The sequence below is a fragment of the Camelus ferus genome, chromosome 32 (genome assembly GCF_009834535.1).
Source record: "Camelus ferus isolate YT-003-E chromosome 32, BCGSAC_Cfer_1.0, whole genome shotgun sequence".
NCBI classification, from domain to species: Eukaryota; Metazoa; Chordata; class Mammalia; order Artiodactyla; family Camelidae; genus Camelus; species Camelus ferus.
This window is the reverse complement of record NC_045727.1, coordinates 13979570-14208593: the sequence shown is the minus strand read 5'-3', so window position 1 is coordinate 14208593 and position 229024 is coordinate 13979570. Positions and strand designations below refer to the sequence as shown.

At 50.3% G+C, this 229024-nt stretch overlaps 7 protein-coding genes and 1 long non-coding RNA gene across 37 annotated transcripts; 4 read left to right on the top strand and 4 right to left on the bottom strand.

Moving 5' to 3' along the window:
- The first annotated feature begins 19599 nt into the window (after positions 1 to 19599).
- Positions 19600 to 27999, top strand: NEFH (neurofilament heavy). Of its 24 annotated transcripts, XM_032471579.1 has the most exons (7): positions 19600 to 20544; positions 22431 to 22630; positions 23569 to 23693; positions 25264 to 25744; positions 25787 to 26176; positions 26375 to 26392; positions 26477 to 27999. In XM_032471579.1, exons 1-7 carry the CDS (start codon positions 19668 to 19670, stop codon positions 27422 to 27424), a joined length of 3039 nt encoding a protein of 1012 aa, XP_032327470.1. In that variant the 5' UTR covers positions 19600 to 19667; the 3' UTR covers positions 27425 to 27999. The 24 variants fall into 24 exon arrangements, with proteins under 24 accessions (XP_032327470.1, XP_032327467.1, XP_032327451.1 ...); XM_032471576.1 differs by having other exon boundaries at positions 25787 to 25924; positions 26153 to 27999; XM_032471560.1 differs by having other exon boundaries at positions 25787 to 25972; positions 26033 to 27999.
- A 12329-nt stretch (positions 28000 to 40328) lies between these two features.
- Positions 40329 to 69201, bottom strand: THOC5 (THO complex 5). Its single transcript, XM_006178717.3, is given in 21 exon segments — positions 40329 to 40532; positions 43189 to 43379; positions 44060 to 44175; positions 45868 to 45955; positions 46098 to 46201; positions 47472 to 47586; positions 48151 to 48247; positions 48809 to 48910; positions 52493 to 52601; positions 54033 to 54132; positions 54367 to 54407; positions 55080 to 55157; positions 57834 to 57966; positions 60895 to 61009; positions 62429 to 62575; positions 64423 to 64502; positions 64504 to 64521; positions 64671 to 64784; positions 65714 to 65857; positions 67259 to 67390; positions 69050 to 69201. Coding segments are annotated over 20 exon segments (2052 nt in total). The 5' UTR covers positions 67355 to 67390; positions 69050 to 69201; the 3' UTR covers positions 40329 to 40468.
- A 707-nt stretch (positions 69202 to 69908) lies between these two features.
- Positions 69909 to 82173, bottom strand: NIPSNAP1 (nipsnap homolog 1). Its single transcript, XM_032472173.1, has 10 exons — positions 82021 to 82173; positions 77272 to 77399; positions 77109 to 77154; positions 76768 to 76862; positions 74785 to 74855; positions 74499 to 74639; positions 74159 to 74190; positions 73707 to 73801; positions 72449 to 72532; positions 69909 to 71146 (listed from the first exon to the last, which is right to left on the bottom strand). The coding sequence occupies exons 1-10, from the start codon at positions 82116 to 82118 to the stop codon at positions 71082 to 71084; spliced, it is 855 nt and encodes a 284-aa protein (XP_032328064.1). The 5' UTR covers positions 82119 to 82173; the 3' UTR covers positions 69909 to 71081.
- A 6736-nt stretch (positions 82174 to 88909) lies between these two features.
- Positions 88910 to 94411, bottom strand: LOC116660947. Of its 2 annotated transcripts, none has more exons than XR_004316652.1 (2): positions 93682 to 94411; positions 88910 to 90958 (listed from the first exon to the last, which is right to left on the bottom strand). It is a non-coding gene; the product is annotated as an uncharacterized LOC116660947 (long non-coding RNA). The 2 variants fall into 2 exon arrangements; XR_004316653.1 differs by having other exon boundaries at positions 94198 to 94411.
- Positions 94412 to 94643: 232 nt separating this feature from the next.
- On the top strand, positions 94644 to 172742 carry NF2 (neurofibromin 2). 6 transcript variants are annotated; one of them, XR_004316650.1, is made up of 20 exons: positions 94645 to 95267; positions 115406 to 115531; positions 117525 to 117647; positions 119679 to 119762; positions 127003 to 127071; positions 127915 to 127997; positions 129649 to 129724; positions 132323 to 132457; positions 135269 to 135343; positions 136984 to 137097; positions 139558 to 139680; positions 140298 to 140515; positions 141546 to 141651; positions 143817 to 143944; positions 145885 to 146050; positions 157430 to 157563; positions 163703 to 163810; positions 168246 to 168385; positions 170439 to 170780; positions 171368 to 172742. XR_004316650.1 is itself a non-coding variant. In XM_014554170.2 (17 exons), the coding sequence occupies exons 1-16, from the start codon at positions 95154 to 95156 to the stop codon at positions 147492 to 147494; spliced, it is 1776 nt and encodes a 591-aa protein (XP_014409656.1). In that variant the 5' UTR covers positions 94645 to 95153; the 3' UTR covers positions 147495 to 147503; positions 157430 to 160212. The 6 variants fall into 6 exon arrangements, 4 of the variants coding, with proteins under 4 accessions (XP_032327524.1, XP_014409656.1, XP_006178780.1 ...); XR_004316651.1 differs by lacking the exon at positions 163703 to 163810; XM_014554170.2 differs by lacking the exons at positions 163703 to 163810; positions 168246 to 168385; positions 170439 to 170780; positions 171368 to 172742 and adding an exon at positions 147459 to 147503 and having other exon boundaries at positions 157430 to 160212.
- Positions 172743 to 179536: 6794 nt separating this feature from the next.
- CABP7 (calcium binding protein 7) lies at positions 179537 to 189039 on the top strand. Its single transcript, XM_032471634.1, has 5 exons — positions 179537 to 180027; positions 187210 to 187353; positions 188126 to 188238; positions 188521 to 188674; positions 188859 to 189039. The coding sequence occupies exons 1-5, from the start codon at positions 179919 to 179921 to the stop codon at positions 188984 to 188986; spliced, it is 648 nt and encodes a 215-aa protein (XP_032327525.1). The 5' UTR covers positions 179537 to 179918; the 3' UTR covers positions 188987 to 189039.
- Positions 189040 to 190310: 1271 nt separating this feature from the next.
- Positions 190311 to 201389, bottom strand: ZMAT5 (zinc finger matrin-type 5). Its single transcript, XM_032471635.1, is given in 6 exon segments — positions 190311 to 190711; positions 195426 to 195537; positions 196740 to 196820; positions 198102 to 198164; positions 201262 to 201358; positions 201360 to 201389. Coding segments are annotated over 6 exon segments (513 nt in total). The 3' UTR covers positions 190311 to 190581.
- An 11228-nt stretch (positions 201390 to 212617) lies between these two features.
- On the top strand, positions 212618 to 214622 carry LOC102523993 (cytochrome b-c1 complex subunit 9). The gene is made up of 2 exons (XM_006178725.2): positions 212618 to 212819; positions 214357 to 214622. The coding sequence occupies exons 1-2, from the start codon at positions 212670 to 212672 to the stop codon at positions 214399 to 214401; spliced, it is 195 nt and encodes a 64-aa protein (XP_006178787.1). The 5' UTR covers positions 212618 to 212669; the 3' UTR covers positions 214402 to 214622.
- The last annotated feature ends 14402 nt before the right edge of the window (positions 214623 to 229024 follow it).

Genomic DNA, 229024 nt, shown 5'->3' with positions numbered 1-229024 from the left:
GGGAATAACGGGACCTCCTCCTCGGGGGCGGGTTGAAGGCTGAAGTGCGTGCAGCCTTGCGCACTCGAAGCAGGGCCCACATAGGAGATGCGCCTGAGGGATGGCGGCCGTCGTTATTGGTGGTATCAGGCCCTCCCGCGGCAGCTAGAAAAGTCCTGAGCTGCCAAGCTCCACAGAGCCCGCTCGCTGCACAGATAATACACCGCAGTAGCAGGAGCCCGGCCAGGCCCTGTGCTCAGCGCCCTCCCCAGGGTCTGGGACGCCGCGCCAGCAGCATGCGCATGCGCGTGTCTGATCCCAACAGCGCCCTCTGACCCCTGCCCCTTGCCCACCCCGACATCTGCGCTTTGGAGGACTTTTCTGAGCCTGGAGGAGCCAGTCTGGACCAGAAGCCGACCCACTGCAGGCCCTGCAGGCAGCACCCTTCCGAAGTGCCGCACCGGCTTTTCCTCTGTAACCTCCCCGAGCTCCTGGAGGCCGTAAATCTTCTCCCCGCAGGGACTGCAGAGGCCCCGCCTGGCAGCTCAGGCCAGGCTGACTCCCTTGCTCTCCTCCTGGCTCCGCAGGGCACAGCTCCTCTTGGGGGCCAGGGCATGACGCCCAGGACCAGGCGACTGCAGCTTCCTCGTCCTCATCCTTCAAGGCCATCCCGAGGGGCTGGGCTCCCCACTTACCGCACCCTTCCCGCCCAGCCTCGCTTTCTCCAGCTGAAACGCAAGAGGCTTGGGTCTGAATCTTTTTTAAGATTCTGATGAGAGTCATGATCACTACCCCTAAAAAGCGCTCACAGACACTACACACAATTGTACATAAAACCCCCACAGCCACTCCCCTGAACCAGATCCACCAGGACTCTGGACTCTGCCTGGTTAGGAACCTCTGTGTTTCCAGAACTACTGTTATTTCCAAAAAGCAAGTTTCAAAACAGAATGTATCATGTAATCCTTTTAAAATATAAATATTAACACTTAATTGTAAATGAATAGAAAAATCTAGAGGAATATATATAATAAATGGTTCCAGAGCTTGTCTCTAGGGAGTGGGGTTTCAGGGGCTTTCACCTTGTCCCCCCAGATATTTTTGTAACAAGCGTGTGCTACTTTTAGGGATTTCTTTAATTCCTATATAAAATATGATCCTATAATATTATCACCAACAACCCCACATCCACCAGGCCGTTGATTCTTTTGCTGAGCACATCAAGTCAACCAGCGACTGGGATGGTAATGAGGACTCAGGCTTCTGAAGTGCCATTGGCAATAGATCAACAGGATTAAGACCATGACTTGACACTTAACACTGGGTTCCCACGGGAAAGGCAATTAACAAGTCTAGGCCTCAGCTTACCTTCCAAAATGGGGTTTACCCTTAGTTTACTCCTCAAAGGGTTTCTTACTTTGGTAAGAAGAAAAAATAATGCTTTTCTTTTTTTTAAAGAAAAGAGTCTTGAATGAGGCAGGCTCATAAAGACCCTGCCCAGGTCCCCTGGGGAGTGGAGGCACTAGGTCTTGGTACTGCTTTCATTGGTCCTTCTCCGCTAAGCTCTTCCCAGCTGTTGGGTCTCAAGCTGTACCCCGAGAAGGTCCCCACAGGACCAGGAGTCCAGAGGATGAAGGCAACTAATGGAGTCTGGCCTGGACTCCAGTGTCTGGCACCAGTTCAGCAATGGGATATAAAAAACCCAGACATCACCTCATCGCTGTTTCATCAAAAAAGGAGACTATCTCCCTGCACATCCCTGCAGAGGACAAATTCCTGCTGGCTGTGGGGCCTGGGAGGGAGCAGGAAAGCACAGGAGGGGATCTGGGGAGTTCTCCACATCTGGGGGGGAGGTCAGAGGGCAACCCTGGGACTGGCCCCTGCGTAACCATGACAACCCTGCTCCTGACAAGCACGAGCCCTTCTAACCCCTCCCCACACCCCCTGAAAGAGGGACTTGTCTCCCCTCCTAACAAGAATCGAGGAGGCTTGTCGGAGGCCACTGAGCTACGCTCAGGATTTGCCCCTGCTCTGACTGACTCCGGAGCCAGTGTTCTCTGCTTCCTGGGAGCCGAGGGGCCTGTGGTCCAAGCACATCTCTCTTCAACAGCCAGCCGTGTGTGACTTTGGGCAGGTCTGAGACCCTTCCTGGGAGTGTCAGTAGCCCCCTTGGGGATTTTCAGAGGAAAACTCCAGGCCACCCAATCTCCTCCTCTAAGATAGCTCTACCAAGAGTTTACATGTTGGTCTTTCCTGGAAGATTTGATCTGAGCACAGGGCCTGACAGCCTCAGAAAGAAAACTAACACAACTACCAACCGACCAACCAACCAAACAGAACCCCCACAGGACCAGACAGCGTCCAGGAGGCACGACAGGAAGGTTCCCGCTGCCCCAGATATCTGATGCGCTCTTTCTAGGGGCCGGTCCTGCCTGGTCGGCTCCCTTGGCCTTGCCTGCTCAGTCCACCTGTTTCAGGCTCCTCATGCTCCTCCCCCATCCCTGCTCTAGAGGACCTGGGTTCCCCTCAAGCCTCACCGAGTGCAAGTTAGAACACTGGGGATGTGGGCTTCCCGGGACTCCTCGGCAGGAGCCCCCCCTCCAAGGCCAATGCCCCAGCATGACTAGGCAGAGGTGGGCCTCACCACCCCCCACCCCTGTCTTCCTTTCCTTTCCCAGGCTTCAGAGTGACTGCTCGGACAGGGGCCCCAAGGGTGTTTCGGGAGAAGCTATGAATCCAGATTTTTATGCTAAATCACCCAGTTGTTAAGTGTAGACCACTGCCCCAGTCATTTGTTATGTGATCTCAGACTTATTTCCTGCCCTTTGTCTGCTCTGCTTGGCATCCCATGGGGCAGGGGTGGGGGGCAGGGAGGGGGTGACCCCCATGAACTACATTTCCCAAGCTCCTTTGCCAACCGGCTCTGGTTAAGTTCCGCCAGTGGGAGGCACCAAAGGAAGACTGGCAGGTGGGAAGAGGCCAGGGTATTTCCCCCTCTCTGTGCAGTGACTGGGTCCCCTCCCAAGCTCCACCGCCCCCCAGGCAGCCCATTCTCCATGATTCCAGGCCATGAATTCAGGTAAAGCTCCCCCACTTCCTAATTGGCTTTTCAAAACTGCCACTATGGAACCCCCTAAAATGGGCTCTTTTTCTGACTGATACAGTAACTTAAATCCTCCTTGTTCCCCTACATTAAAAAAAAATTGTGGTAAAATATACATCACATAAAATTTACCATTTTAACCATTTTTAAATTTACAGTTCAGTGGCTTTAATTACATTCACGTTGTGCAACCATGACGACTATCCATTTCCAAATTAAATTCTTTTAACACCCTTGATGCTGAACCAAGCTGGTCTTCAGGCTACATCAGCCTGTGCAACCTTGACTTTGCAGGTGGCAAATACCCACGCGTGTATTCTCCCACCTGAGTATCCCAAACCCCATGACTTAAACGGGAGAGGGGCGAGGACCCCCATTTCACAGAGGAGGAAACTGAGGCTTAGGCAGGCCAAGGCTGCTGACCAAGACCCTTGATTCCAAGCCCTGTACTCTGTCCTGTACACCACAGCTTCCTGTAAATTCCCATCCCCCACTCTCCAAACCTGTGCACACATCCCCTGCTGCCCCGCCCCCCATAGGGATAAACTCCCGCCATTGGGCTTCCCCATGAAGTGTCATCCCAGAGAGCTGGGGGTGGATAGGGATCCTTGGAGTCTGCATACCCAAGGACACCATGGAATTGGGTACAATATAAGAGTAATAACAATGACAACAGTAATAATACTACCCAGCGTTTATTCACCCTCAATTCCTTCTGCATGTGGGAAGGAAGAGTTCTGAGGGTCTGGTGTCTGTCTTCCAGGGGTCAGATGGAAGTTGGGGGTGGTGGAAAATCTCAGAAAAAAGCAGAGTCCTCCCTAATGAGAACACAATTACCACTTATCAAGGGCTTACTACCTTCCCCAGTTTGAGGTGCTTTGTCTCTTAATCCTCACGAATGAGAAAACAAGGGCTCCTGAGGAAGGCGGATCACCTCATTCCATAGCAGGAAGGGGCGGGGCCTGGATCCACACCCAGATCAGTGTGGCCCCAAAGACCAAGGCAGCCGCCTGCACTGACTGCTCCCTGTGTTCCCTCTGGCCTCCTTGCCCTTGCACAGGACATTCCCTCACACTGGGCCACCTCCATGAGGGACAAGAAAGTGGGTCTCAGCCTGGGCTGAAGGGGTCTCCCCAGGCCTGCCGCAGCGCCTCCTGGTTGTGGGGCAGGGCGCTGGACCGGTGCCCAGGCTCTGCTGCAGCCGGAGGAGCAGAGCCAGGCAGGAGGCTCTGCCAACTGCTGGGGAGGCACAAAGGCAGTGGGGGAGTGGCCCGGGCTGAGGGACAGAGGCCCCACATCCCTCCCAGGGCATGGTGGGCTTTCTGTGTCAAGCCCTATGGCACTCAGGCCTGGGTTTAAACCTAGCTGTGAGTAACAGACATTCAGGTTTGTCTGTGAACACACAATCCTGCTCTGAAGAACACTTGAGAATCACCCTGGTAGCCTCCAGGGGAGGACCTGGTGACTGGGGACAGAGGTGGAGGTAGGCAGACTTTTCACTGCCTATCCTTTGGGCCCTTGGACTTTTGAATCATTAAAACATAATTTAAAAAATTTAAATCCTGGATTGGTAAATCACTGCTGTGTGACCTTGAGCAAGTCACTTAACCTCTCTGAGCATCTAGTGCCCCAGCTGTAAAATAGTATTAATTACAGCACTCACTCCATAGGGTGAGGGTAAGGCATAAATAAAAGCATGCAAAGAGCTTAGCATGAAGCCTGACATACAATAAGAGCTCTTAGAACGGGATGTTATTATTATTATTATTATTATTAGCCATTTGACCAACAGACCCCAAGCAAGGGCTACTGCCACAGTCTTCTGTCACCTTCTAGGATCTTATCCTCAGTAAGGAGGCCAACCCAGCAAACGCCAGCTCTGTTACCACTAGCTCTGTGACTTAAGTAGATCACATCACTTCTCTGTGCTTCAGTTTCCTCCTCTGTGAAACAGAGACACCAGAACTTGCTGACTATCCACAAGACTATTAACAATCAAGATTAGTCATTCAGCGTTTCCCAGTGATCTCTCTAATGCTCCGCACAGAGGTGCCAAGGTGAGGGTGAGGGGCTCCCAGTCTGGTGGGGGAGGCCGACACATTAACAGAGGCTTATAAGAGAGAGAAGTGGAGGAGGGAAACAGAACTAAGAGAAGCCGACAGAGGAGCCCAACCCAGCCTGGAGTGGGAAGGACAACAAGGAAGCCTTCCTGGAGGAGGTGTTGCCACAGCTGAGCACTGAAGAGTAACCCAGGGATAATCAGTCAGAGGAGAAAAGGGGTCAGAAAAGGCACTGGAGGCAGGAGAAGCAGTAAGAGCAAGGGCTGGAGGTGGAAGACCAATGGGTTGTTCCAGAACAAGCAGGACTTGATCACCCCAGGCTAAGGGGGGCTGGGCTGGGCCTCAAAGGGGAAGGAGACCCTTGTTTATTGTCATTGGCTAGTATTGTGTCTGGCACTGAGATCCACTTCCAATAACTCAGGTCTGACTCTCCGATTTTGTGGATGAAGAAGACTGAGGCTCAGAGAGGTGAGGACTGGCCTGGAGGGAGGGGGCGCCCTGCCCAAGGTGGTGGGGCTCCACCACCCCCGTCACCCAACCTGTCTTATCTCTCTCCTGTTTGCATGGCCTGGCTGCCGACATCCCTGTTCAGACACCCAGGAGACTCAGTTCCAAGGTGAGAGATTCAGGGTCTGGGTGAGGGGAAATTAGAAGCAGGATGCCAATGAGGACAATTTCAAGACCATTCACACTGCATACAGAGGGAAACTGAGGCCCAGAGAGATTCCATAAGTCACTTTGGGCTGCCCAGCCCACCCACAGCAGTGCTGGGATGAGACCCGGTCTTCTCTCCCAATGTTCAACCTGCTGCGTTGTCCCAGGTGCCCAGGGAAACCTGGCAGGCTGTGGCCTGAAACCACCTGGCTGTCTGCAGATGGGAACCAGAAGAGAGAGGGAGTGGTTTGCAGGCAGTTTTGCTGGAGAAGAGCCCCGGGGAAGCTGTAAGACTGGTACCGCAGCTGCAGGTCCAGAGCAGGGACTAGTGCCCAGCAGGGAAGAGACCCCCCCACCCCCACACACACCCGTGCCCTCTGCCACCACCAACGGGTTGCTGCAGAGGGTGCTGCGGCCCTGGCTGAGTCCCCAGCCTGGCTTGCAGCTCTGCAGAGGGTGGAATGTGGGAGGAGGTGCTGAGTCGGGCTTGGCTCGCTCCTGCTCCAGCCGCAGTGAGAGCAGAGTGCCTGGAAAGGCCCGCTGGGGGGCGGCCGGCGGCCTGACCCTGCACTCGGGCCCAAGGAGAGGGTGGGGTGGAGGGGGCTGGGGCTTCGGTTCCCTGCCTGATCAGGCCTGCAGGTCCGGGGTCGTGCCTTTAGTGGCTAGACCTGGAGAAAGGGATTAGGCAGGGGGCCTGGGGCCTCCCAGAGAAGTTTCTTCAAACCCTGGGGCTTGGGTGGAAATGGGCAGTGCTGGGAGGCAGCATCCAGGCGCCCCTGGGGGAGCTGACTGATGGTCTGGGGCAGGGACAGGGGAGATGTAGCCCTGACACAACTCACTGTGTGACAGGACAGCTGAGGTGGGATGAAAAAAGGCACCTGATGGATGACGATAATAGTATTAATCATAACAATAGTGACAATAATGATTCTAGGGGAGACGCTGTGAGGCTCAGTACAGCCCTAGGAAGGAGGCACTGTTTCCCCCCTTACAGAGGAGGTAACTGAGACCCAGAATGACAGTTTGTGGCCTGCACAGCCGGCGTGCTCCACCCTAGCGCCCAGAGACCCTTGTGGGCCCCGCTCTGGGGCTCTGAGCTCCAGGCGGGCAGGGCTCTGTCTGCTGTGGTCCCTGCCCTTTCCTTGCCGGGTGCCTTCAACACAATCTGCACTGGGTATGCAGGATAAGTGGGTGCATGAGGCCAGCCCCGCTGGGGGTGGAGAGAGGGCACACCCAACCGCCTGCTTCTCCATGTCCATGGAGACACAGTCCCGACCTTGTATCTGTATCTGGCAAAACCTACGGTCTGATATGAGCCTCAAGGTGTCAAGAGGGGGCCAAGACCTGGAAAATCACCCCCTCCAATTCACTGATGAGAAAATTGAGGCTCAGGGAGGTTATATGCCTTGCTTAGGGCCCCCAGCCAGCAGTGGTGGGCCAGGCCCCTTCCCCTCCTCTGGGACCTATCAGCCCTCTCCGATGGACAGCTAGCTTCCTACGAGGAGTAAATGACACCAGGGATAGTAAACATTTCAGGAGCACTGACCATGTGCCCAGCATGTAGCATCTTGTCTAACTTTCCCAATGACATTTTGTTTTTTTGTGACAGTCTGTTAAGATATAATTCACATACCATGCAATTCACCCATTTAAAGCACACGATTCGGTGATTTCTAGTATATTCAAAGTTGTGCAACCATCACCACACAACAATCAACTGTAGACCACTTTCATCCCTCACAAAAGACCCCGTACTCTTTCACGTCATCCCTCAATCCCCATTCCCCCAGCTCCAGGCAACCACTAATCTACTTTCTTCTCTATAGATAGCCCTCTCCTGGGTATTTAATATAAATGGAATTATATAATATCCAACAATCTTTTGAATGGGGTGTTATTATTACTCCCATTTCCCAGATTAAAGTGACTGAGGCTTGGACAGGTGAAAACGTTCCCAAGGGCCCTCAATGAAGCAATGACAGGAAGGAATGAAACCCAGGTTCACCTGACCCCAGAGGCCCTGCTCTTTGTCATTAACTCCCCTAGTCAGGGAGCCTGAGATCTCCTCCCTCCCCTCCCTTCTACCTGAATCCAGGGTCCCATCCCCAAATTCCTCCAGCCCGCCCCAGGGATTCTACCAGGGAGACCCCAGGCCCAGGGACTCCACCCAGTTTTCTCATGACCCCTGCGCTCAATCCTCCAGGCCTCAGCTATGCCACCTCCTCTGGGAAGCTCTCCCTGATTGTTCACCTTTCTTGGTGCTTCCACTGCTCACGTGCATTTGCCCACAGAAGGCTGGCAGCCTGGCTCCCTCTCTGTGGTTGGGAAACTGAGACCCTGGGGAAGTGTCGGGGGTCACCTAGTAAGACCAGGCAGAGGGGGGACCAGGGCCGAATCCCTGACTTCTACACTAGTGCCTTTCCCCTTGGCTATTCCAAATGGGAAGTCCTCATCTCACCACCTTTCTCCCATCCTGAAAGTGGTGTCATCAGGCCCACAGGAGAGAGGGGGAGACTAAGGGTCAGCAAGCCAGCGATCTGCCCAAGGCCACGGGCACTGAGTCAGGACTCACCGGCTGACTCCCCAGCCTCCCGCACCCCTCCTGACGCTAGATCAGGAGCCCCAGTTTGTGGCTCCCACGACTCCTGGACTCGTCCTCTATCAGCCATTGTAAAATTGGCTCCTTACTTGTTGGGGATGAGGGGCGCTGGGATTCTGGCTTCTTTGTGACTGAATTCCCAGTGCAGCTCTGGGCCTGGAACAGGTCTCAAGAAATGGTTGAAAGGAGGATGAAGAAGGGAAGGAAGGGAGGAATTGGGGTTGAGGGGCAGGGGTGGGCGGTTCAACTCCCCATCCAGAATCACAGGATGCCATTTACCAGAATCACAAGGTCTTACACCAATTCTTCTGACTCCTAAATCCAGAACTGTTTTTATATTTGGGCATCTTATGCCTCTTGGGGAATCACCACACCATCCTGCACACAGTTCTGAGGGCTCCCGGCCCCCTGCAGCTCACCCACAGGTCCCCAGGAGTTGTCTCAGTACTGCAGGTTGAGAACCCTGTCCTGTGCCACACAGCCCTATCCTGGGGACACGACAGGTGTGGATGCACCTCACCAGAGCCTGAATCACAGCACGCACTCGTCTCCAACTAGCCTGCATTGAGCTGCAGCCCCTGGCACACAATGCGGCAGTTCTGACACCATTTGGTCCTCACACGGCCCACTGCCCCTCCCCAGGGGCTGCCGCCAGCCAGGGACGTGCTGGAATGCTCGTTAATACTAACTACTTCAGCTGCCATCAGGCCTGGCAGCCTGCACCTGCAGCCTCCGGGGCAGGACAGGGACTGCCTGCATTCCTATATCTGAGTCCCCCGATGACTCAGCAAGACCCAGCCTCTCCTCCCTCGTCCCTAACACCATCTTGGTCCTGGGGGCAGAGGCAGGGCAGAGGGTGGGCAGGGTCCAAGGCTCAGGAACTCTGCTAGTGCCCAGAACAGTGCTACAGAAACAATCGGTAACAGCTGTGTTTATTGAGAGTTTTACAAGCCAGAAAGTGTATTAGGCATTTTGCATGTTTTTCTACCCAGTCTCAAATGAAGCTGGTCCTATTAGCACCTCATTCTACAGATGCAGAAATTGAGACAGGAGAGGTCACTTGTCTGAGGTTCTCCAGAGGGAGAGCTAGCATTCAGTGTTGGGCTGGTCTGACCTCAGGGGTGGATGTGAATCATTAGGAGACCGGCAGTTACTGCTAACTGTCTGGAGGTGGCTGATCCCCTTCGCCTGTGGAGGTGCCTGTCCTTGGAAGCCCAGCAGTAGGAATGTTCTGAGTAAGGTGACAGATCCACAGTCTTTGGAATATCTCAGAAGATGCACAGTTTGCTGAACTTCAGCTTGTCTCTTCCTTTGCAGTCATAAAATATTAAAGCTGGAAAGTGCCCTGGTAATTGAAATTGTCTAGTCTCTATGTATACATCTATCATAATTCATCAAATTGTACATCTGAAATATGTGTAGTTTACTGTACAGGAATTATATCACAATGAAGGTCTTTAAAAAAGAAAGGAAAAAGAAATTGTCTAGTCTCCACATTTTATGAAGGAGGAAACTGAGACTCAGGGATGCAAAGGACTTGGCCAAGGCATTCCCAAGTCACAGATAATCAGGAACAAACACAGGATGCCAGACGTCATGTCAAGGGTCCCTAAAATCACATAAGGTGAGCTCAGGAAACAACGTCCAGGGTTTTCCATTCCAAGCCCCTCGTTTTACAGAAGGGAAAACTGAGACTCAGAGAAGAGGGGGGCCTTGCTAAGAGTGATATACAGGCAGGCAGAGTGCACATTGATGAACCCAAAAGTTCCAGTTTTGTACTAGCAGTGTGACCAGAGACATATGAGATGACCTCTCAGAGCCTCATTGGTGAACTGGAAATAACAAAACCTATATTATAGGGTCTGGGGTATAAATTATGCCAGCACCCAACACATACCAAGTGCTCAATTCGTGTTATGTATTATTAGCACTGGTAGGTGCTTGTCACTTCCCCCCTCTGCCACATGCCTTTCAGATCAAATGTTTCTCAGCACAGTACAGTGAGTAAGACTGTGGACTACTGCTTCAGCTACTTATTAGCTGGGTGACCTTGGACGGGTTACTACTCTGTGACTCTGGGCTTCAAATGCCTCATCAGTAAACTGGGAATGGCAAGAACAGGACTTACCAGACAGGGCTGTGGGGAGATAGAGATAATACATGTGATAGTCTTCATGCAAAGCCAGGCATACAGTCTGAGTGCTCAACATATCTGAGCTCCTACTGTTACGTATTACTTTCACAGCCATGTTTCATGTCTGTCAAATCCCAGGCTGCAGGGAGCCTGGTCCACCAGTAAGGAGCATGTCTCCAGCCTTCAGAACTCTCCAGTGTCAGGAGTGCTAATGCAGCAAGGGGAGATCTCAGAGCTCTGAGCGTCCACACTGACGCAGCTCTGATTTCTTAGTGTCTGGAGATGGGAATTCTGAGAATGCTGGATGAAATTCTGATGTTTGCAGCCGTGGAAATGTCCTGGAAGAGCCCCCATTTGACAGGTGTAGAAACTGAGATCTGGGGTTAGAAAAGGTTGCTGCCCACAGCTGCACAGACGTCCGGACACAGGCCCAGGGCTTGATGCGCCCGTGTCTTCGCTTGCGGCACGGTACCCCGGGGACGATCTCCTTCCCCAGGAGCCCTGCCCCCGAGGAAGAGCGCTGGCCACGCCTCTCCCAGAGCCCCGCCTCCTTCGTTGGAGGCTGCGCGTCCCGCCCTCTCGGTGGCTGTCGGGGCGTTACTCACAATGGCAGCCAAGGCTGCCGCCACTTTTCCGCGCTTTCCAGTGATGCCTCTGACCCGACACCACGGCGGCCAAGGCTGCGAGGAAGTCGGGCTCGAGTTGTAGGAAGCGCTCCCTGCTTCTCCGAACCTGGGCCTCATAGGAGCACCCGACAATCTTCGGAAGCCGGAGGGAGCGCTCGGGCATTTCCGGCGCCAGGGGGCGGGGCTGACCTGACTCAAGCGTGCCGGCCTCCGCCTGTAGAGGGCGCTCTTGGAGGCACCGGCTGTCTAGCGGGAGAGCTGCAATAGGAGGTGCAGAAACAGGTTCTGTAGTCCTGGAGCCTCAGTTTCTCCCTCTGGAAAATGGGCCTGATGACAAGTCTTGTGAGGCTCCAATGGAACCCGGATAGGTTTATGAAAGAAACTAGAAGACACATTGATAAATATGCAAGCTGCTTAACTTGCCTCAGTTTATCTGTAATTAAAGGTAATTGTACCTTCCTTCCCTTTGTATATTGTGAGAATTGCAAATTGTAGGAAAGATACTTACAGAGGGCCTAGCACCTTGTAAGCACTCAGTAAAAGGCAATGATTGTGATAATGGGCAAAGCACCCTGCCAAGCCAGGAAGTAACATCCATGTCTCAGTTCCTTCTTCCAAGGATCTTCAGTGGCAGAACCAGAAGCAAGGTAGCTGTGAGCAGCAGTGAAAGCACTGACTAGGAGTCAGACTGCCACTGAACACTTGGGCCTCAGTTTCTTCATCTGTACAACTGATGGCCTCTAAGGCCCTCTAGCCCAGCTTCCTTGGACTCTAGCTGGTGAAACACAGTCCAAGATGGCTTATAATTATAGATGAATAAGGTGGAGGAGAGCCTGTAGAAAGAGCTATAGATCACTGCTGATCGGCATTTATTCATTCAAGAAACTTCACTGAGCTAATACGTTGGTACCAGTTCCTAGGGAAGCAACATTGAATAAGAGACGCCCTTGCAGAGTGCAAAGTCTGGATAGGAGACAAATCGTCCTTTAGGATACAGTGTTAGGCTAGAATGAGGGAAAGGCAGGGACTATGGGGGCCATACCTCGGGGTTAGAGAAAGCTCCGTGAAGGTGAAGGTGATGTAGAGTAGCGGAAGGATAAAGAGAACGTTGTGTGAAGTGTGGGGAGTAAATATTGGGATGGGGGAAAGGATTTCAGACAAGAAGCTCAGGGCATGAGAGAATATGGCAGAATGAAGAATTTCACAGAAGTGGGCCTTGAAGGTAGGAAAGATTTGGGCAAAGAGGGATGTGGGCAGGGCAGGGCATACCAAATCTCTCTGTCCTTTCTGTCCAGCCCTGCCCCCTCCAAAGCCACTGCCAGGGAACATTTCTGTGTCCTTCTATCTGTGCCTCAAGTGTTTATGTCCCCACCGGTTGTTCACCCACTGCACACATCCTGAGCCCCCAGGTACAAGTACCACTCCCTGCACTCAGGGGCTCATGGTCTAGGAAGGATCCAAAGCACCAGGGCACAGGCACCAGGGACTTCAGCACATGCCATCACCTAGGTCCCAGGACATGCACTTAGGTAATGAGCTCAGACTGAAGAGATAAGGCAGGGAGGCATTACTGGGAGGGGTCCAGCTGGTCCAGTTGTGAGCAAAGACAGGGAGGTGGGATGAGGGTGGCACTCTAGAGTCAAGTTTTGTGCTTGGCAAGTGATTTAACCTCTCCAGGCTTCAATTCTCTCATCAAAGCTTTTTAGAGTGGATGTGACACCTCAATGAGATAACGTTTGTAAAAGACTTAACAGCAGGGGCTCAATCAGTAAACATGGAAGGTTGGTTAAGACCAGATCAAAAATGGCAGTTCTGCTATAGGCACACTGGCTCAGAATATATGTCCCCAGGCCCCTCCACCGGAAAGTAACTCAGAGGATGTGGTGGGCCCTGGGGATTTGCTTTGCTGACTAGTACTGAGGCAGAATTTTTTTTTAATTTAATAAAAAGCACATTTTCTCCACTAACTCCCCCTGAGACAGCAAAGACCTCAAGTTCAGCTCTGTCTCCTTCCTTCCTTCACCACTAACCTCCCCAGAAGCCAGAAGGCAGTTCAGGGGCCCAGGAGAGATTTTACTGGTGTGCGTGACCAAGTCCCCCGTCCAAGTCTGCTCTGGGCTCCTCAGTCTTCCGTCCATGGCAGGCAGGCACCTGGCTCAGGGCGAGGAAGAGGTTTCAGAAACTTCCCTGGCATGTCTCCCCGCTACTGGTGCTTGCTGCTTTGGGGTGGTGCCAGGCTGCTGCCAGACCCTGTGTGTCCTCATGCAGCCTGAATTCAGAGGGGCGGGCCAGGGTGCGGCTGCCCCTGAGCAAAGCAAGAGTCACTTCCACCAACCCCAGGCTTTCCCACCTTGCAGGGGCCTCTTTTAAGGGCCAGTAATGCCTCATTTACCTGATAACTGACTGTCAGAAATGAACTTCTATCCAACTGATAGTTCTCCCCCTAAGCCGCAACACTCCAATTTAAACTCATTGGCATAAACTCTTTCTAAAATGTACTATAGACAGCCTTCTCCTACAGAATAAAGCCATGAAGCATCACTGAAATATTTTCTTCTGAGAGCAAATGTGGATACTGGGAAGTGCAGGAGGCCTGGGTGTGAGCCACAGCCCCTCCACCACCTTGCTCGTGACCTTCGCAGGTCACTTCCTTTCTCTGACCTATATGTCCTACTCTGTATTGGAGGATGGCCCTGCAGACCTAGGCCAGTTGTGGACACCGCATAAGTAGGCGGCTAGCATGCAGGAGGCAGGTGCTCACCACACAGAGGTTGCCAAAATTGTTTTCTTGATGATTTGAGATCTACACTATGACCATCAATCATGGTGCCATGACTGCTGTCTACTTATCGGTCTCCTCAGGCGAGGCCATCCAGAAAGCTGAGTTGGCTGTCATCTCAATTTCCTGCCTGTACTAACTGGGAAGCCTGCTCCCCCAGGAAAGTGCCAGTTCTCAACTCATCTTGCTTCCACCAAGATGCCGGAAGGAACCCCCACAGCAAAGCCCCAGTCAGGTGTGATGGGACCAGGAAAGAGCTGGGTCCAGTTCTCAAGCAGTGGTCCTGTGGGAAACCAGCTGGGCTTCCCTATGAACGTATGAGGTGGTAGCACAGTCCTGTGGTTTGGACACACCTGCTGTGGAGCCCATCGGACCTGGCTTTGAATCCCAGCTCCACCACTTACTAGCTGTGCCCTGGGGCAAGTTACCCAATCTCTTTGAGCCTCCATTTCCCAAACCATGAAGTGGGGATAGTAACAGTATCTACTCCACAGGGAATGAGAGAAGCCAGGTGTAAAAGGAGAGGTACCCCATCCCCTCCTCAGTGGAGAGTCTTGAGTCTTATTATAGCTTAGCCTCTTGCACTAGGTAACACGAATAGGATGGCCCTAGATAAAGCACGTGTAACTTGGCAAGCCTCACCCAGTTGCTAGAACAGTTCCTTCAGGGAAGACCAATTGAACCATCTCACTCTCAGACTCAGGAACCACAGCCAGAAAATCATTCATCCATAATTGCTGACAAAGGGAACTGGATCAGGGGAGTTGGGGCAGATCTGTAAACCCACCCACCAGCTCCTGACCTCTGTGGCAGAACTCAGCCTCCCACTCAGTGTCGTTCCAGGGTGGCAGACGGGTGGGCAGGCAGGCAGACCGCTGCAGGCTTTCATCAGCTTGGGGCCAGTCCCCTTGTGGTTACAACTGTGGGTGGACACTAGGAGGGGGAGGCTTATAAAAAACTGCACTTAGTTCAGTTTTTGCTGTCTGCTTCATAAAGGGAGTGTGTGTGTGGGGTGGGGGAGGCTGCCTCCCTTTTACTATAAATCAAGTCCTGCAAAAATAGGACACCTCTAAGGAGCAGGAGGAGGAAGAGGGGAGGAGGGAAGGGCTAAGGAGGACAGAGAAACTGGGAGTAGGGGAGAGATGCAAGAATGTGACAGGAGACAGAGAGGGGAACTGAAGGAGAGACTGAGTACATGGGGCATGAGTAACACCGAAGGAGAAGAGAAAGGAGGAGAAAGAGAAATGCTTGGTGCTTCATAGGTGGATAAAAAATAATTGCTAAACTAAAAGAGGAGAAAGTATTACTGAGGTGAGTTTACAGGCAATGGAGAGGGCAGGGCTTGAGCCCCAGCAAAGTTGACTGCACAGCTCAGGCTGTTGGCAGTCTCCAAGCCTGCAGTGGCCGCTCTCCAAGGGCGGAGCCGACCGGGAACTGTCCAGCTGCCTGGTGCTGAAATGCCCAAGGGATCACCAGCCTCTCAGGCAGGGCTGCTCAGCCATTTGACAACTACTTGTTAAGCACCTACTGTATGCCAGTCATTGTCCCAAGCTCTAGGAAAGCAGCACTAATAAGACAGACTAAAATCTCTGCCCTCGTGAAGCTCACATTCTACAGAAGGGGAAAAGATAGTAGAATTTTCCATGTGAGAAAAGGTCAAGTTCAATAGAGAGAAATAAAGCAGGAAGAGAATAAGTTTAGCAAATGCACCCTCAAATAGTGGTCACATGCTGTTCCCCAGACAGGTGACACAGTGGTGCAGGATGCCCGGGCTAGGAGTGAGCCCCCATGTAAAGGATGTGCTGACATTGGGTCATAGGTCACAGGGACCCTCAGCTGGGTGATCTGTCAGAGGCCAGACCCCAAACCCGGCCAATTGCTTGTTCTCTCTTTGGGGGCTTCTCATTCCTCCAACCTCAGGCCATCTGGGCCCCTCCTGAGACAGAGAAATAGGTTTCCACCCTCTGTGGGCAGCACCAGCTTGAGTTTGGATGTTTTGAGACACTGTCACCAGGTCAACTCAGGCAACTCACTACCTTACTCTGGCCTTTGTTTACTTACCTATAAAATAGGGACAATGGCCCTCACCTAGAGAACCAGGTCTGAGGAGGTATCAAGAGAAAAGTGCTGGCTGAGTTTTCTCTCTACTGTATACATGGGACGGATCCCCCCTCACTAGGGCCTCATTCTTCAGAGTCTCCAGCACTCACCACTGGGGATGCTGTATGAATCTTGTAGACTATGAAGGAATGAATTAAGTGGCAACAATGTTTGTCTGATGTTCACAGAGAGCTGTACTACTTTATCCTTCACACTGCAGCCCTGTTCATGAAGAGCACTAACCTTGGGGGTACACAGGAGCCCAGATGGCAGCCCAGGGGGAACAGGGGGTGGAGCTCAAATCTGAGTGGGTCCTCCAGCGTGCACCACTGTGGGTGACACTTGAGGATGAGAAGGGCCTGTAGTCAAACAAATCTGGAGGAACTCGGCACCTCTGGGAGATTCCGATTGCTCATCGCCAACTCCAGGCCCCAAGAGTTGTGCCAAGAGCTCTGTTTAACTCCTTTGGCCATGAAACTCTTTTCCTCTCTTTTTAGAGGAATATTTATCATCATACTCAAGAAGGTGCCTTGGGAAATGCTGCAATGGGATTCGGGGAGGATGTGAGAACCCTTGAATCAGGGAGAGAATTTTAGACTTTTGTGGGGTTCTGGATCCCAGAGTTTTGTGTATGCCTATCACATAGCAGGCACTCAGTAAACATGTGAAGAATGAATGAATGAATGAACATGTTTTTCTACTCACTTCCAAAAGGTAAGAATTGAGGGCAGGAAGATGAAAGTGATTTGAGACCCAAGGACTCAGGGCAGAATCATTTTCAGTTCCCTCTAGACCACAAGTTTGGCTAGAGAACTGATGAAATTTATTTATCCATCCATTCATTCACCCAATGACAAGCCAGAGTGGTAAGTGTGATATGGTAGATTAGCACTGGGGACCATAGAGATAACTGACTACACGTGGGAGTAAAAGAAGCGAGGGATGGCTTCCTGGAGGTCAACCTGAAAGGCCCTCTGGGAAGGCTGACCCCAGGACCCCCACCCTCATGTCACTTTTTTCCAGCCACAAGAATCATGCTTGGGACTTCTTGCTTGGAATCCACAGGCAGCTGTGATCCCATGGTTGTCGCCTGCCCCAGCCTTCATAGAATCCACCTTGGCCCCTTCCCCTCTTTTACCCAGCCCCTCCTGCCACTCCCCCTTGCTTTCAGCTGCTTATCAGCTTTCCTACACCCAGAGGATGCATCTGCATTATGTAGATGACTGAAAAGGCCCACAGGAACAGGGCTCTACTGGCAAGATTCCAAGCAGAATGACAAGTAAATTGGAAGCCATGTAAGAGCATGGGGGCCCTCCTCAAGCCCCCCACCCATGCCATTCTCAGAAGCCTCAGATCAGACACTCACCTCCATCCTCCCAGCACCAAATGAAAACCAGACCTTCTGCCCCCTGCAAACTGGAGCTGGACTGGATCTTTAGCCAGGGGAAAATGCTTCATCATGTTCTGCTTCTCCATGCAAAACCAGAAAATCCCCTCCCCCTCCTTCTTCCTCCCCGCAAACTCTCCTCCCAGTAAAACGTGGTTAAAGGGACAGCACCATCCTTCCCCATCTCTGGGGGTCTGCTTAGAATCAGGGGTCTGGGAATGAAGTAAAGGGCAAAGAGAAATGAACTGGCAGAGGTCTTTCCTGGGGGAATCTGTCTGTCCCCATCCTACAAAAGTAAAACCCTGTAAACTGGAAACGTAGTGGGATTGAGATAACTGCCTGAGGAAGGCTCGGGTCTGGGGCGGTGGGGGGAGGGGAGTCTACGCTGACTCGCCAGGGGGTCTCAAGGCTCCCTCCTGGCATCTGGCATCTAGGGGTGTCCCTTCAGCTCCCGATGGAGGGGCAAGGCAGCCCAGATGTGTATATAGGAGAACTTAATGGAAAATGGGACTGGACCCTAGCAAAAGGTCAAGGGCCTGGATCTTTGGCTCCCGATGTGACCCTGCTGGATCATTCACCCTCCTCAGTTCCCCATCTGCATAGCACAGGGCTCGGGCAAAGTAGGGATGGCATTCCTCCCTCCCCACCCTGAAGACATTAACCCCTTTCTCCCCAACAAACAGTGGGCCCTGTCCCTGGTGCTGAAGCACCAGCCACAGCGCCGCGCCAACTCCCAAGGCACTTAACTTGAGCCAAAACCAAGAAAAAGCCAAATTACAAGAGCAGTTGCAAGGCCCTCCAAATACCAGGGCCCCCTTTTCTACCTGAATTAGACCTTATGAGGGTGAGGGACTCTGGTACTCTGAAAGCATCCCACAACTTCTCTGGGGCTGAGAATGAAGGCCTATCATGGCACCCACTTGTCTGTTGTGGGTGTAGGGGAGGTTAGAGGAAGAAAGATGGACTTCCTAGTCGTGGGAAAGCGGCTGCTACATCCACTGGCAGTAGGAGGGTTCTCCTCCAATTCAGCAAGAGACTCCCTCCACACACACAAAGAAGAAGATACTGGGGAAGCAGAGGGTCTAGAGTTGCAGACTGACCCAGGGCAAGGTCCTTTGTACAAATGGGAAAACCGAGCAGGGTGCACAACTTTCCCAAGGTCATTTGGCCACCAACTGTGGAGCTGACCTCAGTATGCAGACCCTGACCTGAGTGATTTCTAGCACACTTATCACTTCCCCTCACCCCACATAGACGTCAGTTCTCCCAACTTCATGCTCAGTTCCCCACAGCACCCCCACTTTGGGTTCTCTGACCCTCACACCCTGCCTTTACAGGGGACCCTCTGCCCACTTCACTGAGGCTTCTCCTTGCTGGGGCCAGTTGCAGGGTCTCCCATCTCCTATCTGCAGAGATCCCAGTGCCCCACCGCCCCATCTGGGCTTCCCTTTTCCATCTTCTGCAGTGTCTCCCACAACCCTAGTTCAGGGTAGCCTTGCCGCCCTCCCCAACTCCAGGTCCCCCTCCCCTCTTCTGGAGTTGGCAGCAAAGTTCCCTGAGCCCTCTCCTGGTGGCCCCTCTAGCTACTAGGGGAACTATGTACCTCCATTCAGGGGTCTTCTATCTCCATCCTCTGTAGCGTCCACTACACCTCCATTTAGATTACTTTTCTCCCTCCCCTATTCTGGGCCGGCTGCAGACATTCTGTACCCCTGATTCTAAGGGGCTAACTGCTAGGAGAATCTTGTGCCCCCTCTCATTCGGGGCCCCCCCTCATCCTATTGACTACAGAGTCTTCTATTGCTACATCCCTTAGGCATCCTGCCCCTATTCCTATCAGGTCTCCTTGTCCTCTCCCCTTCTGGTTCCTTCTCTTATTCCGAACATAGTAGCAGAGTCTTCCGACCCGCATCCGGTGGTCCCTGTCGGTCCACTCCGGGAGTCCTCCACCCGCTGACTCGGCCGGGGGGGGGGCTCCTCTGACGCTGCATCGATTCCCCTTCACTCCTTGGTTACCCTGCCCCACCCCTCTCACTGCGGCGGAGCCGGCCAGCCCCGGGCCGCTGGGGGAGGAGGCGGAGAGGGCGGGGCCCTCCTCCCCCGCTCCCCCCCCTCAACTGCTTAGGGGCTGGACCCCGCCGGGCCGCTATAAAAGGGCCGGCCGCCCCGGTGCTGCCGCAGTGTCGCCCTCCCCGTCCTGGCTTCAGGCTCCCGCTCCGCCGGCAGCCGCACCTGCTCCGGCCAAGATGAGCTTCAGCGGCGCGGACGCGCTGCTAGGCGCCTTCCCGCCGCTGCACGGAGGCGGCAGCCTGCACTACGCGCTGGCCCGCAAGGGCGGCGCGGGCGGAGTGCGTTCTGCAGCCGGCTCCTCCAGCGGCTTCCACTCGTGGGCACGGACGTCCGTGAGCTCCGTGTCGGCCTCGCCGAGCCGCTTCCGCGGCGCAGGAGCCGCTTCCAGCACCGACTCACTAGACACGCTGAGCAACGGACCGGAGGGCTACGTAGTGGCGGCGGCGGCGGCGCGCAGCGAGAAGGAGCAGCTGCAGGCGCTGAACGACCGCTTCGCGGGCTACATCGACAAGGTGCGGCAGCTCGAGGCACATAACCGCAGCCTGGAGGGCGAGGCGGCGGCGCTGCGGCAGCAGCAGGCTGGCCGCTCGGCCATGGGTGAGCTGTACGAGCGCGAGGTGCGCGAGATGCGCGGCGCAGTGCTGCGCTTGGGCGCGGCTCGCGGCCAGCTGCGCCTGGAGCAAGAGCACCTGCTGGAGGACATCGCGCACGTGCGCCAGCGCCTAGACGACGAGGCCCGGCAGCGCGAGGAGGCTGAGGCGGCCGCCCGCGCCCTCGCGCGCTTTGCTCAGGAGGCCGATGCGGCGCGCGTCGAGCTGCAGAAGAAAGCGCAAGCCCTGCAGGAAGAGTGCGGCTACCTGCGGCGTCACCACCAGGAGGAGGTGGGCGAGCTACTCGGCCAGATCCAGGGCAGCGGCGCCGCGCAGGCGCAAGCGCAGGCTGAAGCGCGCGACGCCCTCAAGTGCGACGTGACGTCGGCACTGCGCGAGATCCGCGCGCAGCTTGAAGGCCACACGGTGCAGAGCACGCTACAGTCCGAGGAGTGGTTCCGAGGTTCGCTGGCGCGCGGGGTTAGGGAGGGTGGGGCGCCCCTGCTGGTCGAACAACGAGAGGCAGGGTGGTGTGAACTAGGGTGGTGGTGGGCGCTGCATAGAGGTGGCTGGGTTGAATGATGTCCTGCTCAGCTTCCCCTTGCAAGATGCATGCCCCTTAACAGTTTCACTCTGAGTTGTAGGATACCCAGCCCCCGGCCTTATCCACAACTCTGGGTTCTCCTTTTGCCTCCTCCAGGGTCCCTTTATCTGTCCTTCAACTACGGGTCCGCTCTGCTCCTTCTCCCAAGGTTAGGTAACCCCACTCTGAGGCCCCTCTCCATCAGGTTCTCTCTACAGCTTCAAAGCAGTGCCGTCTTCTAGTCACAGGCACTGGAAGCTCTTTGCCCTTCAAAGTAACATGCCTTCCCTGTCCGACGCTGCCCATCCCCCTTTCCTGCACACTGCAGGGGGCCCATTCACCTGACACCTATTAGGCTCCTCCCCACGACAGTCCAGGAGGGGTGGGTCACCCTCACATTCTTTCTCCCCAGGGGGACCATCGCCACAACCAATTGGTGCCTGAGGCTGAGGTGGCCAGTGGGCCCTTTAATGTCCCCTCTTCCCAGAAGAAAAGCTGGGAGCCTCCCAAATCCGCCGCTCCCCCAACTCCAAGCCACCCTGAGTCAGCTAGATTGAGCTGTCGCAGCTCTGAGCCCAGCTCCTATAGGGTGACTTTGACCAACACTTGCCCTTTCTGGTTTTCATTTCCTTTGGGATTGAAAGAGTGGTGGACTAACTGGGCTTCTTACTCTGGGAAGCTCCATGATTATTTCCAAAAGTGGCTGTAAAACTTCTGCATTGTTCTTGGGAGAGGGGATGGAGGCTTCAGTGATTTTCATACAGGTTTGTGATCCACAGTGGGTAAGAATCCTCACCCACTTGGATGGTGTCCAAGTCTTGGCTAGCATTAGCAGAGAAAACCAGAAAAGCTAGGATTTGGATACATGGCTTTTCCAGTTCCTTCCTCTCCTCTGCAGTGGCAGAACCATCTCCTCCCCCATTTCTGCAGCAAGGCTTATCCCATAGCAAACCTCTCTGCTCTCTTGGGCTTTGCCCTTCACACAGGCATCCGGGGACTTCCGGACCACCTAGCTGGCATCTCTTCTTCCCACCTTCCCAAGACTTAGGTCCTGAATGTCATTATCTCAGGATTCAGGATGTTCACTTTCAGGAGATTCAGACTAGTTTCCAGACCCCTACTGGCCCCCGGAAAATCTTCTAGAAACTAGCTACCCGTTGCTCACAGGGGCTGGGGTGTGGCTGCCATTGGTGCAGGGGCTCCTGTGCTAGAGAATGCGCAGCTTGGTGGAGGAAGGGACAGAGGAGCTGGCACACAGGTCAGAAGTGACCTTGGGCTCTGCACAGCAGAAACCTACAAGGAAGGGGCTATGGCTACACGGTGGCTCATAGCGCCCTCGATGCCTCTAAAGGTCACAGGCTCATTAACTTGTTCAACCACAAGCTCACAGTTAAGCTCCGTGGGCCGAGTTTCTCATTTGAACCCCCAGCAGTGCCAGCCTTTGCTGGGGAGCTGAACCAGGATGCCCAGAAACGGGGGCTTCCTTTGCTCTGCAGAGTTTCCAGATTCTGAGTTTGGGGAGACAGAGTGTGATCTTTGGAGCCAGATAGACACTAAATTTGAAGCCCAGCTCTGCTGCTTGAACTGGTCTACTGGCCTTGGACAGTAGTCATTTGCCTGTCACAAAGGATAGGGTGAGTTAAGCATCCAAGATGGCACCCTGCATTCAATAGGTCCTCAACCCATGTGTGTCACCTTCCACATCTGGGCACTAGAATCCAAATCCAGTTGTGTCTAACCCTGTGTCCTGTCCTCTTCTCTCCCAGTGAGGCTGGACCGACTGTCAGAAGCAGCCAAGATGAACACAGACGCCATGCGCTCAGCACAGGAGGAGATAACTGAGTACCGGCGCCAGCTGCAGGCCAGGACCACAGAGCTGGAGACGCTCAAAAGCACCAAGGACTCGCTGGAGAGGCAGCGCTCTGAGCTGGAGGACCGTCATCAGGCTGACATCGCATCCTACCAGGTGAGCAGGGGTGGAGCAGAGAGAGCCAGAGACTGCCTCATCTGGCTGGGTGACCCTGGACAAGTCACTGCCCCTTTTTGAGTCAGACATACCAGAGAAATCAAGATGTCTTTCTAGCTGTGTGACCCCAGGAAAGTGTTCTGCTTCTCTGAATATGAATTCCCTCAATGTAATGAAAAAAAAAAAGCCTCCTTTTCAGAGCTGTGAAGGTTCAAGAGAGATGAACTTTTCATGAGATGAGTGAGCATGCTCAGCAGGGCCTTGGTCATAGTGGGCCTTCAGTGAACAATAAGCAGTGTCCGTGACTGAGGGTAGCCTGGGGAAAACCTTGGCAGGTACCTCCCAATAAAGACAACAGCTGAAAGAAAATGGCACTTTTAAAGACCTTCTTATACAAGTAGTATGTGTTGACTGTAGATAAAGGAGGCAATAAAAATCTGCCATAATGGTTCACCTTAAGCAGTGGCTAAGTGGGCTTGGGGTTGGGGAGATGTTTCAGCTTGTATTTAACGTGCTTCTGTGCACTGTTTCAGTCCTCATCACCAGATGCCTCCCGAGCCTTTACTAGGTGGCAGGCACTTTGGAGCACTGGGGAAACAATCAGGAGCCAAAGCAGACAAGGCCCTGTTCCCATTGAGCCCTTTCTAAGCTTCAGATCTGTGAAAACTCACCCCTCGTCCCACTTACCTATGATAACCATTGTTGGTGTCGGGTGTGTTTCATCCCAGACCACTCCCCAGGCTGAGGTTATACACACAGCAGGACTTTTGTTCCTGGTGGTTTCCCGTGCCCGTGGATGAGGCCCCGTAGCTTTCACAGGAAGGGGGTTGGCCTGGCTGGACAGGACTGCCTTGGGTTTGTCCAGCCCGCCCCAACTTCTCCGGGGCTGAGGGCCAGGTGCGGACTGACGTGTGACGTGTGTGATTTCTCCTCCCCAGGAAGCCATCCAGCAGCTGGATGCTGAGCTGAGGAACACCAAGTGGGAGATGGCAGCCCAGCTCCGAGAGTACCAGGACCTGCTCAATGTCAAGATGGCTCTGGATATCGAGATTGCTGCTTACAGGTGAGGGGCCAGGGGGGTGGAGCGCCTTTGTGTTCTTAGGAGGAGAAGCCTTGGATTTCCAGCTCTCCAGTGAGGCAGCCTGCTCATAAAACTTACCATTTAACCATTTTTAAGTGTACAGTTTAGTGGCATTTAAACTGCTTGCATTGTTATACAGTCATCACCATCATCTATCTCCAGAACTTTTTCATCTTCCAGACTGAAATTCAGTGCTTACTAAATGGTAACTCCCCCCTCCCTCCCCCCACCAGCCCTGGCAATGACCATTCTACCTTCTGAGGGACAAGTATCTTGAGAGTGACTTAGTTTCATTCTGACAATGATTTAGAGGGTAAAAGCTCCTCACCCTCTTCCCAAATCCGCCAACCAGAGGCCTGCTTTGCAAGGATAGGAGGTAATTGTGTTGTCAGGGACCTTTACAACTCGGCCTCATAGAGTTTCTTAGCTCTCTAAGCATTAGTTTACTGGGGAAGTAAAATGGGGGTTATAATAACAGTACCCACATCTCATGGGGTTGTTAGGATGAGGTGCTAATCTTGTTCCTGAGCTAATCCAGATGACGCAGGTGCCACTGGGCTGCCGCAGAGAAAGCCCTCAGTAAATGCAGCCATCAGAAAGCCACGAGACCTGGCTTGGCAGTGTCCTGCTCAGGAACAGGGCTGACCCCCTGAGGACCTGTCCCACTTGCTGGCTGGTCCCACCCTTCACTTCCCCTGTCTTGGCCCTGATCTCTAATCTTGCTTCTCAAAGCATTGGCCACAAACCAGCACAATCAACATTATCTGAAAGCTGGTCAGAAAGCCAGACTCTCGGGCCCCACCCTAGGCGTGCTGAATCATAATCTGCATTTTAATCAGACCCCTGGGTGATTTGTATGCTGTTACATTTGCAAAGCACTGGTCTGTATGGGTAACACCTACGTTTACTCTGAGGCAGGTATTGCCAGGTTCTTTTTATTCATTATTTCATTGAAACAACCCTCTGAAGTAGGGACTCCTTATGACCCTGCTTTTACTAGTGAGGAAACTGAGGCTTAAAGAGTTTGAGTGGCTTAGCTAAGGTCACACATCTAGTGAGTAAGAAAGAGTGGAAACTCTGCCACCATCTTATTCCTAAAATCCAGAGGATGAGAATATAAGATATCAAGAGACCTTTGAAATTCAAATGGGAACATTCTAAGACCTCTTAAACCCAGATTTATTAATGTGGAATTCTTTGCTCATACTCCCACCTTTCTCTTGAATAATGTTTTAGTTGAGGGACAGTAAGTGTAATTTTTATTAACAGAGGTGCTCTCTCAAGGGCCCTTTTTCAGGAACAAAAGGTTTTGTAAGCTGCAGCCTTAGCTGCATTAAACAAGAGCAGTGCCATCGGGGCACAGATTCTGGTGGTCCCTGGGATGATCTGCTAAGTGACCATTTCCTGTCTCAAAGCGCCCACCATTCACACTCCTTCCTCCACCAGAGTACTTATCGTTGGATGCTGTGACCCTTCAGAGTAACTCAGGAAGCCCGCAACTCATCAGCCTGCTTTGAGTTAATAGTAACATGTTCCATTTTCCATTCTGCAGAAAACTCCTGGAGGGCGAAGAGTGTCGGATTGGCTTTGGCCCAACTCCTTTCTCCCTTCCAGAAGTACTCCCCAAAATCCCCCCCATGACCACTCACATAAAGGTCAAAAGCGAAGAGAAAATCAAGGTGGTAGAAAAGTCAGAGAAGGAAACTGTGATTCTGGAGGAACAGACAGAGGAGGTCCGAGTGACCGAAGAAGTGACTGAAGAAGAGGAGAAAGAGGCGAAAGAGGAGGAAGCTAAGGAGGAGGAAGGAAGAGAAGAAGCAAAGTCTCCCCCAGCAGAAGAGGCCAAGTCCCCTGCCAAGGCCAAGTCCCCAGAAAAGGCTGAGTCCCCAGTGGAAGTGAAGTCACCAGAGAAGGCTAAATCTCCTGTGAAGGAAGAGGTCAAATCCCCAGAGAAACCCAAGTCCCCAGTGAAGGAAGAGGCCAAATCCCCAGAGAAGGCCAAATCCCCAGTGGAGGCCAAGTCCCCAGAGAAGGCCAAGTCCCCAGTGAAGGAAGAGGCCAAATCTCCAGAGAAGGCCAAGTCCCCAGTGAAGGAAGAGGCCAAATCCCCAGAGAAGGCCAAATCCCCAGTGGAGGCCAAATCTCCAGAGAAGGCCAAGTCCCCAGTGAAGGAAGAGGCCAAATCTCCAGAGAAGGCCAAGTCCCCAGAGAAGGAAGAGGTCAAGTCCCCAGAGAAGGCCAAGTCCCCTGTGAAGGAAGAGGCCAAATCTCCAGAGAAGGCCAAGTCCCCCGTGAAGGAAGAGGCCAAATCTCCAGAGAAGGCCAAATCCCCAGAGAAGGCCAAGTCCCCTGTGAAGGAAGAGGCCAAATCTCCAGAGAAGGCCAAGTCCCCAGAGAAGGCCAAGTCCCCTGTGAAGGAAGAGGCCAAATCTCCAGAGAAGGCCAAGTCCCCTGTGAAGGAAGAGGCCAAATCTCCAGAGAAGGCCAAGTCCCCAGAGAAGGCCAAGTCCCCTGTGAAGGAAGAGGCCAAATCTCCAGAGAAGGCCAAGTCCCCAGAGAAGGCCAAGTCCCCTGTGAAGGAAGAGGCCAAATCTCCAGAGAAGGCCAAGTCCCCCGTGAAGGAAGAGGCCAAATCCCCAGAGAAGGCCAAATCCCCAGTGGAGGTCAAGTCCCCAGAGAAGGCCAAGTCCCCTGTGAAGGAAGAGGCCAAATCCCCAGAGAAGGCCAAGTCCCCTGTGAAGGAAGAGGCCAAATCTCCAGAGAAGGCCAAGTCCCCAGAGAAGGAAGAGGTCAAGTCCCCAGAGAAGGCCAAGTCCCCCGTGAAGGAAGAGGCCAAATCCCCAGAGAAGGCCAAGTCCCCTGTGAAGGAAGAGGCCAAGTCCCCAGAGAAGGCCAAGTCCCCTGAGAAGGCCAAGTCCCCCGTGAAGGAAGAGGCCAAATCCCCAGAGAAGGCCAAGTCCCCTGTGAAGGAAGAGGCCAAGTCCCCAGAGAAGGCCAAGTCCCCTGAGAAGGCCAAGTCCCCTGTGAAGGAAGAGGCCAAATCCCCAGAGAAGGCCAAGTCTCCTGTGAAGGAGGACGCCAAGGCTCCTGAGAAGGAGGTCCCCAAGAAGGAAGAGGCAAAGTCCCCTGTGAAGGAGGAAGAGAAACCGCAGGAGGTAAAAGCCAAAGAGCCCCCAAAGAAGGTGGAGGAGAAAGCTCCAGCCACACCAAAAACTGAGAAGGACAGCAAGAAAGATGAGGTGCCCAAGAAAGAGGCTCCAAAGCCCGAGGTGCTGGAGAAGAAGGAGCCTGCTGTGGAGAAGCCCAAAGAACCCAAAGCTGAAACCAAGAAGGAAGAGGCTGAAGATAAGAAAAAAGCAACAACTCCAGAGAAGGAGGCTTCTGCCAAGGGGAAGGAAGAGGCCAAACCCAAAGAGAAGGCTGAGGTGGCCAAGAAGGAACCAGATGATGCCAAGGCCAAAGAACCCAGCAAAGCAGCAGAGAAGGAGCCAGAAAAGCCAAAGAAGGAAGAGACGCCAGCAGCACCTGAGAAAAAAGACGCCAAGGAGGGGAAGGCCACAGAGGCCAAGAAGCCTGAGGAGCCCAGCAAGGAGGCCTCCACACCCAGCAAAGCCAAGACGGAAAAGGCCGAGAAGTCCTCTAGCACAGACCAGAAAGATAGCAAGCCTCCAGAGAAGGCCACAGAAGAGAAGGCCACCAAGGGGGAGAAGTAAGGTAGGAAGAAAGGAACATCCAGAGCAGCCAAAGAAACTCAGGAGGGTCTGGGAGCTCGAGGATCTGCATAACCAATTTTCACTTTTCCTCTCTTTTCTTTAAGAACAAACTCTGCTTAGACGATGGGCCCTCCTTCACCAAACAGGAATTTCTATTAGCAATATGTTAGCAAGAGAGGGCACTCCAAACCCCTGGTCCCACACCCCAAACCCTCCATAGGTGATGGACAATTATGTTATGATAGCTTATGTAGCCGAATGTGCTCTATGCCGAATGCCACACGTAAACACTTGACTATAAAAACTGCCCCCTCCTCTCCAAATAAGTGCATTTATTTCCTGTATGTGCAATTGACAGATGACCGCAATAATGAATGAGCAGTTAGAAACATATTATGCTTGAGATGTCTTAACCTATTCCTGAATGCCTTCTATTTTCCAAAGGAGTGGTCAAACCCTTGCCTCAAGCTCTCTATCCTGGAAGAGCTGGAGGTGGGGCTGGGCACTGGCCACTGAACTATGCCGGGGCGCACTTTTCCACTGGAGTCCACTTTCAATTGCTTCTGTGCAATAAAACCAAGTGCTTATAAAATGAAAATGCTGCTGTTGTTATTTATTCTTTCCCCCGGGGCAGGCTGGGGGATGGGCAGGGGAGGTCTTGATCTCACACTTAAGACTGCATAGTACTGAGGGGGACTCAGGTTTTGTGCAGGTCTGGGACCAACAGGGTCTCTGTTGGGATATTTCCTGGGCACAAACCATATGCCAGGCAACATGCTAGGTGCTTTATCTTTAAAACCTTGTAGGCAGGTGGCCCGGGGCATGGTTTCTCAGCAAGGTCCATGGACCACTTCCATTAGCATCATCTGGGAGCCATATGAAAATGCAGACTCCTTGATTCCACCCTAGACCACTGAAACAATCTGAGGCACAGGTCTGCTGAAGTGCGTGCACCAACTCCCACCTGATCCTAATGCACACTGAAGCCTGGGAACAGGTGACGTCCTAAGGACATTGAGCAATCTATTCACAGAACCCTGCATATGTCCTCTTTTGTAAGGAGGGATGAGCTTTTGAATGAGGGGCCATACATGGCTAATTCATCTGTAGTGAAAACCGCAGTCAATATTTTTGGGAACAATTTGTCAACAGTCACTTAAATGGATTCCAACCTGCTTCTCTGAACACGATTTTGAAAGCTGTGGTGCTCCTGTGGATTTATGTGGGGTCTCTACTGTAAAATTCTTACGTGATTTCCAGCTTTAGGACTGTCATGACACCTTGTGGTGTTTGATTAGTGCCTCTGGTGGGAACTGCTTCTTTCCCAACCAGATGGTTCTCAGAGCCACTGTATTTTCTAACTTCCCTAAAACCACTGGTCATTGGTGACTGACTGGTCCAGTGATGGCCATCTGATCCCAGGTGAGCCAATCAGAGCTTTTCCCTGGGATTTTAAACTTGGGACAAGTGAGACTGGCTGGTAGTCTTATGGCTGTAGAAGGTGGGAGGATGAGGGAATCAGTAGCTATGGATGGCCATTTCCCCAGCCTTGTGGAAAAGCTAGTCTGTGAGAAAGGATGAGATAGATGGACAGAGAAGAGATACCTGGAGAGTCATAGACTTCAGGTCCCTGATTCTGATGTTCCTTTCTATGGCCTATTGGCCATTCTTTGAACCAATAAAGTCTTTTTGCCAAAGCTCATTTGGGATATGGCCCTGTCATTTCCAACTGGAAGAGCTCTGAATAATAATGAGTGACTAATAGAGCTGCTCAGAAAATTAATGCTCAGGTTTTCATATAGTCCTTGGACATGCTTGATACCTTGAAGAGCCAATCAAAACCATTTCTAAAATGGCATTTAAAGATCCCTTTGTTTAAATGTGACCTACCCCATCCCACCCTACTGTCTTGGCACTCTTTTGTGTTGTCGAAAATAGTTGTCGAAGGTGAGATGTGGACCCTGGGTTGAGGAGTTGACCTCGGGCAGAACTTTGAGGAGGCACTTGCTCATTCCCTAAGAGATCTTCATTTGGTTTCTAGCATAGAAACGTTGTGACCTGCTCTAAGGAGAAGCCCAAATAGCAAGGAACTGAAGGAGGCCAACAGCCAGTGAGGAACTGTGGTCCTCAGTACACATGGTTGAGCATGGAGGCAGATCCTCTCTAGCTGAGTCTTCAGATGAGACTGCAGCCCCAGACAACACTGACTGCAGCCTTGTGTGAGAACTTAAGGAAGAAGCACCCAGCTAAACTGCACCTGGATGATAGATGCTTGTTGTCTTAAGCCACTAAGTTTTGGGGTAATATGTTACACAGAAATGGATAACTAATATAGCTTATCTCTCAGGAAGGGCTTCTTTTCATGGAGATCCTAAGTAGCTATGGGCTTGTACCCTTCCAGGTACAAATCAGGGAGAGAGACACTGTGTCTCTATCAGTTCAACCAAAGTCTGAGAATTGAGTCTCATTAGATGGTCGGGTAATGCGCCCATCCTGAGATTAATGGAACACACTAACTGGACCTGCTGGGTCACACACCAAACTCCAGATCCAGGGTGGAGCCAGCCATCTGAGTTACATAAACTGGACCTGACATTTCAGAACCCAGGGATAGAGAGGATTCTAAAATCTTCCAGAGGGAGAAAACAAAAACAAAAAACCAGGATCAGGAACAAGAACGGCCCTAAACTTCTCAGCAGCAATGATGGAAAATGCCTAGAAGTCTATACTGACAAATTAGGTGTGAGGGTGGAAAGGGGGCAATTTAAAGCAATATAAAGTCTCAAAAAATTACTTCCCATAAATCCTTTCTCTGAAAATCATTAGGGGACATGCTCTAACAAAAGGAGACTATAAACCAAAAAACAGAAGATCTAAGAATACAGACAATAGGGACTTTAACAAAGCAGAGACGAGAAGGGGATCCCCAGGATGATGACCACAAGTTGTTGAAGGACAACAGCTGTACAGCCCGATCCAGACTGCAGTGGGCCTGGGGGGAGAGGGGGACTGCCAAGAAAAAATTAAACTGATAAATTATTTGACACGATCCACCATGTATAGAATTGAAAGTCTTTTACTGAACTACAGGAGAGTGTGGGAAGATTTAGTCGATCAAAGAAAACAAAATAACTTCAAGAGAAACAAAATTATGTACAAGAGGAAGTATAATTATGACACTCTAGTCAATTCAACAGGCAACAATATTCGTATAAAAATAACAGATAACAAACTTTAAAAATAGAACCACCATATGATCCAGCAATCCCACTCCTGGGCATATATCTGGAAAAGATGAAAACTCTAATTCAAAAAGATATATGCACCCCCATTGTTCATAGCAGCACTATTTACAATAGCCAAGACATAGAAGCCACCTAAGTGTCCATCAATAAATGAGTGGATAGAGAAGACGTGATATATATACATATACACATATATACACACACACAAAGAAATATTACTCAGCCATAAAAAGAATGAAATAATGCCATTTGCAGCAACATGGATGAATCTAGAGATTATCATATTAAGTGAAATAAGTCAGACAGAGAAGACAAATATTATATATCACTTACATATGGAATCTAAAAAAAAATGATACAAATGAAGTTATTTATAAAACAGAAATAGACTCACCAACATAGAAAGCAAACTTAAGGTTACCAAAAGGGAAAGGGGGGGATAAATTAGGAATTTGGGATTAACAGATACACACTACTATATATAAAATAGGTAAACAATAAAGACCTACTGTAGAGCACAGGGAACTATATTAAATATCTTATAATAACCTATAATGGAAAAGAATCTGAAAAAGAATATATATTATATATGTAAAACTGAATCACTTTGCTGTACACCCAAAACTAAGACAATATTGTAAATCAAACTATACTCAATAATAATAAAAGAAAACCCAGCATCTAGTCCAATTCCATTATACAGATGAGGAAACTGAGGCCAGAGAGGCAGGAACATGCCTAAGGCCCAACAGCCAGTTGGTAGCAGAGCTCTATTTTCCTGTTTGTTTTATAGAGAAAACATGAATTACATGGATATTAATTTTCTTAAGAATCTGATTTTTAGTAAGTTTCCCTCAGTGATCTGTACTTAGAAAATCTGTATTTACTCAGTTTTGAAATCACAGGGAAGATATGATCAGTATTAGAACTACAGGGACCCTTATGAATCATTGTCTCAGCCAATGCCCATGGAAAACAAGAAGGGACTTGTTCAGACTAGAATCCAGGTCATCAGTTTTGGCACTTCCATGGTTGCCACTTACTGAGCATTTCCCAAGGACTGGACCCTGGGCTACACGTTTTATGTCCACAGTAAACGGCTCAATGAAGTAAGCACTGTTGAACCTGCATTTCTCAGTTGAGAAAACTGAGGTTCAGAGAAGCAGACCTTGCCCAAAGTCCCAGAGCCAGGAAGAGGTGGAGTGTGGATTTAAATTTTGGCCTGTCTGACCACTGAGACCAGGCTTGTCCTTACTCTGCCTTCCAGCCTCTGCCCTCTCCAGAGACAAATCAAATGGCCACCCCTAAGCCAGATGTGGAAGGGATTTGGAATGCCAAAAGCCCCAGTCCTCCTTGCTGGTATCGTTGTCATGGTGGCCCCAAGTGGCACAGGCAGGGCAGAAGGATCTGACCAGGGTACCCCTCCTCTTTTGCCCTAAGTGGACATGCTCCCAGTGCTGTAGGCAGGATTAGCTGGCCAGATACCAACCAGACTGACTTTAACCATCTGCCATACAAAATCATCCTCCCTCTGGAAAGATAACAAACCTTAGGAAAAACCAAGAGTCAATTTGCTACGGAATTGCTTGTCAGATGTCAGAAGCCTGGGGGACATGGATGAAACGTGGAAGGAGCTGACTGCTTTAGGATGTGCCTGTCCTGCTGGCTAGCTGTTGGCTCTGCAGATACAGCTGGGCTGATGAAAAACATCCTTCATTTTTCCCCATGGGGACTGTTTCAGAAAGGATAGGTTAGGTTCTGTCTGTAATAATAAAGAGCTACATCTCAGTGGCTTAACGCAAAAAAATCATCTTTTTCACTCATGCTATACATCTAGTGTGGGCTGGCAGAGGTCTCTGTTCTGAATGGTCACTCAAGGACCAAGCTAACAAGGGATCCATCTAGATCCAGGCTTCCAAGTTTACTGAGGCAGGGAAGAGAGAATGTGGCAAACCACGCACAGGTTCTTAAGGCTTCCACCTGGAAGTGATACAGGTTTCTTCTGGTAACATTTCATTGGCCAAAGCAATCTACGCAGTTATACCTAACAGCAGAGGGGATGCGCAGAGGTAGTCCTACCACGTGCCTGGAGGGAGGAGAGTGGGAGCTCTTAGGAGGCAGCACTGATAACTCCACGGCAATGTTCCAGAGAATTCTGACCTGGCAGCTCCTGAGGGGGACTCTATGGAGGTTTCCATGTTTGTCAGCATTATTTCTGTTGCAAGTGATCAAAACAGAATCAAACTAGTTTAAGTAAAATACTTGCTACTCTATTGATAATTAATAATAATAGACATAACATATTAGCTTACATAACCAAGGAGTTCAAGGAGGTTGATTTGCTTCAGACATAGCTAGATCCAGGGGAATTCTCAAATGATGCTCCCCAAGGTGCTGTCACTCATTTCTCCATCCCTTGGCTGTTTTTTTGTGTAGGCTTCATTCTCAGGCAGGACCTCTCTACACAGTCTCTAGAAGCTTCAGGCTTACGTCCCACAGTTTAGTAAACTCAGAGAGAAAAACGAACTCTTGTTCAATTTTCCAGGAAAAGTCCAGGGGTTGGTTTTCATTGGGCTGGTAAGGTCACCTGCTCCTCCCTCAGCCAATCCCTGTGGCTGGGGATGCCTGGGACACTGAAGAGCGGGGCAGTGGTCACGAGCCTATGCCTGGAGCTGGGGGAATACGTCAGGCCTCCCACAAACTGAAACTGAGAGTTTGGGAGGTGTGGTTCCCAAAGCACATTAGCAGACAGTTACTAGAAGAAAAAGGAGTGGACACTGGGCAGCAACAATGATAAATGTCCACAGTGGCTTGAGTGCCTGGAGCAGAAGATACAAACAAGCAATAATACCCAGTGTTTGTGGGTGTGCAGAGAAACCTGAACTTTGTGGAACTAATGGTTGGAATGAAAACTGACAAAACCTTCCTGGAAGGCAACCTAATGGGATATAGCAAAAGCCTTAAAAACTTAGATATTCTAACCAAATTATGCCACTTTCAGAAATGTATCCTAATAAATTATCAGGTCTGTATAGAAATATTCAAATACGAAATATGTTCACTTTGTTTATATTTTGGAAAAATGGAAAATACCTTGAATATATAATAATAGGAGACTGGCTAAATAAATTAAATTACCTCTATATTAGTAAACCTGTTGCAGTGAAAAAGAAAACAAGTTTTTAATTTTAAAAGTAATTTATAGCAATGAGACTTAACAGACATCTACAGAATGCTCCAAGCAGCAAGAGTAGAATACATACTTCTTCTTCAATGCACATGGAACATTCTCCAGGACAGATGATCTCTTAGGCCATAAACAAGCCTCAATCAATTTTAAAGAGCTGAAAATGGACAAAGTATGTTTTCCAATGACAGTGAAGTGAAACTAGAAATTAATAACAGAAATTGGGAAAGTCACAAATATGTGGAAATTAAACAACATACTCCTAAATAACCAAAGAAGAAACCACCAGGGAAATTAGAAAATACCTTGAGATGAATGAAAATGAAGACATAACGTATAGAAACTTATGGGATACAGCAAAGCAATGCTTAGAGGGAAACTTAAAGTTGTAAATGCCTACATCTAAAGAGAAGAAAGATCTCAAATCAATAACCTAATTTTCTACCTTCAGACAATGGAAAAAGAAGAGCAAGCTACTAAAACTGACTCAAGAAGACATAGAAAATCTGAATAGATCTACCCTACAAATAGAGATTAAATTAGTAAACTATAAAACTACTGACAGAGTAGTTTAGGCCCAGATGGCTTCACTGGGCCATTCTACCAAACACTTAGAGAAGAATTAACATCAATCCTTGTCAAACTTCCAAAATAGAAAAGCAGAGGGAACATTTTCTCAGTTATTCTTGGAGGTCTGCATTACCCTAATGCCAAAACCAGACAAAGAACCACAACAAAACCACAGACCAATATCCTCTATGAAAACCCATGCAAAAATTGTCAACAAAATACTAGGCAAATCCAACAGCATATTAAAAAGATAATACACCATGATCAACATAAGATCAATGTAATACATCACCCTAACAGAATGAAGGAAAAAGGCCACATGATCATCTCAACAGACACAGAGAAGCACTGACAAAATACAATACTTTTTCATGATAGAAACACTTAGAATACCAGGAATAGAAGAGAATTCCCTCAATGTGATAAAGAATAGTTACGAAAAACCAACAGCTAGCATCATACCCAATGTTGAAAAACTGAAAACTTTCCCCTTGAGATCGGGAACAAGACAAAGATGCCTGATTTCACCACTGCTACTCAACATAAAATACTGACAGTTCTAACCAGAGCAACTGAGTAAGAAAAGAAATAAAAGGCATATAAATTGGAATGGAAGAAGTAAAACTATTTCTATTTGCAGATGACATCCTCTTATATATAGAGTATCTCAAAGAATCCTCAAAATTTTTTTAAATTACTAGAGATAATAAACGAATTCAGCAAAGCTTCAGGATGCAAGATCAATACACAAAGAACAGTTGTGTTTCTGGTCACCAGGAAAAGGAAATTAAGGAAACAATTCTACTTATAATAGCATCAAAAAGAATAAAATACCTAGGAATAAACCAAGGAGGCAAAAGATTCACACATTAAAAACTACAAAATATCATTGAAAGAAATTAAAGAAGACATAGACATACTGAAAGGCATCCTGTGTTCACAGACTGGAAGACTTAATATAGTTAAGATGGCAACACTACCTAAGGTGACTTACAGATTCAATGCACTCCCTATTGAAACTTAAATAACATTTTTCACAGAAATGAAAAAGCTAATCCTCAAGTTTATGTGGAATTGTCAGGGGCCCCAAATCACCAAAACAATATAAGAAAAGAAGAACAAAGTTGGAGGGCTCACATTTCCTGATTTAAGACTTACCACAAAGCTACAGTAATCAAAATAGTGTGGTACTGGCACATGGCTAAACACAGAATAGTGGAATAGAATTGAGATTCCAAAAATAAACCATACGTCTATGGTTAATTAATTTTCAGTAAGAGTGCCAAGACCATGCAATGGGGGAAAGGATAGTCTCTTCAACAAATGGTGCTGAGGCAACTGGATAGCCACATGAATAAAATCAAGCTGGATCCCTACTTCACACCACATACAAAAATTAACTCAAAATGGATCAACAACCTAAATATAAGAACTCAAACTCTTATAAGAAAACATGGGGTTAAAGTCTCATGATCTTGGATTTAGCAATGGATTCTTAGATATGGTACCAAAAGCACAAGCAACAGAAAAACATCAGTAAATTGGACTTCATGAAAATTAAAAACTTTGTGCACCAAAAGATACTGTCAATAAAGTGAAAAGACAATCTGTAAAATGGGAGAAGATATTTACTAATCATACATCTAATAAGGGTCAGGTGTCCAGAATATTTAAGAACTCCTGCAAATCAACAACAAAAAGACAAATAGCCCAACTTAAAAATGGGCAAAGACCCGAATAGACATTTCTGCCAGAAGATAAACCAACAGCCAACAAACACATGAAAAACTTGACTTTAGCCCAGTGAAACTGATTTTGTACTTCTGGCCTCCAAAATTGTAAGAGAATAAATTTGTGTTGTTTTAAGCATTTGTTTAAAAATTTGTTAAAAAAATTTGTTACAGCAGCCATAGAAACCTAATATAGGCCATGTGGTTTGAGTGACCCCATGTACCCAGGACCCAGAGATGCACACATGTTCCAGGCAATGCTGATCATATGCTACCCCCCACCCTTGGCCTCTGTGATTAGGTTGGAGACTCACATGTAATACAGGTTTATCCAACGAAAGCCAATTCTGATACCACTGTGGGAGCTGTTGCAGAGAATTTGATCCTATGGAATAAGAGAAGGAATAGCGTAATTTCAGAGTGTCTGCTGGCTCTCAGCATCACCAGGACAAGCACTTTAAATAGTTGCTCATCAAAACTATCACATATTTTAAATTTAACTCAGGATGTTGTTACATCCCAGCACACAGGCGAGTGGTTGGTTTTAGGTCCTTCATGTCGAACTCTACATTTCAATTTGTTAGATTGGATTTATCTTTGAAATATTTCGGGACCCCCCCATCCATGAACTCATTCTGCAAATGTACTCTGAGGGTCCTTCTCCACCAGCCCTACTGTGGAGTGCTGGGGTTTCCTTTCCCATCTTAGGTCATCTGTGGAGGTGGAGGGGAAAAACAAATTAGAACAGGATGTATCGAGAGTCCAGGAAGTTAAGGTGACTCTCTGGTGGGGACCAGGACACAGGCTCACAGACAGGAGGGAACAGATGTGTGACTAGTGGGCTGGGGCTGACCTAATGTGAGTGATGGATACTGAGAACCAGGCTACAGCTGAGGGCAGAGCCCAGCTTAGCCAATGACTGGTGGACATGCTACTGGTAAGGAGGGACAGAGCCAGAGACGGTAAGGCTTTTAGAGCCTGGGAGCCCTCGGCAGGAGAAAGGCCATCAGGCAGGGAAGGCCTTCCTCACTCAAGAGGTCCTTACCAGGTTGAAACCTGGGGGACAGGGACAAGACTCTCTCCTTGTGCTGAGCAGTGCAAGGTGTCAGGTCACGGTGCTGAGGGTTGATTCATCATCCCCACAGCCACCCAGTGAGAAAGGGGGACTGTCACTCCCACTTGCAGATGAGGACCTCTCGAGTGATGTACGCAGCCTGCCCAGGGTCACATGGCTGCTCAGGGGTGGGACAGGACCCTAAGCTGTAACTCTGGGCCACAGTAGTACTCCTGGTGTACCTGTGTTGCTGAAGTGAATAAATGGCCCAGCAAGAGCACTGGCCTGAAGCAACTCTTGTGGAAAGGAAAGCCTTGGAAGTAGACAGGCCCCACTGGGCTCGCACCCTGGGTGGGCAGCTCAAAATCCCTGTGAGCAACGGGGAAGTCATTTAACCCTCTGAGCCTCAGTTTCCTCAGCTATAAACAATGAAGGGAACATATACACTTGGTGGCCTGTTGTAATTAAAGAGGACAGTGAATGTTAAATCCTGACGAGCCCAGGGCCTGATCCAGAGTAGTTGCTTGACAACAGTTCTCAGCAGAAAGGCTGCTGAACACCACGGAAAGGACAGAGTCGGGGCTACACAGACAGGGAGAAAGTTCCTTTGGAAGCCTGGCAGCTCTGCTCCATCCCAAGGATAGGCCTTTTAGCTTTGTTTCCCCAGAGTGATCAGCAGGAATGCCCTTAAAATAAAAGGGGTCTTTGGATTAATTCGTAGAGAAAACAGGAGAGGGCAAGCTGGGAAAATGAGAAAGAGACTAGGAGATACAGAGAAATCAGGAATATGGATAGTAGCTTTAAAAAGGCAAGGAACTGGGGCTGAGTGCCTGGTGTGGGAGGCTGTGGTCTGGGATGTGCCCCAGGGAAGGCCAAGGCCAATTCTGCCCGAGGAGGAGCTTTGAGGTCCTCCCAAGCCAGGCCCCTTCCCCCTATTCAGCCCACTGGAGGCACAAATGGTCAGGTAAGTAGCTCAAAGGGGCTGGATTGTCTTGGGCTTCTCACTAGTTTTAAAACCCTGCTCCTTAAGGCCAAAGGATTCTTTTGTTCAGTTTGCTCCTTTGAAGAGGGAAAATCTCTTCTGGAGGGTGACAGGCTCTCACACCCTCTGCCCAGGAAGCAGAGCCTCCTCCCAGCCCTCACAAGCTGTCTTTGCAACCTTGTCCCAGCTCTCCGAGGCGAGCTATCGTGCTGAGTCAGTTTGGCCGCCTTCCAGGCAAGAACAGAGTGGAGGCTGCAATGCAGGGGCCATTTATGGAACTATTTTTAGTCTCCATTTCAATCTTATTCAGCACAGGCGGTGAGACTCAAGGCTTGAAGGTGGCCAGAGCAAGGGGCTGCCGGCAGAGACTGAGTCCCAGACAAGTAGGTCAGGGAAAAGACGAAGAAATCTCACAATGGGGGGAGAAGGAAGCGCCCACAGGTAGCACAAGACAGAAGAGGGGAGCTTTTCACAGAGAATCAGGCCCTCCTGCATTATTTGAGGAGTCACCAAGAAAAATGAGGAAAGAAAGTACAACAGCTTCCAAAAAGAGACTAGGGCAACGTGCACCTGGGGAGCTCGTTAAAAATACACTTCCCTGGCCTGTCTTAGGTCAGCTGAGTCCAAACATGAGCGTGGGGCGTGGGAACGTATTTCTGCTCTGCCCCCAGGATGGGTGACTCGCACACAATAAAGTTCAAGGACCTCTGGGCTGGAGTGTATCAACCTCTGGAATTCAAAGGAACAGTGTAGATGGAAAGGGAGAGGCACAGGTGGTGGTTATGTAAGAGCCGGGAGGTGGGGTGGGGACATTCTCCTTCCTCGCTGGGCTCCGGCTTCCATCTAGAAAGGAAGTCTCCGAGCTCCGCCTCAGAAAATCCTTGTCACCGTGATGCTCAGTGATCAGCTGGGAGGACAGGAGGAAAGAGCTTTTATGTTATCTAAAAGTTAACACATGTATATTGGGAACCAAACTTCAAAGTGTTACGTGGGAGAGAAAAACCGATTGGGACTATCATAAAAAATTAAATTTATGTATGTTGAGAGAAGACCTTAAAAGTGCTTACCACCCCCGCCCCACACACGCCCCACCAAAAAGTATCTACGTGAGGTGATGGATGCGTTAACTAACTTCATTGTGGTAATCATTTCACAATGTATAGTATACCAAACCATCCTGCTGTAATGCCTTAAACTTACACAATGTTACATGTTAATTATATCTCAGTAAAGTTGAAACAATAAAACTGATTTCACTTTCAGTTAGCAAACTTTAGGTTTTGCTTGCAACCACGTAATAATTCTTCAATATTTTTACATCTTATTTCTTAAAATGAATCATGAGTTGAGTATTGGTTTTTCTGTGGGGCAGGGATGGGAGGGACAGAGTATAACTTTTCTAACAAAACTGTCCAAGAACACTTTACGCCATCCTCCATTTTGTTTGACTTTTACAGAATTTTAAAGGAGGTAATTCTGCAAACATTTTAGAGAGTGTTATCTATTTCCACAGGACTTCTCTTAATCCTTTGAGAGTCACACCATTGTTTTTTGAGGTACCTATCATGCCATCACCATGAAGAGTCTCCTCAGGTGTCAACTGGTCTCATTCTGCCAGAACATCACTAGACAGTAGTTCTGTGTGTGATTCTCCAACATCACTCTCATCACCTTCATGAAATCCTGCAAGATTTACAATTGTTCTTTGTGATATAAGATTTACAATTATTCTTTGTGATGGATTTGTTTTTGTTACATGGCCAGATGTTTATAACATTTACTAGTCAGAATTTTGGCCATGAGAGACACTGACAAGGTCTAGTGGAAAGAGTGAGGGGAAGGGGGAAAAAAAGAGCTTTTGCTTTTTGTGCTGTGCTGACTTTGGCTTCCCTTATTGCCTGCTAACAGCAGGGACTTAGGATAACAAATACCAAAAGAATGAAGACCTGCCAAAGTCAGGTGAGTGTAAACAAAAGGGCAGCATCTGCCTGCAGAAGCAGAATGTTTTCACCCTGCTTTTCTTGGCCCCAAAGGAAAGCGTATCCACAAATGTTCTTTCACACTGTGCCGTGGCTCCCACCTGCCCTTTCAGACTGCAAAGTCGCTCCCTCTTCCCCAAGGAGCCACAGACAAAGGTCACTTCGTCAGGTGACACTTTAATAGGCTAGAAATAGAAAACCTGTCTTTGGAGACTATCAAGAGCCACACGTGTGCCAGAGTAGGAAGCAGAGGCGCAGCACTTGGAGTCCGGGGGGAACAAAAGCCTGAGTGGGAGGTCAGCGATGGCTGAAGAATCCTTGAGGATGGTTATATTTAAACGGCTTCATCCTGCTGGGACCCCTAGAGAAACAGGAGAAAGATCAGTTAATACCATATCCTTCGGACTGATAAATTACAATTCATCCACACAAGGGACTACTACGTAGCTGTTAAAAGAAAAAAAAAAGGAATGTTGTAAGAAAAGCAGACTGCAGAACGATACGAAAGGTGGGAGAGCATTTCTGAAAAAACACCTTTACGTGCTTGCAAAGGCATGAACACAAACCTGTAAGGGTCGCTGACAATGGGCAGCTTAGGGGCCAGGGCTTGGGCATCCTCATTTTGTAGTGTTTTTACACAACTTCACTGTTGTTTGTATGTTTAACAACAAACGTGTTTAATTTCCATGATCAAAAAAAAATTTTTTTTAAATCCTCTTTTGCAGGGAGATTCCCATGCAAGGAAGGAGCCTGGGTGTGAAGAGAAACTGCACTAAATGCCAGCTGAGGGCCGCGTGCTTTATACTCACTACTTCTTAGATGCTATTTCTGTCTCTGTATAGATTTTACACATGAAGGAACAGGCTCAGGAAGGTAAAGCGTCTGCCCAACATCATATGGTCAGAAAGCAGCACAGCCCAAATTCAAAACCAGGGCTGATGCCAAAGCCTGCTGGCCACAGGCAGCTGACAGTCACGGCCAAACCTGGGCCCCCGAAGCTGAGGTGCTTCAGCTGTAATCCTGGACCCCGAGCAAAACTTCACACAGGGTTGTCTTCCATACAAGTCCACAGAGAATGATGTCCAGCTAAGGGCCTCTTGGTTTGTCTGCCTATGACTGACATTCAATGGTAACAAGAAGGTGACAGCTTGGATCTTGGACTCAGGGAGGGAGGGAGGGAGGGAGGGAGGGAGAGAGAGAGAGTGTGTGTGTGTGTGTGTGTGTGTGTGTGTGTGTGTGTGTGTGTGTGTGTGTGTGTGTCTTGCACTGTGCTTGGCACTTTACATGCTCCACCAGGTTTAATTTCACCCTCCCAACAGCATCTGAGGTGGATGCTGTTCTACAGATGAGGAATCTGAAGCTCAGGGGTCTAAGTACAGACCCGAATCACACAGGTAGAAGCTGTGATTTGAACCTATGCCTTTCTGGCCCTAAAGCCTTGGCTCACAACCATGATGCCATGTACCTCCCTAACATCAGAAGGGTGCAGACTCATCCGGCTAAGTCTAGGGAGGCGTACAGCTGATGGAGAACCCACAGCCTGAAGGTACCCAGCCACGGGCAGAGCCAGAGCCGATGTTTCCTGCTGCCTAGGCCAGCATTTGCAGCCTAGCCCCTGGCCTGATCCCAGTGGTCAGCTGGACTCCAAGCCAAGAACCTCATGTCCCACATCTCACCAGCCATGGAGTTAATTGGATCTGAGGAGCCAAAGGAGCACCTCCCCAAAATGCCCTGACAGAGGAGCTGAGCCTGGGCGACACACAAAGCACTTCAGGAAGGAGGTCCTTCGGGAACCATTAGGTAACAAAATAAACACTGGCTGTGTGAGAACTCCCACTTTGGAGATGTGCTGCAGCAGGCTTGGAGGGTGGGGAGGGCTGAGGTCTCACACAGACCCACCAGGGAGAGCGAGTCCTAGAAGGTACCAACATCCAGCCACCAGCTCTGCCCTCAGCAGCCACTGCGGGGCTGGAGGTGGTTATTATCAGACAGCAGGACAAACTAGGCCGGTGGAGGTGCCAGACAGAGACGGGAGGATGCCGGGACAGCTTCCAGAGGCTGGGCCCAGGTGTGTGAGGAGGTGAGGGGCACCTAAGGCACCTTTTGGACTGACAGGGAACATTCGCCCTGATTAGATAGATTACAGCCTTTCCCAGACACCAACCAAACCCAAGTCCTTGCCCGAAAGGGAAGCGATGCCTGAGCAGTGCGGACTGTTCTGAAACTGACTCTTTAAGAACAAGAACATGAGTTAAGGAATGAAAGAGAAAGAAAGGACTTGACACCAAGTGAAAGGAAAAGCAGCTCGAAGTGCTGTGCTCGCAGACACGCTGACTACCAAGCTGTCGGGACCTGCTGGTGTGTTCTGAGTCCCTGACTGTGCCAGGATCCTTTACATAAACCATCTCTAATTCATCACCAGTTAAACGTAACACTTCCATTTCAGCCTTTAGGAAAGGCTCAGCTGAGCTGGAGTGACTCTTCCAAAGTCACACAGCTGGTGAGCAGGGAAGCAGAGACCTGCACTTGTGTTCATGTTACTTCAGAGCTGGTTCCTTCTGGGACGCCCGACTGCCTGCAGCTGCGATCTTCCCGGACGTGTGTGCCCCAGAAAGTAGAGCAGAGGCTGGGGACTGGGGGTGGTGTGTGTTGTTAGAAAAGCTTATTTGGACAATAAAATGAAAACCTATTGCTTTCTGTAGGAAGTAGAGAAAGAAAGTTCAGCCAAATCCTCTTGGTTCCTAGTCCAGTGCTGCCCACTCACTGGGCAGCCCACCGTGGGGGTGTTCATGAAGAATTGGACCAGGCCGGCAGGACGGGGGCCACAGGGGAAGTTTCAGGGAGAAGGGAGCAAGTTCTCCGCAGGAGCTCTGGCAGCAGGATTTTCATCTCCACTGTGAAAGGAGACAAGTGCACCCGGGAACATGTGTGCCCTCCATGCCAGGCTCACCTCTGCTCCAGGCCCTGTGAGAAGCAGGGCTGGAGGGCCCAGGCCCTGGTGCTCCCGACCCCCTCACCTAAAAAGCCGCAGACACATCTTTTCCTGGGGAAATTCCTTGGGCCCCTCCACACTGTCGTCGTGGCTCTCGGTCTCCAGGTAGACGTCCAGCAGCACGCACAGGCGCTGCAGCTGGTTGGTCAAGAGCTGGTGGCTGGGCCGGGGGCCGCACAGCTCCTTGTAGCACACGTTGACCTCGCTCTCCATGGCCTGCAGGGTGGGAAAGCCCAAAATTCAGCACCACCTTCAGACCAGCTGGCCTCGATGGTTTCACAAGAACTGCTCCTGGGCCTCTGCAGGAGTTGGGTCTCTGCAGATGGAGTCGGACTCGCTTGCCCTGAGGCTCTCTCTATCCTCAAGACAACAGGGTCTTCCTGATTCCGACCCAGAACTTTCCCTGCCCTGCATGCCCAAGCCAAAAGACGAAGAGAAGGAATCTTAAGATCCAAGTCAGGTGTTACGGTTAAAAACAAGGTTCCATGGCCACAAGGCAGCTTTGGAATCAAATCCACAGGCATGACGATACTTAACAGGAGCAATGAGCTCACACATCATCTCACTCCAGCACTTTCTGTGCATCTGAACTTATTCACATTTCCACAGAAGCCCAAGACAACCACCTTTCGAGGTAGGTTATTTATATTACTTCTCAGTTTATAAATGGGGTGAACCTGTGGACCCCAAGCTAGGTGAGGGGTTGAGAAGATGAGTCTGGGCTCTTTCCTCCTCTACATCACGAAGCCTCCAGCAAATCCTACAGATTCCAGCAGGCCCCTCTGTCCCAGGAGTTGTGCCAGCTGCCCAAGCCTTCAGCTGCAGCAGGCTCTGCCACTGTCCCCTCCCCAGGGAGGTTCTCCCTGCTCCTCCCATCACCCCCAGCAGGGCCTTACCCGAATGTTGTCATCATTGTTGTTGGTTTTCTCCCCTTTCCAGTTCAGACAGAGCTGGAAAATGGGTGGGATGGAGGAGTAGCCAGGGTTCAGCACCACAGCAGCCTGAAGTTTAGCTGGGAAGGGAGCGGAGAGGAGGAACACTCAGCTCTGAGACACAGCCCGCCGGCCCGCGCCCCGCCACTGAACCCGAGCTCAGCTCTCATGTCTCATGTTAGTCCGAGGGCCGCACGGCACATTCCAGTACCGACTTTTACTTCTGTTCTAGAATCTCCAAAGTGGAATCACCCAGTTGCAGAACGTAAGGTCCTGTGACTCTGGTCCTCCAAGGACACAAAGGTATGTGGACTCCCCAGGGTCTGGTCCACTTTGGGTTTCCTAAGAGTTCTCTTTACTCCTCCAAACAGAAGTTTGTTTTAATTGGCACTTCTCTATTTGCCAGTAAGTTAAAAAGATTTTTTTCCATGTGAAGCCTTACTACCTATTTTTCCTCTTCAACAATATTGTGTATTAGCCGTTTCATCAGTCAAATACATTTCCTCCATTCTGTTCTTTACTTGTATGTTATGTGAAGCTTTTAAAGAGCCAACATTTATTGAGTACTTACTGTATTCCAAGCACTGTGTTAAGCCCTTTACATACATTTTATTTCGCCCTAATAATGATTCTGAGGGGGGATTGCATATTTTGCACCCTTTCAAAACAGTAAGTCTAACACATTACTATATATAAAATAGATAAACAAGGACCTATGGTATAGCACAGGGAGCTATATTCAGTTTTTTGTGATAACACATAATGGAAAAAGAATCTGAAAAGAAAAAATATATATGTATGTATGTGTATAACTGACTCACTTTGTTGTGTGCCTGAAACTAACATTGTAAACCAACTACACTTCAATTAAAAAAAACAAAAAACTGTGTGTCAATGTGGTTTAGGGATGAGATAGAAGTACTTTTTAAAGAGGGAGAGGATGGGAAGCAAATGCAAAATCCCAAACAGCAGTCACCTATCACGAGGGTGAGAATGAAGTGGGATCCAGGAGCCTCAAGTGTATCTGAAATATTTAATTTCCTCAGAATACTTCTAAAAACACATGAAGAAAAAGAGAAGGGAAGACATCGAGGCAGAGAAACTCGAACATCAAAGAGTGCAACCTTCCCCAATGTGCCTCTCACTGTCTTAGAACCAGACAACTCCCTCTGTTCTGTGGCCTCAGCCTGAGCCCCTGGGCTGAGAGCCTGGGGTGGCGCCAGGCCTGCACAGGCTGGGGCCCTGACAATAGCGCCACGGGTGGCACTGGGGTGGCTCCAGCAGGAAGCCCCAGACAATCAGATGCCAGGACAGCCGGGAGGAATCACCGCTTTCCAGGTCTCCCAAGTGAGGGCAGGAACTGCAGAGAGGGAGGAAGGTCCTGCACCCTGCACTTCACACCCCGAGAGCGACAGCCCTTCTGTGATGAGGGGGAAGAGCAGGCGTCTAATTCTCCACAGAAGTAGAGCACAGGGGCTAAGAGCTCAGGCTCAGAGGGCAGACTGGGTTTGTGACTAAGCCCTAGCCTCCTCTCCACAAAATGGGACTGTCGCCACCTCCAGGGCTGCGGTGAGGACCAAATGAGATACAGCGGATATGACGGTGCTGCAGAGCAAGTCCTCACTGAGCGGTGCCTCTCACAACCGTGGCATTTGCTAAGTCCCCCGTGGCAGGATTCCAGGATCTTTTGCTTCCTTTGGGCAACTCCCAGGACTGTTTTACTCCCAGCGGCCCCCCTTCCCTAGAACCACTGTGATCAGCAGAGCAACTACCTGTGCCCCTTTCCACGAGTGCCATGTAGTAGAGGTTGGTGTCCCCAGCCAGTCCTGTCTCCACGATGTCTTTGGTGAAATGCAGCTCCTAGAAGTCGCCACAGACAAGGTGAACTTCTGGCTCCTCTGGTCACACCCACCACCCTTCTGGTGGAGGAGCAGGAGCTGAAAGGTGAGGTAGGCCAGCAGTCTGCAGGATAGCACCTGTGGCCTCTCACACCTCTACCTACCATGTAATCCTCATGGGCAATTGTCACCCACTTCACCAGGCGAGAGACCACCTTTGCAGGGAAGAGGTACTGGCAATCGCTGGTAACTGGCACAATGCCATGTTCTAGAAGAGAGCAGGACAGGTGGTATCACAGGGAGAAATCAGGTGCCACAGCTGGGGAACTAGTATTCTCTGGAGGGCTCAGATGGCCCTGCCGGCTGTCCAGGGACACTTGGTACTCAGCAGGTGCCCAGGTCAACAGTGCCAGGAGTTAAGGCACACCAACCTGACCTTCACCCAGTGCTACATGCTTGTGGCCAGACGCAGCACGAGCATTCACAGTGCTTCATTCTTAATGCAAATGATGGCCAGAAAAACAAAAAACCCTTGCAGCCAAAACCTGTGATGGTGTCTCTGCAGCAGTGACTGTTAATTAGATCAAATAGCCGAGGGGGCTGTTCTCACAGCCTGACCTTGATGCAGGAAAGACTGAGGTGTTCTGTGTCAGTTCCTCTAAGAGAGCCGAGCAGGAGGACTGCTCTGGGGTAAATTCCTGCTGGCATTTCAATAAGCAAATATGCCAACACAGTAAACACTGTCATCCAACCTTGAGACAAAACAAGCTCAAGAAAGCTGATGGGAAGCAAGCAGCGCTGCCCTGGAGAAACCAGGATCCACCTGGAGCACAGGAACTGGCCCACAGGGGCGGGGCCTCCAGGTGGGTCCTGGGAACCCAAAGCCTTTCCTGTCAGTGACTCTTTTTAGGTCAGAAAGGTCTAAACCCTTACTCCCCACAAGCGCCTTGTACATGGTAGACGGTGAAAAGCATGTACTGAATGAATAAATGAAAAGAAGCCCCATATAGCCACCACCTTGGTCAAGGGCTCATGAGAATCACCTGGGAGCTTATGGCAAACACAGGGGCCCAGCCTCAGGGGAGGGATGTGGGGTGGATCCCCGGACAGCTGTACTCAGGTAAGCTGAGGGTACACTCCACAAAAGCAGGGCTCTGTTGTGCTCATGGCTCTTACCCCAGGACATACCGGCTGCCTGGCAAGAATTAGGCTCCTGTTAAATATCTGTCAAATGCACATCAAAGCCTGACCTGCACTGACTTAGGGTGAGTGCTCCTGGCCAATCTGCTAACCTGTGCCCCCAAAAGGCTTTGGGCCTCCTCTGGGCTGGGACAGCCCTGATGGCTCTGAGGGGAGCTCAGACCTCTGTTTGGAGGCCTGCAGTCTCCCCAGTGGCCCAGGTAACACCCCAGCTCAGCACGAGCCAGGAAGCCAGCCTGCTCTGATTTGTCATCAGGATTCAAGGACTCAGTGCAGGGCCCTGTTCTCTTTGCCCCGTGTTGTCTCAGCGGCTCTCAGCTCTAACGACACCAGCTTACCCAGGGAGGCAAACTGCTTGTGGAGGGCCAGGCGGGACTGCACCCTGGTCTTCAGCAGTTTCATGGTAGTCTCCATGTGGCTGGCACTCAGTGAGTGGTCAGCAATCACAGTGTGCTGTGGATGACAGCAAGCGGCACACAGGTGAATGCTCCCCATCCATTCCTCCCAGTACCTCCTCTTTCCAAGGACCTGCCTACCTGTGGCAGACTGAACCACCCAGGCCCTAAGATGGATGCCTTGTCCGAATGGCAGGGTTTCCCTGCTGTGACAGGCCAGAGGTTAAGTCCCAGTAGGAAAGATATAAGCTGCTGGGTTCTTAGGAGGCTGCTGGAAAAGGAAGGCTTCTGCTGAGGTGCCAGATCCTCGGGGGTTCATTTCTGGTACCTTCGTACATAAGACGGGGGGGTAGCAGCACACGGAGCTGTGCTGTACACAGAGCAAGAGTCCAGGTTACTTTGATCTAGAGTGCTACCAGGCTCAGGGCAAAGGTTAAGAGGTACCTAAACACTTGTAGGCCTTGGACATCTTAGTATCCTGAGTGGAGGGAGGATGGATCATAGCCTAGAGGGATAGCATTCTGCTAATTTAAAGTCCCAAAGGCCATCAGAAGCCCTTCTGGATTCTGTAGAGGAGAGGAATAGAGCTCCTTAGCCAAGGGGACCAGATCAGCGTCCACACCTGGGGCTGCTCTTTGGGGAAGTGGAGGCCACCAAGCTTCTGCACCCACAGATAGGGGTGACCGAGGTCAAGTACATAGTCTCTCAAAGTCAGGATGCTGCAGAAAAGAACACAGAATGAAATGATTTTGTAAGTCCTTTCTGCAGTGGTCCCGGGATATGTCCCCCTCCCATCTCATCTCAACAGAGAGGTCTCACCGGCTGAGACTTGCTCACAGCCAGGCTGCCAGCAAAGCCTGTTAACTTCATCAATTCCCTACTGTGAATTTCATCTCTCCCATACTTTCTTTTCTCTTCTTTCCCTGGCAGCCTTCAACTCTTTAGTAAATCTCAGTAAAAAAGCAGTATATTTGATCTCTTCATCAGTTTACCCATTTGTAAAATATTTTTAAAATTTTAATCATCAGAACATTAAAATGTTAAACACTTCTATTATCAAGTTCCCAGAGTTCTGATCCTTCCACCCTTCCCCAGCCTCCACAGCCTTGTAAGCAGGAAAAGGCGTGCTCCCTTCTGGAAACAGAGCATTCCCTCCCGCCCTGCAGTCTCCCCTGCCCCTTGGGAGGCCTCTGGCCCTAACACGCCTCCAGCTTCGGGTTTGAGCCATTGGAGAAACTCAGAAGCAGAGGCTGGGAGAAAAGGAAATGCTGCTGACTCACCCAACTTTATCAAACTGATACTGATTGGCTGGATTTGGAGTTTTCTTTCCATGATCCCCAGGATACAAACAGCTCAGTACTGAGTCAGGAGACAGCAAGTCACTGCAAGAGGGAAGAGACTGCAGTGAGAAGGTCGGCCAACCCCTTGTCTTGATGCAGACATGGGCATTTGGGAATGGTAACGCTGCCTCTCACTGATGATCAAAGCCACCATTTACTGAATGCTTCCTGTGGGCAACCCTTTATGTGCCTGAGGTCATCAGATCCTCACAACCCTACAAGGTTGGGAGAACTACCATTTCCATTCGACGGAGGGAAAATTCCAGGCTCTGAAAGATGCGGCTTGTCCAAGATCATGTTGCTAGTAAGCACTGGAGCCAGGATTTACACTGTACGATCAAAGACAGCAGTACTCTTAAACAACAGTTTTTTTTAGAAACCTATCCCTTCAAGAGTCATACGGTGACCAGAGCCTTTCCTCAGAGGGGCAAAGCCCTGTGACACCAGAAATAGGGAAAACCAGAGTTTTCATAGAAGCAAAACAGACTCCCTTCTTCCCTAGAGAGAACCACTATGCAGCTTTGATGCTGTGTCCATCTTACATTTTACCAAATCTCATGCTCTCACAGAAACAGGCCCCTTTAATATTCCTAGAAAAAGATATATCACACAGACTGGAGACAAGGTGACCTAGTGCTATAAGTAGAGTGAGACAGTGATGCCACCGCCACCCACTCGGAACACTTAGGCACAGCCTGTAATTCAATGTGACAATCAGAGAAGAGACAGGCAGGGGGAGAATGGAGTAATTTAATCACAATGAGGCCCATTCCTTCCTTTTACCAGCGGGGGCTCTGCTTCACCTTCAGGGAGAGCATCAGGCGGAGGCCGATCCCACTGCTCTGAGCCCCGCAGGCCTCCAGGGACTGAGCCCCAGGAGAGTGGCAGCTTCTGGCTCTTCCCTGTCCCCTGTCTTGCCCAGAGTGTCTCCCCCAACACGCTCCCCCCACCACCGGTCTCTGTCCCCTTCACTGCCTCACAGACAACTGGCTGGAAAATGAATAAGAACTGTCAGTCTTTAAGCCAATGTTTAGTGACTGTTACTAATACACTGAATCAACCAAATTAAAACAGGACAGCTAAACCTGCACAAGATTAACATTTTAAACGGACAAAATCTGAGAGCTGAATCAAATCTTCTTGACAAATTTACATCTGCAATATGTGGCTCAGGGCAACTGAATTTGGTTAAAAAAAAAAAAGGACATTGAAGAGGAGGCTATATATAATCATAAAAATGTAACTACTCAAAAAACTATTCAGTCAAATCTTATAAAATTTTAAAAGAGATTTTAAAAAATCTAAGTAAAATAAAAATAGGAAATAATTAAAAATAACTTCATACCTTAATGAAAAATTGATTAATGAATTAAAATGGCAGAATGGAAATCATCCTGGAAAACAATTTCTTGAGAAAAATTCAGCAAGGTTGATATAATTCTGACTAAAATGTTTATAATAAAAATATGAATTTCCTAATGAATTAGAGATCCTGGCAGCAGCTGTCAGTGCTGCTAACATCTCAAAAACAAGAGTCAGCCTGCGCGCCCTGATGAAAGCACGCAACATCTATGACACCGTCCTGCACACCCTTCCTCCCCGACAAAACCTGGAATCTGATCAAGCCTCTAACCCCAACTCCAATTTACAGGAAATACAGGGAGCAGGAATAACACGTTAAACAGTACAGCACGGACGCAATCATCAAAATCCAGCCTAGGGGAAACCTACACAGCAAACCACCTACTTTCCTCAACAAATAGAAAGACAATGGAACATTCAGATGGAAAGCTACTTGAGAGGAGCCTCCTCTGACCGCAACATGTGGACCTTATAAAGACCCAGATTCCAACCCAAACCGTAACAGCAAAACAAAACTAACAAAAAACACTCATGAGAAAATCAAGGAAATCTGAGCTCCGACTGGATATTGGATGATCTTAAGGAATCAGTGTGATATTCTGATTATATTAAAAAGTTTTTAAAAAAGATCCCTATGTCTGAGTAGATAAGTAAATAAAACCATATACCAGGCTGGTGTCTCCATGGGGCCAAAGCAGCCTGTACTTAGGCAAAGGCTTCTGGGCTGGGAGTCTGAAGTCTAGGCCCAGGGCTTCAATAACTGGACATTTGCCCCTGAACCTCAGTTTCTCCATCTGTAAAATAGGAGGATGAGCTAGACAACACCTGGAGGCCCTTGAAGAGCTAATCCTGGCTTGAGGGTGGTGTTTCCTTTTGGGCCTCCTCCCTCTTTGGGGCACAGGGTGATGACAGTAGTGTAGTACGGTGGTACCCAGGCCTGGCCAGTTTCTAATCATCACTCTCCACTCACTATCTGTGACCTTGGGGCACTCCTTAATTCTGTAGAGCTTCGGTTTCCTCACCTTGTAGAGCTACTGTCAGTTAGATAATTTGATGATGACAAACACGGCTGTCATTTACCAAGTACCTCACTTATACTAAGCATTTGACCTGACTCCCACAGGCACCCTGGGAGGGGATATTATAACTAATGCCCATCCTGCAGTCCTGCCCCCATCACTGCATGTGCAGAGCCTAGCAAGGAGCTGGACTTCAGCATGCAATGAAGCCAGCCTGCAGCCCTGTGATTTAGCAGGGAGGACAGCTGGGAAGTGAGCAGGCAGAATGCTCACGACAAGGAGCTCCACTGTGGTCAGGGCCCTCACTGGGCCCTTGAGCGGCTCACTGGCCCAGGAGTGCTGGCTGAGCAGTGCAACTGGGTGCTCTGAAGAAGCAAGCCCCGAGCTCCCTCTGCTGGGGTGAGGTGGAAACAGGGTCAATTTCATCCAGAGTGCTCGGGGTGGTCCAGCAACACTCAAGCACAGGGACCAAGGATGCAGCCTGAATGGGGCATGGACTATTAGTGCAGGGTCGAAACTCAGGGAACACACCATCAGGCAGCCATGGGAGGAGCCCCACCCCACCAGGCACCAGCCCTGTGCCTCCCTCACTGGTCTTCCTACAGCTGACGTGAGGACTCAGTTGAAGCAGGTGGGGCAGGGCTGGGAGAGGTGCCAGGCCAGGTGACCCTATCTCACCCCTCGGCCCTCCTCCTTTCTTCCCACACTGGCTGTGGAACAAGTGGCCACAGTCAGGTCTTTCTGGGGAAGCTCCGCCCGTGGCTGTCATTACTGTGCCTCTACTCACCCTCCTCAAGCCCCCCACAGGAACCACCAGTCCTCCTCCCACAGCCCAAGTGAGGACAACCCTGGACTGAGCTGAGCTGCAGAGAAACCCCAGCACCTTAAGACAGAAACAGAAAAAAGTGGCCTAAGTTTGTCAACCTGATAAGGCCTGCCAAATCTCACTCTCACACTCTTTCCACTGGTGTAGAACGCTGGTGCTCTGCTCTGCCCCGCCCACTCAATTTCCAGTAGGCCGCAGTCACTTCTATCATCTACTGTGTAGTAAGAGGACTTCACCAATTCAAGTCAGTGAGTGCCTTTTAAATACCCGAGATGTACAAGGCTGTGTGGACATGACAACAAAGGTCATGTGGCTGTGAATCTTCTTAGAGCCAGATGAGGGAGAAACCAAGAGCAGCTCAGCCCTGAGGCTCTCACTCCCACCCCAAGTCCCACCCCCGCAGCACCTGCCCAGTACCCTGCACTGATGGGGGTGATCAGCTCCGTGGCGGTTGTCACTTTGGCTTTTACTGTCATGATGTTGAGGTTCATGAGGTAGTAGAAAGTCAGGTGCAGTACACTGTCATCTGGAGGAAAGGAGGAAAAGGAGACTTCATGTATGAGTGAAACATTAGAAGAGAGTCAACAGAATTATAGAAAGGGAAGTCAACAAGACTTTTAAGATCTTCTACTATGAAAGCAATTCAATGGCAATTTAATGTTGATTAAAAAAAGCAAAGAGTCACTACAATTTCTTTGCTACTCCTTCCTCCAAGAGGTGGAGCTTCATTTCCCTCCCAGAGTGTGGACTGGATTTAGAGACTCTGCTTCTAATTAATGCAACACAGTGAGGAAGCCATCAAGTGATGACCAAGTGGTCCAGGTTAACATCACCAGTAATAAGACACAGCGATACCACGGACCCCAGATAAGACTTGATGGTGAACACCACCATCTGTTGTACTCTTTCCCCCAAATTCATAACCTCAGTCCAAGCAGGAGAAAACATCACACAAGCCCAAACTGAGAGTCTTTCTACATAATACATAAACCTCATCTTCCAAAGTGTCTAGGTCATGAAAGACAAGCAAAGACTGGAGGAGACTGAGGGGCATGATGACTAACTGCAACGCGAGATCCTGGGTTTGGATCCTGGAACAGAAAAAGGACACTAGTGGAAAAACCAGGGAAATCTGAATAAGCTCTGTAGTTAATAGTATTGTACCAATGAAATTAACATTGCTTTTGATAACTGTACTGTGATTAAGTAAGATGTTGGCATCAGGGGTGAAGAGCATGTGAGAATTCTCTGTATCATCACTGAAACTCTTCTGAGCCTAAAATGATCTCACAACTAAAAAAATCTTTTATAAAAAGGCAAAAACAGGACCAGACTGTAGACTGTTTCCATTTGTGTAAAAAATAAAAGGGGAAGGGGATAAGTACACATTTGTATAAAAGCATCTAATTGTATAGGACTATTTCTTAAAAATACGTAAGAAACCATCAGAGTGGCTGTCCTTGGAGGTTAAGACCCAGGACCTGGGTCTGGGAGTCTGGGGTAAGAAGGAAACTTGTATCTGACTGTTACCTCTTATCCTGGTGGAATACTTTACTATGTGCTCCTTTACCCATACAAAGCCAGTTTTAAAATCTATATTCTTTGCAAAATACAAAGTTCTACTTATATTTATTAAATTAAGCAGGTTGGTCATATTACTGAACACCTGCATACGCTTGTTAACTTGTTCTGTGTATCTGACTTGTCAAATTCAAAAAGAGGTGTAGTTTTATCAAGCATTGCTTGCATGTCTAGTGTTGTTGCTATGCTGTTAGGGTTGTGACTGGAGGTGGTGGGGAATCAAACAAACTCCATGTAGAACAATGAAGACAAACAGAAATATGAACCCAGAATCTTTGGCTTAGAAAGGGAGGCCTCAGCTTGCTGGGCTGCATGCAGCTGCAGCGGGCTGCACTCTTTGGGTGCTACGAGACCCCCAGCCCAAGGGGAGCCAGACCTTTGCACTTCAGGTCCAGCATGACGGATAGCGGGTGCCTCTTCAGCATCTCCTTGCGCTTGTCGTCCAGCTGAACTCCCAGTGTGGGTCGCCGGCGCTTCTAGACAAAAGAGAGAGTCAAGCCAGTGAGCACCGGTCACAGGCATCTCCCTCTTCCCTCCCCTTGCTGGCCAGGGCCTCTGCCCTGGGACTCGTGCCTCAGCACTCCGGCTGCCAGGATCCCAGCCGCCCCTTCTTTCAAACCTTTCTTCTGCTTCTAGGGAGGAGGGCATCTGCCTACTGGAAGGCCCCAGGGCAGCTGCTTGGCACCCCCATGGGAGGAAGTAGTGCTCACCGTGGTCTGCTCCTCCTCAGCATCCGAGTCGCTCTCGTCATCTGCAGCAACAGAGAGAAGGCGGCCAGATGTGAGGGACTCCCAAGGCTCCCTGGAGCACCTCGACCCAGGGGGCATAGAAGGGCCCAGACTTTTGTAAATGGGTTTCTTTAGAATAAATAATAAATTAATTTGCTGCTTCTTATTCAGTGTAGAAAACACCATGAAAAAAAAAGTGACCTACAACCCCATCACCCCTGTTTTTTTTACAGCACATTTTACTGTCATCCACAAGCTCCTGCAGTGGTGGTGGTGGTGGTGGTGGTGGTAACAACAGTAACATCAACAACAGCAGCAGCAGCAGCTCATACAATCTGAGGGGTCGCTACGTGCTGAGGACGATGCTCTGCATGCAGGACCTCATTTAATCCACATAATAACTCTACAGGAGGTATTACTCTCTTGTGACAGGTGAGTAAACTAAGGCTCCAACATGTTAAAAAGCTCCCCCAGGATCAGTGAGCTAGGGAGTGGCAGGGCTGAAACCGAATGGCAGTACTTTCTACTGGCTACCCCAAGCACTGAGACAGTAAAGCCAAGCTCCCTGCTACATGGAACCAGTACAGCTAATTTCCAAAGCACCAGCACTGCCCTGGGTTGTGACTGGAGGTGGTGGGGATGTCCTTTGAACTAGCTATAGAAGACGTGGGGGAGAATCCTGACCACCACGTTACCTTGGGAGTCCTCGGGAGGCTTGAACAGAGCCTTGGCTTCATCCACACTGCCTTCGATCGCCACAGACAACGTCTTATCTGGGAGCAAGAAAGAGCTTCCTGTGAAAGCTGCTGAGGGAAGGAGCTAAGCTACATAAGCCCTGGGGCTGCATTTCCTCCGCTTCTGTCATAGCTCATTACTGACCAAGGCTGGAGGGCACAAGCCCTTTCTCCAGATGACAAGGAGCAAGGTAGGAAACCTAAGTCTTCTACAGTTTGTACCTGCTAATCCCAATCTCCCAACTTATCCCTCCCCATCACCTTTCCCCTTCGTAACCAGTTTGTTTTCTATGTCTGTGAGTCTCCTTCTGTTTTGTAAGTAAGTTCATTTGTGTCATTTCTTTTAAGATACCACACATAAGTGACATCATGTAGTATTTGTCTTTGTCTGATTTACTTCACTTAGTATGATAATTTCTAGGTCCATCTATGTTGCTGCAAACAGCATTATTTCACTCTTTTTATGGCTGAGTAGTATTCCATTGTGTATAAATACCACAACTTCTTTATCCAGTCATCTGTCGATGGACTTTTAGGTTGCTTCCATGTCTTGGCTATTGTAATGAACATTCTATTCGAATTAGAGTTTCCTCTGGATATATGCCCAGGGGTGGGATCGCTGAGTAAGTCTACTTTCAGTTTTTTAAGGAATCTCCATACTGTTTTCCATAATGGCTGTACCAAACTACATTCCTACCAAGAGTGTAGGAGGGTTCCTTTTTCTCTTGTTTGTGGACTTTTTGATGATGGCCAGTCTGATCGGTGTGAGATGATACCTCATCGTACTTTTGATTTGCATTTCTCTGATAAAATTAGCGATATTGAACATCTTTTCACGTGCCTATTAGCCATCTGTATGTCTTCACTGGAGAAATGTCTGTTTAGGTCTTCCACCCATTTTTTGATTGGGTTGTTTGTTTTTAACCTAAGTCTTTTTTCCATCATTTACTGAGAATAGAAAACCCAAAGTGCAGATTCCTGGCCAAGCATCACTTAAGACTAGTGCTGAAAGCCTCTCTTTTCAGGTTTACACCAAAGAACAGAAACCAAAACCGATGGCCTAAAGCTACATGGCACAATTCTGCCAACTGTCTTAAAGGTTCTCATCCAGAAGCCCGTAACTGTCCACACCCTAGAAACGATAGCTCTCCCCTCAGTTTTCTCTATTCTGCACTATACCAAGCACCTGGCACCTGGCTGGCACTGTCACATTTAACTGGGAGGCAGTAGGACAGTGGGTAGGAACCTGGAAACTGCAGTCCAGTCCCAGACCTGAGTTCCTGCCCAAGCAACTCCCAAACTCACAACCTGGAAAGTTATGTTACTGCTCTGAGCCTCAGTTTCTGCATCTATGAAATGGGGACTTGACAAATGGCAGCTGCCTGGTTGGGAGATGAGGACTGAATGAGCTAATGCTTATCATTTTAATTATAAAATTACTTTTAAAAATTAATTTCAATCCTCACAATAACGCTATAGAAGTAATACTATTACTCTAGCCATTTATAGATGAAAAAATTAAGGCTTAAAGAAGTTAGATACAACACCTAAGAAGTTGATAAGCTAGGATTCAAGACCAAGTCTACTCAACTTGAACTGAGAGTCTCAAGCACAAAGCTAAGTGGCCTGTTCTCTGCACCAGGCCTGACACCTCACTAAGTGATGCCTGGGCCAGAATTTGTGCAACTCCATGGGTCTAGTGCTGGGAAGTCAGACAGGCCATCAACCTTCCTGCTCCATTCAAAAGGGCATACAGACACGCAGACAGTCACAGAAGCCTGAGTCTGCCCAGGTAGCATAAAGAAGGATGATGAACTTCCCCCAGTGGCAGGCCACTGCTGATCTCTCACAAGCCTGCATGAACCATCATACCTCAGCCCAAACAAGCTGACCACCCCCAACAGACACTGGCAAATGCCAGCCTGTTTTTTGACTAGTTTAATCCTCAAATTCTACAGTAAAATGGAAATGAGAACAGGCTGAAACACAAAAGAAAAGAAAATTACTCACCCTGTCTAGGGGGCTGGGAGGATTTCATATGAGCTGATGATGAAAACAGGAGGGAGAACAAAGTGGAGGGAGAGGACCAAAAGGACCAGGAAGACACAAGAAGAGAGACAGTAATGTGTCGGTGCCCACGGCTGGGAGGAGAGCATGCACTGGTGCGTTATGTGTCTGTCTGAGGCGCTGGGTGAAAGCTGCAGTAGGGTAAGAGGTAGGGTCTCCAAAAACTTCTCAAAATCCTAGTGCAGTCACAGGCTGCCTTCAAGCTTAATGAGGACGCCTCACCCTCAGTAATTCACTGTAACCACATGCAGCCTGTTCCAGGGTGTGGGGAAGCCTGGGAGAGCTGGCTGGGACCTATTTCACCAAGACCTCTCTCTGAAGCGAGCAAGAGGCACCGATCCACCTGCCAAGCGTGCCTTAATGGGGTGAGTGCTTGGGAGCCCAGACAGACTGCCTGGGCACTGAACCCCACAGCCGACCAGCCAGGCTCGTCAAAGATTCAAAGCCATCAGGTTAGTCCAGGTTAGACCAGGCCAGCTGGTCAAAGCAGCCATGCTGGGTGGTGCAGAGGGGAGGCAGCGTCTGTCACCTGAGGGCTTCTGAGCAGGGCCAGGGAGCTTTCCTCAGCAGGTGGTGCTTCCAAATGACTCAACTGGCCTCGGCCGCTGCTCCCAGAGCCCCTCTTCCTTGCCCGGCCCCCATACTCACCACAGGCCTGCCCATATGCAGTGGCCTGGACAAAGAGGACATAGAGGGGAGGTGGCAGGTGTCTGGCTGTCTCATATTGCTTGTGAGCCTGGTCGAAGGGCATAAACAGGTACTCCTGCACCGGGAGAGAAGCCTGAAAGCAACAAAAGAAGGGTTTTAGTTTCTGCTTTATCGGCAGCCCACATAGGGGCATGTGGGTGCTCAGTTACTGTATACAGGTTTTATTTATGAAAGTGATACAGGATAAGCTAACAGAATCAACTGGTGGATAAAAGGGCAACATGAAAAACAATAATACTTTACACCAGCAACAAACAGGAAGAAAATGAGCTTTAAAAAGAGATACCATTTCTTCTAATATCACAGAAACATCAAATATCTAAATGCCAAGTGTGTAAGCCTCAACGAAAACACCTGAGAAATGAAAGATCTAAATGAATGGAGATAATATGCCATGTTAATGGCCTACAAGGCTCAACATGGCCCAGATGTCAATTCTCCCCAAAGTGATCTATGGATTCTATGCAACCCAATCTAAATCCCAGCAGGTGAAAACAGATCAGCTAATTCTAAAACTCATATGTAAATACAAAAGGCCAAGAATAACAAAGACAACCCTGAAAATTAAGTTGGAGGACTTACATTACTGAGCATCAAGACTTCTGATAAAGCTGAATAAAGTAGTCAGTGTGACACTGTGCAGATAGACAAATGGATCACACACCCACACCCACACACACACACAGACCCACACATACACAGATGACAAAAATGACACTGGAGAACAGTGAGAAAAGAATGGTTGTCTCAATAAATGAGTCAGCTGAAAACCTATGCCAAAAAAAAAAAAGGGAATCTGATCTTTACCTCATGTTATATACAAAAGTCATGTCCAGGAAGACTATAGATCTGAATGTGAAAGGTAGACAATAGAGCTTCCATAAGAAAACAAGAGAATATCTCCATGTTCTTGGGACAGAGAAAGAAGAAGACTGATAACTAGATCATATTAAAATTAAGAACATCTACTCATTAAAAGATACTATTATGAAAGTGAAAAGGAAAGTCACGAATGAGAAAAATATCTGCAAAAGACACATGTCCTGAAAATATAAAGAATTCCAGGCAACTTAACAGAAAAATGAGCAGAATGCTTTAATGGGCCCTTCACAAAAGAGGTAATCCAAAAGCCAATAAGCATAAAAAAGGTGCTGTGCTCAATGTCACTGGTCCCCAGGGAAACGGAAATTAAAACCATGAGATACCTCCAGAATAGCTAAAATCAAGAAAAATGACAACATCAAGTGTTAGCGAGGATGTGGAGCATTAGAACTTTCACAAGGTCCTGGGAGGAATATCATAAATCAGGACAGTCACTTTAGAAAACTGTTTCAGTGAATACCAAAGCTAAATACAAGCACAGCATACTCTATGACCCAACGATTCCACTCCTGGGTATATATTCAAAAGAAATGTGTACACATGACCACCAAAGGACATATATAAGGCTCCTAGAAGCATTATTCACAGTATCTCCAAACTGAAAACATCCAAAAATCAAATACGAAACCATCAATGAAAATGAATGATCTCCTGGTACTCACAACAACATAGATGACTCTCATAAATGCACTGTTGAGCAAAAGCAGCCAGACATAGAACAGTAGATACTATATAATTCCATTTGTGTAAGTTTAAAAACAGCCCAAGCTAACCTATGACATTAGAAGTGAAGACAATGGTTACCGGGGGGTGGGAAAAGACAGTGACTGGGAGGGAGAATAAAGTAACTTCTGGAAAACTGGTAATGTTCTTCTTGATTTGGGTGCTGATTACACGGATGCGTTCACAGAGATGTGCCCACAGGTGTGTACGTACACTGAGCTCTATGTATACTTATGAGTTGTATTCTTCTTTTTATGTAAAATTTATGTACATAAAATTATGTACATTGCTTTAAAAAGTTGTATTCAAGTTTATAAGGCAAAACTCCCCAGTTCCCAATCACCAAAAGTAACAATGATTTGGTAAATGCAGGTTTTTCTAAGCATATACATGACTTACACATACACAAGTCCATTCAGATACTTTGTAAATTAAGGTACACAAATGGGACTACATTTTGTGTTCTACAACTTGCTTCTGTTTAACAACAGATCTTTCTGTCCACTCAGTAACGGAATGAGCCACACTTCATCGTAGCTGTAAGGCTGTACCAAACAAGAATTTATTTAACCTCTACCCTGTTTAGGAGCATTTAGAGTGCTTCCAATTAACAGGAAAAATTAAGTACAATCAAAACTTTTAGTTTCTGATTTCTTTTTATCCTATAGGAAGTGCTACTGGGCCTATTTGTTAACTCTAATTCTATGCCTCCAGGCATACATTTGGCAAGAAATGTAGATCTCGTCAAATCTGACAAAAGTGAATTTATAATGTCTCTAGGGTTCTTTTACAAAGTTCCTCCATATTAACTATTTACTCTGCTTTATAAAACTGTAAGGATTTAGATCAAATCCGGCTTCACAAAGCAAACAAAAATCAGGTCACCTATATAGAGAGACATCACATTTTACAAGTAAAGTGGGGCCTTTTCCTCCTAAGGTACCTAATGGCTTTCAAATGACTGCAGTTCTTTTCAGAGCAAGCAGATCCGCTGAGCAGTTGGCCCCTGAGGTGCAGTCAGGGGATCTAACAGATATCCCCGGAACCATGCTCAGGTACCTGGAGACTGTGAGCTGGTAAAAATCATGCAGGGAGTAAACTAAACTTATAGTCTGTGAAAGAGTTTTAGCCAGAAGCAGCTCTAGGTAAAGAGAAAACGCCCGGGGTGAATGTGTGTGTGTTCCTGAGCCCACCCTGCCAGCACTCCTTCCACACAGGACACGACCTCACCGTACCCGCTGCAGGACTTGCACTGTGCTCTAACAATGATTAGGGTAACAGAGCCAACAAAACCCACAGTGCAATGTGGCTTCTGGTGGCCTCAGGTCAGCCATGTGTCACTGGGTGGTGAAGGCAAAGCGAAAGCCTAGGAGGAGGTGGGTGGGGAGACCCTCACCTGCATGATGCTGTTGAGACGAGGCTGGAGGCTGCTCAGGTACTCCTTCTTCACCTCGATCTCCTTGAGGATCTTCTCCTTGTTGGACAGGCTCTCTCGGTATTTCTCTGCCAGCCTGTTGGGGGAGGACAGAGCATATGATGCTCCCAAGGGGCACCTCAACCCACCTGTTCACCCTTAGAATCTACCTAATGACAGCAGGCATGATTAACAGCTAATGATTACCCAGCACTCACTATGTGCACAGGCACTTTGGAGAACTCTTTCCAGGCATTATGGCGTTTAACCCCTATAGAAACCCTGGAAGACAGGGACTTTTCTTATCCCCAAAGGAGGAAACGAAGGCCCAGGCAGGTAGGTAACTTGCCCGAGGTCATCCAGCTAAGAGCAAGCACAGAGCTGGCCTCTGATCCACGCCAGTCTGCTTCAGAGGCCACGCCCAGGGCCACTAGGGATTACCCCGGTGTCACCTCCTGCTCTGTTTCCTGCCTCAGAGGCTAGACCCAGAACTTTCACAAACACATGGACTCAGCAGCTATGGGATCCAAACGAGGCCCAGAGACTGCCCTGATTGGCGCAGGGTGGGGATGGATTCCAGACCAGAGCCATAGGACTGGAACACTCATGGCTTAGCCAAGGGCAAATGGTGAACTGGACAGGGGTGTGACAGCCCAGCCGATCTGCTAAAAAACTGATACCAATTCTGTAAGAATCAGACTCAGTACTTATTAAATTTATAATGTTGACCAAAGGCACAAAATACACTCAGTAACAGAAAAAGGTGAGGGATTAAAAATAGTGGCTTCTCGGACAGAAAATGAAAGTAAATGTGCCAATCAAAAGCCCTAGAATTCATGCACAAACATGAAAGGAAAAAAAAGTCACCATGATGGTAAGGATGCAATCATAAAAAGTCCAGAATGAAAAAAACAAAACAAAACAAAACCCCCCACCATATTCTAAGAAAGATCTAGATTATACAGTAGACATTCTATTTACAGTTAATAAATAAAACCTCTTTATCAGTACAGAAAGTTTTATACGTAAAGGTGTGCCTCAAAGAATTACTGTTGTTAGCAAAAAGTGCGAACAACCTAAAAGTCCAATTCAATATGGGAACAATTATGTGACTTACAGTTTACACTGGAATGTTGTACAACCTTCTAAAATAATGTTTGCAAAGCTCTGTAATACCACAGGAATATGCTGATAGGTGGGGGGAAAGATTAAAAAAATAGATTTATGGTATAAAAGGTATGTAGATCGTAGGTATTAAAATTTTAAAGGAAAGGTTACTCCAACTTTCTTAGCAGCCTCAAGCAATTCCAACTCCACTTATGATGCAGTAGGTCAAGCCTGAATCACTAAGTGTCAATTAATCACAAAATGGGATTTGGTCTTAGAAGACTATTCTGCTGGTTCTACAGGGCTTTGGCTTTGCTGTCTGATCCTGGGTCATGACAAAGCACTTTCCCTCAAGGATAAAGGTCCATGTCTGCACAAGTTAACAAGGTTAGGAAGGAGGAAACACTACCTTTTCCGCTGCTCCAGCTCCCAGTCCAGACGTGCAAGGGTTTGCTGGTGAGGGTCTCCCATGGTGACTTCCGCCTTGCTGATATCTGGAGGAGCCTCCTTATAAAACTCCTCCAAGCTGACCAGATCAATTTCTTCGTGCTTTGACCTGCCGGCAAAAACTAGATGTCAAGGTCTGTCTCCGAAACCCAAACCATGGCGCAAGCAGACCCACAATGCTCCCTGTGTACGTCCACTTAGCCCTAGTCTACAGCCACTGGAAACCTGAAATCCAGTCTTCTCAGCAAACGCTCATTAGTAGAAGTTTCAGTGTGAAAAGTGCCGGTGGCAACATGTCACAGGATCCTTATCCCTGCTGCCCAAACTTCTCATCCACGACTTAGTGAAAAGACCTAGAAAGTATGCTTATCAAATGTACAGACCTCTCCACACTGTGCAAGAGAGCTAAGAACTTAAAAGAGGCAAAAACACTGTCGTCTAGACCTAGACTGTCAGATTGAAACCAAGAAATGCCCTTTAACAGGAATAAACCTAAGAGTCTATGCTGAAATTCAAAATGTTAACTGTCTAAGCATAGCATGGGGGAAGGTCCAACATGGTATGACCCGGTGGGCAAAGATCTAGCAGCTTTAACTGTTGCACGTATAGCGACACACGTGCAGGAAAGGAAAGAAATCCAATATTCTTTGCCGCATTAACACAGCAGTGCCAGGTGGTAGACAGATGAAAGTAGTAATAGGAGCTGCCATGTATTAAGCACCCAGTATGCCATTCTCACCTCACTTAATTCTTACAATAACTTTATGAGATGGGGACTTTTATCTCCATTTTTCAAATGAGACAGAGGCTTCCATCTGTAAGCAGGCTGCCCAAGGCGACACAGTCAGGAGGTGGCAGAGCTGGAATATGAACCCAGGCCATGTGATTTCAGGGCCCAGGATCCTTCCACGTGGTCCCCTGCCTCCGCACAGGCCCAAGTTCTGCTGTATTCTGGGACTGTTGGCTTTCATCTGAACAATGGTTACAGGTGTGGCATCATATTCTTACGTTTTTATACCTTTAAAAATTTTTAAATAGTGCTATTTTTGAAACTTCTTTTGAGTTGTACACTGAAGTTTATTTCTTCCGTGTACCTTTCTCCCAGGTTCCCCTAATGATAATATCTTCTGTAACCACTAATACATTACCAAACCGAGAAAAGTGACAATTGTACAATACTATTAACTCAGGTACTTGATGTGAATTTCACCTCCATTACTATGTAGCTATCATTACATGGATGAATTTGTGGAGCAGATACACATCCCTCAAAAATCACTGTCATTATTATTAAAAATACACCAGATACTATGTCTAATATGGCCCCTCTTATCCCAAGTTTATTACGAAAAAAAAAAAAAAACGACTCCCTTCAGTTTGCACAAATAGGTCTGATCAAGCAAGAACACATTCTCTTCTCTTGTTCTGTCTACTCCTCTTTCACATCTCTCAGCTTGGATTTGCCGAGAGGCATCACAGCTGAAGGACACCGACAAACTATATAGTTTGTTCACCTAAATGCAGTCACTTAGCAAGAAGTTCAGGTTTCAAAGAATGAAATCCATCTGCAAAAATGAACTGTTAGAACTTCAGACAGGAAAGCTGGGCCAAGAGGTTAAAAGGATGTAATGAGAAGTGAGCTGGCCCCATACAAAGTGCTTGGGAATCAAACCAGTAATGCAAAGGCTCTCCCTGCTGGCGAGAGATGACTACTTTTCACCAGATTCAGAGCTCAAAACTCAAAAGGGTCAGACAGACTTCTGAGATTCTTTGTGCAGCCTGAAACTACTGCTTCCAATTCTCCCACTCCAAGTGATCCAGTCACCCTTCTCCCAGGTCCTGTGGTCTCCAAGCTCATCTGACTTCTTTTTAAAGAGACTGGCTCACAGTGAGCTATGCAGGAAAAAGCAATTACCAACAGACCATCTTGCCAAAGCCCATAGCTCCAAAACTCACTTAAACTCCAGACATTTGGTGATCTCCTTCTGCAGGTGCATCACCTCATACAGCAGGTTCTGGAGCTGCAGATGATAGGCAGTCCACTTTCTGCTTGGCCTGAAGGGAGGACAAGGTCAGAGGTGAGTGGGGCACGTCAGGGTGGGGTGGGGCAAAGCAGAGCAGCAGCAAACTCAGATAAGGGGTAAAGGGGATCAGGGAGGGGGTGGGGAGGAGGAAGGAGGAGGGCTAAACCTCTCATCTCCTACCTCATGGGTCTGATCTCTTCCTTTCTTCAACCTGATGTGGGCTAAGCGGTTAAGCTTCTTTAGAGTCATAAAATGCACACAGCTCCGGATCCTCCGTTCTTCAATCTCAACTGCCTGCAGGCAAAGAAAACTGATAAAGACCTTGACAACAGGTGCTGGCTCAGCTTCCTTCAGCCCTTCACTGCTGACCCAGCCTTATCCAGGGTCAAAAACAAACACTGGAAGGAGCTCAGAACCATAAGAAGTGTCAGAGGGAAATGGAAGGATGATGGTATTAGGGAAATGCTTAGGGTTCCCAGGCAAAAAAAAAAAACAATTTCTGCCTGGACCAAAGTAACAGGAATTCAAGATGGAGCAAGTGCAGCCAATACACAATTAATAGCTGTCCTTACACATCTCACACAAAGATCCAAATGATAGCAACGTCACGCCATACAATTTGACCCCTGTAAATAACATTACAGAACAAATGAAAATAGAATTATAGCTGTAAAGCCTGACTGCAGTAAACTAGATAGGATGTAATAATCTTAACAATATTTCCCAGTATAAGCACAAACAAGTGAGATTCCTGGAAAAATATGGATTATTTTGCTTTGAACTTATCCATCTAGTTTTCAGTCACACTGTTTCGTTTCTTTGCCCTGAAGCCTCATTTATTTATTTATTTAATATTAACAATTTGGCTTTTGGTTTCTATGGTTTACTTGTACATATCTATCTTTGTACAGTAAGGGTGACTGACATGGACTATTATCTCTCCATACCCAGTAAAATGCCCAGCACTTAACAAATATTATTTGGGTGAATTATCAAATTACAGTTGTGAAAAAAATTCATTATCCTGTACTTTCATGACTGTAATTGGTGATTGGGTGGAGATGTTATAATAAATTAATAGGCAGGTGTCTGGAGCCCCCAGACTTCAGCCACCTGATCATGGCAGGACATAAGACTGATATCAGGAAAGGCTCTGATAGGTGTGAAACAGGTCCCTCCATGCAGACTCACCAGGTCCATGTCCACCTGGTCCCACTCCTTACCGCATCCTTGCCTCCCCTGCTCTTCAGGTCCTGGATCTCAGCCATGAGCCTCTGCAACTCCTGGCACGTGTACTTGTACAGCTCGTAGTCTCTGCTGGGGTCCCGCAGGTCCACCTCAGCCTCCTCGCTGTAGTATTTACCTTCCTGTGGAGGCAAGGATTCAGGCCTTGGGTGGGGGGTAAAAGTCTCCCTGTTGGAACCAGGGACTCTTGGCTGAGATCAGTAACAATGAAGCCTCAAATCAGGTCTCTAAAGAATCTGGTCCTCAAATCAAATGTTCTTCTTCTTTTCAAAATGAAAAATAATTCCTCTTTTCCTCTTCCTGATTATAAAGCAATATGTGCTTGGTGTCAGAGATTCAGAACATAGTGAGGAGTGTCAAAAACAAAATGAAAAATTGCCTATAATCTCACCTCCCAGCCTGAAATAAATTCATTATTAATACAGCAGATAAATACAAATTTTATTTTTAAATAAAATGATATCACATTGTTCATGCTATTTAGTGTAATTTCCCATCCCAATACAGATCTCCATCAAAATGGTTACATATAGATGAACCAGAATTCATGAGATGTAGATGGTCAAATCAAGCTTTTGTAGAAACTAAATATCCTTTTGTAGAAACTACTAAAACATCCTAACTGGTCTCCCAGCCTTTGGAGTAAACAGAACACATCTCTTTAAGAGAGAGTCAGTTACAGTTATTAATACTGTACTGTATATTTGAAAGTTGCTAAGAGAGTAGATCTTAAAGTTTTCATTCACAAGAAAAAAAATTCTGTAACTATGTAATGTAACGGATGTTAACTACGGTGATCACAAAATAAATATCAATGATTATGTTGTACGCCTGAAATTAATATAATGTTATATGTCAATTATACCTCAATTTAACAACAAAAAAGAGAGTGAATCAGAATCAATGGTCCCCCAAAGGATAAGGTTCTTTATTAATCTTAATTTCCTAAATCTGAGGAAAGCATTCTCTTCTATTTAAATTTAAGCTGGTGTGTTGCTCTATTCTCATTTAAAAAACAAACAAAAAATATAACCAACCAATCAATCAAACTGTTACATCATAAATTAGCTTGACAAATTCCAAGGACAGAGAAACAACAAAAGGAAAAGAACCTGCTGACCACGAACACTCAGGCCATACAAGAGGTTCTCTGGGTACATGGTTCTGGTACTGTCACAGCAGCATCCCAGGGATGCCACATCCCCAGAGCCCTAGTGGCATGCTGCAGATGGACTGCATTTTTCTGACCATCAGGAGAACTAGAGACACACATTATACTAGAAGACATTCTTTGTTCAGGCACTAATCATGCCTAATATAGGCTTGGTGCTTCTTGGGATGCTGCAGCTAAATGTAACATGGATACTCAGATTTCAAACAGGCAAGGGAATTCCAGGCATCTGGTCAAGCAGAGGCCACCTGGGAGGTTGTGAATGTGACCCTCAGCTACTGCAAACCCACAGTCAGGTACTCGGCCATGAGCGGCAATTTCTCAGTAGCACGGCAGCCCTGGCTGATCTCACCTGTTCAGTTTCAGAACGATTACGCTTTCCTTCAGATGGAGCTCCATCACTTCGGATCACTTTGGGCTTCCGTTTTTTGCTCGATTCTGATGACATGGCTGTTTGGTGAATTCAGGAGGAAACAGCAGAGACCTGTTCGAAGGAGAAAACATCTGAGCTTTTCCAGAGTTGGAACTGAAGATTTCCCTGGAGTCAGGATAACTGAAGTCTAACTAGCAGTTCTGGCCGCTTATACTCTCAGCAACTCAAGAAAAGTCACTCAATCTTTCAAAGCCTGTTTAATCCTCTGGAAAAAGGGGGATCATCTCTCAGCCTGTCCAAAATGAACTCATATTCTCCAACTCCATCTCCTTTAAGGGCACCACTACCACCCCACTGACCAAACTTCTCAGTCAGGCATGTAAGCCGCAATACTACTGATTGATCGTTGTGTGCTGGACCTCGATTTAAGCACTTCATGGGTATATTCTCATTTGGTCCTTATAACAGGGATGCTCTCAGATACAAACAAGTACCATTTTACAGATGAGAACACTGAGGGTCAGGAAGGTGAATGACTTGCCCAAGGTCACATGGCTAGTACGCTAAAGCCATGCCACATCAGTGCTCTTGACAACTACATTACTGTGTCTTATGGTTTTGCCACCATGTTATCTGGTGATGCCATCAACTCCCTGGTTGACCCCAAAATTTAAAAGAACAGAACCTAATTTCATGGGGCTCTAGGGTCACAAAGCAGCCTCCATCTGTCACTTCTACTGATTGTGACCAGAGGCCCCAGAAGTGGGCAGCACTCTCCCCCTCTCCTAGTGAATGTCACCAACACTTACTGAGGGAGTCAGGACCTCATCAGAGTAGACTCAGAGAAGCCCTGTCTTGGAGTCTCTGCCCCTTGAGCCCTGGGACAAGTCCCTTCACTTTTCTCTGGGTCTGTTTCCTCACAGATCAGAACAGCCATCTCTACCAGGGGTTGTTGTGGACATGAACACAGGAGGCACTCCACTGGGGAAGGTGAGGAAGAGGACGTGGGAGTGGGGCTTTTAATGACACATGGGTGACTGACATTGCTCAACACCTAAGGAGAAAGTCAGTCCCTTTCCATTGTTTTTAGAAACTTCTGATTGTCTCAAGAACGTCTCATTTATCGAATCTGCCTTTAACATCTACGAATGCCAATGCTCCTTTGTTAACAAAAGGACTGTCTCAGAGCCTTTGACAATGAAATCTAGCCACAATTATTAACAAGGACCTGTTTTCATATTAAATACATTAAAATTTTATCATTACCTTCGGAATACAACAAGTGAAAGAAGCTTTCCATTTATGGTAAAGACTTAAACTTTTCTTTTAAATCAATTTAAATTTAAAAAGTGACTCGGTTAAAAACCTTTAGTAAACAGCCGTACGCGGTAAGTTGCTTTCGCAAAACCCATAAAGATGGGACCAGAAAGGCGTGAAGTGTGGGAAAACCTGACTTAAGCATCACAGTAAATAGTGCCTGGCGCACACACACGCACAGTAAACGTGAGCTGCTATCGCCACTGTCACCGTCGTCGAGGTCATTTAGAGGCTGCACTGTGGGGCCTGACGAGGCTGCAGCCAACATTTTCCACAGGACGAAACTGAGAGCGCGGCGGTGAGCAGCCAGGGTCCTCGCGGAATGAGGACGGAGAATTGGGTCGGACTCCAGCCCGGCGACGCCCTCAGGGGGTCCGCACCTCAGTCCCGGCGCGCCCCTCCCTGTCCCGCCCCGCTCTGCAGCGCGGCCCCGCCACCCCGGCCCCCTCCTACCTCACGGCTCCTAGAACCTGTCCCGGGGAACGAGCCGCTTCCGGCGTCATGGACTCTGCAGCCCGCGCACCATAGAGAAGCGGAAGGAAGGAGCGGCCGACCGGAAGTGGGGCGCGGAGGCCGGAAGCAACCGCGGAGGGTCCCAACCCATCGGCAAGGGGTGCAGGCAGCGGCTGGGCGGCCGAGGGGAAAGGGGGAGATCAGTACGTGGATTGTCAGGCCGTTTCCCAGCCGGCCAGTAGCCTCACGCTGCGCTCTGAAACCCAGGAATCAAGGCTGGAAGGGCGAAGATTCTTATGTGCCTCGCTCATTCTTTCTTCAACTAGTAGACCCTCAGCCAAGTACTTGTTGAATGAGTTTGTCGCACACCCAGGACAACACAGGAGCGTGGTAGTGACAAGATTTGGACCCCTGTGGATTTGCTTCCATAACCTGGATTCTAAACCGTCATTTCCACCCTAACATCCCACACTAGTGAGGGCAGCAAGTCAGGGAGAGCATTAATTCCACCTTACACTTATTTTTATCCCCACAGGTGCATTAGTGATGTCCCCCTTTGGGGCCTGATTTATTCAAGGCAGAGTCACAACTCTAATAGTGTTTTCTGCCCCTGGTATGAATAGTACATGCAAGGTTCAGGGCTTTTGGTGTAAACCCTACTTACCTGGAGGTAGAAAAACAGATGCCCTGAATCCCTGGTTATGCAGTGCATTTCCTTCTGCCATAGCAGGAGGCCCTCCCTGCCAGCTCAGGAAACACGAACCCTCCAGTGGGGCAGACCAGCCAGGTGGGCCTGGGAAACTGGCCCTGCCTCAGGCACCTGCCAAATTTCCTTGCAAATGAAGAAAAGACACCGTGCTTTATAGTAAATATTTAATTGGTTCCATCAGCGACTCCAGCACAAATTTTCCTGAAAGGGAGGCAGAATCAAACTACCCAGAGGTTCATGAGGTGTGAGGGTCACTGAAGAAGCTCCCCTACAAAGTCATTGACCCCACTCCACATATCCTATGGCCCAGGAGAATGAGGGTTGGGCTGATAAAATGTGAAGAGGGAGTAAAGGAATGCAGTGTGAGGGAAATACAGGACATAGCCCATAGCTTTGCCTGCAGGAAGGAAGTAGGGAGGGCCGGACACACTCCCTGCACAAAAGGGCTGGAATGACTCAAGTTCTCAACCTCATTACATGGGGAGAAAGAGATGGGCCTCTCTACAAGTATCTTGTATTAGGAATTCCTTCCCAAGTGGTCTTTTGTCACCCCTATTCTATCTTCCCAATTCTGTTGTCCAGATTCTACAGTTGAAACCCAAGTTCTGAGTTCTAAGTTCTACATTCTTGGTTCTTGTTCTGTTTCCCTCCCCAGATCCTTCCCAGCTCCCATTCCTTTTCCCAGCCTTTCTGGGTGGAATATATAGAGGTCCTGATGACTTTGCTAACTTGACAGTTTTCCCTTTTGTTTCTTGAGGCAGTTCTAGGCTTTTCTCCAGCTGGAGGGTCTTGGCTCAGACTGTCCAGCAAGTGGGTAGCCCAGTGGAGACCAGGGAATTCCTGAGAGCCTGGCCTGGTCTGATCTCCTCCCTTCCCACCCCACCTCTAGCCACTGGACACACAACCCTTTGTGCAATTAAAGCTAAACTGAGGATTTCCAGGATGATGACTGTAGACTGGTGGCCTTAAGATGAAGAATCTTAGGGGGGAATGTGAAAAGATATAAAAGGTTACTATTCTTCATTCAGAGAAATTAAAAACTGCTTCTAAAACAACAACAACAACAACAAAAAGCAACAACAACAACAACAAAAACCCTGCTTCTAGCACAGGGGAAGGGGTGGGCGGGGAAGATGGGCAGGGTCTGGGCAGACTGCAAGTCCTCAGAAACCCATTATCCTTCAGCTCCCTCTTGTCCGAGCTGAGCACTACCCCCCAGAGTCCACAGGATCCGAGAGAAAACCGAAACAGCAGGACCGGGAACTCCTCTGTCTGTGGCTACCCTGAGGGAGGGGAGAGAAGGAGGTGGAGGCAGGAGCAGCATCACTGGAGAGGCGAGATCTTCAAAGGGATCATGATCCGAGACTCCATGTGTCGCACCAGGGGGACTGCGGAGAGAGAGGCAGAGGTCAAGGAGGGGGCTGAGGTGAGCCAACACCCCAAACTGGCCTTTGAAGGAGGAGGCCTGGGATGCTGAGACAGGGAGAATCCCACTGCTCTCCCAGAATGACCCATGGAGAGCACCAGGTCTCCCAAATCGTGGGCTATGAGGGGTCTTAGGTTGTGATGAAATGTGACTTAAAATTTGTTCATAATTATACATTTGTTTCCCTGTGTATGTGAAAAAATAACTAGCATAGTTAAGAAGTGATTTCACATGTATTACTGCATAAGACAAAGCTAAGTGAAGATCAAAGTAGGGAGATTCAAAGAAAAATATCTGGAAAATAATTGTAGCAGAAGTAAACTGGAAGGGTGTCCTTAAGGGGCTAAGGTTTGAAAAACACCAATTTAGTTGAACTGACTCATTTTACAGATGGGGACGCTGCAGTCCAGAGGGGGTCAGCCCAAGGTCACCAAGTAGGTCAGACTCCCCCCCCCCCCAGAGCTGTTAAACTTTACCATGTTTACAAATTACCTACAGTCCCTGTTCAAGTGCAGATTTTGATTTACTGGGAGGAGTGAGGGGGTTGAGATTCGGCATCTCTAACAAGCTCCCAGGGGATGCTGACACTGTCACCATGCTTTGAAGAGCGAGGCTCCTGCTGGCTCCTTCAGGAGACGCATTCTCCCGCACACCAGTTGGTAAGTGTGGAAACTCAGCTATAAGTTCCTTAAGGGCGGGGATAGGTTCCTGTTCATCCTTCACCTCCCAACCCCACCACCCATGACTGTCCTCGGCACACACTGAGGGCTCTATCAGCACCTACTGACTCCAGGTGGTTCTCAGGGATCCCAGCAAAGCGGTGAACACTAAGCAAAAAACTTGCTTGAAAAAAACCCACTGTGTGCTTTCTCTGGGCCAGAGTCTGAGCAAAGCACTTGTCATCAATTAGCTCCTGGAACCCTCCCTCCAGCCCTCTGTGGAGCACCATCACCACCACCATCTTACAGATGGAAAACAGCATCAGTGAGGCTAAGAACCACGCCCAAGGTGACACTGTGTGCTCAAGGATGACACTTCTGAGGCAGGGACTGCCTGGCTGTGTTACTGACCCTGAGAGCTCACCTAGGATGGCCTGCATCATGTGGAATATGCCACCAAGATAGGAACCTAGTAACTCATTGTCTTGAAAGTGAGTTCCCCATCACTGGAGGTAGTCAAGGGAGGCTAGATCTCCTTGCAGAGGGGATTCCATCCTCAGATGGGGCTCCTGGCAGATGACCTCCAAGAACCCAGCTGACCTCACCTGTGTAGTAGACATTTTCATCCCAGCCCCTCTTCCTCCAGGCAGCGTTTCTGGTCTCCTCCCGGGACTGCAGGTCTTTATAGGCTGTGGGGAAGGCATAGACTCATTCCTTGGGCACAGAGGATCTGATCCTATACCCAGCACGAGGCCCTCCTTCCACTGCTCCGAACACTGCCCTGCAGTCTCTTCCTCCCCGGATACCTCCAGATGTTAGCAAACACTGCCTGCTTTGACAATTTCATCCAATTAGTACACTTGTTGACAACTCCCAAATGTCTATTTCCAGCCCAGAACTCTTCCTTGGGCTCTAGACTCGTATATCTGATGTCCACTTGACATATCCACTCAGATGTGTCAGCGTCTCAAATATAACACTTCCAAGGACCAAAATTATACTCCTGACCTCTCCAACCTGCTCCTTCAAGGGTCTCAGCACGCGATACACAGCTGCTCAAGCAGGATCCTGTCTGGGAGTTCTGGAGTCCTCGCTCCCTCCCTCGCCCCACACAGATAATTCACTCACCAGTCCCACTGGTTCCACCTCCAGACCAATGAATCTGTGGGTTTCTCGGCATCCTCACAGCCACCACCTTAGGCCAGGCCACCATCCTCTCCCACCTGAACTAGTATAACCATCTCCTGATGCCCCACTCCCTCTCTTGCTCCCCTACAAAGTGCTCTCAACAAAGCAAACAGCAGCCAGAGGAATCATATTAGGACACAAATCAGGTCACGTCATGCTGCTTAAAAGGCTGCAGCAGTCTCTTGTTGCCTTTAGAATAAATCTCAACTCAACCCAATGGCCTTCAAGGCCCAGCCTAATCTAGCCCACCCCTACCTCCCCACCCTCTTCTCTACCCTCTCCACACCAGCCTCCTTAGCACTCCTCAAAACCCTGAAGGCCCTTCCCTACCACAGGGCCTTTGCACATGTTGTTCCTTCTACTTGGAACACCCTTCGCTGGCAACTCACATCTGACTCCTCATCCTTTAGCTGGGTTTACATTTTACCTCCTAAGAGAGGGCTTCTTCGTCTATCCAAGCCAATGAAGGTACCCATGTTTTTCTTCATTATTTCTCCCTGTCTCTTCAGTATTTGTAACAATCTGAAATTATCATTTTTGTTAGTTTATGTTGGAGGTAGTGTCTCCCTCTCCTAGGACATAAACTCCATAAGAGCACTGATGTATTCACTGTCGATGTAGAGTGACAGTGGAGAAAGGGGACCACAGAGGGCTCCTGGAGGGTCCCCCACCTACCCCAGAGATGGTGCACCACGTAGAGCTCTCCTATCTGCGAGAAGAAGCCGCCCACTGCCTCCTGGTTCTCCTGTCGGTACTTGATGGCCCGAGCCCTAGGGATGGCAGAAGAGTGTGGGGCAGAGGCCAGGGCCAGTGCAGAGGGCCCTGTGAGGTGTCCCCAGGCTGGTTTCTCAGTTGCACATCAAGGGAGAAGCCTGAGGTTGGGCCCTCAGCTCTCAGCAATGATTGGGTAACAGGGGGATGGAGGTGCAGCCACTGCCTAGGTGTGCAACCACCATCCTCTAGAGGGTCCCCACCCCCTGGCTGGACCATCACCTTCTCCTGGATCCATGAGGCGCAGAGAATGCCAGGTTCCCTGCCAGAGTACCCTGGGGAAGGTGACCCACCAGGGGCCTTGGAGGGACAGGTGGGCAGGGTCCCCCACCCCCACTCCCGGCACTGCCACTCACCAGTTATTCCCCCACTCGATCATGGTTCCTGGCTGAAAGAGAACCAGAGGAGAAGGTGGGAATGAGCCCCACCTGGGATTTCAAGCATCACTATTGGGTGAAGATGGGAAACTGTCACGTCTCCCCAGCCCCAGGGGCTGCTTTGCCTCATTCAGGGGCCCTGACTCGCACCCAGGTGCACATGTGTGCACACACCTGTGTTCTGAGCCCGGAAGGAGGGATAGGCCAGAAGCCCCAGTCTAGGTGCTGGGGCACAAGGCCTGCTCACCTCCAGGTACCTGGAAAGCAGCACTGCTGCAGGGAAGGTGGGAGGCAGGTGGGGACCTGGCGGGGGAGGCACCTTGAGCTTGTACGTCCTCAGCTCATAGATGTTTGGGCCAGCTCTAGGCTGTGGCTCGTTCCAGAAGCTGAACTCAAGGAGCAACTGGTTTCTCCTGGACAGCAGCATCTGGCTCCGCTCCTTTCGGAACTCCAGGTACTCCTGTGGGCACAGCGGTTTGGGTACAGCGGCTGGGAAGTGCCCCAACCCTGGAAGTGTGTCCCACGCTGTGGCGGAGGCAGCCGCTAGCACAGGGCTGAGCCAGAACCGGTACCCAGAGAGGTTTGCCGCATGGGTGCCGACGTACCTTGTTGTTTTTGAGCTTGTTCATGCAGTCCATGAGGGCTGGGTAGCCGCCTGAGAACCGCCACAAGTGCACTGTTAAGGGTGGGAGGAAGGTACGGGTCAGGGGGCTGCGGGACCCTGCCCTGCTTACTCCAAAGCTGGCTAGGTGTGTATGTAACCGGGGGAAGTCTGCGGCCTGGAACTGAGGCCTGGGCATCACGGGCAGGAGGAAGGCTTACTTTTCATGGAAGACTGTTTGTACCATTCACATTTTTTATCACAGCCTCTGTACTGGGTTAAAGAGTGTCCCCACCCCACCCCCAAGTACATACCTGCCCCAAACCTCAGAATGTGACTTTATTTGGAAGTAGGGTCTTTGCAGATATAATCGAGCTAAGGCGAGGTCACATTGGGTGGGCCCTAATGACTGATGTCCTTACAAGAAGCGGGAGATTGGGACCCAGACACAGAGGGCAACACCATGTGAAGACAGACACCCAGGGAGAACACCATGTGACTAAGGAGGCAGAGATTGGAGCAATGCATCCATGAGCCAAGGAATGCCACGGATTTCCAGCAACCACCAGAAGCTGGAAGAGGGAAGAAAAGATTCTCCCTTAGAGCCCGAGGGAGCATGGCGCTGCCAACACCTTGATTTCAGACTTCTGGGCTCTAGAACGTGAGAGAATAGAGTTCTGTTGCTTTAAGCCCCCTGGTAACTGGTACTTTGTTATGGCAGTGCTAGGAAAGCCCTAATACACCTTCCAATAATAAAGAAACCTCGTTAGTGTGGAAGAGAAGAAAGAAACAGTCTTGTGCTTGGGAGCCAAGGGAGGAAGGTCCCCAAAGGGTCAGTCAGGCAGGCCCAATCCCAGCCCCTAGACAAATACGAAGGATCTGAGCTATTGAAGGGTGAGACAGGTTGGCTTATGAGGGAGTGAGCTCCTGGCTTCTGGGAGTGTTCAAGAGACGCGTAGAGGACCCCCTATCCAGGCTGCTCCAGAGGACCTCCCTCTGCTGTGTGCAGTCTAAACAGCACTGTCCAAAGTGACTTTCTACTATGGTGGTAATGTTCCACAGCTAAGCAGTCCAAGATGGCAGCCACGAGCCTCCTGTTTCTTTTAGTGGGCACTTGAAATGTGGCTGGTGTGACTGAGGAACTGAACTTTTCATTTTATTTAACTTTACCCAATTTAAATTTAAATAGCTACATATTTGACTACTGGCATATGTAACTACTGGCTAGCTTCCTGGACCGTGCAGATCAAAATGCCAAGGTCCATCTGAGTGGCTGGGATGCTGTGAGTGATCCAGTTCATGTGTGGGTCCTCACAGCTGGTGCCAGCTGAAGTGGACATGTTGGGGTGGGATGGGGCGTGCTGGGGGCAGCCCTGGGAAGCTGTAAGGAGCCAGCTCACACCAGAATCCCTGTTTATTCCACAAATATGTGCTGCACAGTGGGGATTCAGGGGTGAAGAAAGACAGGTAGGGGCCCCACCCTCCTAGAACTTACCACCTACATGGGGAGACTGACAGAACAGGACACATGATCAGGGCTGTGAAGAGGCAAGTCCTGGGGACTGTGGGGCAAGAACAGGTGCCTCACCCAGCGTGGGTGGAGGAAATCAGAGGAAGCCTCCAGGAGGAGGTGATGTCTATACCAGAATAAAAGATGAGTAGTGGAGTGAGCCAGGAAAAGCAGGCAAGGCAGAAAGAATGCTTCAGGCTAACGAAGACGGCATGAACAGCCTGGAACCAGATGGAAAAAGCTGTCCTTCTAGAAAACGGAAAGTTCCAGGTGGGATGGCTCGGCCAGCAGGAGGACCTGGTGAGATGAGGCCAGAGGCCGGGCAAGGAAGAACTCAAGAGCCCGTGGGCCACCCCGAGGTCAGAGACCCCCAGACGGCTGAGCAGGGCAGTGAAGACTGCATTTAGGAAGACCTCTCTGGGAGCCACTGTGCAGAGAGAGAGGGTGGCAGTGGCGCTGGGGAGGTGGGCAGCTCACCTGCCTGGTCCTGCTCCCCGTACCATGTGTTCCAGTTGCCCACGAGCGAGCAGGGGTAGTCCTCATCCAGGTGCAGCTTGGGCAGCACAGCCTCCCTGAGAGGGGAGGAGGGCACAGAGATGCAGCAGGCTCACACCCGCCACCAGACCCCTGAGATAAAGCTTCCAACTCAGGCTCTCTGGGCTGGGCCTCAGGCTCCCCATGTCTAAGCAGCAGAGGCCGCACAAGATGTCCTTAGGACTTATGGCTCTGCAATCTCCGCCCCTTGGATCTCTGCAAGGACAACAGGGCTGGGCTAGAGTCCCCCACCCGAGCAGGGGCTGGGGCTGGAGGGTGCTCACGTCAGGCTGTTGTAGTCGTCCAGACACTCGGGCTTCACACTGTGAACTGCAACAGAGGATAGAGAGCGGGAGGTGAAGTGGGGAGGGGGATGGGGGAGCCGCACAGGGCCTGGGCTCCTAGAGGCCCCAGGATGGTGGGCTAGCCAGCTCAGCAGCCACTCACACTGGATCTTGTAGAGGTTGCTGGTCTCCTTCTTGGACAGCAGGGTGGAGTGGGCATCCTTCCGGGGATCCACCTTGTGGACGAAGAGGGAGCGGAACCAGCTACCTTCATTGTCCTTGGAATAGAAGCTGCAGGACAGAGGAGTTCAGGGGGACATGCTTCCATCTGCTGAGGCGCTTGATCCCCCAGGCTGGTGACCCACATTTCTGGGAATGGGGCCACAGAATCTCATGGCAGCTCCAGAAGATTCCATGTCATTGGAGCCAGCTGAGCAGACCTGGTTCCTTCTACAGAGATCCTGGCTGCCCAGTTTGCTTCTTGAAGCTCTGCAGAGCCTGAGGAGGCCAGGAGAGGCAGCCCCACCTCCCACCTCTTCTCCAGCCTCCCTGCCTCCACTTCACCCCTTTCCAAGGGGTCCTCCACTTAGACCACACAACTGCAGCTCCTTGCCAAGAGGATCAACCCCAACCCCCTCCCTGCTTGATGTCCAAGGCCCTTGATGGCTCAACCTACCTTGTCAGCCTCCCCTCCCCTCCTGTCCCCCCGGACCTGTGTATCCCGCGCTCCAGGTATGCCTCTCCCGGAACACACCAGGCTCTTTCACTCCGTGCTTCCTTTGCAATTTCTGTCCCTTCTGACGAGAAGGCTGCACTCACCGTTCTCCCCAGCGTTCACACTACACCTGGCCTGGGCCCGATCCCAGCTCCCGCAAATGGAGAGCCCAAGACAAATATGCTTTGTCCTTGAGGAGGTCACAAAAGAAGTGGACCTTGGAACACAGTCACAGCCAGAGGTCTCTGGGAGAGCCCAGCTGAGTGAGCCTGAACTTGACCCCTGGAAGTCTGGGCAGGCTCTACCGAGGAGGAGATCTGGCCAGTCTCCAAATCTCCAGGGCAAATGTGGCAGATAAAGGCAGATAGAAGGGGGGAGGGTACAGCTCAGTGGTAGAGCGCATGCTTACCATGCACGAGGTCTTAGGTTCAATGCCCAGTATAGCTGCCCTGTGTACCTCAGCTAGGTTGTTGTGAGAATGAATGAATGAATGATGTGCCTTGTTCAGAGTAGGGGGACCAACCACCAGGTCCTGTCAGATCATAACTGCCCTACCCAAACAAAGCCCCAGCAGGAGTAGGGATTATTTTCAGGCTGACAGAGGTAGTAAATCTTCTTCTTCTTTTTTTTTTTCTTTAATGGAGGTACTAGGGATTGAACCCAGGACCCTGTGCACGCTAAGCATGCAGTCTACCACTGAGCTATACACCTCCAGCCCTGAAGGAGGTGTTTTTAACAAAGTCACTGGCAGAGGGACCTGACCTTTGGTTTGAATGCAGAGAGGCGGCTTCCCCCGGGAAGGGTGGTGACAGGGAGTGCAGCAACTCCTACTATTTGTCCACCAAGACCTTTGCTCCAGGACTGGGTTTTGAGTAATTTATTAACATCAAAACTGACCAAGATAAATAGCCTGAAGAGAGAGCATGGGACCTGGGGAGCTGGGGAGTGAGCTGGGGTCCAGGAGCTCCGAGGGGCTCCCGTGTCTTCGCACCACTCTCTAATCTCTCCCGCCTACGGGTCTCAGCTTTTCCAGGTGTCAAAAGAGCAGCCTATCTCTAAAGATCTTTTCTACAAGTCCCAGGAAGATCCCACAGCAGGCTCTGAACTTGAAGCTAACATCCGTACGTTCACCTTTTCCAGAGTTCCAATTGCACTTTATCAGTGAGATTACATCATTCTGTCCATGAACTCCCCAACCCTTCTCAGCCTGCACTCTCTTTTCTCATAGCTCCTTCTAACACGTGATAGAATTTTTTGTTTATTATGTGCCTTGTTTATGGTCCCCCACTGGAAACAGCCCCAGGAGGACAGGGGTCTAGCCTGGCCTGTGTATCCCTGCTGTATCCCAGAGCCTGGAACAGATGAAATCTGGGAGGTGGTAAGAAAGGAAAGAAAAGGTAGGCCTTGGCTCAGAGTGTGGACTCGGGACTCAGGGGCCCTTTCCATCCTCACCACTACCAGGAGAATTAGTGCTTACAAGCAAAGACAAATCCAGGACTAATCCCAGCTCAGCTTCATCTCTCTGAGCCTCATTTTCCTTACCTGTAAAATACGGGCATTAGGATAGGCCTGTTAGAGAGAGGCGTGGCTAATACCACTGTTCTACCTAACTTCCTAATAGATTCCTAATGGATCTCCTGGCTCCCACTCTCTCACTCTTTTTCCTAACCTGCCCATCAGTTTTGTAAAGCATCACTTTTGTGATGCTATTCCTCCACTCAAAAGTCTTCTATGGCTCCCTATTGTCTATAAAACCAGGGCTGGATGTCTCCACTTGGGAATAGAGCTCTAATCTGTTTTGCCAAGCTTTCCAGGGGCAATTCTCTTTTAAATCTGGTGACCATAGAGCCAAGATTCTCTAGCGTTAGCATCACCTGAGAATTTGTTAGAACATCTCAGGTCCCATCCCAGACACACTGCAACAGAACCTCTGGGGGTAGGCCTGGAAATCTGGGTTTTGACAAGCTCACCAAGGGATTTGGAGGCATACTCAAGTTTGAGAGTCACTGCTCTAAAACAGTCCCAATTTCTTTTTCTTTTTTTAAAAATGTAATCTCAGTAAATCATCTGAGAAACACCAAACATTCTGGTATTTAAACTATATTAAGAATGCCTCTTAGGCCTAGGAAAACCAGTTCATCTCCTTCCATAAAAACTCCTCTCCTATTTCCCCCTCAGTTTCTTCATCATTTTCATGTGAATGTGTCTTGTCTCTCCAGCCACATGGGAAGCCATGTCCTTCCATCCCCCAGGGTACCTAGCACAAAGCTCTTGGTATAGACGTTGCTCAATAAATATTTGTCCCAGACAAGAACTTTAGAGACACATTTGCACTGCCATAAGGGATCAGCAGACTGGTGCCTCCCTACACGAAACTGATTCAGAATGTTCTAGATTTATGCACTAAGAAGCTTGGCTCCATGCACGTTCGGAAACACTCCTCTGAATTGAGTTGGCTGACTTTAGAAAAGGGGCCACGTTTCTGCTTACTGTTCTAGAACTGTGTCTTCAGAAGAAACACAAGAACTACAAAGTTCTGTTAACAACAGGGTTACTGGTGAAGCAGTAACAGCTGCTGTCTATTGAGCACTAGCTACGTGCTAAGAACTAATCCTCACAATATGTTTTTGAGAAAAATGAGGCTCAGAGATGCCTCATTCCAGGGCAATCATCAATGGCCATGAAGATTCAATCCAGGGCCATCTGATGTCAAAGCCCATACTGTGTACACCCCAGTAGCCCCCAAAGCTCAGAGGCCAGAGGGGCTGCTGCTGGCCCCTTCCGTGATGCCAGAGACATATGGGGCAGAGTGAAGGTTGGCAGAAGAGGATGTTCCAGGTATCCAAGGTGAGACCAGAGCATAAGTAACTTCAAAGCAGCAAGTCCTTGAGGGACTTGATTAAGTATTAATCCAAGTCCCTTCACAGCAATCCTGCAAATAATCCCGGCAGGGATCACCATCTCCACTTTACAGAGAAGGAAACCAAGGATCACAGAGGTTCGGTGCCTTATACAAGGCCATGGAGCAGGTAAGTGAGGAGCAGTCTGCCTCTACGCCCCAGGCTCCTTTTCTGGTCTCTGGACAGTCATCACACAAAGCGCTCTACCACCAACCAATTCTGTAACCCTGGGGAAGGAAGGTCCCGCCCCCAGCCTCAATTTCCTCATCTGGAAAACAAGAGGCTCACAGAAGATGACCTCCCCAAAGCTCTTTTAGCTCTGACATTATGAAGGGCTCGCAAAGAAACTGCTCAAGACACGGGCTAGGTCTAAGAGAAGTCTGCCCCTTCACACCTGGGCTGCTGGGCAGGACAGACCCCTGCTTCCTTTCCACAGGTGGGGGGACAGGTGCCCTCACTTTAGCAAATGTTCTTATGCATATGCTGTCCTGAGCCCTGTGCCAGGGGCTGGGGAAACAGAAAAATGAGGTGACGGTCTAGTGGGAGAGGCAGGCCAGTGTGTACAGGGTGGTTAAGTGCAGAGATGGGGGAAGTACAGGGCTCGCTGGAGACCCAGGAGGGACCCCCCGCCCTGCCTCAGGCCAGAGCAGGGATCAAACAAAAGCCCAGGCTCAGCCCACGGCCCAGCCAGCCTCCCTCTGCCAGGAGGCCACCAGTTGTGCAAAGAGCACAGGGGTGTCAGGAGACCTGGGTTCACACCCTGCGCTGCCACGGGGCTGCTGGAGGAGTGACCTTGGGCAACTCCCATCCCTTTTCAGGCCTCCTTTGCCCCACTTGTAACGTTCAGGGTTGGGGAGCAAAGGATCTGTGAAGCCATGGCCCTTGGGGATCTCCCACTGTTCCCTGTATCTCTTCCCCCGAGAACTTCCCAGGGGAGGAGCTGGCCCTCCTAGAAGCCCCCAGCGGGTGCTGTTTCACAATTTACCGCAAAGGTCTGGAAAGCGTCCACTCCTCCTGCCTCTGTCTGCTCCCACTCTCCAGGACCCAGGACCTGCCCCTCCCATTCACCCCATCTTTCATTCTCTGTCCAGAGCCACCCACTAAGACAAAGCCCCTGCGCATGCCTCTCCCACCTCCCCCATTCTTGGCCCAGAGCTCTTCCCCAGGCCTAGATTTTGCCCCCGCCTCTAACCCCTAGATAACAAGCCCGAGTCTCTGCCCATCCCCCAAGGCCCAGATCATGGCCCCCACCTCTGCCCCGCTCCCACGCGCCGCCCCAGCCCGGCCCGGCTCGTACCGCGCCGCAGCCACAGCCGCAACATCCCGGGCACGGGGCCCTGGGCCCCCCAGCAGCCGCCGTGCCGCCGCAGAGATGCTGCACAGACGCGGAGCCATGTTGGAGCCGAGCAGGTTGGAGGAAGGCCCCGCCCCCGAACCCGGCAGCGGAGGCGGGACGTGAGTAAGCCCCGCCCCGCCGGCTCGCCCGGCTCGCCCGCCTCCCTCTGCACCCGGGCAGGTGGGCGTTGTCTCCGTGCATCCCCCAAACGCAGATGCCGGGCAGAGGTCAGGGCGCTTGTTCTCTGAGCCCCTGCAGCTCTGCTACTGCCTTGCTCTGTAACCATGAGCAAACCGTTTGCCCGCTCTGGGCCTTAGTTTCCACCTCGGTAAAATGGGAGCATTGAACAATGATCAGGGGTTCTTAACAGGGTATTCAAGGATGAGGGGCAGAGGGTCAGTAAGACCCCTGAAATCCTATTCAGATATGTGCACCTGTGTGTTTTCCTGCGGAGGTGGGGGGGAAGTCCACATGTAGCATTTGTCACATTATCAAAGGAACAAACTGCTAACAATTTAAGACAGATGGACAAGGCTCCGGGTTGCAGGGATGCTTTCTCTCCATCACCTCGTTTTCCCTTTCCATCCCTACTACTACCTCTGCCTGGCCTTCTGGGGCCCCATGCCCTTCTGCTCTGCCTAGCTCTTTTGCCTAACTTCCAGAAGACTCCCTTTTCAGTCTGCAATCCCCCAAGTCACAGACCTTAGCAGGAGCAAAGAGCCTGCAGACCCCACGAGCCTAAGAGCTTCCAGAAAGACTGGATATGTGCGTACACCACCCCTCCCCAAAAGAATGTCCACCACAGATGCCTACGCTGTTGGTAGTCCCCTCCAGGTGGACTTGGGGTGGAGGAGTTAGGGCAGGCTTTAATTCTATAATCCCTTCAGCAAATATTGAAGCCACCTGGCTAGGCCCTGTGCTAAGCTATGGGACACCAAAGGTGGCCAAAACAACACACCCCTAGCCCTCTTGGGTTTTAAGGCTTGGCGGGGGAGATAAAATCAAATTGGTACTGACCTCCAGGGCAGAGGCCTTAGGCCTACCCCTCCCATCCCCTCTCCTGCCTGACATATGAAATATTAACTGGAGGAGTGAAAAATATATACAAAAATATTCTTGCCAATTACAATACAGGCTATAAAGAAGTATGGGGAGCTATGAGGACTTAAGGCGGGGAGAAGGGAAGAGAAAAAGCAAGGTCCTATATAGACTTTGAGGGTCAATGATAACCTCTATGAGGAAGTGAGGCATGAACTACGATTTTTTTTCTTGTGTTTTCTAAAGTTGCTACAATGAACATGTATTCTTTGCATGATTTATTTAAAAAGGAAACTGTGTATCATCGTGATAAATGAAAAACCCAAATCATCTATCATACCCAGGCAGAACCATCAAAATAAATGCAATGAGGGTAACAGTATGGCTGGTGCCTTGTGGCCAAGGCAGAAGGCTCTGAGCCTGAGGCCTGCTCCCTGTGTTAGCAAAGAAGAGTCCCAAGAGGGGTTAGAGACACAGCCGAGCCCAGCTGCCCCTTGGGTTCATCAGAGGGACTAAAAGGGAGTGGGCTCCTCATTCTGGGGTCAGCATGATTGGAGGGTTCCTGGATGCAGCCACTCAGGAAAAGCCCAGACAGGTAGATGGATGTGTAGCAAGTAAGATGTCACTGGTGTCATGCGGTGGAGGAACAAAGTGTGGCAGGCGTGGAGGTGGGTGTGACCATCTCCATCCGGCCTCACAGGCGGCCTGACTTTGTACCTAAGCTTTAAAGGCTGAGCAGGGAGAGTTTGCCAGAAGGGAGCAAGGCAAGGAGAGCCTCAGGCAGAGGAAGCAATGTGTACATAGTATGTGAAAGGGCCCCCGAGGAGAAATGGGTTCGAATTATCAAATATCATCAGAGGGTGGAGATGACGTGGACGCATCTTCTCTTTCAGTACAAGGAATACTTGTCTAACAATGGAGGGGGCCGCCTTGGTGACCTGTCACTGAATTACTTGAACAGAGGCTGCAGAGCAACTAATCGGTGGCATGGTAGAGGGTGTTTGGCAATCAAGCCACAGGAAGCCAGGACCCCTGGACGGGGAAGGGCTGGCCCTCCTGGTCTAGGGTGGGAGTCCTCCCCAAATCTTTGGTGTTTCTGGCCACTTTTAGAAAATGAGGAAGGGCTGAGCTGCAGCCTCCTTTTGTGGGTCTAGGCATTTCCAAGAGGCTTTTCCATCACTAGGTGACTCCAGGAGCATGCTCTCACCCCTGACTGGGAGAGATGGGAGATGAATGTCCCCCCCCCCCCGGCTATGAGAATCAGTGCGGTGACTCACTGGGAATGCAGCTTCAAGACCCCCCACCCCAGCTAAGGTGACCAGCTCATTCCCGTTTACTCCAGACTTTCCCAGTTTGGGCACTGAAGGTCCCCTGACTGGGATGGTTGGTCATCCTAATCATCGCCCTTTCCCTCTCTCCAGGACACACACCCACTCCATTCCAGTTCCTTGCTTAACTAACCCCATTTGCCCTGCTTGAAGTAGTAAGGCAGGAGGCTGTCGGTGGCACTCAGGGACATGCAATGCCAGTTAACTGAGCACCTGGTTTGAATCCTGCCCCATGGACCATGTAGTCTAGGCAGCAAACCAAATGGATATTGGGCAACAATTCCACAAATAAGGAGTTACATCATTAGACTGCTTCCAATTACTATGGAATAAATTACCCCCAAATTTAGCAGCTTGAAACAATAAACATTTATTGGCTCATATGGTTCCAAATGGGTCAGGAATTCAGGACCAAGTGGTTGGCGGGGTTGGTTCTGGCTCAGGGTCTCCAACAGCACTGCAGTCAAGATGGTGGCTTGGACTGTGGTCACCTGACGGCCTGACAGAGCCTGTAGGATCTGCTTCCAATGTGGGTCACTCACATACCTGGCAAGTCAGCGCTGGCTGTTGGCTGGGGCCTCAGTTCCTTGCCATGTGAGCTTCTCAGGCTCTGCTCTGCGTGTCTGTGTCTACATCACACGGCAGGTGGCCTCCCCCAGAGCAAGTGATACGAGAGAGTGTATGGTGCAACCTTCAAGGACTTTTATGAATTAGCCTTGGAAGTCACACTCTGTCATTTCTGCATAGCCCATTGTTTCCACAAGTCAGCCCTGCTCAGTGTGGGAGGGAGCATTTCAAGGGTGTGAACACCAACATGCGAGCGCCTTGGAGGCTGGCTACCATGACTAGGTTTTGCGCTAGACCCAACTTAATTATTGGGATTGGACTCAGCCATCTTCTGTGAGCAGGCCTCCCCAGCATCACTGTCTTCTGTCCTAGGATCTCTCCCTGCCCCTCCTCTCTGAGGTCCCTTCTTACCCACCCACCACTGAGTCTGTGACATCTCTTTCTCCTGAACCTGACATCTCTTTCTCCTCCCCTCTCTGCAGGGAGCTGACCCACTTCTTCTCCTTCCTTCCTCCTTTCCCAAAGCTTCCCTCATGGAATCCACCTTCAGAACTCATTGCTAAAACCTACTGCCCAATCTGTGAAATGAAATGAGAGGCCGGGGACAAAGACAGATGGGTAGAGCCAGGCGAAGAGGAGCAGGCAGGTTCATAAGTGTGAAATATGGACAAACCTGCCATCATCTATTCCCTGGGACAAATAGATCATCACCGGATGGGCTGCAGAAGGGCAAAGAGACAAATTACCCAGCTGTGGAAGTGTCACCCGCTCCTTATTGATGGGCTTTCATGCTCGGGCCCAACTGCTCTCGGAGAATTACATCCTCCAGGTCCTGTGAGACCCCAAACAGGAGCGACAGGGACAAGAAAGCTTTAGGTCTCAGCTGGGGCGTGAACCACACTGCCAAGCCCCAGCCTTCCTGTAGTACGCATCATATACAGATAGGAGTTATGTGACTTTGACACAATGCCACATACAAACATTACAAAGTGCCACTCCATGTAGAAATTGGAAATCATACAAATGCCAGAAAAAGAAAACTTGTTTTGTTTTGGTTTTGTTTGAAGAAAACATCTTAATTAAAAAGAAAACAACAAAGATATTAACTCGTTAAATATTTTGTGGGGGAGGGTGGGGAGGTAATTAGGTGTATTTATTGAATTTCTTTTAAATGGAGGTACTGGGGATTGAAATCAGGACCTCATGCGTGTTAAGCATGTGCTCTACCACTGAGCTAATCCCCCTGCCCTTTAACTCACTAAATATTGAACAATTTCAAAGCCATTGGGATGGAATGAATTTTAAGTTGTGTTTATGCTGCTGCCACAAGGAGGCACCACTACAGCTGGGAAATGACCACATTTTGCATCATCAAGCAAATCACTGTTGTTAGTGTGCTTTGGATTCTAGCAACTGCTTTTTGTTGAGTCACTGTTATTATAAATCACTTAAAAAAGCTGAGGGGTGGGAGGTATAGTTCAGTGGGAGAGCATGTGCTTGACATGCATGAAGTCCTGGGTTCATCTCCCCAGTGCCTCGGTTAAGATGAAACCAGAAAGAAAGAAAGACCGAAAGGAAAGAAAGACCGAACGAAGAAAGAATGAAAGAAAGGAACGAAATGAATAACAGTAACTGAAAGAAAAGAAAGCACGGAAGTATAAGGACAGAACTTCAGATAGGAACGATCTCCCTCACCTCTCCATGCCCACCTCGAAGAAAAAAACGAAAGAAAAAGAAAAGCTATAACATCTACTTACAAAATAGAGATACTAAAATCTCACAAAATAGAGATACTGAAAACCACACCCCCAAATCAATACTTTGGGATGGATATTGGACATGATAAAACACCACAAAAAAGACAAACACGTCTGTGACAATGGTGCTGTAAATTTAAGGGAATGCCCCCGGATAGAGATAACACTGCAAAGATACAAAGCAACCTCAAAAGCAAAAATATGGTAAGATGGTTACAGATTTATGGGCTGTGTGAGTGCATTTCATTGCCGACTTCACATTCATTCCTATGGGCAAAAATGGATCACGGAACACAAAGTTTTGAATCATGTGAAGTTTACAGAAGGCATCCTTCCTGAAAAATGTGACTTCCCTGGACCTCCCCAGCTACTCTGGCATAAATATGGTCCCTGGAGCCCACTCCTGGGAGGGGGATGTTATGGGTTGAACTGTGTCCTGTGAAATAATAAAAAATATTTATTTAGTCTCTGCCCCCAGTTCCTGTCACAGAGCTCCTAAAACTCTTGGAATTTCCTAAGTGATAAAAGCACCAGGACCCTCTTTTTGTTCAAATATTTGGTCTTTGCCCCTGGTTCCTGACACAGAGCTCCTAAATCCCTTGGAATTTCCTGGGTGATGGGGACATCTTTTGCTCTAATGAGGCATGCTTGATGGGCTTCTGGATGGGGGCTGGTTACCAGAAAGATTAAGCCATCCTTAGGAGTTTGGCTCTTTTAGCCCCATTCCCCATCCTCCTGGAAGGGGAGAGAGGCTGGAGATTGAGTTTATGGTGGGTGATGTCTACATGAAGAGGCCTCCATAAAAACCCCAAAAGTATGGGGTTCAGAGAGCTTCCAGGCTGGTGAACACATCCACATGCTTGGAAAGCGGTGTATCCCAATGCTGTAGGAGCAGACACTCCTGCTCCCTGGACCATCCCAGACCTCATCCTCTGTATCTCTGCATCTGGCTGTTCCTTTGTATCCTTTAGTAAATTAAAAACTGTTTAACCTTAAGTGTTGCCTTGAGTTCTGTGAGCCATTCTAGCAAATTATCAAACCCAAGGAGGTCATAGGACCCCTGGTTAATAACCAGTCTAGAGGTTCAGATTACAACCTGGACTTCCAATTGGGGTCTGAAGCCCATGGCGAGGGTTGGGGCAGTCCTGTGGGACTGAGCCCTTAACCTGTAGGGTCTGCACTAACTCTAGTAGGTGTCAGACTTGAACTACTATAGGACATGCAGCTGGTGTCCCAGCGAATTGCTTGGTGTAGAAAACCACACGTTACATGTCCGAAGTACTGTGAGTGTGAGAGTAAAGGCGAAACACAGGAATGTTTTCCCCACGTGTCCCCTAAAAAAGATACTGAGGTCCTAAGCCCGGCACCTGAGAATGTGACCTTATTTGGAAATAGGGTCTTTACAGAGGTGATCAAGTTAAAATGAGGTCGTTAGGGTGGGATTGGTGTGCTTATGAAAAGAGGAAACTCGGACACAGACAGACAAGCACAGAGGGAAGAGGATGTGAAAAGATGCAGGGAGAACGCCAGGGGAGGGTTAGAGGGATGCAGCTGCAAGCCAAGGAACACCTGGGGATTCCAGAAGCTGCACAAGGCATGGAAAGGTCCTCCCCTACGGGTCACAGAGGCAGCAGGGCCCTGCTGACACCTTGATCTCGGACCTCCAGCCTCCCAAGCTGTGAGACAATATATTTCTGCTGTTCTGAGCCACCCAGTTTGTGTAATTTTGTTACTGCAGCCTTGGAAACTAATCCAGGATGTCAGCTTGAGACTCAAAAGTATCTACCGTGGTAAGGAGCACAGAAACTGCAGAAAATTGCCAATTAGGCATAAGCATGAATTTTAGGCCAGAAAACAGTCATTTTTCAGGGCCTGCAGTAGACAAGTCCCCTTAGAAGTCGCAACATGCTGTCCTTGGAAGACCAGGGCCCAGAGCTAGAGACCTGGGTTAGGATCCAGGTTCTGTCTCTATTAGGCTGTGTGGTTGCTGGCCAGTCACTTAGCTTTGGGTACCTCAGTTTTCTTAACTGTTAAATGGGCATTATAACCTACTGAATTGCTGGAGTCCTGCTCCAGAAGGTCCAGGGAAACCCCAGGGAGAAACGGCGTCAGCGGGGAAATAAGAGAACCAGCCAAGTTCTGTCAGTCTGTAGGCGGCTCTACATGGCCTTTTTTTTTTTATTGCGGTATATATACAATCAGTTTTAGACAGGTGATTATACATTGTGGCCAAGTTGACTCTTACACCTTCATTGTTTACATTGTTGACCTTTTTCCATACCCGGATGTGGTCATGGGCCTTTTTCGACTTGGCTGAACGTCATCACCTTTATGATTTCTTAAATTTTCCTCTTAGCCTTTTACTTAGTTAATCATTACCTTTTAATTTATCTGATTATAAATCCTAACTGAAGACTATTTCATAAAAATAAGCACAAGAAGAAAAGGTCATAAAGGTCCCAGCCAATTGGCGCCTGGAACCCAAACAGTGGGCTGATTATTGTTTCTACTACCTACAAGGAGAGCAGTCTATCCTAAAGATATCTATCTTATGTTTCTTACAGAGCTAGCGGCACACATTGTCTTTCAGGGCTTGAGGCATAACATACCATGGGGGCCTAGATCTTCCGATCTGTTTCCAAGTACTTAATGAATTTTTGAGAACTTTCCGCCCTTTAACAGTTACCCATGTCCATCCATCATTGTCTATGACTCCTGTGTAAGGCAGTATTGTTGTTGTGGGCATAGTAGTAGTGGTGGGTAGCAATTGCATAAATCTACAACCTAATGGAGAATACCACCATCTATTCCCGAACTTCACTGGGCGCCTAATCCATTTTCCTGCTAAATATGTTAAACGAGGTAAAGGAATAATATTATGATGAGAAGGCAACTTTGGCTTGGGCCGCAAGGCTAACTGAATATCTCTCTGGATCCTACTGGGGCAAGATTGCCATAAGACACATCTTATCTCTGCTTTCTTTATAGATCTTAGTGGTTGTGGAACTGACTTGAGTTCTGGGACTGGCCTTTAAGGGGGTATACGTGGTACTATCCTCCGAAGGGGTATTTGTGATTAATTCATTGAAATTTCCATTGCTTGAATTGTCCTGCACAGTCATCATCATAGCCCCTATTATTTCCCCAGATGGGGAGTCATCCTGTACAATTTTTTTTAAAAGCCCATGTATCCCCAAAATATCCCCAATCCAATTATAGGCACTATAAACAACAGAAGGAAATGCCAGTATTTTCCAGAGTGACGACTGCTTTGCAATCCGCATGGCCACTTTGCCCCGACTTTGTCAAGGGGCATCGACATTGATGGAATGGCTCCCTGGCACTGAATCACACACACACACACACACACACACACACACATGCACAAAGAAAACCAACCTACCTAATCATGAGAATTAAATGAGAATGCAAGTGTATGAAAATGAGCACTTAGTTAAAGCTCCATTCCTGTGTGCTCTTAGGCTTTGCTATTTGCAATCCCATTTCTTAGTCTTTCCATTTTGGGGGGGGGTGTAATTTGGTTTGTTTGTTTATTTATTTATTTATATGGAGGTACTGGGAATTGAACCCAGGACCTCATGCATGCTAAGCATATGCTCTACCACTGAGCTATATGCCATCTGTGTCTCCTCATTTTAAGTGATGATGATATGGAGGTCCAGAGATGGTAAAAACCTTTTCAAGGTTACACAGCACCTTAGACATAGAAGGTGCTCAATAAATATTCATTCCTTTTTAAGAGGGGCTCTTCCACCTGTCATATCATGTATTATTATGCCCACTTTTACAAAAGAGGTAACTGAGGCTCAGGGAAGATGCTAAGTTATGCCCAAAGTCACAGAAAAGTCGAAATTCCTACTCAGCTCTGCCTGCCTCCAACACTGCAAGTGACAGTCTGGGGCAAGTTCAAAGACCTTCAGTCCCCGGCCTGAAGGGAAGAGGGCAGGTACCAGTGATTCCTAAAGCCGTGTGGGTTCTACCTCACTGTTATTCAGGTAGCAGCTGTTACCTGCAGTTCTTTCATCCAGGCTGTGTTTAAGTTGCGCCTTGGAGAATCCTGGCCATGGCCTCAGAAGTCTTAGGTCCCAGGTCGCCTGGGTCAGATGATGTTTAATGAGTCAAGTCACCTCCCCGAGCCTCAGGCTGCAGACAGGCCAGAACCTCTGTTTGTTGATTTCCATCTTCACTCTATTTCAAAAACAATGTGGTGCAGCTTACAAAAACACATCTAGAGCATCAGTCCAATCATGAGGAAACAGAAGACAAATCTGAATCGAGAGACATTCGGCAGATACTTGGCCATACTTCTTTCTAAGTGTCAAGGCCATAAAACACAAGGGGAGACTGAGAAACCAGGACAGACTGCAGGAGACTAAAGAGAAATAATGAAATGTCATGTGCGGTCCTGGATAGGATCTTGGAACAGAGAAAGGACATTCATGGAAAAACTGGTGAAATTTGAATAAGATCTTCAGTTAACAGTAGTGTATCAATGTTAATCTTTTTTAAAAATATATTTTTATTGAAGTATATATATTCAGCTTACAATGTTAGATTCAATGTTACTTTCTTAACTGATAATTCTACAAAGATTAAGTAAGATGCTAACATTAGGGGAAGCTGAGTGAGGGACATACAGAGACTATTATCTTTTGCAACCTTTAAGTCTAATGCTAGCTAAAATAAAAAATTAAAATATTGTGTGTGTAAAAAATCACTTTGTTATATAAAATGATCTAAGAAAAAAAAAACAAACAAAAACTTTTAAGTAAAGGGTCCAGAACTGTGTAAAAAGAAACACAGCTAGTGCAACAAATAGTGAGTGGGGAAAAAGTTACTGTGAAGTGAGGAATAAAAGTAGGAAAAGTAAGGTGGAAGGTATAGCTCAGTGGTAGAGCACATGTTTAGCAGGCATGAGGTTCTGGGTTCAATCCCCAGTATTCTCATTAAAAAAAAAACAAACTTCTTTTTTAAAGAGAAGGAAAAATAAGATCAAGCCAAAGATAAGGCAAAGCCTGGGACAATTTCTAGAGGCCGAATTCATACTTGGCTCTGAGCTTCCGAACAGCAAACTCCAAAAAAGAAACAACATTAGTTACATGATCCACAACGTGTGTTTTAGGTACTCAACAGCTGAGTTACAGGGACTGAGAGTAAAACGCCCATGAATGCTGTGCTCCACCCCCTTCTTCACAACACACTTAACTGGTCTGATACAACTCTCTTCATACACAGCAAGCAACAGCACCCAACACAAGCCTGAGAAGAAATGCTGCCGTGTAAATGCTGCAACTATTCCTGAAAAAAGAATTATGGGATATATGCTCCAAAGCTGCCCATTCCCATAGTTTGTATTGCATAGGTCACACAATCACACACACATATATATACACGTCTGTGTGTATATATATATATATATATGCACATGCAAAGAATATATTAAGATGACAATGAAGTCTAGTCACAGAGCAATTTACAGGCTCAGTATATTTTTTACACTTTGCTTGAAAGAAAATTTCAATATTTTACAGTCTTAAAAAAAATTGGGGGGGGTAATTATGTTTATTTATGTATGTATTTATTTTAATTTTTTAAACAGAGGTACTGATGTTTAACAGCATCCTTGACCTTCACCCATCAAGGAGACAAGGGCACCCCCTGGTTGTGACAAGCAAAAAAAAAAAAATCTGTAGACACTGCCAAATGCCCTCCTGGAGGGAAGGGAGCTTACTTTGAGAACCACTGATCTTCTGGAAGAATGAAGGAATGAAATATAAGTCAGGCAAGATCTGGACTAAAACAGTCCTGGACACAAACTGCAACTTTGCCAATTATGATGTAGGGTACATTACCTAATTTCAGCCTTATCCAGTTTCCCCATGTATATGGATATATATCGACCAAATAGGGTTTTGATAAAGATGAAAAGAAGTAAAGCTTGCAAAACACTTTGCAGAGTACCTTAGATGGTCAGCACTTATTATATGGTAGTTACCAACACTGTTCTCATAGTTGAGACTCTAAGTATTTCCTCAAGTCCTTCATTTATTCATGCAACAAATATTTATTAACTGGTGTCTGTGTGCCGGGTCTTTCTTAATGAGATCTACCTAAATTTTTCCTTCTCAAACCCGTATCTGGTACATACTATCAACTCCTCTATTCATCCTTTGTGAATGGCACTTTTAATGCCAGCATAATGTTCCATTGCATCTATTTTGATGCCTGGCCCAGGCCTCCCTTCTGAGATCCAGATCCATACATCTACCTGGATGTCCCCCTAGGAAAGCTAAATTCAGCATGTTTGGCCAGTTAGCCTAGTGCCAAACACCTACTGTAAGCCTTCCATAAAAAGGAGCTATTACTGGCCATCAGTGTCATTTTTAGTGCCTGCTGTCTGAACTACCTCCTTTTGCGACTCAGTGGGTTCCCAGAGTCACTTTCTATCAGCGGTCCGGGCCCTGGGTTAAAGCCTTGATTTGTTGTCCCTGTGGGGAGCCCATAGGAGAATCTAGCCTGGTTTTCCCACCTGCAGGGAAGAACTGAAGCAACAGAAACAAAGACACTCCCACGCTAAGCCCACAGTGCCCTATACCATCATTTTGGTGAGGAGAATCTGCCAGCAAAAGGCAGGACGTAAAAGTTCCCCCACGGCGGCCTGGCAGCCTCGCTGAGTGTGCCATCAAATGATTCTTGGGGCCTGGCTGGTGTTTCTCCAGCTCCGCAGGGGCCCACGGGGAAGAGCTAATTTATGCGATTAGTACAGTTATAGCAACAGTGTCTGCTGAGCGCTCCAGAACTGTAGTTCAGGGACTTGGGCTGTAAGAGGGCGGAGCAATTTAGAAACCACCACCAGGGAAGCAGAGCAGAGTCGGGGTAATAGCAGCAGCCTTTCTTTGGGTGGGACAGACCTGGGTCGAGTTCCAGCTTTGCCTCTAACTAGGTGTGTGATGTCCAGCAAGTTGCTCCCTCCGGCTGAACTTCTGTTTCTGCATCTGTAGAGTGGGGCTGATGCTAATGATAGTCAACACTTGTGGAAAATTTCTTGTTCAACTTGTTCTTATATGCTCAATAATTAAGTTATTTAAAAAAAAATACACAAAATTATACTCCTCCACCTCACAGACACCCATTATAACCCTCGATGACACTAAAAAAATAAATACACTCTTATGACCCGAAATTAGAAATCACACATAAAATACAAAATGAAAAATGCTTTCATTTTCCAGTTTTTTCAATCCACAAAAAGAGCAATTTCAACCTAGTATCTGCCAGCCACCGTTCTAAAGTTTTACAAGTATTAACTCGCTTAAATTCCTCAACAACCCCATGAGGTAAGTACAAATATTACTCCCATCCCCTTGGTAATAATTAGAATTTCTCCTAAAGAGAAGCAGAAGTACTTGGGGGAGAATGCCGCTTACCTAAGCGGCCGCCACAAGTGGTTGGAAAGTTTGAGACACAAAGTACACGTAAGTAATTAAGTGTTGAACAGAATTATCCGTCAGGTGTCCGAAACACAATCCCCAAGGGCGACACACTCGGTGCGGACTTGGTCCGAAGGGTAGTCCTTCGTTGTACCGGGACCAGCCTCTCTACGTGTTTTCCCGAGAAAGGCGCGCCGGGCTCCGCCATGTCAACCAGTCTTGCTAGGGTAGGCGTACCCCTACAAACAAAAGCATTCAGAGTGACTGCCAGCTCAGCCACTCAACGCCGAGCCAAGTCCCGCGCCTCCAATTAGATCTAAACTTCCAATTGGTGAAGTGATTCTGAAGAAGGTGGGACAGATTGGGGAAAGTCCCGTCTCCCTCGGAGTTCTCAGCCAATTGCGGGGTCTGGGCGGCAGCTGCCGGGTTCGGTTGCGCCGTGTGTAGTGATCGAGGGGCCTGAGGGCGGGGCGGGGAGCAGGCCGGGGGCTGCGGGGAGGGCACGCTTCCCGTGGGCGCGCGGAGCGAGGACGGTGACAGCCACGCGCGCACGTGCGCGCCCGGCTGCAGCGCAGCCCCGAGACCTCCGTTGGCAGCTGAGAGGCAAGCGGGGTCTGGGCCGCCGCCGTCTAGGGGCCCCGTCCCCGGGTGTCCCCGGCGTGCCCGGCCCGAGTCCCGGAGAGCCGGGCCGTGCCCGCCCCGTCGGGCCCCGATCGCAATCGCTTCCCGCGGCCGTCAGGGCGCGCCCCCCAACTACCCTTTCCGTTCCCAGGGCAGGGTCCTCGCGGCCCATGCTGGCCGCTGGGGGCCCGCGCCGCTCAGACAGCTCCAGGGCCGGCCGGCCGGCCACCATGGTGGCCCTGAGGCCTGTGCGGCTTCTCCAGGGAGGCTAAAAGGTCCAGAACGCAGGCCTCGGGGCGCGAGGGTCCCGGGCCTGAGCCCCGCGCCGCGACATGGCCGGGGCCATCGCTTCCCGAATGAGCTTCAGCTCGCTCAAAAGGAAGCAGCCTAAGACGTTCACCGTGCGGATTGTCACCATGGACGCGGAGATGGAGTTCAATTGCGAGGTAACCGGCCGGCGGCCCCGACGGGCTGCGGCGAAGGGGAGCCCGGCGGGATCGACCCCTGGTGCGGGTCCCGCACCCACTCGGCGCCCTTGCCGCGGTGACAGTCGAGGTGGAAGCTTCGGGATTCTGTTTATATCATGTGTCGGCCAAGATAGAGACGGCCAGAACCAGAAGGGGCCATCTAGGCCCAGATCCTCATGTTAAGGACCGTCTCTGCTTTTTTAAACAGGGCTTTTGGGTTTGGAAGCTCTTCCTGAAGGTTTTCATTCATTGTTACTGCAAGAGACCGAAAGCATCTGTGGTAGCGAATTCTAGTTTTCAGTGTCAAGCTTAAACTCCAGCTCTGTAGAGTTTTAACTTTATTAGGTAATATTATGTATCCCAGGTATTAAAAGTTTGCATCTCGGTTTGTTGGAAAGGCTGTGGTACTTGTCCCCCTTTTTTACAGCTTATATTTTCTGGGAAAAGTTCTTTGAGGAGAGATGGTGTCTCAAACTTTCTATACAGTTTTTATCATGATGATAACAGTTATCATTTATTGAATAATTCCTTAGTGTCAGACATTCATACATGTAATTCTCAGAACAGCTCAAGGAGGGAGGGAGGTACCCCAAACTATATATCTAGTAAGTGGTGAAGGTATGTTTGTTTTTTCCTAAGTGGAGGTACTGGGGATTGAACCCAGCACCTCCTGCATGCTAAGCATGTGCTCTACCACTGAGCTGTGCCCACCCCCTATGGAAGAAGGGTTTTGATTCCAGATCTTGGACGATACAATACTGCCTCCCAAGTAATTTAAGTCTTTTCTACTTAAAGTGTGGCCTGTGGACCAGTAGCATTCGCAGTGTTACCTAAGTCAGGAGTTGCCAAACTTTCTCTGTAAAGGGCCACATAGTAAATATTTTCAGCTTTGCAGGCCTTAGGGTCTCAGTTGCAGCTACTGGACTTTCAGCTCTACGCTGAAGCACAAAAACAGCCTTAGACAGTATCAACTTCCGGCATGACAGGGTGAGGAACTCCACTAATCTGGTCCCCTGTAAACTGGTAAAACTTATTTAAAAAACAAAACAAAACAATTTAAACCCTCTGGAAATAGTCCTATGGGCAAACAAACATCAAGAAACATGTACCAAAAAAAAAAAAAACAACTATAAAAATTGGTAAGAAAGGCGAGAGTTTGTAGTATTTGAACCAAGACCAATACCACCCTACCTGCTCTCAGCTCTGCAAGGTGGAGGTTCTGCTCTGGACAGCTGTAACCAAGTACACAGGGCTTCCTCTCCCCCAAGCTCCCAGTCAGACTGCTTCCCGGGAGGAGCATGACTTGAGGGCTTTTCCTGCCCAAGGCTACTTGCTGTTGAGGCTAAATCCTGGGTGAGTGAAACTGAAAGATGGGGCTTCCTTCTTCCACCCAACTTCGGCTTATGGAATAGGAGCTGTACTCTGGGCATGGCTCACCAAGAGTACTGGGGTCCCAATTGCTTTATCTCCACCCTCAGTTTGTGAGATCGTGTTTCTAGCTAGAAGAAACAAACTGAGAAGACCTTAGGCTAGTGTGTCTCCCCCTCCCCCACTTCTACCCAGGGTTCAGAGATTTTGCCTGGAGGGAGAAGCAGGCTTTAAAACCCTTAGCTCCTAATCTCTTCGCAAAAGCAGTGACTTCATTTGCAAGAATGTGAAGAACTTTATGCCTAAGGGTACTCTCAAGGAAGGTGGAGGTTTTGGTGAAAGGCAGTTGTGTGGAGGTTTGTGGATTTAATGAAGATACGGTTTAGACTGCAGGGAGAGAGTCTGGGAACAAGACAGCTGGGAAGAGCCCTCCTGGGGTCAGAACAAGTACCAAACATTGATCTCAGAAACTGTTCCCCTCAAAAGAGCCACTTTTGAGTGGATTACTTTGTAGAGCAAGTTATACCCCAGGGCATTGTAGAAAATAATAGGTAGAGTTTAACAGTTGGGTGTGATCAGGGAAAGAGAGGAAGAGTCCCACTGAGACTATTGTCATCCAGGGTGGCTGTGGGCAAACCCAAAGACTCCCTGAGGAACATAATAGGCCTTAACCCTATGTGAGGGAAATAGATTTCACTAAAACAATCCAGCCACTAAACAAGCAAATAACAATAACAAATAAGCCTTGGAAGGCAGGATGGGGACCAGTCCCTAGAGTTGCTATAAATATGTTCACAGAACTTAAGGAGAGCATGATTACATCGTTTTTAAATTAATCTCTTCTTTTTTGCAGAGGGGAGGTAATTTGGTTTATTTATTTACTTATTTGGTTTTTCAATGGAGGTACTGGGGATTGAATCCAGGTCCTCATGCATGCCAAGCATGCGCTCTACCACTTGAGCTATGCCCTCCTCAAGAGCATGATTAAAGAAGTAAAGGAAGGTATAATGATATTTTTGCATCAACTGGAGAATATCAATAAATAGGACTTATAAAAAAGAAGCAAATTAAAATTCTGGAGTTGGAAAATACAATAACTGATATAAAAAGTTCACTAGAGGGGTTCAAGGTGGATTCCAACTGGCAGAAGAAAGAATTAGTGTACTTAAAGATAGACTGTTAAGAGATTATGCAAGCTAAAGACGAGAGAGAAAAAGAATGAAGAATTAAGAAAAATATACAGAGCCTCAGAGAAGTGAGGATCATTCAGTGTACCAATGTATGTGTAATGGGACTACTAGAAGGAGAGGAGAGAGAGAAAATGTTTTTTTAAAAAAATGACTGAAGCTTCCTAGATTAATCAGAAACAGTAACCTGTATATCCAAGAAGCTCAATGAATTCCAAGGAGGATAAACACAAAGAGATTCACAAGCAGACACATCATACTGAAAATGCTGAAAGTCAGACAAGGAGAAAATCTTGAAAGCAGCAAGGGAAAAATGACTTGGCACTTACAAGGGAACCCCAGTAAGATTAACGGCTAACTTCTCAGAAGAAACTGTGGAGGCCAGAGCCTGAGGGATAACATTGCAAGTGCTCAAAGGAAAAACTTGTCAACTAAGAATCCTGTATCCAACACAGGTGGATATAAGTGAAAAGGACATTTCAAAAATAAAGTTGAAATAAGGACTTTACCAGATAAACAAAAGCAGAGAATTTGTTGTTTAAAGACCCACTTTACAAGAAATACTAAAGGAAGTTCTTTAGGCTTAAAGAAGCAAGTGACCCCAGATAATAATTCAAATCCCCATTAAAAAAAACCAAAGAGCAACAGTATTTATACATTTATACTGTCTTTTATTATTATATATTTTCCTCCTTTCTTCTTTTAACTGAGTTAAAATGCAATTATATAAAATAATATGTATGTAATATACTGTTGGGCCTATACCATCAGGATGTAATATATGCGTAATATACTTGCCAATATCAGCACAAGGGAAATGGGTGAGAACAAAGCTGTAATGCGCTAAGGAAATGACTTCGGATGGTAAAGTAATAACTATAACAATGCATTGTTTGGTGTGTAACTTTAATCGATGTAATATATAATAACTATAATACTACAAGAAAAGGGAAGGAATAGAGCTATATTAAGAATAACATTTTTATATATTACTTGAATTAAGCTAGCATAAATCTAAAGCTGATTCTGATAAGTCAGGATTACATGGTAGACTCTAGAGTAACCACTTTAAAAAGAATCTTTAATAATATGGTGGAAAAAAATCATTAAAGAAATTTAAATGCTTCATTAGAAAATACTCAATGCAAATTAAATACTGAAGGGGGACTAAAGAAATAAAAAAGGCATGAAATACATAGAAAACAAAAAATAAAATGGCAGTTGTATACCAAATAATTAGATAACTTAAATGAAATGGACAAATTCCTAGAAAGACACCAACTACCAAAATTGACTCAAGAAGAAAGAGACGATCTGAATAGACATATAAGTGAAGAGAGTAAATTTGCAATAAAAATACTACCCACAGTGAAAAACCCAGGTTCCACTTGCTAGAAGCCTAGATGGTTTCACTACTGAATTCTATCAAATATGTCAAGAGCAATAAATACTAATTCTTCACAAACTTTTCCAAAAAAAATAGAAGAGGAAGGACTACTTCCCAACTCAATTTTATGAGGCCATCCTTACACTGGTACCAAAACAAGACAAAGATAACACAAGAAAACAGAGACCAGTATCTCTTATGAATATGAAAGCAAAAATCCTTTAAAATGTTAGGAATCCGCAACATATAAAAAAGAAAAAACAAACCGTACACCATAACCAATTGGGATTTATTCCAGGAATTCAAGGGTGGTTTTAACATCCAAAAATCAATATAATACATCAATAGAATAAAAAGCAAAAATTACATGATCATCTCAATTGATGCAGAAAAAACACTTGACAAAATCCAACAGCATTTCATGAAAAAAACCCTCAAAAAAAAAAAAAATAGAAGGGAACTTCTTCAACCTGATAAAGAGCATCTGCGAAAAGCCCAATATCACAGTTAATGGTGAAAGACTGGATGTTTACCTTCTAAGATCAGGAACAAGACAAGGATGTCCACTCTCACCATTTCTACTCAACACTGTGCTGGAGGTTCTAGCCAGGACAATTAGACAAGAAATGAAGGCATCTATGTTAGAAAGGAAGATGTAAAACTACCTCTCTTTACACATAATATGATCTTGTAGACAGATTTTAAAGAATCTGCTAAACTGTTAGAACTAATAAACGAGTTTAGCAAGGTTGCAGGATATAAGATCAATATTCAAAAATTAATTGTCATTCTATATGCCTGCAATGAACAGTCTGAAAATGAAATTAAGTTAATTCTAGTTACAATAGCATCAAAAGTACAAAATACTTAGGAGTAAATTTAACAAAAGAAGTGCAAAACTTAGACTCTGGAAAATTATAAAACATTTTTGAAAGATACTAAAGATGATCTAAATAAATGGAAAAACATTCCTTGTTCATGGATCATAAGACTTAACATTGTTAAGAAACAGTATTCCCCAAATAAATCTATACATCCAATGCAATCCGTATCAGAATCCCAGTTTACTTCTTTGTAGATATGGACAAGCTGATTCTAAAATTCACATGGAGTATCAAGGGGACCAGAATAGCTGAAACAATCTTGAAAAAGAAGAAAAAAGTGGGACGATTCATACTTCTGACTTCAAAAGTTACTACAAAACAACCATAATCATGACTGTGTAGCACTGGCATAAAAATAGAAATATAGATCAATGGAATAAAGTTGAGAGTCCAGAAATAAACCTATACATCTTTGATTAACTGATTTTTGACAAGGGTATCAAGACTGCTCACTGGGGGAATGAATAGTCTTTTCAACAAATGGTGTTGAGACAACTGGACAGCCACATGCAAGAGAATGAAGTTGAATCCTCAGTTTACACCATCTACAAAAATTAACTCAAAATGGGTTAAAGAATCAAATGTAAGAACTAAAACTATAGCACTCTCAGAAGGAAACAGGAATGAATCATCGTGACTTTGGATTTGGCATAGGATTGTTAGATATGATACCAAAAGCATGAGCAACAAAAGAAAAATATATATAAACTGGACTTCATCAAGGTTACAAACTTATGTGTGGTGGGGGTCGGGTATAGCTGAGCAGTAGAGCGCGTGCCTAGCATGCACAGGGCCTGGGTTCAATCCCCAGCACCTCTGTTAAATAAATAAATAAACCTATTTAGCCCCCTCCCCCAAAACAAACAAAAATATAATGAAGTAAAAAAAAAGAGTATGCGTTTTGAAGGACATCAAGAAAGTGAAAAGAAAAAAATGTTGGCAAATCATGTATCTGATAAGACTCTTATATCTAATATGTATATAGAACTCATAGCTCGGTAATAAACAGGTAAAAAACCCAATTAAAGAATGAACAAAGGACCTGTGTAGACATTTCTCTAAGGAAGATACAGAAATGGCCAGTAAGTACATGCAGAGCTGCTCAACATCATTAGTCATCAAGGAAATGCAAATCAAAATGACAACAAAATACCTGACCATAACGCGAGCCAACTAGCTGTATGACTAGATTCAAAAAGGCATAGAGGCGGAGAGTATAGTTCAAGTGGTAGAGCATATGCTACTCACGCACAAGGTCCTGGGTTCAAGTCCCAGTACCTCCATTAAAAAACTAATTAGATAAATATACTTAATTACTCCCCACCAAAAGATAAAAGGAGGGAGCATAGAATAAGTATATGGAGAAATTGGAATCTGTATGCTGCTGGTGGTAATATAAAATGGTGCAGCGACTTTGGCCGTTTTCCTTAGACAGTTAAAGGTAGAGTTACCATGTGACCCAGCAGTTCTTGCACATGTCTGCCCAAGAGAAGTGAAAACATGTCTGCAGAGAAATTTGTCCATGGACGGTTAGCGTTATTATGCATAAAAGCCAAGGGTGGGAACTACCCAGATGTCCATCAGCTGATGAGTGGATCAAGAAAAGGTGATATATCCATACCATGGGATGTTTTTAGCAATAAAAAGGAACAACATGGATGAACCTTGAAAACATAAGTAAAAGAAGCCAGTCACAAAATACCATATATGATTTGTGATTGCTTAGGGCTGGGAAAGGGGCTTGACAGCTAAAAAATACAAGGTTTCTTTTTGAGGTGATGGAAAAAGTTCTAAACTTGACACTGGTGATGGTTGCACGACTCAGTGAATATGCTAAAAACCATTTAACTGTACACTTTAAATAGGTGAATTTTAAGGTATGTGAATTATATCTCTATGAAGCTGTTTTTTAAAAAGTAGCCTTTTGTAAAATTAAAAATAATAGACATGACTTTGTTCCAAGAAAACTTTCTTTCTGGACAATGAAATTGGAATTTCATATAATCCTCACAAGTGAGGAAATGTTATTGAAATTTTTTCAGTCATTTAAAAATGTAAAACTCATTCTTAGCTGGTTAACTGCACAAAAACAGGCAGTGGGTTGGATTTGTCCTGCGAGCCATACTTTGCTGACCCCGATGGAAGTTACTATTTGATAAATGTTGTGAGAGATTGTGAGAGACTGACCCTAGGGAAAGGAATTTTCAGTGACATTTCTTCAGCCGTAATTTTGCAATGAAAAACTCTTATTTTTTCTTCGTTAAACAGACCCCAGAGGATGGGCAATATTATCAGCAGTATCAGGGTTTCTCAACCTTGGCACTTTTGACGTTTTGGCTGGAGACTTTGTGGTGTGGACTGTCCTGTGCATTGTAGGATGTTAGCAGCTCCCTGGCTTCTACCCACCAGATGACAGACACACCCCACACCTCGCCCCAGTGCGACAATCAACAATGTCTTCAGACACTGTCAAGTGTCCCTGAAGGGGAAACACCCTCCCTACCCCTGCTTTGAGAACCACTGATTTATAGAAAGGAATCACAGTAGTGATATTCAGAGAGACAGAATGTTATAGTACACAGCTGTCAAACCTTAATGTACACGTAAATGAACTGAGGATCTTGGTAAAATGCAGATTCTGATTCTGTAGTTCCGCAGTTGACTGAGAATTCTCCATTTCTAACAGATTCTCAGGTGAGGCCAATGCTATTGCTCCAGGGACCACACTAAGTAGCAAAGTAGTAGTAAGTGCCTAAGCTTTGAAATAAGACAGATCCAGGCTTTAAGTCCAGTAAACTACTTAAAACTTGGATAGGATACTTAAGTTCTCTGAACCTCAGTTTGCATGTCAGTAAAATGGAACTAATATCACTGACCCTGTGTGGTTGTTATCAGGACTTGTGGAATGCCTGGTGCTGGGCAGAAAGGGACAGACTATAGTCTGCCTAAAGTAGGAGGCTTGGGTCACCTTGCGTACTGCCTGCCCTGTTGTGATTTGTCAAGCCATTCCATCTCATTGAGCCTCAAATTTCCAGTGAAAGTACCTGTTTGTAAATCACGTTGAAATATTCTGTTGAAAGTAACAGTAATTTGATTGATGGTGATGGAGAAAACTCTTGAGAAGCAATTAGTCTTCCCCTCCTCCTCTGTTTTTATGTTGTATATTACCTGAGCAAGATGCTAATGCAAGAAGGTGTTCGGTGCATTTTGAAAAAATGAGAGATGGCACTTGAGGAATTCATGAGGTCAAATGTAGGTGGCTTTCTAAGAAGGACTGAATTTCAGAACCAGTGGTAGTTAACATATGAATGGTATTACCTTATGCTAGTAAGCTCAGATTTTTTTGCTGCAGAGACAGGGAGAGAAACCTCTTTCTTGCACTACTTGCTGCATTGCACAATTGGCTTGATGCTTTGGAGGATTTTTCCACTTGAAAGATTTGATATTTGTCATTTTGAGAAAGTGGGTGCTGAACGTAATTTGCCAGGAGGCTTAAACGGTTATGTTTTTTCTTATCTAGGATGGAATTTTACTCTAACAATTCAATCTATCAGTAAGAAGAGCCAAACATGAAAAATTTCTCAAAATTGAGTCGTGAGAGATCCTAATGTTAAGAACAAAGCTTCCTTCTCCTGTTGGTTGGCATGCCAAACATTTTCATGTACCCGGGTAGAATTATGATTGGATTAATTACCAACATTACAGATCATTCCAACGTGCAAGCTGACTTAAAGTAGAAGGAACTTTGGAAAGGGGAATACAGAAAGAACAACTCTGGTGATTTCAGTTAAGATGTTCAATCCTTGACACCTCAAGACTTGGGCAAATGACTCCCTTCCAGGATGTAAACTCTGGGAGGGAATTCACATTGGTGTTTGAACCCTGGCTTCCCAGTGGAGCTCCTCTGTGTGACCTTGGGCACATCTCTTTTTCCTCCCAGGCCTCAGTTCTTCAACTGAAAAACGAGGGGGAAGAGCCTGATTTCAGAGGCCCCCTGCTTTGACATCCTGTTTTAGGTGATCTGGGCAGAAGCAACTCATTGCACAACTTTCTCTTTCATATTTCCTTCTTAGGTAGGGAGTCACCTCAGAATCTGAGCATGTAGGTGTGAGCGATATCTGCTAGAGACGGGACAAACACTGCTTAAGGAAGAGAGCTGGCATCCTCATAGAAGGGTTGAGTTGGCTGGAGGGAAAGCCCTACCACTGCCACGTGCTCCCTAGGTGATCTTGGACTTACGTCTCTAAACCTCAGTTGCCACACCTGTAAAATGAGAATAATAGTCATTTTCTTAGAGGATTGTTTTAAGGCATGAATGAGACGGACCTTAGGCACTTACACCCAGGGCCTGACCATAAAGCACTTGGTAAACATTAGCTTCTTATGTTATCATGAGTTGGGAGAGGGATAAAGAGAAAAGGTCTCATGCTAGAGGCACTGTGAATATTCTCCTTTAATCGCCTTCATTTTCTGTGAATCTTCTTCAGGTTGTCCCTGCCTTCGTAATTGAAGACCCTCTAGACTCTACAGTTAGTCTAAGTATGATGAGCTTTACCTTATGCCTTATTTTAAGGAACTTCTTTTTCGTAATGTGGTCTGTACTTGATTTCTATTTAGCTTGATGTCCACTATGATAGCAGGATTCTTTTCTGGTTTCTGCCATACTTAGTTATTCTCCATTCCTGTGTCCCCAATGTGTCATTTTGAAATTTTTCTCTTTTGTTTTTGATGACTTCTCCAATTACTCATGCTAGTTTTGCATTCTTGTCCAAGAACATTTTGGGTGCTTGTTTATTATTAATTTAAGAAGCTAAAGCATTTGAGGTCTTAAAACCCCAGAACTGAGTTTTCTCAGAGCTGCTACTCTTTTCAGCCAGCTGGTGACCAGGCCTCTCTGGTCTGTCACAGGAGGATGTCTTCCTGTCTGTGCTTTGTCTGATTTAGATTCAAAATCCACATGTTTTAGTACATTTTTAGCAAGCCAAGATTTATTACCAAATTAGTGCTGACCTTAGGGGAAAAAAATTCTTTAATCAAATCTTCAGTTACCTGTGCTGAGAGAGTCAAGGCGCCTGTCTTTGGAGTGCTTGCTTGTTTAGGAATCACTCCAGCACCACTAGGTGGGGTCAGAGCACATCATTTCTACAGGAAACGGGCGTTTTTCCTCTCCCAACTCTCATTACTATTTTTGCTTCTTTGCCAAATTTGGACCTAGCTTGGATAATTCACAACAATGTTCTGTTAGTGAGTTGCATCACTTACAGCCGTCCCGTCCACCTTGCCTGTTTTAGTCTCCTAGTTTTAGAGGTTTTGATAATTTGACTTTTCAGGTAAAACTTAAAACTGGAACCTGGAGTCATTCCTAGACTTATCAGAACTGATCTGTGGTTTTTAAAATCACCCACTGTGTATGTATCTAGTATCCTACTCACATTGATTTGAGATGAAATCAGTCTCATAAATGTGTTTAAAAAGTCTTCAGCCTTAGGCAGTGCTCATCCATCAGCAGAGTTTTTTTTTTAAACAGTTGTACCTACTTATACCTGTGCCTTCCAAGGTTGTTAAAGTCAGCGTCACTCCCACTGATGATTGTCAAACTCAATTAAAAAATCAGGTCAGAAACAAAATGCTTGAAAGTTCTTTCCAGGCTAGAGTCCTGGGCCCCCATGAGCTGGTTTGCATGAATGGATTATGCTTTAGTTCTGTTGTGCTGGGAGTTTTTTTTTTTCAAGGAGCGCACTTTTAAATGTAAACTATAATTTTTGCAGAGTCTAGGGCAGGAGGAGTTAATCAGTTGGATAACACTTAGTCATGGGTGGTGTTTCATAGTCTGTTCATTTCACCTCATGTTTAGGCATTTGAAATTTAGCTTTGTGTCTGCCTGCACTGAATTCACTATTGTTTCCTATTCATAGCTCTCTGCAGAATTTTTAGTCTCATTCTTTAAAACATTTGTAATCATTGATAATTGCTAAATAGCAACAGTATGCTTGGTGCCAGAAAACTTCTATTTTTTATTGGCGTTATCATGACTGCTTTTGTTACATTAGAGAGTTGATGATTGCAAGTCAACTCTTGATTATTAGGACTGAGGAACACGATAGCAGTGGCAGAAGCTGAGAAAGGGAAAGGAATGTAGGAAAGCACACATAAATTAAGTGTTAAGTGTCGTTTACATCCCTGAAGATGATTTTAAGGTCTAGAATTGGGTGTTAAAGGATTAAAAGAAAAAGCTATTATAGCATCGAAAAAAGTGCTCCACGGCTTAGACAAAACCATCTCAGGTTCATAGACTCAGAGGGTGTTAATCCTGAAAGACCCCTTGGTGATTGTGAAAGCTGAGACCCAAAGAGGTTAACTGACTTTCCCAACCCAGCAGGTTTGGGTGTTTTATGACTGTTTGACAAGGCTGTGATTGCTCTCACGTTGTGAGCTAAGTCCCATGCTTTGGGGGGATTGTATTGCTTTTATAGCATCATAACTAGTATTTCTTTTTGCTTCGTCATCTGTCAGCTGACTTCGAAGCGCCTCATCTTTTTTCCATGGCGTCATAAAATCTGGGCACTGCATGGGGCCCAAGAGATTGACAGATGAAGAAACCGAGGCCCTGTTGAGCTGCGTGGCTCACCCAAGGCTGTGTGTAGTAGAGAGAGGGGGCTTAGGATGCAGACCCCCATCTCTGGACTCACTGCTGCTGCTGTAACCTGTCGCTGCTGCTGTAACCTGTCGCTGCTGCAGCAGGGAACATGCCAGATGCTGCAAACATAAGGACTTTCTTCCCCCACTGAAAACTATAATTCATTTTGTTTTGAAAGACTTATAAGTCAAACCTCTATTTTGTAGCTTCCCAAGGTGCTGTGATCTGTTTCTTACTGGTCTCTTTTGTCCTGTGGATATTTTTCTTGGTTGGTTCTTTGAGATTTCGATTTCCTTGCCAAGGTATTTTTAGAGAGAGGAAATCAGAATGTGTCATCAAAGACGGGGAATATATACCTTCAGGCCCAATTATGCAATTAGAATTTTAATAAGGAGTGTCATCAATTCTTGCTTCGTTGCAGTCATTACCTAGAAGACTGTTCTGCTCAGAAGCCTCATCGAGGTGTCATTGTCATCAACATCATTAGCCAATCACAAGCATTTATGGAGTGGCCCCAGATTAGGCAGCGCTTGTTTGGGCCCTGGGAGACTTAAAAAGAGAGAGAGAGAGAGGGAGTGTGTATGTGTGTGTGTGTGTTAGTGTTAGCCCTGGCCTTCAAGGAGTTTATGATCTGCAGAATTGCAGGCAAGACTGGAATCTTGGGGAAAGACAGGCACTCCGTTTTTCCTCGAATGTAAAGTACAAACTAACTCACGGATCTGGTATTGTACGGTGGGGCCGGAGGGGGATGGTGGTGAGATGAAGAAGCAGATGTTAGAAGGGTCCAGTTATAGGTAAATGGACGCTCATAGGTTTGCTGACTTGGGAACAAGGCAGGGCAGTTGGAGGAGAGAGGAAGTAACTGGTGGAGGTTCTTGAAACCAAAAATTTAAATAGATTCAGCATACTAACAGATGATTGGAGGACCAGGAGAGGAGAATGACTTGCTGTGGTTGATTGTGGTAGAAACTGACATGGTGGAATTAGTGCTGGGATTTTTTTTTTTTTTTTTTTTTTGCCAAAATCCTATTTCTATTTGGAGGGCCTCCTTTTCCCTCAGCAATAGTGGCTGATTGGGAGTGGTGTGTCCTTTAACCCTGACAGGAGACTCAGACATGAGACCCAGGACCTGGTTCTGTGGTTTGGTGCTACCACACCCTGGGTCCGGGGTGTTGGTTTTAGACCCCCATTATCCTCTTTGATTAACCAGAACAGATTTTAATGGAACTCATTCTTCACTCACTGCACCGCAAAATCATTTTCATAACTCTTTCCATTTGTTTATCTCATAAGTTGAGATATTTGGTGCCTATTTTTTCAAACGGACAAATAAAAGTTGTCTTTAGGTGTGGCTCTGGTACATCAGCATCTTAAATGCTCAAGTCTTCCATGAATCGGTTCTTGTCGGGCACCCACGACTACAAAAGCCAGTTAGGAATTAACACGGAGGGGAGATGACAGTCCTCCTTGCTCTTCTGTTCCTGAAATAATCATAAACACGCAGCACATGTCCTGAGCCCGGGGAGGCATGGTTCCTTCTGTTGCTCTGTCTGTACGGGACCTAACCTTTTGACAGTTTTTATGGCAAATGCTGGGGCAGCTTGTGAGCTAATTAGAAGAAACCCTAATAAGTGAAGGCTGGGTTCGTTGGTTCCCTTTCTGTGGAACAGACAGCCAGTTAAATAGCATTCCTTGCGTGGCTGATAATCCTGTCCTCCAGACAGCTCTGAAATGGAATGTCGCTTCTCTGCTGGCTTTTTCTGGGCTTGAGTCTTCTCTGTGAAGTTTCTCTGTGGTTTCTAATTCTTAGGCATTTCACACATGGCAGCCAATCTCAGTTCTCTTTCTTCAAGAAAGTTGTCCTTAGAAAATAAAAAAAGAAAAGAAAAAAAAAATAACAAACAAACAAACAAAAAGAAAGTTTTCCTTTCCTAGCTGTGGCCTTTTCCCATGATGCGGCTGGTTTTCCACTCACCCTACATGGTTGTGTCAGCGAGCACCAGGGATTCAGCTGGTGGTGGCTGCACGGCCCACGGACAGCAGTGGGAGAAATGCAGTGTGAAAGCTGCCAAAGCCAAAAAGACAAACGGTAGTTTTAGGGTTGTGAGTCTGAAACTGGCCCGTTGTAAGAGGAGTGCCGTGGACATTATTCATAATGCTTCCCTGGTTAATAGACCCTGATCAGCCCTGAAGGTTATTGGTGCCAGTTGCTTTCCTACAACAGAAAAGTGCTGCATTCTAGCTACGTTCCTGCGGCGGAGTTTAAGTGCTTAGTGCTATTTACTTAAAACATTCTAGGTTGATAAATTACAAGCACTTCACTCTGGGTAAAGCTCATAAATTCAGCCCCTACAAAAAATAACAAGCTGACAGCACTTAGTCCTGTTTATAAAGTTCATGCACATCTATCTTTGATAGAGGCACAAGCATATATCTATGGAATAGCACTGCAGCCTGTTCGAGTTACGCAGGACACCGAACTTCCAGGCTCACTGCCATTGGCCCCTGTGCTGAAGGGCATCTCGGGGACAGGGCCTGCAGAGCGTGGCGTCCAGGTCTGCACGCCTCCCTGCAAATCCCCCCTCTCACTCCCTCCGCTGCGCCTTTTCTGTCTGCGGAATGAGCGCCTGCCTCTGCCTGGTAGCCTCCTGCTTCTTCACTGGGCTGAGGCGAGGCAGGGAGGGGTGGCGGGGTCCATGGAGCAGTTGAGCACTTCAGCCAACGGGCAAGAGATGGGTTTCAGTGAATGTTTTGGTTTTCTTTCAATATTGATTTGTTTGTTTGTTTATGGGTAGTGGTGATTAGGTTTGCTTATTTATTTATTTTATATTTTTATTTTTAATGGAGGTACTGAGGATTGAACCCAGGACCTTGTGCATGCTAAGCACATGCTCTACCACTGAGCTGTCCCTTCCCCCCATAAGTGAACGTCTAATCAGAACGGGGGCTGTTTTGTTTTTGGCAGTCTGTTTAGGAAAAATGACAAACTCTACAAAAAAGGCCTGTGAGTAGCCTTAAGCGCAAAGCCTGAAAAGCTTATGTGCTAAGAGGTGTCAGAAGAAGAAATGTTTTAATAAAAAAATACACGAGACTCATCTCACTGGTCCTGGCTTCTTAGAGACGGGGCAGCAGGTATCGCTGTGGGATGCCTGGCCGCTCAGAACCAGAGACTGAAGAACCCAGCTCCTGATGAGCCGTGGAGGGCGTGAGCTGTCACTCGCATCGGGCTGGAGCTGCGTATTCAGTACTTCACTGAACATTCAGTACTGCAGATAGGATAATTACGCTGCTTGTCAGATACTAGAAAAGTACAAAAAACATTCCTTCTCTTTGCAACAGCTTGGACCCCAGTGGCAGACATGCTGTTCCCTCTGGCTGGTGTGACCTCCCTTCCCTCAGCCCCTTCGCCAGAGGGCCAGCTAACTGCCTGGCTTTCAAGACCCTGCTCGGACAGCGTCTCCTCAGGGAAGCCCCTTGCCCCGCAGACCCCCAGCCCCGAGCCGGGTTCCCACAGCCCTCTGTTCTGTGAGCATCTTCCAGGTTGCACTTTCCTCATCCATTTACCTGTCTCCTGTGTCAGCCATGAATAGGGACAGCGTCTTACCCCGGATTCATCATTTATCTCTTGTGCCAAGCACAGTGACTAGGACGTAGTGCTTGCTCAATAAATGTTTGTCACATGAATGATGGCCTGGTTAGCACCGTGAGGATTGATGAAGCCCTTTCTGATCTGCCATCCATCACACATGGAGTGGAACAGGACTGGAGGCTTTAAACGATGCCACTCAGGAATGTAAGGGGTGGAGGTGGGGTTAGAATGAGTAATCACCCACCTTTATTGAGTATTTACTGCGGCATCTTCTGAGGCTTTTTAAATGTATCAGTGCACTTAATCCTGAGATCAATCTGCTAAGACAGGTTCTGTTCATTATCCCCGTTGCAGAGCACAAGGAAGTTCAATAACTTGCCCAAGGTCACGTGGTGGCAGCGCTGAGGTTCACATTGTTGTTAGATAACCATTGTTTCTCTCTGCCTTTCCGACTGATTTCTGGGAAGAATTAAGCCCTAATCTCCTGAGGCTTCCATCTTGTGTAATAATTTACCTTCTTTACTGTACGTCTTGAATGGTACTGGTTGTGTTCCATCCTTGGTGAAAAGGTAAAAACACTCAGATAACTTTCTGCGTTCCGTGGTTCACACAAGAGAGGCAGAGTCAGGCAACAGAGAATTGGTTTTAGGTGGTGGCTGGAAGCACAGCAGATGTCCCCCAGTCTCTGTTCTCTGGCCAAACTGAACTACAATACTTTGATTTCCTGCAAGGACCGTCTAAGCTTTTTTGCCTCTAGACCTTCGCATATGCTCTTCCCTCTGCCTGTAACACAGTTCTCCGCTCACTCCTCCTTCCCCAAGCCCAGTCTTCACTTGGCTCCTCTTTCCCACCAGTTCAGATGCCATTTCCCACCCTCCAAGATAGAGGATCCCTTCCCGGGGTCCCCTCCAGCCCTGATGTCCCCGCTGTGGCACTCAGTGCTGTAGTGCTGAAACCACACCTGGAGTTGATTTGAGGTGGGGGTGAGGGGAGAGATTGTTCCCACAGATTGTTCTCATGCCCTGTGTTCTATTAGAGCAGAGACTGTCTCTTTTGTCCCCCTTTTATCCCCTGCATCTCGGGAGAGGGGGTTCGGACACAATGTCTGTTCCCTGAATGTTTTTGGAAGGGGTTGGATGAATGGGGATTAATTTTGCTTTAGGGTTTTGAGCCTTGGCTTTTTGAATTGATCAAGTGTATTCCATTGGACAGCCGCCGTTGGCCATGTCTTGTGTGTACACACTTGGCTGGGCGCAGTGGGGAGTAGAGAGATGACTAATGTTGAGGTGCCTACAATCTAGGGAGATGTTCACATGGTCACATCACTTCCCCCCATCAGCACCAGTGCATGGACCAGTGATGAAACTGAAGACAATCGGTCAGCACCAATGAATCCCCCTCACAGCCCAAGACCTCCCTTCTGCATGGTGTCCTGAGAACCACCAGCAAGTGTGGCTCTTGTTTGTAAAGTAGAAACCCAAGTTAGGAAGACTAAGCAAGCCTCAGACACGTGGGGAAGACACGTCACCTACCTCCTGTAGGTAACGGCCCGGCTTGGCACCGCGGAGGTTAGATTTATTTAACCCAAGAGAAAAATTTCTTAATGACTTAAAAATAGAATGCGTTGTTTTGTAAATAGAGCTGAGACTTAGCATCGAATGTATTTAGGACATCTCTACCTGGTTTCCTCAGGCATCTTAACTTTCTTTGTCTAAAACTTAATTACTCATCTGTTCCCCTCGAAACTTGCTGCTCCTGCTTCTCCTGTACCCTGTCCCTCCTTTACTGGAACCGCCTGATGCTCGAGCCAGAAATTCAGGCGTCCCTCTTGGTCCTTTTCCATCAGCCCCCTCAGGCATTCAGATGCCAGTTCTGGGGCTCTGCCTCCTTCCAGTTCTCAGGCTTTCTCCTTCCCACTGGGCCTCCGTCAAGGCAGGAGTTGGCCTGCCTTTGGCCCTTCTTGGCTCCAGGCTCCCTTCCTCCAACCCATTCTCCACCCTGTTGCCTGCGCACATTCCAGAATGCAGGTCTGATCTCATCCTTACTCTGCCCAAGGGTCCTCAGGTGGTGAGCCACCTGGGTCATGTCACGCCCATCCCCTCCCCACGTCCTCTGAGTTCAGGCTGTTTCACCTCTGCCGGATGCCGCGCAGGTCCCTGTAGAGGTCATGATTTATGTTTGTTTCTTTGTAGACTTACTTCCTTTCCTCCTTTATCTAATTCCCCCTTCTTCTTTCAAGCCTTTTCCAACCTGGGTCCTCGCTTGAGTCTCCTGCGGGGAACATGCTTCTGCTGTTTTGCATCCTCAGGGTCTAACACGGCTCGGTGCGCAGGATGAGCTCTGTACCGCTGGCCACAAGAGTAAATGAGAGGCAGCTGAGGCTTTCATTCACCCTGTGCTGTAGAGGAGTGAGATCTGGCTGTTCTGAGAACCAGTGTTGTTTTAGGGTGGAAGATATTAAGACACTGGTTACCTACTGGAAAAGGTGGCTGGGGAGTGGCAGCAGGGAGCAAGCTGAGAGGAACCCCACAGAGCAGGCAAAGAGGAGATGGAGGAACTGGCGGGGTGGCCTACCAAGAAAGGGCCTACGTCTGCTGTAGCTGTCAATGAATCTGTGGCTCCGTTTCCTTATTTACACCAGAAAGGGATGGGTGTACCATAGGTAATCAATTACTCAGGCTCATTTTTCCAATTTGACATCCTTCAATTTTTAGGGTCAAAGTTGAAAATCCAAGCCAGGCATCCTGAATCAGCATGAGAATTTTTCCCCTCTCTTCACTTCATTGCAAACTCCATGGGAGCATTCAACAGAGATAGTCTTGCGTCTTAGAAACAAAGACAAGGAAAGGAACACAGGAAAATTGCATTACTACAATATTATGTTTGAGAATTGAAGCTCCCAGGTCAGGAGACCCACTCAGCATTCTCTCGGTCGCTTTCCTTGAGATGCTCCGCACACCCACTTGCTGACAGCCCCTTGGCGCCAGAGCCCGCTGGCCATGGCCGTGAGTTATGGCAGACTGGAGATTGTTACCTTGATCTTCTCGGCCCTTGGGTGTTTAACTTCTTCCAAGTTAATGTCTGCTTCTAAGTGTTACATTACCTTGTAGCCCAGTAGTCATTTATAATTCATATACTATGTGCTGGCTTAAAATACAGACAGGAGGATAATCAGCATCCTGAAGCTTCTGGTTCTACAAAGTAACATTTCTTCAGTGTAGTCTGTCCGTAGGAATGAAAACCTGCTGCCACGAATTAAAAACCCTTTGTCCTGTTGTCAGACTGGGAGACAGGTGTGCCAGCAAGCACTGTTAAGCCTTCCAAAAGGGGAAAGAGATTGTCTTTTTAAAATGAAACATGTCATTTCATTCTGTTCTACTCAAAATAATTCCTAAGGACCTCAACCTTTGTAGGGTTCCAGGAACCCCACTAAAGTCACACGGAGGGGACAAGGCAGAGCTAGAGGGGCTTTTGGAGAAATGGCCCCAGGGAAGGACAAAAGCTGGTCTATTTCTCCACTCCCTTGTCTGCTTTGGGTTTGCTGTCCTTCCATTGAGGGCTCTCGACTTTGACTTTGCTCTTTGACTGACTGTAAACACAGAGAAAGGCAGGGCTTTCCTGTTGAGTACCTCGTGGAGAACACACTGTCCATTCACATCTGTTAAAAATAGAAGGCCTGCTTGAAAAATCCTCTGTAGAAAGAGGTTTCAGCAGAAACCAATCACATATTAGAGGTCTAACTTATGTTTTCTTTCTTGCTTTTATAAGAAGTCTCTAAACCCTAAAAACTCCCCCAATTCCTTTTCGTTATGCATCTTCAGTGTGCCAGGACAGTGGGTGGAGAGTTCTAGTTTTTCTTTATTTTTTTTTTTTCCCGTTAACGGAGGCACTGGGGATTGAACCCAGGACCTCATGCACGCCCAGCACATGCTCCACCCCTGAGCTCCACCCCCACGCCTGTGGGTGGACATTTCCAAGGGCAGGCGGGCAGACGCTTCTGCAGTTGGGTGGTCCTGCTCGTCTGGAGACATTGTATTTGAATCCCAAGATTATTCCACTACCACCACGGTCTCTGTGGTGCGTCTTGTGTTCACCCCTGTAGCCGGTGTACGCTTGAATGTCCACCTGATACTTGGGGACCACTGGGGTCGGGACACGTGGCAGCTATGGGGTAGTATTGGGAACATCCTGGCTGATTTAACTTCAAAGCCACAAGGTGGCAACGTTTACTAAGCTGCTGGGTGTTTCCTTCCCCTGTTAAGATGATGAACCTGCTTTTCCAGCCACAAGATTGAAGAGCTGAGAAAAGGGTTTAGCAGCCTTTGCTTCAGGTCCTTTTGAAAGTGAGGCTGTAGGATTAATGCACAACAGTGTACAGTGTCTGTCTGTCCCCTGGCTGTTCACACAAGAGTCTGAAATTGCTCTGTGTGACTGTGGGTGAGACGCCTCCCCTGTGACCCCGGTCAGACATGATTATATACGTACATATTATATACATGGTTATGTATGATTGGACGGATTGGTCCCTAATGGTTTTTTTTCTCCATGATTTGTGACTTTGGTTACAACTTCCTCCCCTATATTGCTTTAAAAAAAAATCTGGTAAAACTAGTCTTTAAATTTTAAACAGCTAGCATTTTATCAAAGGGCAGAGTCATGATTAAAAAGAAAATCAACAACAGAATCTCAAGGAAATTGATGTCCCTAGAAGCTAACCCTGGGTTAACTGGAGAGGCTCGGCTCTCGTAAATGCGGAAGCTATTTACCAGCTTTCCTAAATTAGCAGCTTTGGGGATATTAAGATCTGTAAGGAACTGTCCAAGGGAGGTATTGTGTATGCTTTGCCGTGATTAAGCCATTAAGCTCTAATTGGTATTTTCCCACTCACGGTTTTGTGCAGGAGGCTTTACAATTATTTAGGAATTCTGTGCTCATCAGCCACCCTCGTGTCTGTCGGCCCCACGTTTTGGAACCTGAGAGTAGGGGGTGCACAGAAAGGTTTTCGTGAGAGCGGATTGTGACTTGGCCTCACGCTGTCCTTCCCCATTGGTTTGTTACGTTGCAGATGAAGTGGAAGGGGAAGGACCTCTTTGACTTGGTGTGCCGGACCCTGGGGCTTCGGGAAACCTGGTTCTTTGGACTGCAGTACACGATCAAGGACACCGTGGCCTGGCTCAAGATGGACAAGAAGGTGGGACTGGACCCTAATGAAATCAGTGGGGCTGGCGTGGGCTCTGGTTTTTCCCTGAGTGCTTCTCTGGCTTGTTGCTCATCATGGGGCTTTGTGGATGCACAGTGGAGATGGGACAAGTCACTCGGAACACGGGTCTGGAGGTGCCCAGCCTCTCTGCTCCCCGCAGACTCCCCTGGGCCCTCTGGGCCAGCAGCACCCAGGACCGACCTGCTGCCATCCCTGTCTCCTTCACTTGTTGTCACTGGGCTGACTGCATCAGCCTTTATGCTGTTCAGTTGACTGGGCCACGAGTCATCCTTTATGAATAAAAATTACTATTCTATTGCCTTTTTTCTTTTTTTAAATAATTTACGTCTTTGAAAGATTTTTCTTGAGGCTCATGCTCTTTAGGGAATTTTTTAGAGTCTTTCTGAGAAACACCATGGCCCAACCTAATTTACTCATTAACATGATCTAAAGAATAAAGAGTGCCCTGGTCCCTGCGGGAAAGGCAGGGTGTCTGTTTTGTTCTCACGGTTTTCTGGGGCTTCTGAGTCTTGGTGGACAAGTCTGGACTCCCAGCAGTTCTAATGTGGTTTAGAAAGGATGTTGCCTCGGGGAACTGCCCTCTGCACGGGTTTGTACGTGCACACAAAGACACTCCCCTGCTTACCTGCCTACCTAGCTGTGATGACGCTGAGATCAGGGCCATTTTTTTTGGTCAGTAACTCCTAACAGACTCCTGAATCTCAGAGTAAGTGTCTAATTCTTACCCCACATTACCTCCTACAATTGCCTACCTGATTTTATTATCTACTACTTGGCATGGTAGACAGTGAATGCCCCTTGTCTTTTACCAATTTGACTCTACACTCAAGTGTTCACATTGTGTTTACATATATACACAATCATCTGAATCTTCACGTTGAGAACCATTCTGGTTATAAATTTCACATGGTAATTCCCAACGATCATAAACGTCCAAGTGCCTCTGTGTGCCAGTGTCAGCAAGAGTGTCCTCAGTCAGGTTTATTTTGAATCTCTTAGGTGCTGTGACCTGGAATTTGAGCAGGAGCCTGGACAGTTATCTACCAAAGGCAGCAAAACCTTCTATGTCTATTTTTTGGAACAAACTTTTATTATGTGTGCTGGTCTGGTCGGTCATGGCCACAAAAACCTTCTGTGTCTTTTTATGATTCTCAGCAAAGTGAATTTTACACCGTACCTGAGCGTTGGCCAAATGGATATTAGATTGGGGGCATCAGGAGCTGTGGAGCCTGCTGCTCAAAGGAAATAAATTATGACACATGTTAATGGATCCTTGTAGCCTGTCACATGGCATGTTTATGTCCTGAGATGAAATTCATTCTGGAGAGCAGATGGTTCAAGCTTTCCAGTGGGTGGATGAAATTGTTAGAAGATTAAAGGCAGTGTGGTTTACTGGCTGTGCTCAAGGATTTTGTGGAGCATTTCTAGAGGTTCCTTGAAACAAAAGTTTGCCATGATGGACACGTTTCATGTCTGTTGATTGGTTAATATTTAAGTGATTTCACAAAGATCTAGTTCATCCTCTCTAAGCTCCATTCCAACATGGACCTACATGTTGGAGGGAGGCAGCAAGACAAAGGAATAAAGGAAGATGCCACTACTTGAGAAAATTAAAAAACCTTCAGCCTGCCGTAGAGTGCCCAAGACCTTTGAGCTGTAAATTTCTCGTTTTTAGCTATCTCTGTGGTCTTGAAAACATTTGCACCTCAATAATCTGAGCTCCACTCACCACTTGGGGATATTGATTAATTTGGTTCAGAAACACCATGTGACGTGAACATTGCCTCTTGTTAGAGATGGCTTTGTGAATGCCTCAAACTGTAGAATCACAACCTTTGGGAAATGTGCTGAATTTAGAAGGGAGAAAAATACTGAGACACTCCCTGCAGAAGGTTCTTTGATGGTGGCCTGGGAGGAACAGGTGCCAACCCAGCTAATTTCCTTCTGCTCTGTGGTTCTGCAGGTGCTGGATCATGACGTTTCCAAGGACGAGCCGGTCACCTTTCTCTTCCTGGCCAAATTTTATCCCGAGAATGCCGAGGAGGAGCTGGTTCAGGAGATCACGCAGCATTTATTCTTCTTGCAGGTACACCTTTCCACACTGCTCCCTCCACCCCCTATCCTGAGAGCACTGTCCCAGGCATGGCGGCAGGGGCAGCCCTCGGTGTCACCACCAAGGCCTCCACCTTGTGAAAACGTTCTCCCTCTGGAAAGCCAGCCCCTTTGGTTCTGTCCTGGAAAGCAGTCTTCAGAACAGGACTGTACTTGAGTGAGGAGAATTGGTATCAGATGAAATTGCAGAAGTGTGATGGCACCAGGATGGATACAAGTAGCTCTCTAACTAGAAACCTCTTTGAAGACGAATCCTGTTTTCTCCCCGCTAACTTGAAAGCACTCAGTAGTTGCACAGGAAGTCTAAGAAGAGAGTCTTACAAAGAGTAGCTCTTCCAAAAGTTCAGAATCTGCTCTCATTAATCAAGGCAGGACTTCAGAACTCCACTGACACTTGGTAAATCCCACACATGGTACTTCAAACGACACACTTCGTGCTACTCTGTCTGTAATTGTCTTATTTTCCACTTACTCCCTCTGCTAGTTTGTAAGCCCCTTTAAGGCAAGGCTCATTGAGTGCACAGGGGCATCCCACCGAATTGAAGAAATTAGGAGCTCCATAATTATAGGTTCAAAGACAGCCAGTGGACCGTCCGGGGGTTCAGCCAGGGGCATTGGTGTGATGATGAGTTTTGCTGGTGTTCCTACTGCTTGGTCAGAGTGCTTCCCTGGTTTCATGGTTACTTTATGGTGTTCAGGGCGGGGACAGCTGGTATGTCTGCCATCAGTAACAGAAAGAGACCACAGCTGGGGCGTTAATTACATGATTTCCCAGAAGTAGGTATATAGGCTGTCACCTAGTCCTCCTATAATTAGTTGGAGCCTCAGATTATTGCAGTCAGTAAATATTAAGTTAAATGTAATAACCCCCCCCATAATTTCTCTTAAAAAGTATGTATGTTTTTTTAAAAAGTGTGTATATATATTTTTTTGCAAACTATTTTTGTAAGAGAAGTTATATTTATATGATACATCTCCCCTCTCTAAAATTGTCATGTCAAAAGCAAGGCTCTTTCAGTTTTTCTGGAGTGTGGCTTAAAAAAAACCCAAAGGCTTAGAAAGGATTGCACTGCTTTGAATGAAACCACATAATGACCACCTAGGCCCCAGAATGTCCTGGAGTTACAGAGCTGGCTTTCTTGTAAGTGCTTGGAAGAAGGGCCTGTTCCCCATTTAATTTTGGCTTAATTTTTCCCTCGTACTGAAATGTTGGAGCGCTGTCACGGCTGAGCGAGGCAAAATTGACTACTTTTATGAATCTGGTGACTGTTGAGGTCTGTGAAGAGGGAGCTAGCTTTCCCGGTGCGTTTATGTCAGCGTGCCCCCACTTCAGGAGGCTCTCTTGCCTCTGTGTCTGAAACTTCACCCACTGCACCATTCTAAGAAATTAAATGCAATGAGATATGTTAATTCAACATTACAGCTTAAGAATTATATTTCCCAGACCTCACGTGGACTTAAAGGTTTAATCGATCAAACTTTATTGCTTCCTTTTTTCCTTAGAGCAGGCATATCGAAAGTGATGGTTTTTTTCCTGCAGTCATAACTCAGTGGCCTCGCTGACTTGTGTCTTGTGTTAAGACTTAAAAGCAGACTCCATCTCCTCCAGTGCTGCGTGTGCTCAGCAGGGGCCGAGGCTGCAGTCATTGCCGGAGCTGCTCCTGACGGCTCCTGAGTTCACAGCTCGCTGCTGTCACAGCCCAGGTGTCAGGCTCTGTCGTAACCACAAAGATTGTTTTTCCCCTTCAGCATTTGATCACAAACTAAAGAGATAAGGGTTGTTTTTTTTTTTTTTTTAAGTGCATAGCCATCTTACCAGTAATTTCTCAGGGACTGAACTCCCAACTTGTCAGCAGCAATTAAAAAAACTGTCCCCTTTGTCAGGAAATCATTACGGGGCTGGGTTGGCGGGCCTCAGGGAACACCCCACAGCCGTCTGCTGTGACCACCCACACGGCTCCCTTCCACACACACGGTGTCATGTCTCCCTTGTTGCCCCTTTCAGGTTAAGAAGCAGATTTTAGATGAAAAGATCTACTGCCCTCCGGAGGCTTCCGTGCTCCTGGCTTCATACGCTGTCCAGGCCAAGGTAGGTGCTGGGGGGGAAATGCATTCTTCCTGGGCACAAATGCACAGCACGGGATCACTCGTCATCGATTTCTTTGGATTTTCTAGGCTCCAGATGCTATGGGACTTGTGGACTTGGGGGGCCACTCTCACTGCCCTACTTCTGTATAATCTTGTGAGATAGAGTGTGTATACAGAAAAGTACAGTCTGATGGATTTCCTGTGTAATCCCATTATGCACATGTGGTTAAGTACATTCACTGGACCAACCTCTTTTTATTAACCGGGAGAAATGAGTATTGTTTCCAGTTTGGGCCAAACCTTTAGGCCTTTCAGGTCAGAAAGTCCCAGGTCTTCATTGCAAACTCATCTTCTGAGGACTAGCGGCCTGTGTGTCGGGACCACATTGCACCCTGGAGAAGGTCCTGCATTGTACACCCTGATGGCCGTGCTGGCTGTGCTTACGGTCGGGCACTGCAGGTCCTCGGGCCCACCGAGCCCAGCTGAGCTGTCCAGAGGCCTGCGAGTCTTTAACAGGGAGACCACCGCAGACTGGGGCTGGTGGGAGAGGGAGGTCCTGTGTTCTTGTCCTCTCTGTTTTTATAAGACCAACTACAGGGTCTGCCCAGGGCACTTTGCAATCACATGCCACTTTTTTTTTTTAACATCTCTTTTTTAATTGAAGTATAGTTGATTTATAATGTTGTATTAGTTTCTGGTGTACAGCATAGTGATTCAGTTATACACACATTTTTCGTAATAGTATATATAACATTAATAAACCATTGAATGTAGTTCCCTGTGCTACACAGTGGGACCTTGTTTTTTAATCTGTTCTGTACATAGTAGTTTGTATCTGCCAATCCCAAACTCCCAATGTATCCCGCCCTTCCCTCTTTATCCCCCGGTAACCATAAGTTTGTTTTCTGTGACTGTAAGACATGCCACTTTCTCTTGGCCCCTCTGTTGACTGCCTGTCACTACAGCATAAGAAGATACCCTCAGAATTGGGACACCTTGATTACTTTTATGATTTTTCATAGTCTTTTCCGTAATTATTTTCCTTTTTAGTTAGTGGAGTCCTTAAAGCCGTTTTCCAGTAATGTTACAGGGATGAATAAGCCCCTCTTAACTTCTTAACCCCCTTTTTGGAGTAGCTTAATATAATTTCAGGTCAAAGCCAGGAAGTAACAGGCCTATTATTTGGAGGAAAAGGGGCTGTACCTGCTCTGTCAGATTAACAGAAGCACCAGGGCTATTTGAAGACTTGTCTAATATTTGCTGAGTACTCACGGGCCTGAGGGGAGCTTGTGGACTCTGTCACCGATACAGACGCCAAAGCCAGCATCTGCCCTCAGCGATTTGCCCAAGGTCATTCTGGCAACCTTGGGTAAAGCTAAGGGCAGAATTCACGGCTTTGGTATTTTGTGCCTCCCCTCTTCCACTGCCCTGACAAATGAGTCATTGAGAAAACAGAAAATGGGCCTTGATTCAACTAAAACATATGCTTCCTTTTATGCTTTGATTAAGAATTATTAATAACAGGAAAAAATGTGTCCTTTCAATCAGTATCGCCCTGACAGTGATGAAGTAGTCGTTGTCACTTTCATTAAATCTGAGCCCTTCCTGGCCCAAAACCGAGTTCCTTTCTGGCACGCCTTCTCCCCAGCTGAGAGGAGGCCCAGGCTCTCACAGATACTGCCTCTCTCCGAAGGGCTTTCGTCTCAGAGGCTACATCTTCTTTGCATAAATTTGGGGCCACAAATTCAAAGGCCACCTGTGGGAAAAAATAACTTTTCAGGGAACCAGCAGATGTTTGCTTAAGCAGATTTCACTGTAGGAAAACCCGACTAATTTGGATGCTACTAATTTAGAGATGAAAGTGATTCACAGACAGCATATGTGGTTCATACGGAAGAGGGTGTTCTGTTTTTCCCAGTGTAAATCGTCAGGATTGTACAAATAAAGGTAATCTATGGCTTCAAGCCTGCAGTTGAGAAACTAAGGATTATTATAACACGCTTCAGGCTTCTAGGACTACTGGTTAATGTTAATAGGGTGTCTCTGATTACAATGTTAATCAGGTCTTACGCACCTGTAGCGTTTTACAGTTTCACAAAGTGTGATAACATGAATACTTTTTGTGAGACTCAGTGTAGTCTTCCGTGAGCCAAGGAATTTAAGGCTCAGAGAGGATTAATAATTTGTCTAAGGTCACAATACTTTATGTTAATTCTTTTTTTGTCTTTAGAACATTTATTTTTGTACAATTTATTTAATTTATTTATTTTGGGGGAGGTAATTAGGTCCCCCGATGTTAGTTCTTTTTTTAAATGGAATCTGTAGCCTACTTCTTGATGGGTATTAGGATTGCTGAAACTTTGCTCTTACCTTCAGCATCCAGCCCGTGAGGGAGGGCTCTGGGTAGCACGCCCTGCCTTTCACATCAGTCCAAACTTTTCAGTACATCACACTGTTTCCTTCCATTGTATTCCATTTGTTTTCTTCTACAACCTTTCTGAAACAGAAAGGAACCGTAAAAGTGTGCTGGGAAAAGCAAATTGAGCTCATTAACACATGGGATGTAATTATGCACAAATGTATTCATTACAGTATTTCAGCTGTTCCAATGATACAGACACAGTTCAGTCCAAAGCATCAAGAAACAATTACCTTCAAAGCATAAATACAAATATTAATCACATGGTTCAGTTAACAAGAACCGTCTTTCTTGGTTGGAGTTTAAGTCATATTTGAGTCAAAAATATGGGCTAGTTTTGTTGTTGCTGTTTTTGGCTCAGTTACATGATACACTAAACCATCTTGCAATGTTTTAAGCCACCTGTTGGATTTCACATTGACAATTTGGTGTTTGAAATGTGTTCTTATTAAAAATTACTTAGGGAGAGAATGGCATGAAATTCCCCAGCCTTGCAGAGCTGGCCAACAGATTTCTAGTGTTCAGAAAGAGAAAAGGCTGGTGGGAGAGGAGGCTCTTTGATGCTAATTAGGGACTGAGTGTAAAAGGCAAATAGGAAGTTGGGTATATGTAAGTGTAGGTCGAGTGGTGAGGGTTGAGGCTGGAGAGGTCTGCAGGGGGCTAGATCATGAAGGGTCTTAACTTTATCCTGTGAGTGATACAGAGCCAACAGAGGGTTTGTATTTGAGACAGATCCCTTTGGTGGCTGCGTGAAGGACAGATTGGAGTAAGACCAGTTTGAAAACAGAAGACCCGTCTCACTAGTAATCGAGAAAAAGAAGACTTAAAGCAACAATAAACATTTCAAGCCACAAGATTGACAAGGATTAATAAATCGAATTGAAGCCCATTTCCTTGCAGGGAGGGACTGTGAATTGGCATAAGCTCCACAGAGCAATGGGTGTGGAAGGGGCCAGTTGGTGAGGAGACCCCCTCCCCAGAGCCCAGGAAACCCCACTCCTAGGCGGCCACTCCCCAGGAACTCCTGCACCGCATGCCCTTTTCACATAAAACTGTCAGAACAGAGTTCTTAAACTGCTCAGTTTTTTAAATATTAAACATATTTCATAGAAAGGAGGGACCATGGATTATTTAAGTATCTCTTTGTTGATAGATATTTAGGTTTGTTTTTCTTTCTTTTATTTTTCTATTTAGATGCATGCAGGGCTCATCCTTGAGTGTGCCTGTTTGGGCACGTGGGAACAACATTTCTCTGTGCCAGATACCAAAAATGGCATAAATGGGTGGAAGGATAGGAACATTTAAATTATGCCAAGTGAAAGGAGCGGACGCAGGAGGCTGCATATTGCGTGCTTCCATTCGTATGAAATATCCAGCCTGGGCAACTTCATAGAGACGGAAGGTGGATGGAGCAGTTGCCAGGGGACAGGAGGAGGAGGAAGTTAGGAGTTGCTGCTATGGGATGAGGGGTTTCTTTTGGGGGTGATGGAAATATCCTGGAATTAGATAGTGGTGATGGCTGTACAGCATTCTGAATGTCCTAAAACCTGCTGAATTGGATGCTTAAAATTGTGAATTTGGTGTGTAAATTTTATCTCAAAAAAAAATTTACATAGATACGGCCCAACTGCTCTCCAAAAGTGTCCCAATTGAACTTCTACCAACAGTGGTGAGAATATCTCTTTTTCCAAATCCTCATCAACAGTGGATGTTATCAGCCTTTTAAATTTTTGCTAATCTGACAGAAAAATAGATTTTTAAAAAAGTTTTCATTTCCTTGATTACCCCTGGGGCTGAGCATCTTTTTTGTAGATTTATTGGCCATTTGTATTTCTTTCCTCTGTGAATCAAGTGTTCATGACTTGCCCGCTTTTCCACTGTATTATCTTTTTCTAATTGATTTGTAGGAGCACCATGTATTTTGGATCTTAATTTGCTTTGGATCGTTTATCTTTTTTTTACATGTCAGACTTGTCAATCCTTTTTATGTCTTGAGTGACTTTTGGAATGACTTCACCTTTATTTTACACATGTTCTTCTATATGTTGTTCTGGTATTTTTATGGATTTTCATTTATAGGTTTAAGTCTTTAATCTATCTGGAATTTGGCAACGTGTGTGGTAGGGATCTAACTCTTCATGCTGTATATATATTGATCAGGTCTTTATGTCTTGTGAAATCCCTGTTCAGAGCATTTGGTCTAATTTTTCATACAATAAGCAGAGGAAAGTGTTTAATATCTGGAAGAAGCCTCTGTTTAACCTCAGAATTGACTCCAAGAGTCCTTTAAATGTGAACTCCCTTCTCGAATTTAGATTTAATTGGTTTATATCCAGAGTGGATCCAGATTTTGTGGGGCCTGAAGTTTATATAATGTAGGGGATTCTTTTTAATGCAAGAATACCAAATTATGAATATAAGATTAGGTACAGGCCCCTGCAGGGGGCAGAGACCTGAGACCCAGACTTCATCAGCTCTCTGGCCAACTTGCTCCTGGTATGTTATCCGGCTGCTTCTGAACATGAAGGCGGAGGAACGGCCATCTGCAGCCATGGAGGGGTGTGACCACCTTTTATATTCACCAGCTGCCACCATCAAGGATTTTCTTCTTTTTTTTAGAGAGACATTTAAGAGCAGACACAGACCTCAAGGTGGCTTTTATGTTATAAGTGGAGTCAGTTCAGTGCAGAAGTTCCTTCAGCAGGGCCCTTGCTGCCTCTACCCTGCTCAGATGTAACATTTGATCAGTGGAGTAGCTGGGAGCACAGTATGATAATTTGGATCATTAATCTTGCAAGCATTTGGAAGCTGAATTTACAGCTGTACCTTTGCATATCTGCTTACTTGTACATTAGAGTTTGTGGAGGGGTTTGCAAATGTAACTAACAGGGCTTTCTTTACCATCCTCCGCCTTCACAAATCCGAGAGGCAAAGAGTAACCAGTGTCACTATAAATAACGCAGAGGACGACAATAATAACCTGACTCATGATGAGCCGGGCACCACGCAGAATGCTTACCTGGACTGTTTTCATCCTCATCACCCCTGGGAGGCAGGCACCGTTCTGACCTGTGCGTTCCAGATGAGGAAGCTGAGGTTAACAGAGAGGGTGCCTCACTCCAGAGCATCCCTTCACAATCCTCTAAGGCCAGTGCTCTCATTTGACAAATTAGAGAACAGACCTGGAGAGGTGATGTGGCCTGAATTTTTATTTATCTTTTGCCATCAGGCTGTATTGAGTGCTGTGTGTTAATCATATTTTTAAAAAATTTAATGGATATTTCATTTAATCCCTACAACAATCCTATAAGAGAAATACTGTTACTGCCCCCATTTTACAGATGAGAAAACTGAGACAAAAATTTCCAGGGTCACAGCTAAGAAATGAAAGGGCTGAGATTGAACCTTAAGCAGCCTGTCTCCTGTCCCCCTCCACCCCAGGCCAGGCTCTTACCTGTGGTCTCCCCAGAGTGTGCTTTTCAAGCTCATACAGTTCCTGACTTAATATACTCCCAGGCTTTTAAAAGATCCAGAGAAACCAGTTTCCTTCAAGTTTTTTCAATGAAGAAATGCATTGGACAGGATTACCAAAACTTAGAAAGAAATTTAAGTATTTGAGTTTGACATACTAATTTTTTAAAATGAAAAAACAATGTAATAGAATTCTGCTATTCACAAGATAATTATGAGATCTGTGAGAAATACTATTTCTTGGGGCTTTTATAGCAGTGTGGTATGGGAATAAGGCATGATTTAAAGTTGATGCCGAAGATCTCTATCCAATCCCATGAGTGTCTGTTGGAAAAAACATCAAAAATCTAACTTGAGATTCTCTGGGAATGAGAAGGTGGGCCACACTGTCCTGACCTGATCTGGTGGGATGCAGAGCCGACAGCCTTGTGCCTGACCTTTCTTTTGTTTTCCAACGTTGGTGGTGAAAAGCATAAATGTTTACAGTAATTTTCTGTCCTAAAATACTGAGCTTTGTTTTGGGCCAAAAGAAAAGCCACTGAATGCTGATTGACAAGAGACAGGCTTTGATTTTATATTCTATACCTCTTATGGTCAACTTATTTTTAAAAATTCCTTCTTTTTTTTTTTTATTATTTCCTGGTCAGACTTAAGTTATCTAGGAAACAAAGGGATATCTTTTTTTCTGAGGTCAGAAAATAAATTTCCAAGTTATTGTTGCCAATGAGTGCATTAAAATGCAGGGCCCGGCTCTGGCCCTCATAGTGATCTGCTCTGGAGCCTCAGGAACATCAGTTAGTCTTTGACTCGTCTCTTTGTCGGTACAATAGGAACAACAGTGTTGACATCAGATTTTTTCCGAAGCGTTTTTCAGAGCCTTGAATGAAAGGTATTAAAAATATTGCCAGCATTATCCCTAGCTCCCACCTAGCAGTTGGCTCCCTTTGGTGGCCTCTTAGAAGCAAGTGCAGGGAGAAATCGTATCACGTGCTGCTAACACAACTCCCAGTTGTGTTTTGTTGTCTCTTTTCAAAAGCTAACGTCTCAGTAGTGACTGCTTCCTTCCCGAGTCGGAAAACTCAGCCACATTTCTCTGCACATGTATTATTAGCACATCACCCATCCATCCCTGAGGGGATTCTGGGCCTCTGTTCGTAGATATAATCAGCTTTGTGTTTTCATTCAAGGATAACAAACTAGCAAGGTTGAAACCCTGACTTGTCATCGTTATGGGAGTTGAGTTGCTCCTGGGAGCTGGGAGGGACAGAGGCTGAGTCGACCCCATCCAGGTTCAGAAATGGCAGGTGGGCCCGAGACTCAACCCCTTGCTGTCCCTTTCCTCTCCTTCCAGTACGGCGACTATGACCCCTCTGTGCACAAGCGGGGATTTTTGGCCCAAGAGGAATTGCTTCCAAAAAGGGTAAGAAATCAAAGTCCCTGATTGGTAAGACGTAGCCGAAGGACTGAGAGGAATGTTGGGCGGACATGGCAAGAAAATTTCTATAGACGTTTTGTCATCAATCTTGAGTAAAGATCTCTGTTAAGAATATTAAAAAGCAAAGGTTCGTGGGATTCATTTGGGGTTGCCAGGACAGCCCTGGCCTGCGGATGGTCGTTTCTTTAAAGGTGGGTGAACGTCAGTGATTCCCGGGAGGGGCGGGGAGCAGCTGGAATTCAGCCTGGGGAGGCGAGCTGTTTGCAACCTCACAGAGGAGGCAGGCATGGGCCCGGCAGACGGGATGCAGCTGGGGGTGGGCGTCGTGGCTTTTCATCTTTGGTGTTGTTCGTCTTCATTAGCCATGGAAGCGGGCCCTCCCTCCTTTTCACAGTTTCTGATTTTATAGCTGCACTCACCTGTCATGTGTGATGAAGGCCTGCCCCTCAGCTTTCCTAACTCCACCTGCTCCTTTGATGGCTTCTATAGAGGCAGAGGCAGCAGCGCCTGAAGCCTGGCCCTCCCGCGGCCCAGGATTAGTGAGCTCTGCCCCTGACCAAGGTCCCCCCTCTGGAGGCCGAGGCAAGAGGGGCCGCTGGCAGGCGAGGGGCACACCTCAGCCTGAGTAATGGTGTGACTTTCCGAGTTGTGGCTCAAACCAAACGGTGCCCATTTACACGCCCACCTCTGCGTGTGACCGGCTCCCTGTGTGTGGCTTTTTACAAAGTTTTGCTCTTTGGTAAAAATGATGCATAATTATAAAAATGGCAAACAGTACCAAAACTGTCTTTGCACGTGGGTTTCTTATTTTGCTCTCTTTTTTGGTAGGTAATAAATCTGTATCAGATGACTCCAGAAATGTGGGAGGAGAGAATCACAGCCTGGTACGCAGAGCACCGGGGCCGAGCCAGGTGAGGCTGCTTCACTGCTGGTCTGCATGTCCTCAGGGGCCGGGCTTTCTTTTTTCTTTTTTAAGGAACTCCCAAACTAGGACATGCTTGTTGAACAAAACATGGTACCCAAGTGTGTAAAAGAAAAAGGCAGAGCTGGCAGCAGTGCTGGTCTTCAGGGCCTTGTGTGTCCTTTTTCCAGTGCGTCGGGCGTGGGGACTCACTGCCTGTTGGGATGTCCAGACCTTCTGCGGCCAGTGCTAATTTAGGTTCATTTCAGGACTTCTGTTGTCCGGGTAGCCCACAGCTTTTGCGGCCGTCCCGCTGCTGACGGTATTTGCAGTAGCTGTAGATCTTTCAGTTTCACACAGTGTTCTGCAGTGTGCAGCCTTGTGTCCCTGTATAATTGCAGGAGTAGTTCTGAGGATGGATTCTCTACAAAAGTTGCTGAGTCAAAGGATGTGAGCATTTTGGGGCTTGACAGATGCTGCTAAATTAGCCTTTACATTTTTTCCCTTCTTCAAATCAACTTCCTATCTTATGCTTTTTTTTTTTAACTTTTTTAAAAAAAGTATACCAAAAAGTGGACAAATCTTAAATATACCAGTTGGTGGATTATCACAAAGTGAGGCCAGCAGGTGACACCAGGTGACAAGAAAGCACCCCAGCATCACTCCTCCTCCTTCCTCCCCAAAGGGGACCACTCTCCTGACTTCAACTCCGTGGATTAGTGTTGCCTGTTTTAAACATTCTGTAAATGCAATCAGATAGTTTCTCTTTTTTGTGTGTACCTCATTTCTTTCATTCAGCATCATATCATGAGAGTTGGGTTTGTGGTTTCTAGCGGTAGTTCTTTCATTTTCATTGCTATGTAGAATTCTACTGTATTAATAAACCACACATTATTTATGCATTCCACGATTAATGGACATTTAGGTTGTCAACTGGTTTTGGCTTTTACAAATAACATCTCACAGTTTTCCAAAGCAATTGTGGAGATTTACATCAGCAACCTGTGTGATTTCAATTCATTTGAGACCATTTTGAGATTGGAGAGAGAGAAGAAGGCAAGGTCGTGGGGAGACTTAGGTTAAAATATTTCAATACTGTACCTGTTTGTGAGTTTTTTGCAAGTCATTGTTACTTCAAGGGCTTCCTTTGAGTCTGACTCATAACTTGGAAGTAGGTGACCTGGCTTGGGTTTTACAGCCCTGATAGCTCTTGGCCCTAACCTCCAACAACAGCCAAAGAAATAAAATCTGGAAGGTAGCTTGAGGAGAGAGATGTGTCATTACCAAAACCCTCTGGGTGAAGAAAGTCCCCGATGAGACAAAGCAACAGCTTAAATAAAATTTGAACATCCATATCCATTTGAGGGAGCAGACATACCACGTGCTTGTCTTGAATTACTGGAGACGGGTGTCACTATTTACCAAGGGCAAAGCGTGAAATTGTAGCCAAGAGATGCTGTAATGAATCTGTTCTCTTGTTTTCACGGGGATGGGAAATTCTGCTTGACCTCGGCGTAGTTAATCGACTCAGGGCTGGGAAGAGCTTGGCGGGTACCTGCCTGGCTCGAGGTTTCCAGCAGTTCCAAAGCTCAGCTTGGCATGCGCCTGCCCTCCAGTTTTGTCCCTTAGCACAGTGACAGTGTCTTTCATTCTCCTCACAGGGACGAAGCTGAGATGGAGTATTTGAAGATTGCTCAGGACCTGGAGATGTATGGTGTGAACTACTTTACAATCCGGGTGTGTGGAAGCCCCTCCGAGTTCCCTGTGTGTAGATGGAGACTGAATCGGGGGCAGATGGCTAAAATGGGTCCTTCCCCACCCCAGGGTGGTGGACGCTTTAACAGTTCAGTGGTGAACAAGGGAAGAGGAAGGGAGAGGGTCTTAGAGCCTCATTTTCTATTTCTGGACTTTAATTAGATTCTAGGTAATTAAGTGTCAGTTGCGCCTGGGGGGACCTGGTCCCCCGCTCGGCAGAAGCCTGCCTGAATGCTCTGGTGTAACATTTGATTATTTCTGGTTCTGTGAGATCTCGGCCCACAGGGAGCACCTGTAAACACTTTCTTTACCCCAAGGCACAAGGAGAGTGAAGCTGCTTTTATAGATGACTGATTTGTTTGGGTGGGACTCTCACTGGCAGGCTAATTGGTTTTTAACTCAGACCGTTAATAGTCCGCTGTCCTCCGGGACCCCGCTGCTTCTGCACCAGAGAAGCGTTTGTTCTCAGCCCCTGTCTGGCCTTCCGAGCATCTTTCTCCCCAGGTTCTGCTGCTGGACGCAGCTCCTTCCAAAGGAATTCATGTGATTTGCTGAAGTATTTCATTGCTGATTCCAAACTGTAGTTAAGTAGACATTAAAACAACCATCCACAGTGGTCCATTTTTATTCTCATAGTTAAAGTTTGCTTTCTTCTGGGGGATTCGTATACATATTGTACTAAGTTTAGGTAAATTGAAGCACATTTTAAATATCCTAAGGGTAGCTTTCTACTTTATTTTTCTAAATATGTGTATGTGTAACTTTTAATGGATTACTTTGCATAAAATAAATCCTACTGATAAATTATGCCATTTCGTATAATATGCAAATGCCTAAAAGATTTCCCACAATAATGCAGAAGGTTTTCCAAAGTTTTGTTAATTTGTATTTGCTAATTGTTTGGTCAGACTAATGTGACACATTCCTGTGGTTTTGTTAATATAAACCCCACCACCTACATTCTAGAAAACTAGTGTTTTATGATCCTTAAAAAACAGCTTCTTACTAGGGAATACTTCTAGCAGTCAGACTAAATTATACTGTTTTGTGTGTGTGTGTGTGTGTGTGTGTGTGTGTGTGTTACATAGTAGATAAGGCTAATGGATATTTTAGTGTCTTTTGTTAGAGTTCTTGAAATTTCACCATCAGCTAAGGAAGATCTGTGCTTAAAACAATTTAAAAGGGGCTGCTTGAGTCCCTACCTCTCTGTGTTTATTTGCGAGGAGTGTTGCAGTCAGAATGATAGGAGGCAGAGGGTGGAATCCTGTTTTAAAAAAAAAAAGTTGGAACTAGAAACGTAATGAAGTGTCTTGTTTTCCAAAGCGTCCTGTAGACGTTTAAAGCACAGAGCCTCACTAGTGTTAAGACAGTGGTTTTAAGAGCTTTGCAGATGAGCCGGGGACCCTGCCTCATGGATTGGTGATTGAGCCTGGCTTCAGGGCGTTAGGTGGAGTAAGAAGAGTTACCTGTGGGAGCCCGCTTCGCTGTCGTCTGAGACCTGCTGTTAGCCTGCTACTTCCCATCATGGTCCAGCCCCTTCTCAGTCTGCAGGCCTGCTTTCCTGCTCTTGAGTCTCAGTTCCATTTCCTTGTTGTCAGCAAGGGGTCAGGGCTTTAGGTCCTTGTGCAGGGAGTATCCCTCCACCACCACGCGAGGGCCAGACCGCAGCACGGATGAACGGGCCCACAGCCCAGGGAGGCAGCCTCCAGGTCCACACTGGTCAGTGACATGGGGGCCCAGGGTGCTTGCCCTCTGGTTCCTCTGGGCGCTGGCTGGACTGCTGTCAGAGGCAGAGCATGCGTACAGTCAATCCATTAAAATTTGAAACAGCTTTATTGAGGTGCAATTTATATACAATTCTTTTTTTAAATTGAAGTATAGTTGATTTGCAGTGTGTTAATTTCAGGTGTACAGCAAAGTGATTCAGCTTTTCATTTATATATATATGCATACACACATATCTATTCTTTTTCAGATTCTTTTTCATTATAGGTTATATGCAATTCATTTTTATATATTTTTTCTAACATTTTATTACAAAAGTTTCAAACATACAGGAAAGTTGAAAGAATTTTACAGCAAGTACTTATATATACACCCACTGTCTGGATTCTACAGTTAACACTTTACTTGCTTTATCACACTGAAACTGCATTAACATAAAATAAGGCCACCTGATCCCAGCACTTAGAATTTTCTTTCTGGTAGTGCGGCAACCTTTCTTTTTAACATAGGAGATATTTAATCCTACAGGTTTTTATTCTACATCTGTGATAAGCTGGTGACATAATTAGCAGTAACAACACTGCGATTACCCCTATGTTAGCCATTGAGCCAGTGACTGAAGCCCCCGGTGGTCCCTCCCTAGGACACATGAATCACAAGAATGGCATCATTTTGCCTCTGCCTGCCCTGATTCAGGCAGCTGGAGGCCCCCTGGGTTCTAAGACAGCTGTGACTTCTGATGGTACCTGTCGAAACTTGTCACATGTCACAGTGTGAACAGGTTCTTTGGGGAATTGAATAAAATCTCGAGCCTCAGCTGGAGCTAACGGTGGCTGTTCTCTGTCAAATCCGCAGAATAAAAAGGGCACGGAGCTGCTGCTTGGAGTGGATGCTTTGGGGCTTCACATTTATGACCCTGAGAACAGGCTGACCCCCAAGATCTCCTTCCCGTGGAACGAAATCCGAAACATCTCCTACAGCGACAAGGAGGTAGGACTCATCTGCTCTGCAGCTGCCCCACTGGCCCAGCGGCCCCTTCCCATCTCCTCCTTCTGGAGCGTCCCAAGCCAGACTGCTACTTCTTATCAGTAAAGTCCTTTGTTCCCAGGCTTCGGTTCTTTGGTGGTTGATTTTTATGTTATCTTCAGAATGTGCTGGTATCCTGTTTTCAAATAGCACCACTAAAGCCCCCTGCTGACTAACAGGAGGCTGGGAAGCTCAACTTGTCAGGACTAAACCCCAAAGAACAGTAAACAAACCAGCAAGTAACCCTTTCTTACTACTCAGCTTTCTACTTCTGGTGAGAATTCTCTTTGTATTTTAAGTGGGGTTTATATTAAATCCCCTCTGTGACCAGTGCTTGATTCAAGTGATGGGGTATATACAGATATACCTCCATACGTGTGTATATGAATGTGTGTCTGTGTACATAATATATACATTTAATATATAATATATACATATCAGCAGTGATATAAATGAGGATATCAGGCTAACTTGTTTTCAAGAATTAAAGAATAATTAAGTTGGAAAAACTTAGATGAACACTCTTAAGTTAGGATTCAAAGATTTCTAGACAGAATGGTGACTTTTCCCAAACGCTGTAATCTGTTCATTTATTCATTCATTCATTGTTCATTTTAAAGGAATGATTGAGCATCTGCTCTGTGTTAGGTTTTATGGGGGAAACAAAGATGTAGAGATCCCAGCCTCAGCCCTCAAGGAAGTTATAGAAAAGTCACGACTTGACTGCTGTGATAACGTAACTGTGGTGAGAGGGGCCGGTGATGAGGACGGTGATGATGCGGTGCTTTTCCGCCCCGACTCTGGTTCAGCCCCGGCAGGAACACTGGTCAGCTCTGTGTCACTGAGTCATGTTGGGAAGCAGGGACGCAGAGGGGCCAGGTGACCTATGTTGGGTGAGGGGAATAGTAGGGGCCGGGCTCCAGGCCCCCTGAAGGAAGCTGCATCCCCTGAGTTTCCAGGAGGCACAGAGGACAAGCCCTGAGACGCAGGGCACCGGGTGGAGGAATGCAGGCCCGGGCAGCGCCGGGCGATGTGCTGGTGGCCGCACAGCCAGGCCCAGGTGTGGAGTGAGTAACAGGGACGGCTCACGTTGCCTGCAGGGCCCCCACCCCGAGCACACTTCCTGTTTTCTCTTTCCTCATAGCATCTTGAGGAGGGGAACATCAGGCCCCCGGTTGCCAATACGTGGTTGAGATCTACTCCGCCACGCTTGGTGAGAGAGATTGAGCTTGATTCAAAACATTCTGGCTTTCAGATTTTTGTAAGTAGCCCAGGAGATGAGCGTTTAGGTACTGCATTTTTAAAGCACTTAAATTGAAAGCTCCACATGACTTAAAGCAGGAGGTGTGCCACAGTATGTGGTTTTTCATCTCAGATTTCACGAAGTCCATTGACTGCACATCCACCAATTTGTGTGCTGAAGGTTCCCAAAACACTCGTCCCTCACAGAACCCAAGGATAGAAGTCTCCCCTTCAGAGGGCCCCAGCCGACTCGACTGAGCGATGAGAAGTAGTCGTGGTCCTGATGCTCGACAGCCGTGCTCTCAGAGCAGAATGTCCTGTTTATTTTCAGTAATCCATTGATTGTGTGTGCCCAGGGTGGCGCAGAGCCCGTGGCTTCCCCACTACTTGAGGTTTCCCACTGGCAGCTCCGGGGTTTGATAGCAAGGCCAAAAGTAAGCTCATGAAATTCATAAACAGCAGCCTACCCACGAGCAGTACTGCTTCTGAGTGAGCTCCCCTGAAATCTAAGTAAAGGATTGATTTCTGTCCTCGTGTGCTAACCCCTTGTTGGACAAGGTAGCATGTGAAAAAATACCCAAGGGTATATCTTCCCAAGTGTATTTATGTGCTTAGCTGGTCTTTGTTGAAAGTGGATATTCATGGTTTTAGCACATCTGTGAAATCTGGATCTGCTTGGTCCCTCAGGAATGAGCAAGAACGCAGGTGTCCTTTGTTCTTTATAAGCATCCCTGCCTGGCACTCAGGCCCCGGGGTCTCCTCTTAGGCTACCACCCTGCCCTTGTCATTCACCTTTCTCTCCCCTTTGATTTCAAGGACTGCGTTTTCCTTTTCTACTACAGCCCATCCTTCGTCACACTTTACTGTATTCCTTCTGTTAGTGACTTTCATCGAACCACCCCATGTTTAAGAATCTGGGGTGACTCCTGTATGTTGTCACATCAAACCTAAGCCCTTCTGGTCCATCCCCAGCCCACGTCACCACCCCCACGCCTCCCTGCCTCCCAGGCTAAGCCCATGGTTTCATCTTAGTCATCAAAGAGCTTGTAATATCAAGCACACACTCACGCACACACATATATGTACACACGCACAGTTCTCAATTCCCCACCTCTGCCTTCTGGCTATTACTTGTCCTGTCCAGGATGCCCCTCCAGCCCACCTTTTAGCTTCTCTGCCATATTCTTCACCTGAGACCAGCTTACATCCCCTCCTACTCTGAGAGTTTGTGATTTGTTCCACCCAGCAAGGCATTAATGGACGATATCATCTCTCGAGTATTTGACGTTGTGGGTCTGGTTCCAGCCAGGTGGTGGGCCTTAGACTTTGCGGCCACCCTCCCAGTGCTGGGCCTATCAAGGGTTTATATCTCGGGTTCTGAATTTAAGACGGCACGGAGAGCACACCTGCCAGGATCCTGACCCTCCCAGGCACTGGTGTCTGCAGGGTGGTTGCCGCTGTGGTGGAATTTTCCAGTTGCCGAGGACGTCCTAGGCTGCCAGACTGACGCTCTTTTCTGCTTCTTCCTTTCAGTTTACTATTAAGCCATTGGATAAGAAAATTGATGTCTTCAAATTTAACTCCTCGAAGCTGCGTGTTAATAAGCTGGTAAGTTTGAGATCCTGGTGTTTATTACTGACTGGTTTTTCTGTGAAATTGAAAAGTCCTTTTTGAAACAGTAGCAGAGTGACATCTCGTGAGATGTAGAATGGTACCTCGCATGCTTTTCTGATAAGCCTTGAAAAACTTCTCTTTAGCTTACCTAAGGAGTCAAAACATAAATTTTATGATGAGGAAAAGCTATTTTTATTAAAGTGCTTCATACATATGAAAGGACAAGTATAATGTATATATGGGGTATGAAGAATGACAAATAAATAGCTACTTACCCACCACCCAGCTTTTAGAAGTGGACCCCTCACATCTGACCTTGCAGTCTGCCCTCCTCCCAAGGGCGACCTCCTCTCAGCTGTGTGCTTACCATCCCCCGCTTTCCATCAGAACTTTATTTCATACACGGCACGAGTAAACTAGCAGGTCTTATGTTTCTGAAATTTACATATGTGCTGTCAACTGTATCCGCTCACTTGCCTTTTTTACACATTATTTTTTGAGATTTATCTATGTTGACACTTAAAGATGTGGTCCCTTCATTTCACTGTTGTATGGTATTCTGTTATAGATTCTGTAAAAAAAAAAAATGTATTTTTTTTCTTCCATTCTCCTATTAATGGACAATTAAATGCTTCTGCTTCTGAGCCATGTTTACAAAGCTGTTCCAAACATTTCCTGTATCTGCCCGCTGGTGAGCATGGGCAACAGTCTCCTTAGAGTCTGGAGGATGTTCTCGTACAGCCCTCAGGGCTGTGGTGTATATCCAAATTCAAGATTATGTCCCGTTGTTTTCCAAAGAGAGTGAATTAACTTACAGTAATTGTGTTACTAGCCTTTAAAATTTTTTTCCAAATCTTGCATACATAAAATGGTATCTCATTGTCATATTAATTTGTATCTTTATGTTTACTAATGGAGTTGAATATCTTTTTGCATACTATTTGGCCAGTCTTATTGTCTCTTCTGGCAAATACTTGTTTCATGTCTGTTGGCTGTTTCTCTTGGATCGTTCGTTTTCAGTATCGTTTATCTCTTCTCCTGGGCTGTGTCTTATTTTTCCTCTTTTTTTTAATAATGTCTTAACAAACAAAAAAATTTAATGTAGACACACATACGTCTTTTCCTTAATCATTTGTGCTTTTTTGTGTCTTGCTTGACATCTTTCCTTATCCTACGACCATCAAGATATTCTTTTATGTTCTCTTCTAAGAGTTTCCAGGGCATAATCCGTGGCATAATATTTGCACTCAAGGCTTTAGTTCTTCTGGAGTTGAGTTTGGCATTGGGGGCTGAGAGGATCCAGCTAGGTTTTTTCTGCATGGATAACCTGTCGTCCCAGCCCGCCTACTGGCCAGCTTTCCCTTCCTCCCTGGCCTATAGCGTGAGGTGCATCAGAAGATGTGCTTAGACATCACCCTTCCTCTCTTGGCTGTGATCTTCACCCAGGCGCCCTGACTTTGCATCCAGAGCCGAGGCCTGGAGGCCACTGGGAGGGCACTGGTATTTTCCTCCATACTTTCTCTCCAGGTTTCCCTGCTCACAAGAGCCCTGAGGCCCAGATGCCATGGGCCGCTGAGCTGCAGCAGTGAAGTACACGTGTGGGTGTAATGTTTCTCCTGCTTTCGTGGCCACAGATTCTCCAGCTGTGTATCGGGAACCATGACCTCTTCATGCGGAGAAGGAAGGCCGATTCTTTGGAAGTTCAGCAGATGAAAGCCCAGGCCAGGGAGGAGAAGGCGCGAAAGCAGGTGAGCAGGACCTTGTTCGAACCGCCGCTGTCGCCATGCAGTGGTCTCAGCGGGAGGTGAGGAGTGGTTGTGGGCCGACAGGAGTCCTTTGGCCATGGCCATGCCTACTCTCATTTCATCCCTGTTGGAGCTTTACTGGCTGATGAATAAATGATGGTGGGACATCAGCTCTGGAAATGAGGAATAAACTCCAGCAGCACATCTCAAAGACAGGTCCCCAGTTATTTCTCCATTTAAGCGAAGTAAGTGAATTGTGATTAATGCAGGCTTGGGCAGCAATAGCCAAGCCCACGTGTATCCATCCATCCATCCATCCATCCATCTCTCTCTTGTCCGTGTAGCTAAGCTTTCATTCTTTCTGCCTGCCTGTCTCCCGTGCCCAGGCTTCTTTTCTAATTAGATGGTGATGGGATGCACAGCAGCATCTCGGAGCCGCTGCTGGAATGCTAATTAGACTCTGGCTGCACATCCCCACTGCAGGGCAGCCCGGGCGGTGCATCCCCGCAGTGGGAGGTGCCGGGAACGCGTATCAGCAGGCTGGACGGTCTGCACCATTGTGTTCCTCTCATAGACCTCTTTGACTCACCGAAATCCACACAACTAACCTGAGCCTCGCTGCTGAGAATATCAATCGTGGTTTTGGACGAACTACTAGACAGAGTAGCAGCAGCTGCATTCGGCTGCCCATAGGACTTGCAGGCTTACAGGGGTGATAATTAGTCTGTGTGCTGCTCTCTAATTTGGGTCCTCCGACGAGGCTGGCTCCCGGCCCTGAGATTTAGAATGAAACACCAGTTTGATCCATTGGGCTTTCTGCAGTCCGTCTCTGCTTCTTGAGACGGCGGGCCACAGACGTTCTCTTTGGGATGCTGTGAGGGTAGTGGAATGGGTTTTGTTGGACAAAGAAATGCTCCTGGGCCAGCACAGGGTCGTAGTGGCAACTTCGAGAAGAGCCCTCTCTGACCCCTTTATCAGCAGAGCAAAGCTTAGAAGTGAGACATCTGAACACGGCAAGGAGCGTGAAAACCTCCAGGCTGTGCAGAGAATAGCTTGAACACACCCCGGCCTGCACTGCCTGCAGCACGGCAGACACACATCCCTGGCATCCGGCAACCACAGGTCAGGGGCTCCCCGGCCCCATAGTACAGACACGGACCTTGGAGCCAGATGTGAAACTTAGCATGTGACACTAGTGAATGAGTTAACTTTCCAGACCTCAGTTTTCTCACCTGTCAAGTGGAACTAAGAATCTCTCTTCTAGATCTTAGATCAGAGGACCCACTGTACCTGAACACATTTGTAAGCTGAAACCGCTTTTCAAACAGGAGGTCCCTTATTATTGGGGCAGAGGTCTCAGGGGATGTGCAGTGCTGGGAGTGGAAGGGGACTGTGGGCTTTTGTCAAATGGAGGATAATGGGGGTGTCGTCATCCACCTAATGGAAATCGTAATATGATAGAAATTAGAGAACAAATTGGCCAAGCTTCTCGTTGACCTGCAGGAGGAAAATTGGAGGGGAATTTACAGTATTTGACTGCTTGTCTTTGCATTATTCCTTTGAGGCCCCATGCATTTTTTTTTTTTGGCTTAGTATTGAGAAAATGCAGCAACGGTAGAAATCTTGCGTTTGGGAGAAGATGGAAGGAAAAAGTGACTAATTAAATGTGCTTTAATTATTTAAGGAAGAAAATTGTGTGGTGGTCACTTCTGGCTTCTGCTTTCTGAACTCAGTCAGGGCCCGAGGATCACAGAGAGCAGCACTTGTCCTGTGCCTGTTCCTCTTATTAAGCTCGGCATGTGGCCCAATTAATACTGTGATCCAGAAGGCATGGGAGGCAGCGGTGGCTCTGTGCCCTGTGCCCTGCTAGGCGCCCTCCTGTTGCAGACCTGGCTCAGAAGCTGCCTCGGCGGCGTGCCTACCCCTGTGAAATACACCATGTGCACTACTGATGCAGCACACAGAACAACTCCATCTCTCCGGGGGTCAGAGGCAGGAGAGGAGCTATTGATGAGATTAGACGTGTGGGAGGGGTCCATCTGGGTGAGAACGTAGTTGATCCCTGGAGCCACACCTCTAGCAGGGGAGGAGCCTGCATTATGTCCCAGCTGCAGGCAGAGCCACTGAGGTCCCCCAGCACAAAGGCTCATGGTCAGGGTAGCCGTTTGAGCATTCAGTGTGTAAGAACCCGCACTTCCGTCCGTTTGAAGAGTGGGCTCACTTTTCTGCTGTTTGATCAATTGTTTGTTCATTTACCATTAGGTGTTTTTTCAAGGGGCAGGACTTTCAACTCTACCGCTGGTTTAGAAGGACGGAGGGTGGTAGGCGATGAGAGTGACACTGGCACCTAAAGTACGGGGAAGAAAAGGGCCCTCAAAGGGGAGATTCCAGGCACTGGGCATCCCTGGCTCGGTGCCACCACAGGTCGTGGTCCTGTGACCAGACAGCTCCTGTTTCCCCCAGATGGAGCGGCAGCGCCTCGCTCGTGAGAAGCAGATGAGGGAGGAGGCTGAGCGCACCAGGGACGAGCTGGAGAGGAGGCTCCTACAGATGAAGGAAGAGGCGACGATGGCCAACGAAGCCCTGGTGACTCCCAAGGGTCTGGGAGGCTACACGGAAACTTCCCCGGGCACTGGAGTTAGAGCCCTGAGGACCACAGATGAGCGACATTTGCTTTGACATTTTAGCTTAAAAAAAAATCGTCTTTCTTTCCACCTGTGTTTCCAGGAGCAGATTTAGCTTGAGTTCAACCTCCAAGTGCAGCCAAACTGCACTCTCATGTGGGCTACCTTTTCCACAGGGCTTCTCAGCCTTGCACGCCCTGTGATGGGGGCTGTCCTGTGCGTTGAGGGCTGGTTAGCTGTGTCCCTGGCCTCCGCCCACTAGATGCCAGAGGCGCCACCTCACGCTCATTTGTGACAGTCAAAAGTGTCTCCAGACATTGGGACATGTCCTCAGCAGGCAAATAAGTGAACCACTTATTTACAGAGAAAGAAGGACAGAGTTACATTGGTTTTCATAAAGCGTAATCCTCAGCTCAAGTGGGTCTCCTCTGAAAAGTTGAAGGGTGTGGCCTAGGGACGCTCAGTGGCGGGGCCGCCAGGAGTCCGAGGCTCTGGTTCTTGTAGGCTTGAGTGTCTGGGATCCATCTGGGTGATGCAGCATGCCAGCCCCATTCCTGCTGACCGCGCCCTTCTCTCCAGATGCGATCTGAGGAGACGGCTGACCTGTTGGCCGAAAAGGCCCAAATCACCGAGGAGGAGGCGAAGCTCCTGGCGCAGAAGGCGGCAGAGGCGGAACAGGAGATGCAGCGCATCAAGGCCACGGCCATCCGGACGGAGGAGGAGAAGCGCCTGATGGAGCAGAAGGTGCTGGAGGCTGAGGTGCTGGCGCTGAAGATGGCTGAGGAGTCAGAGAGGAGGTCAGAGTCGGGGGACCCTGCACCGGGCAGAGCTGGATGGCAACTGTCTTCTGGGGCTTGTTGGTCTCCTGGGCAGGGCAGAGGCTCCTTCCTGGACCGGCCAGGGTGGGGTTGGGGCTGGATGGGGCAGGAACACAGTCTCTTGTCTGGTGGACTCCGGTCAGGCGGTGCCTTTGAGATGAGCCCCGTCCCTCTGACAGTTGTGTCTGCAGGAAAACCATCGAGCTGGTCCTCAGGCTGCCTCTAGCTGAGATGTGAGGAGGCTCTTTTTACACTTACAAGCATGGCTCTTTTCCCTTTTTATTTGGAGGCATGTGAGGGGACGCTTCCCTGCAGGAGGCAGGGGCGGGGTAGGCTGCCCCGGGGCTGAAGGATGGACCTGTATAGTCTGCTTTGTGAAGGTGATTCGGGGCTACAGGTTGTCCTGGTCCTGCAGCCATAAGATAAACGCGAGCTCACCTCTCATGGCACTTGGTCTGTGGATTCAGAACCCCTAAATTTGGCTGCTCACTAACTGCCAAGGCGCTGTAGCTACAGTTTTCTCCCGCTTTTTGCGTATCCTTCTGGAGATACAGTTCCATGCTTCCTGTCCCGGCCTGGGCTCCTTTCTTTCCGTGTGTGGTCACTCCCTGTGAGTGATGTGTGTTGTTCCGGGTCCCTGGGTCCTGTGTCCTGACAAGGCATGAGGCCCTTGGCCACATGCTCATTTTCCTGCCTGAGGAGGTGGTTTCACTTGGGGGCCATGAAGAACCAGTTCTTTCACTCCTGCCCTTTGTGATCCAATATAAGTCCTTTGCCCAACCCCCTCTCACCCAGAAAGAAGCAAAGGAAGCTTCTAGCCCCTCCCCCAAGGGGCTGATTTCATGTGAATGCCCCCCATCCTCTGCCCTGCACCAGGCTTGTTGGCCCGGTCTGGTGCCATCCGCAGGGTTGGCCCAGCTCCCTCCTCTCCCTTGAGGGAGGAGAAGAGGAGCCTCTGTTCTCCTCCTGTCGTCTTCTGGGGCGCTGATGGCGCCTCTGTTCCTTGCAGGGCCAAGGAGGCAGATCAGCTGAAGCAGGACCTGCAGGAAGCCCGCGAGGCAGAGCGAAGAGCCAAGCAGAAGCTCCTGGAAATCACCACCAAGTCCACGTACCCGGTGAGCCTGGGGTCGCCGGCCCCGCCACTTCTCACCCCGTGGCCGTCCCTCCCCTCCCGGCCCTTTGGGTCCCCCAGCACCCACTTCAGGGTGACTGTTGAGCAACACAGGGCAGAGCGAGTGGTGCAGGGAGCCTGCAGTCTGGGATGGGGCAGGTGTCTGGTCCGCCACTTGGCCTTGGGCTGGTTAGTCAGCTCTCTGGTGGCCCTGAGAACAGGCAACGGGGTCTTTTCCAGCTCTGAAATTATTTTCTTATTCTAAGAAATGTACTCCCAGATTGTGCTCAAGAGAACTTGCTCTCTAGCCTCTTACTGCCAAGCTGAAAGTAATCTTCAGCTACTGTGTGTACCAGATGTCATGTTGTGGTTCTGGGCAGGGATGCCCCAGGTACCTCAGAGGGAGCTACTGCCCTATGAGAACCAGCTTCCAGACTTGATTTGGGGACAAGGAGGCAGACTCCAATTAAACAGGTCACCAGATGAACAGAGAAGCCTCGTTCCTTCCTCTTTGCTGTGCACTCAGTTCAGCAAACTTTTGCATACCTATTCTGTTCCACATAATACAAGACAGGTGCGGGGTCTGTGTACAGACAGGGCGTGCGGGTGCCCAGAGGAGAGCTCAGCCCTGCCAGGAGGGTCAGAGGTAGCTCAGGAAGTGCCTGGGCTGACTCTTGAAGGGTCAGGAACCCGCCAGTAGGGAGGAGGCGATAGGGTGTTCCCGGCAAGTGCACAGACACACGCGCAGTGAAGAGGTGCGCGGGTCACAGAGGCCAAGCTGCCCGGGGTTTGAGGTGGGGAAATGTGAGCAGTTGCTTTTGTTACCTGTCTGGTCATCCATTACTGGGGACGGGCCAACCCATGCCGCCACGTAGCCCAAAGAAACTGTTTGTTCTCTCTCATGGCCGATGTTTCCCTCCTCGGGATCTGGAGGGGGCTGGTGGCCGGCAGATGGCAGCAGGGACTGGAGTTGTCTGAGGGCTCAACCAGGTGGGACACTCGAGATGTGCATGTGTTTAAAACTCACATTGGAGCAAACTTTATGCACTGTTCTAACAGCCAGTCAATCACTCAGTCCTGGAGGAGATGGTCCATGTCAGCTTTTTAATCACGTTTCATTGTATGGATGGATTGTAATTAATTAGTCCCCTGTGGGTGGGTATTTAGTCTGTTTTCTTTTGCAATTATGAACAAATCTGCACTGATCATCCCCGAACGCAAACCTTTGCACGTGCACGTGGACATATCAGCAGACTAAGCTCTCATAAATAGAACAGTGGGGTCAGGTTTTCCATTTCGCTGCCCCCACAGAGGTTGTCCCAGTGTGTGCTCTCACCAGGGGTGCAGCTCCCAGGACTCCGCTTTTCAGAAATGTGTACGAAGTATAACGTGCTTACAGAGAAGTGTCCAGATTATAACTGTACAGCCTGATGAAATTTCACAAACTCCACACACCCATGTACCCAGCCCTTAGATCAGGAAGCAGAATGTTCTAGTGCCCCAGGAGCCCTGGTCAGCACCACCTCCGATACCCACGCGAACAGTCTGCCTGAGGCCTTGGCATCGCCTCAGGTGGGTGTTCTTGCCGCTGCTCTTTCCCAGACCCTGTCCTGGACTCAGTAAAATGTCCAAGGGTGAAAAGAGGCAGATCCTGCCCTCAGGAAACTAGCCAACAGTAGAAAGAGGAAGACAGACAAAAGGGGCTCTTCCACAGGGTGAGATTAGAGAAGGGCCCTGACAGAACCAGGAACACAGTGTCAACGCCCAGCAGAGAGGAGTTCTTGCCTGGCCCCGAGAGAGCTAGAAAGGCTTTGGTGAGAAATGGGAGTGTTGGAGGAGGGCCTTGGAAGAGAGATGGAGCGTATGGAGGAGACATGGTTTAAGCATGGGAACGGAAGCAGGAAGCAGGGTGGTCCAAGGGCTGATCATCGGTACTGTTTGTGATTTTGTCAGGCAGCCGGTGGGAGCAGTCGACTGGGGCCGGGTCTTGGATGCCCTTTGGTCTGGGAGGAGGAAGCCCTCCACACAAGTCTAACTGCTGCCCCCTCTGCCTTGGATGTGGGCAGAACGCCAAGCCCCACTGTGGCCTGCAGAGGGTCGCTGGTTAACACAGCAGTGCCCTCTTTTCTTGTGGCACTGAGCCCCCTAATCAGAGATTTCTCTCCACAGCCCATGAACCCCATCCCAGCACCACTGCCTCCCGACATACCAAGCTTCAACCTCATTGGCGACAGCCTGTCTTTTGACTTCAAGGATACTGACATGAAGCGGCTCTCCATGGAGATAGAGAAAGAAAAGTACGTGGCTCCCCTCCCTCCCCCGGGCCCCGCGTGGGCAGCTGGGCCTGGGGAGCATGGAGGGCTGCTGCAGCTGCCTTCGCTAACGCCTACAGAAGTGTAGGCCCTGTTCCCACCCACCGAAAGCACAATGCACTGATCAGAAAGGAAGGGCAACAGACCAGCATTCAGTCTTCCAGGATAAAAATGATACTTGATTGGTGACTGGAGTTCACAGTGCCTCCAGAGCTCACCTGAGCGTAGGACTGGCTGTTGGTCTCCAGGATTGCCAGACTGCCGTCCACGTGGTGGTAGTGTTCTAACCAGGGATGGAACACGTTTCCTAGTTGTGCTCTGTGGTGGCCAAGCTCTGCTCTGGGTCCCATGTCTAGAACAAGAGCAAGAGAGAAGGCTTTCAGGCTCAAGGCCGGGACCACAGCCAGGTTGAGCCAGCCCTGCTGCATGGAGCCATACAGCTGAGCCCAGCACGCCCTGAGCTGTCCTCTTCCTTCATGTGATGGCCGGGGAAGTGGATCTGAGATGGAAAGGAGTCCCCTGTAGAGGACACCTAGCCGAGGTCCCCTGATCAGAGCCGTAGGTCAGTTGGCCAGCTGTGCCACACCTGGCCAGGGACCCGTCACAGTAGCTGCTGGGCACTGGGTGACAAGGTTCTTTAGCTCCTACCTCATTTCATTCCCCGCAACTGACATCAAAGATGGGTTTAGTGTTCCCATTTATAAATTGGAACATTGAAGGAAATCAGCTAGCACCCCACAGCTGATGGGGGCAGATCTGGGATTCAGCCACCCCCCTGCCTGTCTCTGCAGCCGACATACTTTCACCTGGTGTGGTGCCCTCGGATAATCCTCCTGGTGCCCAGCACGGGCAGCCACGGGCTGAGCAGCGTGTCTCTCTGGGCTCTCGTACTGAGGATGGGGGAACCAGAGTCCCTGTCTGTGCACCCGCGATCTGAGTTCCCATCCAGCCCTTCATCGATTTCCAGGCGTGCTCAGCATTACGTGGATGTGATCAGGGTGCATCTGCGTCCTGTTCCATGTCCTGCTTTTTTACAATTCGTATTTTCTTATTTGTGACCCATGCACACGTGGGCAGAGTCCATAACCAGCCATGGGAATCTCCACAGAATGTCCCTTGTGCCTGAGTTGCATGGTTTGCCTGGCCGTGCCCGGGTACTTAGACACCCTGAGGATGGCTTCCAGGTGTTCACCATCCCAGACACAGGGGGCCTGCTTGCAGGTGATGGTGGCTGTCTTTCTCTTCATGGTGTTGGCTGAGTGAGCTTCTGTCATCTTTAGGAGATGACATCCCAAAACAAGTAGGGATGTGGCCATGGCCTATCAGAAGAGGACACCAGTGTGGAATTCATTCTCTGAGAAGGGTTAAGGAGATTGTTTTGGATGCCAGGAGGCTTGTTTCTTGTGGTTTTTGTACAGAACTAAAATCTGTTTGGCGGGGGGCAGGCATAGCTCAGTGGCAGAGCACATGCCTAGCATGCATAAGATCCTGGGTTCAATCCCCAGTACCACCATCAAAAATTAAATGAATAAATAAACCTGATTACCATCCCCCACCAAAAATAAATAAATAATATTTTAAAATGAAATGAAATTTTTAAAAAAAGCTATCTGTTATCCTTTACAGCTGGCGTGAGAGCTTACCAGAGCTCTCCCACACTTCCTTCTATTTAATCCTGACCACAGCCCCAGATCGTTAGCCCTGTTTTCTGGCTGAGGAAACGGATGCCAGGCAGTGGAGTGATTGGCCCAAGCTCCCACGGCCCATGAGTGGCCGAGCAGAGACGTGACACCCGCGCCCCCTCCTCCCCCCGCCCAGGCTTCAGACCCCAGATCCCAGGCCGGGCAGCCTGTGGGTCTGGAGCCTCCGCTGCGGCGGGCCTCCCCGTGTGCCAGAGCCGTGACACACTGTCCTCTTGCCGGCAGAGTGGAGTATATGGAGAAGAGCAAGCACCTGCAGGAGCAGCTCAACGAGCTCAAGACGGAGATCGAGGCCTTGAAGCTCAAAGAGCGGGAGACGGCCTTGGACATTCTGCACAACGAGAACTCCGACCGGGGCGGCACCAGCAGCAAGCACAACACCATCAGAAAGGTACCGGCCTCCTGCCTTCTGCTGATCACGACAGTCATTAATGCCCCGTGAGGGTGGCATCTGCTTTCCTCCATAGCCGTCGTTAGACTGTTGTCATTTTTCACGTGTACGTATTAGTTGAGGAAATTTTTTGACTCACGCCAGAAAGGGAACTTAATCTGCCAATAGCTGTGAACCCATTGGCTCGATGGAAGAGGAACTTGTGTTAAAAGCCCTGGTGGAATGAATCACTGTTACAGGATGGGTTTTGATCCATCATTTAGCAATAAAGCAATTCTGTCTTTTAAGCTGAGGGGAGTTCTGCCCGGGGAGCTGCCTTGCTTAATGAGAAAGCTAAATGAAAGAGAGGCTGTTGAGAATGGATCCCCCTCTAGTCTTTTTGTGTTTTTTAAGTGGCAAGGACTATAAAATCCTGTTCTTGATGTAGAGACCAAATTCTGCATTTTTAACTTTTTTCATACTTAAAAGGAAGTATCTAGAAGAACCTTAATGTTTTAAAAGATGAGACCTCATTTATGTTGCTAACAGTTTCATATCTTTCTCCACTGATATTTTCAGCTTTCAGCATTTTAGAGGAAGTTAAATTCCATGCTATCCATCAGCCCAAGAGTATACCTCTCTTACGCTGGGCAAAGCAGAGAGGTCCTCTCTTGCCAGTTGATGTCTGCTCATTTCTCATACCCCAGGACCAGGTTAACACCTGCAAAGTGGGGGTCGATGAGACAAGACTGTTCATTGAGTTTAGATAATGATATTTAGATATGTCTAATTTTTTTACCCTTTACCTTGGTCTTTAAAATGCTCTCCCATTTTGAGGACTATCTATTTGCAGTGGTAGGCTGAATCTGAAAACTCTGAGATCCGTGCCATGGTTGAGGGGTAAAGTCAGGAGCCCCGAATCTTCCCTCTTGGCTTCAGTTAGTATTGGCAGCGAGTAGAGAATTCCCTTTAATAGTGTGACCCGGAAGGAGAGAACTTTCCACGTTCCACGTTCTTTTTCCCTCTGACTTCTATAACTTAACTGAGTTTCCCTTTCAAACCAAATTATGAAACAGCAAAGGGGAGCTGGGGTGTGGCCTCAGCCAGTGAGCGGAGGGGCAGAAGGATGACCGGGCCAGCGAGCCCATCGGCCCTCGAAGAAGCTGCCGCGGACCCTCCCTGCCCAGCTCGCTCCTCTGGGCGCTGGGCAGGCTCGTCTTTGCTGCGGCTGCGGTGAGCCGGGCCCTCAGCCACGGGGCCCTGGCGTGCTGAAAGCTGGAGAGACCTGTTTCCAAGCCATAAAAACAAACAAATGAAGTCACTTGTCACAGTTTCAGGCCTGTCTGAGCATTTTGCAAATGGCACATGTGGCATTGTTGATATCACAGGGTGTGTTTTTGTTTCTCTTCGTTTTATTTTGCTGGTTTAGCCTCAAGCCCAAGGCAGAAGACCTATCTGCATTTGAGCCCTCAAAGTAGGTTATTCCCAGGTACTCTGTATGTGGTGACGGGACTGCCCTCTGTGATACTAACCCCTGCATGAGCTTGCCTGTCTCTGTCCGCCGGCCCCGCTGAGCCCCGCCGCAGCAGGTGGCGCCTGGGGACTGGCTGCAGCATGCTTGAGTCTGAGAGCAGGCGTCCGCCCTGTGTGGCCAGACCAGCCTCCAGGGGCCAGAAGCCTGCCTCGTTCTGGAGAGCATGTTGCGGGGCTGTAGGACCAGCCACCCTTCACATCCTGTGTCATTGTCGGGCTGGGGAAGGTCATGGCTTCTTGTCCAGCCAGGTCTGTCTCAAGTCCTTTGTTTTGGTGGCATACTCCTTAGATAAATAACCCTAGCATGGAAACGGGGTAAATCTGGGTGCTCTTAAGACTGGTGTCTTTAACTCAAGATCAAGACCTTTCACGGGGTGACAGCCTCTGAAGATCCCTGGTCCCACCTGGCAGCTTCTGGTCACAGATTGAAGGGGCTGCCCACACTCCCCCATTTTCCTCCCTTTCTCTACACGTCCACCCTCTTTTCAAGTAAAGCAAACCAAGGGCACAGGGGTCTGATTTGTAGTCAGTCTAAGTGGACCGTCTTCCGTCAGCGCTAACGGCCGTCTCTGCTTCAGCTCCTCCATGGCCTGCGGCGTGGTCGTGGTCGGCGTGAACTCACGTCAGGACGTTGCCATCATGGGCACCCAGCAGACTGGGCAGTCAGTGCTTGTTGAGTGAATTAACTGAATGATTGCTGCTTCCCTTCTGCCACAGTTCATTATTCTCCCAACATGCAGAGGCACTGGAGAGCATTTATTATGCTCAATAATAAAATAACATCCTGCCTCTGCTCCTGCCTGACCCCCAGTGGTACCCACACCAGTGAGCCTACCGACACCCGACGGTCTCATGGGATGTGACCTTTGGGGTCCTTACTGTGGTTTCTGCTCCTAGAATAAAATCAGCCCATTGGACTCCTTATACCAAAAAAGTGTGATCTGGCATCAGATAGATCCTATTTATGGTCACTATCCAAGCAAGAGAGGTTAGCTATTAAAGTCCCAGATGGATCTCATTATAAGATGGATTCGATCTGTCAGTGGTTCCAAGAACCCATGGCGTGAACTGCAATTTGTGTGTGACACTTTTATTTAGCGGACTCCTATTTCTTTAGCTTTCTTACCAACACCAAACAGTATGTGCTGGGTGCCAGGCAGTTGGGACGAGCACCGGAACAGACGGGCCAGGCGGACCATCTGCCCAAGTACTGACCCCTGACACCCAAGGACCCCGGGGTAGAGCCACTGAGGCATCCTGGACCCCGTGGCCGGCACAGGGACATGCAGAAAATCCATTTTTGTTACAGTCTGTGCTGTTGGATATTCCCTACATGTGACCGTACTGTTCTACCTGGATATGATTTCATCTCTCTTCTTTCTGTAATGATTCAGAACATTTAAATTCTTCAGGGACCTGGTTTTGACCGTCAGTTCTCACTGAGCTGTTATTATAGACAAATGAGGTTTGATTTGTAGTCAAGCTTTTGCTGCTCCTGGGACATGCACAGAGCCTTTTTTTTTTTTCATTTTAATGTCTTGATGTGAACTTGTTTGCAAAATAGGCTGCCAGGCTCCTGTTCATCAAGAATTCTGATTAAACAAGGGTTAATAAAATGGAGTTGGCTTTTAATGCAGCTGGAGTTACCTCAGCATCATCAGATTAATTAGTGGTAGCTTTTGCTACATATGAAGTCTGATGTACTTTTCACTTTCTAGACGTTAGTGGTCCCTTTGGCCAGTGACCAAGACTGACGGCCAGCCACCTGCTGTGCTGAGGCGGCTCTGGCCTTGTGCCAGCTGCAGTCTGGGCCAAAGTGAGCCTCACTGAGAGAAGTGTGGGCATCTAGATTGTCAAGGGCAGAGCTCCATCTAGAAAGTCTGGGATGAGAAATGCAGACTGGTGGTGGACTGGAGAGTTCTGGTGTCCTGAATCTTGTCATTAGTCTTGGTTCACACCAGCCCGCATTGATTTTTGTTTTTCATGCAGTTTTGATCATAGATTTCTTCAAGGAAAGAATGGTTCTACCTCCCGAGATCCAGGTGTACCCCTCCCCCTTGCTGTCAGTCCTCTCCTGCCTCCCAGAGAGGCCTCAGTGTCTAACCCTCTGGTCTCATCATGCTTAAGCTAATTCCAAGGGTTTACCCATGGGTCAGTGCCGTGAGGGAGTCCGGTCTGCTGTGCCGGGTTGCTGCTGCACCGCCACTTACTTTCTCTAAGGCTTCTCCTAAGGCTCAGTGTCCTTACCTGTAAAAAGGAAAGTAAGACAGCACGGACCCCCCAGGACTGTTACGAGGATTAAATGAGGTAATGCGTAGGAAACAGTTTACCCTACAAGCCCAGTGGGGGGCTTAAAATTACATAAAGAAACAAATCTGCCTGTGAGCCTGGGGCAGGACACAGCACACTTATTCATATGCACGACTCGTTACCCACATACCCACTTATTGTTTTCGTTTCCCTGTGTTTGGAGGTAAAATCTTTTAAAAAGCCAGAATTAACTCCACTTATTCTACTATCTGATTTGGGTTTGCAAGGGTATATTTTTCTCCTCCTGCTAATCTCCACTCAGCACGTTGCCATTTTCTCCCAGTTGATCATTAGTGCAACTAACTGGTTTGGCATTTGCATGTGAGTCTGAGAGGCACTGATGATCCAAAGCTGCCCAGAACCTAGATTCATGTTATTCTCGGCGGGGAGAATGTGTCTCTGGACTCTGAGTCTTTTGAGGGAGGGAGTGACGTCTGGCTGTGAGGCTGGGGAGGCTGGGCGGAGGGGGACGCGGGTGTCCTGGGCTCGAGCCTCTTGCCTTCAGAGCCACCCTGCTGATGAGGTGGGTGCTGGCCAGATGCGACTTACCTACACAACACAGTGTGGAGGTGAACACGCAGTCACACCCTTTATCCCCTCTCAGGGGACTGTTCCATTCCTGGATCCTGGGCTGGTCTGAGTGCCAGCAAACTTGTCATCATTTCTGTGTCCATGGTCTCCAAGGAAGCACGGGACTTCAAAGGAAATCTACAGATGAGAGATCCTGGGGGTCGCAGCACTTAGAAAGCTTATTAGTAAGTGGTTTGGACCATCCAGGTCCAGCTGTGGTTTCCCTGGTGCAGGAGCGGGAATGAGGAGCCTTGACATTAATCTGACGCTCCAGCCACCTCCCTGGGATCAGGAAGACATAAAGTCCAATGTCATCTTCAATTTGCACAGACTACCCTTGGAGATGCAGGGCTGGCCAAGTGAAGGAGAGCACTTAAAACACCCAGGGAAGTCATAAATCAGGGAGTGAGATTGAATATGCGTGAAAGGCGTCTCCCATCACTAAAGCAAATGGCTGGGCCTCCCTCATGACCTCTGGTCAGTCGGCATCACCTGCCTGGAGAGGGCAGCCAAGCAGTCTATGCCACGCATGTGGTTAATACATTCAGTCGCCCAGACCCCACTCAGGGCCAAGTGGGTCTGCCTACTTTTGACAACCCCTCTCAATTGTCTGGTGAAAGGCAGTGCCCTGGTTCCAGATGTTCCTTTGTTGTGAGAACAGAGCAGGGGTGGGAGGGAGGAGGAGAAGGGGGTGTGGGAGTTGGTGGGGATCCTGGGGCAGCGCAGAGCTGCAGAGGCACTGGATATGGACGCAGAACTCACAGGAGAGGGGGCAGTGGCTCTGTGGGAAGCACAGGGGAGGCACCCTGGATCGGGGCTAGTCTCAGGAAGTGCCCTCCTCCTGGACATGTTGCCTGGGCTCATCCCCAAAGGCGCCTCCTATCTCATACGCAGACTGAACATCCATGTGCCTCTTAACTGTCCATGGCTTCCAGTTTTCTTGCTTATTCCTGGTTGTGCCCTGGGTAGAAGACTCTACCAGACTCTTCCACAAGACCACGATCCAGTCCCTCCCTTTGGTGGGTAGACTCTACCTGGTCACGCAGTTGCCCTTGGGAGGCAGTGAGGAGCCCACCAAGGCTGCCTTGCCCTGCTAGGCTATTTGCCCACCACTTGGAAGCACCTGCGGACATTAGTGGGCCTTGTCTGATGCAGTAAAACATCTCATTTGGTCCCTCAGCACCAAAGATACGTTTCAGTGCCTCTTTCCTCCAGCACCTGATTTGTCTCTGCAACGGCAGGAGGGAGGAGTCGGGATGAAAACTCATTCTGAAGCCCCAAGGTTCTGTTCTTAGGATCCTTGCCGTGATATCCCCCCCTGATACTGGCAATTTGAAATGACATCGGTCTGTCTGTACTGTTTCCCTAAGGTGCTCGTTCGGAGGGCTCTGTGCCCATCAGCTAGCCTCCCCCTGCCCAGTGAGGTGAATCAGGCTGAAAAGTCCATTTTCCAGGTGGCAGAAGGGACCGGCCCCATCAGCATCATACAGGCAGCTTGAGACACAGGCAGACGCCGGTTTCCAGGCATCATTCTGCTGCTTTAGGTCCCTAAAGGATTAATAAACCAAAGGCACCCTCTGGGTTTTCCCTGGGCAGATTTCTCTCTTGATCAGATAAAGTAGCTGATTCCAAATTGGATTTGTTCATTGCCGTGAACTCAGGCCCTTCATCCCACCTCTGTTTAGGGATAAGTGTGTGGACAGCTCTCTCCCAGTGCACATCCCCAGATGGCATTTGGGTGCAAGCTGTCAACTAACAAGACAGCAGAATAGCTTAATCTGGCCCGTGTACAGCAGCCACCCCCCTTCGCCGGCCCTGGCCCCTCAGCTTCGGTGTGGAAGGGGAATGTTTATCACACCCCAAACCAGAGATTATGTTGCAATTTGCTGCTGCTGGATTCGGCTGTCACCTTCCTGCTCCTGGTGGAGAATCTGCGTGTCCTTTTGTATCTTCGCCCTCCCCCGCACCTTCATTTTCAATATGTAGTGGCGGAGAGGAAGTGTAACGTGATATGAGGGCTTGCATTTCAATTCCACTGCGTTTTTATGGGACACTGCAGAGTCTCAGCGCCTAGAGTTAGTAGGTTAGGGTCTAAAATGGGTTCAGCGTTGTGGGTCTTACTGTTTAAGATGAATTAGACACTTCCCTCCACCCCAAGCCCTACCTTCCTCGCTCCTCCCCTGGGATGAGCAGATTGAGGCGAGGCCCCCTGAGACTAGTTGGAGGAATCCTGGCGCTCTGATTAGTTTTGTTCGCCACCCCACCACCCCCCTGCTTGATTGTAGAGCTTCTTCTCTCTTGTCATCGATAGCCAAAGTGGCTCTGTGTCCTGTCCCACCCCCACGCCACCCCCTTTTGCTTTAGGAACAAGATTATCACAATGCGGCCTTGTGAATCAGTTTTCTCCATGTGCTGATGAAAGTGTAATTCATTCTTAATCAAGCAGTCTTGCTGCCGCTGGCTCCGTGCTGGAATCCATTTTGTTACTGTCCCTTCACTTTGGGAAACAATTCCCCAAAAGGACTTTTGGAGGAAAGCTGGAAGGAGAGAGCTGGCAGCCAGCCAGGGGCTGTGTTTTTCCAGCAGGGGGCACACTTGGGAATGATGCTGGAGTCGCTCTGTAGCTGGAAGCCTTCATCGCAGGGCAGTGAGGAGGGAGGGTGAGCCTGGTGCTTGTCACGGTGCCTTCGAGGCTTGTGGTCTCAAGACCCTGGGGCCATCTCTCAGGCTTGGGCCAGGCCAGATCTTTGTATCTCGATGAGCTGCCAGAAATCCTCGGCCAGCAGGAGCCCTTGAGTCTGCACACTGCATGCATGCCTGGGTTCTGGAGAGGCTGCTGCGTACAAGGTCCTCCCTAGGGTTGAGGGGAGCCAGCCTCCTGTTGTTAAGAAGACAGATGTGTCTCCTGAATCTGAACTGGTTTAGTTGGGTGGAGGTGTCTGTGTGGTCACACCGCACATAGCTCAGGTGGCGTGGAGAGGCCTTGCTCTGCCAAGTGGCTCCCTGTCCTGGCCTTTCATAGCCTGGTGGCTGTCACAAACAACTGGCAGTATGATGGGAAGCCGGCAGGAGGAGGAGTGACTCTGCCAGGCTTGCGTCTGTCAAGGCTGGGCAGGAGGAAGGGGCCAGGCCAGGCCAGCGGTAGAGCAGAGCCCCCCGAAGAGGGAAACCAAGCTGTACAGATCTGCAGCTGGGAAAGGGAAGGAAGTTTGTCTCCTGAGAATGGAGTTGGATTCATGACAGACTTGAACGGCCAGTTCAGTCAAGAGAGAACTCAGTTCCTCCGGTATTGTTCACACGGCTGATTTTAATCAGATGTGAGGAGACAGCTGGAAGAGAGAAGTGGTCAGCCCCGTGCCTAGTGAGGAAACTCCGTGTTCCCTTGTCATCTTTCAGGAACCGGCAAGAGGGCTGTGGGGAGGCTTCGTGCAGGGCCGAGGGGGTGCAGAGCCCCGGAGGAGCTGGGTGTGAGCCCAGGACTCCGTGGCCCGGCCTCCCCGTCTGGATTCGGTGGGAGTCCTGGCCAGCGCAGGGCAGACCTGATCACCGGTCACATGCGGGCAGAACTCTACCTGCTTATCCCCAGAAGCATTCAGAGAAGGCCGACCAGACTCGCAGATTCCAGAATGATGCCACCACTGCCCTGCTTGTCTGCATCCTGATGCTTTTGTGTTTCACCATCTACAGCACGATCATAGAGCCGTGTCCGTGCACTCAGGGGCGTCCCCCCAGTCCTGGAGGCGTGGCCCCCGAGCTGTCAGGCTGGGTGGACGGGAGTTGCTGGCCACCAGAGGGGATGCAGGGTGGTGGGTGCGACTCACGAGGCCGGCTTGGCTCTCACCGCAGGAGGCAAGGCCTCAGTCGCATCATCTTGTGGTACCTTTGCCATGCTGTACAGAGAGCCAGGCCTGTTACTGAGCAAGAAGGTGGACCGGACACTGACCTGGCTCGTACACCTAGAATGGGAGAGGGTAGCAGGGGCCGATTTCCATGGTTGCACAAAGAAGTCCTGCGGGGGCAGCTCCCTTTCTGAAGGCCTAGCTTCGTACGTTTCCTCTGAGCCTTGCCCTCCTCGTTTTCAAATGCCTCCTGCCTGTAGCTGCACTAGACACAGGACAGTCAGTGAGCTGTCTAGAAACAGCAGGGGTGAGGGATCCCATAGGAAGGGGAGTCTGCCCAGTTGAGTTGTGGCTGAGAACTCAACTGCCAGCAGTGCCCCAAGGGGGGGCCTCCCTGTCCTGGGTGTCTGAGTCCCCGCCTGGAGGAAAGAAGCCCACGCTTATCCACAGACCCTCACTGCCTGCCTCCCCCACCTGCTCTCCAGCACAGGAGACGCCTGAGATAAAGGATGCTGCTGAGGTGGGAGCGGACAGAGGCCGGGGTGGCGCCTGGCAGGGTTCCAGCAGTGCCAGTTGGCTCACGCAAGAATTTTCTCTGACAACGGGTTTCCTAATGGAATTGGGACCACCACGCAGCCAGTGCCCTGGGTGTCAGCAGCCACGTTAGCCACCTCTATCCTGTGGCTCTGCTGGTCCCTCCAGCAGCCTCATGCTTACAGAAGAACATGGTCTCTCTCTTCTTGCAAGATATGAGGTCAGGCCAAGCTGCTGCCATGCCATTTGGGGTGGGATCCAGGCAGTGTGCTGCCCACCCGAAGAGGGCTTCGTCTCCCAACCAGCACATGCTCGAGTAATTGGAGTCTGGCGCTACCAGAGCTGCCAGAAGCCTCCCTGGCACCTCGAGGGGACAGCCAGCACGCAACTTGGGTAGAGGATCCAGGAATTCTTGGAGCCAATGTTGTACAAATGGGCAGGAGGCCCTCGGAGGCCCCCACAGCCCAGGCTCCCTGCCTGGGGAAGTGGCCAGGCCACTGGAGGCATCTGCTTACCCCGCCTCAGAGGCCTTGGAGGCCAGCACAGCACATCACCCTGCCCTCGACGGCCCCCTCTCTACCCGCACTCTGCCCCGCAACCCCTGGAAGGAGAGGAGCCAAAGCCCAGGAGGAGCGGACAGCGACAAATGCGACGCTGCTTTTAGTAATAACAGCTTTTGAGTTTCATGGTGCCCAGGCGAGGCGCTGAGCTCTTCACAGCACATCTTTCCCTCCACACGTCACCCTGAGGAGGGGGGGTAGGGAACTGAGGCCAGAGGGAGTCAGCGACCGGCCCAGACGGGCTTGGGTCAGGCAGTCTGGCTGTGCCTGTGTGTGACTCAGTGTGTGGAGGGAAGGACTGCAGCCTGGCCCTGTGTCCCTCAAGTCCCCTGTCCCCTGAGGGGCCGGCCTGAGGCCTCCCCAGGAGCGTGGGAGGAAACCGAGTAGAGACAGGGGGGATCGCACCTTCTGATTCACACTCTTCCCTAAGAGGATTTATGCCCCCGTGGCTCTCTGGTTCTCTTTCTTCTTTCTTCCCCAGTGACCATCCTGGTTCCTGTTACTACAGAGCACACAACTCCTGGCCCTTCTCCTCTGGTTGTATTCAGGGAGAAGTACATCCTTCTAGAGGGAATTCTGTTTCAGCAAAGAAATGAAAGCTCCCTCCATTCCCATTAGAGCTGGCTTTCCAAAGGGCTTCTGAAATTGGTTCCACTGAAGAAAACAGCTCAGATGCCTCCCTGCATCTAGCTTGTTAGTCGGGAACTTCAAGGCCAAAAGATTTGGCAGGATTTAAAGAGCTGGCTCTCAAGCTGTCTCATTTTTGAGTGCACTGATGCCACGTGTCTTTGGTGAAGTGGTTGGTTTGGAGTCTTCCTCCCCCGCCCTTTGGAGAGCCAAGGATGGTACCGGGCTCTCTTCAGATTCAGAGACTGCTAGAGGTCAAGGGAATGGACCAGACTGTCTAAACGGCCCCCACCATTTAACTCCAGAGGAAAGCAGCTCAGAGAGGTCAAGAGTGTCCACTGAGGTCGGAGAATTAACGCTGGGCTTTCCCAGCACCGCCATTTGGAGCTCTCCTTTCCCCCTGGCATCTCACCATTTTGTTATCATAATCGCCTACTTCTTATTCACTCAGCAAACTGAGCTCCTACTAGGTGCAAAGTAAGCTAAGCGGTTTGGGGTATGAGGAGGAATAGTACATACTCCGTGTCCCCCTCCCTGAAAACCCTCCTTTGCGAAGTCCCAGCGCTGGGGGTGGAGCACACAGCCTGGCCCGGGTGGTTATCTCAGGAGCAGAGCAGGGAGCAGAGCACTGGGAGGGGCCCCCGCCAGATGCTGCTGCTGGGGGAGCTTCTGGGAAGTGGCCTGTGGAGTCGGGGAATTGAGATTTGGAGCCGCCTCCCTTCTGCATCTTCCCGGCCCGGTTCTTCTCAGGGCAGTGATCCTGGGAGGGGCTCGCCATTTCTGCCCAGAGCACTGGCCCACGCGCAGCCCCACCTAGAAAGCCTGTTGCCTCCAAGTTTGTGGATGGAAACACCCTCTCAGCTGCCAGCTCATGGGCAAGTCTGCTTTGGGGCCACGTGGGGAGTGGAAGGGACAAGCTCGTCCTCACCCAACACGGGCCTGCCCTACCTGAGGCCAGGTCACATTGCCCCAGCAGTGTCCCAGGGCGTGAGGACCTAGATGCTTGCACTGCCGAGCTGGTCCTCGACCCTGGAGAAGAGGGGCCCCCAGGCTGGCACCAGCGCAGGCAGCACACACACAGGCATCTTAGAGACTCCTCTGTGGACAGGAATGTGAGAATCTGTTAAATGCCTAGGGGTCTGCTGCCCTCTGTGAAAAGGAGACATTGGTGTCATTTTCTTGCTGACGTGCTTCTGCCCACCAGCCATCCCTCCTGGCATGTCCTCATTTGTCACCTCCTAATTTGAGCTCTTGGACAAATCTGGAAACTCACTTGGGACTGCCCACCAGCTTCTTGAACATCTCCTTGAGCCATCTTCCCTGTCACTCCACACCACCTTTGAGTTTAGTCCCCAAGACAGGATGGCGTCCTGTTGTGACAGTGGAGATCTAGTCCCTCTTTCAATGTCTTCTCTGCTTCCTTGCAGCTGACCTTGCAGAGCGCCAAGTCTCGAGTGGCCTTCTTTGAAGAGCTCTAGCAGGTGACCCAGCCACTCCAGCATCGGCCACTTCTGCTCCCGGCACCGACAGGACGGATCGGACACCGTGGGAGCGTCCGAAGGTGGGCTGGCGGGGAGCTTCCGTGGGAGCTCTGGAACTTTTCCCAGCTGAGCAGAGAGCCTAGCCCCCTTCATGTGCAATTGCCTTGAACTAGGACCCTGCAGAGAGTTCTCTCATTGGGTTCTAGTTCTCCTGACCTGAGTCTTTAAGTTTTGTAAGTGTTTGTCTTCCCTCGTCTGATGTGGGGTCCCAAGCTTCCTGCGTCCAAACCCCCCTGGGGTGTGTCTTACTGTCCAGCACTGACCACCCCCTCCACCTTGCCCCTAGCCCAGGCTGGGAGGTAGCTGAAGGGAGTGTAGGGCACAGGCTTCCCGGAGACCAGAAGGCTGGTGCCATCCCCCCTTCCCCCGGGTTCCAGAACATTCATCTCCTTCCCTGATGAGGAACTGGCATGGCCCACCTGAGCCCAGGCCCAGAGCGGCCTGCCATCTTCATGTCATGGGACAGCTTGCCCTAGGTTCATGGCAGGCCAGGTGCTGGGTCCTCGGCCCGGGCACCCCAGAGGCAGGGCTCTGGCTGCCCACTGGTGGAGAACGGGAAAGGCAGCTGTGCCCAAGGGAGGACTAGGCAGAAGCTGCGATGGAGGGCTGGTGGCCAGCAGAGGGCCCGGGAGGCCAGCAGAGCCACGGGAGAGCCTGCACCACAGATCACGCACTGCCAGCCGGCTGCCACCCCGACCCGGGTCTGAGAACCAGGCATGGCCCTGGGTCTTTCCCAGCCCCCTCCAGCTGTGGTGGGTCTTTACCAGCCCCCTCTGGCTGTGGCCTCTGTTGCACGTGGCAGGCAGGGGACGCCCCATCACTCTGGTCATCACCTGGTAGGCCCAGCCATGATGGGAGGTCTCTGTAGGGCTCTGGGGCCCCGACACCCAGCTCCCCCAGCCCCAGGCTGCATTGTTGACCTGAATCCTCTTTCCTCCTGGCTACACGCCAGCAAGGTCCTCCCAACCAATCCCTGTACCTGGGCCTCCTTGGCCGTTGTCCTCGTCTCTTTGAGGGCCGTGCAGGGTCCCTCTGTGCCCCACCCAGTGCCAGCCGGATGCAGCTGACCCCTCACAGTCAGTGCCCTGCACCTGCTGGCATGTGAGCCCCTCCATGCCGGGCGGCAGCAGGTCACAGAGCCACCCCACGGCCAACACCCACTCCTTAATTTAGGGCCACTTTCCTGCCCTTTTTTCCCTCTGCAGCTGGTGTGCTGCTGTGACCTGCTGGGCTGTTCACATCCTTCCATGGGGGCTGCTGTGCAGAGCTGGGGATGAGTCTTAGCCAGTGAAAAGACGCTTATTGAATGAAGACGTGAGGGCCCAGAGATACCCTGTGAGCAGAGGTGGTGTCTGGCAATCCCGTGGTTTTGAGAAACTGAGAAGCTCACAGATACCCTGCCTTTTTCCAGTAGTCAAGCTGACCAAGCAGTGTCCTGGGCTGGCCTCCGCCTTCTTGGGCCACCTTGCCCAGAGGAAGCCAGCCCTGTGTGTCACCCCAGTCCCTTAGGACATGCAGGGTGGAACCCCAAATCTGGACACTAAGCCTGAACGGCTGTGGCTAGAAGGTTCCCTCGTGTCTCCCTGTCTCTCCAAGGCCTCTTCCTCAGACACGGTCCCAGCAGGGGTCCTCAGGCATTTGTAAGGGAAGGTCTGGCGGTTGTGAGGCTGCCTCCTCAGGCTCAGCACCCACCCCTGACCTGTAAATTCAGTCTGTGACAGTGGCAGTGGGCACAGTGTGGTGGCTGTTTATAAAAACGTTGTCAGCCTTTGCTGTTTTGTTATTTAACTGCTGTGTGGGAAATGCCAAGCCAGGCAGCCACGGGGGAGCTGATGGGCATCTGAGCCATGGAGAGACCATCCTGTGGCCCGGAGCAGACCCGGTAGGGCCGTCTCAGCCTTCCTGGGGGACAAGAGCTGGCCTGTCCTCCCGAAGATGGATAAGTGAAGAGCATGGTGGCCCTCAGAAAGGTCTCGGGCCCAGCAGAAGAAGGAGTGAGTGAGGAGCTGGGTTTCCAGAGACTTGTGCCAGTGGCCGAGGTGACTGAGTTCTCAGTGAACAATTTTAGGGCCTAGGAGCTTATTGAGTAAGGAAGCCTCTGACCTCCACTGAGAGCAGGGCCCTGGCCGTGATGTTTCAGTCCAAGTGCTTCCTACGGTCCTCAGTTAGAAACACGGTGCTGGCGACACTCGGCTGTTCCACACAGGCCACCTCATTGACCCCAATCGCGGCCCCACCTCAGCCGCAGTGGCTCTGACCCTTGCCGTGCCCACCGGGCCCTGCTCCACAGCACCCCACGGCATCATGTAACACTTCTTGAGTGACTGCACTTTGTAGTCTTGGGGACAGCTTTCTCTCTCCCTCTCTTTTCTCTTTCAAATCAAAACAGCAAGTCCTGAGGCTGACATCTGGCAACCTGACCCGGTATTGCTTGCTGGCAGGGCTGGGGCCTGGGGAGATGCCCTCTCACAGCTGCCCAGGGGCCAGGCCGACCCCTCTGGGCTTCCAGGGAAGCTCTTGTCAAAGACGGCAAACCACACTTCTTCCTGTGGGGCCCGAGTCCCTGCCTCCTGTCAGGGCCAGACCAGGGAAGGCTCTTTTCTGTTCTGGGGGATTGTTATAATTTAAATGATTTGTTTTAATAAAAATTATAAGCTGTAAAAAATTCATTTTGAGCCTCCTCAGTTGCTTGTTGCTCCAGCCATTGGGGTGGCAAAACTGGGGCTGGGTGGCAGGGCCCCCTTTGTGGGCTCCCCCGACGTCCAGGACCTCAACGCCAGCCCCACGTCTTGGTAGTGAAAGGGCTGCCTTTTCTGGGCTGACGACAGCACCCCTGCAGGCACCTTCACCTGAGAATCCCCTCCTGTGTCCTGTGGAGCAGGCCGGGTTGTGGAAAGGGCTCTGGACGGGGTCCCAGTCCCTCTGCGTCCTTGCCACACCTCCTACCCACCCTCGATTCCAGACCTGAAAACTAGGGCTCCAGCCTGGCGATCTCTCCAGGCCCTTCTGCTTCTGGGTTCCCCATTCTGGGCTCCGGAGGAGGAGTGTGCAGGAGGCGGGGTGCACACAGAGCCCCTGGGGGCCCGGGCCCTCCTGCTGGACGGACAAGGCCCAGCTGTTGTCACAGCTGTTGCCACTCACACTTGAAGTTGGTTTTGTTTGCCTGTTTCTATTCTTCTGGTCAACAAAAGTCCTTTATTAAGACCAAAACTACTATAGGGTAATTCTATCCCAAATCACACAACCTGAAACAGAGACTCGGGGCAAGCCGTGTTCTCAGGACTTCTGAGGGACCACGGTGCTGCCTGCCACGCGTCAGAGCGCAGTCCACTGTGCCAGCCCATGAGGAAAATAACCTCTCAAAGTACACAAAGATTTCCAAGAGTTTGAATTAAATATAACTAGCTTTTTATGTATTTTGGAAAGATATGTATGAAGTTGTAAAACTAGAGAGTTAGACAAGTTTTAACCAATAGTGTGTTTGTTAGTTTTAAATGTATAGAATTAGCAACTAATTCAACTATTTTTGTTAGTTAAGTAACATGAAGCTGCTGCGTTTCTTCAGTGTAGGTTATGTTATTTTCAATGATTTTGTCCAAGCTAGAGAAAGTACTTCATGAATACTGGTCATTTGAAACTGTCTAGAAAATATTTTTACCTGAATTTCTTTTTTTTAAAAGCCAACCTCTGATCTGTAAAGATGATAATATGCTCTCACAGATCCTGGGGTCTCCATTCAGTGGGGTTAGAATTAATAATACTGCCTGATACTTTGGTATTGGAGAGACCAATTGAATTCTCTGCTTTTGGTGTGGGGGTGTTGTTTGGTTTTTTGTTTTAGTTTGTTTTGACCATGCTGTAAACCCAGAGCTGCTGGCCAGACAGTGTTTAATTGTGGTGTTTGCAACCCAGTCCCTGGGGATCCCTGAGTGGCTCCTTCTGGCGTCCCTGCCAGCCCTTCATCCTTTTCTGTGGTCCTCGCCTGCGCTGAGCGCTGGCAGCTGTTCCCAGGGCAGCCCACCCCAGAAGCTTTTGCTTTGGAGGAGCGGGTCGCGAGCCACCCACGGATAACGGCGAGCTGGCAGCAGGGCCCCGGGGGGAAAGGTATTGGTGAGAAGATTGCCACAACCGTGTCTAATCCAATTTCTTGCGCATCTGGGGAAGAGAAAGTCGAGCCATCCGCGTATTCTCCGTCTCCCTCTCAGACAGCCCAGGCAGCAGAGAGAGGCCAAGGGCTCCTCTCCCGCACCTGGGCCGTGGTGGGGCTCCCTGGCAGCCTGTCATTACTGCATTATGGCAGGATGCTGCGGCCGCAGCCGCAGCAGCAGGGAGTCCGGAGCGCGCTTACAAGGAGCCAGCTTGCGGTGCATCAGCGCCCCCAGGACCTGAGCTGACTCAGAGGAACCCCCGCCGTGTCCCCTCCCGGCTCCCACTTGATGCCTGTTTCTCACAAGGGTAGTAGCCCCAGAATAGCACCTGGCACGTTGCCTCTGAGCCGAAGACATCAAGACAACTCCTGGAGAGGTCCACAGCCGAGCCTGCTCGCCCCTCCGCTGAGCTGCACGCTCGCTCTGTGAAGAGGGTTGGCGGGGACGCCTTTGGGTACCTCTGAGATGTTGTCAGGATAACATGAAGAAGAGATGCAAAGAGTGCTCAGATGTCTAAGGAAAAAGGGATGAGAATGTGTAGCAGCATTGCCATTATTCACAAGTGATAGAAGTAGTGATCACGGAGAAAAATGAAATCTTTGCTTCACACCCAGCTGTGCAGAGGGCTAAGGAAACCACATAGCCGAGGGGCTCAGGGCCCCTGACTTGGAACTCAGGAAGACCTGGTTTCAAATCTCTGCTTGGTCCCTTAGCGGCCATGTGACCTTGGGAAGTTACCTTAGCTTTGGGCACTGCAGTTTCCTCATCTAAAAGGGGAGTTTTATAGGGTTTCACAGGGATTAATAATGCCTAGAAAGCTCTAAGCACAGTGCCATTTGGGGCAGGTGACCCTTTCTTCCTTTGGGGAGGGGGGTGGTGCAGGAGGATGCAGAGAAAAGAGCGGTGGTGACCCAGGGAGAGCCCCAGCTCAGAGAGACCAGGCCCACCTGTGGCCCCCACCTGGGCCCCATCCCTCCACCTGCACCAGGGGCTTAATGACCTGTATCAGGCCTGTTTGTCCTCACTGTGTTTGCACAGTGCCAGCTGCAGTGCCCGGGAGATGACAGATAACCCAGGCTGGGACTGCCTGGAAAGGATGTTCTGGTTTTGTCACATTAATACCTGCTGCTCCGGTCAATAATTTACTGGAGTCTCAGGGTGGGAGAGTGGCTCTGTGGGCAGCCCTCTGCTCTGCACCTGGAGCAGTTCCGTGAGCCTGTGGGTACCCAGACCGTGAAAACCCACTGCAGACACTTGGATGGGGGGGGCGATGGGCACAGCAGTGACCTAATTTTCTCTTATCAGGCATAAGGAAGAAGTCCCCGTGGAGTCTTGCCCATTTCTAATATAAATAATGTAATTCCCCCGCCTGCCTGCTCTGGGAGGAAGGCGTAGCCTTTGATCTGAAGGAATTAAGTCAGTAAACAAAAGTGAAGAAGGCTGCGGAGGTGTCTGGTTGCAGGCACCTGCTGTGCCATTTACCCGGAGAGAGGAGTTAAATCCAGACTCGGGAAGTAGACCGATGGGGACACCTCACCCCCGCCCACCCTCCCCTGGACCTCCCTGAAGTCTTCCTTCATCCAGAGATACCTTCCTAGGGCCCGGCACACACCTGCCGCTGGATGTACCTCCCCACACACCCCCAGCTTGGCCCTCTGCATAATTTCCACTGGGGGATAATTCTGAGGGACACATGTGTGCAAAATCTGAGTGGTCTGGAATTGTCTGGGCTGGAGAAGGGCTCCCCCCATGGGAGGAAGGGGCCTGTGGCTGGCAGAGCCACCCAGGCTGACTGTCCCCCAACCCTCCGGCATCTCAGGGTCCAGCCTGGGCTTCAGGAGAGCAGGCCTTAGATCCTGGTCCCTCCAGCTTCCCACTTCCAGCTGTGTGGCCTTGAGTAGGTCCCTTCTACCCTCCGGGCTCCCATGTCCTGGGCTTCAGAGGGTCAGAGGATCGGAGGCCCCTTCCAGTCCCAGCCATCCACCAATGTCATGTTTCTCAAATTCCTCAGGCTGGTCTCCCCAGGCCCAGTCAAGCAAGTTTCACCCTCCTGAGAGCCGAAAAAAGAGAGATCCAGGATCCCATGGGGACAGCCCTGGCACAGCTGGACTTGAACCAGGTACCCTGCAGGGCCAGCCAGCCTCACCCTATCCTCTCTCCCAGCCCCACCTTCCCCTGGCACAAACTGGGGAGTAGCAATTGTGGTCCAGCCCCGGAGTTACTGTGAGGGGCTGTAGGCACCAGGGCAGGGGGCTGGCACCGCCACCTGGGCTCTCCCATCGCCTCCTCCCAGCAGCGGTTCCAGCTCCCGCCAGCTCGGACAGCGGCTGAGACAGCATGAGTGCACATCAGGCCAGGCCTGCTGTGACAGTTGCTCTGCCCTAAAACCCGCGGGGACCCCCACTTCTTTGCTCACGCCTGCGTCCCTCCCCCAGCCTTCCGCTCCCGGCCGAGTTCCTGAGGCAGAATCTATTAAGTCCTTCATATTAGCCGGCAAAGGGGGAAACAACCCTCTTTCATCTTAACTGGAGTGAATTTGCATTAACACCTGGGGAGTTCTGTTTGCCTTGAGAAAGCACATTGCTATTCTGAGCTGCACACGCTGCGAGTTCGTCGCAGCATCTTATTCTTTTATTAATACGGCTTTTCTCTCCTCCCCCCTCTTTTCCTGGGAAAAGGGGAGAGCGGCGGGGAATGCCAGGACTCCCTGCCCCACGTAGGAAGGTCCCTGGAAACGCCGAGAAGAGGGAGCAAGGAACAGCTCTAGCTGGAGCTGGCATGTTCCCCACAAGTCTTGTTTGTGAGCTACGCCCCCTCCCCCACACCCCCCCTCCAGGAGGCCAGTCAGGCTCCAGGGGCAGCCCCCACCGCAGCACCCCCATTTGCCAAGCTCTGCTGTGGCCCGTCCAGACTGGTGGCAGAGGCCCAACAAAGCAGCGCTCAGGGAGAAGGGCCTTACCTGGAAGTGCTCCTTAAGCCCAGAAGGGGGCCTGGAGATGCAGATAACTCAGGGATGGCTCCTGCTGGGCTGAGGGGCCCTGGGGTCATGATGTGAGAGTCACAGCATTACAGGTGGGCCTGACCCTCTTGGCTGCTGGACTGGCATCAGCCACCCTTGCGTCCTGTCATGGATGCAACTTAGAGTGTTTGCACCCAGGAAATGTTGCGTCTAGGATAGGTGTAGTTGGGCGGATTTTGGTTGTTAGGCCTCAGACCTGGAGATGGAGGATCTAGAAGGAGAGAAAAAAGAGGAGGATGGGAGGGAACAGTGTGCCAGGACACACACACCCCTTGGCCCCTCTTGCCTTTCAGTCTTCCAGGAGGTCCAGCTCCTCCCCCAAGTTCAAACCTGGAATGGACGTGAATCCCTGCTCCCTCCCTCTGGCTCCCCTGGGCCGGGAAGCTGAGGGAGGCAGAGAGTCTCACGATGAACCTTAGAAAAGCAACACCCCCCACCCCAGGCCACCCCCACCCCACCTCCTGCTTCCTGGCAATCCCAGGAGATGGGGAAAGGGAGGACGATGTGGGACAAACAGGTGGGGCTGGGCCCCATCCCCTCTGAGGTAGGGAGTCAGGCAGAGAAAGTGTCCCAGGAGGACTGGGGCGGCACTGCAGGGCTGGAGGGCAGTGCTGCTCAGAGAAAGGGGCTTCGCCTCTGGAGTCCCACCTTCTCCTCCCAGGATGAGGATGGAGTCAGATCCCAGCCAACCCAACCTCGAGGTCATCGTGGGGGTTGAATAGGATTATGGATACCGGGTTCTGAGCCAGTACCTGCCGCCGTGAGGGTTTATTAAATGAGGACTGCCGCTGCGTGGTTACTTCACTATTAGTTTGTCCTGGCTCAGGGATCGGGGGAGATGGCTTGGGGCAGCCGGGGCCGTCGTGGGCTGGGAGGGGTTCTCCCACAGCTCTGCCTCCCGCTCCTGGGCCCCGGGCAGCTGTGCCCCTCTCCAGACCACCCTGAATTGTAGCCCATGAAGAGCAGGGCAGGATGTAGCCAGTCAGAGGGAACCCTCCCTGCCCTGGGGCTTGATCCCTCATGGGTGGACAGCAGGAGAGGGACGGCGGCTGCAAATGTCCCTGAGTGAGTGACAGCTGCAGGTACCTGGGCACAGCCCCTCGGGACGTGGAGGGGCATTTGAAGGATCTGAGAGCCCTGGGCCGGCATCAGCATTCCACAGGCATCCCTGGCCCCTCCGCAGCCTGCCCGTCCCCACCCGAGACTGGGTCCATGCCAGGTACCACAGCTACTCTCTCCAGTGACATTTACCAGCTGGGGAGTGGCCACTGAGTCGTGAAATCAGTGCTGGCCTGGGGCTAACCCACTTCATTAGAGCTGGTTCTGCTCCACAAGGTAGGTGGGCACAGGCCAAGCAGAGCACTCCACCCAGCCCCTCAGCTCCTCCCAGCCGGTCCAGCCTCACTGCCTGGCCTGGGGGAGCAAGCCCAGCCCCCAACCCCAGCACCTACCCAATCTGCCTGGGGTCAGGGCCGCAATGTCCCCTGAGCACCTGCTCTGGCCAGGCCCAAGGAGGATGAAATAACCACAGTGATCTGGGTTGGCCTTGGCATACCTGATCTGTCTCTGATCCCCAGCTGTCCCAGCAGGGCCACAGTCACCACACGACACACCAAGCACAGTCATGGCCATGGCTCCCACTCTGGTCCTGGCTGCACCTTGAGGCCCCATGAGAACCATGTGCCATCACCATCACTGCCACGTGGGGCAGGAGGAGAGAGAGGCTCAGAGAGGCCACGTGACTTCTTGGAGCTGGGGTGTGAGCCTGTCTGACCTCTGCCTGGACTGTTCTGCTCCTCAGCATCCCAGGAGAGCCCCTCCACAGACCCAGCTCAGAGCCTGTGGGACAGAAGTCCCGCCCTCACGTGACCTGGGTGTGGCCATCGGCCCTCTAAGTGGGGCTCAACAGTGGGGACAAGCCCCGGGGCAGACAGGTGTGGAAAGGGCTGTCAGGAATGGGGTTCGATTCTGGGAGGGGAGATCCGGGTCCTGGCCCTCACCCCCATGATGGGGGAGGAACTGTGGATGCCGGGTTGGGCTTGGAGTTGCCGGGGTGCATGGGGTTCATTCCCGGAACCCCCACCAGGCAGCTCCTCCTTGAGCCTGTCCGTGGGCGGCAGTGGTGTGGCCTTGGCTGCGTGGAGAGAGCTTAAGTCCTGGGTGCAGATGTGAGCACCTCCCGCCTCCTCCTAACAGCTGGGGGGCCCCAAGCGAGCCAGGTCACCCCTTTGAGCTCCAGTTTTCGAAGCTGGAAAACAGGGTCACCATTTCTGCCTCGGATGACTAAATGAGAAGACACTTTGAGTGCAACATCGCACTGGGGACCAAGAGTGCCGTAGCTGCCGGGGAGCACACACCAGGATGCCGTCCCACCCCATTCCCGGTATCCATCATGTTGGATGCAAAAATCAGTCCTGTAACTTCCAGGGTGCCGGGGGCAAGCAGGGGCCAAAGCTTTCTTGTCTGATTCCCCAGGGCCCAGCACAGAGTCTGGCCCAGAGTGGGTGCTCAGCACCTCACTGCTGAGTAAGTGAATGTGTCTCAGTGCCCCCCAGCCGTGGAATGAGGCCTGAGGATCTCACCCCACTCCCTAGGCCATTGTGCAATTCAGGCGAAATGATGGCTCAGAAAGCATTCGTTTTGATAATTAAAATGCTGAGGAGGAGGAGGAGGGAGGCAGTGACTTCCCAGCAAACCAGGTGGGGACTGGGAGCGAGGCCAGGCCAAGATGTTCCCCTGGCCCGCTGATCGGGTCAGCTGAGCTGTAATCACCGTGAGGCCTGGTCATCACTCAGCCACCCCCTCCCCCAGCCCCTCTGGCCCAGAGGAGCATCCATCAACGTCTCCTTCCCCGTGACAGCCCAGACAATTAGCCATTCTGGCTCTGCCACTCAAAGCCACCGCCGCTGGATCCTCCTCCTCCTCCTCCTCCTCCGCGGGGGGCTGGGGGCCACAAGGCAGGCACAGCGCCTCATCTCTGTGAATCCTCTTCTAGGTGAGGGGGCACTGCTGTGTCTCCGTTTTACAGATGAGGACACTGGGTAACAGAGGCCAGAGTCTTGCCCAGGGTCACATGAGTGAGGCCCAGAGCCGTCACTCAAACATAGATTGTTCTGGCTCCTTAGTCCCCACTTTTTACTTCTGCTGCCCTCCTCCAGGCCTCAATTTCCTCTGTGGGAGAGAGCCGCAGACTTCCTGCAGGTTCCTGCCCCGCAGAGCCTGGCAGAGGGGCTGCTGCCTGCTCCCCCCAGCCCAGCATCCCCAGGACAGCCTGATGGATGAGGGTCCTGTGGAGGGCAGGTGTGACACGCCCACACCCCGCTGACTGACCGTTGGGTGATGGATCTCTTCCTCCTCCACCTCCCCAGGGGCTCGGCTCCATCTGGTCAGGCGCAGCGCCAGGCTGATGGATGGGCCACCCGCCGGGCCACCCTCTCTGCAGCCCCCACCCGCATCATTGCAGCTCTGCTCTGGGGTCAGGAGGGTGGCTCTGAGGCCCCTCATTCAGTCATTCAACACACACATATTTATCCAGGGCCTACTATGTGCTGGAGCACAGAGCAAGCAAGACAGACTGGGAAACCTGCTGTCACCCTCCAGTGTGACACGTGTGGTCTCGGGGCAAATAGCAGCTGTGAGAGCCGGAGGAGGCCTCTGACCAGAGCGAGGACCAAGGTAAAGGGTCTGACCAAGGCGGAGGGAGCGGCTTGTACAAAGGGCCATCAGTGAGACAGGCAGCCTCAACAGGGATGACTGAGGCAGTGAAGGGGAGGAATGCTAAAGACTCTGGAGCTGACAGCCGTCAGTGGTGGAAGCCAGGAGGACGATGGCATTAGCCCCACTGATGAGGAAACCAAGCCTCAGAGATGAGGCGGGACTCACCCAAGGTCACACAGAGAGGGAGAGGCAGAACTGGGTGGGGGGCTGAGGTTGTGTGGGAGCCGCTAGCCCCCTGAACCCTGGCATCCAAGTTTCGAGCCCAGCCTCGGCCTGGCAGGGCGAGGGAGTCCGAGGGCAGCCCCCATCGGCACCGCCTCACTTGGGGAGGCAGCTGTCCCCTTCGTGCTGCCATGGACAGGAGCCAGGCAAGAAATATCACATCATTAAAATGACAAATCCCTTCACTAACTGAACTGGAAGGCCTGCCTCCCAGCCTCAGATCCCTCGGCCCCCCTCCTCCCCCCGCCCCGAGCTCATCTCCCCTCCCAGCCCCCGAGGAGAGCCTGGAGGGACCACTGCCTAGTCCCTGAGATGACCTTGAGTCTCCAGTCCTCCAGCAGGAACCCAGGAGGAGGAGGGGCTCTCTGTTCCACAGGTGAGGAAACAGAGGCTCAGAGAGGGGACCCAGCCCTCCAGCGGGGCCTCCCTCCTCTGCAAGGGTCCCAGCCGTCAACCACTCCACCCTGAGTTAGCAGCAGAGGGCTCCCCCAGTGACCGCAAAGGCTGCATCCAGCCCTGGGCTTCAGCGCCATGTCCTGTCCCTACTCAGGAGAACAGGTCCAAAGCAAGACTCACTCCAGGATGCTGCGGGATCTGCTACAGAGCATTTTTCCTCAGGGTCAAACCCACCTCTGACCTTGGGGGGAGGGCGGACACTTTCTTGTCTGAGCCCCACCTTGTGAGGAGGATGGGGCAGGGGTGGCTTTCCTAGATTTACAGGCAGGAACCCCAGGGGCCTTAGGCAGGCTGCTGCCCTCAGTTTCCCCATTTGACAACAGGGGGCGCACCCTGTTCCTTTGGACTGAAACTGCGGCCGAGCTTGTGTGGGGCCTGGTGGGTGTTGAGTGAGCACCTGTCTCTCTCCACACCCACCTCTCACGTCTCATCCACGCCTGTGGAGAGGCCCCCAAGTGCGAAGTGCCCTGCACACACAGCCCTGGGTTCTAGGGGCCCAGGTGCTCAGACCCTTGCACACACATATTGGCCCTGCACACACGTGTGCACACACGCATGCCCTCACCCCCTCACGTGTCCACCAGACCTGTTTACCTACATCGGTGCCTACAGCCGTCGGGAACCCCACGTGGGGTCCTGGCTCCTCTGGGGAGCAGGACAGGTGAACAGATGCCAGGAGACACTGCCTGGCCCCACAGGCAGCCCTGATTCCCAGAATGACCCCCCCACTCCCCAGCCCTCCTCCAGGCCCAGCCAGCAAGGACATGTTGTCCGTCCGCCCAGTGTCCTGGTCTCCTTGGACGCAGACAGATCCCACAGAGGCGTCTGGCGCATCCTGACTCGACCGCAGCAACTGCACCAGCCCTCCCGCCCTGTTCTTTGTGCCCAGCCCCGTCCTGCCTGTCCTTCCCCACCTGCTGGGCAGCTGCACCAGCCCCTCATGCCCCACCCTCCCTGCGGAGAGGCAGCTTCTTACAGGAATCACCACCAGGGGTCTCCCAAGCCCTCCCACAAGATCTTGGGCCGGTCCTGGCCTCCCGCAAGACCTCAGTTTTCCCATCTGGAAAATGGGTGGGAGGCTGAACTAGAAATTTGCCAAGGTTTTGTTCATTTCCATCTGTGCGATTCTCCCCAAGGCCAGGAGCCAAGAAGGTGGGGGAGGGGACTAGGTGAGGAGACATAGTGAGGAGGGAGCAGGCTTTTAGGGACAGCCCCTCCCTGGCCCAGCACCAGGCCTAACAGTGTTGGGGGTTAAGAGCCGGAGCAGCCCTGAGTCTGGAGGCTGTGCTTGGTAAGCATTCTCTCAGACGATCTTCCCTGCTGTCTCCCACAGCTGCTTCATTGCCATTTTATGGATGAGAAAACTGAGGCTTAGAGAGATACCACGAGGAACCAAGAGCCTCCCAGCTCCCTGCCCTTTCCCACTCCAAGGACCACAGTGTGGGAGCCGTGCCCAGGACAACTCCCTCCGTCTCGCCCCATCCTGCCCGTGGCCAGGGAGGATGGCGTTCCGGGAATGTCTTTCTCCAGAGCCAGGCACCTCCCCATCCCCGCTCCCGCTCCTGGCTCTGAGCCCACCCCTCGGCACTGCCCATCCATCTGCTGTCGCTTCCTGGCAGGGCCAGTGGGCCATACATCACCCGACGACGAAGCCTGAGGCAGCCCGGCAAAGCAGGTGGGCTTGCGCTGCCGAGAGCTCTGGGCCCCACGCCTGCCCGGGTGGGCCCCACCTCAGTGCTGACGGTGGGATTTCGGCACTGCCTCCTGCCTGTGAACAGGGAGCTAGGGCCAGCAGAGGATTCCCAAAGCCCACCCCAGAGGCAGCCACTTCTTGTGGGGGGAGCACAGAGGAGGCAGTTGGAGGCCATGGGGTGACCTGGCTGAAGGGGCACATAGGTCAGGCTGATGGCCGCACGAGGGGAGGGCACCGAGGTGAAGCACTTGATAACAGGACAGAGATTTTTATCTCCCTGGCCCCCACCCGCCGAATAATTTGTTGATGTAGGTCACTGGGGTGCTCTCCCATGGGGCAATGCTGGGGGAGTGGGAGCCAGAGGGAAAGGCTCACAGTTAGGGGGTCTCAGTCACCACTCCAGCCCACGTCAGCCTCCTGACCCCTTCAACCCGCATACACCCCCACAACCTGCCCTCACCTCCCAGGGCTGCCTCTGGGGACCCTCCAGTTCTCCATTCATTCATTCATTCCTTTATTCATTCATTCCACAAGTATGTATGAGCATATCCTCTGTGTCACCATACTAGGGATGCAGCAGTGAACAAAATCCAGCACCAGACAAAAAAAGAAAGTCTACAGTGTGTTACGTTGTGGAAAGTGCAAACCAGGACAACAAGGCACGGCAGTGGGAGAACAGGTGTGGTTTATGTTTTGTGTGTGTGTGAGTGTGTGTGTGTGTGTGTGGTTTTTTTAAGCAAGCAAGGCCAAGGAAAGCCTATAAGAAGGTGACTTTTGAGTAAAGACCTGAAGGAGTGAAGGATGAAGATGTCTAGGGGGAGAGAATTCCTGGTAGACAACACAGCAAGGGCAAAGGCCCTGAGGCAGGAGTGTGCCTGGCCCCCTGCCAGGTAAGGCAGCTGGAGGAGGAGGTGGGGGCAGAAAGGTGAGCAGAGAGGTACATTGGTCTCCTGTGACTTTGGTGCTCCCTCAGAAGATGGTGGAGGCCATTGGAAGGCTGTGAGGGGACCATGTCTTTGCTAGGAGAGTGACCAGTGATAGTTTAGGGGACCATTGGAAGGGGCATAGGATAGAGGCCTTCTTTCCATGGTCTGTCTGTCCTTCCTCCCTCCCTTTTTTCTTTCTTTCTTTCCTTTATTAATTAATCCAGTAAATATTTATTGAGTGCCAGATAGTCCTAGCCTTTCGTGAACTCAGTCCAAAGGACATTCCACCCTGGCCCGTCCCCTACTTCAGGCACTTCACAATGTCTGCCCCGCATCCCTGGGGTGGGGCTGGGCCCCCTTCAGCCCCTTTCCATGCTCCAGAGGGTCAGCTTGTGTGCCCCTCACATAGGTGCAGAATGGCAGCTGTGCGTGTCAAATGTTGGTGTTCAGGGCTGGTGAGTCTCAGATGCACAGATGAGATGCACGTGGAGCACACACAAGGATGTCCCCTTCCCTCCCTGGGCCTCAGTTTCCCATCTGAGAACTGAGCAGGGCGAGAAGACTTAAGACCTCTTTCTATTCTAAAATGGGGATACATGATTATCCAGAGCCCAGTGATCCCGTGTGAGCACAGGGAAGGGCTGGGCTGGAGGGAGCTGCTCTACATCTTTCTGTAGAAACTGAGTTTGAGCTTAGAGGACCCCTCGTGTTATGATCTCCAAGGCCCCTTCCTATGGATCCCAGGTCTGAGAGGGGCACGTGTAGACCCTGGCTGGGGCCCCCCTCACTCGGCTGCCCCAGGGGAGGAGCTCACAGAAGGGCAGGAGGTCCCAGCGGTGACCCAGCCCAGCAAGGGGCCCTGCCTGCTGCTCCTGCCCCTGGCCCTGCATGGCCCCCCACTTCACCCCAGCCCCCCATAGCGCCTCTAATTACATAGCCATAAAGCACAAATCTCTAATGATCCAATTAGTAACGCCATTACTGCTCTGTCCAGGATTAAAATCACCAATTAAACTGCTGTCGATTTTATCATCACTTAGGCTCAACAAGACCGGGGCACTTCGGGCCACAGAGGCCTATTAGCGGGCCCTTGAGCAGGGGCCGGCCAGGCCAGGGCCACAGAACTAACTCAGCAGCTCAGAAAGAAGTTGCTCCACCTGCCAAAAGGATGTCCCCTCCCCTCCCTGGGCCTGCCCCAGCGTAGTCCCCCAACCTTGGGGACTCCAAAAGATTATAGCCCAGTTCCCTTTGGAACTGGTAGTGGCCAGGGGAGGAGGGGCTTCTGCAAGACCAGCCTGTCCTTGGGCAGCACCTCCAGTCTGGGCCTCTCCTACATTCCCCTTGTCAAAACTCACCTGTTTCACGACCCAGTGTCTCAGTGCCAGGCCAACCTGCACAGCTGAATTCTGGAATGAGGGGCTGTAAGCACGCCTCTAAAAGCCCAGCCCCGACACCCCCTGCCAGTCTCTCAGCTCTCCCTACCACAGTGCCCTCTGACCACAGGCTCACGATGCCATCCTTATACAATGTCCCCACCATGATGGGGGGGGGGTGGCATCACTCTGATGAGCTGCTCACAGAACAGCCCTGTCCAACTTCCAGGTGACAAGCAGGTGCTCCTTTTGTGGGCCCTCAGTGCCTCATCTCAGCACAGGGGAGATCTTGAAGCACAAAGCCAGAGCCCAGGGAATAGGCAACTGCTGGTCCTGCCTTGGGAGTGGGGAATGAGCTCCCCGGCCCTGGAGGTATGCAAACACAGGCTGTACCCAGGCCACATGGTGGCAGGTGGAGGCAGCAGCTCACACCTGGAGAAGGGTAAAGTTTGGGCTAGATGATTGAAGCCAGATAAATAATTCGGTTCTCCTGAGAGAGAATTTGAGATGTCAGGATCTGAGAACCCCCTTGGGGAAGCCAGAGGGTTTTGTCCTCTGATCTCCATCCCTTGCCCTAAAAGTGCTTTCACAACACAAGAGGCGCAGGGGAGGGGGTGGCAGAGGAGCCAGGGTAGCTGGAGACAGGGAAGCAGGCACCAACCTGAAAACTCAGCCCAGGGGGTGTGCTAAAGATATCCCAAGGACAACCTCTAAGATGCCCCTCCATCAGTGACGTTTGCACTCTGCCCTGGACCCCGGGCTCATGCCTTCCATGCCATCTTCATCCTACGCTCGTCCTGAAAACAGATGCCCTTATTCCCAGGTGAGGCGCCAAGACTCCGAGGTCCAACAACTTGCCCGAGGTCACAGTTTCTCTTAGGGGTCTAATCCTAGAGGACACGTCATGCCCCCTAGTTGGGGCAGGGTGCACTAGGTCATTGCCACAAAGCCCACCTGCAGGGTCTGCCCATTTTGGCACTTGTGCAGCTCCTTGTTCAAACAGAAGTTTATGCACAAGCATCGCACAGAAAAATGCAGAGAGGAGAGGTAGGACTTGCCTGGCCCCAGAGATGGTCAGACCCTGCAAGGAGAGGCAACCTCCCCCACCCCCACCCTAGGCTGATGCTTGGCTGGTTGGACGTGGTGCCTCTTCTGGAGGAGCGGCCGCCTGGGGCAGATCGGTCGAGTGTCTCATCAGAGGCAACAGACTGAGGCAGGGATCTGGGAGCCCAGAGCAATTAGAAGCTGCCTCGTGCCTGTCTCCTGCCAGCTGCCACAGCTGTCACTCAGGAAGCGGGCCTGGAGCAGGGGCTGGGCCCCGGTCCGCCGGCCAGCCAGCAGCCTGCCCAAAGAGGGAGACCAAGGCCCAAAGGAGACCGGGGTGGGGGTCTCTGTCATTTCCTGGGTGGGCTAGCACCAAGTTCCTCTCACCCCTGCTAGACTCAGTTTCCCCCACAGGGCCTTCTTCCCTGGAGCAGTGGTTCAAACCCTTGGAAGCTCTGGGGAATTCTTTTTTAAATGCCCTCACCCAGGCCCCAGCCAAGCCTGGTGGGACCAGACCCTCTGGGGAGGGGAGGAGGAGCTGAGGTGAGTACCTGTGTCTGTCTCTCCCAGGCCAGGTTTTCGCACTTACTGACATCAGAGCCTGCCCAGAAGACTAGAAGCTCCTCTGCTTCTTTGACCATGCCTCCCTTTGCCTTCTAGACCACTCCTGGGCTCAGGGGAGTGTGAGGGCCAGAGAGGGAGTCTCTAAAGGTCCAGCCTCTCAGCAAGACGTCCCAGCACTGTCTGTGCCAAGGACAGAGGCACCAGGCCCTGTCACCTTTGACATCTCATCAGATCCCAGCAACCCGGGTTGGGTAGTGGCAGCATCAACCCCATTTTACAGAGGAGGAAACTGAGGCAGGACTGGTGTCACACCCAGGGCATAGAACTGTTAACAACAGTAGGGTTTCATCCCAGCCACACTGGACTCTGAGTCCAGTGCTCTTTTTCCATCACCAAGTTACTTCTCAAGGAGTAACAAATTCAGGGACCTGTCCCCTACGTCCTGTTTCCTCTCATGGAATCTGCCTCCTTCTCTGTCCTGTCTGCTCCTGTCACTTGGGGGAGCTGGACATTTGAGAGCTCAGAGAGGGTGTCCAGGGCAGGGTGGGATCAGAGCAGGCAGGAGCCTCTGGGTTCCAGCCTGCACCCGCTCCTAGCTGGGTCTGCCTCTGAAGGTCTATAAATTCCATTATTCATCAAGTGACTGTGTGAGTTTGCCCGGACAATGAATATTTTATTCACCTCCAGACAGTGTCCCCAGAGGGTTCTTGGAACAATATTGTTCCCTAGCCAAGGAGCAGAGGCCAGAGCCTCTGCCTTCCCTAGACTTGCCCCTCCCCCACCAGCACCTTTCCACCTTCCCCCTGCAGGCCCTCAATTTGGGCAGGGCTGCGGTCAGCTGTGTTCTAGCAAGACCCTGAGCTTGGCACTTGCCCTCTCTCAACTTTGATATCCTCTGGACAACGGGTTCATTTACTGCCTTGTCAGACCCTCTCGGGTCCCGGGTCCCTCCACAACTTCACCCTGCGCAGCTGGGCCCTGGGCTCTGCCGGGAGCTCTCCCTGGTGCTGAATGTGGGTGGCAACAGGATTCTGGCCTTGGAAGAGCGTCTCTGGCCAGGGAGGGTGGGTAGCACGCTGGATTTGAGGCTCCGGGGAGGAAGCACCCAGCCTCTGGACAATGTAGTCCCCACTTCCCTCCTCTCTCCTCTCTGACACTTGGTGGATTCTCCCAGTCACAAGTGGGTCACCTCTCCTGGGGTCCCCAGCACACTGAGCCAAGGACTAGTGGAGGAAATCTGTGGAGGCTCCTCGGGAGGGCCCACAAGTCTCTGGTGGCACCCCAGCGAGTGCAGTGTGATGGCAGCAGCACCTTCCCCAGATGGGGGAGCGACAGACATAATTCACACCCTGTGATCATGCCATCTGCTCCCCCGTGACGTGCAGAGGAGAGGACGGGGCTGCAATGCCGAAGGGCGGGTGAGCTGGTGTGCGATAGTTCGTTCATTCATTTATTCCTTCCTTCTTCATTCATTCAGCAGATGTTCATCCAGCCCCTACCACCTCCCCAAGCCCAGCCCAGCCCTGTGCCAGCCACTGGGACATGGGGGATGCAGACTTGGACTCTGCGCTCCAGAGCTGAGTGTGTTCTTCTCATGTCTGTGAGCTTTTGCCCACCCTGGCTCCTCCTCCTGGAGTTCCCTTGACTCGTAGTATAGAGCCCCATGTTCTGTGCACTGAGCACTTCACATGCAGGATCTAAGCATTCACTCGGGGGCTGGATGTGTTCCTATTTCACAGGTGAGTAAGCCGAGGCTCAGAGATACCCAAAGGCACATGTCCAGCTCTGGGTTCTCCATGCAGAGCTCTTACTGCTCTTGGCACTGTCCTCCCCTACCCCAGGTCAAGATTTTTCAAGTCCTCTGTAAAAACTTCCCCCTACCTCCCACCTGCCCTTCAGCAGGCAGTGAGCATCAGCCTCGGCCATGCTGCCCAGTACTCTGGTACTTGCTCTGTGAGCCCCAGGTACAAGCAACTCTCCTTCATCCTCTGACTGTCAGCCTAGCTTGCTCAAAGTAGCTGGCACCCAGTGGAGGGCCAAGGAGGTTGACAATGGTTCCCAGAGGAGGCAGTCTTCCTCTGAGCCTGGAAGGGTGGGGGAGATCAGCCTGGCCCCTGGATCCCTGCCCTGTCCCTACCCAGCTCCTGCGTTGAGAATGAACCCCAGTCTTGCCTCATAATGGCTGCATGACCCAACCTGGTCCCTTCGGCTCCTGGAATAGGGTGCCCTCAACCATGAATGGGGGCAAGACCAAACTGCCTTCAGATTTTAGGGGACTCCATGCAGGTCACATGCACAACCCAGGTATAGCCCAGAGAAGGGGGAGCAGGTGTAACTGGTGGCAAGTGGAAGCTCCCTGGACCCACAGCCAGCTCCATGGGCTGTGGCTTTGCACCAGGGGTGAGGACAGGGACTGGCCTTCGGTCAGGGATGGCCCAGGCAATGCGGTGCACCATGACTTTGGGGCTATAATCCCTGGTAAGTCCTGTCTCTTTGGCCTGGTGGGAGCCTGCCCTAGGGAACATCCTGGTCATAAGATGGTCAGAGACCAAGGCTGAGGCCTGGAGAGAGGCCCATGTCTCCAATGGACACCCATGCCCTCCCTCCACACAGACCTGCAGGTAGTGCTCGGCAGGCCCACTCATTTGGTTTTTGCTTGATTTACTCAGCCACTGCTTCTACTTGTCCTTTGAAGATTTGCGGCCTGGGCAGCAGGGCCGGAAGCCACAGGGGATTCAGTGGGAGATTAGTCAGGCAAGCACCAACATACTGTGTGGTGACCTCTCAGGAAATTAGCAGGAGCTCAATTTCCCACCAGCCCCTCAGCAGGCTCCAGCCCACCCTCCCTCAGTGAGGGGGTGCTGCTGGAGAACTGGCTGGCCTGGGCTGGCTTAGCCTGGCCACTCAGTAAACACCAAAGGAGTGAGCTGCTGCCACTCATGCTCTCCATCAATACATTGCAGCTTAATTATTATTAATTCCTATTCCCCGGGGGGGGGGGGTTCATGCTAATAGGAAACTCCCAAGAGATACAGGGAGGTCCTGCTAGGGACCGCTCATATGTTCTATCACTTCTTCATCACCACTGCCTGGGACATAGCACTGCCTCCCTCATTTCATAGGGGAAACTGAGGCCCCAGGGGGTTAAAGGAGGTGACTAAGGTCCCAGGGCAGTGAGGAGGTGGCAGACAAAGGAGGCTGCCTGGCTGTGAGTTCTGGGTTCTTTCTTCCCCACTCCTCTGTTCCACCAAAGGACCGGAGGGAGCTCAAAGCACTCAGCTACAAGGCTGGAATGACATTCTCAGGACAGGTGGATGAGAGAGGCTTCAGGTGGGGCTTTTCTGACGCCTCACACAACCCCAGCCCCTGGTCCTTATGGACATGGCCCATAAAGGTTGGAGAGACAGAAAGACAAACAGCTGGGGTCTTCCCTGGCTCCTCTGCAGATTGTTTGATGCTGCTGGGACCCTCCTCCAGAGCTGTGCCCAAGAAGTGCTGGGGCCTGGGCCTGGCCCAGCCCAGCTCAGCCAGGGCTCGCATCTCTCCCTGGGCCCCCTCTCCCCAGGCCCTGAGATAGGGCTATGATTAATCAGCAGCAAAAGCAGAAACAAGCAGAAAAATGTAATCAGCCTAGGAAGGGCAGGGCGGGGCAGGGCTGTGGCAATCAGCTTTCCCCCTGGGGCTGTGGGCTGATTGGACCAAAGAGAGCAGGGAGGGGGTTTCCATGGGGCCTCCAGGGGCTGGGTCTGAAGCTGGGTCCATGGCGAGGCCAGAGGGCCATCCCTTCCTCTATAAATATGCATGCACATCTGAGCACATATGCCCAAACCACTCCCAGCTCAAGGGCCTGCACACTGCCCCCAGCTGTGCACAGGCTCCTGCCCTCCCCTCCTCTGCCAGCTCACAACCTTAGCACACACAGGTGTCCACTCACACTCCCAATACAAATCTGTCTGCACGTGGACTCGAAAACATATGTACACACCCTCGAGGATAACAGATACATGCACACACATGCTGCTCCCACGAACACCAGCCCCCTCACCCCACAAGTACACATGCCCTGTGGCCTCGGAGAACCCTGCATAAAGCATTAGGTCTAACCTGGAGCCATGTGAACTGACACTCACACCAGGGCCTGCAGGCACCCAGCCACCTCTCTGTCCCTCACTGCTTGAGGAGCCAGGAGACAGACCCTGGCTCCCTCTTTGCAGGCCCAGTGGTGAGGGCTCGGGAAGGAGCCAGGACTGGGATTCCACCACTGGGGGCAAGGTCAGGTGGGAGGTCTCAGCCAGAGGGTAAAGGAGCCTGCTCCAGACCTGTCCCCCGCTCCTGCCTGCCAGCCCTGTCCCGTGACCTTGGTCAACGCCCTTCTCTCTCAGCCTCAGTTTCCCTACTTTGGAGCCTCTGCAGGCACCAACACTGTGTGATTCTCTTCGGGGACACAGGCGTCTGGGATCGACCTGTGCTCGCTGTCTCTGGTCCTCAGTTCCCTGCTCTCTGTCTTGGCAAGTGGGGGCCGGCCAAGGGGCTGGAAGGAAGGGTCCCCCCAGCCCCCCCCCCCCTTAGTCCTGCTGGCTGCGGACTTGGTGTGTGTGTGTGGAGAGGGAGCCGCAAGTGATTCTCCGTAGGGAAAAAGGGGAGCCCGGGGCGAAGGGGAGAAGAAACCCCCGGCGGGCTAGGCGCAGGGGCCGGCGGCGGGAAAGGGCGGGCGGGGGTGGGGGGAGCGCGGAGGGGGCGGGCGGGCGGGGGAGGCGTGGCGCGCAGCCAGCGCGGCACAGAGCGAGCGAGCCAGCGAACGAGCAGGGGAGGCAGCGAGAGCCGGAGCGGCGGGCCGGGCGGCCGCGCCGGCGAGCGGACAAGCAGGCGGCGAGCAGCGCGCAGCTCGGAGCGCGCGGGGCACCGGGGAGCCGGCGCGGCGAGCGCAGCGCGCAGCGGCCCGAGCGGAGAGGCCGGAGCGGCGCCGCCCCCGCCGCCCCTGCGGGGCCCGGGCCGGCAGCCCGACGAGGGAGGGGGCGGCATGGACCGGCGGCCCGGGGCCTGGGGGCGCTAGGCCCCTGGAGGGGCGCCCCCTGCCTCGCCGCCGCTGCCGCCTCTGGGCCGCCCTCCGCAGCCGCGCGCCCCGCCCGCTCCAGCCGCCCCCGGGGCCGCCGCCGGCCCATGAGCCCCGACCTCAAAGTTTGCGGCGGGCGGGCGGGCGCGGAGCCTCCAAGATGCCGTTCCACCCGGTAACGGCGGCGTTGATGTACCGGGGCATCTACACCGTGCCCAACCTGCTGTCGGAGCAGCGCCCCGTGGACATCCCTGAGGACGAGCTGGAGGGTGAGTGCCCCGCCGGGACCCCGGCCCGCCGGCCCTCCTACCTGTGCGCCCAGGTGAAGCGCGGACTAGGGGCGTAGGGGGCGGAGGGGGCTGTCTGCAGGTGCCGCCTTGCCAGGTGGGCGCTCCAGAGAGCAGCTGCGCGGGGGGGCAGGACCAGTTCTCACCCAGTGGGCGCCGCGGTGGGGGTCGCCAACGGGGAGGGGCGGCCCGGCCCCTGCCCGCGTGGTCCCTCGCGCTGCGGAAACTTGCCGGGCCCCGCAGCGGGGTCACGGGGCCGCGCAGTCCGCGGTGACGGTGCGGCAACGCGGCGGGTTGGGTTGGGGGTCCGAGCTGTGCCCCCTGCGCTGGCCCGGCCGGGGCACCCGCATCCTGATCCCCTCCGCGGCGCCCGCCCGCGGCTCTGCGCTCGCATTGACATTCCGCTCGTGTCGCTTTTAAAATCCAATCTGCTCGGGCAGCGAGAGAAGGGGAGAGGGCGACTGTCCTGCTCTTGCCGGCTGCCCCCAGCCCCTTTTGTGGCCTTAGCCCCATCTTCACAGCCCTGCGGGGACCCCCAGCCCGAAGTGCTGGGAAGGCGGCCCGGGAGGTGGTGGCGACAACAAGTGGCCAGATTGGGCTGCATGGTCGCGATAACCAAGCCTAGAAGGGAAAAGCAGAAAGGCCAGGACCTAAATCTGTCCTCCTGGAGTCCCTCCGCCTCTGGACAGGAATGGGGACCTTAGGCAGCAGGCTAGGTGAGATCAGAGCAGATGGCAGGGGCTGGGGTCCCTGGACAGAGGATTCTGAGGGACAGTGAGACCCTTGGGGCCTGTGAGCTCTTCCCCTACTGGGCTGGGGGCAGGAGCTCAGGTTTCCCCTCCCCCTAGACCTCCCAGGAGGCTGTATGGAGTGGAGTGAGGGGCTCTGGGCTGATGGGAGTCTTGGCCCCTTGGGATCTGCTTGTCAGCCTTTGGGGGAGGGGCCGTGATCACCCAGAGACTGGGCCTCTCTTCAGGTATCTTAGTTCCAGGGGTCTCTGAGATCTGGGGCTCAACAGGGCCTTTGGGGGTGCAGCCGAGACACCAGCACAGTCAGAGATGGTGGTGGGAGCATGAGAGAAGCCACGGAGAGAGGTCCATTCTCATCCCTAAGCCCTGGAGGGAACAGATCTTGGGGGAGTTAGACTGGGTCAGGGAGAAGATCAAGAAGGGGAAGGCAGATACCCCCGCCCCCCGCAGGCACTGCACCACAGGCTGTGAGCCACCTGCTTCTCACCACGTCCTCTTGAAAGCCCCCAGAGGTTGGGAGAGCCATGGAAATGGGGTCTGGTGTCTGATGCGGGCAGGACAGATGGATGGGTGCCGCTGCTGAGGCTCTGGCCTTGAACTCCAAAGCCCAATTCCCTGCCCTGTCTAGGCCGAGGCCCAGGAACCAGAACCTTGTTCAGGGCCTGGGAAGAGGAGGGAGTATGATGAAGGCCAAGAGAGCAGGGGATGGGGCACAGGCTGTCTTTTCCCTAACATTGTCTTCTCCTGCCCGGGGCCAGCCCAGACCTCTTACCCGTTTCCCTCTCCACGGGCCCTCATCCATCCCTTCTTCCTGGCCGCTTGGGCAGGGGTAAACCTTGTCCCCACCGCACACACCCCAGGCAGCTTCCTCCTCATGCCTTCCTCTTGCTTCCAGCACCTCACCATGACCCTGGCAGCCCTGCTACGGGCCTCACTGGGTCCCTCCTCTCCTAATCTCCCAGCCCTGGAGGGCAGACCCCAAAGAAGGGGAGACACTGAGGAGAGGCTGGGATGCAGGTGTGAGCAGGGCACAGGGCAGGCAGTGCAGGGGCAAGGAGGCCGCATGCACGGCAGACATGCTGGCAGAAGCCCAGGAACGTTAGTCACCAGCCACGCCAAACACACTCTCTGCTCTTCTCCCGTCCGCTTCTCCTGGGCGGTGCAGAGCAAAGGGGTCTGGCACAGGAAGCATCTGAAGGGCAGGGCCCTCCCTGGGGCAGGCAGATGCCTGATAGCCCCAGCCCATCTCCTGGCCCTCAGGCAGCTACAGATGGGGACAGGAAGTCCTCCATGATCAACCCCCTTCTTGGCTGCAGGCACTCTGGAAGCCCTCCTTCTAGGAGACCAAGTCTCTGTAGGCCCCAGTGGTCCTTGAATGCCAAGACTCCGTGGGAAGTGTGACCATCCGTGGCACAGATCCCCCTTCTGCCCCCTCCACCTCCCCAGTGTCCCATTAGTGCTCCTGCCCCAGGGTAGTATGCGTAAGACCCAGGCGCTTGGCTGGAAGGACACCCATCGGTGGGAGAGTAATGGGTGCCGAGGAGAGGGAGCCCAGCAGCTTGGGGTGAAGTGCTGCAGACAGTACGTGCCTGGCTGCAGAAATCCAGGGGCAGTTAGTCCAACGGGGAGAACTAGGAAGGGAGGGGACAGTGCCGGGTTAAGGTGAGAGCTTCCTAGCCAAGCAATGGTGGGCTTGAGTCTCTGCACCCTCGACTTATGGAGTGACCTTGGCCAATCACTTGCCTCTCTTGCTTCTGTTTCTCCATCTGTAAGGAGGTTGGCATTGCCCCTCCCCAGCACTGCTGGTGACAGAAGATGAGGTGGAAGTTCTCAGCACAGGGCTTGGTGTGAGTTGGGGCCCAGGGCCCCAGGGAGGGCAGTAAGGAGGCCATGACGGGGCTGGGGGGTTGTCTGTAGGATTGGAGATGGCCCATGAGGAAGGAACACAGGTTATGCCTGCAGGAGGCCAGACCGGAAAGGCAGGCTGGGGGAGGGGCTGGGTGGAAAGGGGGCCTTGAAGGGCAAGTAGAGGCACCTGGGGACCCGTGGATGGCAGTTGGCAGGGTAGACATGGCTGGGCAGAGCTGGCCTGGGGCCACCTGTCCCCTTGAGGCAGAGATACAGGATCTCCCAGATTCTCCCTGATATACACAAAGAGCAGAGACCCCCCAGGGCCTGTGGGAGCACTGAGGCTGGGGGCATCTGTGGACTTGAGCACCTAAGGATGGGAACTGGGCAGCTGCAGGCTCTAGCCCAGCCCTGTCAGAGAGAGGAGGAGGAAGACAGACCGACAGGCAGCCACCAGGGCAGGGTTCTGGGCTTTGCATTTGCCTGTTCCGTCAAATGGTGGAGTCTGCATTGACAGTAGGCAACTGGGGGCATTCAGGATACAGGGGGCAGGGGAGTCCCTTTTCCTGCCCCTCTTCCCTGCAAGCCCATCAGCTTCCTCTGTGCAGGCCAGGAACTCAGGGAGGCCAGAGTGGTGGCGCTCGGGGCCAGTGGCAGTGGCAGTCGCCGCAGAGGACAGACACTGCCCCCCTCAAAGTGACCTTCAGCCCGTGTGCCCCCTCTCTGGACTCCTGCTCCCTGAGACCTGGCATTCCTGGGGGCCTGCTGGGGACTCTGGCCCTGATGCAGCTCCACATGCCTGGGCCAGGGAGGGGACTGGGGTTTCAGGCTGGAGGCGGCAGGTAGGAGACAGTGTCAGCCTGGAAACCCAGAGGCCCTGCCAGCCCTTCCCGGACCAGGCATCCGCATGCCAAGATGGAGCCCAGCAGGCTGCCCCAGCCTCACGGGGCGGAAACAGCGAGGCTTCTGGGGAAGCACACCCAGCTGGGGTGTGCCCATGGCAGCAGCAGGGAAGTCACAACCCTCACCCCACTTGGGGAGCCCCCAGCAGAGTCACCCGGGCAGGAGTCATGTTCCCATCTCACAGATGAGGCTCTTGAGATTCAGAGAGGGGAGTGCCTCGCCCAGGACACTTGGCTGACACACGCCAGAGCCAGATTCCAAACACAGGCCCGCAGCCACTGGCACCAGGGAAGGTGGACCTGGAGTCCCAAACTCACCTAGTCCTCTCTCTCCTTCCGGCTCTGCCTGAACGTCTGGGGGGTTCTAATTTGTAGCATCCTGTTCTGAGCCAGGCCCAGCCCGGCCAAGCCCTTACACACCTGATTTTCTTATTTAGTCTTTTCCGCAGCCCCATTGTACAGGTGAGCAAACACCCGCTCAGGGCCACCCAGCAGGGATGTAGGAGAGCTGGGATTTGACCCTGAGTCTGTGTGACTTGGAGCTGATTCTCTGGCCGAGAAGGTGATCCCTGAACTTGGCCTCAAGGGTCAGCAGGTGCTGGGGCACTGCTCTTGGCAAAGGTGAAAATACAGAGCAAGACTAAGGTGTGAGCTGGACGCGCCAGGGAGGAGGGGCTGAAGGGATCTTGGATGAGGAAGTGGCAGTCTTCGGATCAGTCTAGTGGTCTTGGGAGGTTAGTCCTGCCTGAGAAAGTCGCCTCTGGGCCTGTTGCCTGCCCACATTCCCCAAGATTCACCTGCCTTGGAACTGTCTCCTATCGAGCCCAGTGCGTTTTCTCGGGACTTCCAGAAGGAGGTCAGGGGTTCCAACTGAAGCATCCCTGGGCTCTGGAAGCCACACCTGGTCCCTGCCAGGGTGGGAGGGACAGCTTGGACCCCAACTCCTTGCAGGAGAGAGAGCCAGCACCCATTACAGCCACACTGTGGGTCCAGAATTTTGCCATCTCACCCTGAGGACCCAGAAAGGTAGGGTGCCGCCCTGGGTTCCCACTTCCCAAACCAGGCCATGACATGAGGGGTCTGAGAACAGTTCCCCCACCCCTGACCTCGGCTTCATCCCCTTCACCTGTGGCGGCCCAGGGGGAGGAGGGGGGTCCTTAGGGGCCGCACAAGGGAACAAGAAGCATCCTCAGCCTCCCTTCTGCTTCTTGCCTGCTTGGGGAGTAAAAGTGAATGCTTGCCCTTGCTAGGATCATTTATAAACTAAGAGTAAGTGGGCTCTGAGTGATGGCCCCCCATCAAGTGGAACGTGAACTTCTGCTCACTCCTTTGTCTGTGCTCCAGATAGGTGGGTTCCCTGCATCAGCCATTCATTCACTTAACCATTTATTAGCAAATGGTTATACCTGAAGAACAGACACTGTTCCAGGTCACGGAGACACAGTGGTAAACAAGACCCACCTGGTCCCTGCTCCCATGGACTCATAGTTCACAATCCAGCGTGGTTAGGAAGGAATCCTTGGGGAAGAGTGGGGTCTAAGAGAGCCCAGAGGAGGGCCACAGTTGCCTGGCAGGGGCAGGAGGGCACCAGGGATGTGATGCCACCCATGCTGGGAACCAGGGGTCCATCAGAGGTCACTATGGTGGGGGGAAAGCATTCCAGGCCAAAGGAGCCTCATGTGTAAAGGCCTGGAGGTGGAGCAGCCCTGGTGCCCATCAGGACTGAAAGAGCCTCTTGGGCTGGAGTTCAGGACACCTGAGGTGGGCGGAGCCTGTGGCTGGGTCAGGAGGACAATGGTGCCAGCCAGAGACCTAAGTATGTTGTGGAGGGGTGGGCAGGAGTGTGCCTGGTTGCATGGTCAGTGCCTGCATCTCTGCTCAGAGACTCCCAGGTGATTGGAATCCCCTCAGCAGCCTCTGTAACTGCTGGGCCTCTGCTCATACATGTCTGGAGATGGGGTGCTCACTGTCTCCTCAGTAGCCCTGGAAAACTTAGACGGGAGTTGGCCTGGAGTTCCCAGAGGCTGGGGTTCACAGAGGCCCCTGAGCCTGGCCCAGCTCTCCCTTCCCAGCTGCTCTCCTGGCCATGGGGCCACTGGTTAGGAGACCAGGTTCTCAAGCCCTGTCTTGGATGGGTAGGGGGCAGTCCAGAGTCAGAGGGCCTGGGGGCCTAGGCAACTCAAGTGTGGCCCACTGTCCCTGTCTTAGCACGTGTGTCAACTGGTGGAAGCTCTAGGCCTTAGGTACAGACACTAGGTAGGAAGAGCTTGATGAAGTTTGGGGTTCCAGCCCAAGCGACCTTGCTGTGTGGCTTGAGACACATGGCCACCCTCTCTGGGCTGTAGTGGGTCCAGCAGAATCAGGGAATGACCCCAAGTTGCAGGATTCTACCATCAGTTTCAAGGGTTCACAGACCCCTAAGGCCAGGCCTGGGCCAGCCTAACTCTTGCCCTCACCAGAAGCAGCCCTGACCCCACACTGACCCTGGGCTGGCCACCTAGCCTCTCTGGGCCTCGTTTTCTGGGTATGCAGCGTGGGGGCGTCTTGTCTGTCTCTACTTCCAAATCCATGCACGCACATGCACACATGCACAAGCACACACACGCATGCACAGGCACACAAGCTCACTTCTGGCTGCTGAAGCCCCACCTAGGGGAACAGTTTAGGCAAAGGTGAATTGAACAAGGAGACCCCCGGGAGCTGGAGCAGAGAGGGTGAGGGTGGATTGAACAGGAAATGCTCTGTAGGACCCTTCTTGGGCTGAGTAACCATGAAGGGACAGCAAGCAGAGAAACACATAGAACAAAGGTGAATGGGGAGAGGTTAGAACCTCTCAACCCACAACAGTTCCTGGACCTCCTTGGTGAGACTCTTTATCTTCACACCATTACTACCCATTTTACTGTGGGTAAGACTGAGGCTGACCCAAGGTCACTCATTGGGTTGCTTGTTCCCAGGCCCCCAGCCCAGTGCCTTGCTCCCCACCCCTGAGTCACCCAGGTTCTCAGGCCTCAGTCTTCATACAACTAGGGGGAAGAATGACCCCCCTGCATCTGAGCTGGCCTGGGCCTGCTGCGGCCCCTCCATCCGTCCTCCAAACCTTACGCTCCAGGAGGCTGTCTGCACCAGGCCGTCAGCCCATTAGCCGGAGCTCCGGCTGCCTCACGTGGGCTCTGTTAACAGTGTCGCTGGGTGTTAACGAGCTGAGGGAGGGGGCGGGGTGCGGTTGGGGTGAGGGGAGCGGGATGGAAGGAGTTGGGGGTGGGCAGGGAAGCCTTCCAGCTCACAGAGGTGATCAGCATCCTGGCTGGCGGCATCCTTCCCTGCACAGTGGGATCCGTGGTACTGGCCACACGGGGTCGTCGTGAGCACGTCTGGAGAGGCTGTGGAAGCCTGGCACGCGGAGCTGAGAGCCCTGGGGCGGTCTCATCACTGCTTCGGCCCGGGCACACCTTTGCTGCCAGCTTGGCCTGCCCTGAGCCCCAGGGCAGCAGCACTACAGGGGACTCTTGGGCCACCTGCCAGTTGTCTCTGACCAGACCTGCAGGCTCTGGGGTGGATTCCCCATCCTGGGCTCAGGCTGCAGGTTCTGGGATCCTGGGGGTCTGGGAAGTGGGGTCTGGAGGACAGGAGTGAGGTCCCAAACTGCTCTGCTCCTCCCACAGAGATCCGAGAGGCCTTCAAAGTCTTTGACCGTGATGGCAACGGCTTCATCTCCAAGCAGGAGCTGGGCACAGCCATGCGCTCCCTGGGCTACATGCCCAACGAGGTGGAGCTGGAGGTTATCATCCAGCGGCTGGACATGGATGGTGAGCACCCTCCCGCCTCAGTCTCCTCACCCCTCACCTGGGGGGGCTGAGCCAGTGAGCCTGAGCCCACTGGGGGCCTCTCACTCTCCCCACTCCCAGCCACCTTCACACCCAAGGCAATTTGCAGCCAGGTCTGGTCCCATTTCTCAGCCTGGAGAATTGAGACCAGAGAGTGTGACAGCCCCAGACACACCAGGGAGTGGAGACTCCGCACCTCTTGCCCCGTATTCCAAGAAATTTTTAAAGTACAGAAAAGTAGGACGGACATACTAAATACCCTAGTTCCCGTCACCGAAAATAAAAAATCATTTCGTTGAATTTGCCACCTGGCATTTTATTAAGGAAAAACTCATTAGAACCAGTAATGCCCAGTCCCCTCCTCTCATCCCTCTGTGGCCTCCTCCCCTGCCTCCTCTCCGCCCAGAGAGCAGGTGGGGGCTCGTGTAGGTGGTCCCCTATCCCGAGTTTCATTTCCTGTCCGTGTGGTGGAGAGGGTGTTGGGCCCCACACTGGCTCTGGGACAGCAGCAGGTGCTGAGAAGCTGTGTCGGGTTCGGAGTGAATCGTGTCTCCCACAAGCGAGGCCCAGCTGCTGCCTTGCTGGGTGGGGCCTCAGCACACTTGGTGGCTTCAGCATCAGCCCAGAGCCTGGCACATTAGGTGCCCCCAAAACTGACTCAAGGCTCCGGGGAGGGGCCCTGCCTGAGGTCCCACAGTAGCCCAAGGTGCCCGGGTGCAGCCTCACCAGCTGACTGGACCTGCGCCTGCTCTAGGTGATGGCCAAGTGGACTTTGAGGAGTTTGTGACCCTCCTGGGACCCAAGCTCTCCACCTCGGGGATCCCAGAGAAGTTCCATGGCACTGACTTTGACACTGTCTTCTGGAAGGTACATCCTGGCTGACTGGGACCCAGGGTTGTGTGCACAATGGAGGGCTGTAATAGGGCCCACACTGTAAAGGGGGGTGACACCTTCAGGCTTCTGTCCACTGATGTCTTGTCTCCCAGAGGGCCATAGGCTTCCAGGGGAGGCCAGTGTTGGTCGAGGACTCAAGGAATAGAATGAGTGCTTCCCAGCCCTCCTGAGTCTGGAGGCTTGTGTGGCCACGGGTGCAGGGTGGGGCTCATGGTGGTGCTGGCGGCCAGAGCACTGTGTCTCCCCCTACCCAAGTGCGACATGCAGAAGCTGACCGTGGACGAGCTGAAGCGGCTGCTCTACGACACCTTCTGTGAGCACCTGTCCATGAAGGACATAGAGAACATCATCATGACGGAGGAGGAGAGCCACCTGGGCACGGCGGAGGAGTCCCCCGTGGACGTGGAGAGTGAGTGCCCCACCCCGGGACCCCGCGGGCGGGCCAGCTGCTCGGGCAGGGGAGGGGCCTGGGGGCCTCCCAGCCTGTCCCCCACCTCGTGTCCCTGTGTGCAGAAGTGCAGGTGACCCCTGATTCCTTCGCTTCGCTGTCCCCTTCTGTCTCTCTCTCTGGTGCTCCGGGGGGGCGGCCACAGCCTGCTCCAACCAGCAGATCCGCCAGACGTGCGTGCGCAAGAGCCTGATCTGCGCCTTCGCCATCGCCTTCATCATCAGCGTTATGCTCATCGCGGCCAACCAGGTGCTGCGCAGCGGCATGAAATAGGCGCCACCTGGGCGCCCCGTCTGGCCCGCGCGGTGCATGGGGCACACTCCACACCCACCACCGCCTGCAGTCCTCTCCCTCAGTGTGTACTTCAGGGCCTGAACGTCCAGCAGCCCCACCCCACCCGCCTCACAGGCCTTGCATGGAGCTGTGGCCTGGCTGTGGGGGGCCTGGTGGTGACTCTGAGGACGGCCCGGCCCCGCCTGCACCCTGCCCGCGCCCCACCCTGGTCTGTATGTAGCACTAACGCTTCCCACTGTCCAGGGGCTCCTGGGAAATCAAGGAGGAATTTGTACAGGGCCCAGTAGCTGCTGGGGTCTGTTAGGCAGGAGAGGGTACCATGTGCCCAGGACCACACAGCCAACCCATCCCTGTTCCCAGGGCCATGGGGGGAAGTGCGGGGGGCAGAAGCCTCCTTCTGGAGGGGGACATGATGAGGCTGAAGTCTCCTGGCCCTACTCCCTGGCATGGCCTGAGGAAGCCCCTGGCCTTCTGCTGAGTCCCTTCCTCTGACCCTCCTTAGACTCGAACCCAGCTGTCCTCCAGACACCTGCCGGGGCTAGAGAATCAGCCCATTTCAGAGATGAGGAGCCTGAGGCTCAGCGGGCTCCCAGATTTGGCCTCAGTTCCCCCATCAGTGGGGATTTTTAGGAAGGGCAGAAGCTCATAGAACATGGAGCATCTGAGGTGTCCCAGCAGCCACCCTACCCTTTGGGCCCCTGACCAGAGGCCCAGTGACCTGAGGGCCACATTACCCACAGCCACCCCAGCACAGAATCTGGAACTGGAGTGCAGGTGCAGTTGAGGCAGGAAGCAGAGCTGGGGCCTGGAGGCTGCAAATCTGAGTAGCCTGTGTGGTCCCCCTACCAATCAGGGGGCTCCTCCATGGCAGAAGCCATCCCTGGTGTTGGTGCCAAGAAGCTCAGACGACCATTCTCCCATGCCTGGGGCCTATCCTCCTGGGTCCCCGACTGCGCCACCCCACCCAGACCAGAGACCCAGCTCCCAGCCATGCCCCAGTCATGCCATCTCACGCTCGGGCACCAGCTCCACACGGGCAGGCATAGGGGCCGGATGGCAGACGGAGTCCTGGCTTCCCTCCCCGGATCCAGAGCTACTTCTTACCTGGGCGAGTCACAGCCACACTGGCCGCCCTCTGCCTGGCTGAGCTGAGTCTCTGCTGGCCCCCAGGGGAGAAGGGCAGCAGTGCTGGTCACCCCAGAGAGGACCTCATCTCACTCCAGCCCTGCCCATCTTCTGACCCAGGGCCAGCACACGGAGCTGAGGGTGCCAGACAAGGGGGAAGAGCGGCCACACCACCGTGGTGACAGACTTTCTTTATAAGCATCTGGAAGGAAGTCTTCTCAAGATGCCCAGGAAGGAAGGAGGGTGGAGGAGAGGGAGGGGGCAGAGCCAGGACCAGGGCTGCACCTGGATAGGAGGGGCTTTTAGGCCCCAGAGAGGCCAGGCGAGTCTGAGTCAATGATTTCAGATGCTCCATGGGGCACAGCAGGAGGGGGGCCTCGGTGTCCCCAGTACAAGCCCTTGTTTTTACTGTGGCTGACTTGAGAGCTGACCAGGCAGGGATGAGGGGCTCAGCCCCACTGGACACTGGGCTGCAGGGGCCACCCTCCTGGTGGGGGTGCCCGCAGGGATGGAGGCAGCTCCTGGACTGGTGGCCAGCCCACAGGGTACTGGAAGACAGTGGCTCTGATGGGTTCTGCCCTAGAGAGAAAGAGGACAGAGAATTCAAGTGGGGCACAGCCCAGGCCCTGGCTGGGACACCCCCACCTCAGCTTACCCTCCTCACCACTCCAGCTGTGGGGAGGGTCAGCTGCCTGTATAACCTTCCTTGAAGGCAGAGCCTCAAAAACATGCAGACCGTTTGAGCCAGCCATCTCACCTCTAGGAATGAGCCCAAGGAGATAGTGGGGTTGTGGGCAGAGACTGAGCTTTAAGAAATGGAAATAACCTTAGTGTCCACCTATGGGGGACTGATTAAATATATATGCACGTTGACAGCAGAGAATGCTATGCAGCCCGCGAAAGATTAAGGCAGACTTATATGCACTGATGAGGAAAGATGTCATGATGTTCTGTGTGAATAAGGAGAAAAAGCAGCTTATAAAATAATGTATATAGCATGATACTATTTTTGTTGAAAGATATACAACATATATAAATGCATAAAAAACTTGGAAGACACAGCAAATGTTAACAGTGGTTCTGAGTGGTGCAATTAAGAGTGATTTTTTTTTACTTCTTTATACTTTTCAAGAAAAGTTTTACAAGCACACAAGCCTTTGAAATCAGAAAAAAAATACTGTCTAAATTTTTAAAAGCCTCATTTCTCATGCTACTCACCCTCCTTCCCCTTAAGGTCCACCAACCCTGGGACTACCTCCTGGGAACCCAGTGCCCAGCCTGGGGTGGCCCTGTCCTAAAGGAGCCCACTGAGGCAAGAGGCGACCTCCCCCCATAACTGCCCCACATTCTGATCCTTCTGGACATGACCCCCTACTCAGGCTGCTGATCCAGGGCTGCACTGCCCCTCAGGCTACGGAGGGAGTGTTTTGAACTGAGCTGGGAGCTCATGTCTCCCCTATGGGCCTGGAGCTCTCAGAGAGAGGCCAGGGGATGGGGTGGCATCCATCTGCTCCCTCAGTACCCGGGAGGCCACCCAGTGAATGTCTGCTGATGACAAACAGCAACGCTGTGTGCTCTTACCGCCTGGGTGCTACTCTGGGCCAGACACCATGGCCTTGAGAAACCTCAAGAATCCTCAAGTGAACCCCATTTTATAAATGAGGCCACTGAGGTGCGTGGAGTCAGTCCTGTGCCCAAGTGACAAGTCTGGGACAGGGATGATGCACTTCGGCTCGTGAGCTCCCCTGCCCAGCCCCAGGCCCAGCTTTCAGTGAAGGCGAGGCCCTGGCAGCCTGCAGCAGGCTCAGGGGCCCAGTGGCCAGCCCTCTGCAGGAAAAGCATATCCCAGGCCCTTGGTGGCAGGTCTGAAGAGGCTAAGCCCTCCTAGGCGGAGGTGGGGGGCTGCCTGGCTGCGCTCAGCCGACCTGCCCCTCTCGGGGCCTGACCCGCTGTAGGAGCCTCAGCGAGGGCTTCAGGGAGCCCCAGGGCACAGCCTCTGGGGCCTCCTGTTGTGTAAGGACAGGGAAATCCCTGCCCTACTGCTAGCTGCCTGCTGTAGAGCACAGAAAGCAGCTCCCAGCATGATTTATGGCACCAGGGAGATTTCATAAACTCCACCAGCCGCAGAGAAGGGTGGGAGTGGGGGAGGCTCTGCAGTTGCTGGAAGGGAGAGCCTCGGCTGCCAGCCAAGCCCAGGCTCCCTGTGGGGCTGGGGTGACCACAATTCTCCACAGAGAGGGTGTGACTGGGGAGTCCCTTCCCGTGAGCCTCAGATCCTTCCTCTAGAAGATGGAGCAGATTCCTGGGCAGCTGAGGCCTCCTGCCAGGAGAAGGGCCCATTCCCTGGGCCTCACACCCCTGGGGCCCCCGAGCCCCTGGAGCATGCCCCTCCAGCCCACACAGAGCAGACGGGGACACTGAGGTGCACAGGACTCTGCTCTGGCTCCTCCTGTGGCCTGTCTGCCCCGTCACAGGGGCAGGAGCCGCTCTCCCGTTGCTTTTCCCAGCAATTGTCCTCATTAGAAGGAAAGAGTCTTAGGGAGGCGCCTGGGCCAGGACAGTAGCGCTGGCCCAGAGAGGGGTGCAAAGGCAGGGCGGATTAAGAGGGATAAGGTCACAATCTGAAGAGCCAACAACGGATGAGGACGGGCACCGGCCCCGCCGGGGATTAGTCAGCTTGTCTGAGGCCGGCCCCTCCCTCCCGCCACCGTCCGCTCCTGGCAGGTGCCTCGGGGTCAGTCTGCTGAGGGGGTGGCAGGATGTGCCAGGCTGGGGCCTCACAGAGCCTCCATCTCTCCTTTTACAAGGAGGGTTGGCCCGGCTCACCTTGACGGTTCTGCTCAGGCTGGGAGGTTGGAACCTTCAGGTCTGGGTGGCCCCAGGTGGGCCAGGCAACCATCTGTACCCTGTGCCCCAAGGGGAGGAAACAGAGAGGAAGAGGGGCCACCAGACTGGTCCCCACAAGGGGCCCTTGGCGCTAACACTCAGGAATAGTTCTCCAGGCTGGGACCCTGCTCCCCAAATGCTCTCTCATGCAGTCAACGTGTCCTGGGCCTGTGCCAGGCTGAATGACAACACTGTGAGCTCAGGGCCACGAGGGGGCCGTCTGGGGGTGGAAAAGGAGATGTCTTAGCTAAAGCTTAAAGGATGAGTCTGACTTTGCCAGGCAGAGGGTGGGGACAGTTCCAAGCAGAGGAAACAGCACGCACAAGGTGCCCCTGAAATCAGACATGCCCAGCACATCTAAGAAGCTGCCCAGAATCCAGCGGGATTGACACAGAGGCCAGATGGGAGAAGAGAGAAGGTGACCCTTACTGGCCCGAGAGGCGGCAGGGAGGTTCCCCGGGCCCAGGGAGCTCCCTGGAGGTGGAGGAAGCCCAGGAGGGTTTAAGCAGGGGCCAGGGGCCAGGAAGTGTTTAGAAGCTGGTTGGGGCTGGGGTGTAGAGCATGGGCTGGAGGAGCAGAGGGGATGCAGGGGACCAGGAGGGGCTGCCGTGCCATCTAGGAGAGCCAGGGTGGGTGAAGGGAACAGAGACCTGCCTTGAGGGTAGGAGCCTCGGGGAACAGAGGGAGGCAGCCTGCTGAATCCTGCTGAATCCACTGACCCCCGACCCTGCAGAGTAGGGACCAGGGATTCAGGGGCAGAGCCCAAAGCCTGTGGGTTGCAGGGTGTCTTTTTTCATGAGACCAGCCTGAAGGGAGAGGGCTGAGGAAGAACAAGGCAGTGAAGGCAAAAGCAATAATAAATGGTCCCCTCCCTTCCCACAACCTCTTCTTCTCAAGGCTGGACTGGCCTGCTCTGCCCAGAGAGTAATTCATTTTGGCTCCAAGCCCTCAGGAGGCAGGTGGACAGGTGCAAAGGCACAGAGAACAAATGGAAAAGCAGGTCCCCTGGAAGGGGCCAGGTTGGGTGGCCAGAGGGAGAGAAGCTCAGGGACAGGGTTCAGACTCCCTAGGGTTTAGAGTGGTCCCCAGTTGCAGGCTCTATTCCAGAAACAGTCCCTGCCATCCCAGCAGCCGGCTACCGCCACCACCACGGCAGACTCCCCGCTGGACAGGACCTCAGCCAGCCCCAGACATGGATCCCTGGACCAGTCCCAAGGGGGATGCCCACACGACCAAGATCAAACTGCATCAGACAGGATCAGAAGGAATGGACATCACCCTCCAACATATGAGGAATGACTGTACTATATATATTTTCAAGGTTGGGGGACAACTGGGCACAGATTTAAAACAAAGGTAAAAACAATCACAGTTAATTTTAAAATCGCTTAACAAGCTCTCTTCACTGGCACACGGAGAAGGCAAGAAGCTTAGCTCTCATCTCCTGGCAGAGCCTCAAGGGAAGAGCTCATCCCATAGACTGACCAAGCAGGTTCCCGCAGCCCTGGCCAGGCTACAGTCTCATGAGACACACCCGACAGATCATCGGGTCCGAAGCTCCAGTGCAGGACAGGAAAGGAGGCAGCCTGGTGCGGAACAACTTTACCAATTTGGGTAGTTCTCGAGCACATCCTTTAGCCCTTTTCCTCCCCACTCTCTCTTTCAAGACATGGTGGAAGAGCCCAGACAACCTGGCTTTGGTCTTGGCTGTGACCTTGAAGAGGAGGACCTGGGACAGCACGCAGCACACACCTGAGGGCTCCTGACCCAAGGTGCTCCCCATACAAGGGCTGAAAGGCACCTGGTCTACTTCCCAGCATCCTGAGTGTTGGGCCCAGGCAGTAGCTGGGCCAGCCCCATCCCAGTCCCTTCCTCAAGGAGGCAGAGGGACAATGATAATGAGCCAGTCACACCTCTGTGCAACCCCAGCTCTGCCTGCTCTTAGCTCTTAACCCCGGACACATCCTATGAGCCTCACTTCCCCTTCTGCAGGGTCAGGGCAACCATGCCTACCTGGCAGGGCTCTAGACAGCACGGTGACTGGCTTACTGGGGCCTCAGTAACCATAGTTAGGCCCTCTGTCTGGCAGTGGACTTGGTGTGTGGAGTCAAGCTGGCTCGGCCACCTGCCCCTGCTTCAGCCAGTACAGACTCCCACAAGGGAGGAGCCACTAAGGCAGAGGGGTGAGGCCGGGCAAAGGAACCTTCAAGGGAGTGCCCTGCGGCCTCTGACCAGGGCCTGGAGATCCAAGAGCCCCTGACGTGGCCCCCACCTGGGGAGCTCTGTAGGGGTGTCCGTGCCTGGCCCCTGGGAAATTTGTGGAGACTGCTCAGCTTCAGGCCAGGGCAAGCTGGCTGGGGTCTTGGTCCCAGAGGGCACGGGAGGGGGGGACCCCCAGTGCCTGTACCTGCTGCTCGGGGCCGAGCTCAGCCGCTTGGCTCTCTTCTCCAGCCAATCCTCCAGACGGCCCTCGGGGAGCTCGGTGACGTCAAGTGGCCACTCCCTGGCCCTCCTCTCCTCTGCGGGGATAGGGAGACAGAAGCAAGTGAGGGGCATACTCACTCCTACGTGAACCCCACCCTCTCACAAAGCACCGGAGGCCTCCTTGGGGAAGGAGCAGAGCCCCTGGCCTGGCCCCACCCTGAAGCCAACTTCCCAGGCCTGCCCCTTAGAGCCTCACTCTGCTTCCTCATCAAGTGGAGACAAAACACTGGCTGCCTCCCGCAATGTTTGCAGGTGGACACAGGATAATGTGTGTTGAGCGCCTGGTCCTCAGGAGGGGTCCAAACCAGGGGTCAGGGAGGCAGTGGCGGCTGCAGAAAAGGGCAAAGCCTGAGCTCTCCCCACCACAGGCCAACGGTTCTGAGACCACAGCTGTTTGAAGAGGTGGAGACCTGGCTGCTGCCAGGACTAGCTGGCCTGGCCCACGCAGCCTCACTTTCGCCCTGGTAAAGCTCCTAGAAACCTGAGTTTGTGCCAGGGCTGCCAGTACACTGCCATCAGCTCCCCAGGGCAGGGCACTGCCCACAGGGTCTGACTGGTCAGAGGGGAGCAAGGCCCACCGGGGGATGAGGGCAGAGGCCAGGCCGCCCCAGGCCCTCACTGGCTGCCTGATGGCCCCAAGGCCCTGCAGACAGAGGGAGGAGTGAGCAGCCACACTCGCTGGGGGCTCACGTGAGGCTTGGTGTCTCCATCTGTTCAGTAGGGGCTGCTTGAGAAGATCGATAAAGACCATCTAAGTGGGAATTTCCTTTTCTGTAACTGGATCAGTGAGAAGTGAATTTCCCAGAGGCAGACATGCCAGTTTCCAAGGGAAGCTGAACTTGCTTCTTGGAGTCACAGGCTTGAGAATCCCAAGGGCAGGGAAGGCACTCTCTTCATCCCCTGGTCCCCAGAGCACACCAGGGGACCTTCCAGGGACTCAGCAGGGGCTCCATATATGTTGCCTGACTGTGGAAGGGGAGGGCAGGTGGGCGCACATGAATGAATGCCAGGCTGGCAGCCATGCATGTTACTTTAAACCCTAGCTGGGGACGTGGATGGGAGCTCCCTGGCTCCTTCTCCACTCATGCTTGGGGTGGTCTGAAGGCAGTTCCTGACACCCCGGGCAGCTCTCGGCCTACCCCATGTGGCAGCTATGAAAGAGGGGGACATAGGGAGACACAAGACAGCATCCCCCAGCACCCACCCCCGCCCAGACCAGGGTCCCACTGAAACTCACCCTCCACCTGGATACTCAGCTCCTGCAGGTCTTGCTCTGACATGTGGGAAAATCTGCAGTTGGAGCCAAAGTCACACTGGCCTGCAACCAGAGGACAGAGTTACTGGCTGCCTGGGAACAGCTCCCACCATGGGCTGAGGGGCACCATGAGGAGGGGCCATTGTCTGGTCTACCATGGCCAGCCCGCCACCCTCCCCTGGCAGCACACCAGAGCCCACTGAAGCTTTTCATGGTCGACTTGCACAAGCCTCTGCGGGCTTGTCTCTTGTCACCTCCCCCTACCCCAGTCCCCAGCCCCGGCAAACTACCGGTGGGTCCCTGAAAGGGTCCTGCTTCCTTGTGCCCTCCGCCTGGTATCCCTGCCCGTGGGGCGTGCACAAGCAGTTGGACTGCTCCCCAGGAAGGCTTTGATGGCAGCTTTGTCAAGGAGGTACCCAAGTCCAGGTGGCTTTCCACATCTCAACTGGGGAGACCAACATGTGTCTCAAAATAACAGGAGACTGGAGGTGTCCTAAGGCAGCCTCACCTACCAGTGGTGTGTTCACACCCAGGTGGAGACCGTGGGGAACAGCAGCCCCTGAGCTGCAGGCCTGGTGCCCATCCAGGGGGCAGCACTGTCTCCTGAGGGGAGCACGGCCATTCACCCCGCTTTCCTAGGCCAACAGCAGTACCTCTCCCCAGTGCTAAGCTCCCTTACATACTACAATGTTAAGGACTTTCCTCTTTCCCCTTTGCCTTGGCTGCTAGGAAACTCAGGGCCAAACCCTTAGCAAGTACACAGGCCCTCAAGGCAAGCATGGAAGAGACTAATCATTCTCCTGGCTTTGTCTTATTTTCCCTACCCTTATTTTCATTCATTTGGTTCCTTCACCTACTGAGGTAGTCTCTTCGAACCACATGCATCTTTATTAGCTGAGTACTGAGCAGTGAATGAAATCAACACCCAGCATCCTTTGTTCTAATTTAGAACCTTCTCAGCATTGTCGGACCTGTTACTGTCTTCAGTCCTGCTGGCTGGGAGGGAGGGCACAGTGGAGGTCAGGCTCCCAGGCTAACTTAATCAGCCAGTCTATTACACCCGTCAATGTCTCCTGGATTTACTTGCAATTTCCCTGTGCTGGCTTGTTCTGGGTGAGCCGATAAAATCACATTCTAGGTCTGCAGAGCTGAGGACCAAGCCCCAGAAGTCCTAAGGCACAACTCCTGGGATGGTCTTCGTTAACTATGTCAAGTCACCTGACGCACCAAGGCCACAGAGCGGGCTCGGGGCAGAGGCTGCGGGGAGAGGCTGTACAGAGGTCACGCGGACCAGACTGGGCATGTTGGCCCCTGGGGGGAGCTGATCTGAGCAGAACACTTTACCTGTCAGTAGAAATTTCCTGCAGGGACGCTTGTTCTGCTCATCCAGCAAGATGGCAGCTGCATCTAGGGGGAGAGAGGGGCTGGGTTCAGACTTCAGATGCACACAGGCACTTCCCATCACCGAGATCAGGGAGGGAGTGTAAGAGCGGACAGCACAGGTGGGGATGCCAGGCAGAGGGATCCCAGCTTCAGGCGACCTCAGCCCCACCCACCCCACCACCCACACCAGCCACAGGTAAGGACCAGGTTTTAGGTTAGAGACCCTCAACTTTGCACAGTGGATCACCTGGGGAGTTTTTTTTAAAGTCCTGGTACCAGAAGACTTCTCTGTCCTGTCTTTGCAGCTTCCTGCGAATCTATAATTATTTCAAAGTAAAAAGCTGAGAAGCCCATTAGTAAACCCTTGGCCCAGGCATTGCTCCACTCCTCAAACCAGCCACCCCTGACAGGACTTCCCGGCAACATTTCTGGACATTAATCTTGACTCTGGTTTCCTCTGATTTTTCCTACTATTATTTTCATCATGTAAGTATGGTCTAAATTTTGTTTGCTTCTTGGTGGGCAAGGAATCAATCAGTCAAAATATGTGAGTGAGACACGTGAGGAAGTCTGGACTCAGGCTCGGATGGCTCCCTGGAGGAGGGAGAGGCCAGGCCTGGGCTGCACATGTTCCCTGTTCGTCCTTTTGGCCTTTTCTAGAGGCTGCTGGGGTAAAGCAAAGACCACGGGCTTCCGAGTCCAGGCACACAGGACCACAGACACGCTACTTCATCTCTCCAAATCTCAGCTTCTCCCCCATGTAAAACAGGAGGACAAGTCTCACCTGGTAGGGCTGCTATGAACATTTAATAAGACAGCGGATGGAGAGCGCTTGGCACAGGAGGCCAGCGGTTCCCCACCTGACAGCATGTTAGATCTGTCGGGAAACTGGGGCTGGGAGTGGCCTCGGCACCAAGTTCCCCGGGGTGATGCTGACATGCAGCCAGGTTAAGAGCCTCTGAAGCGGACGCTCAACAAACAGTAGTGGTTCTATTCCATTTCCTCCTCATGAACCTGCCATACACAGTAACACCCCATTTGCAGATGGGAAAACTGAGGTTCAAGCAGGGAAAAGGGGCACACGGTCAGGAAGTGACAGTGCCAGGTGTGAAGCCTGGCCTTTGAGCCTCAAGCCCCCGCCTCTTGCTGTGCGGTTGCTGAATTCCTGGTGGCTGGTGAGCAGCTGACTCCGATGGAGGTGCCTCGCTTCCTCAGGGCAGGGCAGCTGGGATCAGGAGTTAGTTATCAGAGGACTCCCATGGCGGCCTGCAGGAGCGCAGGGAGCAGCCCATCTGTCAGCTCTGGGCTTGTTGGACTCAGCCCACCCAGCTGGTGCCAGGGGCCTTCCCTGGGGAGGTGGGCTGGTAGAGGGCAGGTGACATTGCTCAGGGCCCCCTGGGGTAGGGCAGCTAAAACTGGAAGTGGGGCTGAGTCTGAGTCTTCGACAAGGGGCCCTGGCGGGGTGACTCAGTGTGGGAGAGGAGTTCCAGGCTGCCCAGGACCTGGCTGGCAGCTCTCAACCCCAGCCACGTGGCAGAATTACTAGGCAGCTCTTAAAGCACAAAGAGCCCGAGCCCATCTTCCTCCAATTCTGTTTTAATTCCTCTGAGGGGAGGGCATGAGAACCGTCAAAAGCCCCTCAGTGACTCTGAAGGGCTCCCAGGGTTGGGGGCCCCTGGCCCAGGCCCTGCACGAAGGAGGCGTGCTCCTCACCCAGTGTTCAAGGCTCCTTGGGATCTGACCCTATTGGTCCTTCTCGATTCAGCTCCCAAAATTAACAGCTGCCCTGCTGCCCTGGGTTTGTTTGCTCATTCATTGAGACCTTCACCTAACAAACATTTACTGAGCATGTCCTGTGTGCCAGGCACCACTCCAGCACAGGGATTTAGTGGAGAACAGGTCAGACCCGGTCCTTCCTTCCACTCCAACAGTCACACTAATCCAAGTGGATATAAACAGGGTGAACAGCCAGCGCGCAGCCAGCTGACCTGACCTGGCTTGGGGGTCAGACAGGGCATCCCGGAGGACTCTGGAGGTGGGGAGGGCATGCCTGCAGAGGGGACAGTACTTGCAGTGGCCAGTGTGGCTGGAGCTTGGAGGGAAAGGTCAGCAGGGCATGGAGGCCTGGGCTAGGACAGGAGTTCCACCCAGAACACACTGTTGTAACTGGGTGTGAGGTCACTTAGGGGAGGGGCCCTGTCTTATTCATCTTTAGTCTTCAGAGCATCCCTGGGAACCAAGGACATGCTAAGTGCTCACATAGTGCTGGCTGAATGTAAGAGCCCATGAGATAAAGGCCTGAGGCCAATCCTTCTATGGACCTGTAGGCATCGTTCCTACTTTTGTCACCTCCCTGGGAGATGGGAACTGTTGTTACAGCTGTTTTACACATGAAAGAATTAGGGCTACGGTCTTGGTGAGTGACACCCTGGAACTGACATCAGGCAGCCAGCCTGGCCCATGCTGACCTGTCCTGACCAAAGTAGTTGTGTCATCAGCCTGAGAGGGAAGGGACTGTTCCAAGGCCATGACGCCAGGAGCAGAGAGGGTATTAAGTTCTAGCCCAGGCTGGGGTGCCATGTGCCCCTCCAGAGTCTGGGCTGTGCGGTTGTTTAGGTGAGCTGAGAGACCTGATGAGCTTCTCAGGGAAGTGGAAAGAGCTCATGTGCCAGCCTGGGGAACCCAGTTGCACCCACTCTAAGAAGCCTTTCCCAGAAGCAGCTCGGTTACTGGACAGTCAGTCATTCAACAGCCTCGTATGCACCCCTCCATTCAGGCAGCTGTCGGCCATTGCTGTCAAATGTAGCTCTGGTCATATGGGCAGCTGCCTACAGCCCTTCAAAGGCCAGCTTTGGCCCCTACCATCCATCCATCTCCACTCCCTCCGGCCACACCCTCTCTCTCCTGCTCCAAGAGCAGCTGGTGCTTTGCGCTCTGCCCAGAATGGTGCACTGGCTTTTTCCTACCTTTCAGCCCTGGGCTCAAATGTCAGCTCTGAGGAGAGCAGTCCTCCTGGCCATGTCCCCAGAGCCTGGCAAGGAGTCTGAGAACAGAGCCGTCAGTTGGGATGGCTGGGGAAAGGAGCTCCGTCAGCCCGGCCACGGGGCCAGCAAGCACCCACCTCGGAACATGTCGTACCAGAGCTTCTTGGCCTTGAGGTGCTGTAGCCCATTCAGGTGCTTCTTGCGGTTGTGGAGGTTGTCCTGGAAGGAGCGGTCAGCAGTAGTCGCAGAAGTAACGCTTCCCCATGGCCGCCCTGGGAAGTCACAGAGCACCAGGTCACGCCACCACCAAAGCCCGCGGCACCCCAGCAGCCTGAGCATGCCAAAGGCCAGGCCTGCGCCGTGCGAGAAAGGTGCTACTTGCCCCACCACCTCCCTTACAGCCCACAGCAGCTCGTGATGAACTACATGGGCCGATGCTTACGGCCTGAGAGGCCTCATTCTAGAGGGATCTTTTAATAGCTCTGATGCCCAGCTGCTACCCCAGGCCAGTGAAAGCAGAACCATGGTGGGTGGGGCCTGGGCATCAGCAGGTCTGAATGTTCCTCAGGGAGTTCCTGGATGAAGCCAGGCTGAAGAACCACCCCCTTAGCCCTTTGAGACAGCCCCCACCCCACCACACCCCGATTTCCTCTCCTCTTCTCTCCACACTGACTGGCCACACGGGCTTCCTCTCAGCTCCTCACACACACCAGGCACACACCCACCTCCTGGCGTTGGCACCTGCTGGTCCCTCTGCCAGGATGCCTCCCCCGGATCCCTGCCACGCTTGCTCACTTGACCCTTTGGATCTTTGCTCAAGTACTATCTTCTCGGTAATCTCCCGTGACCACTTGATTTAAAACCGCAGAGCCCTCTACTTGGCTTTCCCCATTCTCTGCTTCCTTTTTATCACCTTTGAAGTAGTCAGTTACTTGTTATGTTTATTATATTTTTCCTCTGACGGGAATATAAATCCATGTGGACTGGGATATTTTTGTTTTGTTTATCGCTGAAGCCGCAGCAACCCAAAGTGGTGCACGGTACAGTCAGCAACCAAATATTTGTTGAATAAATGAATTAATTCCCGTTTCCTTATGGGACAACTGAGGTTCAGAGAGAAGAAGTGATTTGCCCAAGGTCACCCAGCTGGTAAGCAGAAGGTAGACTCAGGTGCCCTAAAATCCCGCTGCTCATGTCCTCTCTTCCACAGCCAGCTCAAGGCTTAGAGAAGGCAGAGGACTCAGACAGAAAGCACACAGCTTCCCAAGGAGATCAGCTAACACTCAGGGGCAGTCACAGGGGGAAATGAGAATGTCTCAGGGTCGTAAGGCCCTTAAGATCCCTCAGTCAAGGTGACCACAGCTGCCACCCCTGACCCAGGAGATCTGAAGCCATGGGCAGATGGCAATTCTATGACTCATGGCCAGTCCTTGGGTCCCCCTGTTTGGTGTCACAAGACCAGAGGACAAATGGGTCCACTTGCGGCCACCAAGTAGGATCTTCAAAGGGTAAGCCCACAACAGCCCCTCACCTTTCAGGTCCTATAGTCTGACCCCTCACTTCCCAAAGCAGGTTGCTGCAGCCCAGAAGAGGAAAGAGACTTCCCCAAGGTCACAAGGCAGCAGCCCAGGCTAGTGGCAAAACCCCCAAATGCCCAGTATCTGGCAAATAAAGTTACAGCTGAGACCTGACCCACAGGGCAGATGGCTGGGGGAACGTGTCTCGGGAAGAGAAGAATGGGGGAGAGGCACAGACAAGCAAGCCACCTGGACAGTCCAGGCAGCCTGGGCGAGCTGATGGAGAAAGCGCTCCTGCGGCAGACGGGGACAGCAGCCATTAAGTCAAGGGCTGTAACTGGGACCTGGAACAGACAGTCATTCAAAATGAAAACGTATAAATCTCTCTCCTCCCATTACTGCTGAGAAACCACAGCCCAGACACATGGACTTGATATATTAAACTTGGCAGTTCTAATACACCCCGTCTTGCCAATAAACTTATAGGAATTGGATTGAAATTGTAAGAGATGAACATTTAACGGCCGAGCGCTTAACCAAGCCATTCACGAAGCCTGAAGCTCAGAGGACCTGCTGGCTTTGGAGAGGAACAGGGAGGGGAGGGGCAGTGGGAGGGGCGTCCCTCCGGGAGACTGAGATGAACAGCAGCTCTGCGGCAGGCTTGGCTGGACAAAACGACTGGGACAAAGGCACTGGGAAGCCAGCTGTGTGACCTCAGGCCTCTGCTTTCATTATAGGAATATGGGATGGGGGGTCTGACTGGTTGGCTGATTGCTCAGGGAGCAGTACACAAAAGTTTGCTAATCCAAACGTATTATTAACAAAAGAGCACCAACAACACAAATGACACTACTGATGTCTGGCGTTGAGCAAGGGCTCAATAAATGTTACCTAACATTGGGATCCACTGAGCACCGACCAGATGCTGGCACTGGGCTACATGATTTGTAATGCATTATCTCATTCAATCCTCAGGAAAGCCTGTGAGGAGGTTTCAGATGAGGACATTGAGGCTCCAAGAAGTGTAGTGACTTAGCCAAGGTCACACAGCTGGAAAGCAGCCGAGCTGGGCTCAGAATCCAGGCAGGATGGCTCTAAAGCCCACATTCCTCGTCACTTATGAACATCTCCTGCTAACAAAGCAAAATGATGACAGCTTTCCTTTATTAATCACTCACTACACCCCCGGGACCATGTGGTCCCTACAAACCCCAAGAGGTATGTATGTATTATAATCCCACTTACGAATGAGGAAACTGAGGCTCAGAGAGGTGCTGTGAGGTGCCCCAGATTACACATCCAGGAAGGAAAGCAGGTCTCTCCATGCCTGGGGCTCAGGTCTGCTGGGAAAGCCTCCCACCAACCCACCAGGAAATGAAGCTCACATGCCCCTCCCTCAACCTCCCAGCAACACTGGTTCAAATGATGAGCCTGGGTGCTGGGCTGTGTGTCCGTGAGCATGTGTGTTTGGGTAACCCCTCTCTCTCACATACAAACCATGGAGGGCAAATTAGCCTCAGCTGAGGGCCACAGTGGCAGCGCCACCCACCCACACCTCCTTCTGCCCACCCTAGCCACCCCTCATCCGGCAGAGGGCAAGTGCCCAGCCGTCTAGGACGGGTCCACGGACCTTGAGTTCTAGTCCCAGCCCTGCCAACTGAGGCTGTGGCTCTGTCACCTGCCCTCTCTAGGCCTCAGTTTCCCTATGTGTGAAGCAGGAGGCAGGCAGCTAGACCAGGTGACTTCTAAGAGCCTCTTGAGACCATCCGGGTTTAAATTCAGGTACCACCACTTTCTAATTCGCAGAGCCTGGCCTATAGGAGGCCCTCAAAAAATATCGGCTGTCATCACCATCATTACTGTTGGCCCCCGAAAAGCCTGTATGTCAGAAAACGAAGGCGCAGAACAAGGAACAGGATGTCAGTGCCCAAGTGATCTCCGTGGTCAGCTGGTCCGTTACTGAGGAGGAAAGTGAGGCCAGGAGAGGGCAAGTGAGCTGCCCGAAGTACACAGCACAAGGCAGAGGTGGGATCAGAGCCTCAGCCCCGGGGCAGCCTGAGACCCTTGCCCACGCAGCAGCTCTGCAGAGCCCCCACGGCTGGGAGTGGTGTCAGAGGAGCAGAGCAGCTTCCAAGGGACCCACACTTCCCCACTTCACAGGCCTGACCCCACTGGGGCAGAGGCCCTGTTCCTGGGCAGGAGCTGTCCTTCAGCAAGGTGACCTCACCTAGGCATTGCCCAGGCGTGAACTTCTAGGGCTTCTGACCCAACTCCCTCCTGCTCCACTGCCTTGGCACACATCAGGAAGAAGTGCGGCTGCAGAATCCTCTGGACAGATACTGCTGGGCCAGACACACAACTTGGCAGGTGGAGTGTATTTCGCTCTGCCTCACCTCTCAGCCAGGTGTCCTTGCACAAGGCACAACCTGCACCACTGCACTTGGCAGCTCTGAGTGGGAGGTCACGGAAGAGGGATGGGGACAGCTGGACGTCTCTATGACACCCAGACACCAGCATGGGTGCTGACTAAGCTGGCCCTCTCTGCCATGATTCATCCTCACCCTCTGGGGCTGGCGCACTCAGCAGTGTGTGAACGAGGCCCCGTCCGGAACACAGAACTCCCTCACCGGGAACACAGGCGGTGCCACCCACCCACTCCCAGAGACCAGGTCCATGGCTGCAAGAGCATCTGCTGGCTCCCTGGAGCCTTGCCAGGTGACAGGGTGGCTTCTCATGGCCAAGGGGTAGAGGGCGAGGCTGGTGGGACCACTTCCTGGGGTCACACAGCACTGGGTTCAAATTCCAGCTCTGCCACCTCTCAGCTGGGTGACCTCTGGAAAGTTATTTCATCCCCAAGTCTGTCCTTAGCTATAAAACAGGGACCCCCCCCCCACCTCTGTGAACTTCCCATGGCAGAGAATGGCGGCTGTTACTGCTGTGACCATGACCCTCCAGGAGGCTCCCTCCTCCCCCGACACCCCGCCGTGAGCACATCCTGACCTCCTGATGTAAAATTGAGACCAAAGTCACAGCGTGTACACTTCTGCCCCGCTTACCACCTGCTCAGTTTTCCATAGCTCTCCTCCCACACTGGTCTACTGTCATAGGGGCCTGCTCCCCACAGCTGTCTGTCCGTCCCACTGCTGCACCTAGAGCAGAGGCTCACATACACAACTGCTGTCGGAATGAGGGGCGGAGGGCTGCAGAACTAGGGGCCTCCCACCCTCTGCTCGCCGACAGCTCCCAGGCCCTCTTCTCTACAAGCTGAATCTGGGGACGAGGATAAGGATGAGGAGGACAGAGAAGAGAGACATCTAAGGGCCCAAGGCAGGTCTCTCACTGCCACCCCCACCCTCCCTGCAGGGCTTCTGTCCACAGCAGAGCCCCACCCCACTGACTTAAACCACACCTGTCTATCCCTGCACCTGACTGCAGGCCTCTGGGCTCACAGGAAAGATTACAAGTTGAGACTCTGTGTAGTGGAAGAGGGAAGAAAAGAGAATGGGGGGTGGGGTGGGAGGAGGGCAGACGGCTTCGGATTTGATTCCTGGGTGCCAGGCACCTGGCTGTCATTCACAGAACCTCTGAGTAGATATTAAGGCGTTCATTTCCCAGATGAGGAAGTAGGTTCAGAAATACCCCTAATTTGCTCAAAGGCCTGGCCAGGAGAGACAGCGATAAGGACAGTCCCTCAACAACCTGAGTGCTGGGGGGCCCTCACCACGATGCTGCGACGCGCCGTGCCCAGGCATGCCGGAGCCAGCACCCACACTGGGGTCTGGCAGCCCCAGGGCCCGCCCCTTCCCTGCCCCACCGCTCCACCGTGAGGCTGGTGGGAGGCAGACATTTGTGCTTCATCGATATTCTTGGTCCCTTTCATCGCCAGCATCTCAGGTCCAGAGCTGGCTTTGGCACAAGGCTAAAATAAGCCAACAGCTCAGCCGCAGCCGGGGGCTGGGAGGCACACTGTAATTATCCAGGACTTGTGCTCACCACATGCCGCCCTCAAGCTCACCTGTCATTTCTTCTAATTACGGCTCCGCCAGACCCCAGGTAAACAGCAAACCTCAGCCAGAGGACGGCTTTACTGCTTGCCAACCAGGAGCACGGCAGCCCGCCACATATGCCCGCTGTCTGGAGTCGATGGCATCAAAACTGTCCCACACGGGTGGCCTGCAGACTGCCCCCTCAGGACCCAGTCCCAACAGAAGTGCCAAGAAGACCCAGATGTCTTCCCTGATGGGAGCCCCAATATGTCAAGGGTCTCCCTCAGATGCCCTGGCCTTTTGTAGCAACCACATGGCTTTCTCATCCTGACCTCCTTCCTATGATAACCTCTTGGAGGAAAGTGGATCATCTTATTTCAGCAATAGGAGGCAGTGGGGACCCCACCCACAGCAATTTCTAACTCAGCAGGTCTGGGGCAGGACTAGGATCTAAGGAGGCCCTGATGCAGAGTCCACAGAAATGCTGGTCTAATACATAGATGATGGACTGAGGAACAGAGAAGGAGAGAGTTTGCCCAGAATCATGCAGACCACCTGCACCAACCTGTACTCTAACCACTCAACCAGGTCTGAACCCCAACCCTGCCACTTTCGGGCTGTGAAATTCTCAGCCAACTACCTATCCTTTGAGCCTCATCTGGAAGACAGGGGTAATGATACTATTTCTCAAGAGTACTAGGAGGATTAAGTCATGCGTGGTAGGTGCTTAGCCAGGGCTGCTCAACACACATCTGTGGACGTGACAGCCAGCCTCTGTGCCGCCCAATGAGCCCACGTCCCGGTGTCTGCACTTTGTGTTGTCCCCTCTCAAACTCTGTGTGACCAAGAGGAGGGAGCAGAGGGGATGATATGTCACTTCCAAGATTAGGTTATATGGCAATGTGGCTTCCATTCTGGTGTCTTCCTTTCTCTGATCACTGGCTCTGGGAGGAGCCGGCTACCTTACTGTGAGCAGTCCTGCAGAGAGGCCCACATGGGAAGGAACTGACACTTTCTGCTGATAGCCATGTGAACAAGCTTGGAGGCTGACCCTCCAGCTCCAGTCAGGCCTTCAGAGGAGAGCAGCCCTGGCTGACAGGTTGACTGTAATCTTGTGAGAGACCCTTAGCCAGAACCACCCAGCTAAACCACTCCCAAATTTCTGATCCTCAGAAACCTATGAGATAATGTTTGTTGTGTTAAGTCCCTAAGTTTTAGGGTAATTTGTTATGCAGCAATAGCTAATGAATACAGCGAAATAAATGAATGGAAAAACTAAATCACTTTACAACTTGTGATGGCCACAGGTACAAAGTGCCCCAGAACCTAAAACGTCCTGAGTAAAGTCAAAGGAGGGCACCCCTTCAACTCATACTCACACCCCTAAAGTTCCATGGTTCCCTCTGCAGTCATTCATTCACCAGCCAAACATGCACTGAGCACTTCCTCTCTGCCAAACTACGATTCATAGCTCAGGACGCAGAGTCCCTGCTCTCACAAGAAGGTGCACTGAATATATGCTGGGGGCGGCCAACAGATGCGTCCCCAGAGGCAGTCATGGGTAACAAGCTCTGTGCCAAGTAGGGGCACCTGTATCCAATAGGCACTTACTCCAAGGAAATGATCAGAGATAATCTCAAAGATCTAGGTACCAAGGTGATCACTGCAATGTAGCTTCTCCGGAAACCAAACTCTAAATGTCCAATAGTAAAAAGAACTGACAGTTATCCATTGCTCACCACGTGCCAGGCAGGCTGCTCAGCGTCCCATGTACGGTGGAGGCAGGGGTTCACTGATGATGCACAAAGCCTATTTCCTCATCTTACTCTAAAAGTAACTTTGGGTAGCGGGAGCCCACGACTGGCAAGGAACCAGAGTAGGGGGTGAGCCACATCTATTCAGTGGAGTACTGCACAGCCACTAAAAATCAAGTCAAAGGAGTACATCAACTATACTACAATTTTAAAAAATCAGTCAAAGGGAACAATTCCCTACATGGAAAAAATGTTCACTCCATAATATAAATGAAAAATGGCTCACTGTCACAATGGTGTGCACAACATGACTCCACTTTTTTAAGGAGAAAGAACCTCCTGCCCCAACACACACACACACACACACACACACACACACAGAGAGAGAGAGAGAGACTGGAGCAGACAAAATATTTACTGTGGTTACGTCTGGAGAATAAATTATGATGTGCGGGATTTTCTTTTTTCATTTTTTTGTTTTTCTGTTTTTCTAGGTTTCTACATTTAGCGTGTGTAGTTTTAAATTTTTCCCAAAAAATTCCCTTCAAAAAAAGTAGGAAATGGTGGGGGAGGGTATAGCTCAGTGGTAGAGTGCATGCTTAGCATGCAGAGGTCCTGGGTTCAATCCCCAGTACCTCCATTAAAATAAATAAATCAGTAATTTTTAAAAAGTGGGAAATCTGTCAGGCAGGGATAAATCCTATTCCTTCTCCCTCAGGAGGCTGCCATGGATGGTTCCAGTGACCTGGTTCACCTGGATGAACCAGCTAGGCGTGGTGCTGAAAGGGATCCAGTGTAAACATTTTCCTGGGTTCCCGGCTGAAGGCTGAGAGCATGTGCCCTGATTCCATGCAGACGTGGCTCAGAGAAGGTTGGCTGAACTCAAATCAGACGTGGCTCAGAGAAGGTTGGCTGAACTCAAATCTGGGCTCAGGAGCTGTAGGCTGGAGACACAGTTTCTCAACAGTTAGAGGTCCCAGGAGGCCAGAGTTTCCAAATAGGAAGGTAAAAATAGCCTGAAGGAGGCGACTCAGAACCACCTCTACCTTTCCCTTCTCCCTACCTTCCCCCTCAAGTTTGGGCTCCAAATACCGTGTGACCTTCTGTCACCACTGTCACTGCTGCCCAACTCAGGTCTCAGCCCTTCACATGTGGACGAGTCTTAGTCTACCCTACCCTGGGCAGCATCAGATCAACCCTCTGAAAACAATTCCTTACAATTTTTCATTGCTCCTGGTGAGGAGTTTCTTAAAAATGAAGTCTCCTGAACCAGAGCCTCCAGAATTCTGACTCAGCAGATCTGGAGAGGGGCCCAGAAATTTGCATTTTAATCAATGAGTCTAGCACCCCCTAGTAGGTACCCCCTGAGAAATAAAAGCCTGGAGAACTGAGCTCCACTGCTCATCAACCTCTCCATCCTCTGCATCCTAAAGGCAGCCTCTGCTGAAGGCGGTCACTGTGCGTAGACAGAGCCCCCAGGTTCGTGTCCCAGTCAGAAATCAGTCAGAACATGAACAAACTCAGTGCTCTGAAATGGTAACTGCACCTTGACTGAAATGCTAAGTACAACTCATTAGAGTGGATAAAACTGTCTTCTTACTGGCTAAGTGTCTTGTCACAGTCCATGAAAGCTTAGAACTGAAAACAGAGTTAAGTAGAGTAAATCAAAATCATTGTATTAATGTTCCTGTCCTAAGTTTATTAATAAGGAGTATACTTGGTATTGAAAAAATCACACTGAAGAGAATTTGACACATTGAGTATATGACAGGAAAGCATTGTGATCTCAATTTTAAGTTAAAATATGCAGAGAACTGATAAAATATGTCAGTAAGTGATATTAGACTTGCTATTTTAAGTTGAGAGGTTAGCAAATGGTTGGAAACACTGGCTGCATAAAATGGGGTGCTATAAAACCTAGTAAGGGTGCCTCATACCCTAATTTCTTGTCAGAGATGGATCCTGTATTTTTTGGATCCCCAGACTGAGAACAAGTGATATAAGGAGAATTTAACTAAGTCTGTTAAGAGTATTGAACTGTTTATAAGAACTCAAAATTCACCACATTTGTAAGTTTAATTTATTAGACTTTCTAGTAACTATTTAAGTATTCTGGGGAAATTGTGCTTGTTAGGGTATGTATCTGAAGTACTTAAAAAGAAAATCAAATATATTAAATTTTTAAGTGGAATTAAATGTGTAGGGGATTGTAGATAGGGCTGAAAGTTTAAAGGAATTTAGTTTTGTTCAACTTGAGTTCAAACATTAATCAAAGGGAAAGCTAAGGTCATGTTTCTTATTTTTCTACATTTATGTGTAGAATAACAATTTCTAAGTAGAAATGGATGGCTTAAAGAACATTAGATTTTTTTTAAATTGTTGCTCCAAAATTAACTAAAAAGGCAAAGATAAAACCAAATAAAACAAGTCACACCTTAATTCCCTGTGGTCTTCCCTTTTCATCCCACCTAAATTAATTCCTCCCTCCTCTGAACTTCCCATCAGCCAAATTTGTTGTTAGGAAGACATTAGTATTCTTCCCAAGAAGCTTCACAAGTTCTTGCCCCAAGGGGCTCCCTAGGATACTTTGCAAATAAAAAATAACCCCAGTAAGCATAACTCATCCTGGATTTAGAGCATTTCACATTTTTTTCTCCCAACCTCCTAACCAAGCATTACTGTTGCTTTTACAAGTGAGAGGCAGATCCAGGCCTCAAATCCAGTCTCTGGTTTTCAATGCCACACCTATGCCAATGGCTTGTATTTCTGGCTCAGACCTCTCCTCTGAACTCCAGATCCAAATCTCCATTTGCCTCTGGACATGTCCACTGATGCCTAAGGGGCAGCTCAAACTTAACGTGGCCAAACAGAGCTGAAGATCATCCCACTGATTTTAAATGGGTGAGGTCAAAACTCACATGTCATCCTGGATTCGTCTTTCCTGTACACCCTGCATGCATCTGTCAGCCTGTTTTGTCTGTCCTACCTCCCAAAATACATCCCAAATCTGATCACTACTCTAATCCGCACCCTAATCTAAATTATCATTCTGCCTCAACTGACCCACCACAGTAACTCTCTTCAGTCTGTTCACCAGGGAGCAGCCAGAAATGATGACATTAGAATGTAAATTTAAATTACCTCATGTCACATCACAGCTGAAAACCCTTCGGTGTCAGGAAAAAAAAAAAAAAAGACTCTTTTCCATGGGTTACAAGGCCAGATATGAGCTGACCTGAGAATACTTCACACTCCACACAATACTTTTCCCTTGAAACACCCCAGGACTGCAGCAGCCTCATGGCCTTTGCACCAACGTTTTCCTGTTTGAATGAGTTATTATCCATCCAGGTTTAGGGTTAAGTGTCACCCTGGGACACCCTGGCTAAAATATTACCACCACTACTTCCTCCCCAATCAACCTGTCTTCTGCTTTTCAAAACATTGCTGCACCTCCCTGTCTGCCAACACACAGCAGAATGAGCGCTCCATGAGAGCAGGCCTTGTTCACCGCTGGGTCCCCCGCGCATGGCCCAGAGGCGCTCAGAAACGTTGGCTAAACAGGCTTAGTACTCCAAAGTCCTTCCTATTTCTATTCCCAAGAAGAAACGAGTGGGTTCTAAGTCTCCCATCTTCCAAACCAGGGTTGTCAGCTGCGAAACCCAGGGATACGGGGAACAGGAAGCATGGGCAGAACAGCCCCTTCCCGTGAGGCCGAGCAGAGGGGTCCAGCCCTCAGGACTCGACTTTTGCCACCGGCTCCAACTGTAGACCTGGACCTGGGGCTGACAGAGGACACAGGAGCGACAAGCCTGGGACCAGGCACCCCTCCCCACGACGTCCCGCCAAAGAAGGTACCTGGCTCCTCGGGGCCCGACGGCTCCGAGCTCCTCCTCCTGCGCCCTCGCGCCGCGAACTGCTTGCTGGGATTCGTAGTCCTTCCTTAGGTATTGATCCGCTCGTCCCAGAAACCTTTGCGAATCAAAGCGCCGGAGGAGGTGGAGGAAGCGCGAGGGCTTCTGGGTGTTGTAGTTTAACAGTTAATCAGCAAGAAATGATTAAGGAGAAAAATTGGGTAATACATTTTATCGAACTATTTTGGCTGCCATGATCTGAATTTTAGGAGACTTTAATCCCGCTCAAAGCCATCAGTTACCTCCACGGTTTAAAACGACGAGCAAGAGATTCAGAACTACAAATCCCATAAAGTGCTCCAGGTCGAAGACCTTCTGAGAGAAAGGTCGGTCGCGGCGCAGGCGCGGTGGCGCTAGTTCTGCAGCGGACAAACATGGCGGCCCCGACGTTGACTGCGAGGTTGTACTCCCTGCTGTTCCGCAAAACGTCTACCTTCGCCCTCACCATCGCCGTGGGCGCCCTGTTCTTCGAGCGCGCCTTCGATCAAGGCGCGGACGCGATCTACGAACACATCAACCAGGGGGTGAGGGCCTGGGCCATCCCTGACCTTGGGCCCCTCTGAGGGGTGACAGTGGGAGTGGAGGTGGGGCGGGACTCAATCTACCTTTACGAGGATGGGGGTAAACCCTGGGCGTCTTCTGTCTGTAGGCTGCTGTCTGTCGGTTTTGCCTGGTGTGAACTCTAAAACGTTAAACGAGGTCAATAGATCTCATTTTGCAGGGGGTGTAAGTATTACTGCCTCCCACCTCACATACCCACGTGTCCATTTGCAGAAACGAAAAACTAAAGTCTAGTGAGGGCAAAGGACTTGTTAGGGCCATACCACCAGGAGGTCAATGGCAAGCCAGGGCTGTACCCCGGGCCCCCTGTCTCGTCTGAGGGTTTCAGGGGCAGATTTGTGCGGGCAACTGTCGCGAAAAGAACATTTTAGACAGTGGCCTGCCTTTTTGTATAGCACTTTTTGCCTCCAAAGTCTTCCCTTGCTGGCAGCGTGGTATAAATAGTGGTTAACAGTAGGAGAAGGTATGAAATCGGAGAGCCCTGGATGGGGACACTGGACTTTATCACTTAATAACTGTGGCATTAAGTTGGGCAAGTTTCTTAATCTCTCTGAACTTCACTTTTATCTGTGATATGAATATGATAATAATATTAACTATCTCAGGAAGTTATTGTGAGGATTATAAGAGATGCAGGCAAGGTTCCACAGTACCTGGTAGGTGGTGCCACTCAAAAAGTAGCATTTGTTACATTCCTCAAGAGGAAGTGGAACCATAGAATAGAGAATAATGACACCTTTTAGAGTCCCTGTGTGCCAGGCACTGTGCTAGATGCTCTGCATGCTTTATATCATTAATTTGTGGCTCATAGTGGGGAAAGTCATGGACGGATAAGCCCTGTTCCACCACTCACTCCGTTTTTAATTTGAAGCTGTCTGGCCCTACAGCCCAGGCAGGCTTCATCCACTGATGTACTCCTTGTGGCCAGGACAGCTTTCTGCCGTCACGAAAGTGCTGCCACTGTTCCATTTGCAAGCAGTTCCTCTGGTCATTTCCAGTGTGTGGGGAAGGCATCTCCGTACGTTGTCATAACCCATCCATCTTCTGTGCTTTGAGGGATGAGAATCCAGCTGGTTTCTGACCCAAGGACCATGGGTCTGAGGAAATTTTAAAAATGGCTCAATGTGAAGTATTTGGTGACCATGCACTTAGGACCTCTTGAGTAATACCTGTGAGTTGAAGAAATGAGACATTTTCCAGCCTCTGTTCCTTAATAATTGTGTGCTTTGGGGCAGGTCCCTCAACCTCCCTACCTCAGTTTCCTGTAAAGTGGAGATCATGCCTTCCCACTGACTTCCCACAGTGATTGAGAGCATCAGAGCATTCTGTAAATGTTAGGAATATACATCAGGCCTGGTACGGCTTCCAGTTTGCCCACTGCAAACCGTCAGGACACGGTACATGCTTCTCTCAGGCTTGTTTTAGAGACCAGGGCAGTGGGACTAGTTGTAAAATAGGAGAGGCAAAACTGAGTTTGTGGCTCTTCTCTTTAAAATGCAGAAGCTGTGGAAACACATCAAGCACAAGTATGAGAACAAGGAGTAGTTCCTACGAGGCCCCCATCCAGGCCAGAAGGACCGGGGCCACCAACCCACTGTTTGCCCAGAGCCAGGGCCTCAGCTAGAGGATGATGTCCACGTCACTCTCCACGGACCACCTTCAGCGGCTGGCAGGAAATGGCTTCACCTGATAGACTCTTTAACTTCTGCTGTGTTTGAAGTATGTTTACCCAGAGTCATCAGCAAATAAATGTAAATTGTCCTTGAGGCCTGCTTCTGCATTGGGTGCTTTTTAACTACCTGATCTTCACTTACCAGTTATTTGACACCACTTCAAAGGCCTCTGCAAACATCCGAAGGGCAGAATCCATTATTTTGGGTTTCCCATTAACTTCCAGAGAATTCTAGTTTTCAAACCATGAACTAGAGTTGGAGATGTTATCTTCAACTTGGCTTCTAAACTGGTAATTCCATTCTTAGTCACGCAGAGGGACACTAACTGGCTTGGCCGCAGGGAAGCACTGTGGACCCAACTGGGGAGCAAACTGTGGCCTGAGGGTTTAGTCTCCATTCTGCCTTTAACCTGCTGAGTATCTTTGGGTACCTGGACTTTGGAAAACGTGCACCGTGACTGGGAGCAGTCGTGGAGAGCACCAGGGTGTGCTGAGCAGGAGCAGAGCAGCTCTGTTTGGTCACTGACCTGGGAAGATGAGCAACTTACCTGCCCCCCAACTTTCACCTGGAGCCTGGCATGATTTGGCCAGAGCTGGATCATCGTCTGGCAACTAATGGGGCTAGAAGAGGCAGGTCGGTGAACCCAGGCAGGGACAGGAGAGACCCTAGGAATTGCCCACTTTGTCCTACCTGAGGCGTATCTTGATCAAGTCAAGGCCTAGAGAAATTATGACCTGCCAAAGGTAGCACGGCTCTGGGGGCCAAATCAAAACTTGAACAAAAGTAGAGGTTATTCTAAGACTTCTAAGAATGATTTCAGCATCACATAGAGGATAACTCAGGGTTGAAGAGTGCCACTTACATTGCCCTTTTCCCAGCCATTTGAGGGCATGGTGCTGGTGAAAAACTATAAAGCAGGGAACGTTCTCAAAGAGTTACCCTGTGTTATTCTCGAGTACCTGATGACGAGCTCAGGGCAGCAGGCTTAGAAGTGCTTAGCTGATCACCTGCCTCAGGTGGGGCACAGTCTGACTCAGCCCAACCAACAAGCCTGTTCCTAAGCCATTCTGTGTTAAGGTGTCCCATTGTTTGTCATCAGCATTTCTGGGCTTTGAGGTTGTGTCTGTGTGTTTCCTTTCAATAAGAGCCGAACATTAAAGTAACAATAAACCCTGTTTTTCCTATTTTATGGGATTGAGTAGTGTCCACCCAGAACCTCAGGATGACCTATTTGGAAATAGGGTCATGGTAGATGTAATTAGTTACATTAAGATGAGGTCATAATGGATTGGGGTGGGCACTAAATCCAGTGACTGGTGTTTTGTAAGAAGGCCATGTGAAGAGAGACAGACAAAAGAGTTGAGCTTTCACAGGCCAAGGAGTGCCAGAGATTGCCAGCAACCTCCAGAAGCAAGGAAAGGGGCAAGGAAGGATTCTTTGCTTAATTCTTCAGAGGGACTGTGCCCCTGCTGAAACCTTGATTTTAGAATTCTATCCTCTAGAACTGGGAGAGAATAGATGTCTGTTGTTTTCAGCCACTTGGTTTGTGGTAATCTGTTTTGGTGGCCCTAGGAAGCATATACGCCCATCGTATTGGCCACGCTAAAGAATGACATACCCTACCTTGTCAAGGATGTGGAAAAATGGCACCGATTTGCTATTGGGAAGGGTGTGTCAAGTGGTGCCATCTTCCTGGAGGATATTTTGTACATGTGTATTAAGGTCCTTAATAAAAATATCTTCAACCCAATAAATTCCACTTCTAGCAAATTTGCCTTAAAAAAATGTCCACGAAAGATACCTATCACGATATTGTTTATAATAAGGATGAAAGGGATGAAAACAAGTAAAGTATCTAAAATAGGAATTCCTATTGAGGTGAAATACTATGCAGTTATTTAAAACCAAGTTTTGGGGGGCAGGTATAGCTCAGTGGTAGAGCACATGCTTAGCATGTACGAGGTCCTGGGTCCAATCCCCAGTACCTCCATTAAATAAATAAGACCTAATTACCTCCCTGCCCCCCGAAAAGAAATAATCAATAAAAGTCTTTTTAAAAGTTTCAAAAAAAGAAAAAGTTTTAACTGGGATAAAATATCCAGCAAACATGGCAAAGTACCAACCTCACTAATAGAGGAAGCAGTCTTCCTAATCAATAAGAAAAAGATGAATAACTCAGTAGAAGTGAGGATACAGGACAGGAATGGGCACAAGACAAGAAATACAAACAGCTACAAACATGGAAGGATGCCCGGTTTCATTAATAAAGAAACAAAATGAAATACCATTTTTTTGTGCATCAAATCAATACAGATGGAAAGGATTAACACCACCAGTGTTTTAGTGAAGGAGCAGGCACTGCCCCACGGGCGCCGAAACAATGATTTTGGAGGGTACTATGTTCATTCCTTTTGACCCTGATTTTCCATGTCTGGAAAAATATCTGCAGTCACAGGTGCATATGCACATGCTCGAAAAGTCATTGGAGCATCGTTTGGAATTAAAAAAACAAAAACGTCCTTCAATAGGGGAATAGTTCAGTGAAAGTTTGATTCATACTGTAGAAATCCATGTAGACAATAAAAAGACTGAGGTGACGCAGTGTGTAGTTGTAAAGAAAGATAAAGTGAAAATGAAATCAAGCTGCAAAGTGCTATGTTTAGTTCTTTAGTTTGATCCCACTTATGGAAAGACACATTGATAAAGGTACCCACAGAACACAGAGGGATGTGCACTAAACTTTTCCTGGGAAAACACACATCTGAGGGGTAGGATTTCACAGAACTTTCCCTTTGTGCAACAGTGATTGACTTTCTTACAAAAAGCAGATACTGATATTCTAATAAACATTTGATAGAAAAGAAAGCAATTTAGTAATAGTTAAGGCAAAGACTCAGATAAAACAGTCAAAATATAAAGCTAAATGAAAAAAGTCATGAATTGGTATAAAGCATGCTTTTTGTTTGTTTGTTTGTAGAAATGGTATAAGGAAAAAATTGGAAATGTTCACAGTGGTGAATTCTGGCTGAGTCATTTTCTTTTCCATTGAAATTCCCCCTATTTCCAAGTTTTCTGCATCAATCATGTATTCTCTTCATAATAGGGGACTATAAGTAAATTAAAAGGAGAATGCCCAGAGAGACACAAAATGTGAGCCCCCAGCCCCAGCTCCGGGCCTGGAACCTGGCTGCTGCGTGGCCCAGGGCTCCTCTTCCTGAGGTCCAGATTGGAACTTGTCCTTGAGTGGCACTGCCAAACGGGAGCGGGACCTCGCCAGAGCTCCCTGGGTGGGTCTGCCCCACAGGTGGCGGAAGTGAGGGTTAGCGCCTTCCTCAATCTGACATGCAGAAGCTGTTTATTACTGGAAAAAAGTTCACCTCTGTCCCAAGCTCAGCCTGAGGCATTTTCTGGAGACAAAAGCTGAGACAGTCTTTATAGTCACAAAGCCCGAAGGACTCCGCACCTGCTCCCCTTGCACAGGTGTCAGGAAAAGCTAAATGGTTAGGTGCCTCACAAAGCAAGTTCCTGAAGGTCTCTGAAATTCTCTTCTGAAAAGTTACCATTTGGTATCGCTCTGAGCAAGTAGGACTGCTCTCTGGGCTAAGAGTTTTATGCTGATATCCTATTCCCCCAGCTTCTCTCTTGCATTCAAAAACATCTCTCCAAACTAAACTAGAAACTATTCATTCATTCAGTCAACACATCTCTATTGAGTGCCTGTTCCTCTTGGCACTGTCCTAGACCTTGGGCGGATAGTAGAGAACTGGAAAGACTCCTACCCTCTTGGAACTTAAGCATTCTTGTAGGTAAGATAGACAGTAAACAAGAAAGTGAATGAGAATTTCAGCTCACGTTAAGGGCTATGGAGAAAATAAAACTGGGTAACATGTAACATGCAGGGAGTGACTTCGGGTTTGAAGAGCAACAACATTAAATGATCAGGGAACTCTTCTCCATGGGGATGACATTTGAGCTGAGATTTGAATGGAAATCTCAACTCAGGTAAAGACCAAGAGTAAAAGCATTCCAGGAAACGAGAACAGAAAGTGCAAAGGCCCTGAGGTGGGTGTGAGTTTGGTTTAGTCACTGAACTGAAGGAAGAGAGGGAGTGATAGGGTCAGATACCATGTGGTCTTGTAGGCCACACTCAAAGGGTTTGGATTCATTCTAAGAAGAAAGGGAAGCCCCTGGCAGCTGGGGGGGGGGTTCTAATTAATGATTTAAACCTATCAACCACTTACTGTGAGCCAAGCCTTGTACTAAGTGCTTAGCCTTTACATGTCATTTAATTTGAACAATAATAACAATCCCAAAGGTCATAGTATTATTCTCATTGAATATCTCTGGTGAAGTGTAAAGAGAACTAATTTTATTTATTTATTTATTTATTTATTTATTTATTTATTTATTTATTTATTTATTTATTTATTTATTTTTAATTGAAATATAGTCAGTTTATAATGTTGCATCATTTTCTAGCATAATGTTTCAGTCAGACATATATATATACATATATTCATTTTCATGTTCTTTTTCATTATAGGTTACTACAAGATATTGAATATAGTTCCCTGTGCTATACAATAGAAACTTCCTGTTTATTTAATATACAGCAGTTAGTATCTGCAAATCTTGAACTCCCAATTTATCCCTCCAAACCCCCTTTCCCCCTTAATAACTGTAAGTTTGTTTTCTATGTCTATGAGTCTGTTTCTGTTTTGTAAATAAGTTCATTTGGGTCTTTTTAAAAATATCACATATAAGTGATATCATATGGTATTTTTCTTTCTCTTTCTGGCCTCACTTAGAATGACAATCTCCAGGGCCATCCTTGTTGCTGCAAATAGCAATATTTTATTCTTTTTTATGGCTGAGTAGTATTCTATCATATAAATATATACCACAACTTCTTTATCCAGTCCTATGTTGATGGACATTTAGGTTGTTTCCATGTCTTGGCTGTTGTATACAGTGTTGTAGTTTTTCGAATTAGAGCTCCCTCCAGATATATAAAGAGCAGTGATTTTAGAATGGATAGTCCTGTGTTCAAATTCAAACCCCACGACTCACTGGCTGTGTGAACTCAGGCAAGTTTCTTACCCTCTCTGAGCTGGTTTTCTCATCTGTAAAATACTCACCATGATATTCACGATGACAACTGTAATTCTTTTTATTTTTGGAGATGTTGTCATCTTGGAGGGATGTCAAGGGAGTAAGGATTACTGTACAATAAATCCTCACCCAACTGACTGCTTAATTACCCCAGCCACAGGCTACCCTGGAAACTTTTGTCACGCCAGGGTTGTCTGCGAAGGCTCAAAACTTTTCAGTTCTGGGTTGAATCCAATTTGTCTTGGCAGCTCAAAGAAAGAAGGAAAGCCCAGCGCTCAGAACATTCTAGGTTAGTCCCCAGTATACACAAGGATGAGAGACCAGTTTCCCTGGGAAGCAGACCCTGGGTGGGAGGTTAGGGTGCAGAGGGCTTATTACAGAGTGCCCTTGGGGTCAATATTCTTCAGGTCAACAAAGGAAGGGAGGGAAACAGAGCCAGCAGAGGGAGGAGCCAGATGTAGATGCTGTCTCAGTCGAGGCCTTGGACCGTTCATACCTGAATCCACTCTTTGGGGCTCTGTAAGATCCAATTTGTAAAATCAAGATAACTAGACATACATTTACCCATTAAACTGATGATTTTTTTTTAAATGGAGGTGCTAGGGATTGAACCCAGGATCTTGTGCATGCTAAGCCCGGGCTCTACCACTGAGCTATGCCCTTCCTCCATGAATTTTAAAAATTACAATACCTAGTGTGAGCAAAGATACGGGAACTGATCATTCTCAAATCCTGCTAGTGGGAAGGTCAGTTAAAGAACTTGACCTGGGAATTCTATTTCTGAAAATTAATCTTGAGAAAATAATCATGGATGTAGACAAATATTTAGCCAGTTCACTGTAGTTTAGCAGCAAATAATAAGAAACAACCTTAATGTACAACTACAGGGAACCGGTTGATGAAAGCACAGTACAACAGAATACTGTTAAACCATTAAAAAGAATGCAGACGAGAAGTGGAAAACTGTTCACAATGTCTAATTAACTGAAAAAACGATGTTAACAGCATGTGTTGGATGATCCCACTTTTGTAGAAAACCACTGTTACATTCCTTTTTCTAAAATAATGCTGGAAGGATAAGAATAAAAATCCTAACAGCGATTATTTCCGGTGGCTTTTCTTTCCCTTTGCTTATCTGTGTGAACCACACCAAGCATGTTACAGATTTTGTAATATAAAGTGCTGGGGGGCGGGGGCAATGTAAGTTATTAAAAAGAAATAGATTCCATCCTGTAACTCAACCAGCCTTTCCAACAACAGGGAGCAACGACTGTCCTACAAATGAGTTTGAAGTCTTCTGAGGAACAGACAAGAATCAATGAATATAGGATGTCTGAGCAATGTGCAAAGTTGGAGGGAATACAAATTCCTCAGGCAGGATGTGTTAGCAAAGGACGAACACCCTGTACCAGGGGCACGCAGCGGCCCCTGCAGAAGATCACATACACATACACACATGTAAATAGCTGCCTCTCTGGGGCACTCACCCAGGGCCAGCCGCTAACACCCCCTGTGTCACTGGATCCTCCATCTGAGGTGGGCACTGCTCTCCACCCCACTTTACAGGTGGAAAATGAGGCTCAGAGAGGTTAAATGTCTTGCCTAGGGTAACACAGCTAGTGAGAGTGCAGCAGAGGTTCAAATCCAGGACAGTTGGCTCCAGAGCCTACACCCCTCTCTACTGCTCCCCACCACGTAAAAATCATTTTTCTTTTTTCATTACAACCTGGACCTGATATGCTTGGATTTATGCACAGACTGAAAGCCAAGGGCAGACTCCAGCCAGCATCAAGGACAAGGTAATGATGGATTGCTCGGCATGTCAGCCGGGAGCCATTCAGTCAACTGTGAGTACAGGAGTGCTGACTGCCTTCCTGCTGCTCCTGGCCTGTCGTCCCTCTGTGACTCCTGCACAGAACCTTTCTCAACTGCTCTGTACCCTCAGAAGGCTGCCAGGTCAACTCCCCTGCTCAAACACCTTCAATGGCTTCCCACTACCTACGAGATCAAGTTCAAACTCCTTAGCTTGACATTTAAGCTCCAGGCAACCTCCAGCCTCACTTCATACTCCTTCCAAACAGGGCTCTTGCTGTGGGTCCCTTTCCTCTCTCATCTTGTGCTCAGATGTGGATTATGGAAACAGAACATGCCTGTGTTTGAATTCCAGCTCTGCTCCCCTCCAGCCAGGTGACCTTGGATGGGTTGCTGTGAGCCTTGGTTTCCTTGTGTGGAAAATGGGATAATGATAATCATACCTCACAGGGTGGTTGGGAAGACACAGGAGATAATGCCTGTGATATGCTTAGCACAGGTCTACTAGGGGTAGTTTTGTTACGTTGCTACAGCGAATAAATTAGTGGAGGTGGGGACGCTGCACTGTCTCCAGGGATCAGCACCTGATTAGCATATTCAATCCACAAAATGCAGGCAGACAGCTTTGGGGATGACTTCGCAGCTGACTCATCCAAGTGACTGCTTCCCCCCACCACCACCACCATTGTCCCAGCTGCTTTAAAACCACATTCCCTACGTCTTTCCCATCCCTCTGAGGCCCGATCGCTTTCTTGTGCTCCCCTTTGTGTCCCTTGACAATCTTGTTTTCAGCGTCTCTAATACTAGTGTAAACCCCAGCTGCCTCGTGTCCTCCTCAGGCAGACCTTATCTCTTCCCCACACCTTTCACGTGTAACAGAGTCCTCCCTGCTTCTGTCCATCTTCCTCCCTTCCTGATGTCTGAGCAGACTTCTCTCTTCCTCCGGTGCAGGCCTCCAACAGGGAGGCCACTTCCTGCCCTGCGGCTGCAGTGCCACGTGGTGTCTTATCTCCTTGACTCACTAAGCTTTCCTAATGAAACACTAAGTTTCCCTCCAAACTGAGCCCTCCAGTGGATAGTCCTTTCCTTCCAGTGGCTGACAAGGGAGAGACTATGGCAAAGTGGAGATTTGGAAAATGTGTCCTGCCTGGCATCCTACTTTCCTCTCCTCTCCCTTGCCCCTCTGTCAGTGGAATGACTTGATTTGACAGGTTGTATTAACAGAAGTATGGTGCTTAGAATGAAGGAGGTGATAGGTACTCTTTTTCATGCTGAGCCAAGCCATGTGTGAGGTATTGTGGCTTCCGGTTCAAGTGCCAAGCTATAGGGAGGCAGGAAAACCGAGGGACTGAAAATACAGACTTTGGAGGCTGGCAGACCTGAGTTTGAATCCTGACTCAGCCACGAGCAAGTGACTAATTTGCTAAATGAGACTTATAATCACACCTATCACCAGGCTTTGTTTCAAGGATTCACTGAAGTAGTTTACAGTCCCACAAGGCTGAGCAGAGCGCATCCTCTGGGCTCCCAGGGCATGTGGCATATACTTACCAGGCTGGACTGTGCTTGTCTTCTCTCTCTGGCTCCTGTGTGTCCATCCTGAGCCATGAAAGCTTCTGGGAAGACTGCCCTGGAGGAGTCCGGGCAGCTGTGCTGAGGAGGGGAAAGGTGGGTTGCACAGAAAGCTGGCTGGAGCATTGGTGGGAGGCACCTGCCACCCTGTGCCTGGGTCACCGTGAGCAGGGTCCCGTGAGCTCACAGCAGGCCAGGACTGTGCACCCCTTATCCCAGCCATCCTGCCAACTGTCTCCAATTTACAGACTAAACAACTATGGCTCAGAGAGCTGAGGCCACCTTGCTCAGAGTCACAGAGCCAGGGAGTGGCTGAGGCCAGCTGGGTTCTGACCTCAGAGCCTAGCCCCTGATCTGAATAACAGAAGTAAAATAGACCACTGACTCCTGAATCTGAATGGCCATTCAGAGGCCCCTGATATCCAAGGAAAAGTTCTGTCTTGGCCATTGCATGTTACTCCGAATTAAGACTCTGGGGGTAGAACTAACACCTTTCTGCTGCAGACCCCTCTTGAGCAGAGGAGTCTGGTTTTTCCAGGTGTGACATGCCACATGCATCCCTGTTAGCAGGTCACTGAGCTGGTCCTCATCTCTCCTGTGACAGAGGCCAGCTGGACCTGGGGCTGGACTCTGCCCATTGGATCTGTCATGCCGACCTGCTGAGCCTGTCACAGGAACAGGCAGCAGCCGCCCCTTCCTCTAGTCCTACTCCACCCAAAGGGGTCTCAGCTTGACAGTCCCCAGGCCCCCTAGAGGCAGGGGCCTGGGGTAGGGGTGGGGCTGTTTCATGACAGAACTTGCCCGTAAAAGTAAAAGCCATCTCCTGATTCTGTCCTTCTGGTGAGAACTGTCAGCAAAAATACAGGTAGGGGTGGGGGGTGTGGCTCAGTGGTAAAGTTCATGCTTAGCATGCAAGAGGGCCTGAGTTCAATCCCCAGAATCTCCATTAAAATAATAAATAAGTAAATAAATAAACCTAATTACCCCCTCCAAACAAAAACAAAACAAACAAAATAAGATGACCCCGTGCTCCAGGGCCACTCTCCCTTCTGAGCTGGACCTCACTCTGTCTATGGAGTGTGTATCTCCCTGAATAAATCTGCTTGTACTTTACTGTGGCTCACTCTGGAATTCTTTCCTGCTCGATTTCTGGTAACAGAGGTACCTCTAAAATTGTTTGTGGCCTTGGGAACCCACATTTAGAAATGTGCCCCCTGGAAATAACAGGTGATTTGTGCAAAGAGGTTTCTGGCGGGGGAATTAAAAAGGGGACAGAGGCGGTAACTGCTCCAAATGCAGAGGAAACAAGGTTTTCATCTCTCCCGGCTGAACAAGGGTCACTGCTTTCAGACTATTCCCCAAGTTGTGATCTCATGTGACCTGCACAGCTATAGGTCCCCTGTGAGGCAAGAGGGCTGGGAGAATGATGATCCCTATTTCGCAAAAGAAATCAAGGCCCAGAGAGTCCATGTGACGGACCCAAGGTCACACAGCTTATTGAGGGATAGGGTCCAGACCCCAGCCTCCTGACCCTTAATCCACTGCTTTTTAAAAAAATTTTTTACCACCACTGGCAACATTTATGAGCAAATTAACAATAAAAAGGATGCACCTGCGGGACCTGGGAGTGTGCGTGTGAAAGAATGCTAAGTAGATCAGACCATGAAATGGAAGACAGGGCGGGGGCCTGGGTGTAATCTCTGCAAATAAAATTCCTCAGTGTACAGGGAGGATTGGCGCTTATCCCACTGGAGGCTCCTTCTCTGTGCCAGGCTCTTCTGTGAAAACCACTTTAAAGAGGAGAAAACCATAATTACCCCCTTGGAATGGCAGAGCACGTAAGGGACGTGTCAGATTGCTGAGGGGTGGGCTCCTGCAACCAGAAAAAGCACACTCAGTGTCATAATTTCACATTTGGAGAACAAGAATTCAATGCCCATTGTTTCTGTGATTCAGACCACAGCCAGTGAAGCTCCACACAACCTCCATGGCTGGGAGACCCACAGAAGCCCAGTAAATTCTGAAGCAGGGCAACTCTCCCCACCCCTAGGGAAGGAGGTGGAGTCTGAAATCCCAGGGCCTGAGATTGGGGCAGGTAGGTTGAGAAACTCTGGACTAAATGCCCTTTAAGGGTGTCCACATTCTGCCAGTCTGTGTAAAGTTCTTTTGATGATTATTGATCGTTGGAAGAGAATTTCTAGTATGATGTGAAGTTGGAATTTCATGCTCATTGGAAGACACCACCGGTCCCCATCACAGACACACATAGTGCTGGAGATGGTAAACTTTAGGCTGTTTTTTTTTGCCTTTTTCTTTCTTTCTTTCTTTCTTTTTTTTTTTTCCCTTAGACTGAACTTTCTTATCTTGGTTCAGGCTACAGAATTGCAGTAGCCTCTGACCACAGTCAAGGCCCCTCCCTGCGGCCCTGGACACAAAGAGATCTAGATAAGACCTGGTGGCCAGCTGATCTGAGAAATTCACATGGGCCCTGACTCCACCCCTCCCTTCCCTGGGGACTAGCCTCCCCCCGGAGCAGGAGGTGGTAGGGGAGGTGGCTCCTGGGTGCCTCCCTGGCTCCTTCTGAAGATCCCGTAAACATGCTCTGGGTGCTAACACTCCCTCCTCACCTCTGAGCCCCCTCTTCCTTCTCTTTGATATTAAGTTCCTCTCTAGATGGGCCCACTCTCCTGCCTTCTCTTCCTCATTTCCCACTCTTCCCACTGGCTACCTCCCCGCCACTTCCTGGCAGAGCTGGGCAGTGAGCCCCATTGCCTTGGCCTGCTTGACCTCTTGGCTGCTACCTGACAGTGTGATCACCAGCCTCTGCTTCCGGAAAGTCTCTTTGCTCTCAGACTCTGTTGACCCTGCCTACTCATTTCTTCATTCATTTATTTATTAGGAATTAGCACAACTGTTACTAATCATTTTTCCAAAATGTCTTAACATTCAGATCCCCCTTGGACTGTGTAGTCCATGAGGGCAGAGTCGGGTCTTTCTCACACATGCCCCGTGGGCCTTGGTAAATGTGTGCTGAGGAGATGCACTTGTCCTCCCCTCCTTGACCCTCCAGCCGGCCTGACCATCCACACCCCAAGCCCTGAGGGCAGGCAGCAAACACAGAGCTGCTGCTCTGGACAGATGCCTGGGCCATGGCCTGGCCTGGCCTGTGGCTGTAACTCTGGGGCACACTCCCTTTCCTCCACCTCCCACATTCACCCTGGATCCTTTGACTTTCCCGCCTCTTAGCCCCTTCCCAGGCTGCAGTGCTCCCCAGCCTCTGCCATCCCCATCTTAGCTGAGAATGTTCTACCTCCAGCCTTTTTCCCACTTCCCCTAGAAAGAGACTGGACACAAAAATGAAGAATCATTCAGCAGGCTTGATGGCAGACTGGATGCAGAGGAAAGGATAAACGAATTTGAAAATAGAAAGTGAAAAAATGGAACAGAGCATCTGAGACCTGCAGGACAGTGTCAACTGGGCCAATATGCATGTATAATTGGGGCTCATTGCTTGGCCCGATGAAATGGCATTTCCTATCCTCTGGTTCCGCAGCTGTTTTTACTTGCGTTTTTTTCTTGTAAGAACTGTATTCACAAGGATGTGAGTCTGGGGGAAAGAGAGAAATGGAAGGTGGCTTCAGGGTTAAGAGTTGGCTTTAGAAGACAATCCTGGGACTGAATCCTCCCTTGGTCACGTTAGATGTGTGACCTTGGGCAGGCAACCTACCCTCTCCACACCTCGGTTTTCTCATCTGGACTTACTGTGTGAGGAGTAAACAAGATAATGTAAGGAATGAGCCAAGCAGAAACTCTGGCCACGGGAGGTGCTCAGTAAGCTCTTTTATTCTAATTACAAATGATTGTGGTCTCACCATGACCCTCATCCATGCTCCCACCATCATTTTTGGTTATGCACATTCCTTTCCAGTCTTGGGAAAAATGCTAGAAAGTTTTTTTTCTAACATTTTCACAATCATGGTGCATTACCATCATGTATTCTGCTTTCAAATTTATTCTTAAAATCAAAAAAACACTTGAATATTTAGTTTCTAATGTGGCTACCATTGACATCATTTTTAAGGGCTACGCAACACACCCCTGCAGTTTTGGTGAGTTTACTTTTACTTTGTTTCTTTTCCTCCCTGTACGATTTCACGCAAGCTCCTGGTGTGGCTGGGACAGGCAGGCTCCTGCCAAGCATTTACTCCTCCAGGAGGAACCTGGCTGTCTCAGAAAGGATCTGTATCCAGGCTCTGCTGCTAACTTGCCATGGGCTCTGAGCAGGTTACTTGCCCTCCTTGGGCTCCCGGGGCCCCTTTTACGGATGACAGGCCCTGCCCACCTGCTTCACAGAGGCACAAGCGTGCTGTTCAAACATGTCTAACATCACTGCCACTCATGGACTGGAAACAAAGACACTCAAGTCTTAAGTCCTTTCGGAGGCACAAGGTCTTAAAAGCTTCCTGGGAAATGCCTGTGATGGTCAGGTTCTCTGCCAGGGTACAGAGAAGGCACTTAGAAAATTCCTGCTTAGGAGCAGTAATGGGGGAGGTGGGGCCCAGTGACCAACCCAGAGGGGTTTGGAGCCCCCACCCCTCTCACTTTAAGCTGCCCATCTTAAACCCTGGGGCCTCCTTGGAGGATCCAATTGGCATCAAGTGGAAACCACTGGTCTGGTCCAACATACCTAATTTATACATAGGGAAGCTGAGGCCCCAAGAGGCAAAGGGGTAAGCCTGCCAGCACTATTCTGGATGTCCCCTGAGCTGTTTACAAAGCATCCCTGAAAGGGTGCCCTCATGATCTGAAATGGAAAATCACCCTGAGGTGATTCCTTAGGGGAGACTGAGTTTGACCTGGCACTACATCCTGGCAAATATAAAAAATCACCCCTGTCTTCTCAAATCCTTTAAACCAGGATGGTCAGGGGAAGCCTGAACTCCAGGTGGTCAGGAGATGCAAATGACAAAGTGAAGGAAGGTGTGAGGGGCTGTATAAACAGTAACAGGTAAGGCAGGTGAAGCCCAGGAGCTGCCCAACCCGCTTCACTTCGCTCCAGGGCCAAGTACTGGGCCTGAGCAGCTCGGTGAGACAGAAAAAAACCGGGCCTGCCGCTGAGCTCCGTCCCTGGCAAAGGCCTCCGGGAGGAAACAGAGTCTTCCTGCTGCCTGTCAGGATGGCCGATCCGGGGCCTGATCTCAGCTAATCTGACAGCGCGAGGGGAGGACACCACCCCCACATCTGCTCTGCAACTCAAACATGCCGAGAGGACTGGTGTGACACAGAGGAATTGCTATTGATTTCCACTTGTGCGGGCTGACCTAACAAAACCAATTCGTCAAGAGCATGTCTGCCTCGCTGCTTCAGAGGCTCACCCTAACCACGTGCAAATCAATTGTACTAGCATCTAAGGTGATCTGTCAAGGTCCAGCTGGGCAGGGACCCTGGCTTCCGCTGATGGACTCTGGGCCAGGCTGGGCGGGAATCAGCCCAGCAAATGCCCCACTGCTGATCTGCCACAGCTCGGCCACATTCTAGATGGCCCAGGAATTGGGGCCCCGGCAGCTGTGGCCACGCTAAGAGCTGGTTGGCCATGCCTGGGAGGGGGTTTTGAGGAATAAGGCCCAAGTCCCACTCGCTTCAGCGGGGCTTGGCAGTGACATCCTCATTTGCTTTTTCCTGTCTCTGGGCCCTTGATTTGGGAAGATTTAATGGAGTGTATGTGCAACCAGGAGGCGCTGAGTTCTGGCACTGGCTCTGCTGCTGGCCAACTGTCCTCAGGCCAGCTATGAGATGGAGACAACACCACCCATGGGGTCTAGGGCCCTATAGAGGCCAGGGTACAGAGAAGGCACTGAGCGTCCAACCTCTGTTCTCCCACCTCCTGTCTGGGGCCTGGGACCTTCAGTTCTCAGTGCCTCGCCTTCCTCATCTGTACTATGGGGCTGAAAACAGTACCTACCTCCTAGGGTGGCGGTCATGGGGACTGAACCAGATAA

Coding starts and splice junctions, on each gene's coding strand:
- LOC102523993 (XM_006178725.2), top strand. CDS start 212,670: ATGGCGGCCCCGACGTTGACTGCGAGGTTGTACTCCCTGCTGTTCCGC. Junction 212,820..214,356: donor ACGAACACATCAACCAGGGG/GTGAGGGCCTGG, acceptor TTTAAAATGCAG/AAGCTGTGGAAACACATCAA.
- NF2 (XM_032471633.1), top strand. CDS start 95,154: ATGGCCGGGGCCATCGCTTCCCGAATGAGCTTCAGCTCGCTCAAAAGG. Junction 115,532..117,524: donor GGCTCAAGATGGACAAGAAG/GTGGGACTGGAC, acceptor GTGGTTCTGCAG/GTGCTGGATCATGACGTTTC. Junction 137,098..139,557: donor AGGAGAAGGCGCGAAAGCAG/GTGAGCAGGACC, acceptor TGTTTCCCCCAG/ATGGAGCGGCAGCGCCTCGC.
- CABP7 (XM_032471634.1), top strand. CDS start 179,919: ATGCCGTTCCACCCGGTAACGGCGGCGTTGATGTACCGGGGCATCTAC. Junction 188,239..188,520: donor TTGACACTGTCTTCTGGAAG/GTACATCCTGGC, acceptor CCCCTACCCAAG/TGCGACATGCAGAAGCTGAC. Junction 188,675..188,858: donor GTCCCCCGTGGACGTGGAGA/GTGAGTGCCCCA, acceptor GGGCGGCCACAG/CCTGCTCCAACCAGCAGATC.
- NEFH (XM_032471556.1), top strand. CDS start 19,668: ATGAGCTTCAGCGGCGCGGACGCGCTGCTAGGCGCCTTCCCGCCGCTG. Junction 20,545..22,430: donor GTCCGAGGAGTGGTTCCGAG/GTTCGCTGGCGC, acceptor CTTCTCTCCCAG/TGAGGCTGGACCGACTGTCA. Junction 22,631..23,568: donor CTGACATCGCATCCTACCAG/GTGAGCAGGGGT, acceptor TCTCCTCCCCAG/GAAGCCATCCAGCAGCTGGA.
- NIPSNAP1 (XM_032472173.1), bottom strand. CDS start 82,118: ATGGCTCCGCGTCTGTGCAGCATCTCTGCGGCGGCACGGCGGCTGCTG. Junction 74,856..76,767: donor CGGGGAGCAGGACCAGGCAG/GTGAGCTGCCCA, acceptor CACCCTTAACAG/TGCACTTGTGGCGGTTCTCA. Junction 72,533..73,706: donor CGTGGTGCACCATCTCTGGG/GTAGGTGGGGGA, acceptor CCTTCCCCACAG/CCTATAAAGACCTGCAGTCC.